We start from the raw sequence: 278,973 nt of genomic DNA on the forward strand, positions 1-278,973 counted from the left end.
GTATTGTCTTACATGACTGACAAATACCCGATATGACCCCCAGCCTCTTTGATTATTAATGAACAATGAGACGGTCAGGTGTCTCGTTCTCGGAGACTAACAGACGAAGTGTCTGGTTTCCGGGTTTTTTGTACGACTATCTGCAGAAACGCCAACACTCACTTTAATATCCACCAGTCACGATGAGTTTAATGTCAATGACACTTAATCGATCTTCTAACCGATATAAAAAAAAGTATATTCTAGATTAAAATATCAGAAGAAAATAAAAATCATATATTTACTAGTATATAGACACACACACGCACGCAATCATAATTTTTAATGCATTTTTTTTTATCGATATTGACAGAAATAAAATCTTATTTGAAAACCTTTTTTAAAATGTTTTTCTTTAATATTTAATAATGTCGCAAATGTTATATGTTCCATATAAAGAAATAATCTGGTTGCTGATATTAAAATAGAAATACAAAAATATTAAATACGTTTTCGTTCAATTGCATGATAATTGATTTGTTTGATTTTCAATTCTAATTTAAAAACAGTAAATGTTTATATATAGCCATTAGAGAAGAGTTTGAGAATATATATATCTATGGGATTTGATTTGGTAGTATACGCCCTAAAGCGGCCACTTTTTTCCCTCCCAAACGATTTATAATGTAAATGCTCCTGTAATAAGCGGTCACCTGTCTAACGCGACCAGGGGCCACCTAAATCGGATCCCAAATCGCTAAATCACCTGTATTAAGCAGCCACAATAAATGTTTACTAGTATATAAAAGGGATATTTTAACAACAGCAATAAGGTGCAGCAAATAACCGATCTTCACACCTTCAGGAATACCAGTCCCCATTCAGTCACGACCTGTCTGCTGTGTATCAATACCGGTCTCGGTGGCTTGGTGGTTAAGCCATCGGTCATAAGGCTGGTAGGTACTGGGTTTGCAACCCGGTACCGGCTCCTACCCAGAGCGATTTTTAACGACTCAGTGGGTAGGTGTAGGACCACTACACCCTCTCCTCTCTCACTAACAACTAACACACTGTCCTGGACAGACAGCCCAGATAGTTGAGGTGTGTGCCCAGGACAGCGTGCTTGAACCTTAATTGGATATAAGCACGAAAATAAGTTGAAATGAAACGAGAGAACTGCTAAAACAACTTTTCGTATTTCCCAAGTTCAAAAATGGGTAATCCTGAGCATAATAAAGCTATATGCAAAATCTTAGATCCATACATTACGGCATTGCAAAAAAGAGAACAGACGGACGGACAGACAAGACAAACGGAGACAAAACCTATAGTCCCTCCCGGTTAGACCGGTAGGAGACTAATAAAGGACTTTTCTGCTCACAATGTTAACATGCTGATAACATTTTCTTTTCTGTTTTTGTTTGGATACCTATGTCTGTATAATATTGAGAAAATTATTTCGGTCGTCCTAATCTTTATAGTGGTCGAAGGTGGATTTAAACTCACAATAATTTCGTACGAACGAAAAAAATATATATAGGTCTATGAGGAAGTGAAATGAATCTTGAACATTATGACGACAAGAAACACATTAGATATAGAGACGCCTACACTCTTGCAAAACAAAAGCTCTTTATTTATGTAAGTTAATGTTAAAGGTGTTATGTCAAAATAGCAATAATGGCGGTTCCTGCCAAAACTATTTATTAATTTTTGCTTTGAAACTTAAAGTTTAGACCCTCAGCTATATGTCTATAAAAAGATTACAACCAAATAATTCCATTTACTAGTAGAATTTTTATTTTATTTCAGGGTGGAATCTTGAGTGTCACACATTAACTAGAAAGGTCACGGTTTTATTTTGTGTACACATTCAACACACTAAGTTTACCCAGAATTCTTTATGATCACTGGGGCGGGATTTAGCTCAGGATCCGTTATTGATTAAACTATTTGGTTTATTTCTCGTTCCAACCAGTGCATCACAACTGGTCAAATGCCGTAATATCTGTTTTTCTGTTTGTGGAAAAGTGCATATAAAAGATCCCTTGTTGCATTAAGGAAAATGTAGCGGGTTTCCTCTGATGACAACGAGTCAGAATTACCAAATGTTTGACATCCAATAACCAATGATTAATTAATCAATGTGTTCTAGTGGTGTCGTTAAACAAAAAATTAACTGTTGAAACCTAAAATGTGTTTTCAGATAAAAGTATTTACGGATAACGTTTCCCTGATGAGAATTTCAAGCTGAAACACGTTGGTGCCGGTTGGATGTCCATGGCAAATGCTAGAGCATTAGGAAATATGTAGCGGGTTTCCTCTGATGACTACCGGCCTCGGTGGCGTCGTGGTTAGGCCATCGGTCTACAGGCTGGTAGGTACTGGGTTCGGATCCCAGTCGAGGCATGGGATTTTTAATCCAGATACCGACTCCAAACCCTGAGTGAGTGTTCCGCAAGGCTCAATGGGTAGGTGTAAACCACTTGTACCGACCAGTGATCCATAACTGGTTCAACACAGGCCATGGTTTGTGCTATCCTGCCTGTGGGAAGCGCAAATAAAAGATCCCTTGCTGCCATTGTGTCAGAATGTCCATATGTTTGACGTCCAATAGCCGATGATAAGATAACAAATCAATGTGCTCTAGTGGTGTCGTTAAATAAAACAAACTTTTCCTCTGATGACTACGTGTCAGAATTACCAAATGTTTGACATCCAACAGCCGATAATTTATTAATCAATGTGTTCTAGTAGTGTCGTTAAACAAAACAAATTTCTGTGGTCAACTGACAAAAGAAACAAAGATGGTGGTGATGCTATTTTTAGCCACAAATAATTCGTGAAACCTTCTTGTCGAGTGCAAGACTTTTAAAATGATTATAGAAAGATTATGAGTGGGATCGATTATTTTATAGTTATTTATTACAAATAAATGTGAAAATAACGAAATTTTGTAGATTCAACTTTGACATAACACCTTTACGGTTTTATTAGTACAGCCATGATATGATGTCATAGTTTAATCAAACTAAAACCCAGCCATATTTACAGCTCTTAGCAACAGTTGCGAAGTTCTAGTGACAATCCCTTTAAACGTAACAAAACAAATACTCCTTACTACAGCCATGATATGACGTCATAGTTTAATCAAACTAAAGCCCAGCCATATTTACAGCCCTTGGCAATGTTCTTTAGGATTACAAATTAAAAACTAGCAAAACGTGTCGCGCACTCGTCTGCCATAATTTGTTCTTGTGGCTTTATGTCCAATGACATTAAACTGAGATTCAAGATTAGATTTGGATATACGTTTATATAGAAAACATTAAAAAAAAGAGTGTAGAGCATGACAAATCATTGTAGTTGTTTTTGTTTCCAATCCGGAAACTGATCTATCAAATTCTGGATCATGCAGTCTTTTATGTTTTTTCAGTCGGTTTCTCCATTGCGAACCCATCTGCTGTGTAAAAACAATAATTCCAACAAATGATACAGCACAATAAATAAGGAGTATTATACTGAGATGTCTCCGTAACCATGGTGACGTTAATATCAAAGTAATATACAGTTGTGTAATAAGATTTATTATTGGAGGAGTAATAACACATAACTGGTATTCCCAGTTTATGACGTTAGTTAAGATTAAGGTAACACAATGTTGTGAGATTGAATCGAGCAATACTGTACAAAACGTTTGATTAAACCGCTGGTAGGCTATTGATCAGTTTGGATCTCCAATAAAGAGTTGGGCAGATCAGAGAAAATATCTGTATCAGAGTTGCTATGTCATGTCATGTCATGTCATAGGGTTTTAGGTGCACATTCAGAGCAAGCTGTTGTAGCGCACGCCTGTCGTGGGCGCAAGAACCGGCCTTGGCCGGCTCTTCTGTCCATGACAGGAAAGGTGGGGGGAGGGGAAGGAGGGTACGCCTGCACTGGCAGGTGCAAGGGAGCACCAGCAGCCCGACTGAATCGGTAGCAGGCGGGTGGGGGTGGTGGTGGTGCTATGGAATTTGAATGGAGCCGTTAATGCCAAAGAGAAAGTGGTGCGCAGTTTTGGTGAGGAAATTTTGGCGCAATTTTGAACGGTCGGTCGAAACGTAAATGGTCAAGCTAGTATAGGTTTAGGTTTTGTATCGTGAGTAGCTCGTTAATTATAGACCTTCGTGATGCTGGTTGTCTCCCTAGGTTGCCCGTTGGGTCCTTATAAGGACCTGACCTCTTCTGGTCGTGGCATGACAACCCAGGGGAGTTGCTAGGCTCAGACTATGAACTGTCACAACACAGCTGAGCAACTCGATGGTTGCGTTGTAATATTCCCAAATTCCCAACTTATGACTGATGCTCTCAGATTAACAACTAATAGGTCGTCGGAGTTGTATAGGACGAGAATCGAGTTGTAAGAGACTAGAAACTGGACAGTCGTAAAAGGCGAGTTGGCCAACTCCGTCGTGACAGTTGGTAGTGTTAACCTAGCATTAGATTGTGTTTTGCTACATAAAGAATAAATCACGACTTTACCGTATCCATCTAGAGTTAAACATTGATAGGATGAACTCATTACAAATGCTATTTATACATGAATTAATCGAAAGAATTCCATCTTAAAAAAAGCAAAAAGAAAACCACACAAAATAACAACAGTAAAACAAACAAGAGAAAAACAAAACACCAACAAAACTCCACAGAACCAAATATTTATATACAGTTCCGTCATTCTCGTGTTGAGGTAATAAAAAGGAGATCGCTGAAGGCATAAGTATAACAGCTCTAGATACACTGCAACATATTCAAAATGACTGGAGATCATCTCCACACGAACTGGCGTTGGTTTATGTCAGATCTTCGAACATGGACCAAGACAGAGTCGAAGCAAGATCTGATTTAAGACAGACTCGCACTTTATTTGGGTTTAAACGTGAGTATACGTTTCATTATCGTCATCATCATCATCATCAACATCGCATATCTGTACAGGTAATATATATTTTTTTATTTCTGTAGGCCAACGCATGCGAATTTCATTACCATGCAGTAAGATTATGTGAAAACAACATAACTACGATGCCATTAAAAATCAAAACTTTTATTTACAATTTGAAAAAGCTTCCAATATCTTCAAGTAACAAATATGGGTGGAGTTTGTCGTGAAGCAAACGTCCATATATGTATCGACTCAAGTGAAGTTTTTACTTGAACTAGGATACGTTACGTATTAAATCGGGGTGTGTGTGGGGGGGGGGGGGGGGGGGGTTATAAAGGTGTGCCAACCATCCACTAAGGCCTTAACCCTTAAAACAACATTGTCAGGGCGTACTGTTGATAAATATATGCATTATAATTTGTCTGGCTTCCCATACTTATCAAGTGGAGAAAACTGTGCTGGTAAGACTGCCACGCTACATAAGGAATAAATAACGATATTAGTCGCGTTACCATGGCCAATTTATCGGTTAGGCCAATCAGATCTGTAGTCTCTTACTCGGGTTGCTTTAGCATTACAGGGTGGGTTTTTTTTAAGTGAAATGCTCCCAAATTCTTGTAACAGCCTGTATCTATCTAAATTAATGTTTTATTGCATTAATATGATTACAAATTAAGTTATAAAAAGTATGCATTGGCTCTGTCCACCATCTATTCAACTTACATATAATATATTTCTTCGCGGTGACATTTTTTTTCTAAGAGTAGGCCTAAAGAATAGTTTAAAATTTTCTGTATTATCAATATCTCATCTACCTTTGTCCTATATTTGCCACCTGATCGTACAATGTCCATGGCCGGAGACGTAATCATTACAAGACCATCGAATGGTTGCTTCTGGGGATTTTAAAAAACATTATTTTTTTTTGTTTCGGGGGAGGGGGGGGGGGGAGGGGGGGGGGTATGCTTATCATGAACTGCCTTCCTCGTTTGTTTGTTTTTAACGTAATTTTTCCTTCTAACATATTAGTAATCTAATCTTTGAAATAGTAGATAACCATTTCAAAAGTATTTTTAGTGGTCGTCTGCTGCAGTTTAAATATAATCTGATCCACACATTAGGCCTACTAGAGTGGCATCCTACGCTTAATATAATTAGAAACAAAAAAACTAGTCACTCAGTATCATTTTCCTTAATTAATTATAATCATGGCATATCGCTTTCCTGTGCTATATTTAACATGTTACCTTAGTAGCCTGCCAAAGTCAGTCGAACGTTCTTCAGTGTTCACACCATAAAAAAGGAGGAATGTACATCTTTCCTTTTTAAAACGATGTCAACATTTATATTAAAAAGACACATCCCCTAAAAAAAACAATTTGATAATGTGAAGTTAGTTTTTAATATCCACACAGTCATTTGAAACATAAATTGTGAGATCCTACTATATTATTTTGTTTGTAAACAATAGAATGTTAGTGGAAAGCAGTATTTCACGAAACACGTCATCGCCTCCCGGCGCCGAACCGAATAACGGCAGCTCGTCCAGGCTCGCCGGTATCACCACGAATTTTCATAATCCATTGTATCAGCTCGCTTAAACTGCTCCGTTTTGTCATTCCTAAAACGACATAATATCAAATAATTTAAATTTACGAGTAAGAATTAACAAATATATAAAAAGTTCATAAGTAAGAAGACGTTTAAAGAATTTAAGTTGACAAGTGAAAAGTAAAGAATTTGAGTCACGTGTTAAGAGTCGTTATTTGCTAATGGTGACAAGAGTGAAGAAAACTTAAGTAAAAAAATTATTAAATCTTAAAACTTTATAGTAATATGTTTTTAAACTAGTTTTATCATTTTAATTCATTTTGTTATAGAGTTATTTTATTATTGCTAGGTTCCCTTTAAACATAAACGGACTATATAGTCCCTGGTAGTTTTGGTAGCTCAAGTCAGCCTTGGGTCACTTTCACTTCTTGTGCCCCTGGTCGTAATAATAACACAACCTAAATATACGACTCCTTGGAATCTGAGGTCGAAAACAGAAACTCTAGTGACTTTAAATATTACAGTAAGGAAGAAGCAAAATCCACTGCTTATGATTGATCATTTACTGCCGAATATTGGTATCATATTTTACGTTCTACATTTTTTCCTTTTGATTTTAAATACATTCAAACGAGAATGTTTTTTAACACTTTTTTTTTTCACTTCGGAAGAAGTACCCAAACCCATTAGCCGCCATCTTCATTGAATCAAAGTCATCAAAAGCGGGGGGGGGGGGGGGGGGGGTGTGGGGGGGGGGGGGGGTGGAGGGGGATCTGAAGATGATACATTGGTTCCCATCCCCTTATAATGCTACTTAACACATTACTCCCCCATCCTCCAGTGTGTGGCATCGCCCGACACGGTGACGACACCTATGATCTTGACAGTCCCAACAAGCTGAAAATCATGCCCATGAAAACGTGTTTGAACCTTATTCGGCTTTCAGCACGACAACGAGCTATATCGTCATCAGCGGCATTGTGAAAACTAACTGACGGCTATTAGGTTCCACCAGATGATCCATCCGATCCTGATAAAACTAAAATCATCTACGTCAGACAGAGTTTCGCATCTTCCATCTAACGACAACAACATGTTCACACATCACGCTCACTCCTTCTCGTGTAGCTATTTTTTGCTCTTCTTTTTAAAATTTTTTTAATTCAGCCCTGTGTGGTGCGCACAAAACAGGACAATAACGTGTTTCCAGAAATACCTACCTCAAGTACAGCGTTTGACTTGGAAGTCAGTGACGTTGTGAAATGAGATGGATTAAATGTTTGCAGATTTGAGCTCATTATCTGCTTGACGTGATAGTTTCTATGACTGGTTAAGCTAATTACGGGGCAGGTCGATGAACCAAACGTGTGTGGATCATACACCACCGTGCGCCTGGGCATTACAATTAGCTCCAGTATTCAAACATCGTACCACAGTCGTTCGTTTGAAGACACTGCTGTTCCAAATCTGCATTTTAGCACGCTATCACTCGCATTGTTTCGGGATCTGAATTTTAGTTCTCACGCCAGTCGCCGTTACAGTGAGATGCATGGCCCTTCCCATAATGTGGCGCTTTACAATAATTACATGTGGCGAGCTACATATTTGTGACGTCGGGGGGGGGGGGGGGGGGGGGGGGTGATCAGATACAAGATCCTAGCAGAGTGAGTGAGATAGAACTCTTTATATTAACCACGAAGGTTTCAGACACGCACACAAGGGGTTTGATCTCTGACATCGCCAGTAACTAAGTCGGGGACGGGAGAGACAAGTTAAGTTTGAGGTGAACAGAATTTGGAATAAGAATTTAGTAGTTAAGACCTAATGCCAAAAATGGAGAACTGATCAGTCTACTCAAGTCTGGAACAAAAAGGTTAAATACAAAAATAGACTTTGAGTGCTAACAGAAAGAAAATGTTTTCTTTCCAATCTGATTAAAATTAGCTCTGCTGGGTCTAGCCAGTAGATCTAACAGCACTGCGTGAACCCCCATGTCCAGGTGACATTTCATCTATAAATAACAGTTTAAATATTAACCAATTACACTTCGCCTTTTATAGCGTTATTCGGGAGCATACAACTTCTAAAAATATCGGGCGAGACTATTTATGTAATAGGCGAACTTGTTGGTCTATTTCAACATTGAAAAAAAACAGGGGGAAAAGTGCAGTAATAAACTTTGGATTGTATACTAGTATAAACAGATTTTATGGCTATACCATCACGGGTATTTTTTTTCGTCTTGAAACGAATTTTATATCAAATTTTATATTGCAATTAGTTTCCGGCATACTTCGTAATTCACCCGAATCATTTCGTATACCCTCGGCATAATCCCGAATGTTTTCAAATTCTTTTCAAATCACTGGCATGATTTAGCAAGTAAGGTTTTGATTGGTCGAATGAAAGGTAAACTGAACATGAGCTCCAACGGGCTGCTGTTAGATCCACATGTAATAGTGGAGCTAATTTCAATTAGATTGTTTTCTTTCCAACTATACAACCAGTGTTATAGCCAGGATTGTGATAGGACAGGGCGCATTTTTATTTGTATATAAGGAAGGACGAAAATGTTTTATTTAACAACGCACTCAACACATTTTATTTACGGTTATATGGCGTCGGACATATGGTTACGGACCACACAGATTTTTAGGGAGGAAACACGCTGTCGCCACTTCATGGGCTACTCTTTTCGATTAGCAGCAAGGGATCTTTTATATGCACCATCCCATAGACAGGATAGCACATACCAGTCGTGGTGCAATGGCTGGAGCGAGAAATAGCCCAATGGGCCCACTGACGGGGATCGATCGCAAACCGACCGCGCATCAAGCAGGCGCTTTACCACTGGGCTACGTCTCGCCCTATTTGTATATAATGTAACGTAATGTAATATAATGAAGCAGTAAATGTCTTTATATTATACAAGTTAAAATTGCTGTGGGTAGTCCTTTTATTGAGAGAAAAACAAAACCCCTTTCTCCTCAAGTAGGGAAACAAATTTGGGGGGGGGGGGGGGACTAAGTAATGAAAAAAGGACATCTGGAGGAACTCGTGAAAAGGACTCTCCAGCAGGAGGCCTAGTAGATCAAAGGATCCAGAAATTAACTTACTATATGACTGAAGAATACACCAGCTAGAAATGTACTAAAACCTCTCCACTTGAGCCCTTTTTGTTTTGTCATTTAACTCACGCTCTCTCTCTCTCTCTCTCTCTCTCTCTCTCTCTCTCTCTCTCTCTCTCTCTGTCTCTGTGTGTCTCTCTCTCTGTCTGTCTGTCTCTCTCTCTCTCTCTCTCTCGGCCTATTTGTCTCTCTATGTCTCTCACCCCTCTCTCTATCGATTTTCTCTCCCCTCTCTGTTTCTCTCTTTTCCTCTCTTTCCCCTATCTGTCTCCCTCTATCCGGCTCGCTCTGTCTCTCTTTCTCTCCCCCCCCCCCATCCCCATCCTATATCTCTGTCTCAGTCTCTCCCTCCCTCTCCCCCTCTGTCTCGCTCTTGTCTGTCTCTCCCTTGCCCTCTTTGTCTCTCTATGTCTCTCACCCCTCTATCGATTTTCTCTCCCCTCTCTGTTTCTCTCTTTTCCTCTCTTTCCCCTATCTGTCTCCCTCTATCCGGCTCGCTCTGTCTCTCTCTCTCTCGCTCTGTCTCCCTCCCTCCTCTCTCTCTCCCTCCCTCCCCTCCCCCTCCCCTCTCTCTCTCCATCCTCTATCTCTATCTCTGTCTCAGTCTCTCTGTCTCTCTCTTTATAAAGTAGTCTTCACTTTGTCACTATTTTTATCGCATTCCACTGACAAGCGACACGAAGTAATCACCTGGATAGGAAGGATATGATCTCTTTAGTGTCTGTGCTATCCCCAGCAGTAAGTCTTTTGATAAAGGTGACGACACACCGTCGTCTGCAAAACAAAACAACACATGATTTTAAGGAAATTAATATTTCTATAACAACACTTCAGTGTATTGTAAACTTCGGCTACTTTGGTGTCTAACATAGAATAGATCATCTGCAAAACAAAACAACACACGATTTTAAGGAAGTTAATATTTCTATAACAACACTTCAGCGTATTGTAAACTTCGGCTACTTTGTTGTTTAACATAGAATAGATCATCTGCAAAACAAAACAACACACAATTTTAAGGAAATTAATATTTCTGTAACAACACTTCAGCGTATTGTAAACTTCGGCTACTTTGGTGTCTAACATAGAATAGATCATCTGCAAAACAAAACAACACACAATTTTAAGGAAATTAATATTTCTATAACAACACTTCAGCGTATTGTAAACTTCGGCTACTTTGGTGTCTAACATAGAATAGATCATCTGCTAAACAAAACAACACACGATTTTAAGGAAATTAATATTTCTATAACCACACTTCAGCGTATTGTAAACTTCAGCTATTTGGTATTTAACATATCATATGACACATCGTCTGCAAAACGAAACGAACACATTTTAAGGAAATGAACACTAGCAAGTGTTTAGCGACATATGAGCACATTTTAAACTACAGACTGTTTATGTCACCGACCCCCCGCTCCCACCACCCCCACCCCCACCAAAAAGCAGTCAGGTTCGGATGGAAAAAACTAATCAGAGAATGAGTGCACTAACGGGTTTCGATCCTACGATCAAAGCATCTCAAGCGGGCACTCTACCGATTGAGCTAGATCTCGCCTCCATATATTCTTATTTTCATGACTGTTGCCGGGCAATATAATATAATATAATATAATATAATATAATATAATTGGAAATGATATGATATAATTAGATATGATTAGATTACAGGATGGTATGAAAATTATGGTATGTAATTATGGTAAACGAAAGTGACAAATGAACTCGGTCTACGTGAACTTGGTGGAAACCGTCATGAAAGTGAATTGTGAAACGTTCTTGAATCATGACACGTGAAAAGTGATCTTCTATGGAAAACCAGCTTAAGGTTTACACTTTTAATATCGAGGCCTACTCTCGTGTCGTTATTATTTCCATTTATAGTTTTTGATCTCTCAGCCTGATATGCGCACCCTTTATCTCGTTATCAGCACCCCCACCACCCTGTTCTTTGTGGATCTGTCTGTGAGAAAGAGTTGAAGAGTTTAGCATTTACAGCACTAACCGTGTACCAATTAACGAGACTATTTAACGACTCCAACTAGGCCTAATTGTAGTTTTTGAAAAACCTAAATAGAAACACTACAATAGCGTAAATCATTTCATAAAAACCTGGCGTCGTAACTGGAAATAAGAGTTTATTCAGAAAGCACGGTCTGTACACCTTTCACGTCTGTTATTCCTGGAATTAATGAGGCACGTTTTTGCCGTGCAGCCGAACAAGACAAATGGTATTCGTGCGCCGTGCCGGGAAAATCACTTAACAAACAAAGAACAGATACAATTCCTCCCTCTCGGGGAATTACAGGCGAGTCTCAAACTTGCCACAGGCTCGCTGATTTTTTGTTGATATTAGATATTCGTTCAGTGGAAAATATGCCATGACTTGCGTGTGTCCATGAATGCTTGTGTTATCAACGCTTTGGGCGCTGCGTGGAGGCGGAAGAGGGCGGAAATTACCGTCTTTACGGTAGCAGAAGTACTGTACAAGACAAGGTCAATGGAAACTGAAAATGTGAATGATAACAGGGTTTTTATTTAATGAATTGTAGCGATTCGTTGATACTAATATTAGATTATAGGGATCCATTTAAGATGGGGCGGGACGTAGCGCTCGCTTGATGCGTGGTCGGTTTAGGATCGATCCCTGTCGGTAGGGCCATTGGTCTATTTCTCGTTCCAACCAGTTAACCACGACTGGTATATCAAAGGCCGTGGTATGTGCTATCCTGTCTGTGGGACGGTGCATATAAAAGATCCCTTGCTACTAATGGAACAATGTAGCGGGTTTCCTCTATAACTATATGTCAAAATTACATCCAATAGCCGATGATTAATAAATAAATGTGCTCTAGTGGTGTTGTTAAACAAAACAAACTTTTAACTCAGTTTAAGATATTTCCATATTGAGCATTGATATATTTATTCTTTTGCAGAACTTCTTTAATGTTAATTGGAGCTGAAACGACTCTCCCAGAACTAGTTTCAGCGAAGTAACAGCTCCACTTAAACGACGAAAAAGAAAGAAAGAAAGAAATGTTTTATTTACCGACGCACTCAACACATTTTAATTACGGTTATATGTCGTCAGAGATATGGTTAAGGACCACACAGATATTGAGAGAGGAAACCCGCTGTCTCCACTTCATGGGCTACTCTCTCCAATTAGCAGCAAGGGATCTTTTATATGCACCATCCCACGGACAGGATAGCACATACCACGGCCTTTGATATACCAGTCGTGGTGCACTGGCTGTGACGAGAAATAGCCCAATGGGCCCACCGACGGGGATCGATCGCAAACCGACCGCGCATCGAGCGAGCGCTGTACCACTGGGCTACGTCCTGCCCAACTTAAACGACGAAGTCTGTATTCTAAATACGTTTTTAGGGCTTGAAACTTGGAATTCGACTTAAATCACACAAAATGAAACAATTAAATTATTGACTGGTAGTTTCATTTTATTAAGCTACACGTGAATTTAAAGCACTTTATGTATCGTAATAATTGATAATATAATGTTTTATGCTAGAAACCTGTGTTAAAAATGTCTTTCAAAACATGGCAGGCGCCACCTGTGGGGCAGGATATGCTAACCTTCTGGGAACATTTGATATCACCACTGTTTGGACAGTGATTCTTCACGAGTGCATGCCGACACAACTGTTTAAATTTGCAGTGAGCTCGGTGTTGTACTGGTTTATGTATGTGTCTGAGCAGTATTCAGACCAGCAATCATACAGACGAAGCAGGAGCAGTCATATTTTAAAAACGTTTTGACTCTTCCTTGTGCAGAGATACGGTTTTCCAAATGATAATGGTTTTAATGTTCAGACTTCTCTATTTGTTTGCCAATCAGCTATATTAATTTCAAGATATCACTTGTATGAATATTTCCCCTAATATTATTATATATTAGCAATCGTGAAAATGCAAGCGCTGACAAATGTTTTAAAGAAAACATTGACTGTTTAATTAATTAATTAATTAATTTATTTTTATTTATTTTATTTATTTATTTGAATATTAATTGCAACTGACAAAAATGCAAGCTAGATTGTTCATTATTCTTATATTTGGTTCAAAACCACCAAGAAATAAATCATATTATATTAGAGACATCAAATTGAACATTGTTGATACATACAAATATTTAGGCATTATATTTTCTAGAACTGGATCATTTATTGAATAAAAAAAAAACCTCTTATAGCGCAGGCTAAAAAAACAATGGGGTTACTAAACATTAGAATTAGAAATTAAAAACTACCTATAGATTGCCAGCTGCGCATTTTTGATAGTACTATTGTCCCAGTTCTCAGAAATCTAGGGATTTGGTAATAGCCAAAATATCGAACAAATTCAATTAAATTTCTTAAAAGACATACTGAGACTTAGAAAGAGTACCCCACTCCCTATGATTTATGATGAATTGGGAATTTTCCCCCTAAACCAGGATGCTAACTTTTTGGGCCTCGCTCATAACTGGAAAAGCCTCTAAAATATCAGCAATATTATACAGAATCATGATATGTGAAACTATTAATCATGGATATAGATTTAAATGGTTAAGTAAGATAAAAGATACTCTAAACATGTTAGGCGTGGGGAATTATTGGTTAAATCAAAATATTACAAGTAAGAAAGCATTCACTCAAGTCAAAGACTACAAGATCAGTATAAACAAGCTTGGAATGATAATTTAAATTCATATCCGAAATATTCCACATACAGAATTTTCAAATCGACCCTTGCATGCGAAAATTATCTTCTATATTTACCTGAAAAACTGCAAACAATATATTGCCGATTCAGAACTTGTAATCACTATTTACCAATTGAAACTGGCTGATGGCAAAACATCGACAGACAAGAACGAAAATGTCCTCTCTGTAACACCACTTTAGGTGATGAATATCATTATTTATTTCAGTATACATATTTCTCGAATGAAAGATTCATATATGTAAAAAAAAATATTATGACAGACCCAATACTTATAAATTATGTCAATTATTTAATTCGAAAAAGCTATCTACGACAAAGAAATTATGTATGTTCCTAAATGTGATTAACTCTGTTCTAAAAAATATCTATACAGCATAATTATAGACAGTACGTAATGGTTAACATCTAAAGTATACTACTGCTTATAACACTGTTATATTATATGTGTGTGTGTGTGTGTGTGTGTGTGTGTGTGTATTGTCAAGTGTTTACTGCAGCCGTCTGTATAATATGTTTGTAAACCACCTCAATGCATCACCGTTTGGTGATCTGAGTTGAATAAAGTTTTGTAATCTTTAAACTGTCTTGTAATACGATAATTGGGTTTCAGTTCTACTGCGAAACAACAATGTTCCTAGCTGTACACGTTTCACGACTTATTAATGTTTTGCTGTTTTATTATTTCATTTTATTTTATTTACTTGTTGCTTCACTGGTGTGACACAAGGGCGCCATATCAGCTTCAAACTCCCTTCGTTTCATATCAAAGGGAACTTTCAAAAAGAACAAAATTGATTATCTGCTAAAGACCATCCGTGAATTCCGCCACCCAAAGGCGCATCGCAGTAATAAATAAAAAAAAAATATGAATTATTAGAATCTTTGTTCTCTGATGATGTTTTACATTCAGTGCGTCAGTTTTTTTGTGTGTTTTTAATCACGAGATGCACTTTTACTCGTAGCGATGGTTTTTATAACTAGGAAGGCACGAAATCAAAGGACATGTAATAACCGATGGCAAATAAATAAGAATGGATAACGTAATTAAATTTTAAAAGTGACCGAGTTTATAGTTTGATCGTGGTAAAGAAATTAAGTGAACTAAAAAATTGTCTAATAAAGGGGCGATTTCTAATAATTAACTAAACATACATCACCAATTTTAGAGTTTGATCTTTACCCAGGAATGAGATAAAGTATAAAATTGTCTAATAAAATAAACACGGAGCTTTCCGGTAATTAGCTTAACATACATCACGAGTTTTGTAGTGTTTTGTGTTTTTCCTTGGAGCATCAGCGCACTGCTAAATTACATCACGCACACATACATACACCCACGCATGCAATCACGATTAATGTGCGGGTTTTATGGATTACAATCGATTTTGTACTAAGACAACCGCGTCTTTATTTGATATCACTGTTATCAAGATGACCAGAAACTAAATCCCAACACACTGCTCATTAAAAAACGAAACATCTCCACACAAACAGAGCTGGCGAAAATTAATCCATTTTTTTTCTCTCAAAAGATTATTCTTCGAAGATAAAAAAAAAGAAGAAAAAAAAGAAGATTGATGATTGGATAATTGTCAGCGTGTTGCTCCTGACTGTTTTACAGCTGACGGATGACCTGTCTTGTTAATGCACTTCCGCTCCTGGTGTTCTGTGGCGGGAATCTGCTCGTGCACAGCCAGCAGACGGCCAATTTTCATATATATAATATCGAAAACGGATCGTCTGCTGACAGTCATATGAATCTATTACTAACTAGCATCAGCAGACGGCAGTTTAATGACAAGATAGAAAAAGGCGTTTTCAAAATTAGTGATTACCGTAGACAACTGGGAGTACGGCTTGAACTGTGGTGAAAAGAAGATCTTTTGTGTTATTACTACCTTCCCACGACGGCGCAAACCATCACTCATATTACTCAGATTAGTCGTTTCATCTCTTAGAATATTTCTTCTTCCCAGTACTGTGTAATAAAATATACACAAATGCAGACTATTGCATTACATTTCCCATTTCTTTGTCCTCGTATAATTTTGTTGCGCGCGGCCCCTTGGTACTGGTCATCATTTATGATGTTATTTTTAAAATAAGCCATTCTTCTGAGGTTTCGAGGTTTCCATTTGTTCATTTAATTGAAAATGTTTGTTTTGTTTAACAACACCCCAAGAGCACAATGATTAATTAATTAATCACCGGTTATTGGATGTCAAACATTTGGTAATTCTGACACGTAGTCTACAGAGAAAACCCTCTACATTTCTCCATTAAATTAGCTGCAAAGAATCGTTTATATGCTAGACCGGACAACACACCACAGCCTTCGTTACACTAGCGAACTGTGGGGCACTGGATGGAACGGGGAAAACTCAATGGGTCCGCCATGGAGGTTCGATGCTAGCCATGGCAGGAATACTTGGGTCGTTGAACTATGGTATGCGCTGTCCTGTCTGTCGGAACGTACCTATAAAAGATTCATTTCTGTTAATGGACAAATGTTGCGGGTTTCCTCTGAGGACTACGCGTCAAAATTATAAAAATGACAAATGTTACATATCCAATAGCCGATGATTAATTAATCAATGTGCTCTAGTGGTCTTGTTAAACAAAACAAAGTTTTGAGACCGTTGGTGCCACTTAAAATTACTCAAAGGTCAAACTCGACCCGGATCTGAGTACCCGACACTAGATGATTATAAGACTAAGGAATAAAGTAAAATAGCATTATGCATCTTATTTCCAGCGCTGAACATGGATGGCAAATCTTGTCATTGTATTGCATTCCACACATTCGACTTTTGTTTTCCCTCGATGTCTCAAAGCCCTCTAATGTATATGGCAAAATGACGTAAACCAATATAATTAAATGAGTACTCTTCCTTGCACGGGTTCTCGAGTCCTGTGAACAGACTCGAATCTTCCTAGACATGACCCGTGCCCGAGTACTCGAGTACTCGTGGAGACCCTAAAACCAGGTGAATAAATGTCTCAGATTCATATTTTAAAATTGATAACATAGTACCAGTCCAGCATTATCGGAAACTGGTCATGTTCCAGTGATCGATTATACTCGAACATTGGTCGGTTTAGCTGTACCGGTGTGATGGTCGATTATAAAAATCCATAATCGATTGTGCGTGAAAATGTTAACTATAACTTAGCCTCCACTTTTCATGACAGAATTTAAGTAAATGTTTTGGAGTTGGTGTTAATTTTCATGTGTACTTAAAGAAAATGTATATTAAATAGTTTTTCAAGGCAAAATTATAAATGTTTAGGGTCTATCTCGGTGAACACGACAATAGAATAAATGAATGAATGAATGAATGAATGTTTAACGACACCTCAGCACGAAAAATACATCGGCTATTGGGTGTCAAACTATGGTAAATGCAAAACATGAAGTGTCACGACAATAGGTGCATGGTCCTTATAATTCAAATCATTCTTGAGATTATATAATTCTAACAGATTATGAAATCGAAAGTAAACCGATTCTAACAGATGATCGGTGATGAAATTTTAACCGATTCCCAACACCATATCTGAAACTTGCCTAAAAATGATCAACCACCAGCACGTCAAAAAACTACGACTTGGTTTTCCAAGAGAATCAGTTCTTCTCATTTGTATTCAATTAGCTGACACCCGTGTCCCGATATATCAGTTAATAGATCGTTCTGCTATTGATAGTTCTCTGTATTTATTTTGTGCTATATTCATTATTTGCGTGTTCCCGTGACGAATTGGATCCGTTGTGGTCATTGTTACCGCGATGTACTGATAACGACTTCCACAATGGTTTTAGCTATGTCCTTTGATGGAAGAATTCCCCACAGATTAATGTTATCTGGTTTCCTTTTCTTTCCTCCGATAAACATAATTAAGGAAATCGGCGCAGACAAATAGACATTTGTATTCAGAAAATAAGTGGTATAAATGACAGCTAACTTAATGTTTGCACACAGTTTTGTTCAGAAACTAAGTGGTATAAATGACAGCTAATTTAATGTTTGCATACTGTTTTGTTCAGAAATGACAGTTAACTTAATGTTTGCACTCTGTTTTGTTAGATGTTTTCTGAAGTGACAAGACGAATGGTAATTTGCAGTAATTTCAGCATCGAAGTTAATCTTGTCGGTATAGAAAAAAAAGAACAATTGGTTCCTGATTTAGACAGCATAAAATACAAACCAACTGCATGTAAGAACTATTTAACTCCTGTACGACTTTGCATCTAAACTTTGTTTTGTTTAACGACACCACCAGATTTATTCATGATTGGACAATGAATGCCAAAGATTTTGTAATTATGGCATATTGACTTATAGGAAAGCCGCTACATTTCCCCATTGGCAGCAAGGGATCTTGTCTATGCACTTTCCCAGAGACAGGATAGTACATACCATGACCTCTGATATAAAGGTCTTTGGGCACTGGTTGGGACGGGGAAAAACTGAGTCAGACAATGGGTCCACCGAAGGGATTCGATCCTTTGAATCAAACACCTCAGGCGAGTGCACTACCAACTGAGTTTATTTTTTCTTCGTTTTAGATGAATTGACGGACTTAACAGTGGTGGTGGCAGTACTCTTGACGGGTGTCACCGGTGGGGCAGGATATGCTTTTACTTTCGCGAACACCTGATATCACCACTGTCGTGACAGTGATTCATGAATGCATGTCATCACAGCTGTGCTTATTCTAACGAGTTCTGTCCGATACTAGTTTTGATTTAGTGAAACTAGTCTTGAGGTGGCAGTCCTCTTTGAGGCGATGTAAGAGGGATGAAATCTCCCGTAAAAGATCTCATTGGGAGTGACGTGAATGAATGAATGTTTAACGACATCCCAGTACAAAAATAGAGATCGGCTATTAGGTGTCAAACGAAGGTAAGTACATCAGTATGCGGCGCTGTGACTGTCCTATAGACAAGTACATCAGTATGCGGCGCAGTGGCTGTCCCATAGACGAGTACATCAGTATGCGACGCAGTGGCTGTCCCATAGACGAGTACATCAGTATGCGGCGCAGTGGCTGTCCCATAGACGAGTACATCAATATGCGGCGCAGTGGCTGTCCCATAAACAAGTACATCAATATGCGGCGCAGTGGCTGTCCTATAGACGAGGCACCAGATAGCAACCACTATTTTGTCAGACATCCAAATTCGACACATTGTGCAGATACGGCCTTGACCATGTATTACGGTTTTGTCGTTCAGATTTATGAAGATAATAATCTCCTCAGATTTAACAAAAGACGCCATGGGTAATACAGGTGTAAAAAAAAGATATTGCATATAAATATAGTCTAATAGAATTATCACAATAATCTGTATTCGATGTAGGTTTATAGATAATCAGATTCAAATCCAGCCTCTTCTTTACATCTCTGCCTATTTACTTTTGGCGTCTAACAGGATTATTTACACTTAATACCTTTTGAGGTAATTGGGTGAAAAAATGGTATCATCAATATTGTTTTTCTGTCTGTCTGGAGATAAACTGTCGCAATTATGATATGTTAGGCATCTAAAAATAATCTAATAGATGATGGTAATAAGGAAGGAAATGTTTTACTTAACAACGCACTCAACACATTTTATTTACGGTTATATGGCGTCGGACATATGATTAAGGACCACACAGATATTGAAAGAGAAAACCCGCTGTTGCCAATTCATGGGCTACTCTTTTCGATTAGCAACAAAGGATCTTTTATATGCACTATACCACAGACAGGGTAGTACATACCACGGCCTTTGATATACCAGTCGTGTGCACTGACTGGAGCGACAAATACTGATGGTAATACATGCTAGCATTAAAGTGAGAGTCTCGCCCCATGAATCATACAGCATAGAGGTGACTATTGCGGTCAATTAAACTATTGCAATAGTATTGCGATAGTTAAAATACTGTTGTGATAGTATTGCAATGGTATTGTGAATTCTTAAATTGCAAGATAACAGTAATATGAATAGATACTTAGCAAAATTATTTACCTCTTTCACAATGTATGTATGTATGTATGATGTATTATGTATGTATGTATGTATGTATTATGTATATATATATGTATGTATGTACGTACGTACGTACGTACGTACGTACGTATCATTATGTATGTATGTGTGTGTATGTGTGAGTGTGCGTGCGTAAATATGTATGTTTGTGTTTGAATGTCTGTCTTTGTTTGTATTTGGTTATTTGTAATCATATGTCTAGGTAGTAACCACATTTTGCTGTGCATACTATCGAAACTATCGATAGTTGAGCAAACAATTGCAATAGTTAATTCAACTATCGATACATTGCTATCGAGGCACTGACTATAGCAACATATCGATAGTTTGATGTATTGTTACACCACTAATATTACAGCACCGTTTACTTAATTAAAATCACAAAATCAGATGCATTTTTAATAAACTCGAGTGTCGATATTATTAGCTACGATGATGTAACATCAGTCTTGTCGCCATTTTGTGGTCTGTTTCTCGTTCAGCTAGTGGGCAGGACGTAGCCCAGTGGTAAAGCGCTCGCTCGCTGTGCGGTCGGTCTGGGATCGATTCCCGTTGGACTATTTCTCGTTCCAGCCAGTGCACCACGACTGGTATATCAAAAAAAAACTGGTTGTTATTAGTCCCCTGCTTGTTCAACCGGAGGAGATTAGGTTTCATCTCCGTTTTTCTGTCTGTCTGTCTGTGACTGTTCGTCCGTCTGTCCCATGTATAGTTTTTCACAATACCTTGATATATTGAGCTGAAATGTTGTGTATAGCTTTATTATGTACTGTTACAGATTTTCATGGCAATTTACTCATTTTTCACAAAAATACAAAATACAAAAATGTACATTATAAAATATGTTTTCCAGACTTTTTTGTGCAATGCCTGAAGATACTGAGATATAATTTTGTACATAGCTGTATCATGTACTGTTAGGATCAAGTTTATTTTTCATAGTGATTTACCCATTTTTTACAGAGTTAAGGCCCTTGCACTTAGGAGATACAAAATATTTACATGTATTGCTTTAGCAGTACTCTCAGAATGCTCGTTTTAAAAAGAGTGTCCTAAGAATTCAAACCAGTTTGCGCACCCCCCCCCCCCCCCCCCCCCCGCCAGAAAAATAAACACATTCTGTTTTTCCTCCTTTTCAAAACACTAACATATTTTATATATAAGGCATTAAACGAAATGATCTTTTGCCGAATTCTTTCAAATTGTGTTTGGCCGTTGGAATAAATAATACATTCGTACGTGCTATCCTGTCTGTGGGATAGTAGATCCCTTGGTACTAATTGAAACAAATGTAGCGGGTTTCCTCTCTAAGACTATATGTCAGAATTACCAAATGTTTAAAATCTAGTAGCCGATTATTAATAAATCAATGTGCTCAAGTGGTATCGTTAAACAGAACAAACAAACTTTTTTAACATAAAGGCCTGTTTATGCTATTGTAGATTTGTGGGGTTAATGAACACGTTATAAATGTAACACTTCAGAAGAACAAGAAAGGAAAAAAATTGTTTCATTTTTCAGTGAGGTATCCGACGCCATATAACCGTAAATAAAATGTGTTGAGTGCCTCGTTAAATAAACCATCTCCTTCCTTTCCTTATTAGTGAGGTAAGAGGTTTCAACAGGTACAAAACAGTTTGGATGTCTGCATTAGAAGACGACCTTACAGCATGGCTATCTTAGAAACTTTTCACTGAAACATTAGAAGCCGGTCTTTAGGGTATCCACGGACCGGCCTCGGTGGCGTCGTGGTAGGCCATCGGTCTACAGGGTGGTAGGTACTGGTTTCGGATCCCAGTCGAGGCATGGGATTTTTAATCCAGATACAGACTCCAAACCCCGAGTGAGTGCTCCACAAGGCTCAATGGGTAGGTGTAAACCACTTGCACCGACCAATGATCCATCACTGGTTCAACAAAGGCCATGGTTTGTGCTATCCTGCCTGTGGGAAGTACAAATAAAAGATCCCTTGCTGCTAATCGGAAGAGTAGCCCATGTAGTGGCGACAGCGGGTTTCCTCTCAAAATCTGTGTGGTCCTTAACCATATGTCTGACGCCATATAACCGTAAATAAAATATGTTGAGTGGCGTCGTTAAATAAAACATTTCTTTCTTTTTTGGGGGGTCTCCACGAGTACTCGGGTACTCGGACACATGCCAAGTTTAGAAAGACTCGATTCAATAATAATAAATAAATAAATAAATAAATAAAAGAGAATTGGGAGGAAAGGAGGCACTTGAATATTTTACGTAATACATAATGTCTGTATGTTACATGTGTGTATGATGTAACACGTCTTACCATAATGTCTGTATGTTACATGTGTGTATGATGTAACACGTCTTATCACCATGTCTATGTATGGTCAGCTAAACACGTCACTAAGCTCCCCGCCCTCGTAAATTCACTTACAGCGTGGTACCGGCCTCGGTGGTGTCGTGGTTAAGCCATCGGACATAAGGCTGGTAGTTATAGGGTTCGCAGCCCGATACCGGCTCCCACCCGGAGCGAGTTTTAACAGGCTCATTCAGTGGTTGCAAAACAAGGCGTCGCGCGTCGCATGCGACGTTTACTACCCTCATTTCCGACGTCTATTTTCGCCACAATTGCTCAGACTCCAGTTCATATTTTCTTGGTTCTTGTCTGAATATATAGCTTAGCTTCTATGGGTTAATTTCTTCGGGAAAACTTTGAGTTTCCCACGAATACAGCGTCCATTAATGCTCATTGCCTTTGTTTTTAAAATATATTTTGTTTTGATTTATGATCACACTGTAGACCCAGTGATTTTCCGCGATCGCTGAAAACGGACGTAGTTCCCATTGTGAAACGGTAGGCCCTACTTACATTTGGAAACGGAATTACAATTTTCCGCGAAGTTAAAAAAATTAATACTATTTCATTATTGCCACACTGTAAACTGACAATTGACCCGTGCGCAGTACTATTGGCAAACGCTAGACTGGATTATGCGCTTCACGGTAAACCAAATGGTGGCATTGGGAACCAATCAAATACTTCGCGAACGTTAGCGAAAGTCTGTTGCGCCTGCGCAGATGGGATAGGGTTTGTTTCCACGAGAACGTTTAGCCAGCGGTTTGTCGCTAACGCTTGTCTTGGAAGACAGATTTTTACGCTACACATTAAACCGAATGACCATTTCAAGAACCACCAGTCAAAATGTGTTTGCAAACGTTTAGCAAAAAAACGGCTGGCTGAACGTTGCAATGTTACTTTATTTCCGCTGTGTCATGCGCATACTTCAATTTGCAGACAACGTTAGACTGTCAAAGAGATGAAAAAATAAATGTTTACGTTTTGTGAACCCTAAGCCCCGTTGAATAAAGCAGTGCACTTAATTGTTGGACAATCATGCATTATGTAGTTATGATGTGATTTTTCGCTACTAATATGTAGGCTTACTTTGATTTAATGACAACTAGCGACGTCATATTAATTTTATTATTTATTATTATTATTTTTAATGATACCACTAGAGATCATTGATTTTACATTAATTATGTCACACACTTTGGAGGCTTTCACCCCTCTTGAAGAGTATTCCATAAAAAAACAAAATGGCAGACGGCAGAAAACTGCATGTATTTTGCCCTATGCTATCTCAGCGAAGTCGACACTGGCAATATCATAACAGTCTCGTATGTGGAATCTGTATCACTGTAATGGTTTTTTCACAACTTGTGTCTAAACAAACTTTGGGGGAAATGTATCGGTAATTAAAGGTAGGAGAGTACTTTATTGTAGTTGTTAACAATTTGGTTCGGACTTTAATTTGTCACAACTTGTGTTAGTTCAATTGTTAATTACATATTGTAGTCTGAAATGGAAATGAAACGGAATTTACAAAAACATGAAACGGAAAATAGCTTCTTTTTTTAAAACAGAAAACCACTGAGTTATACTTGTTCTATTCTTGGGCCAACAATTTCACCAACTATATGCATTACAAGTGGACTACACAGCGTGCCCCCATTACTGAGTGTCTGTAGCTCTCGGTAAACCTCCAACTCCAGTTCCAACGCCTACTAGTACTTCGTTTTGCAACCGCTGGTCATTGGGTAAGACCACTACACCCTCTTTTCTCTCATTAACCACTGACAACTAACCCACTGCCATGGACACACAGCCCAGATAGCTGAGGTGTGTGCCCAGGATCGCGTGCTTGAAACTTAATTGGATATAAGCATGAAAATAGGTTGAAATGAAATTAATACAACGTGGTTTAATGTAACGCAGATTACAAACCACAGTTGACATTAAAGGCATACTGTCACAGATTTAAGGACCTTATTTCTCTAAAAATGGATAATAAATAGAAATTACATTAATTGTTGGAAACGATATCTAGCTATTGCATCACCTTAACTGAACCATGATGGAGTGAAATCCATGTGAACCCTCTCGGCAATTTTAGTTTTTCAATTATGGACCATTGCCATAATTCAATTATTTTTACAAAATATCATTAATAAGTGGAGTATGGTGGTTATGAAGATGGTTGAATAAAGTACATTTAGGGACAAATCAAATTATTTTTGCTCAAGCAGTACTTTGTTAGACCATTAAATAGGTCAGTGGTCTGTGACAATATGCCTTTAAATCAAATATGAGCATAATGGCCACAAATATTATTTATTTTTTCTCTGAAGGATAAAGATTATATATATTAAGTAATTATGTGCTGAATTTACAACGCCTGTTTTTGATTTACACACGTGTAACTACATACATTAACAATGCTTAAACACCTGTTTTAGACTTACACGCGTGTAACTACATACATTGACAATGCTTAAACACCTGTTTTAGACTTACACGCGTGTAACTACATATATTGACAATGCTTAAACACCTGTTTTAGACATACACGCGTGTAACTACATACATTTACAATGCTTAAACACCTGTTTTAGACTTACAGGCGTGTAACTACATACATTGACAATGCTTAAACATCTGTTTATGTCTTACACACGTGTAACTACATACACTGACAATGCTTAAACACCTGTTTTAGACTTACAGGCGTGTAACTACATACATTTACAATGCTTAAACACCTGTTTTAGACTTACAGGCGTGCAACTACATACATTGATAATGCTTAAACACCTGTTTTAGACTTACAGGCGTGTAACTACATACATTGACAATGCTTAAACACCTGTTTTAGACTTACAGGCGTGTAACTACATACATTTACAATGCTTAAACACCTGTTTTAGACTTACAGGCGTGTAACTACATACATTGACAATGCTTAAACACCTGTTTTATACTTATACGCGTGTAACTACATACATTGACAATGCTTACAAACCTGTTTTAGATTTACACGCGTGTAACTACATACACTGACAATGCTTAAACACCCGCATTTAAGATAAACAAGCTTCGTAAATTCGGCTCGTTATGTCCACACAAAAACATTATATTCTTATAATTTCATTTACTATTATTTATAACTATATTTTATTTCAAAATCCATTAAGGATTACCAACAGGTCATTGACGAGACATTTTGATTTTTTTTAAATATTAACTGTTTTGGGGTTATTTTTGTTGTTGTTTTTTTCGGGGGGTTTGGGAGTTGTTTTTTGTTGCGGGGTTTTTTCTTGTTTTTTCTTTGTTTTTGACTTCTTCTTTTCTGTTTTTTTCTTCTTTTTTTTCTTCTTTTTTTTTTGGGGGGGGGGGGGGGGCTTTTTTGGCCTTTATGGGTGGGGGCCATGCCATGAATTCTTCAGGAAACCACCATTTACGTCGAGTGACAACACATTAAACTTTGATATTTTTCAGTTAATTATGCAAAGATTAATCTTTAATCCCTGGTTTAGTGGGGTTTTTTGTTTTTTTTAAACCTGAAGTACTACTCAATATCAATTTACCCTACTGTATTTTATGTTTATGACTAAACACTACTCGATTGGGTTTCTATGGTTACCAACCACTCGTGATGTCCATATGTCCTGTTCCACGCAGTCTTTTGATCAGCAGACCCGAATGATTGATTTGTATTGAATATTTATTGGAGATAACCTGGTTTTTAAAACCCTATGGAAATATTGATAGTATGTTGGTAAACTACGTTAGAAAAGAATTCGCACGTAATGAGGTGCAGGCGTCGGAAACGAAGGAGAGAGGGAGGGAGGGAGGGGGGGGGGGGGGGGGGGGGGTAAAAGGTGAGAGAACAAAAAATAGTGAGAGATAAGGAGACAGAGTAATATAGACATGACAGAGAGAGAGAGAGAGAGAGAGAGAGAGAGAGAGAGAGAGAGAGAGAGAGAGAGAGAGAGAGAGAGAGAGGGGGGATGGAGGGGGTGTAAAAAGGTGAGAGAGAGAGAGAGAGAGAGAGAGAGAGAGAGAGAGAGAGAGAGAGAGAGAGAGAGAGAGGGGAGGGAGGGAGTGTAAAAAGGAGAGAGAGAGAGAGAGAGAGAGAGAGAGAGAGAGAGAGAGAGAGAGAGAGAGAGAGAGAGAGAGAGAGAGAGCACTCCCATACAACAGACTACTGGTATCGACGAAGCAGCGAATGATCTTTTATATGTAACATATACCTTAGATCCCAACGATCAGAAACACACGGGGAGTACATAAATTAATATTCTAAACAAGAGTGAGCTCCGTGGTCTAGTGGATAAGCTGCTGGGCAATCAAGCTGATGACAGTGGTTCAAATCCCGTCAAAGGTGGTTCACACATTTATTCATCTTTCTCATCTATCACCCTCTGCCTATTATTCTTAATACTATAAAAAAAAAAAAAAAAAAAATCCAATTTCTTCCACGATTTCAATCTCAATTTCGACCCTTTCTATCAGTTTCCTCCGGCTCTGCACCCACCTGGCATCCTCGTCCTCTGCCGCTAATAAACAATGCCAGAAGTAAGGAAGAGTTGCCAGATCGGGAAGAAATGAGATGGAATTCAAAGGAGAGAAAGGAAAGGGGGCAGTGGGATAAAAAAATAAAATAATTAAAAACAAAAAAAATAAAATTCTAAACAAGAAACTGTGTATTCATTACACGTCAGCACATTTTAAACTACAGCTGTTTGGTTTCTAACGTGATTGTTTCAACATTAATTTTGATCTGTACTAGTGAATGACACAGAACACCCACTAGAATACTCCTACGAAAAGAGAAGCGAGTGATCCTTTATAGACAAGGCAGTACACACCATAGCCATTGATGTTCCAGTCCTTTGGCACAAGTCAGGCGCTGACGTCAATAAATAATTAAATAATGTTAAAACATCTCTTACCATGCTCGGCGACCCCCACCCTCCACCCCCTTTCACAAACCTCTGGATCCGGACTATGGTCACCACGAGTACTCGAGTACTCGGGCATGGGCAGAGTCCAGCGAAACTCGAGTCCGTTCACAGGACTCGAGTCCTCGTTTAAGGAAGAACACTCATTTAATTAAAAAAACCAAATTAAGTAATTTTGCAAATCAATGGCACGATTTGGCATCCATGTTCAGGATAGCACATACCACGGCCTTTGGTGTACCAGTCGTGGTGCACTGGCTGGAGCGAGAAATAGCCCAATGGGCCCACTGACGGGGATCGATCCCAAACCGACCGCGCATCAAGCAAGCGCTTTACCACTGGGCTACGAGTCCAAGATCACTTTAAGTGCTACTTTGTGCACTTACGGTGATCTTAGCGCTAAGATTGCTTCGCGTCTGTATTTTATGGGACCTGTACATGGGTTATCAGATGCATTGCTTATTTCGATGCCTGTCGTATGATCTAAACCCATCGGTGGACCCCTACCCCCGATTTCAATGTCCCACAACTGGTATATCAAAAGCCGTTGTATGCGCTGTTCTGTGCTGGTGGTGGGAAATTGTAGCGGCTTTCATCTAAGACAATATGTCGGAATTATTAAATGATTGATATTTAATAGCCGATGATTAATTAATCAGTGTGCTCTAGTGGTATCGTTAAACTAAACAATCTTTTACTGGTGCCGACATGTCACAATTATCTTGAACGTTTGACATTCCTGATTCAGTAGGCGATGAGGATGTTTTAAAATTTAACATTTTAAACATCTAAGATTGATTAATTAATTAATTAATTAATAATAATTAATCAATTAATATTTTAATTTTAAAAACATTTTCAAACAGTACTTACCTAACCAATTTTCCCTTAATGTTTTAGTCTGTGACGGAGGGACGAACTCACTGTCTGGCAGTTCCCAGTACGGACTTTTTATTACCCGCGCTTCCGAGACGATGAATAACACTAGAACCGGTAGCACGAACATTTTTCCCGCGCTCAGTTTCATGGCGATGCTAATCAGGTAATGAGCAGACGACATACGGCCGTCATTTAAAACTTCTCGTCTGACGAGGGGGCGGGGTGCTCTGTCAGCTTCAGCCGAGACCCTGGATTTCTGATTATTAATATTCATACAGCGACGCGCTTCTTAGTTGAGCAGATTGATTTTTCTTTCATCATTTTTGCCATTTCGCTGTCCCTTGTGTAAAAAAAAAAGAACGAATAATAATAGTAAAATAAAATATCAGCGATTGGCGACAACGCCAGCTGAGAACTAATAAACCACACGTATTGCTAAAATGAAGTGTCAGTTTTTTTCCATGACACGCAAGTCTATATTGTTTGTTATTGTGGGTTTTTTTGTTTGGTTTTCTTTTCTTCTTTTTTTCTTCTTTTTTTGTTTTTTTTTTTTTTTTTTTTTTTTCTATGTATTAAAGTTAAGAGACAAGTCAAAAATAAAAATTGTAACTAGGTAGTAATGATTGTAGGCGAGTGTTTTATCGTTTGCGTCATTGTTACTTCTGGGGACATCTAATTTAGTCATACTTTCTCGTCCACTTTTTTCCTTCCTGCTTTTATTTTTTTTATTTTAAGAAAGAGTCAGAGAAAGGGAGGTGGGCAGAAAGTTGTATCTGTATGGACACAGAGCATTAACAAAGGTCAAAGGTCAAATTGCGGGGGAATCCTGGGAAAGGGGAGGTACAACATATTTATTTTTAAAAATAAAATAACACATGATGATTGGTACACTACTGGGAAGGAAGGAAATAATACCAGCAAAGTCGTGTAAATAAAATAAAAAATATTTTAAGGCCTTCGAATATTTTTATTCGATTAAAATTCATTTTGTTACCATGTAATAACTCATTTGGTTCTAGTGGCCTTAGTAGCGTAGTGTTTGAATCATTGGCTCTGTGGCTAGGATATATCGAGTTCTTATACTATTACACGTGTTAGACTGAATCTGAACACACACAACCTCACACACACACACAGAGAGAGAGAGAGAGAGAGAGAGAGAGAGAGAGAGAGAGAGAGAGAGAGAGAGAGAGAGAGAGAGAGAGAGATCTTTTATATATCAATGCACTTTTCCACCGACAGGATTGCACACACTTGTAGGTAAGCACTGGTTTGGACGAAAACAAAAACAATCAGAGAATGTGTCACGGAAAAGATTCGACTGAGTCAAATCCCGCCCCGATCTAGTGAATATATAAAACTGCATGCCCTTAAAGGAAGGCTTAGCAAGGCTTTTGGACTGGTATGCATATCCAGCGATATGTAATGCACATTATTGCTTAATATCAACAAGTATATTATTATGTTTAATTAATAAAACGGTTAAATGTGACAGCTATTAGATATAATGGGCGCAGCCATTTTGTTCCATTCCAGTGAATACGCCCTCTGGCGAGCTGCTGGTTACGTAATACTTAACGACTAACGTCAGGAATGAGTCTTAGAACTAGAGAAACAAATCTACCTGCTTTTTGCGGGATGATAAAATAGTCGCGCATTGCAAAGTTGTGTAATAATTATTTTTCAATATAAAATAAACCACCATTGCCAAAGTGGCTACACAACAAGTCGAAATAATTATACCACGTTTTGTCCCTGCAGTATCCTACGTACTGAAATGATACACGGGGTGTTTTCTTAGTTAATTGGTCTATTCTCTACCTGTGATTCCTAATTGGTAGGTGTGTATTTGATTGGTAACTAGACGAGCCCATTAATTGCGCTGTCTAGACATAAAAATACTTACCGGTATTGTGTAATATTACCTGTCACCCCTAAAATGGAAATGGACATGGTTTATATTGTAAAACTATTGATTAAGTAGACTTTTCCATCTAAAACCACAGAACTGACCAATTACGTAGTCCCAAAGAAAAAGACAATTATCACTTGGGTATTGTGGGTTGTCGTTTTTGCTCTAACGTAGCATACCGATAGGCCTAATAGTATATATTTTTCCTTTGGATTATTAACAAAGAAAAATACTATAACCCAATTTCGTTCCGTTAATGCAATTTGAAATATATTTAGTTAAATAGTTTATTATATTATCACGTCATTTGTGTTGTTTTACAAGTCAGGATGATAAAAAATTACTGCTTTTGTTTACATTGTGCATGCAGGAGTTGGTCAGGAGCTGACGTCACTTCGCCCCAAGGTAGCTGTACCGGACGCCAAGAAAAGAAAAGAAAATGGCTGCACGCAGTTAGAAAAGTTAATCACGAACACTAAAATTACACGTTTTTCATTTGTTAAAGTGTCAGTATGTGTTGGTGGTCCGGGAATGCATCTGTCCAACACATAAAGCTCATGTTTTAGTTTACGCTCCCTTTAAATGTGTGATAAATTAGTTAAGCTCAGGGCTCGAAGTAGCGGCCTGCGAAATCCACCTAAAAGATCGCAGGTCATTTTTCAAGAGACAGATTTACGTACGATTATCTCATCTGCTATTTAGCTGAAGATTCTGTTATATTTTAATTTCACAATGCTCGAAAATACAACTCAGAGAGGTCCTATCTAATGAAAAAATAACATTTCCAGCAGGCCATATTTCTGTTGGCCTGCTATTTTGAAAACATACGGTAACAGCAGATCATATTTGACTCCCTGTTAGAAGCCCTGTAATTCTTAATCCAAGTTCAAGAAATACAAACTCTGAGATGCCGATTTAATCATTTTAAGTTCCACTAATCAGTGTCGAGTTATATGAGACGTAGCACACACAATTAAAACAATAGCGGTTCATGGTCAAACACTTCTACAATTGACAGGAACCCACACACTTGTCAAAGCGCTGTCTCAATTTCTCGACGTTCTCTGTGTAAGATATCGATTCCAAGTATGGTCCACGTAGATTCATTAGCCCTCTCCACAGACCCGAACTTGTTGATTATAATTATCGGAGGTATTCGCATGGAAAACCGCATATCTGTTTCCTGTTTTTGTTTCACAACGGTTAACATTTCTTCTATATATATATATATGGAAGAGCAATCAAAATGGTTTAACAAAATATGACGTATTTCGCAAAATATGACGAAATGCCTAATCTGCCAACTACTGAGATACCAAAAAACAAACAAATATTCCGATACCGTTAAGTCTCTCTCTCTCTCTCTCTCTCTCTCTCTCTCTCTCTCTCTCTCTCTCTCTCTCTCTCTCTCTCACTCTCTCATCTCTCTCTCTCTCACTCTCTCTCTCACTCTCTCTCTCTCTCTCTCTCTCTCTCTCTCTCTCTCTCTCTCTCTCTCTCTCTCTCTCTCTCTCTCTCTCTCTCTCTCTCTCTCTCTCTCTCTCTCTTCATAAACATATGGTCCGTTAACCCGGCACATAAGAGTCCATGACACTTCAGTAAGACCAGATAAAATACACTATCGACTATTAAAACACTTACCTGAATCATCCTTGATAAAAAAAAAATACATCTTCAACCAAAATTTGGATTTTTGGTGACTTTCCTTCCGATAAAAGGAAAGCAATTATTATTCCTATTTCTAGGCCTAGTAAGGATCCAACAAATCCTATCAGTTATCGTCCTATTGCTTTAACAAGTTGCATTTGTAAAACCATAGAACGAATTATCAACCGTAGACTTGTCTAACGTCCGACGTGGGTTCAGATCTTGACGTAGCACGGTTGATCATTTTGTTAAATTTTAAATGTTTTGTAGGGGAGCTTTCATCCATAACCAGCATTTGATATCAGGTTTTGTTTTTACCCGGAGAAAGCTAATGATACCACGTGGATGTACGAGATTTTGAATGACTTCCATGGCATTGGCCTATGAGGTTGAATGCCTTGTTTTATTTCTAATTTCTTAAAAAGATACGAATGGAATGCACTTTCTCAGATATCCGCTCGCAAGAGATGGGTGTACCTCAAGGTAGCATCATGCCAGTTACCTTATTTTAAGTGAAAATAAACAGCATGACCCAGAGTTTAAAACCTGCTGTTGATAGCTCCTTGTATGTTGATGATTTTCAGATTTTCTACAGATCGTCCAATTATCGAACGTCATTTGCTGCTGTGTTTGAATAAACTCAACAATGAGTGACTAACAATGACTTTCGATTATTAAAGTCAAAGACCGTGTGTTTGCATATATGCACACACAAAAAAGAGGTCTCCACTTAGACCCACAGTTTTTTCTGGACAAAAGTCCAAATCCAGTGATGGAGGAGACTAAATTTCTGGGAGTCATATTTGATATGAAGCTATCCTTTGTGCCCTATCTAAAATACGTTAAAAAGAAGGGTTTAAAGGCCCTTAACATCTTAAAGTTCATTGGTAATACAGAATGGGAGCAGACCGAAAGGTTATACTCCGTCTGTATAGATCTTTAGTTAGATCTAAACTTGATTATGGGTCCATCGTGTATGGATCAGCACGTAAGTATTACATGCAGATGCTACATATACACAACCAGGGGCTTAGGTTTTGTCTTGGTGCTTTTAGAATATCACCTGTGGAGAGTAGGTACGTTGATGCACACGAATCTAGTTTGGGTGCTAGACGTGCAAAGCTTTCTCTGCAGTATGCCATCAAGATTATAAGTAGATACCTAAACATTCAGCACATAACGCCGTGTTTGATAATAAATATTATGAAGTTGTTTACTATTCTCACATTTGGTCTTCGTATTAATTAGTTTTTTAAAACTGATTTAACGGACATTATGATTAAGACCTTGGTGTATGAAACAACCCAAAATTGTATTTAATCTTGTGCATCTGAAAACCTATCTCACAGATACAGTTATTTATAAACAGCGCTTCATGAAAATTCAAAAGAGGTACCGTGCTTACATTCCTGTTTATACGGACGGAGCATGGGATGTGGATTTTGTGACTCGTGCTAGTGTTTTCATAAGATGCAATACTTTCTATGAGATTGCCGGATTCACCAGAAACCTGGGCAATCACTGAAACCCTAGAACTGATTAATTATTCTGTAGAATCTTAATATTTTTAAAACCTTAGTTTCGTGTCTACAAGCTTTACCAAATAAGAAGCTGGAACGTCCCTTAATTGTGATGTTGATACGATAGTGCGTCTTTTTATCTATTACTAATAAAGGCGTTATATTCTGTTGGGTTCCCAGCCATACTGGCATTAGGGTTAATGAAAAGGCAAATGTAACTACAAAGTCTGCTTTGGATTTACGTCATTCCAGGGTTGGTGCGCCCTAAACTGATCTTGCAACATGATGTTAACCAATATATCTTTTTAAACTTAGCAAGATGATCGGAATGGTGTGGTATCAAACAAAGCTTTATTCTGTCAAGCCAGTCCTGAGAGTGGCAGTCCTCTTCTGAGCGGTGCAGGAAGATTGAAATAAGCTAGTGTCGTGCTCGCATCGGTCACACATACCAGACACATTCGTTTATTCCGAAGAAGGGTCATCCACCGAACTGTGTAAACAGTCAGTGTACACTGAAGGTTTACCATATTTGGATGGAGCATAATCATTTTGAACAGACGCGGAAAAAGATATTTTGAAGACAAAATGTGATGGAATCATTTCCATTTTACACAAAACTTATTTTGAAATTTTTACCACACGTTGACTTTTATTTCAAATTTGAATATAATTATCTGATATTCATATACTCAAAATTTTTACACACTTGTGGATATTTATACTTTGCACAGCTCTTTACGCTGTTTTTTTAATTTTATAATGATGTTGATCATCAGTTCATGAATTTTTTTAAACATTATTTTACACTCAATAGCCGATGTATTATATATATATTATGCTGGGGGGTCATTAAACATTCATTCATTCATTTGAGATGAGTCCGACAACCCGCTACATTTTACATTAGTACGTTTCAGCTTTCACTCAAAAAAGTTTAATCAGAAATTATGATTAATGCGCATTAAAGGGACATTCCTGAGTTTGCTGCAATGTTTAAGATGTTATCGACTAACAGAGACTTTTTAACGATTGTAATTACATATCAAATATATTTTTCTGCATAAAACATTAGTGGCTGTATATTAGACGTGTTTTTGATCGTTCTAATATTTGTACTAGGTTAAATTTCATTTTATTTTCTAAAATATTTTTTTTTCGTTCAAATTATTTGAAGACAAAATCCAGTTTGGGCTTCTTACAAATATTAAGACGACCAGAAACACATTGAATATACAGACACTGATATTCTAAACAAGAAAATATATTTAATATGCAAGTTTAATCGCAGAACTATTTTATTAGTCGGAAATATATTACAATGCAGCAAACTCAGGAATGTCCCTTTAACACTCGTTTTAGAAACATATATGCAGTCCGTGAACACCTGATACCTTCTTAGATTTATGCGCATTAATATTCACTTCTGAAATAAACAGTACGTTAACCCGATACCTTTTCGATTTTCACTCTTAACTTTTCCATTAATTTTAATATATTTTTGTACTTATAGCATCCATGGCCTTGTCCATTAACGCTCACCAAAAACTATAGTCCATTAATCCGAGACCCGTTAGATTAGTATGCACTATCACTCGGAAGTAAATGGTCCATTAATCAGAAACCTTTTAGGATGCACACCAGCATTATGTCCTCCATGCATTTCATTGCTAATACTGCCTCAGAATAAACAGCGTCAAAGATAGCATGATACGGGCAACGGGCAACTCATTTTACGTGCCCCTATCCACGAAGGTTCAGGCACGCCCACCACGGATTTAGCCTCTGATTTCGCCAGTGACTAACTCCGGAGCAGGAGGGGGGGGGGGGGGGGTAAGTTTGAGGTGGGCGGAATTTGGAAAAAAGCCATTTAGTACGGTCAACGCGAGCGCGGACCAAATAGCAGACACTTCGCAAACTTGAAGTACACCGAGTGGGAGCCGTGCTCTGATTGGCTGAATTTCGATTCCTCGGTGAAGCCTGTATTTTACCTAAGTCTACAAAGAGTAACTGCATCCAAAACATGTCCGGACTCTAAAATTTAACCCAAAGTAGTTAAGACTGCTCAGCCAAAAGGTTTTTAAGGTGATTTTGAGCAATTGAACGGGCGCCAAAGTAAAATGCGTTAGACTACTTATAAAAAAATAAACAAAAGAATTTTGAACTGCTTTCGAAATGTTTAAAGTCTAACTAGCCCAATAAAAGAGGTTGGTACTCACGGAGGTAAACGGTTGTTAGAGGTTGGGGGCTACGGCGAGCCGATGAAGTCGGTGACGTCCAGATGCGGAAGATCATGCCGGTAGGGAGAGGCTGCTACCATCTTTGTGATGTAACGTGAATCAGTCCCCGCTAGGATTTTGAGGACACGATGTAGTGACGGGTTGTCTATCTCCTTAAGTAGCAGCGCTTGATTATATCTTCCCTTCCGGCGAACGGTGACGCAAACTGCATTGATATCCACATCAACCCTGGACTCGATGGACAGCAAATTCCCCTTCATCGGACTCGGTAGGTAGCGGATGGTATGGCGTTGTGCTTCGGCTCACTAATGAGTTGGCGCACGTCCTCTATGTTGGTTTTCATCAGCTGTTGGAACCGCGGGTGGAGTTTGCCGGCCTTAAGTGGGACCATGGTCCCTCTGTTGGTTTCTCTGGCTTCGGCGGTTTAGTAGGGCGACTTGGCTTGGCTGGGGTGGCACTCGGGGGAGTGGTCGCCTTCCTCTTAACCACAGCCGTCTTCCGGGCCTGGGTCTCAAACGGGTGTCACCGGTTAATCGGCGACAGATCCGGAAACCCAGAAGTAAAGGCAGGCGGAGCGGGGTCTGACGTATGATGAACTGCAGAGCGAGTCCGGCACGTCAGTTTCCTCGGGGTCCTGTTGAGGGGACGTTGATGACTGGGGCCGAGACCACTTCCATCTTCGTCTTCCTCTTCGGTTGAGCGGCGTTCGGCGGTCCAGCAGACGGAGTCGCTGCCGGCGGTTTAGCCGCCGGTTTTGTCTCCCCCTGCGCCGCCGCTGGCGCACGTCTTCTCTTCCTCCATCTTCCTTTCTTCTGAATCCGGTCTCCGTACACCAAGGTCACGGTTGCCCGTGACCCGGTGTACGAGACCCGGTATTCTAACAGCATTCCATACGTCTTCATCAGTCCCCCCAGGTGGAGGGGGGGGGGGGGGCAGATCGAGAGAGCAAGGGCTAACGTCCGTCATCATCGCGAAAATAGATTGGAATGCAAGAATCGACTGGATAGCATGATATGACAAGGACTAAGTGACTACCGCCTTTTCAAGCTAAAATCACGTGTTAAGTGGAATGAAGAAAATCGAAAGAGGTCGACCACAAAATGTTTTTGTTATCCACCCATTATCCAAAGAACCGTCTCATGTTGATCTGCTGTACCCATTAAAACCCAACCTACCTGTAGTCATCCAAGAAAACTTTGAAAAAAGCATTTGTCAATGAATGTTTAATGAAAGTCGCAGACCTTAGTTTCAACTAGTGAAAATGGGACACTAAGTTTGGTTAAGTTAATCTACAAACCTGTAATGCATTTGAACGAAGTAACAATAGTGTGAAACTGAAATGGGGAAATACCCTTAAAAATAGACTCGTATCCATAACCAATACGGGGCGAGGCGTAGCCCTGCGTTTAAGCGCTCGCTTGATGCGCGGTCGGTTTGGGATCGATCCCCGTCAGTGGGCCCATTGCGCTATTTCTCGCTCCAGCCAGTGCACCACGACTGGTATATCAAAGGCCGTGGTAAGTATTACCCTGTCTGTGGGATTGTTCATATAAAAGATCCCTTGCTGCTAATCGAAAAGAGTAGCCCATGAAGTGGCGACAGCGGGTTTCCTCTCTTCAAATATGTGTGGTCAATCAAGGGACAATCAAGGCATTTGACCTGGTATGCATATTCAATGATATATAATGCACATTATTGCTTAATATCAACAAGTATAATCTTATAGTTAATTAATAAAACGGTTAAATGTGACGGCTATTATATATAACGGGCGCAGTCATTTTGTACCATCCTAGTGAATACGCCCTCTGGCGAGCTGGTGGTTACGTAATACCTAACGCGTCACTTCAGGAATTAGTCTTCGAAATGAAGAAACAAAACATACCTGATTTTTGCGGATGCATCGCAATGTTCTATAATAATAGCCATCCCAGTAAGCCCGTAACAATTATATATTATTTTTCAATACAAAATAAACCACCATTGTCAAAGTGTTAAAATAACTGTGTACATAAATTAACCCATGTACTGAAATAATAATCGGAGTGTTTTCTTGGTTAATTGGTCTTTTCTTTCCGTGGCCTGTACCTGTGGTTCCTGATTGGCAGGTGTATATTTGGACGGTCCCCAGACACTGTGTCTAGACACACTAAAAAGATGTGCCTCTTTTATTAAGATCACAGGGTATTGTGTTATAACCGCACGGATACCCCTCTATTCGTAATGGACATTACCAGCCGCCCTGCGTTATTACTGTAAGTAATTTTGTAAAACCCTTGCTTAAGTAGACTTTCCCATCTAAAATCACAAAACTGACCAATTACGTAGTCCCAAAGAAAAGAAAATTATCACTTGGGTATCGTGAGTGGTCATTTTCGCTCGAACATAGCATACCAATAGGCCTAATAATATGCATTTTTTTCTTTGGGTTTTTTAAAAAAGAAAAATTCTATAACTCCATTTCGTTCTATTGATGCAAACTGAAATATATTTAGTTAAATAGTTTATTATACTATCAAGTCATTTATGTTGTTTTACAAGTCAGGTTGATGAAAGCGAAGCGCTTTGTCGAATTAGAGCGTTTGTTTACACTGTGCATAGAGCAGATGGACGGAGCTGACGTCACTTCGCCTCAAGCTATACCACCGGACGTCACAAAAACGAAACAAAATGGCTACCCCCAGTTAGCATGAATAATCATGTTTTTTTATTAACTCTAAAATTACGCGTTTTTTATTTGTTAAAGTGTCAGTATGTGTTTGTGGTCCGGGTATGCATCTTTCCAACACATAAATCTCTTGTTTGAGTTTACTCTACCTTTAACCATTTGTCTGACGCCATATAACCGTAAATAAAACGTGTTGAGTGCGTCGTTAAATAAAATATTTCTTTCTTTCTTTCCATAACCATTACTTTTCAGAGGTACGTGCGTTTTTAAACAAACAAAAAACCCATGAAAATGTATTTGGTGCTATTAGAAACATTCAGTTGGATAACTTGTGCCCAATCCTTTTGTATATACATACGTATAAATTATATGCAATAAAATATGTTTTCAATCAGAAACACCTGGATGAATAGAAACACTTCGGCTGTACGGGAATGGATAATCTAAACATAAATATCTAAGTCATTTTTCATTTTAATTATCAATTATCTAATACAGATAAAAGCTAAGTTCTACAACTTTTTTTAATTTTTTTTATGAGGAACCATTTTCTAAACCGGACTATATTGTTGAAAAGGCTGTTTTGTTTAACGACACCACTTGATTTATTTATCATGGACTATTGGATGTCAAACATTTGGTCATTTTGACATACAGTCTTAGAGAGGAAACCCGTTACATTTTCCATTAGTAGCAAGGGATATTGTATAGGCACCATCCCACAGACATGATAGCACATACCACAGCCTTTAATATATCAGTCATGGTGCATTGGCTGGAACGAGAAATAGCCCCGACGGGGATCGATCCCACAAAGTCCAAAAGTAGCAGCATTAAAACCCGTCCAGTTTCCGTACAGTACAAGTACAAGCCACACAAAACCAGAAAAATGAAGACCTGTTTTACAAAATAACAAAAGATATAATACCCCTTCCAGCTGACCTAAAGAAAAAAACATAAAAAATTATATTATTAACCCTATTTATGCTTCATAGTTCGTTTTATGTTTTATCGGGGAATATGATCCTGAAATCGAAGACTAATATATCCACTTTTTACATGGGGCGTCCCTTGGGTGCAATAAGCATACTCAAGTGACTATCGTCCTAATCTAACAACTTTCTGTAATCTTTGTCCAGTAATATTTCTTTTTATTTGGTGGGATTTTTTTTTTGTTAATGTATGATTCTATTCATTCCGTCACGTGTAACAGAAAACCTGTAGCGGTGTGTATTTGGAGGGGAGATCTATACTAAGCGACGACGTTTTTAGAAGTTTGGGCTGCTCCTTCTAAATACATTGAAAGAGAGAGCGAGAGAGAGAGAGAGAGAGAGGAGAGATAGAGGAGCGAGAGAGAAAGAGAGAGAGATAGAGAGACGACAGCATACGAGAGAGCGAATAGAGAGAGAGAGAGAGACAGAGAGACATATCCAGAGAGAGACACACACAAAACAGCAGATAGAGAGAGACTGAGAGAAGAGAGAGAGCGCGCGCGAGAGAGAGAGGAGAGAGAGAGAGAGAGAGAGACTGACCGACCGACAGAGAGAGAGAGAGAGGAGAGACGGAGCGGAGAGAGAGAGGACGAGAGAGAGAGAGAGAGAAATGGAGAGGAGGAGAGAGAGAGAGAGACGAGAGAGAGACAAAGAGAGACGAGAGAGACAGACACACCACAGAGAGAGAGAGAGAGAGAGGAGACGACACGGAGAGAGAGCGAGAGAGAGAGAGGAGAGGAGATGAGAGAGAGAGAGAAGAGACGAGATTCGAGAGAGAGAGAAATATTCGCCTGGAGAAGGGGTGGCTTAAAACGCATGGTGTACCTGTAAAACAGTTTTGTGCGAAATTAGGGGTGTTATAAAAACACCCCATCACATCGAAAATGAGCCATGAAAGATTCCACTATCTTCCCTTATTACTTTGAAAAAGGGGTTATAGAATTCATATTAATTTTATGGTCAGTATAATATTATAGAGTTAATATATTATGCTCATTGTTTAGTCACAAACGTAATGTTTGGGACTATGGGATTTTATTGGATATAGACCAACAGATACGGAGACTCAATCTTTTGAGCTTCAAGGCGTGTGCAGAACATGTATAGACAATTATTTTAGCGTATTTCTGTAGTCGAAGGATTTCAGTTAAACCAGGCAAATGTGCTGAGGGGGTCCAGACTGCGGTCAGCGACGTGTCATGCTCTCCCGGGAAATGTACTGAACACAAGAAGAAAATTAGCTTGAGCGGGAGGTAGGTTGTGTTCGGACCCCCCCCCCCCCCCCACCACCACCACCACCACCACACACACACGCACACCACACACAGATACGCTCTTGTAGACACTTTGTAAGCTATCGGACTTATACCATTCATGTACTTGTCTACTTAAGTGAAAGAAATGTTTAGTCGGTGACACCTCAGAACACAATTTACAGACCTCGACGTGAAACAAAATAATGAGGGGAGTGATCAACAGTATAACTGCTCCCTTTACTTAAGATTAAAGGGAGCTATTTAAGATATTACCATATTGATACCATACCATATAAAAGATGGGGAGCGGCGAGGTGTGTTTTAATCAGGTACCGACATCCCATCACATTGTTTTATCAGCTGTTAGTATCTGTCATACAGGGGAGTACAGGCACCCCAGGACATTGTTTAATCAGCTGTTAGTATCTGGCATAAAGGGGAGTACAGACACCCCCCAACACATTATTTAATCAGCTGTTAGTATCTGTTATACAAGGAGTCGGTACAGACACCCCAACACATTGTTTAATCAGCTGTTAGTATCTGTCATACAGAGAGTAGGTACAGACACCCCAGCACATTGTTTAATTAGCTGTTAGTATCTGCCATACAGGGGGTAGGTACAGACACCCCAGCACATTGTTTAATCAGCTGTTAGTATCTGTCATACAGGGGATAGGTACAGACACCCCAGCACATTGTTTAATCAGCTGTTAGTATCTGTCATACAGAGGGTAGGTACAGACACCCCAGCACATTGTTTAATCAGCTGTTAGTATCTGTCATACAGGGGATAGGTACAGACACCCCAGCACATTGTTTAATCAGCTGTTAGTATCTGTCATACAGGGGATAGGTACAGACACCCCAACACATTGTTTAATCAGCTGTTAGTATCTGTCATACGGGGGGGGGGGGGGGGGGGGGGGGGTACAGACACCCCAACACATTGTTTAATCAGTTGTTAGTATCTGTCATACAGGGGGTGGGTACAGACACCCCAACACATTATTTAATCAGCTGTTAGTATCTGTTATACAGGGGGTGGGTACAGACACCCCAGCACATTATTTAATCAGTTGTTAGTATCTGTCATACAGGAGGTGGGTATCTGACATACCCAGGGGTGGGTACAGATCAGTTGTTAGTATCTGTCATACAGGGGGTGGGTATTATTTAATAAGTTGTTAGTATCTGTCATACAGGGGGTGGGTACAGACACCCCCAACACATTATTTAATCAGTTGTTAGTATCTGTCATACAGGGGGTGGGTACAGACACCCCCAACACATTATTTAATCAGCTGTTAGTATCTGTTATACAGGGGGTCGGTACAGAAACCCCCCAACACATTATTTAATCAGCTGTTAGTATCTGTTATACAGGGGGTAGGTACAGACACCCCAACACATTATTTAATCAGCTGTTAGTATCTGTTATACAGGGGGTCGGTACAGAAACCCCCCAACACATTATTTAATCAGCTGTTAGTATCTGTTATACAGGGGGTAGGTACAGACACCCCAACACATTGTTTAATCAGCTGTTAGTATCTGTCATTCAGGGGGTAGGTACATACACCCCAGCACACTGTTTAATCAGCTGTTAGTATCTGTCATACAGAGGGTAGGTACAGACACCCCAGCACATTGTTTAATCAGCTGTTAGTATCTGCCATACAGGGGGTAGGTACAGACACCCCAACACATTGTTTAATCAGCTGTTAGTATCTGACATACGGGGGGGGGGGGGTGCAGACACCCCAGGACATTGTTTAATCAGCTGTTAGTATCTGTCATAAAGGGTAGTACAGGCACCCCAACACATTGTTTAATCAGCTGTTAGTATCTGTCATACAGGGGGGTGGGTACAGACACCCCAGCACATTGTTTAATCAGCTGTTAGTATCTGGCATAAAGGGGGAGTACAGACACCCCCCAACACATTATTTAATCAGCTGTTAGTATCTGTTATACAGGGGGTCGGTACAGACACCCCCAACACATTATTTAATCAGTTGTTAGTATCTGTCATACAGGGGGTGGGTACAGACACCCCCAACACATTATTTAATGAGCTGTTAGTATCTGTTATACAGGGGGTCGGTACAGAAACCCCCAACACATTGTTTAATCAGCTGTTAGTATCTGTTATACAGGGGGTAGGTACAGAAACCCCCAACACATTATTTAATGAGCTGTTAGTATCTGTTATACAGGGGGTCGGTACAGAAACCCCCCAACACATTATTTAATGAGCTGTTAGTATCTGTTATACAGGGGGTAGGTACAGACACCCCAACACATTGTTTAATCAGCTGTTAGTATCTGTCATTCAGGGGGTAGGTACAGACACCCCAGCACACTGTTTAATCAGCTGTTAGTATCTGTCATACAGGGGGTGGGTACAGACACCCCAGCACATTGTTTAATCAGCTGTTAGTATCTGTCATACAGGGGGTGGGTACAGACACCCCAGCACTTTAATCAGCTGTTAGTATCTGTCATACGGGGGGGGGGGGGGTACAGACACCCCAGCACATTGTTTAATCAGCTGTTAGTATCTGTCATACAGGGGGTGGGTACAGACACCCCAACACATTGTTTAATCAGCTGTTAGTATCTGTCATACAGGGGGTAGGTACAGACACCCCAGCACATTGTTTAATCAGCTGTTAGTATCTGTCATACAGGGGGTGGGTACAGACACCCCAACACATTGTTTAATCAGCTGTTAGTATCTGTCATACGGGGGGGGGGGGGGGTGCAGACACCCCAGACATTGTTTAATCAGCTGTTAGTATCTGGCATAAAGGGTGGATACAGACACCCCAACACATTGTTTAATCAGCTGTTAGTATCTGTCATACAGGGGGTGGGTACAGACACCCCAGGACATTGTTTAATCAGCTGTTAGTATCTGGCATAAAGGGGGAGTACAGACACCCCCCAACACATTATTTAATCAGCTGTTAGTATCTGTTATACAGGGGGTCGGTACAGACACTCCAACACATTGTTTAATCAGCTGTTAGTATCTGTTATACAGGGGGTCGGTACAGAAACCCCCAACACATTGTTTAATCAGCTGTTAGTATCTGTTATACAGGGGGTAGGTACAGAAACCCCCAACACATTATTTAATGAGCTGTTAGTATCTGTTATACAGGGGGTCGGTACAGAAACCCCCCAACACATTATTTAATGAGCTGTTAGTATCTGTTATACAGGGGGTAGGTACAGACACCCCAACACATTGTTTAATCAGCTGTTAGTATCTGTCATTCAGGGGGTAGGTACATACACCCCAGCACACTGTTTAATCAGCTGTTAGTATCTGTCATACAGAGGGTAGGTACAGACACCCCAGCACATTGTTTAATCAGCTGTTAGTATCTGCCATACAGGGGGTAGGTACAGACACCCCAACACATTGTTTAATCAGCTGTTAGTATCTGACATACTGTGCAGACACCCCAGGACATTGTTTAATCAGCTGTTAGTATCTGGCATAAAGGGTAGTACAGGCACCCCAACACATTGTTTAATCAGCTGTTAGTATCTGACATACGGGGGGGGGGGGGGGGGGTGCAGACACCCCAGGACATTGTTTAATCAGCTGTTAGTATCTGTCATTCAGGGGGTAGGTACATACACCCCAGCACACTGTTTAATCAGCTGTTAGTATCTGTCATACAGAGGGTAGGTACAGACACCCCAGCACATTGTTTAATCAGCTGTTAGTATCTGCCATACAGGGGGTAGGTACAGACACCCCAACACATTGTTTAATCAGCTGTTAGTATCTGACATACGGGGGGGGGGGGGTGTGCAGACACCCCAGGACATTGTTTAATCAGCTGTTAGTATCTGGCATAAAGGGTAGTACAGGCACCCCAACACATTGTTTAATCAGCTGTTAGTATCTGTCATACAGAGGGTAGGTACAGACACCCCAGCACATTGTTTAATCAGCTGTTAGTATCTGCCATACAGGGGGTAGGTACAGACACCCCAACACATTGTTTAATCAGCTGTTAGTATCTGACATACGGGGGGGGGGGGGGGTGCAGACACCCCAGGACATTGTTTAATCAGCTGTTAGTATCTGGCATAAAGGGTAGTACAGGCACCCCAACACATTGTTTAATCAGCTGTTAGTATCTGTCATACAGGGGGGTGGGTGCAGACACCCCAGGACATTGTTTAATCAGCTGTTAGTATCTGGCATAAAGGGGGAGTACAGACACCCCCCAACACATTATTTAATCAGCTGTTAGTATCTGTTATACAGGGGGTCGGTACAGACACTCCAACACATTGTTTAATCAGCTGTTAGTATCTGTCATCACACACGCACCTCCACACATTGTTTAATCAGCTGTTAGTATCTGTCATACGGGGGGGGGGGGGGGGGGGGTACAGACACCCCAGCACATTGTTTAATCAGTTGTTAGTATCTGTCATACAGGGGGTGGGTACAGACACCCCCCAACACATTATTTAATCAGCTGTTAGTATCTGTTATACACGGGGTGGGTACATACACCCCCGGGGTTAGTATCTGTTATACAGGGGGTGGGTACAGACCCCCAGCACATTATTTAATCAGCTGTTAGTATCTGTTATACAGGGGGTGGGTACAGACACCCCAGCACATTATTTAATCAGTTGTTAGTATCTGTCATACAGGGGGTGGGTACAGACACCCCCAACACATTATTTAATCAGCTGTTAGTATCTGTCATACAGGGGGTGGGTACAGACACCCCCAACACATTATTTAATCAGTTGTTAGTATCTGTCATACAGGGGGTGGGTACAGACACCCCCAGCACATTGTTTAATCAGCTGTTAGTATCTGTCATACAGGGGGTAGGTACAGACACCCCAGCACATTGTTTAATCAGCTGTTAGTATCTGTCATACAGGGGGTAGGTACAGACACCCCAGCACATTGTTTAATCAGCTGTTAGTATCTGCCATACAGGGGGTAGGTACAGACACCCCAGCACATTGTTTATGAGCTGTTAGTATCTGCCATACAGAGGGTAGGTACAGACACCCCAGCACATTGTTTAATCAGCTGTTAGTATCTGCCATACAGAGGGTAGGTACAGACACCCCAGCACATTGTTTAATCAGCTGTTAGTATCTGCCATACAGAGGGTAGGTACAGACACCCCCCCAGCACATTGTTTAATCAGCTGTTAGTATCTGCCATACAGAGGGTAGGTACAGACACCCCAGCACATTGTTTAATCAGCTGTTAGTATCTGCCATACAGGGGGTAGGTACAGACACCCCAGCACATTGTTTAATCAGCTGTTAGTATCTGCCATACAGGGGGTAGGTACAGACACCCCAGCACATTGTTTATGAGCTGTTAGTATCTGCCATACAGAGGGTAGGTACAGACACCCCAGCACATTGTTTAATCAGCTGTTAGTATCTGCCATACAGAGGGTAGGTACAGACACCCCAGCACATTGTTTAATCAGCTGTTAGTATCTGCCATACAGAGGGTAGGTACAGACACCCCAGCACATTGTTTAATCAGCTGTTAGTATCTGCCATACAGAGGGTAGGTACAGACACCCCAGCACATTGTTTAATCAGCTGTTAGTATCTGCCATACAGAGGGTAGGTACAGACACCCCAGCACATTGTTTAATCAGCTGTTAGTATCTGCCATACAGGGGGTAGGTACAGACACCCCAGCACATTGTTTAATCAGCTGTTAGTATCTGCCATACAGAGGGTAGGTACAGACACCCCAGCACATTGTTTAATCAGCTGTTAGTATCTGTTATACAGGGGATAGGTACAGACACCCCAACACATTGTTTAATCAGCTGTTAGTATCTGTCATACTAGGGACGCACACTCTCCAGCTCAAAATTTTTGAATATGTAGAAGAAAACTCCGAAACTTGTGACGTGATACCAACAAAATAGTCCCAGTCTGTTCTGGAAAAAAAAAACCCACACTACACAAGTCCAGATGTGTGTCCCCAGGTGGCCTCTGGAAAGTAAAAATTTGTATTCCAAGGGCTACACACGAAATTTATGCAACTCATTCCCCCTTTTTAAGTAACTTATGATCAACTGACGTAAAGGATGTTCTAAATTTAATGCACAAATGGAAAACAGGTTAGGCAAAATTACATTTGCTTTAGGTATGTGAGAACAAAGCTCTGCCCAGTACAGCATGCTTGAACCATAAATAAATATAAGTATCAAAATAAAATAAAACAACAGCTAAGAGAGATAACAGGAAAGCTATTTATGATCACTACAGGTACATAAACATGTAAGTACATCCAGGTGGAAGAAAGAATAAAATGTTTCAAATAAAGGTTTTATAATTACAGGGGTTTCATTACAGCCAGGTATTTACAGTAATTCAGGTACATGAATTATACCTTGAAACATATAACAATTACAAAAACTTACAGACAATTTGAATTTACCTACACACAATCAAAAATGAGTATTTTGATCTTTATTACTACATATTGGGAAGTGCTATCTTGTCACCCATGAGTACTCCGTCAAGAAATGGTCCCATGGTACAATTATCATAGCAACTATCAGGTATGATATTTATCTTATATATAATATACATGTACACCTGATACATGTATTTCCAGATTACTGGTTCGATCTTTTAACAGAGTTTGACTGTATAATTCAAATACTATATATATATATATATATATATATATATATATATATATATATATATATATATATATATATATAATAATAATAATATATAATAATAATATATATATATATATATATTCATATATATTACCCATATGGTTACAAATATTTTGGTACACATCAAAGTGTCAAGTGGGACGTAAGACTTTTGACGTCATCAATTAACGCACAACAACCTTACAGGAAAGTGAACGAAATGAGATGAGTGATATAAATTATGATCGATGATGGGCAATAAATAGGATATTAAACTCGTTACCGTTTCGTATCATGTTTATGTCCCTCATGAAATAATTTCCATTGTCACTCGCTAAAGCTCGTGACAACTGAAAATTATTTCACTCGGGACAGAAACATGATACGAAATGGAAGCTCGTTTAATATCCTATAAATACTAAATATGTCACAATAGATGCATACATGTAGAACATAATGAGTCTAAATAATAATAATAATTATTATATAATAATAATAATGAATAAAACTACAATGAATGGAATTACTATTAATTTCTAAAATTAAAATTAAATATTTAATTTCCATGCACATGATATGATATATAATTATGTATTGACATACTTTGTCAAATAATAAACCAAACATTTTCTCTCTGACATTTAACAGTCAATGCGTTAAATAAAAATTTGGCTGAAAAATAAAGATAAAATGAGTTTCCAATTGTTTTCTTTTAAATTATTGACACTGTACATTAACCAAATACTATATTAACTATAGAATACAGATGTTTTCAATTTAGAGATTTTGGCACCATTGAGTCATACATACATATATGTACTATTAATATTATACAGGATTTTTAAAAATAACAAGAAAAATGTATTAACTTTATAACACTTAAAATTTACATTTAACTTAATTTTCATGTATCTATCCAAATGTTTACTATCTTGAATTAATTGTAGTTTATATTATTAATTAAACAATTTGAACTGGTATAAATGAAGGGCTTCTAGAATTTGTATAAAATCCATTAACCATTGGAAAAAAAGAAGTGTTTTATTTAACGACGCACTCAACACATTTTATTAACGGTTATATGGCGTCAGACATATGGTTAAGGACCACACAGTTTTTTTTTTTTATAGGAAACTCGCTGTCGCCACATAGGCTACTCTTTTACAACAGGCAGCAAGGGATCTTTTATTTGCGCTTCCCACATGCAGGATAGCACAAACCATGGCCTTTGTTGAACCAGTTATGGATCACTGGTCGGTGCAAGTGGTTTACACCTACCCAATGAGCCTTGTGGAGCACTCACTCAGGGTTTGGAGTCGGTATCTGGATTAAAAATTCCATGCCTCGACTGGGATCCGAACCCAGTACCTACCAGCCTGTAGACCGATGGCCTGCCACGACGCCACCGAGGCCGGTACCATTAACCATTGGATCAGTGATTTTAAAATATTTTTACTAGCCACAATAAAAAATTCACCAGCCCTGCTTTACTTTTAAAATTTTACTAAATGTTAATAATAATCGGGTATGTCACCTAAAGAGGGAGACAGAGCTTAAAAATAATAACATTGGGGGGGGGGAAGGATATTCATATTTACAAAATAATATTTTAACTACAACATTTGACCAAAACGTTTCACTAGCCGTCGGGCATGGCAATAGTAGTTATTTACAAGCCCAACATTGAATAACACTAGCCATGGGAGTGGGGCTACCTTAATCTAGAAGCCCTGTATAAATGGTTTCATTGTTCACCTAGGTACGTGTATGTATGTGCATATATGTCATATTGAATGTACAAATATGTCATATTGTACGTACTTATATACATGTATGTGATTGTATGTATGTGGAACAGTGCGTATGTATACATGTGTGCATAAATTTTCATAAGTGCACATTTGTTAATTTTAAATTTGATGCCGATCTGCTTGAGGAAGAGACTACAAGTTCCAAGAATTACGTGTGCAGATATTGTCTATACTTGTATAATTTTGCAGGTAAAATATAAAATGTAACAATCAACAACAGAATTAAATCTGTAATGATCAATAGTGAAAATACATTACTGCAGTGTTCATTGTCTCTTAGTACAAGTAGACCCAAAGTACTTTTTCTTTTTGACATATTTTACTATGATCTGTTAAAGCAAAAACAGTTATAATAAAATACCTGGAAAACACAAGATACGGGTAACAACAAATTCTGAACAATATAACCATGCGACAGAGAATGTCATTTAACACTAATAACAGTCTGATCACTTGCAGCTAAACTGTACAGCAACTAGTCTTAAAGGGACATTCCTGAGTTTGCTGTATTGTAAAATGTTTTTGACTAATAAAATATTTCTACGATTAAACTTACATATTAAATATATTTTCTTGTTTTGAATATCAGTGTATGTATATTCAAGGTGTTTCTGGTCGTCTTAATATTTGTAAGAAGCACAAACTTGATTGTCTTCAAATAATTTTGTACGTATGAAAAAACAATATTTTGGGAAATAAAATGAAATTTAACCTAGTACAAATATTAGAACAATCAAAAACCCATTTAATATACAGCCACCAATATTTTATGCAAAAAAATATATTTGATATGTAATTACAATCGTTAAAAAGTCTCTGTTAGTCGATAACATGTTAAAAATCGCATCAAACTCAGGAATGGACCTTTAAAATAAATATTATCTAAATCTAAACTTAATGGAGGTGGATAAATTCTTCCAGAAACATTGGTAACAAAGATCTGTACTGAATGTTATTGTCTCTAATGCAGCGTGCGGCAATGCACTTGAGGGAAATGTGCGAATGTTGACGAAGAATCACTTCGGCCACACCTGTCGTACAACACTGAACTGGCACCTTCCGTTCATAGTTCCGGATGTCCAGGTGAGAGCCTGCCATGATTAGAGACAGAATGATTTGATGCAGTGTGTCAAAGCCATTTATAGGATTTGTGTAGCGAACAATTACATGCAGAGGAATATTGCCATGAGTGTCCCTGAAGTTAATGTCTGCCCCACACTTGACAAGAGCGACAGCTAGTGATGCGCAAGGAAACGACACAACATCATTGACATGGAAGTCATCAACCAACGTAGCACCGTCACACACCATGTGAAGAGGAGAGTATCCATTCTTCAACACTGGTTTTATCTGGAGAAATTTGTACATTAGTTTGTTCAGCTGGAGTACCTCCTCTTTGTTCTTTTCAATTCTTAACGCAATCACAAGCAAGTAGAGACAAGTATGGATATTTGCCTGGTATGTTTCATTTAAAGCATCCTTATCCTCCTCATCAAGTGCAATTCTTTCCCGATCTCTTTCAAGTTCAACAACGGCATGTTCAAATACATTTTCTACGTGTAAAAACTGCAACTTAACCCCAAGGTGAACCATCTGCGAGAAGACCTGGGAGAATCTTAAAAGATCTTTAGATATAGTTCGGTTATTTCTCTGACGCAGTTTCATGGCATGCATCCACAGACTAATGCACCTTTCAAACCGTGCACTGTCGGCAAACACGGCGCCTCGGAATATTACAGGATGTGGAACTTCTGGAGTATCCGGACCAAGAATTCGCTCCCGGATTGCCAAGGACTCCATGTGGAGAGCATTGTTGTCCTTCTCCAAGAGTTCAAGCTCAGCAAGAGACTGAGATTCTCTTCTGTTTCCGTAAGCAGGAACTGGTGGGTAATACTGTTTGTGCACAACATGTTTGCTGTTCTTAAATCTCTCCTCCATGCCCTTTTTCAAATAGTAATAAGCTCTGTTAATGTCATAATTTTCTTTGTCATTTGCAAACGTAGCCCCAAGCAGCTCCAGTGCATTTATTTTGTCTACCTTCGAACACTCATTAAGCGAACATATATATTCAACGACATCTGCTTTTCCGCACTCAGCTGCGACTATCAGAGGAGTCATGAAGTGATCATTCTTTGGCATTGATGCTCCAAACTTAACAAGCAGTCGCACTATGCTTAAATGACCACATTCTGCGGAGAAGTGAAGTGCCGTTGCGCCACAGTGGGCTCTGCAGTCCGGACTGGCCCCTTTCTCCAGCAAATAGGCGACCACATCACGGTGCCCTTTGTAACAGCTAATCATGAGACAGGTGTTGTTATACTTGTTTGCAATTGTCAAATCGGACTTGTGTTCTACGAGGTAACGCACAATGTCAAGTCGACCGTCAAAACAAGCAGCACGGAGTGGTGTCGAGTTTGTCAGCGTTGGGTGGTTGACGTCTGCTCCATGCTCTATTAGACACTTAACCACATTGAAGTGGCCTGCTCCAGACGCACACCAGAGGGCGGTGGCACCCTCAATGACGTATCCATCAAATTTGACCGTTCCCGTCTGCTCGATGTCCACACTGAAGTTACTGAGCAGAACCTGGATAACTTTCTCTTCGCCATTGCGTGCTGCAATAATGAGGGGAGTTGTCGTCTGCCCGTCCTCCTCCGTCTGGTAATCAAGCACTTCTTTGATCACACAACGATCAAGGTTCCACAACATCGCAAATATACTGATCGCCATGCCCTCCCGCGCTGCACTGAATACCTTTTTCTTGAGGACCTTAATCATGTCGGGATTAAATTCAGACCCCATTTTTGGGGGGGGGGGGGGGGGGTTGACAGATCTAGATCAATAATACCCAACGTTATTATTTTAATCGGCTACTGTCAGTCACATATTGGGAAAATAACTGCGCATGCGGATAATACATTTCCGCTTCCTGTTTCGTTTCATTGCGTTATTCCTCACAATACACAATATCCAATGTCGTTTTCGAGTTGCCGCGGTATCCTAAGTGCTTCGAATAGTTTGCAACTTACTGTACGACATACGTTAGATGACAATGTTTATAAATTCACTAACAGTATTCATATTGACATAGAGAGTATGGAAAGATGGTGGAAATTTAACAGATTATGAAATTTTAATAAATTCTATGTATACTAGTGGAAAAAAGTAACTGTGTAACCTAAAAAATCGGATGAAAATAAAACTGCTCAATATTTTAGCCTGATGTTTTGTACATGTTACCAGTGAACGCACCGCCACACAATAGCTGGGTCAATGCCGTATTTGCACGTGCAGTTTTGCTTCTGGGACATGAACATGTTTTTCCCATTTTTTTCTCCCAAATGTTACTTTTCAAGTTTTTGTCGACTTTTCAACTGTCGGGTCATTGCATGCCAACCGGGGTACAGAAAAGCAGGTTATTTCTGTTGAAAATTGTATAGAGCAATGCCCAGGCTAAACGAAAATGACCGCCTTCGCGCAATTGGCATGATCCAGGCTGGTATGCGCCATCGCGCTGTCGCTACGCAATTTGGTGTACACATAAACAGTATTCAGGCTTTGTGGAGACGTTATCAACATGTTGGTAATGTCAGAGACCAACAACATGCGGGCCGTCCACGCGTGACGTCACGACAGCAGGACAACCACATCAGACTCGTGCACCTCAGGAATCGATTCCAAACGGCAAGTCTGACAGCGCGGACCATTCCTGGATTGCGTGCCATTAATCCCAGAACTGTACGGAATCGATTACGTGAACATGGTATCCGTCCGCGACGCCCGGCTGTCCGTTCAGTTTTGCTAAGACGTCATCGTGTAGCACGTTTGGCTTGGTGTAGAAGACACTTGCACTTTAATTGCCGTGACTGGGTGGGTATACTGTTTACGGACGAGTCCAGGTTTCACTTGGACAGCAGTGACGGTCAGGAGTGTATCGTCGTGTTGGAGAACGTTTTAGTGACGCCTGTGTTGTGGAGCGACGTGCATTTGGCAGAGGCAGTGTCATGGTTTGGGGTGGCATCACGTCAACTGGACGAACACCTCTTGTGGTCATCGATGGCAATTTGAACGCTGTTTGCTACCGTGACGACATTATTCAGGCTCACGTATCCCATTTGTGCAAGGACAGCAACGTCACATCACGCTTCAGCATGACAATGCTAGACCTCACGTCGCCCGGGTGGTAATGGATTTTCTAGCACAGCAGAACATCGATGTGTTGCAGTGGCCTGCGGTCTCACCCGATCTTGCACCAATCGAGCACGTCTGGGATGAGATGCAACGTCGTGTACGTGCACTGCCTAACCAGCCGCTGACGTTGAGAGCGCATGGTCAGACGTTAGTACAGATCTGGAACGGCATTCCCCAGGCATTCTTCAACAATTTGGTAGGCTCTATGAGGCGACGGTGCCAGGCCTGCATCGACGCAAACGGTGGCCATACGCGCTATTAACTTTGTGAACTGGTTTTTTACCCCCCATGTCTTTCATCCCCAATACCGATGAAATGACGGATGCTGTGACATTTTAAATGAATTGACGTTTTGCTTAATTGCCTAATAAATAATGCTATATGATAATTTTATCGTTTTATGTCTTGAAATTATGTTTTTATCAACATGATAACCATACACAGTTACTTTTTTCCACTAGTATATATATCTGGGGTGTGGGCCTTACACAGAATTCCACCCCCCCCCCCCACCCTTCGCCCCCCAAAAATACCACACAAAAAAAAGCAACAAATAAACAAAAAACAAAACAAAACAAAAACACACCAAACAAAAAACAATAGATGGTCAGCCCGCATTAGTCGAGGCTATAACCACTTTTTAGTTAAGTGACAAAGATAGCGGCTTTCATCGCTGCTGTATTTATGAAATCTGTCTCTGTACACAATATTTAGCACTATGTGTGTACGGTAGTCGAATGGACCTGGGCGAATTGCGCCATCGATTATAAATCAAAAGCGGAGAAGCAATCAGAACATCGAAAATTGTCAGAACGTCCTTGCATATTATTGATTCAAAAACAACTCAAGGAACACATAGTAATTACATTTATACATTTTTTACCCCCACAAAAAACAACAACAAACAAACAAAACACACACAAAAAAACAAGAAAACAAAACAAGGAACACATATAATATTATGTAGAATTTGTTTTTATATTAATCAGGATTATATTTAATTTATACTTTATGAATGAACATTTTACAAAACCATAAGAAATATGTACATATCAAACGTAATTTTTCTCAGTGATGAACAATAATTAAAAAATATATATAATATTGTGTATTTTACGAATATCTATACTAATAAAATAGCGGTGTTCCCTAAATATTAGAGGATTGTAGGAAGTAGACTTTTCAGGGGAGATAATCGTCAACGACAAATCTACCAGCCAATGATCTTTTTCCACATTTCTTGATATCGTCAAACTTGAGTGGTTTGACGCGTGTCAGTACAAGATAAGTTTCATTTTTACAAAGTGTGTTCACCTCTCGGGGTTGAAACGATTCTGTAAGACTAGAAAACAGCGTATCATCATGTTGGCAACCAGCGCAATACTTTGCATTTTAATTCCTACGCTAATATTTGCTGAAAAGGCTAAGGGACCGAAAGTGACCGATAAGGTAGGGCTGTGTGTGTATTTTTTTTTAATAGTGCTGTTATTAAATGTAATTATTCAGATATTTTGTAGTCATTTTCATCACCCATTTCAATTTGTTTTCGTGCTTATATCCAATTAAGGTTCAAGCTATCTGGGCTGTCTGTTCAGTGTTCAGGTTAGGCTAGTGGTTAGTGACTTAGTGAGAGAAAAAGAAGATTTAGTAGTCTTACAGTTACAGTTACTCCTATCCATTGAGTCATTAAAACTCACTCAGGGTGGGAGCTAGTGTAGTAGTTTAGTGCTTCTACTGGCAGTAGCTAGTGGGAATTTCCCTATTAGCTCAGTTGGTAAGAGTGCTGGACTCTCGTACTGAGAGTGTGGTTCGAATCCCCTTAGTGGAGGTTGATTTTTATTGTTACATTTGGAGCCAACGTACAAGAATATAATTATAACCCAGTCAGGATCTGTAACAGTTTAACAGGTCCAGGATGTAGCTTCACTTAAGGGAGGGGGGGGGGGGGGGGTGTAGTAGTGTAAATATAAAGGGTTCCTACTGGCAGTAGCTAGTGGGTGGGAATTTCCCTATTAGCTCAGTTGGTAGAGCACTGGACTCTCGTACTGAGTCCGTTATTTGAATCCCCTTAGTGAAGGTTTATTTTTTATTCTGTTACACTAGTACCGGACTGCGAACCCTGTACCTACCAGCTTTATGTTCGATGGCTTAACCACAACACCACCGAGGCCAGTTGTAGTCATTTATAACTTGGCAGGACTCTTCTTGTACACTGTCAGTACAACCGGTTTTAAAAACATGTGTATTCATAAATTTGTTTACTGATCTTTTTCTAATATGAGATAGGCTCTATAGCTAAAACAAATTATGTAAGAGTATGATTGAAAAATATTTCTTTTAAACCTATTAAAAAGAATCATAGTCACTTCGTACTGTAATTATTTCATACCATTGTCAACAGCGATTTCATACCCAAGTCATTTTGTATAAGTATAGAAAGCAAATGGATTACATGCAAACCAGTATGGGAAAATATGACTACCAAGGGAAGCAGTGTATTTACTGTAAGTGTAACAAGTCATCATTAATCCAAATGACCAAAGTCAACTGATTGATCATTCAGTCTGTTGTGTAGTGGCTAGTGCATAGGATGTGCAAGCCAGGATTGGTGGGTTCGATTCCCACCATACACATACAGGCTTTCTGCCAGAAATTAGTACTTGATAAAACATGTGTGTTTGATATTGGACACTGCATTTCATGTACATGTACTTTGATAAATTAATTCTTTTAAAAAGCTGTTCTCTTACTTTAATCATTCTGAAAATGGTAAACATTTAGCCAAGATTTTAGGGTATGTAATTTTAGGGTATGCAACCATGACACCTAAGTGTAAAAACAATAACCCCAATCTTTGGTTTAGATGGCAGTGCCAAAGGAAACTAGTCCTGTGTGCTCTATGTTTGTTGCTTTTTACACATTTTTTGTTTTGTTTTTCTAGGTGTATTTTAAAATCAAGATCGGTGATGAAGAAGTTGGGCAAATAGTGATGGGGCTTTTTGGAAAAACTGTTCCAAAAACTGTGGAGAACTTTAAAAAGTTGTCTGAAGGCTTTGATGATGTGAGATTTCTTAGAAATAAAGATTACTTGAAGCTATTTAAAAGTGTTTGGGATTTGAAACCTGGGAAAATGTTCATATGTGATTGTATTTGTATAAAGCATCTTAGTGATGGTAGGAAATCACTGGCATGAAATACATATATACAGAAATTGGCACTACACACATTGAGGCTGATACAGATCTTGGGTTAAATACTCATGGGCAAGACCAGAAGATATTTTACCGTATGAGTTTTGATAAGAAAAGTTTTAAAATCATATAATGTAAATGGTTGAGCCTTTTTTATTATTATATTGTGTTGAATGTAATGTTTTCTGAGATTGATTAATAAATATTTCATAATTTACACATCAAAGTTAAAATCCAGGTGTGCAGTGGAGATTTATAATAAAATATATATTCTAGTGCCTAATTGTTTATATTTACAATGCTTTCAGAATGGAAAAACAATAGGCTTCCAGGGTAGCAAGTTTCACAGAGTAATTAGCAACTTTATGATTCAAGGCGGTGATTTCACACGTGGAGATGGAACTGGAGGTAACTGATATTTATCTCCCCTGTTGATCTGAGAATGGCAAATATTACTTATCAGTTTTGTTATTGATTTAGACCAGGCACCGTGCTTATAAAACTTTTAGAGTCTGGATTCCACTCTCTAATAGAGTCTGAGACTTAATGTCATGGCAACGCCATACAAATTGTATGCATGTGACGTCATTAAAGATTGAGTCTAGACTCTAAGAGTTTTATAAACACGGGCCCTGGAGTTATTAATCAAGAAGATGTCAAGCATATTATGACATGTAAAGCTGTGTGTCCCCTTGTGGTAAGTGGGGCGGATACACACATCTTCGTATATATCCATTGCCTGTATTGTTTCAGGTCTTCCACCTCTCTCTCTTTGAAAAGTTTTCCATAACTACTCCCAACACGATCCGGTCAGCCGTACACTAGATCAAACTCCATACCAGACAGATGGCCACTGTTTATTTCATTGTGTGGGATTTTAGCTGCATTTGCATTAGTATATGCACATGTGGGCTAACTAGTAGAAATTGTCAGCTGTATTACATGTGCTATAATACATAGAACACTAATCAAGGCTTCTGTGAGGGCTAGTGACTTTCTCAAACATTTTGTCGAGCACTGATTATGTTACAGGTAAAAGTATTTGTTATTAACCAACCCCTGCAATTGGAAAATGTTCACAGCAAAAGCACTTGCCGTGGATAAACAACTCGAATATAGTCCACTGCTAAAAAAGTGATGTTGAGGTTTAAAAAATCAGCAGCAATTGAAAGGGTTATAAACTAAAAAATACATCTATTATAGGTAAATATATTGTTATTAACTGTTGAAAAGGGGTGGGACGTAGCTCAGTGGTAAAGCGCTTGCCTGATGCACATTCGGTCTAGGATCGCTTACCATTGGTGTGTCCATTGGGCTGTTTCTCGTTCCAGCCAGTGCACCACAACTGGTATGTGCTGTCCTGTCTGGGATGATGCATATAAAAGATTGCTTGCTAATAATGGATAAATTTTGTGGGTTTTATCTCTAAAGACTACATGTCACAATTACCAAATGTTTGACATCCAATAGAGGATGATTAATAAATCAATGTACTCTAGTGGTGTCATTAAACAAAAAATAACAATTAACTGTTGAAACTTAAAAATGTATTTTCAGGTAAAAGTATTTACGGAGAACGTTTCCCTGATGAGAATTTCAAGCTGAAGCACGTTGGTGCCGGTTGGATGTCCATGGCAAATGCTGGAAAAGACACAAATGGATCCCAGTTTTTTATTACCACAACCAAAACCAGCTGGCTAGATGGAAAGCATGTAGTGTTTGGAAAAGTTTTAGAAGGAATGGTGAGTCAAGGTTTCCACCAGAGATTTGTTCTAGGGTATGCTCTCGATGGGCCGCGAAGTCTACCAGTGGTTGTGCCGAAATTATGGTTATTTAAAAAATAATTTTAAGAATGTCATAATATAAAATACAATAAATACTCTGATGTAACGTGCTTTGTGTCCTTGTAATAAATTATGTTTAATGTCAAACAGGAATAAATGAAATGGGTTAGGGGCCGTCCATAATTTTCAACATTTTCACAAGTGTACAAAGTGAAAGTGTACATCCCCAAATGAAAAATGTTGATCAACATTTTTCATTTTCAAAAAAAGTGTACGCTGGCCCCTTAACCCCTCCCCCCACGTACTGTGTGTACGCTCGTGAAAATGTGGAAAATTATGGATGGCCCCTTATCTGTAATTGTTTTGGTGTTTTCCGTAAATAGTTTTATATAGAAAAAATACCCTTTAAATAAATTCTTTCTTAGGGGCTGCAGAAGATAGATCAAAATCTAATCTGTTTACACCACCAATACTAAAACAACTTATTTTTTATTCCTGGGAGTATCGGGCATATGACCAATGCATCTAAACGTACAGAGATTTTTCCAGAGGGTAAATAGGTTAAAATTTGTTCTCAAAAATGTTTTATGGTACAGACGTGTGTACTAAAAAATTTCAGATATAATGTTGTTTTTTTATGTTAAAAAGTATTTTTAAACAACTTCTGGAGAGTTCATATAAAAGATCTCTTGCTGCATTAGTGAAAATGTAGCAGGTTTTCTCTGATGACTATGTGTCAGAATTACCAAATGTTTGACATCCAGTTGCCGATGATTAATTAATCATTGTGCTCCAGTGGTGGTGTTAAACAAAACCAATAAACTGATGACTACGTGTCACAATTACCAAATGTTTGACATCCACTAGACGATAATTAATTAATCAGTGTGCTCTTGTGTTGTTGTTAAACAAAACAAACTTTAATTTTATAGCCAGTTTGTATATTCACAATATAACCATATGCATTATATACCTCAATTACACTGCACATTTTTTATCTTGCAGGATGTGGTTAGGAAGATAGAGTCAATTGAAACAGGTAGTAATGACAGGCCTGCAAAAGTTGTACTCATATACGAGTCTGGAAGTATAAAAGTCGACAAGCCGTATGCTGTGGAGAATAAGCCCTCCGAAGAATAGTTGTTGTTTTTTTGTTTCTTTTAAACTTACATGGAATGACTGTAGACTGGTTTTCTTCTCACACATTGGTTTAAATAAAACGTGTTAGTATTATGTTTTGTTGCAATCATATGTTTCTAAGGCCAGAAAAATTATCATAGTACTTTGTTTGTTTATATGTGTACTTTTATTAATTCTGTTACTATTATTAGTATATTAAAATAAAAAGAAGTTAATTTGTATTTTGTTGCAAATAGCTAGGTCCTTTTAAAACTTATTTAATACTAGTTTTTACAATGTAATTAGACAAAACATTTTATATCGAATTTAAATTTATTTTCTGAGCAAAGTTTTTGTGTAAGTTCAGCTTTTATTTCTTTTCAAATTCAGCAAGTTTGAATGGTTGAGGTCCTTTTAAAAATTGTTTAATACTAGTTTTTACAATGTAATTCGACAAAACTTTTTATATCAAATTTAAATTTATTTTCCGAGCAAAGTGTTTGTGTAAGTTCATCTTTTATTTCTTTTCAAATTCAGCTAGTTTGAATGGTTGAGGTCTTTTTGTGAGTGAACATCTATGCACATTCCCAAGCATGTAGGAACTAGGGGGTGGTAAATCACAGCCCTCCCCATTTGAGGATAATATATATTTGTTCTTCATTTAAGGTCCTGCTGTATGTATATAAGAAGATAAACCATTTCTCATAATGGCCACTACAAATACACAGACACACCACTTTAAACGTCCTTCCCACAAGCTTGTTCCACTGTTGTATGATGCCATTCATGTAAAATTAAACATTGACAAAATTAGTTACTTTGAAGTTTTGTTTGCTGGAAAGCCTTATCTGGCAAATGCTATTTTTTTACTCTTTAAAAAAAAAAAAAAAAAACCTCCTAAAATTTCATGTGCAGCACTGAAAACAGATGTATTTTAGTATTTTATATATAAATTTGTCTAATAAGTAACCTGTGGTGTAAACAATACATTTGGCACTTTGCTCACATGTCTGTATCATTCTTTATATCAATCAGTGTCCTTACAAGTTTGAATCATAAATCTGTCACACGTGATGACGATATTGATAGTAACATGATACTGAATGTTTTGTGTATTTACATTATTATTGCCGTTAAGTCATTATGTGTGAGCCTGGTAAGTGCCGAGTGTCAAGAATTATATGTTTGTTATTAAATAACTAGGTAACATGTTATCAGATTTCATTATAAATATATCACATTCATATATAATTACAATTGTTTGTCAGCCATCAAAAATAAAAATATAAAACATTATTTTTCTTGTGTGTTTTGAATACGGGAAGAGAGTTTTGGTTAGCATTGAGCACAGGAACTTATAACAAGTAATTTTCAAGTAATTTTCAACACCTACCGGTAACACCTTTCTTCCATATTTGTGACAGAAATTTGGCGATGGATGTAAACTACTTCTTCCATCACAAATTTTGTTAATAATTACAGATTTGAGATTACAGTTCTTTTTATGTGCACTTTGTTCCAATATAGATTTTTAAAACTTAACATGCACCCCCCCAACACACACACACACACACACCACTCCAGATATTGTCCTTGCGGGGCGTAGCTCGGTGGTAAAATGTTTGACTGATGCGCGGTCGATGTCTCTCCGTGGTCACACTGGGCGATTTCTCGTTCCAGCCAGTGCACCACGACTAATATATCAATGGCCGTGGTATGTACTACATGTAAAACTTACCAAATATTTGATGTTTTCTAGTTTTTCAAACTTTTTTTTTTTTCCTATACCACGGTTTTTAATATACCAGTCGTGGGGCATTGGTTCGGACGGGGAAAAGCGACTGATCTGTATCAACAGCTAGGTCCCGCTTCTGAAGCTATAGTTTGTTTTATTTAACGACACCGCTAGAGCACATTGATTTATTAATCATCGATTATTGTATGTCAAACAATAGGTAGAGGAAACCCGCTACATTTTCTATTAGTAGCAAGGGATATTTATATACACCATCCCATTGAGAGGATAGCACATGCCACGTCCTTTGATGTACCATTACTGGTGCACGGATGGGGCCCGCTCCTGAATAATAAAATTAACCGGTCTAGCAAACGTTTTTCTACAAAATGAAGTATTCCATTCGCTCTTTTCTTTGGGAACACCTCCAGGACTCTGTACACGTTTCAGACAAGACAACACATACCACGGCCTCTGGTGTATTAGTCGTGGAGCACTGATTTGGACAGGAAACACAAACCGAGTCTATTCAGAGCAATCGACTGTATGGTCCGTCACACATCAGTTAAGCGATCTACCCTACACTAGAACCGGCTGCCCTTCCTTTTTAGAACACCGCACACCCTCCCCCATCCCCGCCCTTGAAAGTAACCTAAAGACGAGTCTGTATCATGGGCGACGATCGGTGGGGGACAGGGCGGACGCGTCCTCCTCATTTTTCAACGCCGGGAGACAATGTATATAAATGTACCCCCTTTTTCGTTTAACACACACACACACACACACACACTGCGCGCGCTCACACACACACACACACACACACGCATTGACGCCCATAGTCTGTATAGTATCAGTCAACACGCCCACTTTTCACAATATGGGATATCGATTCTACCTTGAACTGTATGGACTGTTTATTATTGTCCGTTTCTATGTAACATATGACCTATTTTTACCGCGATCTCCTCCACATTTGTATACCCTGATTTGCACAGCATGATTAGTATATTGAGTTATTTCACATCCAAACCAGTTGACACACATTGTGGTGATTTTGTGAATCACTTCAGTAGAATAGGATTATCGGTGGAAACAACCTTTTATCTGTCTTATCAAGTGACTTATCAATGGGTTCCAAAGACTGTGTAAGATGGATTATTAAATGTCCTGTTCTGTGGGCTAACAGTTCTCAACATGAATGTAACCGGTGAATTATTTGCGGTATCGTCACAGAGAACCCATCGACAATAACGAGACAGGGTGACCAAGTAAGTGTATGAAGAATGCTAGAGTATTTAGAGCAGTGATTTTTAAAGTAGTTTTTTCACTCACTCACTCACTCACTCACTCACTCACTCACTCACTCACTCACTCACTCACACACACACACACACACACACACACACACACACACACACACACTTCGATAAGCAAAACAAAAACAAAAACAAAAAAGAACAAAAAAACCCAAAACCAATTGTAAAATTTTAATGACACTTTTTAAGTTTCACCCGAGTTTTTTTATGTGTTGCATGCTCGATACTGATCAGTAGACTGACTTTTACGTGAATTACTATTCCATGACTGGCATATTGATGGCATAATATTATATCCAAGTCAGTTGTGATGTGATGTGAATCTGTCAGGAGGTCTACTTACTAGAAAAATCTAACCAAACGTAACCTCCACCTTTCTATTTCTTAACTCAAATACACAGACCTACGTTTCAGGGCTTGCGGGGTGTAGGCCTATCTGAAAATGGGGGGGGGGGGGGGGTGCATTAAAGGGACAAACCTTAGTTTCAGCCAATGAAAATGCACACTAAGTTTAGTTAATCTGCAAACCTGTAACACTTTTGGAAAAAGTTACAACTGAGTGAAACATGAGTCTGTGACTTTGAAATGTGAAATACCCTCTAAAAATAGACTAAAACTCAACTCCATAACTGTTACTTCTCAGACGCACGTGCGTTTTTAAAAAATATGAGAAATGCACTTTGATATTAAAAACACCATGGTGACCAAAAACACTTCGAATGTACGGAAATGGATAATCTAAGCAATAAAATCTAAGTGAAATATGATTTAAGTTATCAAAAACGGCTCTGATAGTCAAAAATATGTCTTAGTGTTTAAAAACTAGGGCATGTCCCTTTAATTTTATGTTAATTCGATTGGTCTGGTGAATGAAACTACATGTAGGAGGCATGCTTCCCCGAGAAAATGTAGAATTTTGACAGCTCCTTCGGTTTCAAGGAGTATTACAACGTAAGACACACAGTTTATGTTACAGTCCATGTTACAAATGGTATTGTCATGTTAAATGCACAGTTGATATTACAAGCGGTATTATAACGTAAAATATACTATCCTTGTTACAAGCGGTATTACAACGTAAGACACACAGTCCATGTTACAAGCGGACACATAGTCCATGTTACAACATTTCTTGCCTTCTGAGCACAATAACAGGAAAAAGTATGCGGTGGGTTGGGATGTGGTCCCACCCGTTCCACGTCCCCTACGTTTATAGTCAATTGTTATTTTCCTGTATATGAACAATACAAAGAACACAGCATATTTTTAAATATAAGTAGGTAAAGGTAAATAAGGATCTAAATAAGGAGTCATATTATGGGATATAAATGTGAATAATGCTAGGTCTCAGACTACCAACTGTCAGCAGAAAGTTGGCTGACTGTCCAGTTGCTAGTCTGGGCACTCTTACAACTCGTTTCTCGTCGTATAACCCATTAGTTGTTAATCTGAGCGCACCCGTCTAAGTCGGGAGTTGGGGAAACTACAACGCAAACGTCGAGGTGGCCAACTTTGTGCTGGCAGTTGTTAGTCTAAGCCTAGCATTAAGATACGCTTTATATATAGTGATAATATTCGCTTGTAGCTCGTTTCTTTCTTATAACAAAATCTATTGCTTCGTTGACAGACTTTCAACGATAATGGAAGAACTCGTCTTGAAGACCGACTTCTTAAACGCGACTCAGGAATCGCGTTTGGATCTGAACGACTGGTTCGGAAAGAATTACGATTTGATACACGGCCATACTGTCACAGCAGACGACTTGATGGGCGCATTGCGCGCGCTCAGGCACGTGACCTGTCGTCCGGACTACCCGTCCGACAAGTCCTGGTCAGGCTACATGGCAAAAGATGTTCTACTAAAGATACTGGACATCATTAAGTAAGAACACAAATACACATAATATATAGTCTTAGAATTAGAAAATCAAGCCAGTCTTATATATGTCTCAATTCGAATTCTGTTTAATAAGTAGGGTATTGTTATAACATAAGTTACGTTATTCCACGCAATAAGCAGTTATAAGCTACGAAATGTCTGTCTATCTAGTTCACGAACGAGTTTACAAAGATATGAAAAAGCAATTCCTAATAAATGTAAAAAATGTACACACTGTTTCCATGGAATGATTATGTTTTTGTACTGATTATTTGTATTTGTTTAGACTGTTCCAAATGTTTAATGTATATTTTCAATAAAATATATCTCATCTTCTCTTCAAACGCTCAGATAGGGACCTCAGTAGCTTGAACAAATGCTGCTGCTATGTTGCAGGTTTTTCCTTGGGGCCGAATATAGTTTCTCCTTCAGGGGTTCATCTGAAGGCCAGACTGCTTTCTTTTGGTCCTGGTAGTGGGGATAATGCTGTAGGAAATGATCGACAGTCATGGCGGCTGTGACATAATCACATGTTCCAGTTTCTGCCACTCGGAATTTTGTATGCATGTGATACTTGAGTTTACAGTGGCCTGTTCTCAGTCGTGTCATCATCACTTGGTCTTCTCTTGAAGGTTTTGTCTCATCACAGCTTACCCAAAGCCCAGCATATGTACAAATTAATATAAAACCAAAATGTGAATTTAGATTTACACTGTATTTCCAGGGACCACAATATGTTGCATTTCCAGGGACCACAATATGAATTTAGATTTACATTGTATTTCCAGGGACCACAATATGAATTTAAATTTACATTGTATTTCCAGGGACCACGATATGAATTCAGATTTACATTGTATTTCCAGGGACCACGATATGAATTCAGATTTACATTGTATTTCCAGGGACCACGATATTAATTCAGATTTACATTATATGTCCAGGGACCACGATATGAATTCAGATTTACATTGTATTTCCAGGGACCACGATATGAATTCAGATTTACATTGTATTTCCAGGGACCACAATATTAACTTAGATTTACATTGTATTTCCAGGGACCACAATATGAATTTAGATTTACATTGTATATCCAGGGATCACAATATAAATTTAGATTTACATTGTATTTGCAGGGACCACAATATGAATTTAGATTTACATTGTATTTGCAGGGACCACAATATGAATTTAGATTTACATTGTATTTGCAGGGACCACACTATGAATTTAGATTTACATTGTATTTCCAGGGACCACAATATGAATTTAGATTTACATTGTATTTCCAGGGACCACAATGATGCCGGTCGGATTCCATCCATGTCTTCATTCCTGGACTTCTGTTTCGAATACCTGCTTGATCTGCTGGCCAGTGGACCTGGCACCACACAGATGATGCTGTGGGGGGTTATGCTAAGTGACAGCTTCTTTGGTTTCAAGGAGTATTACAACGTAAGACACACAGTTTATGTTACACTTCATGTAACAAACGGTATTGTCATGTTAGATACACGGTTGATATTACAAGCGGTATTATAACGTAAAATACACAGTCCATGTTATAAGCGTATTACAACGTAAGACACACAGTCCATTTTATAAGCGGTATTACAACGTAAGACACATATTCCATGTTACAAGCGGTATTACAACGTAACACACACATTCCATGTTACAAGCGGTATTACAACGTAAGACACACATTCCATGTTACAAACAATATACGTAAGATACATAGTTCATTTTACAAGCGGACACACAGTCCATGTTACAAGCGGTATTACAACGTAAGACACATAGTCCATTTTATAAGCGGTATTACAACGTGAGACACACATTCCATATTACAAGCAGTATACGTAAGATACATAGTCCATGTTACAAGCGGACACACAGTCCATGTTACAAGCGATATTACAACGTAAGACACACATTCCATGTTACAAGCAGTATACGTAAGATACATAGTCCATGTTACAAGCGGACACACAGGCCATGTTACAACCGGTATTACAACGTAAGACACACAGTCCATGTTACAAGCGGTATTACAACGTAACACACACATTCCATGTTACAAGCGGTATTACAACGTAAGACACACATTCCATGTTACAAACAATATACGTAAGATACATAGTTCATTTTACAAGCGGACACACAGTCCATGTTACAAGCGGTATTACAACGTAAGACACACAGTCCATTTTATAAGCGGTATTACAACGTGAGACACACATTCCATATTACAAGCAGTATACGTAAGATACATAGTCCATGTTACAAGCGGACACACAGGCCATGTTACAAGCGGTATTACAACGTAAGACACACATTCCATGTTACAAACAATATACGTAAGATACATAGTTCATTTTACAAGCGGACACACAGTCCATGTTACAAGCGGTATTACAACGTAAGACACATAGTCCATTTTATAAGCGGTATTACAACGTGAGACACACATTCCATATTACAAGCAGTATACGTAAGATACATAGTCCATGTTACAAGCGGACACACAGTCCATGTTACAAGCGATATTACAACGTAAGACACACATTCCATGTTACAAGCAGTATACGTAAGATACATAGTCCATGTTACAAGCGGACACACAGGCCATGTTACAACCGGTATTACAACGTAAGACACACAGTCCATGTTACAAGCGGTATTACAACGTAACACACACATTCCATGTTACAAGCGGTATTACAACGTAAGACACACATTCCATGTTACAAACAATATACGTAAGATACATAGTTCATTTTACAAGCGGACACACAGTCCATGTTACAAGCGGTATTACAACGTAAGACACATAGTCCATTTTATAAGCGGTATTACAACGTGAGACACACATTCCATATTACAAGCAGTATACGTAAGATACATAGTCCATGTTACAAGCGGACACACAGTCCATGTTATAAGCGATATTACAACGTAAGACACACATTCCATGTTACAAGCAGTATACGTAAGATACATAGTCCATGTTACAAGCGGACACACAGGCCATGTTACAACCGGTATTACAACGTAAGACACACAGTCCATGTTACAAGCGGTATTACAACGTAACACACACAGTCCATGTTACAAGCGGTATTACAACGTAAGACACACATTCCATGTTACAAGTAATATACGTAAGACACATAGTCCATGTTACAGGCGGTACTACAACGTAATACACATAGTCCATGTTACAAGTGGCATTACAACGTAAGACACGCATTCCATGTTACAAGCGGTATACATAAGATACATAATCCATGTTACAAGCGGACAAACAGTTCATGTTACATGCGGTATTACAATGTAAGACACATAGTCCATAATACAAGCGCTGTTATAGATATACATTCTATTTTAAAAACGGTTTTGTAAAACAACACTGTCTATGTTACAAGGAGTATTATATTGTATCATAAACAATCCATGTTACAAGCGGTATTGTAATGCTAGATACACCGTTCATGCTAGAAGCGGTATTATCAAATAAAAGATACACTCCGTGTTACAAGCGGTATTATCAAATAAAATACACAGTCCATGTTACAAGCAGTATTATAAATGTAAAATACACAGTCCATGTTACAACCCGTATTATAAATGTAACATACACAGACCATGTCACAAGCAGTATTATAAATGTAACATGAATGAATGTTTAACGACACCGCAGCACGAACATATAAATGTAACATACACAGTCCATGTTACAAGCAGTGTTATGAATGTAACATACACAGTCCATGTTACAAGCAGTAATATAAATGTAACATACACAGTCCAATTTACAAGCAGTATTATAAATGTAACATACACAGTCCAATTTACAAGCAGTATTATAAATGTTACATACAAAGTCCAATTTACAAGCAGTGTTACAAATGTAACATACACAGTCCAATTTACAAGCAGTATTATGAATGTAACATACACAGTCCATGTTACAAGCAGTATTATACATGTAACATACACAGTCCAATTTACAAGCAGTATTATAAATGTTACATACAAAGTCCAATTTACAAACAGTATTATAAATGTAACATACACAGTCCAATTTACAAGCAGTGTTACAAATGTAACATACACAGTCCAATTTACAAGCAGTGTTATAAATGTAACATACACAATCCATGTTAAAGTTAAAACAGTGTTTTAGGTGCATGTATACTAGTAGATTCTTGACACATAATACTCAACGAATGTTTTCCTAATTTCAGACGCTGCCTAGAGACAAGCTTCTCAGAGTAATCTCCGCCATGAAGAAAGAGTGGACCTCTTCAGAACCTGACCTAGAAGTCGGTTCCTATAACAACAGCATGGCAACCGGTGTTAGATACTTGTTGGACAGGAACACGCCCAGGTAAGACGAAACAAAAACAAAAGCAAAAATAAAAAACAAAAACTACTGAGAGTTGCCACTGACCTAGCAGGATATACTCAGCTTTCCCGAACACATGATATTATCACTGTGTTTGCAGTGATTCATGAGTGCATGCCATCCAAAGAGTTCTGTCTCGTGCAGGTCGGTAGTGGTTATCCGCTAACAGATGAAGGATGAAGAATGTATATCGGCCTAGTGAGTTCTCCTATATACGAAACATTTGACAGCCATGCGAGCGGCCACGATCTTGTCAATATATCTTTTGTATTCTGTCTTGCGAAAATATACGATTTTAAGCCTTTTAATGGTTTTATTTGTTGATTTTATATTACTGTCTGGTTTAAATATTGTCTTTCTTTCTTTCTTTACTTTCTGTCCGTCTGTCTGTCTGTCTGTGTGTCTGTCTATTTTTTAAATTTATTTTATTTTATTTATTGTTAGCGACGAGGCCATGAAGGATGCCAATTCTGCGTTTCTTAGTCTGTTCGTGTACCACGAAACGGCCTTTCTTGGACGAGACAGTGACGTCATCAAACGACAGGATTATATAGCATCGGCACTTTACTACAGATCCAACAGAAAGCCATTTGTGGTAAATAGCGTTAGGGGTATTCTAACAATAAAACAAAAACAACAAAGAGTAAACAACTGGATTCGAACCCACAGCACTGGTTCGCATGACGTGAAACAATCCATGAGCGTTGACGTTTACCACTCGACAACTGATATGTAGTCCCCTCCTATGTCAGACCCCACAATGCAGCAGAGTAGCGAATGAATTGTACATTTTATTATACAAGCATGAAATTTGGCAAAATGATTCTGTATGCCATAACGATAGTTTTAAGATCAGGACCCATTTTGAAAGTCACGTATAATGACCTTGACGGCAATTTTGAATTTTGCCAAATGTGAAGCCTATTGTTGTCTTTTGTAAGTACCGGCCTCGGTGGCGTTGTGGTTAGGCCATCGGCCTACATGCTGGTAAGTAATGGATTCAGATCCCAGTCGAGGCACGGGATTTTTAATCCAGATACCTACTCCGAACCCTGAGCGAGTGCTCCGCAAGGCTCAGTGGGTAGGTGTAAACCACTTGCACCGACCAGTGATCCATAACTGGTTCAACAAAGGTCATGGTTTGTGCTATCCTGCCTGTAGGAAGCGCAAATAAAAGATCCCTTGCTGCTAATCGGAAAGAATAGCCCATGTAGTGGCGACAGCGGGTTTCCTCTCAAAATCTGTGTGGTCCTTAACCATATGTATGACGCCATATAACCGTAAATAACATGTGTTGAGTGCGTCATTAAATAAAACATTTCTTTCTTTCTTTTGTAAGTTCTATATAGTCTTCTATCAAATGATTTAATGCAGTGACCAAATCTGTGATTTTAGATGGAAAAGTCTACTTAATCAAGAGTTTTACAGAATTATTTACAGTAATAAAGCATGATGGCTGATAATATCTATTACCATTTTAGGGGTAGCAAATTATTTTAAAATACCATGTGATGTTAATAATACCGGTATGTAGATTTTGTGTCTGCTTACCTGCCAAATATACACCTGCCAATCAGGAAGCACTTCGTTTATCAGTTCAATAAATAGGTTAATGCATGGACAAAACATAATACAGTTATTTCGACTGGTGGTTTATTTTGTATTGGAAAATAATATATACTTATTGTTGGCTTACTGGGATGGATATTATTAAAGAACATTGAGATGCATGCCTATTTCATCATCTTGCAAACATCAGGTACGTTTGTTTCTTCAGTTCTAGGGCTAATTCCTGACGTGATGCGTTAAGTATTAAGTAACCATCGGCTCACCAGAGGGCGTATTCACTGGAATGGAACAAAATGGCTGCGCCCGTTATATATAATAGCCGCCACATTTAACCGTTTTATTAATTAAATATAACAATATACTTGTTGATATCAAGCAATAATGTGCATTATATATAGTTGAATATGCATACCAGTCCAAAAGCCTTGCACGAGTATTCCTTTTAGTATTACTATATATATATATATATATATATATATATATATATATATATATATATATCTCAGGGCATCACGGATCCTGACGTTTACCGAGAAGAGTTAAAAGCATTCGAAAGTGTCATCTTTAAAGAAGAATTTCCTCGGGACGAACACGAGGCCAAAACAATGTCTTATATGATGACGTATTTTATGGGTGGTATCAGGTAAGATTCTTATGCATAGTACTGAAACCCAACCTGTTAAATATGTCAGATGTGTAGCTAAATATATTAATAACTTTTTAGACCGCCTACAAATTATGTGATATCTAAAGACCTAAGTCCAAAATGTAACATGTTGATCCGATCAAACTATGTTTAAGTGCGCTCATCGTAGGCAAAAGTGCATATATCGGCAAGTTTACGAATTGAACAACTAAACTGTTAAGTTGCTGTTGATGACAAGACTATCCATAATCTCAAAACATGGCTTACAACATCAGTCGTGAGAGTTGTAGAAGTTGGTGCAAACTTGAATCGAGGTGGACGAAGCGCGGACACCCATCTAGAGTAAGGAGAATCGGCAAGTTCATGAGTTGGGCAATTCAGGCATTAGAATCTATAGTTAATGACGGGATTTATAAAACAAAGAGCGGATCCAGAAAATATTTACAGAAGGGGCCATGGGCAAAAGGACACGTTGACCAACTCCCTAAAACAAAAGACACTTCATTAAAAAATGGTATTGTACACACACACACACACACACACACACACACACACACACACACACACACACATACACACACGCGCGCGCGCACACACACACACACACACACCTCCCTCGGATCAGCCCTTGATATCAGCTTACGAGTGTATTTTATTGTTGTTGTTTCAGCGACTCGTTAGAGCTGTTTCCACTGTTACATCTTGATATCCTGGATTTCGTCGAGACTCTGTGCGAAAAGAAGGCGGGTTGCAGAAAGAAGTTCGAGAGGAAAAAGAAGCCCATGGTTGTGACGGAGCCGGAATATCCAACTGTACACGACATCGTCGACAGAATCGGGCACTTCATCAACCACTTCATCGATCCCAAAGATAAACCTGTCATTAAAGTGAGTCCGCAAAGAGAAATTGTACAATATATTCATTGGTGAAACATGTCCAGCGAATAAAAATCTGAATAAAAACTTAATTGGGTGGGCTATTTTGAACGTATTCTGAATTGAACATTCCCCCCCCCCCCCCCCACCCAAAAAAAAACAAACAACAAACAAACACACACAAAAAACACACAAAAAAACACACAAAACAAAATAAAACCAAAAACAACAACAAAAAAAACAACTAAAAGCCACGAGATTATGCGTAATACAATTGTTGGCAAACATGTTCTTTAAGCAGTAAATATGTTCATAAGCGTGCGGAACAGGTGGGCAGGGGAAGGGTAGTTCCCTGGTGCTGAAGAAAAATCTTCAAATTCGGGCAAAAACCATAGAGATATTCGGCAAAAGGAGATGGCGTGAAAAGTTTACACTATGTATTTCCATCATTCTAACCATTTATGTCTAGTTCGGGCAAAAACCAGCCTGCACTCCTATAAAAAATATGGGAGACCGTACTCCTATGCATGTTTTCAACAAGACTCCAATGAGAACGATTGCCTATATGTCACAGCAGGCTTCTTCTCTCATGCATTAAATAATATGTCACAATCATTAGGTTTGACACCTATAATTCTCATAAACATTGATTAAGATGTCAGGCGAACATACGGGAGATTCACCCGCCCATTTGAGCGAACACCGAGTGATATTTATGATATTACTTGGCGATATCCAACACATCTGATTAACTTCTTCAAAATGATGACCTAGATGTCAAATGCAAAACGTCCACTGAAATTAACACAAACGAGACCAATTGCTATTAATGAGGTGCATGTGAACAAGATGGACAAACGCCAGCAATGTTTAAATAACTAAGTTGAGACAGACGATTTAATTGTTTAAAACCTGTCTTGTATCCATTGAAGGGACATTCCTGACTTTGCTGCGTTGTAAGATGTTTCCGACTAATAAAATATTTTTATGATTAAACTTACATATTAAATACATTTTCTTGTTTAGAATAACAGTGTCTGAATATTCAATGTGTTTCTGGTCGCCTTAATATTTGTAAGTAGTCCAAACTGGATTTTGTCTTCAAATAATTTCGTACGTACGAAAAAACAAACATATTTTAGGAAATAAAATGAAGTATTAGAACAATCAGAAATACGCTTAATATACAGCCACTAATATTTTATGCAGGAAAATATATTTGTTATGTAAAGACAATTGTTAAAAAGTCTATGTTAGCCGATAACATCTTAAAAATTGTAGCAAACTCAGGAATGTCCCTTCAATGCCATTTATTTCAAAACTTGTTGAAATGTTAGGGGTTTTTATCCAACTATCTTCCACTCGTTGAATCTGTATTGAAAGCACTCATTTTAAGAGAAATGGTATCTATATTACAACAGCCACTGATGTAGTATTGTCTTTATCTCCCAAATGAAAATACTAACACAGCGTAGTTGTTCTTATGAATGTTAATGAAGTAACAGAAGTCTTTAAGTTGGTGATGTAAGTTCTTGTATTTTACTTTCCAGCATGAAACGGTGATACAGATAAAATATATATGTCTAAGCTCTTAGGTGAACGACAGAGTTGACATTGCGACTGAGACCGCAAGTGTCTCCCCTTGGGTCCCACCTTTCCGGTCTATCTCTGGGTCTCTATATTTTCATGTATGAAAAAACTAATATTTATAAGATAGATATGTTTGTTGACTCGTAAATGCCATGGGTTTTAGTCCTTAGCTGATAAGCTGGTGGCAACAATTAAATTGTATTGTATCAGATTGCTCGGTACATATTTAATTAGGTCTTGACACTACTTGGTTTGATTGGCAAGTCACTAAGTTCAAGTTCAAGTTCTTTATTGCCTTAAGATTTACATCTTATCAGCATTAATAATAACATAAATATAAATACATCTATATACAATATGTACAAACAATGGTGGATAATAATAATAATATAATTAATCATTCAATTACTTAATTAATCAATAAGATAATTAAGTAACATCGAATTAAAATATTTAAATGATCAATAGATACTTATAAATAACAATAATTATGTTTCACTATTCATTAAATTACTATAAAATTACACTATTTTTTTTATTCTATTAATTAATTAAAGAATTCCTTATTATATTTGCCGTTATTAGGTATTTCCCAAGATTGTTAAGGTCTTTATTATTTCCAGTGGTTAAAAGTTGTGAAAGTTTAAAAACACTGGGTCGCATATAGTAATAACTTTTTATATACTTTTTTCTTAGGTCGTAATATTGTGGACATTGCAATATAAAATGAAACTCATCTTCTATCTCATTACTGTTGCAAAGTGCACATACTCTTTCCTCTCTATTAATGTTCCTGTATCTACCTGATTCGATATTTAATTTATGTGCACATAATCTCATTTTTGCTATTTCTTTTAAATATTTTCCTTCTAATGGCTTAGTAAGGTAAATTTGTAATTTAAACTCGTTTATCAAATTTCGATACAGAATGCCCTTAGGCGTGGTAATTAATTTACTAAAACAATGTTGCTTAAAACTATCACATAATCTTTCCTTAATTACATTAAAATAATGGTCCTCAACATAGGTTAGATTCAATATATAGTTAAGACCCAACATATTAAGTTCCCTTCTAACATTCGTTAACCAATTATCTTCATTCTCATACATTTCATCATATACAGCTTTTAAAATACAATTACTAGTATTACGTAGCTTTATCCAATACTTGAAGATTCGCAGTTTTCTTATTATTTGTAAAGGAAATCGACCTAATTCACTGTAAACAAATTCAGTACAAGTTCCATTCCGTACACCCAGAAGCTTCTTACAGAATTGTATATGAATCTTTTCAACGTCCTGTACGGAATGGAAACCCCATACTTCAGACCCATAACTAAGTATACTATTCACATAAGTATCGAACACTGATAACATGGTTTCAATATTAATGTAATTTTTACTACATACATTGCGAATTGAAAATAGAGCTTTGCGTCCTTGTTCTGCGAGTCTTTTTTGGCAGCGACTGAATTTTCCGTTATAAAAGAATAATAGGCCAAGATATATAAATTCATTAACCACTTCTAAAGAAGTACCGTTATAAGACCATTTTTAGTTTTCCCTTACTTTGCCTCCGTTTCTAAAAACAACTACCTTTGTTTTATTAATGTTTACAGTTAAATCCCATGTTTTGGAATAATTTGAGATAGCATTAATTAGTTTCTGAAGTCCTTCTGGCGTTTCGGCTAAAAGAACCATGTCATCAGCGTACATTAATAGGAAAATATTTAACATTGAATCTCAACATAAGGGCAATTATCAGTTAAAAGATGCATTTCACAATCGTTAACATACATAGAAAATAGAATCGGAGACAAAACCTCTCCTTGAAATAAACCGTTCTTACATATGAAGAAATCTGAAAATACGTTAGTATATTTTACACAGCATTTAACATTATCATATAAAGATCGGATAATAGCAAGCAATTTACCCTCGATTCCGTTTAATAATTTTATATCACAAGTGGATACCATGGCAGACGTCAGATTATCAATTAACTAATTCTAAGTAATGCACTTGTAAAAATAAAAATATAATCCGTATTGTTATAAAGTTGAAGTTTAGAACTGTGACAATACCAATGAATCTATCATCACGATTGATTAATCTGATTTCAGGACAACGTGAAACTGTTTGAAACGATTACTACAAGGATGATATCGTTCCTCAACAATCTCAAGGATACAACGTTTGTACAAGTGAAGTTTGTCAGTCCGATCATGACTAATGTTATTTGCAAATCAATGGGCAAGTAAGTCACCAATATTTCATCTTGTTTATATATTGTTAGACAAAGTTAGCTGTTGGAAAATAGAACGGCATATCATCAGGTTCATGGGCATTGTTAAAGCACCAGCGAACACATGATATCATCATTGTTATTAAAGTTATTCATGAGTGCATGTCATCACAACTGTATTTATTCCAATGAGCTCTGTCGGGTGCTAATTTTCATTTACTAAACTAGTTTGATAGTGGCAGTCCTCTTTATAGCGGTACAAGAGGGATGGAATCTCTTCTAAATGATTTTTCTGTCTTAGACAAACGAGCCGGTGTAAGTCGGCACCTGCGCCCATGTCAGACGTGCGCTACAACAGCTTGCTATGAATGTGCATGTTAAGCCCTAAAACCTGACCTGACCTCAGCAAATGGTCTCCTCAGGAGTGGCTGTCCTCCTATAGACCAGGCACTAGATAGAGATTCATGGAATCAACCACTATTTTGCCCCTTTGGACACTGCCTTATGATAGATATGATTTTGAATGCGTGATTGGATTTGTCATTAAGATTGGTTTGAGTTTAATTTTGTATATTTTTAGACGTGTTAATATTTTAGTGTGGTTATTGGATTTGTTATTTAGATTGGTTTGAGGTTAATTTTGTATATTATAGACATTAATATTTAAGCGTGTTGCTATCCACAGGTCTGCAGATCACACGTCGCTGTTCATACAGTTCATACAGTCGTGTCTGAAGATCAGCGAGATTGGGTGCGCCGAGGCTGCATACTGGGGGGTTCGAGAACAGAAACAGTTGCTCAAGTGGAAGGTACGTACTGTCATGATGTATCACCCACTGGGCAATTCCTCGTTTTAGCCAGTGCTCCACAACTGGTGTTACAAACGCCGTGGTATGTACAATTCTGTCTGTGGGATGGTTCATATAAAATATCCTTTGGTGCTAATCGAAAAGAGTATACAATACAATACTATACTATGCTATGCTCTGTCTGCAACCATTGGGACAGATTCCCATTTAATAAAAGAAAGAGAAAAGAGTATACAATACAATGCTATGCTATGCTATGCTATGCTATGCTATGCTATGCTATGGTATCATGCTATAAAATTGCAACCATTGTATGAGTCCAGATTCCCATTTAATAAAAGAGAGAAAAGAGTATACAATACTAATGCTATGCTATGCTATGCTATATGCTATGTTATGCTATGCTATGCTATGCTATGCTATGCTATGCTATGCTGTGCTATGCTGTGCTATGCAATCTTTATTGCAACCATTGTATGAGTACACTGGTTAGGGGGACAGATTCCCATTTAATAAAAGAAAGAGAAAAGAGTATACAATACAATGCTATGCTATGCTATGCTATGCTATGCTATGTTATGCTATGTTATGCTATGCTATGCTATGCTATGCTGTGCTATGCAATCTTTATTGCAACCATTGTATGAGTACACTGGTTAGGGGGACAGATTCCCATTTAATAAAAGAAAGAGAAAAGAGTATACAATACAATACCATGCTGTGCTGTGCTGTGCTGTGCTGTGCTGTGCAGTGCAGTGCAGTGCAGTGCAGTGCAGTGCAGTGCAGTGCAATGCAATGCAATACAATCTTTATTGCAACCATTGTCTGAGTACACTGGTTAAGGGGACAGATTCCCATTTAATAAAAGAAAGAGAAAACAAACATATAAAATAATTATAACAACAGTAAACAACAGAGATTTAATACACATAAACACAGAAATAAATACATACACACACATATAGCCCATTGAGTGGCGGCAGCGGGTTTCCTCTCTAATTATCTCTATGGTCCTTGACCATATGTCCGACACGATATAACCACAGTAACCGTTCTTTTTCTTTGCGATGTCTTATGCCAGAGACAGACCACAGCGTAGTTAAGGCACAGCATTGTGTCAGCATCGCGTAAAATGATAACAGAACGGAGAATTTGTTAGTCTTGAGTTTGGAGTTTAAAACTCTGTAAGTACGAGCTCTGTGTTCGGTATACTAGGACTATATCACGGGCATTTGAATCTCTCTGGAAGATGTTAAGCAAATCTGCATGTGTAACTGAATACGAGAAAGCTTGTTGTGTATTGTGGCAGCTACCTCTTCCACTCAGGGCTCAGTAGGGTTGTTCACTGTTAGTAGGTCCAGTGGGCTATTTCTTGCTCCAGCCAGTGTTTCACGACTAATACATTAAAGTTAAAGTTTGTTTTGTTTAACGCCACCACTAGAGCACATTTATCTATTAATCATCAGCTATTGGATATCAAACATATTTTGTCAAGCAGAAACATTGATCTATAATCATTGGTGAAGTTACAGAGATTGCGGATGTTTTATCAAATAGTATGTTAATCTATTACAGGGACGAGTTGATGAATCTACATGGATTGTGTACATTTTATCTCACAGTGTGATCACTCTATTACAGGGGCAGTATGATTAATGTATTACAGGGGCGAGTTGACGAAGCTGCATAGATTGAGGATATTGTATCAAGCACTAAGATCAATATATTACAGGGGCAGTATGATTAATTTATTACATGGGGAAGTTGATGAAGTTAGAGATTGTGGATATTTTATCAAGCAGTAACATTAATCCATTACAGGGGCGAGTTGATGAAGCTACAGATATTATGGATATTTTATCAAGCAGTATGATTAATCTGTTACAGGGGCGAGTTCATGAAGTTACAGATATTGCGGATATTTTATCAAGCAGTAACATTAAGCTATTACAGGAGTGAGTTGATGAAGTTACAGAGATTGGTGGATATTTTATCAAGTACTAAGATCAATCTATTAAAGGGGCGAGTTGTTGAAGCTACAGATATTGTGGATATTTTATCAAGCAGTATGATTAATCTGATACAGGAGTGAGTTGATGAAGCTACAGAAATTGCGGATATTTTATCAAGCAGTAACATTAATCTATTATAGGGTCGAGTTGATGAAGCTACAGAGATTGCGGATATTTTATCAAACAGTATGATTAATCTATTATAGGGGCGAGTTGATGAAGCTACAGAAATTGTGGATATTTTATCCAAAGTGAACATCAGTGCAGATACCGACAAGTTGAAGATGAACATGTCCAAACACTACGTTAACTTTGCAGAATATTTTCTAAATCAGTGCAAGTCAGTATCCTTCATCTCTGTCCATCCATCTGTCTGTTTGTCTGTATCGCTATCTGACGGTTTCTGCCTCTAGCTCTCTGTTTCTGGCTCTCACTGTCTCTGTGTCTAGCTCTCATTGTCTCTCTTTCTGGCTCTCATTGTCTCTGTTTCTGGCTACCACTGTGTCTGTTTCTTGCTCTTACTGTATGCGTTTTGTCTCTGTTTCTTACTCTCACTGTCTGTTTCTGGCTCTCGACGTCTCTGTTTCTGGCTCTCGCTGTCTCTGTTTCTGGCTCTCGCTGTCTCTGTTTCTTTCTCTCACTCACTGTCTCTGGATGAAATTTCATTCTTACTTTGTTTTCATTCGTTAAATCTCCGAGAGAAATATCACTTTTTGATCAGACTAGAGGAACTCACTGAAGACAATATCACTATTTACGAAGGGTCATGTTACTAATTTTCAACAAATAAGAATAAAGATATAAGTATGATAAATATGTGTGATGTGTTATACGATGCGTGATGTGATATGCAATACGGCGTATAATGTTATATGTAATATGATGATATGTAATATGATGTGTGGTACATGTGATATTCGATACGTTGTGTAATGTGATGTATAATACGTGTCATGTGATATGCAGTGTGCTAAGCGCCGAGAGTCTGCGACATAAACATAGGAGTCGAGGAGGGGGGAGGGGGGGGGGGGGGGGGGGGTAGGGATCAGGAATTTCATCCAGCGCTGCAACAAATCCTCATATTCTGGCAAAAATTACAGACATATTCGGCCTGAAACCATTTCATCATGCATTTGCATCATTCTACCCACAGTATTAGTTCTTCAGATTAAAATATGCAGTTTGCAACCCTATATAGCTGTTTCGTAATGCTAATATGAATAAATGTTGTTATTCAGATTCAGGCATTTTTGTTTAATTTGGGCAGAAACCAGCCTGCCCTCCCTCCCACCCCCCCCTCCCCCACACACAGCAATGAGAGGCCGTTGATTTTATCAACAACCATTCATCATTCTCATTTAGTATATTTAGTATATTACAGCTGACTAAAATTTTTGTGATCAATGGGAATTATTTGTGAAGAGTTTATTAAACGTTCCGTTTTTCAACTGTTTTAATGTTTTTTGTTACAGCCGTGATCGAATTCTCAAGGACATGAACGAGAAGTTGCTGGAATTCTGTCTGCGCTGTTTAGATAAAAGAGATGTACTTTTCTTTGAAGTGGGCGAGAAGGTCTCCACTTACCTAGAGTTTAATACCAAGGTGAAGGTCACATACAGTTATATAATCAGGCACGGATCCAAGGGCACGGTCGAACTGCAGGTGCTCCCTTGCACCTAACAGTACAGGCGGTCCCCCCCCCCCCCTTCACTCTCCCCACCCCTTTCCTGCTCTGGACGGAGGAACCAGTTGAGGCCGACACCTGCGCCCAGGACAGGCATGCGCTACAACAGCTTGCTCTGATTGTGCACGTTAAACTCTCTGACCTGACCTGGCCTGACCTGACCAGGGGAATGTACTTTCCAGTCCTGGACGTAGGAGCTGGCCACAGACGACAATTAATTACGCTATATGTTTCTATATAGCCTTAGTGGCTATAACATTTTTTTATTAATATCAGCAGGCCCATGGATGTTTGTATGTACCTTTGCCTGCCTGGGGGAAACGTACCCTGAAAAGGACAACCCCTGTTGTCCAGCTCTTTCTCCCAGGATATTGGTTTAAACAAACACACCCACTAAACCTGGCCGGAGTACACCCATTTTACACAAAACGCACTACTTTTGCATGGGCCGGAATTACCACAAACAAGTCTTCAATGTCAACACATTACACATATTTACAAACTACATGCTCTCCCCTGTCAACTTCAGTTAAATAGTTGCCACTTCTGCCATGAAATAATCACAGTCAAATAGCAGACTACATGCGCAGACAACTTTTCGGACAACCAAATGGGAAGATAATTGCGATCTGTGGCCATCTGTGACCATGACGGGGCGGGACGTAGCCCAGTGGCATAGCATTCGCTTGATGCGCGATCGGTCTATGATGGACTCCTGTCTGTGGTCCCATTGGGCTATTTCCCGTTCCAGCCAGTGCTCCATAACTCGTGTAACAAAGGTCGTAGTATGCACTATCCCGTCTGTGGGATGGTGCATATAAAAGATCCCTTGCTGCTAATAAAAAAAGTAGTCCTTGAAGTGGCGACAGCGGGTTTCCTCTCTCAGTATCTGTGTGGTCCTTAACCATATGTCTGATGCCATATAATCGTTAAATAAAACATTTCCTTATTGTGCCCATGACAGGCGTGCCCTAAAACAGCTTGCTCTGAATGTGCACATTAAGACCTATGACCTGACGTGACCTGACCAGGGGAATGCACCGGCCTTGGTGGTGTAGTGGTTAAGTCACCAGACTTAAAGCTGATAGGTACTATGTTCACACCCAGAGCGTGTTTAACCACTCACTGGGTATAGCTGTAAGGCAACTACCCTGACTTCTCTGTCAGTGACCACTAACAAGTAACCACTAACCCACTGTTCTGGACAGACAATCCAGATAGCTGAGGTGTGTGCCCAGAACAGCGTGCTTGAACCTTACTTGGATATAAACACGAACATATGTATAAACAAACAGGGGAATGGTGTGTGCGCGCCCAGCCCCTTCACCCAGAATGTCAAAGTATCTCAATATGTTGCTTTGTGATCAGGGGGAAATTGCGATAATAACAATAATATATATATATATATATATATAGATAGATAGATAGATAGATAGATAGATAGATTGCATTTTAGTCTACTTTTAAATACTATAGGTGCCCTTTTTAAACATTGTTTTTCTTACTAGAAAAATCATGTATCGGATAAATCTCGCAGATACGTACAAAAGATAGTAATATAATTAATCTTCTAGCTTACATGCAACTACGGTTCAAGCATGCTGTCCTGTATTTAAAATTCAGCTTTCTGAGCTCCTCGTAAGGCAGAGGCTGCCAGGTTAGTGAGCGAGAAAAGAAATTCTTCTTTTAATGTCAGTTAACAACATTTGTCATCAGTTATTAACATGTATAGTGAATGGTTTTACTGGTATAGAAAACCAAGGAGTCTGTGATAAGGTTGTTCCGACATCTGGCCACTCTACTTGTCGATGACCACTTCCCGTGGAATAGCTTGGATGTCCGAAGAATGGTCAACACACTAACCAGCAAGGGGTCTCGCTCCATCCGGTAAGTGACTTTAAAAAATCTACATGGTTTAAATTATAGTCAATCAACATTTAGGGCATGCTCATCATATGCCGATTTTAAAGACCCATATAGCATTCTAGTAAAGACGTTGTTTGTCACACACACACACACACACACACACGCACACGCACACACGCACACGCATACACACACGCACTCATTCCTTTCATTGTATTTAACTGTTTTAATTTTGAAGCAAATGTTGCAAACTGAAAAGCAGTTTAGAAAGTAGTCTGGAAATTAGACAATTTATTGTAATTGTAAAAATTGAGACAAACGTGAATAAAAGCTTATGTTTTATATTATCAGTCCTGAAAATTAGGATCACTGGATATATCTGAAATACTGACAAAAATAATGTGGAAAGCAAAAGCTGTTTGTGAAGATGATTATCAGCAAGCTTATTTTGCATACAGCATTTGCTTCCTGGTTCCTGTCAATTTCAAGGCTTGATATGGTAGGGTATTAACGTATACCTGGAAATTAATTAAACATCACCCAGTACTTGTGAAATAAAACTAATGTTTTCTGTATACAGAGGATATTGAAAAAGATCGATAGCAAGTAAGACTATCATTCCATCAAATGTATTCTAGAGAAAAAACAAGACAGAAACTGTAAATGAAAACAGGTGGTAATTAACTGTGTAGCTGAAATCACACTGACGTGTTTCTCCTAAGTAATTTATTCATGCCATCTCGGTAAATATCCAGTAAATTGCGAAAATGTAAACATTCTATATATCTAGTTTAAACCACGTCGAAACGGACATTTTTCATTTCAACTTCTTTTTCGTGCTTATATCCAATTAAGGTTCAAGCACGCTGTCCTTTGCACACACCTCATTTATATGGGCTGTCTGTCCAGGACAGTGGGTTAATTATTAGTTGGTTAGTGGTTATTGAAAGAGAAGAGGGTGTAGTGGCCTTTACACCTACCCATTGAGCACTTAAGAACTCGCTCTGGGTTGGAGCCGGTACAGAGCTGCGAACCCTGTACCTACCAGCCTGTAGTCTGATGGCTTACCCACGGCGCCACAGAATCCGGACAACTACTTCTAGGTGCCTAAAAAGACTACAGTACAATAATTCAGATGGTGCTTTAATAATGTCCAGGTGTATCATGCATTTTCTTAGTTTCAGTTGTGAATAAGTGGGGTCCAGCTTATAAATTGTTTGGGTGGTTTTTTTAAACAAAGACGGAAGGATGAAATGTAATTTTACCACCAGGCCTGTTTTGCTGCTAGATCAGTCGTTTTGACATCGTTGCAAGCTAGGGTACTATTTCGACGAAATGCAGTATGCTATACGGAATTTTACCTTGAAGATATCGTTTCGAATGCATCAAGCTGTTATAAAATATATACCTACAGCAGGGCTCAGCTAGACTGGAACGAAGTTTTGTTATAGCCTAGGTTCTACGACTTCAAGCATAGACTAGAAAGATCTCTTGATTTCAGTGACAGTAAAATCCTGGAACAAGCCGACCTGGACAGTTTGGTGGAGGTGTTACACATCACCGTTCAAAAAGGTTTCGCATCACCAGACGGTAACCCAACAGATACAGTCTTCTATGTTATATTCGCTGGCGCTGGGACTAACATTCTAAGTCTGGTAAGAACACTTGTCTCAAGGTGGTCTATGATGATATATATATATACATGTATTTCACTGAGCTCTATCCTATGGACATTTGGGATTTCTAAGCTAGACTTGGGAGTGACAGTCATCCTAAGGACGAGCGCCTAATTGAAGATCATGAAAGTAATCACAAATTTGCCTAAAACATACTTTCGACTCTGTCTTGGCCTGAGATATGATTTTGATCAAGGAATACGGTTTTGTCATTCAGATGCATTCTTGTCTTTATATGACTCATAAACTGATAAACTCACATCACTGATGAAGTATTTTGCTTTGGGGGTAATTTCTGAGGAAATTATTAAATAGACACAAAACAAAAACTAATGGAATTCAAATTGAATAATTTTAAATAAATAAGAGAAAACTAATTGAATTTTCGCGTTAAATATTGACAATATTAACTAACCGTCATATATGCGATATTGTTATTGGCCAATAATCTATAATTTACAAATACAAATCGATTCACACCATACCCCCACCTCAACCCCACCCTACCCCCAAAAGAGAGAGAGAGAGAGAGAGAGAGAGAGAGAGAGAGAGAGAGAGAGAGAGAGAGAGAGAGAGAGAGAGAGAGAGAGGGGGGGAGAGAGGGGGAGGAGAGAGAGAGAGAGAGAGAGAGAGAGAGAGAGAGAGAGAGAGAGAGAGAGAGAGAGAGAGAGTAAAAGAAAAGACAATAAAAAGTGCCTCATTCGAGCAAATAGTGAATATACCGCAATTCTGGTTATCCTTCTTGAGAGAGAGGAGAGGAGAGAGAGGGAGGAGGGAGGGAGAGGAGGGAGGAGGAGGAACGACGAGAGGAGAGAGAGGAGAGAGAGAGAAGGAGAGAGAGAGAGGAGGAGGAGAAGAGAGGAGAGAGAGAGGAGGGGAGAGAGAGAGAGAGAGAGAGATATTATGTAGGTATTTTCATACTTATTAAGATTCGGGTCACAAAGTAATAAATATTCGTGGTTGTAACAATTCCCTTATTTTGGCTACCGGTGAAAAAAAACTGAACTTCAGAATGGATTGAGATTTCCCTTGTGACGTGTATTAATTTCCTTATTGCTGTTGTTGTTTCAGCTTGACGAGGATGAGAAACTAAACAGAGCTGAGGGTTTGATAAAAGACCTCGTAGATCTTCTGACGGACGAGTATAACGAAATCGTGGACATCGTCTCCGCCATGGTGGGCATGCTGGCGAACCAAGGACCGAAACATCTCGCTCCGTATCTGGACAAGCTTGTTGAGATCTATCTCGACCAGGAGCTCACCAGTCTTCTGTGTAAGGTTTCACAATACAACAAAATGAGAAAATAAAATAATCCAGAGGATATTTGCAAGGATGTGATTGTAAAATTAATACGAACTTGTAAACTAGTGCATGACAATATTTTTTTCAAGGTAGCAAAACACAAGATCACAAATATCTACATATCTTCACAAAATAAAAATTCATTATAATTTCGATCTGTAAATATTATTTTGTTATACATGCAATTAGTGCATGGACTCGTCCAAATGATATCATCTCAGTTAAACATCCGAAGTTCATACATCCACGAAGTTACGTTTTGTGCTACTTCCCACAATGCTCAAAAACAAATATATCCTCACGTTATTTCTTAATAATATTGACTGTTTATTGAAACAACATGCATACATTGTTAAATTGTTTGTTGGAAGAATGTGAGCATTCTCTTATTTCGCTACTGATAAAAAACCCAAAGCTGAACTGTAGAATAAATCGATATTTCCATTGTGACGTGTATTAATTTCCTGAATACTTCGATTGCTGTTTGGCAGTATTTTATATTAATGAAATAGTTATGCACTTGAAATAAAAACTGGACATAATAATGTTTGACTTCCAATAAAGCAAGAGCCACAGAACCGAGGTTCATCCGCATTACTTAATTATGAACGTCTTCGCGGTTCATCCTCCCATGAATTAAAACAAATTAGCATGTTCAGTTCTTAAGTAAATAGAAAGGAATTATAGTAGTGGTAGTGTTGAAGGTGGTGATAGTAGTAGTGCTTGTAGAAATGGCAGCAGTGGTGATGATGTTATTAGATGTGAGTTTCAGTATCGGTTTATCATACTTAAACTTGTTACTCGCAATGCAAACTACTCAACTCTCATGCATTTAATGTGAGATTCACACATTCAATAATAGACTATCGCAGGATATTGGAACTCGATTCACACATTCAATAATAGACTATCGGAGGGAACTGGGACTCGATTCACACATTCAATAATAGACTATCGGAGGGAACTGGGACTCGATTCACACATTCAGTAATAGACTATCGGAGGATACTGGGACTCGATTCACACATTCAATAATAGACTATCGGAGGGAACTGGGACTCGATTCACACATTCAATAATAGACTATCGGAGGGAACTGGGACTCGATTCACACATTCAATAATAGACTATCGGAGGGAACTGGGACTCGATTCACACATTCAGTAATAGACTATCGGAGGATACTGGGACTCGATTCACACATTCAATAATAGACTATCGGAGGGAACTGGGACTCGATTCACACATTCAATAATAGACTATCGGAGGATACTGGGACTCGATTCACACATTCAATAATAGACTATCGGAGGGAACTGGGACTCGATTCACACATTCAATAATAGACTATCGGAGGGAACTGGGACTCGATTCACACATTCAATAATAGACTATCGGAGGATACTGGGACTCGATTCACACATTCAATAATAGACTATCGGTGGATACTGGGACTCGATTCACACATTCAATAATAGACTATCGGAGGGAACTGGGACTCGATTCACACATTCAATAATAGACTATCGGAGGATACTGGGACTCGATTCACACATTCAATACTAGACTATCGGAGGGAACTGGGACTCGATTCACACATTCAATAATAGACTATCGGAGGGAACTGGGACTCGATTCACACATTCAATAATAGACTATCGGAGGGAACTGGGACTCGATTCACACATTCAATAATAGACTATCGGTGGATACTGGGACTCGATTCACACATTCAATAATAGACTATCGGAGGGAACTGGGACTCGATTCACACATTCAATAATAGACTATTGGAGGGAACTGGGACTCGATTCACACATTCAGTAATAGACTATCGGAGGATACTGGGTCTCTGTTGCTGATTTAGATGCGGACATCCAGGTGATCCTTACCCTCAGTCAATATTATTTCAATTGTTTGACTGCTTAGGCAGACGTATCCAGATTTCACACTCGTACAGATACCAAGTGGTCTAGTACATTAGGCATTTCAAGTACATATATATGGAGGCTTGAAACTCACAGGGAGCAGGAAACAAACACCTCTGAGAAGGAAGGAAATGTTTTATTTAAGACACACGCAACACATTTTATTTACGGTTATATGGCGTCGGACATATGGTTAAGGACCACACAGATATTGAAGGAGGAAACCCGCTGTCTCCACTTCATGGGCTACTCTTTTCGATTAGCAGCAAGGGATCTTTTATATGCACCATCCCATAAGCAGGATAGCACATACCACGGCCTTTGATGTACCAGTCGTGGTGCACTGGAGGCAGCAACTACACAATATGCTGTCTGATAATCAGTTTCACTAACAACGTTTATTTTCCACCTTATTTTTGACAATATTTGGGATATATCAAGTATTTCTCATTTTCAAGAACGATATCCATGTTTGCATCGTGTCTTCTGTACTGCTGTTAAAAGTTACACTGCAAGTCTAATTTCAGACCAATTTCTAGAAATGCTTCTCACTTTCTAACTTTTGCTTCTACTTAAAAAATTTCAAACAAATATTGTTCCTACTTCACAAAATTTATATTTTAGTCTTGTATATAAACATGATTTGTCTGCCCTAGACATTGTAATATGATACTCATGGTGTTTGCCCAGTTTGATCCACGATTGTGGGTGTGGGTTCATCCTACTTCTGACATCATCAAACATAAGATTTCACGACCATACATGTAACACGCCAAACACATACTTTATACAGAGTGTCTTTGTTAATGTTATAATGTCACACTTTAAACACTTTATAACAACACGAACGGACATTGGCTGAGGTAAGATTTATTAATGTTCAAAAACACCAAATGTTAATTAGGCGGTTTTGAACCTACTGCGCCGATTCGAATACATTTGACAGTCCAAACATCTTATACACTGAGCCAAAGTGGTTTTTACAAAACAGAAGCACCTTAACTGGTAGTTAAGCCTACGTACTGTCAAACACTCGTTTCGAAACTAATGTAACGATTTAGTATTTATATCCAAAGACATCGAAGACAGAGTGGACAATAAAATCCATATTTAATTGTAATTAATTCACGCACGTAATGAAGCTACACGTTAGTTATATTTTATTCTTACAGCTCCAATAATTGAAGTGTACCCGTTCAGTCCTCGGTCCATAGAACCTCACTTCCAAACCTTCTTCGAGTTGATTGACAGCAGAGAGCAGGGTATCAGTGTCACCATTCTGATGTGGCTTCCTGGAATAGCCAAACGCCAGCCAGATGTAAGATGCTACATCTTCTGTCAGTTGACATAGTAATGGCTACACCTTGTATTGACTTCAGAAAGCATTCTCTATAAATCATAGGCGAACAGGCTCCCACTTTTTTTCTTCTGTTTTTTCGTGGGGGTTTTTGGGGTGGGGGTTTTTTTGGGGGGGGTAGGGAGGGGGGCAGGCTGATTTTTGCCCGAATTAAACGAAAATGCCCGAATCTGGATAACATTATTTATTCATATTAGCAATATTGCCAAACACATATTATAGGGTTGCAAATGAATCACCACTAATTTTTACATGGATTACATCTAATATTGTGGGTAGAATGATTGAACTACAAGGTGATTTTGCCCGAGTATCTCTATCGTTTTTGCTCAAATTTAAGGATTTGCCCCAGCACCCTGTCTTGTACGCTTATGCTATAAATCATTTTAATCTTTATAAATGTTTTCACACAACTTTTGACGTTCTGGATTACTTTAATACATACAATGTATTATTATTCCAGCAGTAAAGTGTTTTCGTGTATTTTTAAACAGCATTTACAATATTGTTGTACTTAAATTATTATTATTTTTCTATCAGTGAAATGTTTTGACATATATATATATATATATATATATATATATATATATATATATATATATATATATATATATATATATATATATATATATTAAATCCAGTTTGGGCTGCTTAAATATATATTACTCAACAATGAATTTTTTTTATTTCCATATTTCTAAACAGCCTTTCCATTACTATTCCAGTTGTGAAATATGTATTTTAGAAAACCGTTCCCCAGTTTGGACTACAAAAATACATAATATTATTAGAGTAGTAGAATGTTTTAACATATTTAAAACCTTTACAGTTTGGAACCTTGAAGACATATTATTCATAGGCATCAGAAATAGTGGGCTAGGCAGCACCTATACTCAAATTCAGAAGATTATCTATTCCACGCCTCGCCTCAGCAGGTGACAAACAAATTACTATAACTGCATATCCCACACCACCGGCATCTTCTGATACCAATTCCGATAGGTAAATGTCTTCAGTGTTCCCGTTTAAACAACTAGAATAACATTCATTCCAGCAGTGAAAGGTCTTCATCTATTTTAACAGCTTTTCACAGATGAGAACATCGGACAACTGATAGACGAGATGTTTTCTGGCAGTGACATGCACCAGCCTATGTATCTCTCAGTTCTGGACGTCCTGGCGAGGAAGCGACCCAACAGAGTGGCGAAACACCTCAACAGTCTCCTGAAGGGCAATATACATCCACAGTATGGGATTTTCCAGATGGCAATCATTCTCAAGCATATTGCAATCAACTTGGATCAGGTAATTTGTAGTGTGCGTTAACCCTATACTCTGGTTGGCATTTGACAATGCTCATAAAATATTTTTTCCTTCTTTTTAAAAAATACATTTTATTATTCTTAGACTATGAATTGTCACATTTAAAACAATGTCAATAATATATATTCGTCACATAAACCCAGACATTGTTAAAAATTGTTGATACACAATGTTGTATACCCATGTCTAAACAAATAGATATTTTTTTTTTACACAAACCCAAACATAGTCAAAAATTATTGATACACAATGTCATATACAGATGTGTAAACAAATACATATTCATTATATAAAGCCAAACATGACGGTGGGTTAGTGAATAGATAGAGAAATCATGTGGTGACCTTACACCTACCCACCACGTAGCCCAATAGTAAAGCGCTCGCCTGATGTGCGGTCGATGTGAGATCGATCCCCGACGGTGGATCTACTTGGCTAATTCTCAATCCAGCCAGTGCACCAAGACTGGTATATCAAAGCCCGTGATATGCGCTATGGGTGGTGCATATAAATGATCCCTTGCTACTAATGGAAACATGTAGCAGGTTTCCTCGTTAAGACAAAGTCAAAATTACCATATGTTTGACATCCAACAGCCGATTGATAAGTCAATGTGCCCTGGTGGTGTCGTTAAAGAAATCAAACTTTTAACTTTAAAACTTGATCTGGGTGGAAGCCGGTACCGGAGTTTGAACCCAAACCCTTCCAGCCTTGAGTCCGATGATTTAAACTACTACCATCGAATCCAGTGGAAATGTGATACTGACCAAGCATGTTTATGTTCCAGTCGGATGCCGAGCGTGTGATGGAGTATTATGAGGACAAGCTGAAATCCTATGACGATCAGATGATTACTGGAACTGTCCTCAACGAGCTCAGAGTGGTTGGTGCCACACACCGCCCTCTGTTGGACAAGCGGAAGGAGTTCATCAAAAACCTGAAGGCGACAACTCATATCCAGACAGTCAAGGATTCATGCACCCACATCCTAGATATACTGGAGGGGCGAAGGTAAGTAGAGAACAATTAACAGAGCATGCATGGATGCACACCAGCACGTTCTTGTTTTATTTTTAATTATTATTTTACTTATACTCGTATATTCTTATTCTAATGAGCTTTGTCCGGTGCTTGTTTTGATTTAGTAAACTGGTCTGGGAATGGCAGTCCTCTTTATGGCGATGCAAGAGGGATTAAATCTCCAGTAAATCCTATAGAGATTCATGGAATCATCCACCATTTTGTGAAATGCACATTAGACTTTGCATTGTGCGGAGATACGACCCTGATCATGTGTTACTATTTTGTCGTTCAGATATCGAAACGATTTTTAACTCCAGAAACAAATATAGTAGTACCAAGGTTGGGGCTCTGGTATCACTACCTTACATTTATGTTATAGGTTAAACGTTGTACATAAATAATATGGATATATATGGTACATGTATATTACAGTAATAATGAATATAGAGTTTTATGATATATCGGGTTAAGAGTGAAGCTGGAAATAAAAAGACAAATACTTAAAGGGACCTTCCCGAGTTTGCTGCATTGTAAAATGTTTCCGACAAATAAAATATTTCTACGATTAAACTTACATATTAAATATATTTTCTTGTTCAGAATATCAGTGTCTGTATATTCAATGCGTTTCTGATCGTTTTAATATTTGTAAGAAGCCCAAACTGGATTTTAACTTCAAATAATTTCGTACGTACTAAAAAATATGTTTTAGGAAATAAAATGAAAATTAACCTAGTACAAATATTAGAACGATCAGAAACACTTTTAATATACAGCCACTAATATTCCCTTTAAAGGAACATTCCCGAGTTTGCTACAATTTTTTAAGATGTTATCGATTAACAGAGACTTTTTAACGATTGTAATTACATATCAAATATATTTTTCTGCATACAATATTAGTGGCTGCATATTAAACGTGTTTCTGGTCGTTCTAATATCTGTACTAGGTTAAATTTAATTTTATTTCCTAAAATATATATACATTTTTAATACGTACGAAATTATTTGGAGACAAAATCCAGTTTGGGCTTCTTACAAATTTTAAGACGACCAGAAACACATTGAATATACAAACACTGATATTCTAAACAAGAAAATATATTTAATATGTAAGTTTAATCGTAGAAATATTTCATTAGTCTGAAACATCTTACAATGCAGCAAACTCAGGAATGTCCCTTTAAAGGAAATGAGGGAAGTAAAGTTAAAAAGAAAGAAAAAATAAGAATGAATTCAAAGATTACATTTTATTGTTTTATATTCAAATATAAAGTAATTAAATGTACTACATCTTTGTACAGAGGAAATGTTTTTATTTAACGACGCACTCAACATATTTTATTGACGGTTATATGGCGTCAGATATATGGTTAAGGACTACAGATATTGAGAAAGGAAACCCGCTGTCGCCACTCTTTTAGATTAGCAGCAAGGGATCTTTTATATGCACCATCCCATAAACAGTGTAGCACATACCACGGCCTTTGATGTACCAGTCGTGGTGCACTGGCTGGAGCGAAAATTTAGCCCAATGGGCCCACTGACGAGGCATCTTTGTACATGTAAAGACCTCCTTTTGAAGTGAAATTGATAAAACCATTAGTTTAACAAAAAATTATATGTCTAACTTAATACTTTTGTTATTTGTATAATTTTAAGTATGACGCCAGTTTGGAAGTATATCAATAAGTTCATTTTAAGTTTTCTCTTTTCAGTCTTCTTTTTATTTCCACTTTTGTTACTGCTCCTTTCTTATATATTAGTATATTGTTTGCTATGTACTTTGTAAGGTAGTGAAATCAGGGCCCCAACCCTGACACTATCATAACATATTTCTGGGGCAATAAACATTTTTTTTTTTTTTCTTTTTTTTTTTTTTTTTTTTTAAATTATATGCCTAAGGACAAAGTCAAAATGATAATTAGGCTTATATCACGTCATGACATGATCACATCACTATACACAAGGCAACAAAACCGGTGGTGCAGGATATGCTCACCTTTCGCGAACGCCTAATATCATCACTGTTGTGACAATGATTCGTGAGTGCATGTCATCATGGCTGTACTTATTCTAATGAGCTCTGCCCGGTGCTAGTTTTAATTTAGTAAACTCGTCTGTTTGTGGCAGTCCTCTTTGTGGCAGTGTAAAAGGAGTAAAATACCCAATAAAGAAGCTCCTCATTAATGGCTGTCCTACAGATGAGACACTAGATAGAAATTCGTGGAAACAACCACTATTAAGTATTTTGTCACATGCCCATTCGACTCTGTATTGTTCAAAGATTCAGAGGTACGGCCCTGGTCACGAATTGCGGTTTTGTCATTCATATTTGATAAGTTCAGTTTGTAGATCTTCTTGAGTTGCTGTTCACTGTAATTATAACTAGTAATGTGGGTACAACATGCATGAGTTATAACAAACTAATTTTTCTTTGTAGTCTCCTTGAAATTTTTCTGAATGTTTTATATTATGAAGTAAAACTAATCCAGCTATAGTTGTAACACCTCATGATTCGTCGTTTAGCTTAGCGGCACTGTCTGAGGACATCCGAGATGTAAAGGACGACGTGGAGGAACTGGATGAGAGAGTGGCGCAGAACGAAGATTCCATCAGGGAGGTGTCTGGGGAGGTGAATAAACAGAAAGAGAAACTGGTACTTTTCAAGGAAGATGTCAAAGAACAAGGGGAGAAGCTGGAAGACCTCCAGGAGACAGTGGCGGAGACAGTTGTCAAGGTGGAGGAGATAGATAGTAAGGTGAGTCTTCAACCAGAAACGGAGGGATAGGGTACAAAACCAACAGATGGAGATAGACAATAAAGTAAGTCTTCAACCAGAAGGAGAAGGGGTGGGGTACAAAACCAACAGTAGGAGATAGACAATAAAGTAAGTCTTCAACCAGAAGGAGAAGGGGTGGGGTACAAAACCAACAGTAGGAGATAGACAATAAAGTAAGTCTTCAACCAGAAGGAGAAGGGGTAGGGTATAAAACCAACAGTAGGAGATAGACAATAAAGTAAGTCTTCAACCAGAAGGAGAAGGGGTGGGGTATAAAACCAACAGTAGGAGATAGACAATAAAGTAAGTCTTCAACCAGAAGGAGAAGGGGTGGGGTACAAAACCAACAGTAGGAGATAGACAATAAAGTAAGTCTTCAACCAGAAGGAGAAGGCGTGTGGTACAAAACCAACAATAGAAGATAGACAATAGAGTAAGTCTTCAACCAGAAAAGGATGTATGAGGGACAAAGTTAACAGGATGAGGTAGACAGTAAGGTGAGTCTTCAACTGTTACATGTAACCAGCTACTACCAGCCTAGATTGTTTAATGTAGCAGTACACCAAATAGTATCTCAGCAGGTTGAAGATCGAAGTGCACCCAACTGTTCATCACACAGTTAATGCTACTTTCCCTGCCATTGGTGATACATGTGACAAAGTTTGTTGTCATCTGGCCAGTACATTTATGTAATTTAACTTGAACTAGTGACAACGTACAAACTATTAGGAGAGGACCTCGTAAGTGGATACCTTGTGCCCAGTCCTTTTGTGTATATACATTGCATGCAATGGAATATATGTTCAATCAATATACCAACTACTATACTACATGAAATATGTGCAGGGTATTGCTAAATTAGGATGACAATTTGTTTCTTGCAGAACTAGGGTCAAAGACACTTCACATTATGTCTGAAACGAGCAGCTTAACTTTCACTTGTTTTCTGGTTTACTTTAAGGATGAGATGTGGAAGTATTTAATAGCCAATCCATGACGTATTTGTTGACTGAAATGCTGCATATAGCAGTTTTAGCCACATATGCTACTACTGTCATCTATGTGCTCTGATTTGGTGGTAAACACCCTAAACCATCATTGAGCTGGCAATCCATACATTTGTATTTCAGACACTGAGTCATGCACCATTCTGGTCTCGAGATGTTTCGAGGCTGCTGAACCCTCCTGGCGAACACGACTGGCGGTTGTTGAGCAGTCGCCTCGGCTACAGCAACGACGACATCAGGGCGTGGTCCCAGCAGGCGGACCCGTGCATGGCGATGTTGAACGAGTGGTACTCCACCCACAAGACGAGGGATGCCACGTTCGCCGTCCTCACCAACCTGCAGGAGATGAACAGGATGGACGCAGCTGTCATAGTGGAAAACGCAATGAAGATGTCAGGTAAGACAGGACCTCATACTTAGGCTCCTATTTAAAAATGTAAAGGTATTTTGTCCTCAAAATAATTTAAGCATTATACGAAAATACTTAAATTCATTGCATGAAATATGATTCCATGTGCATTTTCGGACATGCTTGTGTTTTCGGAAACTAAATATGTTTATGGAATCTGTTTGCTGTGTGCTATATAGTGGTAGTCCTCTGACAGACGGATTTGGAACCATATAATTGTAGTCGAGATCACTTCTCCTCAATAGACAAAATATTTTGTCAGTGAGGCATGACTGAAACATGTACCTTCACGATTACCATAACTTCTTTTGGAATCAATGTTGTACAGAGATACAGTATTGACTATGATAATACCTCGTGTTACGTGTCCTATTACGCACCTAAAAATTTTTTTTTTTATTGTGTGTATTACTTGTGAATAGACCAACACAGATTATAGTACATTTTCTTATGAGTAATTACGTTTCTTTGCATGGGCTAAACCTACTAAAGCTTTTGTGTAGACTATTAAGTTTTATAGGCATTGGGCCAGATTTTATGTATGAAAGAAATGATCATTTCCCAAATCTAAAATATATATTAAAGATATTTGATATATTAAAAACATTATTTTGAGGAAGAATGTTTGAGATTTTAAGTACGTTTTACTAAAACATTGAGTGTAGATATTTTTAAGTTTCTAGTATTCTTAATTAATCAGAAGATATGATTTTAGGGAAGCACCAATGTTGTATTTCAGTATTTGTTAATGGAAGCCGACAACAGACAGCCTCATCAGACAACCTGAATCATCTCACTGATATCAGTATTCACGAACACGAGCCAGTTAACCTGGCACAGATGCAAAAAGTCGAGCATGTGGCTAAACTGGAATTGTTAAAGTTTAAATTGGCAGCGGCTCAACGGGAGCACGGTGCAAAGATGGAACTGTTGAAAATTCAAAAACAACTCGTTGAGTTGCTTAAAGAGAAAACTGTCACACAGTCTGAGCATTTAAATAAAACATATGCTTGGTGTACTATTTTGTGATGTGCCATACCTGTTTGCGTTATTAGAAATAAAATGTATTTATTTGTGTAACCTGAATGTAATGTAAAATAACTTGTTTAGCATTGCTGACTGGCACAATGTAAAAGTCTCAACCTAATTTTTGAAATGTTTAAGAAACAAACAAAAAGGACACCAGTGATCAAAAAGGTGAAGCAAAATATGAAAGTACAGCATCGTCAAAACTTTTTTTCTGAAATGCAACTGAAGCAGTGTTGAACAGGTGATGGAAGTGTCTAACAACTGTCAAATCAAAGAACAATTGATTAACTGACAACATCCAGTTTACTTAGCTCATTCTTGTGAAAATAGACGCTAGAATAATTCTGTTATTTTCTGATATCAGTATCCTTAACACTTTCAATGCTGTGAATTGTTCGACCAGACACAATTTTCTTTTATTTAAATGCATAGGCGTCATACGATTCCAGCAGCTTGGATGCAGGAGGGGTAGTTAAATATGAATTCGACCATCACTTTGGGGGAATGCGTAATCATCACAGTTTAGGGCAACTCAGCGTCTTGCCTCCACCTTCCAATTCCTGATTTCTAAAAACCCAACTGGCATTTGGTATGTTATTCCTCCTCCACATGTTAATTCCTGGTTGTATCTGCTGGAAACTACACTTTTACCGAGCTGTAGTTCTTGTTTGTTTTGACATTCTCTCCAGAAACTGTTGTGGAAGATGAACCATTTGTGTATGCTGACCCTCCGGCCATCTTTATCAGCTACCAGTGGGCATACCAGAACGAGGTGAAGCTACTGGCACGCCACCTGGAGATGGCCGGCTACCACTGCTGGCTGGATGTGGGCCAGATGGGAGGGGGAGACAAACTGTTTGAGAAAATTGACCAAGGAATCCGTGCAGCCAAAGTTGTTATCAGCTGCGTTACGGACAAGTATGCCAAGTCGCCAAACTGTAAACGTGAGGTAGGTACAGCAAGACCAGTAGTAGTAGTAGTAGTAGTAGTAGTAGTAGTAGTAGTAGTAGTAGTAGTAGTAGTAGTAGTAGTACAATAGTAGCAGCAGTAGTAGCAGCAGTAGTACCAGTAGTAGCAGCAGCAGCAGTAGTAGTATTAGCAGTAGTAGCAGAAGTAGCAGCAGCAGTAGTAGCTGTAGCAGTAGTAGTAGTAGTAGCGGCAGTAGTAGGAGCAGTAGTAGCGGTAGTAGCAGCAGTAGTAGCAGCAGTAGTAGCAGTAGTAGTAGTAGTAGTAGTAGTAGTAGTAGTAGCAGTAGTAGTAGCAGTAATAGTAATAGTAATAGTAGTAGCAGTATCAGTAGTAGTAGCAGTAGCAGTAGTAGTCGTAGTAGTAGTAGTAGTAGTAGTAGTAGTAGTAGTAGTAGTAGTAGTAGTAGTAGTAGTAGTAGTAGTAGTAGGAGGAGGAGGAGGAGTAGCAGTAGCAGCAGCAGCAGCAGTAGCAGGAGCAGGTAGGTCTTTCTTACATGTAGAATAACAATATTCTTTAATTCGTATCTTCCCAGGTAAATCTGGCAGTGAATCTGGGCAAATGTTTGATTCCTCTCTTGATGGAGAACTGCACCTGGCCTCCTTCGGGCTCCATGGGGCCGATATTCAGTGAATATCTCTTCATCCGCTTCTTCACGCGACCCAGCGAGGTGACCAACGACGACACATACTGGACGAAACCCAAGTTCCAGGAGCTTCTGATGCAGCTCAATTATAACAACGTTGTACCAGACGAGAACAAAGTAGAACCAGGTATTTACTACACGTTTAGAGTCATGTTCTCGAGGATAATCTAGCTAATACCCTTAATACTCATTCATAACCGTTACATACGCAGACTAAGGCCTCGTTTTACGTAGCAATCTTAGCGCTAAGACCACCTTAAGTGCATAACTACTTTATGTACTTAGGCGATGTTTCGTAAAACGGAGCGCTAGTCATTTAAGAGGAGTTATCGCTGTCGGTCCCCATCACTCCCATGAAACTAGTTCATAGAGAGTACTTTTTAGGTCCCCATAGTATGTGTGAATTTATATGGTATCAATATGGTAATATCTTAAATGGCTCGACATAATCTAAGTTAGGGAAACAATTACCCACTCCTCTTATTCGCCTGTATACATACACATGGAAGAAAACAAAACCTATTTCATATATGGTTCTTCATCTAAAATGTTCACAGTATACTTATTTTACCTTTAAATGATTCCTAATGTAGTATCTATAGGTTTAATTCCAAATAATTCTGATTGAAGATCATCTTGGTAACACATTTTGCAGATTATATTTTGAATTCGATTTCTCATAACATAATTTTAAAACTATGTAGTTTGTGTATTATTATTGTCACTTTGTGCTACAATACTTTAATACTGTGATACTTTAAATTTAGAATACAAAGATTGGTGGCTGCCTGTTGTGGAAGAAGTGAAAATCAAGAAAAGAGACCACTCTGTGCAACCAAGTTCTAAAGCTCAAAAAGACAACTCAGAGGTTTGTGTGTTAACCTGCATTAAATGACAGATAGAAACAAATGTTATACAGTAATTAGTAATCAGGCAAATACTGTTATGCACTTTGTTCACATTTTTTTACCATCAGCAATTGTAGATATTTCTTAACATGTTCTAAAGCTAAAAGTTATGTTTAAGTACTCAAAGAATCTGAATCTTAGAATTTTGCTCCACTTTATTGTTTTATACGTTTTTTGATGGTTTTGGTTTTTAAAAAAATAGCAATATGGAACACCATATCAAGTCAATATGCAAACTACAAGATCTATTTGGATGTACAGAGATTTAAATGTGGATTGTTTGTGGTTCAGTGAAAAGTAGGCCTACTCAACATTTGTTTGTATTTTTGTGAAGGTAAATAAACAGTGATTACAATCACTGATAAAATAATTATTGAAATGGCTGGGTATATGTAGTGTTAGGTGCTGCACAAGTTATTCAACCAATTTCAATATTTGATTTTCTTTGCCATTGCATCTATCCTGTTGTATATTTCTCCAGGAAGAACCAGCGTCCCCAGAAGTGTTTATATCCTACCAGTGGGGAAAACAGAAACAGGTTCTGAAGCTGTACAAACGTCTGATGGAGCTGGGATTCCCCTGCTGGATGGACATCTACCAGATGGGAGGCGGCGACTCCCTCTACGACAAGATCGATAAGGGTGTCCGTGGCAGCAGCATCGTGCTGTCCTGCATCACCACCAAGTACACCTTGTCAGCCAACTGCAGGCGAGAGGTCAGTCTTGCTGATGCTCTGAAGAAACCCATCATTCCACTGCTGCTGGAGGAGATGACATGGCCGCCATTAGGTCCGATGAGCATGGTGTTTACGCAACTGCTGTATATCAATTTCAGTCAAGATGTCGGTGTTCAAGACAGGTGGGACGGTCCTCAGTTTGATGAGTTGTTGGTGAAAATCAGTGACACTCTGCCGCTGCTGTCGTCTGGTGACCAGATGCAGAACAGCAAGCAAGGTCAGTCTTCGGATGCCAAGAAAATGTCTGGTTTGTCAGATACAGAGAAAACGGGAAATCAGTCGAAACATGTTAAGACTGAATTGATAAAAGAATCCAAGGATGAGCTTAAAGAGAAAGCTAAGACTATACCACCAACGCAGCCCAAGACCAAATTGCTGGATCAGTCTAATGCTGAATGTCTGGATCAAGATCAGACTGAACCACTCAATGCTGGTCGTGCTATAGACAGAAAACCGTCTGACAAATCAAGTGAAGAAAATATAAACAGTCCTGCTAATTCACAATCTTCTAGAAGAATGGAAAAGGACAAAGAGAAGCCATTTACGAAAACAATTCAAACAGTTCAGGAGAAAAATTATGAACAAACTAAGGGTAACAAAACCATGATGTCACTGGAGAAAGAGTCGGAAAATACAGAAGGTAAAGATGCCTATGATACACATGCAAGTGTACAAATTCAACAAATGCGCCCCAAGGGATCAAAATCATGTGTGATTTTGTAAATTTATTCATCATCATCTTTAATATAACAGGTCAATTACTGAAGTACAGCGTACATCTTTTACCTATTTCATTTGTTCTTTGTTATTTTATTGATTTTATTGATTTCATTAATTTCCTTAGCTCTTGGTGTTTTAAATGTGTCCATCTATATTTTTTTTAGTCTCATTGCAGTTTATTTTATTCAAATGAGGACGTTTAAAGTTTTTAAATGAAACGTTTGTATTTAAAGATAGTTTTAAAGACATTTGTAATATATTTTATGCTTACAAGCTATTGCATTGTACAATAAAAAAAGGTAAGTCTTGGATATTTTAAATGGTAAAACGGGACAGGGTAAAAACATGAATCCATTATAGTTCAGCACCTATCTATACAAAATCAATGAACAAGGGGACATAGACAAAACGGTTATAGTGCTTCTCTCACAATCAATATCAAACCAGGTGTTAACGAAAGATGAACATATCCTACCTCATTGTTGTTGAGTGAAACGTACAAGAAACTCGCCACTGAATTGGCCCAATGATCATAACACTCGGAGGTGTTTGGCTTAACAGAATGAATTGTGCCAAAAGACAAATGTATTAATACGTATCTGTGATATACTACAGTTTGTTATCAACCGGTATGTAATAAATTTTGTACAGTTAACAGGCGTTCTTTGTCTTGCTCAGAAATACTCTCTGTAACTATTACTATGCCCAGATTCCATTCTCCTGTCCTGAGACGTTTTTTGTTTTGTGTGGTAGTCCTCCTGGAGAAAGAAGGAAAGTTTTAGTCCTTTTGTGTTGTGTTGTCTTCAGCAGGTTGAGATTTGTCAAAACACTGAGAGTGGTAGTCCTCCTGGAGAAAGAAGGAAAGTTATAGTTGTTTTGTGTTGTCTTCAGCAGGTTGAGATTTGTCAAAACACTGGGAGTGGTAGTCCTCCTGGAGAAAGTCCTCCTGGAGAAAGATGGAAAGTTATAGTTGTTTTGTGTTGTCTTCAGCAGGTTGAGATTTGTCAAAACACTGGGAGTGGTAGTCCTCCTGGAGAAAGAAGGAAAGTTATAGTTGTTTTGTGTTGTCTTCAGCAGGTTGAGATTTGTCAAAACACTGAGAGTGGTAGTCCTCCTGGAGAAAGAAGGAAAGTTATAGTTGTTTTGTGTTGTCTTCAGCAGGTTGAGATTTGTCAAAACACTGGGAGTGGTAGTCCTCCTGGAGAAAGAAGGAAAGTTATAGTTGTTTTGTGTTGTCTTCAGCAGGTTGAGATTTGTCAAAACACTGGGAGTGGTAGTCCTCCTGGAGAAAGAAGGAAAGTTATAGTTGTTTTGTGTTGTCTTCAGCAGGTTGAGATTTGTCAAAACACTGGGAGTGGTAGTCCTCCTGGAGAAAGAAGGAAAGTTATAGTTGTTTTGTGTTGTCTTCAGCAGGTTGAGATTTGTCAAAACACTGGGAGTGGTAGTCCTCCTGGAGAAAGAAGGAAAGTTATAGTTGTTTTGTGTTGTCTTCAGCAGGTTGAGATTTGTCAAAACACTGAGAGTGGTAGTCCTCCTGGAGAAAGAAGGAAAGTTATAGTTGTTTTGTGTTGTCTTCAGCAGGTTGAGATTTGTCAAAACACTGAGAGTGGTAGTCCTCCTGGAGAAAGAAGGAAAGTTATAGTTGTTTTGTGTTGTCTTCAGCAGGTTGAGATTTGTCAAAACACTGAGAGTGGTAGTCCTCCTGGAGAAAGAAGGAAAGTTATAGTTGTTTTGTGTTGTCTTCAGCAGGTTGAGATTTGTCAAAACACTGGGAGTGGTAGTCCTCCTGGAGAAAGAAGGAAAGTTATAGTTGTTTTGTGTTGTCTTCAGCAGGTTGAGATTTGTCAAAACACTGGGAGTGGTAGTCCTCCTGGAGAAAGAAGGAAAGTTATAGTTGTTTTGTGTTGTCTTCAGCAGGTTGAGATTTGTCAAAACACTGGGAGTGGTAGTCCTCCTGGAGAAAGAAGGAAAGTTATAGTTGTTTTGTGTTGTCTTCAGCAGGTTGAGATTTGTCAAAACACTGAGAGTGGTAGTCCTCCTGGAGAAAGAAGGAAAGTTATAGTTGTTTTGTGTTGTCTTCAGCAGGTTGAGATTTGTCAAAACACTGGGAGTGGTAGTCCTCCTGGAGAAAGAAGGAAAGTTATAGTTGTTTTGTGTTGTCTTCAGCAGGTTGAGATTTGTCAAAACACTGGGAGTGGTAGTCCTCCTGGAGAAAGAAGGAAAGTTATAGTTGTTTTGTGTTGTCTTCAGCAGGTTGAGATTTGTCAAAACACTGGGAGTGGTAGTCCTCCTGGAGAAAGAAGGAAAGTTATAGTTGTTTTGTGTTGTCTTCAGCAGGTTGAGATTTGTCAAAACACTGAGAGTGGTAGTCCTCCTGGAGAAAGAAGGAAAGTTATAGTTGTTTTGTGTTGTCTTCAGCAGGTTGAGATTTGTCAAAACACTGGGAGTGGTAGTCCTCCTGGAGAAAGAAGGAAAGTTATAGTTGTTTTGTGTTGTCTTCAGCAGGTTGAGATTTGTCAAAACACTGAGAGTGGTAGTCCTCCTGGAGAAAGAAGGAAAGTTATAGTTGTTTTGTGTTGTCTTCAGCAGGTTGAGATTTGTCAAAACACTGAGAGTGGTAGTCCTCCTGGAGAAAGAAGGAAAGTTATAGTTGTTTTGTGTTGTCTTCAGCAGGTTGAGATTTGTCAAAACACTGAGAGTGGTAGTCCTCCTGGAGAAAGAAGGAAAGTTATAGTTGTTTTGTGTTGTCTTCAGCAGGTTGAGATTTGTCAAAACACTGGGAGTGGTAGTCCTCCTGGAGAAAGAAGGAAAGTTATAGTTGTTTTGTGTTGTCTTCAGCAGGTTGAGATTTGTCAAAACACTGGGAGTGGTAGTCCTCCTGGAGAAAGAAGGAAAGTTATAGTTGTTTTGTGTTGTCTTCAGCAGGTTGAGATTTGTCAAAACACTGAGAGTGGTAGTCCTCCTGGAGAAAGAAGGAAAGTTATAGTTGTTTTGTGTTGTCTTCAGCAGGTTGAGATTTGTCAAAACACTGAGAGTGGTAGTCCTCCTGGAGAAAGAAGGAAAGTTATAGTTGTTTTGTGTTGTCTTCAGCAGGTTGAGATTTGTCAAAACACTGGGAGTGGTAGTCCTCCTGGAGAAAGAAGGAAAGTTATAGTTGTTTTGTGTTGTCTTCAGCAGGTTGAGATTTGTCAAAACACTGGGAGTGGTAGTCCTCCTGGAGAAAGAAGGAAAGTTATAGTTGTTTTGTGTTGTCTTCAGCAGGTTGAGATTTGTCAAAACACTGGGAGTGGTAGTCCTCCTGGAGAAAGAAGGAAAGTTATAGTTGTTTTGTGTTGTCTTCAGCAGGTTGAGATTTGTCAAAACACTGGGAGTGGTAGTCCTCCTGGAGAAAGAAGGAAAGTTATAGTTGTTTTGTGTTGTCTTCAGCAGGTTGAGATTTGTCAAAACACTGAGAGTGGTAGTCCTCCTGGAGAAAGAAGGAAAGTTATAGTTGTTTTGTGTTGTCTTCAGCAGGTTGAGATTTGTCAAAACACTGGGAGTGGTAGTCCTCCTGGAGAAAGAAGGAAAGTTATAGTTGTTTTGTGTTGTCTTCAGCAGGTTGAGATTTGTCAAAACACTGAGAGTGGTAGTCCTCCTGGAGAAAGAAGGAAAGTTATAGTTGTTTTGTGTTGTCTTCAGCAGGTTGAGATTTGTCAAAACACTGGGAGTGGTAGTCCTCCTGGAGAAAGAAGGAAAGTTATAGTTGTTTTGTGTTGTCTTCAGCAGGTTGAGATTTGTCAAAACACTGGGAGTGGTAGTCCTCCTGGAGAAAGAAGGAAAGTTATAGTTGTTTTGTGTTGTCTTCAGCAGGTTGAGATTTGTCAAAACACTGAGAGTGGTAGTCCTCCTGGAGAAAGAAGGAAAGTTATAGTTGTTTTGTGTTGTCTTCAGCAGGTTGAGATTTGTCAAAACACTGGGAGTGGTAGTCCTCCTGGAGAAAGAAGGAAAGTTATAGTTGTTTTGTGTTGTCTTCAGCAGGTTGAGATTTGTCAAAACACTGAGAGTGGTAGTCCTCCTGGAGAAAGAAGGAAAGTTATAGTTGTTTTGTGTTGTCTTCAGCAGGTTGAGATTTGTCAAAACACTGGGAGTGGTAGTCCTCCTGGAGAAAGAAGGAAAGTTATAGTTGTTTTGTGTTGTCTTCAGCAGGTTGAGATTTGTCAAAACACTGAGAGTGGTAGTCCTCCTGGAGAAAGAAGGAAAGTTATAGTTGTTTTGTGTTGTCTTCAGCAGGTTGAGATTTGTCAAAACACTGGGAGTGGTAGTCCTCCTGGAGAAAGAAGGAAAGTTATAGTTGTTTTGTGTTGTCTTCAGCAGGTTGAGATTTGTCAAAACACTGGGAGTGGTAGTCCTCCTGGAGAAAGAAGGAAAGTTATAGTTGTTTTGTGTTGTCTTCAGCAGGTTGAGATTTGTCAAAACACTGGGAGTGGTAGTCCTCCTGGAGAAAGAAGGAAAGTTATAGTTGTTTTGTGTTGTCTTCAGCAGGTTGAGATTTGTCAAAACACTGGGAGTGGTAGTCCTCCTGGAGAAAGAAGGAAAGTTATAGTTGTTTTGTGTTGTCTTCAGCAGGTTGAGATTTGTCAAAACACTGGGAGTGGTAGTCCTCCTGGAGAAAGAAGGAAAGTTATAGTTGTTTTGTGTTGTCTTCAGCAGGTTGAGATTTGTCAAAACACTGGGAGTGGTAGTCCTCCTGGAGAAAGAAGGAAAGTTATAGTTGTTTTGTGTTGTCTTCAGCAGGTTGAGATTTGTCAAAACACTGAGAGTGGTAGTCCTCCTGGAGAAAGAAGGAAAGTTATAGTTGTTTTGTGTTGTCTTCAGCAGGTTGAGATTTGTCAAAACACTGAGAGTGGTAGTCCTCCTGGAGAAAGAAGGAAAGTTATAGTTGTTTTGTGTTGTCTTCAGCAGGTTGAGATTTGTCAAAACACTGAGAGTGGTAGTCCTCCTGGAGAAAGAAGGAAAGTTATAGTTGTTTTGTGTTGTCTTCAGCAGGTTGAGATTTGTCAAAACACTGAGAGTGGTAGTCCTCCTGGAGAAAGAAGGAAAGTTATAGTTGTTTTGTGTTGTCTTCAGCAGGTTGAGATTTGTCAAAACACTGGGAGTGGTAGTCCTCCTGGAGAAAGAAGGAAAGTTATAGTTGTTTTGTGTTGTCTTCAGCAGGTTGAGATTTGTCAAAACACTGAGAGTGGTAGTCCTCCTGGAGAAAGAAGGAAAGTTATAGTTGTTTTGTGTTGTCTTCAGCAGGTTGAGATTTGTCAAAACACTGAGAGTGGTAGTCCTCCTGGAGAAAGAAGGAAAGTTATAGTTGTTTTGTGTTGTCTTCAGCAGGTTGAGATTTGTCAAAACACTGGGAGTGGTAGTCCTCCTGGAGAAAGAAGGAAAGTTATAGTTGTTTTGTGTTGTCTTCAGCAGGTTGAGATTTGTCAAAACACTGGGAGTGGTAGTCCTCCTGGAGAAAGAAGGAAAGTTATAGTTGTTTTGTGTTGTCTTCAGCAGGTTGAGATTTGTCAAAACACTGGGAGTGGTAGTCCTCCTGGAGAAAGAAGGAAAGTTATAGTTGTTTTGTGTTGTCTTCAGCAGGTTGAGATTTGTCAAAACACTGAGGAGTGGTAGTCCTCCTGGAGAAAGAAGGAAAGTTATAGTTGTTTTGTGTTGTCTTCAGCAGGTTGAGATTTGTCAAAACACTGAGAGTGGTAGTCCTCCTGGAGAAAGAAGGAAAGTTATAGTTGTTTTGTGTTGTCTTCAGCAGGTTGAGATTTGTCAAAACACTGAGAGTGGTAGTCCTCCTGGAGAAAGAAGGAAAGTTATAGTTGTTTTGTGTTGTCTTCAGCAGGTTGAGATTTGTCAAAACACTGAGAGTGGTAGTCCTCCTGGAGAAAGAAGGAAAGTTATAGTTGTTTTGTGTTGTCTTCAGCAGGTTGAGATTTGTCAAAACACTGGGAGTGGTAGTCCTCCTGGAGAAAGAAGGAAAGTTATAGTTGTTTTGTGTTGTCTTCAGCAGGTTGAGATTTGTCAAAACACTGGGAGTGGTAGTCCTCCTGGAGAAAGAAGGAAAGTTATAGTTGTTTTGTGTTGTCTTCAGCAGGTTGAGATTTGTCAAAACACTGGGAGTGGTAGTCCTCCTGGAGAAAGAAGGAAAGTTATAGTTGTTTTGTGTTGTCTTCAGCAGGTTGAGATTTGTCAAAACACTGAGAGTGGTAGTCCTCCTGGAGAAAGAAGGAAAGTTATAGTTGTTTTGTGTTGTCTTCAGCAGGTTGAGATTTGTCAAAACACTGAGAGTGGTAGTCCTCCTGGAGAAAGAAGGAAAGTTATAGTTGTTTTGTGTTGTCTTCAGCAGGTTGAGATTTGTCAAAACACTGAGAGTGGTAGTCCTCCTGGAGAAAGAAGGAAAGTTATAGTTGTTTTGTGTTGTCTTCAGCAGGTTGAGATTTGTCAAAACACTGGAGTGGTAGTCCTCCTGGAGAAAGAAGGAAAGTTATAGTTGTTTTGTGTTGTCTTCAGCAGGTTGAGATTTGTCAAAACACTGGGAGTGGTAGTCCTCCTGGAGAAAGAAGGAAAGTTATAGTTGTTTTGTGTTGTCTTCAGCAGGTTGAGATTTGTCAAAACACTGGGAGTGGTAGTCCTCCTGGAGAAAGAAGGAAAGTTATAGTTGTTTTGTGTTGTCTTCAGCAGGTTGAGATTTGTCAAAACACTGGGAGTGGTAGTCCTCCTGGAGAAAGAAGGAAAGTTATAGTTGTTTTGTGTTGTCTTCAGCAGGTTGAGATTTGTCAAAACACTGAGAGTGGTAGTCCTCCTGGAGAAAGAAGGAAAGTTATAGTTGTTTTGTGTTGTCTTCAGCAGGTTGAGATTTGTCAAAACACTGAGTGGTAGTCCTCCTGGAGAAAGAAGGAAAGTTATAGTTGTTTTGTGTCGTCTTCAGCAGGTTGAGATTTGTCAAAACACTGAGAGTGGTAGTCCTCCTGGAGAAAGAAGGAAAGTTATAGTTGTTTTGTGTTGTCTTCAGCAGGTTGAGATTTGTCAAAACACTGGGAGTGGTAGTCCTCCTGGAGAAAGAAGGAAAGTTATAGTTGTTTTGTGTTGTCTTCAGCAGGTTGAGATTTGTCAAAACACTGGGAGTGGTAGTCCTCCTGGAGAAAGAAGGAAAGTTATAGTTGTTTTGTGTTGTCTTCAGCAGGTTGAGATTTGTCAAAACACTGGGAGTGGTAGTCCTCCTGGAGAAAGAAGGAAAGTTATAGTTGTTTTGTGTTGTCTTCAGCAGGTTGAGATTTGTCAAAACACTGGGAGTGGTAGTCCTCCTGGAGAAAGAAGGAAAGTTATAGTTGTTTTGTGTTGTCTTCAGCAGGTTGAGATTTGTCAAAACACTGAGAGTGGTAGTCCTCCTGGAGAAAGAAGGAAAGTTATAGTTGTTTTGTGTTGTCTTCAGCAGGTTGAGATTTGTCAAAACACTGGGAGTGGTAGTCCTCCTGGAGAAAGAAGGAAAGTTATAGTTGTTTTGTGTTGTCTTCAGCAGGTTGAGATTTGTCAAAACACTGAGAGTGGTAGTCCTCCTGGAGAAAGAAGGAAAGTTATAGTTGTTTTGTGTTGTCTTCAGCAGGTTGAGATTTGTCAAAACACTGAGAGTGGTAGTCCTCCTGGAGAAAGAAGGAAAGTTATAGTTGTTTTGTGTTGTCTTCAGCAGGTTGAGATTTGTCAAAACACTGGGAGTGGTAGTCCTCCTGGAGAAAGAAGGAAAGTTATAGTTGTTTTGTGTTGTCTTCAGCAGGTTGAGATTTGTCAAAACACTGGGAGTGGTAGTCCTCCTGGAGAAAGAAGGAAAGTTATAGTTGTTTTGTGTTGTCTTCAGCAGGTTGAGATTTGTCAAAACACTGGGAGTGGTAGTCCTCCTGGAGAAAGAAGGAAAGTTATAGTTGTTTTGTGTTGTCTTCAGCAGGTTGAGATTTGTCAAAACACTGGGAGTGGTAGTCCTCCTGGAGAAAGAAGGAAAGTTATAGTTGTTTTGTGTTGTCTTCAGCAGGTTGAGATTTGTCAAAACACTGAGAGTGGTAGTCCTCCTGGAGAAAGAAGGAAAGTTATAGTTGTTTTGTGTTGTCTTCAGCAGGTTGAGATTTGTCAAAACACTGGGAGTGGTAGTCCTCCTGGAGAAAGAAGGAAAGTTATAGTTGTTTTGTGTTGTCTTCAGCAGGTTGAGATTTGTCAAAACACTGAGAGTGGTAGTCCTCCTGGAGAAAGAAGGAAAGTTATAGTTGTTTTGTGTTGTCTTCAGCAGGTTGAGATTTGTCAAAACACTGAGAGTGGTAGTCCTCCTGGAGAAAGAAGGAAAGTTATAGTTGTTTTGTGTTGTCTTCAGCAGGTTGAGATTTGTCAAAACACTGAGAGTGGTAGTCCTCCTGGAGAAAGAAGGAAAGTTATAGTTGTTTTGTGTTGTCTTCAGCAGGTTGAGATTTGTCAAAACACTGGGAGTGGTAGTCCTCCTGGAGAAAGAAGGAAAGTTATAGTTGTTTTGTGTTGTCTTCAGCAGGTTGAGATTTGTCAAAACACTGAGAGTGGTAGTCCTCCTGGAGAAAGAAGGAAAGTTATAGTTGTTTTGTGTTGTCTTCAGCAGGTTGAGATTTGTCAAAACACTGAGAGTGGTAGTCCTCCTGGAGAAAGAAGGAAAGTTATAGTTGTTTTGTGTTGTCTTCAGCAGGTTGAGATTTGTCAAAACACTGGGAGTGGTAGTCCTCCTGGAGAAAGAAGGAAAGTTATAGTTGTTTTGTGTTGTCTTCAGCAGGTTGAGATTTGTCAAAACACTGGGAGTGGTAGTCCTCCTGGAGAAAGAAGGAAAGTTATAGTTGTTTTGTGTTGTCTTCAGCAGGTTGAGATTTGTCAAAACACTGGGAGTGGTAGTCCTCCTGGAGAAAGAAGGAAAGTTATAGTTGTTTTGTGTTGTCTTCAGCAGGTTGAGATTTGTCAAAACACTGAGAGTGGTAGTCCTCCTGGAGAAAGAAGGAAAGGTATGGTTGTTTTGTGTTGTCTTCAGCAGGTTGAGATTTGTGTTGTCTTCAGCAGGTTGAGATTTGTCAAAACACTGGAGTGGTAGTCCTCCTGGAGAAAGAAGGAAAGTTATAGTTGTTTTGTGTTGTCTTCAGCAGGTTGAGATTTGTCAAAACACTGAGAGTGGTAGTCCTCCTGGAGAAAGAAGGAAAGTTATAGTTGTTTTGTGTTGTCTTCAGCAGGTTGAGATTTGTCAAAACACTGAGAGTGGTAGTCCTCCTGGAGAAAGAAGGAAAGTTATAGTTGTTTTGTGTTGTCTTCAGCAGGTTGAGATTTGTCAAAACACTGGGAGTGGTAGTCCTCCTGGAGAAAGAAGGAAAGTTATAGTTGTTTTGTGTTGTCTTCAGCAGGTTGAGATTTGTCAAAACACTGGGAGTGGTAGTCCTCCTGGAGAAAGAAGGAAAGTTATAGTTGTTTTGTGTTGTCTTCAGCAGGTTGAGATTTGTCAAAACACTGAGAGTGGTAGTCCTCCTGGAGAAAGAAGGAAAGTTATAGTTGTTTTGTGTTGTCTTCAGCAGGTTGAGATTTGTCAAAACACTGAGAGTGGTAGTCCTCCTGGAGAAAGAAGGAAAGTTATGGTTGTTTTGTGTTGTCTTCAGCAGGTTGAGATTTGTGTTGTCTTCAGCAGGTTGAGATTTGTCAAAACACTGAGAGTGGTAGTCCTCCTGGAGAAAGAAGGAAAGTTATAGTTGTTTTGTGTTGTCTTCAGCAGGTTGAGATTTGTCAAAACACTGAGAGTGGTAGTCCTCCTGGAGAAAGAAGGAAAGTTATAGTTGTTTTGTGTTGTCTTCAGCAGGTTGAGATTTGTCAAAACACTGAGAGTGGTAGTCCTCCTGGAGAAAGAAGGAAAGTTATAGTTGTTTTGTGTTGTCTTCAGCAGGTTGAGATTTGTCAAAACACTGAGATTTGAGTGGTAGTCCTCCTGGAGAAAGAAGGAAAGTTATAGTTGTTTTGTGTTGTCTTCAGCAGGTTGAGATTTGTCAAAACACTGAGAGTGGTAGTCCTCCTGGAGAAAGAAGGAAAGTTATAGTTGTTTTGTGTTGTCTTCAGCAGGTTGAGATTTGTCAAAACACTGAGAGTGGTAGTCCTCCTGGAGAAAGAAGGAAAGTTTGGGAATGTGTAAAAAAAAAAAAAAATCTTGCTGATGTAGTTTCCTCTGAAGACATGTCCGAATTACCAAATGTTTGACACACAATGTATGTCCATAATCATTGTGCTATAGTGGTGTTGTTAAACTAACTTTATATATAGCTATATATACACACACACGTGTGTATGTGTGTGTGTATCTGGGGGGTGGGATTTAGCCGTCGGTCGAGTTCTCGCTTGAGGTGCTCGTGTCACAGGATCGAACCACCTCGGTGGATCCATTGAGCCAATTGTTTTTTCTCATTCCAACCAGTGCGCCACAACTGGATAAAGGCCGTGGTATGTGCTTTCCTATCGGGGGGAGGGGAGTGTAAGAAAGATAATTCAATTATTAAAATGCAGTCATTCCTGTTGTGGAATGCTACTTTTTTCAAGAGAATAAGTAAAGAAATGCAGACTACTGACAAAACTTTATATTTTATTAACCCTAATAGTTGAATTAAATGATAAGCAATGTATTAAAGAGATGCTTTTATTCATTGTCCATGGCACAAGTGTGGAATACAGCTTAGTGACAAAACACTCAGTGAGACATGTTGTGTACTGGTTGAAGTTGAAGTTTATTTTGTCCGACCACTAGAATACATTGAGGAAACCTGCTACATTTGTTTTCTTATGAACAGGAGAGATTCCAACCTCAACACCCCCACTCGATCTGTGTCCAATGATTATCATAGGTCAATCTAAAACAGACCACTTGGCACATAATAAAACAAACACATAATTACAGTAAACATTTTAATATATGAAAAAGCAACTAGGTGAAACATACTAGTACAGGTGAATTTACGTACAACTTACGAATGAATTTATGATGCATACAGTAAAAATATTGGAAGAGTTATCTCCATTGTGCTCAACCTCCATTGAAGTATATGCGATTAAAAACAGAATTTGTCTCCGAATAAAATCATTACACATTTACATAGAAAATATATTTAATGGCTTGTCAAATAATCTCATGATAATAATAACAGACATTACAGCACAAAATATTTGTCTTTTACAGGTGTAAAGTTTACATTGTAGAATAATTAAAGTGCGTAGCCGAACTCGACGCAGTATATTTGTTTATGGACGAAACGTTTATAACACACATTTGTATAGCATGACAGTAAAGCATACATAAAATATATTCCTCTCACCAAAACACGGGTTTACATGATAGCATGAAGCTAAAGCATAGATATATCTCTTCATTCTAACAGATGGAAAAGGTTATGTACTGCAATTAAGAATAACCACATGCATGCATCCCATGAGTTTATGTTGGTATTTTCCAACCATTCTAAACCCACTGCTCATTTCTGATGATACCGCTATCACTGAAGCACAGACATTATATCTATCTTTTCACATTGCAAGTAAAAAAAAAATTAAAAATTAAAAAAGGGGGGGGGGGGGGGGGGGGGAAAGAGCACTCCTGCAAAGACAAAGAGCATTAAACTAATACAATATTACTTTGTGCAATGTAAGAATAGATTTGACAGAGAAGAAAGGTTTAGGTAATAGAGTACTTAATCTGCGTATATCATATTGTATACAAACATGTATGTTTAGAGTAGCAAACAGTATATATATTAAATATAAAAACACAAAAGAGCACCAAAATCAACTAGAAAGACATATTTCAGAAACATACTTAAATTTTGAAAATATTTTTGTAATTTTTTGAAGGAGAATATTATTTGATGTTAAGATAGAACATTATTTTTAACTTTAAGAGAAACATGATTTTACATCTTGCGACCAAAATATATATATATTTTTTTTTTTATACTTTTTTGGACAAAATATCTTGTGGCATAAAAGTCAAAATCTGCCATAGCTGGAGATTTTGCTATATGATGCCGTTAGCAGATAAATGATTGTTAAATTACATTTCCAGGCTTTGTATTTCACAAATAGGGAAAGGCCATTTGGCCTTGAAGAATGAAGATTTGTTTAGAGCACACGGCAAACAAACATGTGTATTCAAAATAAACGAGTTTCATATTTTTGTAATAAAACAACTTTCAGGAGTCACGTCTGTGTATGATGGACAAATTACTAACGTGCAGAATAAGGCAAGGCCAATTTCGCTGTAAGATTCTGATTAATTTTCAGGGCATTGAAACATGGTCAATGTTAAATGTGAGCCCAGCATTTCATTAATAAGTGAAGATGTAGAATCCAACTTGGCACTTTGTAGTTAATTTGTCATTCTCTTGTTTTATAATCTGCGTAACAGACAGACAGATCCATTACTCCTGTGAAATTGTGTACCCTGTATTAACTAATGCTTCAGACAGCAAATTTCTGAAAATTATCTTCTTCACAACAATTACTAAAACCAAAGTTTGTCTAAAAACTGCCATCGGAAACAAATCTAGAATTAAACATCTTCTTAAACAAATGTTACTACCATCGTAATTAATCTGTTTAAACTATTCAGATACATTGTAGTACATAAAACCTTAAAATTCTAACTAAAATAATATCAAAGATGGACAAAATGTCTATGAAATATTGAATTATACAAATTGATGATGAAACGATCTAGCTGCGTATCGGAGAAAGATATCAAAGTGATACAAAATGACTATGAAAAATCACTATGAAATGTAACTATGTAACTTGTGTGAGGTTATAAACACTACCTGACCTCCACCAATCGGGTTCACACAATCCTTCAGGAGACACTATTTCAAAACCTTAATTTACAGAAAAAATTTCACGTGATGTTTACCTATAGTCTGTCCAATCCTCCTACCAAAATGTTTTTTGTAAATATACTGATGGAAAGAAATAAAGGATCACACAGATAGCAACAACAATCAATGACTGCATCAAAAATCAATTGATATTGTCAGAAGTTGATTGGGAACATATAGGCAGCACAGTCAACACTACAGACATTCAATCCCACATTACAACTTGGTATGAAATATAGACAATACTACGCTAGTAGTAAATTAAATATGGTCTACAGTTTGATGTGTTCCCTTATTTCTTTCTATCAGTATAATTTCAGTTTGATTTAATATAAGAAAAGTAAGTGTTTTGGAAATAAATCCCCTCCCTACTATTTTTGTGTGTGCAATTTAGAAATCAATTGGCTCAGAAATGAATAATTTGTAGTAAAATCCACAGTTTGAAAAAAGGCATTCCTTGTGGGAAGGACTATAGTAACTGATCAGGCGAATGAATGATGTTTGCTTAACACATCCGTTATCTCAAACGTACACTGAACTCGCATTTTAATGACACTGTTTCCAGCTGATACTTTATTGTAAATCCTTAATGAACAGTTTCTTTGTAATGGCTCACCACATAATCCAATGGTGATTTCCGTGAAATTAAATTTGCACAACCCACACACAAACATACCGCTCGTTTGTGTGAGATAGTGTGTCCTGATACTAGTTTCTGATATCTTACCACCCATCATAACGCTGGAATTAAAACAAATACCTCAAGCTGGCAGTGATGTGGCTCGAGGATCAAGATCGTTAACTCTTTTTATTGCTGACATTACATTTTAATGCTAATATCAACACATTTGATGTTAACATCAGTTCTTTTTATGTTAACATTAGCTCATTTAATGCTAACATCATTAACTAACTACTAATTTCTTTTTAAAATATGAGACTATGAAAACATGATAGATCCAATCATGTGTATATCATTCGACAGGTCAAATCATGTGTATGTCATAGGACAGGTCAACTTGTGCATCATATGACGGGTCAAATCATGTTTGTCATATGACAGGTCAAGTCATTCGTGTCAAATGACAAGTCTTGTGTATGTCATATGACAAGTCTTGTGTATGTCACATTACAAGTCTTGTGTACGGTCATCCAGTGCATATCATACAAGACAAGTCATGTGTATGTTATATGACAGATCGTCATTCATGTCATATGGTAAGTGATACTTATATGACAGGTCAACTCATGTATATCATACCAGTTATGTGTAGATCATATGACAAGTCATGTGTATGTCATTTGACAAGTCATGTGTATGTCATTTGGTAAGTCAAGTCATGTGTACTGTTATATGACAGATCATATCTGAATTATGCTGTAACAGATCACAGGGTGTATGTCATTCGACAGATTAAGCCAGATGAATGAATGGCATATGACAAGTCGACAGGTTTGTCATGGCAGGTTAAGTCAGGTGCATGTCACATCATGCTAATATTCTTAATAATGGCAAGTCATCTGATCATAAGACATTGTGTTAATACAAAATCAAACATAGAATAAATTAATATACTTCTCAAGCATCAAAACTCGGCAGATGATGTATGTGTTAAAGAGTGATATGTTCACAACACTTCCCAAGCCTATACGATACTGTTACGGTTCAAGCTGAGCCATGATTGTTTTACACCTCGAAATTTAACTTACTTAGTTTACTCCTCTCTTCTAAAGTGAGTAATCACGAAAGGTGTATTCTGAGCATCAGTTTGAAATAAATGGCCAAATATTGGTCAAACCCAACCCACCCTGGTCCTGCTTCTTTCTACTACTTTCGTGATCATAGTCAGTCTCCAAATTGGACAGTGGATCTTGTTGACAGCCACCAAAACATAATATCCTACTTCATACATGTCATATAAGCATAAAAATTATATTAAATAGATAAGACGGGTTTTATTCATGGTAAAAAAAAAACCTATAAAAAAACAACCAATTATAGAATATTGTTGACCCTGCAATATCATAGAGGTCAATCAAGGACATGTAAAACAAATCATATAAATGTAAATCTCTCTGATCCAAGGTTGCCCATTTTTGTTTATATCTAAACATTAATTATTTTCTTTTTTTTCGTCCTTAAGTACTACTTCTAGTTTTTTTTATTCAAAAAATGAATAAAATCCCATCCACTTTTTTTTACAACAAATGTTGGGATGCAAGTACTTTATAGAGTACCTGCAGTTTTAAAAACGTATAAATTTCATTAGTTATTGTTTTTCCATTCCAAGATTAGCATTTTAGGTAGAATCATTAAAAAGTGAAATCTATCTTAACTTAAATTATTTGTATTTGCGAAAAAAGAAGTGAACAAAAATTTTAAAATAAAAGGAATTAAAACTTGCTAAAATGAAGTAAATTTTTGTGATTAACCCCAATTAACAACCATTTTGCACGGCTTTTAAAGAACAAGGAATATTCAATTACTAGATAAAATCTAAATTAGTAAACTAGAGGCCCATTACATAACTTAGCAAAAGTAGAGAAACAAGGCTTTATCAGAAGTACCTATTTGATTAAGCACACTGCCCAGTTGATTAAAACCTCAGTTATGAAAGCACAACCAATTTATAAACACAGCACCATTCTTAGGCAATCTTGGTCCAAATGTTCAGTGGGCGAAAACCAGCCAAACATATGAGGAAATGTTTCAAGTACGTATCACATGATGAAAGTAGATCAGAGAGTGAAAGAAGGAGGTGGAGTGTAAACTCCGCTGCATGGTGTGTTCTTTGCTTCCGAGATGCTCCTGTGATACAGTGAGGTAGATGGTCCTGGTTACATTATTATGCACTTCTCTTTGTCGCCCTGCAAGAGTAACACACAGAAATATAGTGACAGGGTTCGAACTTAACGACGGCACTGACGGCAATTGTTGTTGTTGTGATATAAAATTGCTGTAGGTAAAGCTCCTCACCAATGGCAAAATGTATACACCTGGCCTGGTGCTTATAAAACGTTTAGAGTCTTAAGACTAGAGACTCTAATAGAGTCCGAGACAGTAACATCATGGCAACGCCATACAAACTGCATGCATGTGACGTCATTAGAGATTGAGTCTGGACTCTATAAAAGTTTTATAAGCACAGGCCCAGGTGTACATTATTTGCAAATATTTAACATTTGCACATTTGAAATATGTCTACATACACAAAAATAACCTTTCAGTCATGTTTATTTGCTGCAAATGTCTCTTTAAAAAAATTGTCATAAGTAGGCTCAAAATTGCCATCACTGGGCCGTTCCACCCATAGCAATTCTTTTAAAAATTGCTGTGGGAAGGAAGGAAATGTTTTATTTAAAACTACATTCCCTGGAATATTTTTATTATTTAAGCATATAGAACAGAAAATCGAATTACGTTTGGTGCATATATGACGCTGCACTCCGCATTGGTTTCACTACACTGGCTTATCCAGGTCAAAAACAAAGCCATGATTTTGAAAGTGGAACACTTTTGACGGGCTCGTACCGATCTCGGTTTTCATTGGCTTATCACAAGTATAGAATTCCCTAACAAAAGATCATGTGAGATTTCGCAATTTTTGAACAAATTTAACTGTCTTGATTGAGGGGTCGTCTCATATCTCCAAAAGATATTTATATCCATTGGAGGTATGGTTCAAGTTCTTTACAGGGGTCGGTGAGTGGGGGATTTGCCTTGATATTTTGACAGTGGCCAGCTGTTGGCATACGCGTTACATGTAAGGGGGTGTTACTAATTACGTAACGCTCTAGGGTAGAGGAAGAGGGTACTGTGTTCGATTTACATAACATTTTTCAAGACTATATGTTATTTTTATTCATTACTTAGACCTAAAAAGGTGTTTTTTAGAAATGCGCGGTCAGTCTAGGATCGATCCCCATCGGCAGGTATACAAAAAGACCATGGTATGTGATATCCTGTCTGTGGGATGGTACATATAAACAATCCCTTGCTAAAAAAAAAAATGTAGCAGGTTTCCAAGGCGTGTGTGCGGGGATTTCAGCGGGGCTGGGGTTATAGACTGTGTTAAGCGAAGTTTATATGGGACCATGCTCCCCCAAAAAATACATTTCAATTTTTTTTAAGCTTGGACAAGGGTTTCGACCTCCAATACCCTCCCCCTGCACATGCATCCGATTCCTCTCTAAGATTATATGTCATAATTACCAGATGGAAGGAAGGATAGGATGTTTTATTTAACGATGCACTCATCACATTTTATTTACGGTTGTATGGGGTCGGATGATTTTTAAATCAATATGCTTTATCTTTGATGTCGTTAAACAATCCCCCCCCCCCCCCCCAACTTTACCCTTTCCAAACGAAATAATATTTATTTGAATTTGTCGATTTTAACACGTAAAATTAAGAAGTGAAAACGTTCATTGTCTACTTTAGTATATTTTATTTTTAAAATATATACATGATTAATGTGTTACTAGTATACAAACTAAACTATGAAAGTTCTACTAACACTTTATAAAATATCAATTCTGAAATAGGAAGGCACGACTGTCGATAATACGTTGTCAAGATCAAACCGGTCTTAACTAAAGACTCTAGTACCGTATCCTCAACCGAACGTTCTTCGTACAGCGCAAGATTTCTCTTTTAATTTTTTGAGACGAACCCTACAATTTGAAATCGGCAAACGCACGTGTTAACTGAAACTGACAACAGGCTGTCGTTTGTGCTTTGCCGAGCTATGGCGGCATAGGCGGCGAATCAAGCGTATACGTTTGACGATATCCGTTCATAGTGAACACACACAACTTTTTTAAAAGTGCATTTCAGCTTGTATTTCACATTTGTACATGATGTTATAATATGGTAACCAGAGAATGTAACTTTAACGACGCACTCAACACATTTCATTTACGATTAAATTGCCGTGGGAGACAAATTCTTAAGTTTGAGCTCTGTAGTGAGTACAGCCCTATTGGTTTTAACACCTATCCTGCAAGCACTGTTTGGACTAGACAGTTATGACGACCAGAAAAAGCAGTCATATCCTGCAACTAACAAGATATGCTTTTTCTGGAAAAGTAATTAATTTACAGTTAAATTTTCCAAATTACACATTAAATATATATATATATATATATATATACTCTTCAAAAGAAGAAACGCAAAACCACATTGTCGTAACATTTGGAGAATTGATTTAATTATTGAATGGTGAGTCCGATAATTACCAAATGTTGCACGATTGTTCACAATTCACTCTAGTCCATTGTGAGTAAGTGATAGGACACACCACCAAGGTCAAGGTCATCTGGAGTCAATACCGGGTGTGGCCTCCGTGTGTGTTGACAACTGCCTGGCACCGCCTGCCCATTGAAGCAACCAGAGTACGGATGACGTCCCGGGGGATGGTGGCCCACTCGGCCTGCAAGGCTGCTGCCAGCTCGGGCAGGGTCTGGGGCTGTGGTTGTCGCTGTCGGAGGCGTCGGTCCAACTCTTCCCATAGATGCTCAATTGGGTTCAAATCCGGTGATGTCGATGGCCAAGGAAGGACATTAATGTTGTTGTTCTGTAGGAAAGCCGTTGTGAGACGTGCTGTGTGAGGCCTGGCGTTGTCATATTGGAACACTGCGTTGGCGTTGGCCATAACTGGAACGATGTGTGGCCGGAGGATCTGGTCAATGTAGCCCTGTGCATTCAGGTTGCCATGCACGTGGACCAGGTCAGTTCTGCCAGTGTGTGAGATGGCTGCCCACACCATGACACTACCCCCGCCGAATCTGTCCACTTCCTGCACGCAGTTTGCCGCATAACGTTCACCACGACGCCTATACACGCGACATCTGCCATCATGACGTCGGAGCAGAAATCGGGACTCGTCACTGAACCACACCTGTCTCCATCGCAGTTGAGGCCATTGTCGATGAATCTGGCACCACTGCAGTCGGAGTCGACGGTGTTGTGGTGTTAAGATGACACCTCGAACTGGACGTCTGGCACGAATTCCTACCTCACGTAGGCGGTTCCGTACGGTCTGGTCGGATATCCTGCGCAAACCTGGTATTGCTGCGGCTGTGGAGGTGGCAGTAGTCAATCGTTCCCGAAGGTGGCGTACCCGGATGTAGCGGTCCTGCCCGGGGGTAGTGACCCGTGGTTGACCGGATCTAGGGAGGTCACGTGTTGATCCATGTTGCTGGTAACGGTCCCACAGTCTGGAGATGGTGCTTGGGGACACATGGAATGCCCTGGCAACGGCCGTTCTGGATTTGCCTGCATCTAGTCGGCGACGTGGCATGTCCTGGATTGTCAACTGTCGGCCAGATACAGAGGCCAGGCAAGCGAACACCCTGCACTTTTATACTGTCGGTGTTCATGTTGCACGTGCAGACAATGCTCGTGCAGTGGTGAAATGGTTTGCACGTGGCTGCGTTTTTGCGAATATTCACATTTTGGAACTTTATTGTACAGTAGCTGCGTTTTATCGAATGTAACCGTGGGAATGTGTTTGGGACATGCAATGACCTTATATTCACAAAGCATGAACCGGTAGGAAACATAAAATCGGAGTTATAACCCATTTGTACCCTTTTGCGTTTCTTTTTTTGAAGAGTATATATATGTGTATATATATATATATATATATATATATATATATATATATATATATCAGGGCGCAAAGCAGCACTTTATATTTACTCGCCAACTGGCTAGTGAATGAAAAAAAATACTAGCCAACTAGAGATTGTTACTCGCCAGGCAACATAACTCCTAAAACATCCGTTTCCAAGAATCCAGAAACAAATCATCAATTAGGCCCTATTTTGTTTTACTTTCCTTTGTAAACCGTTTTTTAATTGGGTTACGCGATTCCGACAAGTATACCGACGGCTACAGTTACCGAAACTAGGACGTATTTTATTTATTTATTTATTTATTTATTTATTTTTGTTCACGATATGCTATCGTTACCAACAACTTTCTCGAACGTTTAAAAAAAGCAATTAGTCCAATGCTTTGTGAAAACTCATTTACAATCGGAAAACCCTGATGTGTCCCGAGGCTTTCCGAACACCTCGATTGTCAAGTCGGCCGGAGAGCTCCGAGTATGATATCCGCAAACAGGGCAAAATGCGGAAGTGTATTTTTATAATTTCGATCATTAGTATATGTGTCGTCTGACTGATTAGTGAAATAAATGTTCCAGTGACAGCTTCATTCTAAAAAAATAATCTACTCGCCAAAAGGCTAGTGTTTTGCAAATTTAAATCGCCATAACAGAATTTCACTCGCATAGGCGAGTGTTTCACTCGCAGTATTGCGCCCTGTATATATATATATATATATATATATATATATATATATATATATATATATATATACACATATATCATATACTATTTTACATTTTCAGTGCAATCAAAGTATGTGATGTATTTTAGATCACATACTTTAAGAATTTGACAACTTTGCAAATTAATCGAGGTCACAGCACTACGTTTAGTGACATTTAAGCAAACATACTAGGGTGACACTCTATAATTGACGTATTCATTCATAGTCATCAAATAAAAACATTTCAATAGCAATTGTTATAAACTAATCCAGTAGTCTAAAGGTTAAGCTTGAGATGATATGATAAACAGATTATTACCCTTGTGTGTTTCGGTATTGTCAATATCATATATTAGGAATAAAAATAATGTATTATGCTCGCCAGCAGCTCGCACAATACAATTTTTATTCCTAATATATGATATTGATGATACCAAATAATATTCTGGTAATAACCTCTATATATTTAGTTTTTAAAAAAACCCATTTACCCAAATTCTTTGCTTTGTTGTTTTAAAGGGACATATACCCTAGTTTTTAAACACTAAGGCATATTGTTTTACTATTAGAACCATTTTTGTAACTGAAATCATACTTTACTTATATTTTATTGTTTAGATTATCCATTTTCGCACATTCGAAGTGTTTTTGGTCATCCTGGTGTTTTTAATATGACAAAATGCATTTCTCATATTTTTGAAAACGCATGTGCGTCTGAGAAGTAACAATTATGGATTCGAGTTTTAATATATTTTTAGAGGGTATTTCACCATTTCAAAGTCACAGACTCTTGTTTCACTCAATTGTAACTTTATCCAAATGTGTTACAGGTTTGTAGATTAACTAAACTTAGTGTGCATTTTCATGGGCTAAAACTAGGGTCTGTCCCTTTAAGAAAAATATTAGTCTGTTACAGTGTAACAACACACTAATTTCAAGTAAAAGTTGAACTGTTCAACAACAAAAAAAGAAAAAAAAAGAAGTGTGTGTAATTAACAGAAAAAAAAACTAAACCCGAAAATAAACATTAGGCAATGTATTTTTCGTTCTGAGCTGTCATTAAACATTCATTACAACAACAACAAAATAATTCAAGACTGTGATTCTCACCTCCTCTAGAGTGTAGGTTCCGATTTTCTGACCGCGAGGTGTAGCACTAGACCGGTAAGACGACGAGCTCTTCAAAAGAGACTTGGTCATTTCTTTACTGGCCATTTCCTAGAGCATAAACAAAAAACAAGGTCAACAAAGACTGGTAGTCCGTGACTAACCCAACAGCAGTGGCATGAGACTGAAGGAAGGAAGGGAATGGTTTTTTTAATGACGCACTCAACACATTTTATTTACAGTTATATGGTGTCGGAACATGAGACCGAGTGAGGTAAAAACAAACAATAAATATGACTAATTCTGTTTTTTTCTTTTCATGTACACTTAACCTGACCCCTCAACTTCGATGCAGTTTTCCCTGTAAATTTTATAATTGACAATAAAAATGTTTGAGCAACAATTATCAATTTTCGATTATAATCAATGTCCATTGTCAAATTAGCCAATGTTAATTTTTATACAAAGTGGCTACAAAATTTTCTTTAAATGAGCCATTTTAAAATTAATTTTCAAGGAAATACGCGACATCTGAAAATTGTCTATAACAAAATATTTTCCATTGTGAGCCCTGATATTCACTAATACCTACCAACCACAAAATTAATTTGATTTAAACCAAACTGTGCATGGAGAAAAATCTACCAAGGAAAGCCATTAGGCATAATCTAATCATTACAGTGCCTCCCCATTTGATAAACTCTGGGACCTCCCTTAAAATCTTTTTTTCCCCTACAGTAGTTCTGTTAAAGCACAACAATGTGCTGAAAGTTAATACCGACCTCTTCCTTGCTGATCAGATGAGTGGTCATGGTGTTGGCAATAAACCAGCGTTGTCCCTTCATCACGATGTCGGTGGGTGGGTTGTGGGTCGTCTCTGTGTCCGAACTCCACACCTACAACACAATGGGTTCAATAATATTTACTAATGATTTACTCATAAAAATAAAGTATAAAGTATGACTGCCTACTGTACTTCTCAAAATCCATAACCAGGTTGGCACCCCACCGTAATGGTGTAACTTGGTGTTTCATTTGTAATTTTCACAGGGCTAGCTCTGGCACTCACCAAATTCGCCAATTGTGAAAGCAGTTGGTGAATTTTAGTTCAGTTTGACGAAATAATTTCATGCAATAATTGATATTTTTTACAATATAACTGACAATTTCTGCCATTTTTGAAGTCTTAATAGACATTTTGGCAAATTGTTTTGCTCACCCAGAGCTAGTTCTGTTTTCAAAAGCATGTCTGTCATGTCCAATATAATCCTGCCATGCTATCAAAAATCTGACATTTGCCTTTAAATGTAAACTAACAGCTGGGTAGGTTACCGTCATGCAATATTGTGTAAATATATAATCAAAAAGAGCCATGCTATTGATAAGACAGTTTTTTGAAAGAACATGCTTTCTGAAAACTAAAACATATGACAGTGTACCAAATTGTGCTATCCAGTTCAATAAACTTTTTGACCAACCCTCATACAGTTTATTTTCTAGACACCAGGAAATTGCAGATCTACATTAACACCATTTCAGAAGTCTCAGTGGCAGAAGAAAGAAAGGAATGTTTTATTTAACGATGCACTCAACACATTTTTATTTACCGTTATATGACGTCAGATATACGGTTATGGTCATTCATTTGTAGTTTCCGTAGTTATATCCAATAAAAGTAAGTTTGTTTTGTTTAATTACACCAAGGAGGCAAGGAAATGGTTTATTTAACGGTGCTCTCAACACATTTTATTCACGGTTATATGGTGTCAGATATATGGTTATGGACCACACAGATATTGAGAGGAAACCTGCTGTCGCCACTTCATGGTCTACTCTTTTCGATTAGAAGCAAGGGATCTTTTATATGCACCATCCCATAGACAGGATAGCACATACCACGGCCTTTGATATACCAGTCGAGGTGCAGTCTGGAGCGAGAAATAGCCCAATGGGCCCACTGATGGGGATTGATCCCAAACCGACTGTGCATCAAACGCCCCCAAGTCTCAGTGGAAACCAGAGTACAATGATGTCAGTGAACAAAACACTGGGATACTGTGTACAAATATGTAACAAGTCTTTATTGAACAAGACTAATGTACCGGCCGAGTTATGTTCTAGTGCCAAATGTTCTGTTATTATATCCATTAAACATATTTAATCCATTTAACATATTTAAAAGAGAGTACTGGTGACGTACATGATACGCCCGTCAGGAGTTTGATGGAAAACCATAGATATTAATGAATATGTTACGGGTAGGATTCAATTCTAATTATGTTTGATACACACAAGTTATTTGATTTATTTGTATCACAGTGACCTAGTAATTGCATGTGACACACCACCATCCCCCGTTGTTCCTACATGTGAGGTTTGATGGTCCTGTATGCATGTGTATGCAAGATATGGTCCACACAAGAAACATTTAACAGACAAGACAGACAACGCCATACCATAATACGACCCATCATAGACGGGCATATAAAAATTGTATCTATGTATTAGATATATGCTGTATTAGACATGTGCTGTACTTACTGTGACATATCCACCAGGCTCACACTTGACAGTACGATGAAATTTAAAGATGGTTTCCTGGTCACCTGCCTCATGTTTTAGCTGCCAACCTCCTATATGTATCTCCTGAAAAACAACAGTTACAGCTATATATATATATTCATTCTGCATTTCATGTAACTAATGGATTAGGTGCATTAAAACCTCTATCTACATATTACAATAAGATGTTTTAATGAATAACACAGCAGATAAAAATTAATTTTAAAAAACCCCATAAAATTAATAATAATAATAAAAGTGAACCAAAAAAAGAAGATAGCCTACAAAACGAATCAAACCTGATAAGGAAATTTAAAAACAAGATCAACAGTATTTTTAAGAAAAAATTTGTGAGAAATGAAGCTAAATGAGAAAACTTAACATTAAGAAAACCCCCAGTAAGATTTCAATTAAAAACCTTTAATTGGTAAATTTTAGAAAACATTTTAACATGCTTTGAAATAAATCTCCTTTGTCTAGCACTTACAACTTTGGAGAAACAGAACCCAGAAACAGAAACCAATGTTGAGACAAACACAGAAGCTGAAACCGCTACCACCACCGTCGTCAGAAAAGTAGCACACACATCTCACTGTTTAACTTGATTGAAGCAAGACAAAACACCATAAAAAGAATTTTTATCCTGCAAACCACTGTTTGTATTAATCAATTATAGCGACTGTTTAAAGCAGCAACTTAATAACCCATGTCATTAACCTGTAATTATCTATAGATCCATTAACTTTCAAAACTCCTTAACAGTCTATTGTTAGCCAGTCATATACACTTTTGGGTGAATTTTCTTAAACGTAGGTATCTAAGCATTCTAATTATACATTTGGCCCATTATCTTTATTAAACAAGCATTCTGAGAGTACTGCATGTCCCCTACAGAGTCAAAACTTTTTCATGCCTTTTAAATTCAAGGGCCATAACTCTGTGAAAAATGGGGAAATTGCCATGAAAGAAAGAAGTGTTTTATTTAACGACGCACTCAACACATTTTATTTACAGTTATATGGTGTCAGACATATGGTTCAGGACCACACAGATTTTGAGAGGAAACCCGCTGTCGCCACTACATGGGCTACTCTTCTGATTGGCAGCAAGGGATCTTTTATTTGCACTTCCCACAGGCAGGATAGCACAAACCATGGCCTTTGTTGAACCAGTTATGGATCACTGGTCGGTGCAAGTAGTTTACACCTACCCATTGAGCCTTGCAGAGCACTCACTCAGGGTTTGGAGTCGGTATCTGGATTAAAAATCCCATGCCTCGACTGGGATCCGAACCCAGTACCTACCAGCCTGTAGACCGATGGCCTGCCACGACGCCACCGAGGCCGGTAAATTGCCATGAACGATAAATTTAATCTGTAACAGCAGGGTTTGACAAATCCACTAGACCTCAGTCCCGGTTAGTGGAATTCTGGTCTGGGATAGCAGAAAATATCCATCTGTAATTTATATATATAGCTTCTATAGGTAGTACTAAACCAAATAACTTCCGGCTGGGTCAAAGTGCGAGGTGCACCGAACTTTTGATAGAGAAGTGAACACCACAAGTCCTGTGATTGGTTATAAATGTGAGTGTGTTGGTTGTAAAAAATAATAGTTTCATCTGGGTAAAAAAAAAATTGCAATTTTATTTCATCTAGTACCAATGTGTCAAGTAGCCTTGTGCTTGAAACATGTATGGGGTACCTGTAAAAAAAAGTACTCGAATTTTGTGCGAAACTAGGGTAGTCATAGACGCTACCCGTTATCTCAGAAACGAGCAGCTTGAACCCCATTTTTTTCTGATTCATTTTAAGTGTAAGGGGTGGTAGTATTTATATCCGTGGCGTTTATGTCGGTTGATACGTTGCAGGTAGGAGTTTTAGCCACATATGTTACTATTGTCGTCTATGGGATTTGATTTGGTAGTATACACCCTATAAGGGCTAGAGACTTTCTCAAACATTTGTCAAACACTGGTCAAACACTGAAGTCTTGATAAGACCGAACATTTGAAAGAGATGAAACCTAAAGTCCCCTCTAGTTGCACCGGTAGGGGACTACAAAAACACACCAAAAGTAATACCTTTTTAGTTGTGTTGTACAGCTTGATATACTGTCCATCGGGATCGACCTCATAAATCTCTATCCCGCCCTTCGCTGTCCCACTCGACGTGTAGCCACTGCTAGAACTTTCCTGTGAATATTCCTCCACCGTCTCGGCTCGCTTCCGCTTGGCACTGCGGCCGGATTTACTCGGAGTCTGTTTGAACGATGACGACTGCGACGTCTCTAGGGAAATGTTCAACCTGAAAAACAAAATGTGATTCAAGTTAAAGTTAAAGTTTGTCGTGTTTAACACGTGCACATTCAGAACAAGCTGTTGCAGCGCACGCCTGTTGTGGGCACAAGAGCCGACCCCTCCGTCCATGACAGGAAAGAATTTTTGCATTAGTAGCAAGGGATCTTTTATAGGCATCATCCCACAACAGTGTTTCTGCCAGAAAGAAAATTTTGGATATGGTGCTATGGAATTGAATATTTATAATGTGTGTTGAGGGTATGGAAGGCCTCCCCCAGAAAAAAAATAATGGGTTAGGTTTAGAGTTAGGGTTGAGAAAATCATGCAGTAATCATAACAGTCATTAATTTTGTGAAAAGGTCAACTTAAAGAAATAAAATCTGCCAAAACATTTGGGTATGGCGCCATACTTGTATTACCCCGACAAAAATCCTGCACAAACAGGATAGCACATACCACAGCCTTTGATATACCAGCTGTGGTGCACTGGCTGTAATGAGAAATAGCCCAATGGGCTAACTAACGGGGATTGATCCCAAACCGACAGCACCTCAAGCGAGTGCTTTATCCCTGGGCTACGTCCCGTCCCACCCCTTCAAGGATAAAGTTTGTTTTGTTTAACAGCACCACTAGAGCACTATGATTTATTAATCACTGGTATATTGGATGTCCAACATTTTGTCATTTTTGACACACAGTCTTGGAGGAAACTTTCCCATGGACAGGATGGCACATACAACGGCCTTTGGTATGCACTGGTTGAAATGGGGAAAACCGCAATTAGAGAATAGATCCAGTGAAGTGGTTCAATCCTATAACCCAAGCACCTCCAGTAAGCCGTTTACCAACTGTGCTAGAGAGGAAACAGCTACAAGACGTGACTGGTGGCATAAAAAGGAAGAAGCAGATGAAATTCACAAAGAACATGGATCAATCCTAGAGGATGGGGGTGGGGGTGGGAGAGGTTGGAGGTGGAATAAAATTGGAGATAGTTTATTTTGTTTAACAATACCACTAGAGCATATTGATTTATTAATTTTCAAACCTTTGGTAATTTTGACATTGTCTCAGAGAGGAAACCCACTACATTTTTTTTTAGTAGCAGCAAGGGATCTTTTATATGAAATGGGCCCACCGACGAGGATCGATCCCAGACTGTGCGCTTTTACCACTGGGCTACGTCCCACCCCGAAATTGGAGATGGGCAGAAGTAGTATTAACACTTGCCTAGCCTCCTCTCCCTCCAACAGTTTCCTGTAGGCGTCGATCTCCCGGTCCAGTTTGATCTTCGTGTCCATGAGGTCGGCATACTCCATCCGCTCCTCGTCCAGTGTGGCGCGCAGCTCAGCAATCTCGGAGTCTTTAGCGCGGATACGGATCAGCGACTCCTCTCGCTCACGAGACAACTGCATCTCCAGATCCTCGATACGCGCAGAACACGATGCATGCTACAAATAAATAAATAAATAAATAAATAAAATAAATCAATAAAACAAAGACATTTTTTTAAATATACAAAAAAAAAATTCTTAAATAAAAGGGCAAAAAAGAACTTAAAAGAAAAATTTATTTATTAAAAATAATGGACATGCATAAATAGCAATTTATCCTAATTATTATCAAGTTCAATATCATATACTAGTATTAATATTATTATTATTAGTATTAATATTATTGTATCAACCATTGGAAGCATTTTTGGACTAGAGTGTACCCAGTCCAGTATTCAAGAAGATATAGGATCGATCCCAGTCAACAGACAAGTAAAGCTTTCTCACATTACAGTTAATGTTTCCTGAATAATACAAGTTTTCCTACTTTCATTTTCTTGTTGACCATTTCGCAGAAATGTAATAGATATAGCCACTGATCAAACGATGTGCTTGGGCATTATCAAACAAACATTATCATCATTATTATATAGTAGAAAAAGCAACAAAATCCACCACCAGTCTTTCAGTTGAGTATCAAATAAGAGTTGGGGTAAGTTACTGATATACTGTATGAAGTGTCAATATCAAACAGGGGAGGTTAACTGAGTTATCTCTGGAACACCATTCAAAACTTATTCTCTTTTACACTAAAAACACCAACATTTTTGTGCTTCTCATTTTCATTAGTTTTAAGCTGTTTTCCCATCAGTCAAATTATTTACTGTTGTTTCTGTTTTAACTTAATTAAACTGTACACATCAAAACATGTGTTTGGCTAGTTCAGCTGAAAACTGGTTTCCTTCAGTCACACCTACACACATCAACATGTCAAGCTCCAGTGACTTCAAACATCCTCAGTATCAGTTTTCCATCAGCAATATTATTTACTGTTATTTCTGTTTTAACTTTAAATAAGCGCTACACATCAGTACATGTGGGTTTGGCTAGTTCAGCAAAAAAAACTGGTTTCCTTCAGTCACACCTACACACATTAACATGTCATGGTCCAGTGATTTCAAATATCTGTGATATCAATTGACAGCGACAATATGCATGATCTGAGTTAAACAGGTCAACCTGGTCAGCAGGTCAAAAATTACATTAAGGCGTTTCCTTACATTGTGACAAATATGTTAATTTATAAATGGAGTACTCAACACAAAAGTAAGGAAGGAAATGTTTTATTTAACGACACACTCAACACATTTTATTTACGGTTATATGGTGTCGGATCAACACAAAAGAAAGCGGAAAGAAATGAACGATCATACATTGCAGTGAAACCCCATTAAACTGAACACCCACAGAACCAAAGTGTTTTGTTTAACGACACCACTAGAGCACACTGATTTATTAATCATATGCTGTTGGATGTCAAACATTTGGTACTTCTGACTTAGTCTTAGCCTAGAGATGAAATCCACGACATTTTTCCATTAGTAGCAAGGGGTCTTTTATATGCACTATCCCAGACAGGATAGCACATACCATGGCCTTTGATATACCATTTTCCCTGTTTCCCCTGTCCTGTGGGTACCCAGCAATAAACTCGCTCTGGGTGGAAGCCTCTACAGGGATGTGAACTCAGTACCAACCATTCTTAAGTCTGATGGCTTAACCACTACACCACCGAGGTTAGTCACCCAGACTTTCTGCCAGAGGGTAACATGGGTATGACGCCATACCAAAATTGTTTTGCAGATTTTTTCTTTAAAGTTAACCTTTTGACAAAATTAATTACTCTTATCATTACTGTATGATTTTCTTAACCCTAACCCTAAACTTAACCCATTTTCTTTCTGGGGGAGGCCCGCTCCAATACCCCCTGTTAACTGTGGTTGCATTCAGTTCCATAGCATCAGACCCAAAAATTTCTTTCTGACAGAAACACTGCAGTGATATATTCATATGGTGTCATTAACGGTACAACTTCAAAATCAATAAATAAAAGGTAGATAATCATAATCAAGTGTACTTATTGCTTCTGTAAAGCTATGGGCCTGTTGAGTAAATGTGTTTGATATTCAGGTAGTTCCCCTCCCCACCAGCCCCTCCACATTATGTGCAAACATGCTACTTACTAATCAACTACCACAATTTAGATAATCATGATCAAGCATCAGTTGGCAAGGATCAATGTCCGAGAACCAAATACAAGAATATTCCTGAGGGATTAAATTAATGGATGCCAGATGTCCGTAGTCAGCTCATAATAAAAGTAATGGAATATGATTAATTACAAGAAACAAAACAATAATAATAACAGTCACCTGACCACTAACATGACAATGAAAAAGCATGTACTGTTGTCGAGGAAACATTATCCACATTGTCAGTCGTTATATCCAAAGCATTTTTTTTAAACGACACCACTAGAGCACACTGAATTATTAATCGTCAGCTACTGGATGTCAAACATTTGGTAATTTTGACACAGTCTTTGAAAGGAAACCCACTATAATTTTCCGTTAGTAGCAAGGGATCTTTTATATGCACCATCCCAGACAGGATAGCACATACCATGGCCTTTGATATACCAGTTATGGTGCATTGGCTGGACCGTGCATCATGCGAGTGCTTTACCACTTGGCTATGTCCTGCCCCATATCCAAACAAATGCACGAAAATACAAACTTGTGAAACATATTTTAAATGAGCCTTTTGGTGACTATAATATCATAATCAAAGATATTTGTCAAATTCAACTTTACTTTTCTAATAATACAAAAAGCAAAAGATGGCTTAACATAACTTAATAGTTTATACATTAGTGACACATAGTTGCTACCAAATGTAGCCATTTTCTGCCCTCTACATTGAGACTATTTGGTTGCATACGCGACCGGTTTTTTTCATTTGGTGACTAAAACATTTCATATTATCTATATATATATATATATATATATATATATATATATATATATATATATATATAAAATAGAAGTAGGTGCCATCTAGCTCCTAGATAGAAAAGTTAACATAGAGGGCTGCATTTTGAAGCATATTACTTAAAATAAAAAAATTAAATTAAATTTTGTATTTTATAAGTTAGACTAAACACTTGAATATATTCCCACATAAAACTACTTTAAAATTAATTGAATCTATTCTTTAAGATATGGAATGTACCAACAAATCACAATTCCTCTAAACAAAATCCAAAAAGCAAGCCATGCTCAGTGTAACGTGACTTAAAAAGAAACACCTTTCAAACTCAACAATTATGACTATTTCTTAATCTTTATCTTAATTTGCTTTACACATAGTAATTTTATTTTGTTTTAAAGCATATCAACTATCCTCCTAATAAAAAAGAAAATGTTGGTCAAGTTAAAGAAGCAAATATTTTTAAAACGTAATCACAGCACATGCATATTTAAACATTTTAAAACTAATATAAAGAAACACACTTAAAGAAAGTAGTATTAAAAATGATACCTCTCTTATTATCTCCCCTGAAACCAACCTGGCGTAAGATGTCCCTGGTTTCATGGGGTACGTGACAAACGAATACATATTCCTGACAACCAATACTGATTAAGCAAACATCAGATGACAAAATGACTGCCATATCACAAATGTTAAGATTCCAAGTTCCACTTGTGTGTACGCTATAATCTCCATTAATTATTTATGGCGGTGATCAAGAATTACATCTGGTAATACATTAGCTACGTGTTGTGCACACACCTGTACCGCAGCACTGATGAAATGAGGTAAAAACAGTGATGTTGTGTTGACACGCGAAATACGACACATCCGTACCATCTTGTAATCTAGCAAAAGGTTTCTAGGCTACTACATGTACTGAAAACGAATGTGTGTACTCTGAAGTAAATATTTGTGCTATCTGTTTTCATTGCTACATAATTTTATGTTTTAATTCAACATCATTTGTCAACATAATCCAAATAATAGGCTTTCAGTCTTGCACTCCCACTTATGACTAAAATAACAACAACTAAACATCAGGTCACAGATCAAAATATCCACATCTTTTAGTATACTGATAGAAACAAATCAGGGAACACATAAATAGTGACAGCAGATATTGACGCTACCAGAACCCTCATCCACTGTATCAGGAAGGGCAGGACATAGCCCAGTAGTAAAGCGCTCGCTTGATGCACCGTCAGTTTAGGATCGATCCTAATTGGTGGGCCCATTGGACCATTTCTTGTTCTAGCTAGTGCCCCACAACTGGTGTATCAAAGACAGTGGTATGTGTTATCCTGTCTGTGGGATGGTGCATATAAAGAATCTCTTCCTACTAATGAAAAAAAAATCTAGTTAGTTTCCTCTCTAAGACTATATGTCAAAGTTACCAAATGTTTAACATCCAATAGCTGATGATTAATAAATCAATGTGCTCTAGTGATGTCGTTAAACAAAGTAAACTTCTTCGCCCAGTGGTACAACGCTCGCTTGATGTGCTGTCAGTTTGGGATCAATCCCAGTCAGTGGGCCCAATGTGCTATTTCTCGCTCCAACCAGTGCACCACGACTGGTACATCAAAGGCCGTGGTATGTGCTATCTTGTCTATGGGATGGTGCATATAAAAGATCCCTTGCTGCTAATCGAAAAGAGTAGCCCATGAAGTGGCGACAGCAGGTTTCCTCTCTCAATATCTGTGTGCTCCTTAACCATATAACCGTAAATAAAATGTGTTAAGTGCGTAGTTAAATAAAACATTCCCTTCCTTCTTCCATAGTATCAGGAAGTCAATGCTTACAGTACTGACATTCAGTCCTACATGAGGCGAGCCGATATATTTTAACATGCTCATATACCACATAGGTCTCGAACATATCTGTCCCGGGTCCCATTGCTGGATAGCCAGAAGCCCGATATAACCTACATGATCGTTGTATTTTATTCAGGCATGATTACTCTAAAATTTAATTACATCAGACTTCAGATACCATGTGTCCACTTTTTTCTTTTCATCAGTATATTTTAATTGTCCTAAACTGTACAGTTATGCCCACATATTACTGATTAATCATCCTAGATCAAGGATTGTAAATAAATAATGAAAGTTAAGAACCAATGGACTTTGTTTACTTAATGGCTTTAACATGTACGAGTCTAGCAGATACTCATGACACTAGACATACCTAATGAGAGAAGAAACCCAGTTTAAAGGGTTAATAGAGGTAGCTTCTTTTGCAGGTCTGTTTCGCTTATTTTGTGTGTGTGTGTGTGTGTGTAGGTATGCATTGTGTGTGTATGTGTATGTGTGTGTATGTATGCATTGTGTGTGTATGTGTATGTGTGTGTCTGCATTGCATTGTGTGTCTGCATTGTGTGTGTGTGTGTGTGTGTGTCTGTGTATGTCTGCATTGTATATGTGTATGTGTGTCTGCATTGCATTGCATTGTGTGTGTGTGTTTGTATTGTGTGTGTGTGTGTGTGTGTGTGTGTGTGTATGTCTGCATTGTGTGTGCGCGCGCGCATGTGCTCCCATGAGTGTGTGCATGTGTGTATTTGTGTTCGGATGCTTACACCACATTCATTCTCTCATTTACATAATAATCCTTACAGTTCTATCCTACTCTCTGCAGAAAAAAACAGAACAGTTACTTCTATAAATGGCCGACCTTTGATAACATCATGTGAAGTACACTTGTTAAATTCCAACATGTACAGTTTGTTTTCTGACAAGCTTCTCGCATTAACAAACCCTGTCACTGTGGGTGTTAATGAAAGCCTCAGATTTGCTTATCAGTGACTCCACCATATCCTCCAACAAGCCCCTGTGTTTATAAAAGTCTAAATTCAAGGCTTGTACAAACAGCCTGTAGTAATGTAGTAAAGAGATTATTTCATTCACCGTCCAGGGCTCACCCTGTCCAGTGCCAAATTAGCCAATTGCTAATTTTTATACAAAGTGGCTACATTATTTAATATTTGGCTAATAAAATTGTTGTCAAATTAACCACATTTTGTCAAGAAAATACTCAAAATATCTAAAAATTGGTTAAAGCACAATTTGTTCCAGCATGAGCCCTGATTGGCCCTTGTTTTTATTTACCGACAGAAGTTGTATGGTAAATGGGAGGACTGTAGCACCAGCCTTGGTGGCGTTGTGGTTAAGCCATTGAACATACAGCTGGTAGGTACAGAGTTCGCAGCCCGGTACCGGCTCCCACACAGAGCGAGTTCTTAAGGACTCAGTGGGTAGGTGTACGGCCACTACACCCTCTTCTCTTTCACTAACCAACTAACAACTAACTCACTGTCCTGGACAGACAGCCCAGATAGCTGAAGTGTGTGCCCAGGACAACATGCTTGAACCTTAATTGGATATAAGCATGAAAATAAGTTGAAATGAAAAAGGACTGTAGCTCAGTGGTAAAAAACTTGACTGGGGGCATCTGATGTACAGGTTAAGTTGGTTTTGTTTCACGACATCACTAGAGCACATTGATTTATTAATCATCGGCTATTGGATGTCAAATATTTGGTAATTCGGACATAACAGAAGCAAAAAAAGCTACATTTTTCCCATCAGCGGCAAGGGATCTTTTATAAGCACTTTCCCACTGATAGTCATGGTGCACTGGCTGGAACGAGAAACAGATTAATGGGCAACAGACAGGGATTGATCCAATAAGCCAAGCATGTCAGACGAGTGCTCTACCAACAGAGCTAAAACCTGCACCCACTGCATCTTGGTAATGTCTGGAGGTAGCACTAAACCAAATAACTTCCGGCTGGGTCAAAGTTCGATGTACACCAAACTTTTGATAGCGAAGATAACATCACAAGTCCTGTGATTAGTTATAAATGTGAGTGTGTTGGTTGTTAAAAAAAAAAAAAAAGTTTCATCTGGGCTAAAAATGTATTTCATTTTATTTCATCTAGTGCCACTATGTCAAGTAGTCTTGTGCTTGAAACATGTATGGGTACCTGTAAAAAAAGTACTCAAATTTTGTGCGAAACTAGGGGTGTTGTAAAAACATCTGGTTATACTGAAAATGAGCCATGAAAGGTACCATTTTTTTCAGTTAATACTTAGGGGTTGTAGTACTGATATTTATCGGTCATAGTTTGGTTGATATATTGCATAGTGTTTTTAAACACAAGCGTTAACACAGTTGCCTATGGGATTTTATTTGGTATAGTATAACCTGGAGATACAGGCTTTGGTGGTATATTGGTCACACTTAAGATTAATAATAAGTACTCAACAGGTACATTCAAGGCCACTACAGCCACAGCTCTCTCTCTCACTAACCATTAACCCACTGTTCTGGACAGACAGCCCAGTTGAGGTATATGTATGCCCAAGAACAGTGTGCTTTCACCTAAATTGGATATGAGCACAAAAATAAGTAAACCAGCAAGACTGAAGTCGTGAGTCCAAACTTTTCAAAGTGTAGTAAGCATGGACCTAGGTGTGAGCTAAAAAACACAATTTAGTAGTGTGTAAAATAAACGTTCTTAAAAAAAAAAAAAAATCATGATAAAACTTATAATTTTTGTAATAATATAATTTAACATATATAAACCATAGAAATTATTCCACAGTCGTATATTCTAGCAACATCAAGTTCAGTCTAAAGCTGACTTTCCATATGTACAATTATTGAGTCCATCATCAATCATATGCAAAAACACTCACCTGCTTAACTTATTGTACTCTTTCCATATGGCTGTAAGTGTCCGTCACATGTCATCCGACTTTGTTTTATTAGCAACCCAATGCATATATATTTACAAATGAAATGCCGTTGCAGAACTGGAATTTCCTGCAGTCAAGTCATACTCCTTGGGCTTTTCTAATTTTTACAGAACAGTGCATAAAAGCATGCATTGAAATAACCTGTCAATCCATGACGTTGTATATGTGGAAAGTGTTTTCAGATGTGACAAATGTAAGTCAGACTGACAAATAATGTGTGACATACAAGTAACGACTTATGACGTACAAATGAAAAGCCAGCCTTAATGTGTAATGTGTAAACAACAGTTTATATAGAAATCAATTGAAGTGCTTCCATATGTACGCAATGTGTGATACATTAATTCCCGAACACATCAGTGATTGTTCCAATATGCACCACGCACTACGCACACAATAAGTGTACGTGTACATATGATTCCTAGCTTAAGTCTTTTAAAACGTGTGCTGTATTTTACCTCTGATCTCAGTTTGGCGAGTTCCGCCGACAGTTCGTCGAACTTTGTGCGAGTCTGTCGCAGTTCCTCCCACGCGGTCCCTGCTGATGCTCCATTTCGGTCAACCTGTGTCTGCAGCTCCGCGATCTGAAAACACAAATACATTTATAATTGTTTTTGTAAACCTCGAAGGCCTGATTTAAATACAAAAGGCTTAAATCTTGCCTACACTCATGTCAGAAACAATTACATACATCTGCCAAATCATTCAGTTCACAAACAGACCGAATACTGTAAAATGGGTATTATTCGTGAATTGTGCAATTTTCGCATTTTTCATTTAGCTGCAAAAATTACACTTACGCAAATAACAAAATTCATTAGAACAAACAACAAAACAAAAAACAAACAGTTTAGCAATTTTGACATGCTGTTCTGCAATCATACAGTCTATATTCATCTTGTTTTTGTTTACGATTTGTAGAAGTGTTTAATTTATCAACGCCATCATTGGCGGGCCTGTGTCGATTGAATTTCTTCGATCGTTAAACACGTTGAAGGGTCAGATAAACCAACAGTTTCAAGTTTGTCCGCGCTTTTTTTAACCACTGCAAAATTGAACCTGCCATAACACTGTTTTTGTGAAGAATGATAAATGTAGTTGATTTTTGGAACAGACATTCTTACTGGTATTGTTAAGCTGTGAATAAACATTTAGAAATTAGTATAATGAGCCATTTTTAATTGGCCAATCAAAATAAGAGACACAAATGGTTTTGTAAACTTCTGGAAGTCATCAACAAGTGACAAAAACAAAAGAGGTGAGACGTTTTTAACAACCGGTGTTTAAACATTAAAACAAGATTACTAGTACAAGTGTTTGTCGTTATTTCACACTTTCTGGTGAGTTGATTGAACCACATCCTGGATTAATTTCATCAATTGTACACACAGTGTGGTCGCCACTGGACATGTGGCTGCAGCACTAGCGGAGTCGCTCAGAAAGGGATAATGTCGATTTAATGTTATGTACCAAAGTATAGTTTTGTACGTGTTAGTAATTTAAAAAACAAACAAAACCATGACACCGCGAAAATTAAAAACCGCGAACTGCCTGCATTTTTGATATCGCGAAAATTTACTGCCGTGAATAATACCCGTTTTACAGTAGTTAACACGAAATACAAAGCTCAGTTGGTCTTTTCTCAAGCCGATCTGAACCATGAATTACTATTTAAACAACAAGGCACCAATACCCAGAATCATTAATGCTTTATCTGAACAATGCATATTATTTCTATGAGTAAAAATAAATAGGGTAATTTATGGGAGTAATAATAAATTATGCTATAAATATCTATAAATTAGATAAATATTTTACATACTGAATCTTTACATGCTTTCAAACATAGGTGTGGCATCGCAGCCTGTATGACTGCTCACAGCTGCGATACATCTAACTTCTAACATCTTAGTATAAACCACAGAACCGTTTACACACTGTACATATCAATACTGACAATAGTGTAATGGCGGGCGTTGGGGTGGCACTGATGGTTTTACATAGAGAATAAGTAATTAATGATATCGGAGTATATTCCAGTTCTATCTTCAGTCTGTGTATTAGGTGTGTTGGGGGAGGGAGAAGGTGAGATACGTGTTACGGGGGTACAATACCTTGCTCTCGTAGAGTATTTCCAGTTCTATCTTCATTTTGTTGAGCTCCACCTCATGCACCTCCCGCATCTCGCGCAGTGCATCCAGCAGTTTGGCCTCATACTCCTCCTGTAGTCGACCGTCCACCTGCTCCAGCTCCGTCGTTGTGCGGACTCGACTCTCCTCAAGTTGCTGTAACACGGAACACAGCAGCACGTCAAACACTGATTAACACAGTCACAAAATAACAAATTCTGACATCTCCATTAATAAGATTCTAACAATCTTCAGCATCCATGCCAGGTAATAACGAGTTTCAACTGAAATTCACTAAAAGCACTATTCAACTTTAAGATGAAAAAATCATATTGGCGAATTTATTTTCATAAAAATAGTATGATGATTATAACAATTTCGTAACTTTGTTAACGTACACCTTCAGCATGGGAACAATCAAGGCGAGCTGAAGATCACCCTCCTTAAATGAGTGCCAGGTAGATACATTATCCACAAACAAGTGCACCTCCCCCCCACTGAAGTGGTCTGGTCCGAACATCCCAACAGCCAATGGGATGGCCTAAATTCTTCTCTGCATACTGCTCTCTAGTTCCGGTCACATGACTGTAACTTCCTTCTTTTTCCCTGAGCGCATCGCACGGAGAACAGGAAGCGGGGAGGCCCGGGCGGGATGAATCTTGAGGACAGGTAATGTATCTATAAAAGAGAAAACACTCAAGTTTTCTCCATTTCTATAGACATTACCTGTCCTCAAACAAGTGCAGCATTCAACAGATGGTGGTGGGTGCCGAGATCCGTAGATGCTTGTGATAACTCCCCAACCGGAAAGAGGCTGACTAGTGGAAGAATAAGGCCAACCTTGGTAAGCCCTCATCCTAGGGATGCCCGTCACAGACCAATGCAGGTGATGTTAGTAACAACAACCAGAATGGTGGCATCCGTCAGCAGTGGCAGGTACGGCTCCTAGAACACATGGACCAGGAGGCGGAAGCCACATCTCATGCTGGTTCTGACAGGGTGGGAAGACGTAGCCACCAGGGATGCAGGTGTTAGGTAACCCTCACGTATTGAAGTGTTATAGTTTTTCAATAACAAGCGACAACCTAATGAGGTGCATCCGTCAGAACATTGAACAAAACAAGACCCCCGAGTGTTTTCTGTCTAGTACACCAAAGATCTGTTAGTTCAATAACGACAACCAATAACCACATGCAGTGCAGGGTAAAGGTTATCGAGACAAAAGTTCCGGCACCAGTACGTGAACTGTGCAAAAGAACAAAAGTCTAAGCAATCCTCATCTGTCTATTCGATGGACATCTCGGTATGCAGCCCAGAATCAGACAGACATCAACGGCGACGAGGACGGCTTGTATTCAACAGAGTCTGTGCAGCAACAACCGGACCCAGATGATGGAACCCCTCAACGTCTTCTGTGGTGACATCCCTCAGATAATAGTTGGCGAAGATGGAGTCCGTAGCCCAGAACCAACCAGTGATAATGTGCTGAATGGGTGTGTTGCAGTGCAGGGACATCGTGGCAGCCAAGGCACGGAGTTCATGCGGATTAGAAGCAGACGGAGCAGGTAAACCCTCCTTCTGATAGGCGGTCAGGATAGAAGACCGGATCCAGGTGGCCACCGTGTTCTTGGTAAGGTCCCTCAACCGACTCTGGTTACAGGAAAGGAAAAGTCTTTTGCGATGTTGTCGAAAAGATCTGGTCCTCTCGATGTACTGGTGCAGGGCTCTGACAGGGCACAACGCCAAGTCCTCAACGTCCGCCGGACCAACGATAGAGGAGAGGGCCTGCACAACATACGAACGAGGCGCTTGGTCTGGTAACTGATTCTTTGCAACAAAGTTCATGAGTAACCCCAAGTTGACTGCACGCCGATCTTGGTGAAAACGTACCAAGTCTACATCAAGAGCATGGAGTTCTGAGACACGGGCAGCCGTGGCAAAACCGTAAGTAAAAAACACCGTCTTCCGCATCAAGTCTTGCAGGGAAGAGGATTCGATCGGCTCATAAGGTGCGGTCGATAACGCTCGTAACACCAGATTCAGGTCCCATCTTGGTGGCCGAAACCGGTGTACTTGATCATCAAGGCGAAACCCTTTGATCATCTTATGGATCTCAGGAATACCCGATAACTTCGTTCCAGTAGCGACATCACGAACAGTAGCGATGACCGAAACGTACCCAGCGATGGTAGACCCCTTTAATCGTAAAGTGGTCCGCAGATACAGCCAAAAAAACCCAGCAAGACGAAGTATCTGGATCGTCTGAGGTTTGAGGTTTTGCCGGAAACACCCTCGGTGAAAGCAAAGCCATCTGACGTTAGTAGTAGATGATCTGTGCGCTTTCAAAATGGCCGCCGTAGACTGTGAAGAAAAACCTTTCTTTCTCAAACTCTTGGCGATAAAGTCCACGCGTGCAGTTGGAACAACTGCGGACGTGGATGGTATAGTCTTGACGTGGGATGCAGCAACAGATGATCCCAGTCTGGCAGCGGTAAAGGATGTGGATCGGCAAGACGTATTAGATCTGGATACCACATCCTGGATGGCCACATTGGAGCAATGAGTAACAGGCGACAATGGTACAGCTGAAACCTCTGAAGCACCCTTGGAAGGAGGATTCGTGGAGGAAAAGCGTACGCGTCCATCTGTTCCCAGCTGATGGCCAAGGCGTCGAGATCCAGAGCTTCGGGATCCAGCACCGGAGACACGTAAACCCTCAGCTGATGGTTGAATCGTGTGGCGAAGAGATCGATGTTTGGTGTCCAAAGTCTGTCGCACACCCATCGAAACGCTTCGGGATGGAGCATCCATTCCGTCGGCTGTGGAGACGACGGCCGAGACAGTGTGTCGACTAGTACATTGGAAACCCCTGGAATATGGCGAGCCCGAAGTTGCAACGGAATCTCGTCAACCAGCTTGTAGAGACGATAAGTCAACTGCAGCAGACTGCTGGAGTGGGTTCCGCCCTGACGGTTGATATAAGCCACCGCGGTAGTACTGTCTGTGGCTACCATGAGAGAGGCGCCTGACAGCATCTCTCGCCAATGAAAGATGACGTAACTGACAACATCTCCAACAGGTTGATGTGTAGATCGGCTTCATCTGGAAACCACAGCCACCAACAGGGACTGGACTGCAAGGCGACTGGTAACCGGATCAGCAAATCTGCGTTATTGTACTGAATGCATGGATTCAGAAACAAACTGGATACCGCGACCTCTAAGCATAAAATGTTGCGCCGACGTCAAAATTACTCTTGCAATGATACTTCATGAAACAGTAATAGAGTGATTCAGGAATCAAGACATCGGAAACAGCGACCCCGTGATACAGGCAGAGAGCCAAGACAGCGTAGCAACTCGCTACGCTACATGCCCGATATACCTGGAAGTGAAGCAACGCAAAACAGCAAACCGGCTAAAATCCACGGCCGTCACACCACCCGGTGCGAAACAGCAGCAGAGACCATCTAGACAGCATCGGTCACGAACTCTGGCGGTAACAACAGTAAACGTCAGTGAGTTGATAAGCCGCAATGAACCATAGGAAAACGGTGACGGTAAAACCCCCGTACCACGTGATGGCAACTGGATAACTTCCGGAACCAGCGGAAGTAGCGACTGTCTTGCATCGCCACCGGATATAGAGAACGATCTGCCGAATGTCGCTGAACCTTCCTCGAACAAAGAGAATATCGGTGCACGGGATCTCAACACAAGTGACCGGACCAGTAGACTTTCTTCGTCACCAACCCGGAACGCTTGTAACGTCGACCCCTTCACGGCAAAGAGCCGTATGTAGACCACAGGTCTGCCAAGATTACCGGCTTGTGCTGAAAGTCAAGAATGGATCGCTTCAGGCAAGTCGGTTGACGATAGTGTGCAATCGTAGTGCACATCGACGTCACGGAAGATATAAGGTAGACCAACATCAAAGTCGACGGCTAGAACAAGGCATATCCTCTGGCATCCTGCACATGAGGAGTTATGGTCGCCATGTACAACATGTACGCTGAACTGAAGCCATCGACAGGACGTGCCAATCTGTAAGTTCTAGGAAGACGTCTGGTCCCGCCGGAAACAGCGTCATCCAAGGCCGGCGTCACACCGTTGAAGGATAGGTTGAAGACGGGATACGTTCGTTGTGACGAATGGGGAACGGCACAAACGAAGTCTACTCAAGTAAACCGACATCGGATCAGTCCTCAAACGGAAACCTTCTAGAATGGTGCGAGTGGACTGTGAAGTGACGAAAGCATATACACCGCAGCGAGACAAACAGTCACAGCCATGTGGGTCACTGCGTCCGGATCTTCTATAACGGAAGGTGCCGACGCATCATCTGGAAAATCGGTCAGTAACCTGGCACAGGCACTTCGATCCAATGTACTGGCTGCATCGGAAACACGGACCGTGGACGGTCCCGTCAGGAGCCGGTGTAACCCTGAACGCCGAATCAGCTGCCGACTGGTGTGGACGGTACGATGTACACGGACCGGCAGGAGCCGGTGGAACCCTGGACACTGCACCACTTCGATCGATCACGGGACGACGGTACCGAACGGTGAGCCGATGACGCAATTTTCCAATTCGTTACAGGGCTCCGTCTGCTTGCTGGAACAACGATACGCACGGGCCAGTTACTGGTAGCCGTGTAAACCGACGGGGGCCTGTGGCAGCCAACGATCGAATGCCGATATCTGCCGGTGGAACCTCCGTGGCGATCATCGAACCCGGACCCTTCTTGGCTGAAACCGGTGGATGGGCCAGCGGCGGTAGCATATCAGATATGACAGCCAGACAATCCCTCAGTGCACAAGTGGTCCGCCGCATCCAGATCTTCCAGCACCGCATGAACCGATACATCATCAGAAAGTCACGTAGCACCCGTGAACAGGCCAGTCGCTCTGGTCATGGCCCGATGGAGATACCGGAGAACCGGACCGTGGGCGGTCCCGTGTGGATACCAAGGAACGGATGACCACATCGTCGTTGGATGTGGCAAGGACGGCAACATGTCGTAGACAGCCGCCAAGCAATCCCTCATAGTCATATGGTCCGTAGAGTCGGGCTCTTCAATGACAGATGCCGCAGGCGCTTCATCACCAAAGTCTCGTAGAACTCGAGCACAGGCCAATCGATGTACCGTAATGGAAGCCGCTGGTTAAACCGGACCGTGGATGGTCCCGTCTAGCCCTCGGAGGCCTTGGAAGCCACATCAACTGAAGGTTGGCGCTGACGATCTATGGAACCCGTAGGGAGCCATACAGGTCATGTGGAACGGCTACGGTCCCGGCTCCGATGCGCCGAAGGGGACTTCCCCGCCGAAGATCGGTGAGCCTTGGAATCCGTGGAGCGTCTATCTGAATGAGCCGGCTTCTTAGAGGGCTGCGTAGAGACCGCAGGCCTGTCATCCGAAGTCTTAAGTAACGGTGGAGCTGAAGAAGCCGCACCCCCTGAAGAGGGGACTGGAACCGGACCTGACCCCGAACTCGCCGATTTAGGTAAGGTCGCCATTGACGCCATTGTTTCTTCCAGCATGGTCGGTAGAATTGAACGTAACTCTTCCGCCACGGAGTCAGCAATCGAAGGCGAAGATTCCACCTTCTTGGTCCTCGAAGATTCCACCTTCTTGGTCCTCGCTGACACCACCTTCAGGTAAGCCGCGAACTCGACATCAGACAAGCCCGCACAAAGGTCGCATCTAGAAGTGAGGCCACACGAACACGACAACCTGGGTCGCCGCCGGCTAACTTCTTCCAGCGTAACACGCTCGAACTAGTCGCCTGAACATTATCAGATATGATAATAGTAATTTTTCAATCTGTGAAAAGAAAGAAAAAACCAACCATAACACAAATACAAAGCCGGTAAATAAAGACGCCATTTTGCAAATGGCGTCCGACACGACAACCGGCGATATAACAACATTTCATGTAATTAACACTTGGCAAGTCAAGCGAAATACGCGAAAGACATATGAAAGCTAACGAAAGCTAACGAAAATTAAGGTGAAAAACATTTCACCCAAAACAAAGCCAGTCAACACAGACGCCATTTTGCAAATGGCGTCCGACACGACAACCGGCAATATAAAACAACATTTCATGTAATTAAACGCTTGGAAGTCAAGTGAAATACGCGAAAAGAAACATACGAAAGCTAATGAAAACGAAGGTGAAAAACATTTCACCCAAACACTAATACAAAACCAAAGGTCTTATAAAAGTTGACTCCAAACAGAGCCAAGCAAAAGGACGTCCAGACCCTTTAGCGAAGAGAGAAAAAAGAAGGAAGTTACAGTCATGTGACCGGAACGAGAGCAGTATGCAGTATAGAAGATTTAGAGACAACACTTGCGTGGGGGGGAGGTGCACTGTTTGAGGACAGGTAATGTCTATAGAAATATGTATAAGCTAAATGCTTACATTAACAAATCAGATGGTCCCAATAACCAATAAATGACATCCCCCTGATAATAAACATGGCCCTACCTGTTCGAAGACGGAACACTTGAAAGAGAGGTCTTCCTTCAAACTCTGCACGCGGTTCTCGAGATCGGCCGCTCGAAGAGATTCATCCTCCAGCTGCTTCCGCAACTTGGCCAGCTGTTTGTCAGCCGCATGGAGGTCTGCATGCAGGTTCTGTCAAAGGAAGGAAATTCTTTATTTAATGATGCACGTAACACATTATATTTACAGTTATAATTCACAAAGGTCTCTTAGGCTCTGCTAGACAACAAGTATTTTAGCATTGTACTGCAAGATTGGAAAGTTGCGAGAGTGTCTAAGTGAATTAGGCCCCTGGTACATACCGGTCCATGGCATTAACTTCATGACCATGAACATTCACACATCAAACACTCAATTAATCATACGTAAGATCAAAATAAAACTACCAAAATCTTTTTTTTAAGACACAATTAGTTGGGAGTTGTTGTTTTTTTACAATCAAACACATTAACGCATATTTTCAGTTCTCAGAGTCCTATACAGCAAAACCGTAACAACCAATAGCATTTTTTTAAGAACAACATTTACAGACGCGGATCCAGGATTTCTTGTAGAGGGTTGGGGGCATTAACAACCTATAACTTCTTAAATGGAAGCTGTGTATCAGCAGTGAATGAACTTTAAAATAAGTACAAATTTTTTTTTCATTGTGAGCATTGGGGTCCAAACCCTCTTGAACCACTGCTACCCCAAATCGATGCTTGAATTACCTCCACTGATTATGACCACAAACACAAGATGGATTGATAAACTTTGAACTATTTATCTCTTGCATAATTTTTTTTAAATCTTACAGCATTATCCTTCTCGAGCTGTTTCTTGCGCGACTCGCTCTCTGCGAGTTTGCCCTGCAGCTCAGCGAGCTGTGTCTCCAAGGTGACGACCTTCTTCTCAAGATTCTGGTAATCTCGGTCCTTTCGCAGGTATCTGAAAAACAATTAAATACAGAAATTATTCTGTGAACCATGATTCAGCATGAATCAACAATCTTTCTTCTCTGAACAAAGATGGAAATTAACAAGTTTTCCTTTCTGAACCATAGTGAGAATTAACAGGCAATTTCCCCCCTCTGAAACAATATGAATAACATGAATAACATGATTCCTTTTTCCTTTAGTTTTTGCAATCCTATTGCATGTGGGGGAGGGATACACCCCAGTGGCAAAGCGCTTGCCTGATGGGTGATCGGATTAGGATTGTTCCCTGTAGGTGGGCCCATTGGACTATGTCTCCTTTCAGCCAGAGCTTCACAAAGGCTATAGTATGTACTATCCTGTCTCAGAGATAATGCATTATAAAAGGACCCCTTCGGCTAATTAATTGAAAACAGTAACTCATGTAGTGGCAGCATCAGGTTTTCTCTCTAATTATCTCCGAGTTCCGTAACCATATAACCATAATTACAATGTCTTGTGTGCATTGTTAAATAAAACACTTCTTTCTTTCTTTTCTTATTGCATGCTTTGATAAATATAGAATATCAGATTACAACATTTTGATATTGTGTTTATTTGGTGAGGTTTGGTTGACACAAAACAGTGTACCAGGTGAGGAAGGAAGGAAGGGAATGTTTTATTAAATGACGCACTCAACTCATTTTATTTATGGTTACATGGCGTCAGGGTCTGCCAGAGGGTGAAACGGGTATGGCACCATATCCAAACATTTTGCAGATATTATTTTTATAGATTAACCTTTTGAAATTTAATTAATTACTCTTATCATTACTGTGATTTTCTTAATCCTAACCATAAACCATTTTCTTAATGGGGGAGCCCCCCCCCCCTCCCCCCCCGCCCCATACCCCCTGTTCACTGTAGTTGCATTCATTTCCATCACGCCATACTAAAAAATAACACTGCTCATTTCTTTTCATCTTAGCTCAATTGTTTTAACATGCTTATATACCACTAAGGTTTCAAGCATGTTTGTCCCGGGTCCCGCTCCTGGATAGCCATCAGTATAATTTGAATGACAAAGTTATGTAAGGAGAGGTAATTGAGTTGCCATTGCAAATTATTCTGTAATCATTTCTTCCTAAGATGTATTTTCAATTTAGACTCAAGATGACAACATGTCAAAGCTTTAAAATGATATGGCTTGCGAACAGTATTAAAACCAGAAGGTAACAAAGTTGCCTTGGTTTTTTTTCTTTTGTTTTTAATCATGGAGGCACATATATGATAGCAATCTGTTATTAAAGCCATTTCAAAATTGATCGTACTCACAATTTAATAGTTTTTTTATTTAAATCATAAGCATTTAGAGTGAAAATTATAGCAAACCCATAACAGGGCTCTGAGTTAACCAAATATCCACCAGTTCACCTTTCCTAGTATCCTACCCAAATGTTTTTAATGAAAAAGTCTAGCAATATTTATGTTTTTCTTATTAGCTGTCAAACATATTGTAGTATCAAATTAATATATTAATATAATAATTTTTAATTAATAAGTAAATGATAATTTTGTTAATATCTTGTAATTCCAATTTCCAAGTTATTAGAAAAATTTACTAGTCCTACATCCAGAACCACTTGTCCTGGGCAGGCAGGCAAGCGTTAAAGCAGAGCCCTGCATCAATATAATAATTATGGTGCCTCCCTCCCGCCTGTCCCATGCGATTAACTGTAGAGCTGCTTGAATTTTTTGCACAATCGAAGGTGATATTAAAATTTAATGCACACCCAGACATAACACACACAAGTGGCAATCGACAGAAAAGAACATGTTCTCAAAATACAATGACTTGTCAAGCTGGGCCATGTAATCAAATGACAGCTGGCTCGACGTAATGCTTCAGGTAAAACACCAATATATTCCTGACAACTATCATCAAAAAAACCCATAAGACTATATGTACTGGATACAAAAAAAAAAATATAATAAATAAAATCCTATAAATTAATTTTAAAGATAGTAAATAAAACATTGGAGATGGCATCTAATGGAGGTTTGATTAAAGCCTATTCATATTAAATTTGATTTCTGTTTTTAGTTAAGCATTTTACTCCAAGTAACTGTCTGTTTACAAATGAAACGCGACATACACTTATGTCAGGTACATGCAGAAAATGGACAGCCACAGAGCTAGATCTGGGTGAGCAGTAAAATTGGCCAAATAATCTATTAAACTTGAAGAAAAAAACCCCCAAAAACCCAACTAATTATATTAGACCTGAAACTCAGTTCTAAACTGGCTTGGCCTAACAAGGGATAAGGACTGGAATACCCCACAGCAAGAGTTGACAAAGAGGATCAAATGCAAGAAAAACGGACACACTTCACACTTGTAATTCCCTCTCTACACACACACAATACATACAATGTGACTTGGGGTCACTGCAGTCCACTGATACCATCATGTTAATGCCACAGCATATGGTCCAGAAAATGAATGGCCTGTCGTTCAGTGAACTGACACTGATCAACCACACCAGGAGCCTGACCTGTCCCCACTGAGTAACAAGTGAAGAAAAAACAGAAATGTCTTCACTGAAATCCTACTACATGTATGCGGTCCGTCTGGGATTGTTCCCTGTCAGTGGGGCCCATTGGGCTATTTCTCCTTCCAGCCAGTGCACTATGACTGGTAATCAAAGGCCGTGCTATGTGCTATGTGCTATCCTGTCTGTGGGATGGTGCATATAAAAGATCTCTTGTTACTAATGGAAAAATGCAGCAGGTTTCCTCTCTAAAAGACTATATATGAGTCAGGATTGCCAAATGTTTGACATCCATTAGCCGATGATTAATTAATATATCAATGTGCTCTGGTGGTGTGCTTAAACAAAACAAAAACCACTAAGTTAGGTTGCAGAGCCATTTAAGATGTTACCATACAAATTTACATGGTTAAAGTAATCTAAAAATAACTCTCCTTAAACTAGTCTCAATGGAGTGAAGGGGAGGGAAAGTAGGTAGCTCTATACCAATTAATTTCCAGCTGGGTCGAAGTTCGAGGTGCACCAAATTTTTGATAGAGAGGTTAACACCACAAGTCCTGTGATTGGTTATAAATGTGAGTGTGTTGGTTGTAAAAAAAAATTAGTTTCATCTTGGCTAAAAATGTATACAATTTTAATTCATCTAGTACCAATGTGTCAAGTAGCCTTTAGCTTGGAACATGTATGGGGTACATGTAAAAAAAAAGTACTAAAATTTTGTGCGAAACTAAGGGTGTTGTAAAAACATCTGGTTATACCGAAAATGAGCCATGAAAGGTACAATTTTCTGCAGTTAATACTTTGAGGTAGGGGTTGTAGTACTGATATTTATGGGTCATAGTTTGGTTGATATATTGCATATAGTGTTTTTTTGGTATAGTCCAACCTATAGCACATATTCAGTGTATAATAAAAAAGATTATGATTTGTGTCATTTAATTAAATTAAACTGTACTATTTGATTAATTAGCCGTCACTCGGCCATGTAAGTTCACAATGACCGTGACCTTGACAATAATTACTGTACATGGCTCTGAATGGAGTTTGAATAAAAATTAGCACTGAGGAAAAGTTGGTTTTGGCCTATAATTCATACTATAAAGATTTGAATATTTTTTATTTACATGGTGTTTGACTTGCTATATACAACTACTCTTAAATATGGTAATATATCTAGACAATCTGAACTTAGATTTTAATAGCAATTTATTTTTATATTAAAAATAACATGTGCCAATATTGGGTTAATGTCTTTAATTTCCATAAACATAGTTAATGTTTCATGTATGTACTTCTGAAAGCTTAACTTTTTAAAGACCTTGATTTTTATTGTCCTTTTGACATACTTTTTTATGCACACACAAAAATTAATTTGAAGAAAAACTTTACCAAAGCCATAATTAAATTTTTGGTCACTATTGTGCCTTCTGTTCTCATTTATACATAACAATAAGCTTGTTAAACATATCTTTAGGTCTCCAGATCAAATATTTTTTAAAGATAATCACTTAGTTTGCTCCCATGAAGTGCATTTTAAGTGTATACTAGATTTAGAACCAATTTTCCAGATTTGATTATCTACCTTGGTGTAATTAAGTTGATAATTTATTTTATTGTTAAAGCTGTATTATCCAATGTTAATAGCTAAATAATATGCTGGATTACAGATTGTAGGAATACATCCAATATACATATTGTATTGATCTGGATTAGAAAAAAATGCAATAAAATAGATGTTCGGGTAATTATGTCATTTAAAAACATGGTTTTTTTTAGTAATGAATCAAAAATAAATATGTGAAAGCTGAATGATAATTCCAAATATTACAAATATTTAAAACCTCCAACTACAGTAGGGTATACATAAAAAAAATTGTCAGGAATATTGGTGGCTGCCAATGGTTTTGATGGTCCATTTTTAAAATCTGCATAGCAGATGGATTTAAAATTCCCGCACACGGTAACTTGAAGATACCCACACGTAGCATACAGGATTTCCCTCCAACAGTGATGTGCAGGACATGAAGTCATTACTTCATACAGGTGCAGTCATGTTGATCTTTCCTTCCTCAGACATTGCATTTTTTTAATACTGATATTTCTTTGATGTGCCTTTTAAGGTTTTCATAATCTAGGGGACAGTCAAGTACATGTGTTTCAATGGAATAGGTTTAAGGAGTTGAGGTACTCTGAATATCCATGTTGTCTCTACACATATAGCTGAGCACACACACACATCTGACAGTAAATATCTTCAGAGTATTTTTTCTTTCTTTTTTTTCTTTTCTTCAAATATGACATATTGCATTTGTACAAAACTGTCAAAAATACATGTGCCTTGTGAGGTGTACATTATATTAGGTTGCACTGTAGAAACAACAGTTTCAGTGAAGTTGTCAGTTTATGTTAGAAGACACCAGATCCTGGTTGTTATAAAAACACATGATTCGCCACCTTTTGAAACATGTATGTTATCAGTATAGGTAGCACTATATCAATTAATTTCCGGCTGGGCCGAAGTTCGAGGTGCACCGAACTTTTGATAGAGAAGTTAACACCACAAGTCCTGTGATTGGTTATAAATGTGAGTGTGTTGGTTGTAAAAAAAATTAGTTTCATCTTGGCTAAAAATGTATACAATTTTAATTCATCTAGTACCACTGTGTCAAGTAGCCTTTAGCTTGGAACATGTATGGGGTACATGTAAAAAAAAAAAAAGTACTAAATTTTTTTGCGAAACTAGGGGTGTACTGAGTACTGATATTTATGGGTTATAGTTTGGTTGATATATTGCATATAGTGTTTTAAAACACAAACGTTAACATGGTCGCCTATGGGATTTGAATTGGTATAGTCCAACCAGTAATAGCTCCCATTAATGGCTATATCTAATAATGAATAGGGAAAACACTGCCATGTAAATGTGTTTCCTTTGAAGTTTTCACACCAGATAATCAATGTCTCGGATTGGGGAGCCTGTAATTGGCGAGACTGATCTTAACACTAACCCTCAATGTAGGACATGTACTGAGTACCTAATTGTAATACAGGTGGTGTTATTGGTTCTTGTAACAAGCAGGTAAACCACTTCAAGGATTAGGCACAGCATGACTGCCAGCTTTGTGATGCTAATAACACCTGACAGGTAGGCAGCAACCAATACTACTACTACCACTGAGCACTCTTTACACAAGTGTCAAAGGTTTGTCAGATATTTCCTCACAACCAGTTAACAGTAATACGGAACACTGCACATGTGTGAATGAACAAATGAAGATTTAGCAACCCCAAAAAACTGTAGTACATGTGTGTTATTAAAGAAACCCATAGGTTACCGAAATAAAGAAAAAGAAAGAAAGAAATGTTTTATTTAACGACGCACTCAACACATTTTATTTAAGGTTATATGGCGTCAGACATATGGTTAAGGACCACATAGATTTTGAGAGGAAACCCGCTGTCGCCACTACATGGGCTACTCTTTCCGATTAGCAGCAGGGATTTTTTATTTGCGCTTTCCACAGGCAGGATAGCACAAACCATGGCCTTTGTTGAACCAGTTATGGATCACTGGTCGGTACAAGTGGATTACACCTACCCATTGAGCCTTGCAGAGTACTCACTCAGGGTTTGGAGTCGGTATCTGGATTAAAAATCCCATGCCTCGACTGGGATCCGAACCCAGTACCTACCAGCCTGTAGACCGATGGCCTAACCACGACGCCACCGAGGCTGGTGTGTGTTATTAAAGAACCCCATAGGTTACTGAAATAATTCCAGAGAACATTTTGTTTTCAAAATCCTCATTAGCGATATTTCTAGTCAATTTGAAAATTGATTAGCAATTACTGTTTAATATTTTAAAATTGTGTAGCGATCTCTGAAACTTGCATAGCGAATAGTGAACAAAATGTTCCCTGAATTGACATCATAATTGAACAATTGGTTACCTCTAGATCAAATAATGTGAAGACTCCAGGTTACCGAAGGTTTTTTGTGGGGGTTTTTAAATGTTTTCTGAATTGTTGAGAAAAATGTTAACTGCAGTAATTCCAATGGTCTACAATACAGTTGATGAAATACATGTATGTAGGCTTGTTTTAGGTGCATGGAAAGAAAACTGAAACCGAGTAGATGAACAAATGAATTTTAACAACACCCCAGCACAAAAATACACATTGGCTAACTCCCATTGAGTATTAAAGGTAAATACACATGAATGTATATGAATTATGAAATACAACAGTAGGTGCATAGACATAGTAAAGTGAATTTAAATCCTTCTTAAATCCATATATATATATATATATCTTCTAACACACAGTATATAATAGAAATTTGGTGCAAACTGATTCCCAAATTTAGCCTTTTTTTAGAATACCCCTACTGCCAGGTACACCTGGTCTGAATAAAATCCCAACTAACCCATTTGTACAGTTAGCAGTTTATTGGCCTCAGATTACAGTTATCTTCCCATTTGGTTGTCCAAAATCCGGAAGTTTCACCGCGCAAGTAGTCTGCTGTTTGACTGTGATTATTTCATGGCAGACAGCTATGAAGTGGCAACTGTTTGACTGAAGTGACAGGGGATAGCATGTAGTTTGTAAACATGTGTAACTTGTTGACATTGAAGACTTGTTTGTGGTAATTCCGGCCCATGCAAAAGTAGTGCTTTTTGTGTAAAATGGGTGTACTCCGGCCTGGTTTAGAGGGTGTGTCTGTTTAAACCAATATGCTGGGAGAAAGAGCTGGACAACAGGGGTTGTCCTTTTCAGGGTATGTGTCCCCCATGCAGGCAAAGGTACATACAAAACTTCATGGGCCTGCTGATATTAATAAAAATGTTATAGCCACTAAGGCTATATAGAAACATATAGCGAAATTAATTGTGGTCTGAGGCCTATTCAATGTGACCAATACATCAAGGCTGACTTCTATACAACTAATTATATTTATGCACCACCCAGCATCTCAGGAAACTGCCACATCACCAGGATTACTCATACAGAGAATGCCAGACAGCCATCTTAGATTGGTTGCTATGACAATGATTCAACACACATGTAGCACATCATCAGACATGTATGTTCTTATAGAGAATGAATTAACAATCAAAAGATTCAAATAAATGTTGGAAAAATATTTGTGAATATATGTACATGTATTTATCAGCAAATGATATTGGTGGTGCTATTTCAGACCTGTAAGTTAATAAAGATACCTGGAGTGGGTGGGGGGATGGTGTGTGTGTGTGTGTGTGTGTGTGTGTGTGTGTGTGTGTGTGTGTGTGTGTGTGTGTGTGTGTGTGTGTGTGTGTGTGTGTGTGTGTGTGTGTGTGTGTTTAACAGCCTCTATATTATTACCTAAGTTATTTATATAGAATTGACCAAAAAACCCCACCATTTTTGCCCTTTTCATCCCAATGGTTCCTACAGGCTTGTGTTTTTCGTTTTTGTCTTTTGAAATGCCAAAATAAGTTGATACATGTATGTCTAACAGACTTATCTTAATACAGCTGTTCTATTAGCATAAAAATGGAAAATACATCACTTGGTCTAGTGTATTAGACTTGTCATAACAAGGACAACTTGTGATCATCAAAACAGGAATATTTTACATATTTTCTAAAGCAGGACAACACCTACCACAGTCTTTTATGTACATACCCCGGAGCACGGACCGGAATAGGAAATCCTCAAGTTCAATCACCGTATGCCCCATCACAAATGGTTTACGCAAATTTTCAATAATCAGAGGCCTGCATACATAGTGATAAATCTCAGGTGACCGCTCTAATTTAATCAATACATCAATATCACGCACGCCCCAATTCTCCAGTCTTAGCAGAAGAAAGTCTCCTAGTTTAGATGTAATTTGCTGGATATACTAGAAACAAGCTGGGACGTTTTTTGTTAAACAGCTGGTAGGCCTAGGCTGTGCAGTCCACACAGCTCCCCATGTGTTCACAATGAACCACCGGCAGTTGTGAAAAGGTTAAGAGTGGCTATCACAGTCCATCTACAAACACACTGTGTTGACTGTAACCAGTTCAACTTGAATCTGTCCAGCACCACTGGTTATAAAATGAATAACATATTTATAGCTTCGTCCACTTATCCTTACAATGAATTCCTTTGATGTACACATTGATGTGGCCCTGGTTGGGTGTGTTGGGTAGCTTTACTCTGACAATGATACTAGTATTATTTTGGAGAGAGAATTTTTAACATGCCCATATACCACTATGGTTTCAGGCGTTTCTGTCGCGGGCCAAGTCTCTGGATAACCAGTGGCTTGGCCCAGGACAGAATTATTTTGGAGCTTACAGATTTAGCTAAAAAGGTCGGGAACATTTCGTTTTTCAAAATCTTAATTTGCAATATTTTTAGGTAATTTATAATTGATTAGCAACTACATTTTAATGTTTCAAAATTGTGTAGCAATCTTTAAAATTTGCATAGCAAATCGCGACACGAAACTGAACAAAATGTTCCATGAAGGTGCTGTCCAAGCATGCATTTCCTGTCCGAACCATTGCCATACAATCTGTATATCAAAGACCATGGTATGGGCTATCTTGTGTGTGGAAAACAATATAAAAGACCCTTTACTGCTAATGGAAAAATATAGCAGGGTATCATCTGTAGATGGTGTTAGAATTATCAAGTGTCACGGTATCCAATAGCCGATGATTAATTAATCAATATTGCTCTAGTGGTGTTGTTAAACAAATATTTATGCTGACCAACTGACTACAGAATTAATCTGGAGCCAGAGTGAATTCATTCACTTATTTCCCATTCCGACCGTATCTCTGTCACTTTTACAAGTCTTATCTATGGGATGATCGACATATTTGTGCCATTATGGAATATGAGTAGCTTGTTCACTTGAATTCCGTTGTTTGTGTTTTAAAAGGTAATGTTACATGCACATTACACACTCGGGGTTCTCCAATGGTTGATTCTCCATTTGATGAAAATTCTACTAACCAGTTAACAGTGAGCACCAAATACTGTTTACATCAATTTTTTATTAATGCATTCTCGGTTAAAATGAACCAGCTTTCATGTCATTTCAGGTTTTTTTTCGACAACTTGTTTAACGACATCAGTGTTGGACAAAAAGGCTCCTAAACTGTTGTGGTGGACAGCTATGTCCAGCATAGTCTCGGCTGGTTTGGGCACATGCCTGCACATAGCTCAATCACTAATGACTGAATGATAATTCCCAAAACCCTCCCCCTCCCCTCCATCATTTGTTGGATAACTATTAAGTAACAGGGCTTTAGATTGCATCCAATTCGAGGCGATAAATGTTGTAACCAAAATATACATGACCAAATAAACTACAAACGTGCTGACCTCGAAATATTTCACCTCAAAACCACTGAAATGTTACGTTTAATAACATTAAAATAACGTGAAATGCATGTGAATATTAGTAACTCTCCAGAAGCTGTTACTAACAGTATTGAACTAAAACAGCCTTTCTGTGCTCAAAAAAGCCAAAGTCCCTGTTGCGCCCAAATTATTGAGATCTAAAGCCTTGAGAACATATAGATAGATAGATAGATAGATAGATAGATAGATATAGACACACACACCAGTTATTTATCTGAACTTCAAAGACTATTAAATATGGTCTACCTTCCACGAGGCAGTTAACTTTCAAAGACCACTTGTTTGGTTTTAATCACTACGGCCTCGGTGGTTAACCCTATTTTAGTATGCGCCACGACAATGTCAACAAACCGTAAGATTTAATTACATTCCGCCAACGCCGGCACAAATTAACTTACAACAGCGACTAGATTAAGCTACACAGTGTGAAATGTACAGGTACTCTACCCACGCCGAAACCTAAATTAAGCTGCATAGTGTAAAAAAACAACTCTACTAGATACAGTCAGGGCTCGAACGTAACAATTTGTAACCTGTGGTAATTTTTGAAGGTTTTTGCTCTAGGCAAAACGTTCACCTATGGCACTTTTGATCCTTGTTAAAGTAATTTTAAACCAGTTATTTTCATAGCAAACTTAAAGATACAAAATTATCCCATCAACCGACGGAAATAATTTGTATCCATCGGCAACAAACAGCCATCAATAAAACCCCTTATCTACAGATTATCACAGCTACAGTTATTGCTGACGGTGCCGCCATTAAGTTTGAGCCATGACATATAGCAAATAAGCTGGTTCAAATTAATGAAAGGTATTTTTTTCCTTTGTAATATGCAGCTTCCCTGAAGAGACATGTACATTTAACAATGTATGACAACTGATGATAAACCGGTGGTTAGCCACAATCACTCATCTGTTTTTTCTCTCTGCGTTTAAGACTTTCATGTATACCGTATTTGACCGGAAATAAGCCCAGGGGGCCAAGACAACTCATTGTGAGCTTAGCATGGGGTGGGCTTATTCCCAGACAAGGGGCCAGTTTTGTTGAAAAAAAAATTAATAATAATAATTAAAATAAATAACAATACTTAAATGAACTAGGAAGAAAACAAAAAACGTTCTGTAGCTCATCTATTAATTAGTGTTCCATTTGTTATTAATAAATAATAATTGTTTATTAATTAAATTGTGGGGTTTTTTTTACTAGTATCTAATTATCAGAAACACACCTTCTATGTTACAATTACTTACCAGTGCTGTTTATTTACATCCAAAATTTAATGCTGAGAAGACTTAAAACAACAGCAATTAACAACAAACTCAATAACGTATACACACGTTTCTGACACCGGCAGCCAGCTTACACTACAAAGAATTATCAATCTAAGGTCATTGTTCTTAGCCAATCAGAATAAGGTATTTGCTTAATTAGCATCAACTGCGGACCCAGTGTGGTGGTAAAAATAGACATTGGTTTTCAGTTCATACTTGGGCTTGGATACTTCAGAGAAATACTGCAGGCATGAAATTGAAAACAATGTTACACACTGTTATTGTTAGACTGCTAAATCTCACTGGTGGTAAAATATTGTGTTACATTTGTGTTTAATTATCTGCAGGAGGTATGACCTTTTAAATGAACTTTGAGCAAACTTGCAATTTCATGTTATTTATAAGGTGACGAAGTTGGGGGTGGGCTTATTTACGAATGAGGGCCTAATTTCTTAAATGCTATCAAAACGGAGGGGGGCTTATTCAAAGACATGGGCTTATTTCCTGTCAAATACGGTACATACAAATGTAAAGAAAACGTGCAATGTCCATTGTTCATGAATTTAATTGCAGCCATCCAAGTTTGAAGTTTGAAATAGGTGGTTAGCCATAATTGCACATCTTTTTTTCTCTCTGCGTTTAAGACTGTTCATGTATACATACATGTATACAAATGTAAAGAAAACATGCAATGTTCATTGTTCATGAATTCAACTGCAGCCATCAGAGTTTGAAGTTTGAAATTTTATTACCAACTATTCTGTAGTTAACGCAACTACATACATGTATACAAACAATTTAACAGTGGATTGAGTGGATTGGTTAATTGGCAGAAAAAAAACAACAACTAACGGGGCTGGAAGGCAGGCGGGTAAGCGTTACAGTGTGATTTACCAGTCGGCTGGATACAATGTTTACACGTACATCATTCATGTTCAGTGCACCAATGACAGATGACAAGTCACAGCAACTGTTGTATGATAGGTCGAGATGTAGTGATAGCTAGAATGGCTTTCCTTCTTTGATCTTTATGTACTTCATTATAGACAGCCAAACTCTCAAATTACAAACACACGTTCGCACTGAGCAACCTCAAGATAAAATTCACACAAAGATCTTTGAGACATCTGAAACAAGGCTAAAAAGATGACAAATTTTAATTACATATGTTCAGACAGCAGATTACTAATTGTCATTAAAAACTACCAGTGGAAGTTCTGATGCAGATCCACACTGTGTGTGTGTGTGTGTGTGTGTGTGTGTGTGTGTGTGTGTGTCAATAGGATGCCACCTACTCTGAAAGATTTTTTTTTTTAACACTTATTTTAAAATGCATTCACCAGTAGTAATAGCACCGCAATATAATTGATATTCTTTTTGTACCTGATCCTTGTGAGTGTTTTGTACAATAAAAATTGAATTGAACTGAATGGCATAACACACACAATCCTGGATCTGCACTTGGAATTACATGTCATATTGAATCGATTGTGAATTATGTAATTTTCAGTCACAGATACTCTAATCAGTACCAGTGAGATTAATGGTATCCCAATATCCCAGGGATACCAGAATTTAAGTTTGGATACCAGACTTCAGTAACCCAGTATCCCACCGGGATACCATATAATGTGGGAGGTTTTAAATCCTGCAGGGTTTTTTTTTGCTGAAACAATTAAAGTCATCATTTACTAATGAAGTTAAGTAACATCGTCGTTCACGTTTGTTACGATGTTATTTATGAATTTCATTTAAGTGGGATACTAAATTATCAGGTGGGATACCAGATTTTGAAATGTTAGTATCCAACTGGAATACTGCCCAAATTTTTTAATCTCGAACACTGAGTACCAAGGTACACATTAAACAAAACTGATTACAAGAATGTTTTTAAAATTAGCTACAGGTCAGATACATACATGTATGTATATGGCTAAGATTTAAAATAAAGAAGTCACAGTTGAAACGGTTTGTTGTCAGGGTTTTGGGTTGTTATTATTCTTTTTTTTTAAATAGATGAGAATGTTACCATTATTCAACCCATAAAAATAGTGTATTAATTGGCTGGTATATCTTTTATTTCAACTTAACAGATTTTCTTTCAACCATTTATTTTATTAAATCTAATACACAAAAATGTGTCAAATTATTTTATTAATTGTTGGCACATTTGTTAAAATTTTAAATGCAGAGATACAGGTTTGAATTGCTCTTTACAAATGGCCATGACTCACTATTTGGGCTGTAATTATTATAATATTTAACTACATGCACATGTAAGACTGTATGACTAATAAAATTGGTGGATTTTCAGTGGCCTATGAAAGTGGAAAAACTGTATTAAATCAAATATACTGAGCATAAATTTTGTTTAACTGTAGACATGCTTCACTCGACTGTAAAAAAGGTACAACTGTAGTAAATCAGCTCTATAAAGACAAAAGCTATACACAGGAATGCCAGTTTATTTTTAACCAGGAACATTTCATTATTACACAGGACACGTTCCACTCTCTAGGTGAATTCTACTACATGCATCTCAGCAGTGCCAATGAGTACACGCTCTGGGGTTACTCCCACACCACATTAAAAATAGTTCAAACTCCTCTAGCACTGTATAAAGTTAGATGTATTATATATAATACACCAACAGGGCTAGCTGCTATCTCTGGCAATATGAACTTCATCAGTTGAACATTTTATTTTAATTTTGGCAAAAGAATTTCATATACTATTAATTGGTATTTTGTTACAAAATAACTGGGTTTCAATTAAATTTGAAAGTTTAATCAGGGCTTCTGGAATTTTTTATAAAATCCACTAGCCATGGGATCAGTGATCTAAAAAAATTTACTAGCCACAATTAAAAATTTACCAGCACTACTTTACTCTAAGTTAATACGATTTAATTTGGCAAAATGTTCTGCTCGCCCTGTACTATGATGTATTGACCTCAGTGATGTAGTGGTTTTTCTGTTGGACATAAGGCTGGCACTGGCTCCCACACAGAGCAAGTTTAATGAATGCAAGGCTACTATTTCTCTCACTAACAACTGAACACAACTCCTGCAACTGCCCACGGCAATCAGCAATGCTGTGGAGTTTTAATACTCAACGACACTTTTTTGCCCTGGACTATATTCAGGGTTTTTTCAATGGCATTTTTTTTGGCAGTGGACATTTTCTTAATTGCAGGGGTTGAAACAACTGTCCTAACATATAGCCCAGATAGCTGAGCTGAGCTGTGTACCTATAGTCCGTCCCATCATTCTATTAAAATGTTTTTTGTAGTAAATAATTTTGGTTTGACATAACAAAGAAATACAATTTGTGTGTGTAATTTACAAAATCAATCGGCCCAGAAATAAATAACTAGTAGTAAATTACACAGTATGAAAATTTTTTGATCCCTGTTGGATGGACTCTAGGAAAGTGTGCTTGAACCTTAATTGGATATAAGCACAGAAATAAGAATGAATTAATGAACCTACATGTAGATATATATATATAGAGATGAAGTCTCCTCAACAAAGTACAACCCAACCTGTACATATATTAAAATTATTATTGTAAATGTGTGTACATGTATACACACAAATATAAATATACTGGCACCCATAATTTAGATATGACAATTACCTGGATTTCACAACTGACCTTTGTCAGTGAGTTTGTACACATGTCAACCGATTAAAATTGTTCTACCTGTAGGACAGCTCATATTCAAATGACAGTTAAAGTTTGTTTTGTTTAACAACACCACTAGAGCACATGGATTTATTAAAGAGACATACCTTAGTTTTTAAACACTAAAGCATATTTTTTACTATTATAGCCATAACTGAAATATACTTTACTTAAATTTTATGGTTTAGATTATTAAATTCTGTACATTCTAAGTGTTTTTGGTGACGTGTCTCCTGGTGTTTTAATATCACAAAATGCATTTATCATATTTTAAAAATGCACATGCGTCTGAGAAGTAACAGTTATGGAGTCGAGTTTTAGTCTATTTTTAGAGGGTATTTCACCATTTCAAAGTCACAGTCTCGTGTTTCATTCAATTGTAACTTTATCCAAATGTGTTACAGGTTTGTAGATTAAAAATAAACGTAGTGTTAATTTTCACGGGTTGAAACAAGGCTGTCTGCAGGACTTCTAGATTATGGTAGCCCCACTCCCATGGCTAGTGATATTCAATGTTGGGCTAGTAAATAACAATTGCCATGCCCGACAGCTAGTGAGGAAAAAAAAAGAGTTAAGTCTACAAGTATTTTGTAATTATGAATATCCTGCCCCCACCCCAAACGTTAGTGTTTTTAAGCTCTTTAGGTGACATATCTAATTATTACTATTATTGAGTAAAATTGTATTAACTTAAAGTAAAGTAGGGCTAGTAAATTTTTAATCGTGGCTAGTAAAAAAAATTAATCACTGATCCCATGGCTAGTGGAGTTTATATAAATTCTAGAAGTGTCCCTTTAATCATCGGTTACTGGATGTCAAACATTTGGTAATTCTAACTAGAGGAAACCCGCTACATTCTTCCATTATCAGCAAGGGATTTTTTTATATGCACCATCCCACAGGCAGGACACCACATATAACATTCTTTGATATACCAGTCTTGGGGAAACTGAATAAGCTTTATTCAATACCAGCCCCGGTGGCATCGTGGTTAGGCCATCGGTCTACAGGCTGGTAGGTACTGGGTTCTGATCCCAGCCGAGGCATGGGATTTTTAATCCAGATACAAACCCTGAGTGAGTGCTCTACAAGGCTCAATGGGTAGGTGTAAACCACTTGCACCGACCAGTTATCCATAACTGGTTCAACAAAGGCCATGGTTTGTGCTATCCTGCCTGTGGGAAGCGCAAATAAAAGATCCCTTGCTGCTAATCGGAAAGAGTAGCCCATGAAGTGGCGACAGCGGGTTTCCTCTCAAAATCTGTGTGGTCCTTGACCATATGTCTGATGCCATATAACCATAAATAAAATGTGTTGGCGGTGTCATTAAATAAAACTTTTTTTTAATTTTATTTTTTGCTTTATTCAATTGGGATTAACTGATGGTACATTAGCCTGAGTACTCTGACTGTAAGAGAGCTAGACGGACATTTGGACATAAATACGCTCTCATTACAGTCAGAGACCAAGCTATGTATTTTTTTGGCAATTCCCGACAACCAAAAAGTTGGCAAAGATTTCTCCACTCTAGGGCAATTCCACGCTAAAGTGGACATGGAGTGAAAAAATCAAATCATGTTATTCCTGATATATTAAGATTGTTTTTAATGTAAAATTGTCTGGAGAATCCAAATCTGGTAAGTAAAATATTGTAAAATAAATGGATGTGTTAGACTTTAGCTATTTTATGAGGATACCGTTACACTAAAAATATGACACTTCCGTAATACACACTATGAATTTATGTACAGCAGCCATATAATTGAAGGTAATATTCTTTTTATTAGTGTTTTTGTTTTACCACTAACAAAGTACTACACTTCATAATCCTCCTTAATGAAAAAAACATTTTTTTTAGATTTAGGGGAAATTAGAAAACATAGAATCAGTTTGTAATTCTGTTACCGAAAACAAACAAAAAGTTAGATTGTATTATTCATATATATTTAATCAAGGAATCAACTCATATTCTCTGAGTATATGTTAATGAACATAATCAGACACATTTACTTTCACATTCATACATTATTAGTAAAATTATATAGCTGTAAACATATGTAATTCCGTTACCATAGGTTTGTAATTCCGTTACCGTCTTAGGTATATAGTGTCAAGAAACACTTTAATATAAACCTACATAGTACTAAAATGCTACACTCTTATCCATATACACCAATACATCAAGTGATGTAACAATAGGAAGATATACAAAATCTTTAAAAAAAAATCCATATGATAATAGTACTAGTAGTGGCACCAAATGCATTTGCGGAACACCCATAGCAAATATAAATGTCATCCATTGACAATATAGAAATTAAGGAAATCTGATACACTTTAACCAACCAGTTCTACTTAAAAGCTTCATTATGATGACTAAACTTCTGCAAATCCATGACAAATTCAAGTTATAATCGAAACCTACTAGAATTATATCGGGGCTCGAAATATGAAGCAAAATATGGCCTGCCATTATTATTATTTTTAAATAGCAGGCCAAAAGAAATATGGCCTGCTGTGAAACAAAAATGGCCTGCTGGAAATAAGAAATAAGACAGCACAACGTGAATGCAGGGTTTGGGACAGTGTGTGGAAACTTAAGACCTCTGATATGTAGTTTAGAGCATTATAAAATTAAAAATGTAATAGAATTATGAGCTCGGCCTCAGCTAAATACAAGATGAGATGATCGTACGTACATCTGTTTTTTGAAAAATGACTTAATTTTTAGTTAATTTTAGCAGGTGAATGTTTATTTCACTTGCAAGATTTAAAAATAGACTTCTTTTCACTTTTTACAGGCCACAATTTCAAGCTCTGTATAGATCTTTAAACATATATAGGGTCCAGAAAGTGGAAATGTAATATAACATATTTACTTGACTGTACATGTATTTAATAATTTATATTTAAATGACAGGATATCCAGAAAATGGAAAGTATCATTCTAATTACCAACATTATGCTTTTAAATGTATATAATGGACAAAAAGAAAGCAACCGTTTTATAGTGTTAATGCTGTCTTTACAAGGAAATCTAATCTGAATAAAATTCTGTGGTAGGCCACCGGTCTACAGGCTGGTAGGTACTGGGTTCGGATCCCAGTCGAGGCATGGGATTTTTTATCCAGATACCGACTGCAAACCCTGAGTGAGTGCTCTGCAAGGCTCAATGGGTAGGTGTAAACCACTTGCACCGACCAGTGATCCATAACTGGTTCAACAAAGGCCATGGTTTGTGCTATCCTGCCTGTGGGAAGCGCAAATAAAAGATCCCTTGCTGCTAATCAGAAGAGTAGGCCATGTAGTGGCGACAGCGGGTTTCCTCTCAAAATCTGTGTGATCCGTAACCATATGTCTGACGCCATATAACCGTAAAATAATGTGTTGAGTGCGTCGTTAAATAAAGCATTTCTTTCTTTCTTTTTCTGAGTAAAATTCTTAAACTGGAAAGATGGCATGTTTGATTGGCCAAAAAAGAAAATACTGGTGTTTTGAATGTTGTCATGTATGTTATCATAACCTCAGATAGATGAGGAATTTTATTATTAGGCATAATATCTTTCACTTACCGTAATACAATCTAGATGTTTGACGGTCAGTTTATATAATTTTAATTGGCCTGTGTTCCTCTGACCTGGTGTAATTCTCTTTGTTATTAACAATGTCACTGTTCAAGAATTATTTTCAATTGCTGTAAAACATTTTAAACATTTACTATGTAATATGTACACAGTTTAGTGCTAGTTTAAATCTCCACTCATATGTACGTGTACATTTTACCGATATTGAAATATTTATCATTTGAAATATTGTATGAATGCTTAAAACAAGTACACTGAATTATTATTTAACTTATAAAATTATGCAACATATTTGCAAATCAAATTTAAAGTAAATAAATATTGTTTTTCAAAAGTAAATTCAGAGCGGTAATTCCGTTACCAAACTGTGTAATTCCGTTACCGGCATTCAATGTTGTACAACAAAATTATGAAAAGATAATTTGTAATATAATTTCTATTTTGTTAATCACAAGTCATTAGGAGATCATTCCATCATGAAGATAAATAATTATTTCATCATACTTCACAGAGTTTGTAGATGTTTTGCGGTGCCCGTAAAAATGGTGTCCGTTTTTACGTAATTCCGTTACCAAACTTTAATTAAGTACTCATGCACTACACCTTGCAGTAGGGAGTTTCACTTCTGCCCATGACAAGCACTAGTGCAGTACTAGTGTATTACATAGTTACATCATTATGATAATTTGTCATATGTGGACTAGCTGAGTTTAATGCCTGAAATATCTCTCCAACTCGTAATTCCGTTACCGTGGAATTGCCCTCTAATACCACAATAATCCTATGTTTGACGTCATATACCTTTACATCGATCATTTTCGAGTTAACCGATTACAAAAAATCCACATATTAATCACTAATACACATACTACAGAAAGAAATCCGACAGCACCCATATTCAGCTACGCTTCGTGACACTCTGTTGCAAGAATTACAAAGTATTTCGTGACGTAGATCACGTGATCGCCCACTGGGCGATTCTGCCATGTGCAACAGTTAGTGTAAGTTACAGGGGCCGGCTCATACCAAGTGACGTTACAACATGGAAGAGTTGGCTAATGGTTTCCTCTCTAACACAGTGATAAAATTACCAAATATTTGACATCCAATAGCCGATGATTAATGAATCGGGTTATAGCGAAAACGGAACCGTTCCAAAACTGAACCTGCGTTGGCTAAAACGGCACCAAAATCGATGGCTAAAACGGCACCGAAATCAAAACCTATTTATCTCGCATTCCCAATGAGAAAACAATATATGCTATTATAACATGATTGCTCATAGTTCATTTTTATGTGAATTAAATAAATGAAATTGTTTATATACATGAGTGTTGTTATTTTTGGGCTACATAGTAAGGGCCTCGATTAGTGACGTCAAGCATCATCTTAGCACGTGCTCAAGCTAAAAATAACAGTTGTACTGAAGGCACTAATTTACTCTATTACCTTTTTAAACAACTAACAGATCTCATGAAGGAAGTCAGACGTAATAAAGTAAAATGATGTTTATTTATTTACAAAACAAGCAATCGATTGTTGTGTACTTAACCAAGCAAGCCCGGCAAGACTGTGCAGTGAACATCGTGAGCTTTGATGTTTTGTCTGCGACACTCCGGCTAGACGGAATCGGTGATGGGAATTAACAATTTGCAATACAGGTGTAATTCTAGTAACTTAAATGCTTGATAATCAACAGTCTACAGTAATAACAACTCAAAAGATTTGGTAAGTGTTAATTCCTATCGTAGCACAATCCACGGTTTCACATGTTGAATAATACGATTTCGACTGGCTTTATTCGGCAATAAACCTAAGTCATGATTTTTCATTTCTCTCTCTCTCTCTATTATGTGTGGTTCCGTTTTAGCCGGTTCCGTTTTAGCCTGATCCCAATGAATCAATGTGCTGTAGTGGTGTCGTTACACAAAACAAACTTTTTTTGGTGATTGTCGGGCACTTGTCGTTTTGAGACGGCCCCTGGAAGACGGAATGGCCGAGTGGGCGATCATGTGACGCATCGTCACGATATAGGTCGGCGAACTTAGAATTCTGCTCTCCGGAGTTTGCCAAAGCTTAGCTGAATGTGGGTGCTGTCGGGTTTCTTTCTGTAGTGTGTGTATTAGTGATTAATATCTGAATTTCTTTTAATAAATCAACTCGAAAATGATCAATGTAAAGGTATTTCACGTCAAACATAGGATTGTTGTGGTATTAGAGCGGAAATCTTTGCCAACTTTTTGGTTGTCAGCAATTGCCAAAAAAATACATAGCTTGGTCTCTGACTGTAATGAGAGCTATTTATGTTCAAATGTCAGTCTAGCTCTCTTACAATCAGAGTACTGGGCTAATGGTACATATGGAAGTATCTCTCTCTCTCTACACTTCACTTTCTCAAATACTACACCTACAACAGACGCTCATAAGCAGAAACCAACAATATTCGAATAGATAGTAGCATTTGGATCCACCGGCACATGCATGGGCCCATGATGGGGGGGCCCCATTACACATAGATCCCACATTTGTATCTATATTTTTTAGGCAAAAAATGCTGTCAACAAATCACTTACTTTGACTGATATTCTTCTGATTCAGATTTATATTTTGACACTTCCAACAGCAGCTTTGCTTTCTCTTTTGCCATTTCATCCAACAATTTCCTGGCATCGGCGAGTTCATTTTCGTACAATGACTTGACATTCGTCACTTCTCGTTTGACAACCTCCTCCGTTGACCGGACCTGGAAGGTTAAACGACTATTTTCCGCTTCTAAGAATCGAACTCGATCTATATAAGCCGCCAAGCGATCGTTTAGATTTACCAAATCTTCTTTTTCTTGCATCCGCGAAACCCGGGCTGGAGACGGGGGCCGTGATCGGCGGGGTGACGCGAATTTGCTGGTACCGGGCGACTCGAAACCAGACTCGGACAAGGATTGAGAACTCCATGTTGTCGTGGTTTTCTTCGTTTTGGATGCCATTTTCCAAACTGAGTATCCTTTTCAACCCTCTGCAACAAGTAAACAATACGTAACTTCCGCAAAATACACCAAATACCTCGTGCAAAAATGGCCGATAACAACAGACTACGCCGGTCCCGCGTTTCCAGTGGGTCACGTGGTCTGATACCTTGCTTGTATGTTCTACCCACGCTTCCGTATGGGTTACTTTCTAGGTCAAACAAAGCGTCGGGAATTATTAAAGTTTGTTACATTATTTAAAAATCCGATCTTCCAAACTTCAGTGGTGGAACCAGATAGGAGACTATGATAAAAACATAATAACGATTTTTGTAAAAATCCACATATTAAAGTGTTTTCTTTGAGGTTTTTTTTTAGGGCCGTACCCTCCGGGGGGGGGGGGGGGGGCAGTTGCTCCCTGAGAGTCTCACTTTGTTTTTTAACTCCAGAAAATAGCATACACATCTCAGGGTTTAATTTGTATAGTGTTTCATTTGTTTATAAAAAGTAGGATTTTGATCAAGGTACGTCCCTGTTTGTGTAATTTAGTGTAAAATTAATGTGCTGAGTAGGCCTTGGCCTATACATTAATTAATTAATTTAATTAATTCCAATTTCACGTTTAATATATAAATTTATGTAGAATTTAGAGTTAAAATTTGGTTAAAACAGCTCTTAAAATGTATAAAATACTATATATTTTGGACATCCGATTCGGGCCCAGTGTTCCACACCACCTGAATTCATTTCACTGTTAGATAGGCCTGCATTGCCGTATGAAAGAGCGCTTATTGTATCCTTTCTGTAAAAACGAACCGTCCTTAGAAGTTAGATCTTAATTTAAAAGTATGAATTATAATGGTGTCCGGCGTTTACTGTAGAACTACTGTTGATCTGGAGAATGAGTCTTTAAACTGACTTGGCTGCCGCTATTTTTTAAAATGATGTTTCTCAAAGTTGCCAATTTTAAAATTAAAATTTCAGTCTGTTTTTATATTTACAAATTAATCAATCCTAATTATACTTTTTTTCATAATTAACTCAAATGCCATGGCATGTGCTATCCTGTCTATGGGATGGTGCATATAAAAGATTCCTTGTTACTAATGGGAAAAAATGTAACTACTAAGATTTCCTTTTTAAGACTATATGTCAGAATTAACAAATGTTTGACATCCAAACAGGGCCGTAGCTGGGGGGGGGGGGGCAAAAAATCAGGAAAGCATTATAAAAACTAAGAAAATTCTCTTCTTAACTGTTTAAGGAGTTTTAGACTATTAACTACTCAGTTGCCCCCCCCCCCCCCCCCCCCAAACAAAAAAATCCTAGCTACGGCCTTGCCAATAACCCGATGATTAATAAATCAGTGTGCTGTAGTGGTGTCGTTAAAACAAACTTTAAACTTTATCCTGTGTGTGGGATGCTGCATATAAAAGATCTCTTGCTGCTAATCAGACTTGAAGGCTGGTAGGTACTGGGTTCGCCGTTGGAGAGCTAGACGGACATTTTGACGGTTATGGATACATGGGGCCCACCGACAAGGATCGATTCTAAACCGACCGCGCATCAGGCGAGCGCTTTAACACTGGGTTACGTCCCATCCCTAGGCCTATAACTATGTGTAAGGCCACTTCACCGACTTCCTGTCTTGGACAGAGAAACCGACCGAGGTCGGTACCTGTGCCCAAGATAGGCGTGCGCTACAACAGCGTACTGTGAATGTGCACGTTAACCATTAGCCCAGTCCAATTCACCGACTTCTCTCTCACTAACCAATAACAATCTAACAACTACCACATAGCTGAGGTCTCGAGTCCAGGACAAAGTGGATATAAGGACGAAAATACGAAAATAAATATAAACAACAAAAAACAAGAACATATATATATATATATATATATATATATATACACACATGTATGTATATATATATACACATGTATATATAGCCCACTGTGCAGATTTCTGTGTTGTCCATAACCATTTGCCCGACCTCATAAAACCGCAATTTTCAAGAACATACTCAATATTTCATTGAGTATGTCAGGGGTGGAAATATTTGGGACGGGGACTCGGGTAAAAAGGGAACATGGACCAACTCGTGAAGATAGTAACCCAGTGATTTTTGTTTTTGATTTCTTTTTAATAGCACTTAAATATAACTGTTAATATTGAATAATGAATATTGGGAAAATATGCACACACATATTTTAAAACGGCATTTGTCATAGAAATTTGAGAATTCTCTCATTTGGCTATACCAATTCAAATTCAAATCATTTATTTCCATATATGCATCATACAGAAATGTACATAAACATAAACTAGTAGTGCTAATAATGATGCTACCATCATGAACATATTATAATGTTACATAAAACTGTAAAATGAATTGCCTTTATGCATGAATATAAAATAACATACAGATATAAATGCATACATGAAAGAGAATAAAAGTATAGTTATGTGGTTTTGTTTTTAGTTTGTTCTAGACTGTGGTAGGGGGTCTAGAGAGTTCTGTCCTTCTGTGATTTAACATTTTATAGCACGACTGACCTATTATTACGAATATATTGCCTGGGCACTCTAAGAGAAAAAACGATTTCTCTTTGTTGGTTAGATGTTGAAAGTCTGGGCAGAGTTGTTGTATTTTACTGTATAGGATATTTCATATGTGGGAGTTTGTGGGAAATTTATTTCGTCTTCTACTTCTTGGTTACACAGTCTGCATAGTCTGTCTTTTCTGTCAGTGTTCCTATATCGTCCAGTTTCAATTTCAAGTCGGTGAGCGCATATTCTTAGTTTTGTAAGTGGTCTCCACCACCACCTCCTTAATCCGCCTTTTACGTTATGTATTTATATCAGCTTAACAGAATTCTACCAATGTTGTTTGATCATTATCTGCTTATAAACTGTATTAATTAGTCCATGAAACCAGTCGTTGACTTTTCTTTCGCTTCAGTCATTTATTCTAGTAATATAATTAAACACCAGTCGAACAAGTTAAAGAAAACCTGCTCCAGCACATTTTAAAAATGGTGCCGATTAAGTTTGTTTGCCATTAACAGGAGTCAAAGGGAAAATAGTACAATACATGTATAAATATTTATGTAAAGGATCATACGGTCGTGCCTAGCTTTAGATAATCGGGGGTGGGGGTGGGGGTGGATACAAAATGAGTTTCTGTAATGACCTTGTTGCCCCTCCCAAATGGTTGTGTTTAACGACACCACTAGAGGACATTAATGTGAAACATTTTGTTATTCTGACAGTCTTCAGATAGACTTTGCTACAGACAGGACAGCATATACCACGGTCTTTGATATCGCAGTCGTGGGGCATATAAAAGATGGCGGGGGAATTATGTGATTGTGTGTGACCCCCCCCCCCCCCCCCCCCCGGCTACGCAAGTAAGGCTCGTACCTAAGCTACTGCCCCCCCCCCCCCCCCCCCCCCCCCCACACACACACACACACCAGTGGTTGAGAACATTTTCGAATTCGGGCAAAAACGATATAGGTATTCGGGCAAAAATTAACGAACTGGCCTCAAACATTTGCACCATATATTTTCATCAATCTACCCAAAAATTCGGTTGTAATTCATATAAATATGTATAGTAATTTATTTTCAACCTTATATATAGCTATTTTGCTATAAAGCTAATACGAATAAATGTTGTTATTCAGATTCGGACATTTTTGTTTAATTTGTGTAAAAATCAATCTGCCCCATACTGTATGACAACACCCTATCAAATTGTATAAAATACCTACATAATATGGCAACGTTTTGTGGAAGATTTTGAGATGACAAGAGTGTCCCTACTGAATTAGGTATAAAATAATTTACATTTAGGAATGTCAAGACCGCGACCACTGGAATTTGGTATTCATTCATAATGGCGATTAAAAAATAGAAAGAAATGTCAAGTGAGAATGTTAACTTGCTCAACACATCACTAAATGGAGATGATTCATCTTGAAAGAGTTTTCGTACTCTTGATTTGCGTAGTGCATGCTTAATTTCCAGTCATGATTATCCAGTTGTGGAGTTGACCGCATATATTATGGAATACATTGGAGGAAAATGTAATTTCATTAAAAAAAAAAGAGGAAAAAATACCAACAATAGATTTTTGCAAATAGAATAGGTTTACAATTAAAAAAATTTGCACGACTTGATAATTTCACAGATTCATGAGTTGAAATTACTCAACTTTGAAACAATGACCCTACTACCAAACAGCTATATGGGGTCCAATCGAATCAGTACGCATTTTTACATGGGTTACAACTAATATTGTGAATAAATAGAATGATGGAAATACACGGTGAAAGTTTTTTTTTAGTCCATCTCATTATTTTGTCCGAACCTTTCCAAGGTGTCTCCCCCGAATGCGAAGATTTGCCCTAGCAAGAGGGGGCAGGGTAGTCCGATACATCTGTTGTCTACTGTGTTAACGCAAACTCAGTTGACGGCACATATATCGGATTAGGAGGGAGGCACTTGACTCCCTACCCCCCCCCCCCCCCCCCACCCCCACCCCACCCCGTCTCGTACTCTTATATCCCACCCCACCCTCGTACATTGTAGGACTGACCTAGATGGAAACTAACAGTTATGGGAAAGTCATGGTTCAGTAAGTCGACGAATAGAACAACCGGGTTAATATATGTGTGATCAGGTACGGTTAGGTGCCAAAAGTTGTCATGGTAACAGGAGCAATGCTGTGTTCATTAATAATCTTCATTGATTATTGCCAGAGTAACAGCCTTAGAGGTTTTCAACAAAGGTAGTGTGCATACAGGTATATAATAAAATAGCTTTGTCACAAACGAAAAACAGCCGAATCAAGTTTGATGCCAGTGTCCGTTTTACAAGAGGTTAGCAGGATGTTTAAAGTTTGTTTAAAGTTTTTTTGTTTTGTTTAACGACACCACTGGAACACAATGATTAATTAATCATCGGCTATTGGATGTCAAACATTTGGTAATTCAGACTCGTAGTCATCAGAGGAAACCCGCTACATTTTTCCTAATGCAGAAAGGGATCTGTAATATGCACTTTCCCATAGACAGGAAAGCACACATCACGGCCTTTATCCAGTTGTGGTGCACTGGTTGGAACGAGAAAACCCCCAATCAGCTAAACGGATCCACCGAAATGGTTCCATCCTGCGATGCAAACACCTCAAACGAGCATTAGCAGGATGTACACAAAGAGGTAAAATGCTCGCCTGATGCGCGATCGGTCCAGGGTTATTTCTCGTTCCAGTTAGTTTCAGTGCTCCACAACTGGTGTAACCAAGGCCGTGGTATACACTATCTGGTCTGTGGGAGATTCCATATAAAAGATCCCTTGCCAGTCAAGTAAAGATCACTGTCCTGAAATAGTGCTAGGCTAAAAAAAAGTTTGTTTCGGTTAACGACACCACTAGAGCACTTTGATTAATTAATCATCGGCTGTTGGATGTCAAACATTTGATATTTCAATATATCATCGATATCAACCTGAAAATGAAGATCAACCATAATTAACAATCCACACACAGCAAAAATATAGTTATAACAATTCTTAGAACACAGCACTTTGATAACGATTAGGTGCAATCTTCCCAAGTTAAACTTTGTTTTTGTTTAACGACACCATCAGAGCAATTGATTGACTAATCATCAGCTATTAGATGTCAAACATTTGGTAATTCTGACACAGTTGTCAGAGGAAACCAAATGTTTGATCCTAATGCAGTAAGGGAACTTTTATATGCACTTTCCCACAGACAGGATAGCACTTACCACGGCCTTTGACCAGTTGTGGTGCACTGGTTGGAACGAGAAAAAAAACCAATCAGTTGAATGGATCCAACAAGGTAGTTCGATCCTGCGACGCAAGCACCTCAAGCGAGCGCTCAACCGACTGAGCTAAGGGGAGGGGAGCGGGAGAGAGTGATCTTTCGCCTTTTCTGGCGAGGAAAAGTTTTGTTTATCGAACCCACTAGAGCACATTGATTTATTTAATCATCGGCTACTGAATGTCAAGCATTCGGTAATTTCGACATATAGTCTTAGAGAGGAAACCCGCAACAACAAAAAATCATTATGACGAGGGATTTTTTTATATACTAGTATATAATTCCACAGACAGAACAGCACATACTACGGCCTTTGGTTATACCAGTCCCGGTGCACTTGCTGGAAATAAAAATAGCCCAAAGGGCCCATCAACGGGGATCATCCCAAACCTCTGAATCAAGTTTGATACTAAAAAAGTAGTGTCGGAAATAGAATAAAACTGATTTTTGTCGATTATTTCATTCATATTAAACTGACAAGTAAATATTTTGTAAATATATATTTAATGATACTCTACCTAATTTAGCATTTACTTGTTTGGGCTCACGGTGGTGTTTACTCTTGAAATTAAAAGAAAGATGTCACTAAACAGGTGATTTGTGTACTTTATTGAAACAGACTATAACACATTTTGATCCACATGTCAATTTTATTTACCCTTAAACAAAGTTTCAATTTAAAACTGCAAGTTAACTGAATATTTTGAATTGCAGTATTTAATTATTAATTATGATTAGCATATTTAGTGAATATAAATTCAATGTAAGTACTTTAGAAATTTACACAATCTTGCAACCACTTAAAGATGCTATATCATAGTTATATGTGAGCATCTGTTTGTGATAAAGATTCTCTACTAGTAGATACAATTATTTTGTTAGAATCATTTATGGGCATATAGTTGAAGGTGTAGTCTTTAAATTTTAAAGCAAAAGTTATTTTAAAAAATATTTGCAAATAGTTGTCATTATGCAACTTGGAGATAACGCCTTTAATACATAGCACCTTTAATAGTATAATACCGGTATAATAGATCACACACTCTGGTTCTTCACTGGTTCTTGACAGTTTTGCTCAAAACTTACTTAGAAATGTCTATAAATATTTTGTTTTGGAGAGAGATAGGGGTAAACCGTCATCAGATATGGTCCCTCACATATTGCAGCAGCAATGAAATTGACACGTCGATCAAAATGTGTTATAGTCTGTTCCAATAAAGTGCACAAATCACCTGTTTAGTGACATCTTTCTTTTAATTTCAAAGAGTAAACACCACCTTGTACATCAATGAGAGACCAAACAAGTAAATGCTTTATTAGGTAGAGTATCATTAAATAGATATATACCAAATATTTACTTGTCAGTTTAACATGAAAGAAATAATCGACAAAAATAATGTTTATTCTATTTCCGACACTAGTGTCTGTTTTACAAGGGGCAGTATGTATCCTAAAAGGTAAAGTGCTCGCCTGATACGCGATCGGTCCAGGGTTATTTCTCGTTCCCGTTAGTTTCAGTGCTCCACAACTGGTGTAACAAAGGCCGTGGTATACACTATCCTTTCTGTGGGAGGGTGCGTATAAAAGATCCCTTGCCAGACTTCGTCAGGGCCTGTCATGGACGGAACACTCTGGCAAAGTCAGAGGTTGTGCCCACGACAGGCGTGCTTGAACAGTTCTCTGATGGAAGCATGCCAAAAATTACGCACACCCACACTTCGCCAAGAGCAAAAATCCAAGGCGAGCTGAAGATCACTCTCCCGAAATGGTGCTAGACGAGTCATCACATGAAGTTTCAAATACAAATTGATTAAAAATGTTATTGCAAATTGATCCAATTGCTGGTCTACTAAAACGTTCTAGGTGAGTGTGGCTAGGACTGCTAGCTGCTAATCGAAAAGAGTAGCCCATGGAGTGGCGGCAGCAGGTTTCATCTCTCCTTATCCTGTAGGTGGGAAAGTGCATAGGCCTATAAAAGATTCCTTGCTGCATTAGGAAAAATTTAGCAGGTTTCCTCTGATGACTACGAGTCAGAATTACCATATGTTTGACATCCAATAGCCGATGATTAATTAATCAATGTGCTCCAGTGGTGTCCTAAAACAAACAAAACTTTAAACTATATACAATCATGTACTAGTAGGCTATATATCTTCAATATAGGCCTACGCCAGTATGCTACGTGCAGGCCCTAACCCGAATACTCTGCCGTTCGAGAGAGCTAGACGGTCATTTGGACGGTTATGATGTCCGTCTAGCTCTCCAACGGCAGAGTACTCGAGCTAGTGCAGGGCCCCGTTCCACGAAGCGATATTAGCCCGAAGATTACCTTAGGCGCATAGCTACCCTATGCACTTTTAAAGTTGATCTTAGGGCTAAGATCGCTTCGTGGAACGGGGCCCAGGTCACAAGGAACGATATCTAGTAAGTAGGTAACTAGTTTACCGTCCTCATATACCACTGGGGTTCGAACACGCCCATTCCGAGTCCGACCTCTGATACGATCGGGGGCACAATCTCTAGTGAAGAGAATGGGAGGCAATCTTTAGTTGGGCACAACCCATGTCATGTCATGTCATTGGGTTTTACGTGCACATTCAGAACAAGCTGTTGTAGCGCACGTCTGTCGTGGGCACAAGAGCCGGCCTTGGCCGGCTCCTCCGTCCATGACAGGAAAGGCACAACCCAGATTTTAGTTTTTATTTATATGTAGTAAAAATAATAATAATTATAATAAATCCACACCCTGTACATTTGCGTCCTGCGGTTCCTACGAGCTTACTTAAAATCCTGACTTCGAGAAGAATATATCGTCACAACCATGTCAGTAGGTTACATCGAGGGCCGACATATTTTTGAGCATCCGAGTTAATATATTACATTGATTCGGAGTTAACTTCAGTTTATTTTGGAAGTTACTTTGGTCAATCGTAAATGTTCTGTTTTCACGATAACAGATGCACTTTACCAGCAGGTTATTATTTCATCAGCGTTCAGGGACGACGCACACTCATCCGACCCTTGAATAAATTATCTGAATCAAACAAGCCGCGTAACACGCAAACAGTTTACAGGCGGCGTCTCGTCTTAGACTGACAATAGTCAGCTGGAAGATAGAGCTAAAAGTTGGTTTATTTTTTTTAACGACACCACTAGAGCACATTGATTTATTACTCATCGGCTATTGGATGTGAAACATTTGGTTATTCTGACACTCTTCTAAGGAAACACTACATTTGGTTTTTTTAAGAGCAGCAAATTAAAGGATCGTTTAGAGGGACTTTGCTACACAGATGGGACAGCATATAGGCCCTAACACGGTCTTTGAATCATATCCCAGTCGTGATGCACTAGTTAAAACAGAAAGAAAAAAACCCTATAAAAATGATTCCACTGATGTGGCTCGATCCTACGACGCAAGTACCAAAGGCGAGCGTTCTACCGACTGAGTTTGGCCTATAATTAAATATTAATATATTAAACACCGATTGAGTTATAATTCAATATTCATATATTAAACACAAATGTGCTTAAATAATGGTATTGTTAAAACAAACTAAATTTTCAAACAGTAGCAAAAGCTAGTTTAGTTTAACGACACCACTAGAACACATTGGTGGTATGGGGAGCTATATAGCCTATCCATAGGCTAAAGGGCTCACATGTTTTGGGACTAGGCTGGTTTTCGCCCGGAAATGGCCTAATCTGGATAATAACATTTATTCATATTAACATTACTGGAAAACAGCTATATAGTTTTGCAAACGAACCAGTGCGCATTTTTACATAGATTACAACTCATTTTGAGATTGGAGGGGGGGGGGGGGGGGGGAGATGATGGAAATACATGCTTAGCACATCCGCCCCCGAATATCTAGAGCTATCTTTTTTTCTCTCGAAAGTGAGGATTTGCACTAGCACAAGGGGACAGTTGCCCTCCCCACTCCTGCCTTCTGTAGCGTACGCTTATGGATCCCCCGGAACATATTAAAAAAAAAAAAATGCTTCGAGCAGGGAGGTGTTTCGACCCCCAAAACCTTATATTCCATCCGTTTCTCTCTCTCTCTCTCTCTCTCTCTCTCTCTCTCTCTCTCTCTCTCTCTCTCTCTCTCTCTCTCTCTCTCTCATTTTGTAATTAGGTTGGTTTCTGATTGTGAAAACAGACACAAAAATAGGTGTGTAGTGTATAAACCATTTAAACAGATTATAGCGTTAATGAACCGTTGTAAACTGTTTATAAATATCATGATATAGCGCTTGAGCACTTAGTGAGAAGTCAGGCTAATTCACTCATGTTCCATCCCAAAATGCATTGCAATTTCTACACGGAAAATGGACAATGGCGGCCATGTTTCTGTGTTTCGTGTACACTGGAGAATTAGTTATTTTATATTTTATTGCTTAAAATGGCATATACGTGATTTTTACGAAGTTCGTTGATGTGAGTGATTTTTCTGCATCTATTAAAAATTGGGCTTATTTTACTCCTTGCTTGTTTAACCTAGTTGTGTTCAAAATATATTTTGTCTTTGTAGATCTGTCCTACCAATTCCATGTTAAACAAACATTAAAACTTTTAAAAAGGCTTTTTTCAGCAATTTATTAACCGATTTTGATAATTTTTGCGGCAAATTAATCCAGGATATTCCATTTCTCCTTTAGGCCAAACTCGAGCGCGGATTGGGACAGATGTAACACGTGATTTGAAAGGAATTTGTATGCATATACCTCATTGTTCATTCTGCTGAAGACGCCATGATGGACCGCCAGTGCCAGCCAAGATGAGCCACTCGGGCAAGGTGCGTGCTTCACACCTGTCTTTGATCATGATGATTTTAATTGATTGACATATTTTGGAAAGTCTGAAGTCACATTATTCATCAAGTTTGTCTTTGATGCTCGTCTGACTGGTATTTTAATAAGTAAAAAGCAACTTGTTTGTGTGGCCTTGGTCCGCCATATTGAAAATTTCTGAATTTTGTGAACGTCTTTACCATATCTTAAATTGCAAAGAATTTAAATGTAATTTTATTCAGAAAACATTTTTTTCGACTTCTTGGGATTGATATCTAATAGTTTGCCGCATTTAGATGAAAATATCTATAGTTTTGATGCAGTATTTAATGTTTTCTCTTGCCTTACTTGTCAAGATTTTGTGGATAAAAATGGACTTTGTTGTGTTGTTTACATTACAAAATTGTGAAAAAAGTACAATAATTGAACTTGTACCACGATTAATTTTGTTGTAAACTACTCTCCACTCAGTAGTCTTTCAAATGACCTTGGTCATTTTTTTCTTTTAAATGGACCCCTTTTTGTAATTTCTCTTTGAAATTGTATAATTTTAGCAGTAAATGTGCATCAGGAACATCAGAAGGATTGCAGTTTATTGTACTTTTAATCCTTTTAAAATTTTGCCATATCTACGTATGGAATGGCATACCTACTCTTTTGGATTATAGTCTCTGGCCTTCCGTTGTTAATTTGGTGCATTTTAATTAAAATCAACCTAAAAACAACTTAAAAACTTCCCTTTTTTCTGCAAACACTTCGTCAAAATATGATGGTTAATATAGTGGTCAGAGATAGCTTTTGTTGCATTTCATTCCTTGTTTATTTGTACATGAACTTTATATTAATTGAAATGTATATATATATGTAACTAATATAGTTATGCCACTGTTTGTTGGTAATTTTCTTAATTTTTTTGTTATATGGTTAATATCATATAGGCTATTTTTCTATAGTTCAGTCAAAGTTTTAGCTAAACACATTTGCAGTTCATCATTAAATCCAGTATGAAATCAAAACAGTTTTGTTGTATTAACTATTATCTTGAATAATAAGCACAGTGTGTGATATGAGCAGTTGGACTTTGTCGATTCACATTAAATAAGTGATCCAGTATAAGCCATCAGTGAATGACAAGGGACAGTAGTAATGGTTACTAGCTGTAAAATGCTATATTTGGGTCCACCTGGAAATAGCATCTTCGATGTTTATGATTATTATTTTAATTTTGTTTACATTTTACTATTTACTTGTGTTAAGCATATATAATACATTGAAATATTTTATTTACATGATAAGAATATTAACTATTTTTACAGCAATATTCAGTATATTTGTGTTATGATTAGATAGTTATGTATTGCCTTTGTTTAACCAAAAATTAATTAATGGCTTCAAATAACTTCATACATCTTCACAATGTATTATTTTTACATTGTTTGTTTACTTCAGTCAACATTAATACTACCGATAAAATTGTTTTATTGGCATTAAAATAAACCAACAATCATGTTAAATACAACAAAACTAAATGATTGCCATGGAACTTAGTACTATGTTGTTTTTTGTAATTATAATCCTTAATATTGCTTTTTTGAACCATGCTAGTTATTGATGTTTAATAATATCTTTCTTTACTAATTGTTAATAGCAAATACACACACAATGTCATTAAGATAAATATGCATACATTAGAATTGATAAATAATTAATACTGAAGGTTCAACAATAAAGTTGTTAATAATCTTAATTAAAAAGCTATGAAAGATAGTTAAAAGAGACTCCAATGTACTATAATAAATGCAAGTTCGTGAATTTGTTGTACTATTAATTGTTCCCTCCATGATAAAGACAGCTGTAGCAAAACATTAGTTGAAGGTATTTATTGGTCATGGTTTGAGGATTTAGACAAGTTTAATTTAGCTCTGTAAGATGTAGATTACAAAAATAAGTTCACTGAGCTAGTCTTGCTGAGTTTTAAATTTATATCAAGTTGAGGACTAGATGTCTAATGGGATGGTGATATCTTATTTTGTTTGTTTATTTATAAATATTTACATGTGCAAATGTTTTATATTGTTCACCTTTTCCTTTTGTAATGTCTTTGATATTAGTCCTAACTACTACTACTTTTATAACATGAAACGGTAAAAACATGTTACAAGCAACTTAATGTTTTGTCTTCAAACGTACCCATTGAAATAGGTTATCCATATTGCAGTGTTTTTTGCTTTATATTTGGTTAGTGTACATAATAAAATTAAGAAAACCCTTCCTATTCATATTTGGCATCATTTGAAAGCATTACATGGTTATCTATATTGCAGAACCCTTTCTTCTTCATTCTTATTTGGTTAGTGGACATAACCATTGAGAAAACCCTTCCTATTTGGCATCATTGTAATGCATTACATTGAAAACTCAACAAGTTTGTTTGATGGTTGACAAGTAATAATAATTTTAAGTTTTATGCATGGTTGTCTTGTATTAGTTTTAATGAATAGTTGTCTAGTATTAGGTAAAGCAATGGAACTTGATTTGGCACATGTATGATTTATATGCATGTCTTATATTGCCGTAAAATGCATTGCCATTTGGTCACTTAATTTTTTTAACAATTGTCATAGTTTAAAGTTTCCTGTTGTGTAAATCACTGATTAACATCTGTCCTTGTTCACATTTTTTACTTTTATAATGTACAAAAGCTTCTAAATGTTTTTTCTCCCTAATAGTAGAAATTAAATGCTACCTGTATACACTGTTATTCCAAGTTGAACATGTGGATGTTCATGAACCTTCATGCATCTGACTGGGCCAAAGGTCAAGCCAACTTCCTGAATTTAAATTGTAGTTTCTATGGTTCAGAAAAAGGTTTAAGCATTCATCTATTAAAATGAAATTGAACTCTCCTGTAGGATGTGTGTAAATATTATTTGGGACACTGTCAAAGGTCAAGGTTCCTGAAATTGAACACTAACTATGCATCTTAGACCATAGGTGAAACTTCATGACATCATGGGACCCTAAAGGAAAGAGGATAAGTGATAATGTTTGAGTCACAAGGTCAAGGTCATTAACAGAAAATCCACATTTTTCTAAATACTGTATCAAAATAAACTTGCATGCACAAATTAAATGGCTGATTTTTTAGATCAAGGTTAGTAGGTCAGTAGGTCACCTATGTAAAAGCCACAACAGTGCTTGTGTGTATATAATTTGTATTTATTCACATGATTGATGTCTACAAGTTAAATAAAATATAGTAGAGATTTCTTTTAAATATTCCAGTTGAAAGTCCTTTGAGATGATTAAATGTAATATGGTTTACAGACTTCAATAAAACTTCTTTTTTTTTTTAATTGGACTTACGGAATCATAGCATAAATAAGTACTGTAATTTTTCAGAACAAGTTTATGGAAGAACTGCATAAATACTTTAATCTTATTTGCACTTTGGAACTTTTTTTTTCTGCATAGGAACAGCATTTGCATAGAATTTACATTGACTTGTGGTTATATGTCAGTTCATATGCACACAGTATTTCACTACACACTATAATAATAAATGAATGTTTTATCATAAATACAATGTTGAATGAAGTCTTGGCATCGAAATAAACAGTGCCTGGTAAGCCATGTACAGGTTAACATATATTATGGACACGCATGTGAAGTTTACAATTCCAGATTATCATTCCTTCACACGCACACACGCACACACACACACACACACACAAACGCTGATACTTTGTTGGTCATTTCTATCACTGTTGTCATTGTACTGATACTGAGTATGTAATTTATTATTAACAGCAAAAATAAGTAGAGTCGTATAACATGAGGGAACCTGGTAATGTGAATGACCATTGTGGACTTACCAGTACCTGTAACATTTTGAAAAGCCATTTTTATGTCATAAGAAAGCTAGATATTCATTTGCTATATTCATGTCTGAGAAATTTAATATCAGTCCAAGGGAGATAATCCAAATATTCTTGTTCTGTAAGGGAGCTTACTAGTATTAAATACTTGTTGATATTAAATGTAGTTGCTCTCATTTGTGCCTACAAAGATTTATACTTTTATTTTTTCAGTTGATTTACAGTCAGTTGTTAATTTTGTTTGGGTTTACAAGTAAATATTGAAAACATAAATAATAAATATTCTGGCAAGTTGTTTCAGTCTCATTTACCTACAGGTACTTTTATTTTTAATTGTGTTAAAAGCTATCATTTAGATTTAATTTAAAATATGTATATATTTTTTTTTAATACTACCATGATTATTAATAAGAAATTCAGTAGATCATTTTAAATTTTGTCTTATACACCACTTAATATTTTTAATGAATTTGACTTCAACATTTTTTTTTTTGAACATTGAAACTAAATTGTTTTTGTAATTATTTTGAACACAGGCTAATAGTTCACATCATATTTTATGTCATCAAATCTCTTGTTGATGTGTATTTAGTAACTAGGTAAAATAAGTGACAAATCAATACGGAAGTGGGAGAAAAAAAATTAAATGACGTTAGGAAGTTAGCTATATAAACAATGGATTTTAAAATTGTTTTGAAGAAAAAAATCCTAGTCTAAATGCATAACCAATTTAATATTTTTTGGATAATTGTTACATTAATATTTTATTATAATTTGTTTCATAATTAGTGTTTAAAAATTTCACACATTAAATTATTTTTTATTTATTTATTTTTTTATTTTTTTCAATATAAATTCTTTGTGTATTAAAATGCATAGTTTAATTACAATAATTATTTTAATATTTTGGTTTACATTATTTTTGTTATTGCTTTTAAAACACTGCATTTTAGTCACATGTGCTTTGGTTTTAATTATGAAATTTTAAATCATTAGTATAAAGTTCTCTAAGATATTTGTATTTCTCTGTAATTTATAATCAAGTACAATAACTACAATTTGTGAAAATCAGTAATAATTGATTATGGGCCAACCCAATTTGTTCTTAAATGCATGTAGTACATTCAGTGTTACTTGAATAATAACATTATTTTTAAAAATTTGACGGACGCCACTTAGATATTTCCCATATTAGTTGCAAGTTGTTTGTAGTTTTAGAACCATTTCTGTTACACGAAGGAATCTTTTTTGTATAAGTATACCGTATATCGCTGTGTATTAGCCGACTTTTTGATACAAAATTTATCAAGTCAAAGGCTGGGGTCGGCTTATCTAAGGAGTCAACATTTTATAGTAAATGTAAAATTAGAATAGTGACGGCTCGACTCGATCTATTGTCATTATTGTGCTCTGCATTTCCGCTTTCATAAAGGTTTAATATTGCATTTTAACACAAGCTATTACAAATAAAAGATATTAAAATTGTATATATATGTTCATCTTTAATAAATGTTGGTGTTTAAAAGTTATTTAGTAATATTTATCTGTTTAAACAACAATAAATGGTGACCGATCAAAACAATTTCGGAAAACTTCGCAGGTCACGTGTCATTACAAAACTGCTTACTAAACCGGTGAACACGTTAATTGTTCCAGCTTCGTTTGTTTTGTTTGTCGGCTTGGGATTAATCGACACGGGTGGTTGGGTATGGTAGGGTATAGCCGACTACATGTAGTAATGAAAAGACCGATTAGCACAATCAACAATGCAAACAGTCACTGTGTTTTTAACGTGTGGCTGCAATCAAGAATGTTTAGGTATATTTCGCTATCTTGGTACTTATATTTTACGAGAAATAAATTAACCGGACACCGTTTCTATAAACAGAAATCGGCTACTGCTTCCGGATAAGTTTGCTGTGACAAATGACGTTTGAAAGCAGATGTACTTTGTCATTTTGTAGACCACACAGACATCTGACTTGGTTAGTTTTATATAGGGGGGTCGGCTTATATACAAGGTCTATAATTTTAAAGCCGATTTGGATGGTGAAACTAGGGGGTCGGCTAATGCATGGAGTCGGCTAATACACAGCGATATACGGTACATGGTTTCTGCAGTAACTAGTTTATAAAAATAAGCAAATTTAAGGGGCATCTTTTTTCTTTAACACATTTTAGTGGATGGAATATCTTAGAATTGTTTTTTTTAATGCAAACTACTAATGCAGACTGCACTTGCAAGGATAGAAACTAACACCATCGACCCCTTGCCCCAGGTTAGATTGAGTTTTGTAATTTATACTAGTTCCCCAGGCCTATAATATCTTTGAAGTTTCTATAAAAGCAAACTACAAATACATTAAACTGATGATATTGCACTTGCAGGGGTAGAAACTAACACTCATCCCCTTTTTCCCATGCAAATATAGACGCTGGAGATGAGTACAGTGGATCCAACCAATTAATGATGCGGAAGCTCGTGGGCACTAGTAACCATTTAAGCCTGATGTTTATTATTATTACTTTTTCAGATTAGTGTTGCAAGCATTGGCAAGTTGCAGAGCCCACTGTTTGGGGCACTTGGCGCAAACAAGAACAACAGTAGCAGTTATGGAACAACTACTCGGCCAGACGGCACTTATGACGCCGATATTGGCTTCAAACGAAAACTACCAGACAAGAACAATGACTCTTCATCAGCTTCAGGCTCCTATGCAAGGTAAGATGGTCATATTGGAAATTAACTTAAAGGGGAACGAAACTCAAATATGAGCCTTATGTGTTGGAAAGATGCATACCCGGACCACCAACACATACTGACATTTTAAGACATGAAAAACGTGTAATTTTAGAGTTCATAAAAAAAACCCGTGATTATTCCTGGTAACTGGGGGCAGCCATTTTATTTCGTTTTCGTGGCACCTGGTACTATAGCTCAAGGCAAAGTGATGTAAACTCCGACCAACTCCTATATGCACAGTGTAAACAAAGGCAGTCATTTACGACAAAGTGGTTCACTTTCATCAATCTAACTTGTAAAACAACATAAATGACTTGATAATATAATAAACTATTTAACTAAATATATTTCAATTTGCATTAATAAAACGAAATGGGGTTATAGTATTGTTCTCTCTTAAAAAATTCAAAGAAAAAATGCATACTATTAGGCCAGTTGGTAGGATACGTCGGACCACTCACAATACCCAGGTGATTATGTTCTTTTCTTTGGGACTACATAATTGGTCAGTTCTGTGAGTATAGATGGGAAAGTCTACTTAATCAGGAGTTATAAAAATTGATTTACAGTAATAGAGCATGACGGCTGATAATGTCTTAATAACATTGTAGGGGTGGCATGTTTTTCCTAATACCCTGTGCTATTAAAAAAATAAATACTGCCGGTCCATAATTGTGCGTCTAGACGATGGTAATTAATGGCTTGTCTACCTACCAGATGTACACATGCCAATCAGGAATCAAAGGTGGAGGCCACTGAAAGTATAGACCAATTAATTAAGAAAACACTGTTTATCATTTCAGTATGTAAGTTAACGCATGGACAAAACATGATACGGTTATTTCGACACTGACAATGATGATTTATTTTGTATTGTAAAATAATATATATACTTACTGTTGGGTTACTGGGATGGATATTACAGAACATGGCACAGAAATCAGGTACTTTTGTTTCTTCAATTCTAAGACTAATTCCTGATGTGATGTGTTAACTTAAATATAACATAACCATCGGATCACTGGGATGGTACAAAATGGCTGCATCCGTTGTTTATAATAGCGGTCACATTTATATTAATTAAATATAAAAATATACTTGGTGATATTAAGCAATAATGTGCATTATATATCGTTGAATATGCATTATAGTCCAAAAGCCGTGCGTGAGCATTCCTTTAAATGTCCACTGATATTTTACTTTTTGTTCAGTTGTTAAAATTGAAACTGCAGTGAGCAAGTTTTCTTCAAATTTTAATTTGCAAACTGTCTTTATTTAAATAATAAACTTTTGAACATTGATAAAAGATATTTCATTAACAAATCGGGGAAGATATGGTTCAACGTTTCACTAAGTTTACTAAATTTGATTTTAGAACCCCCCCATTTTACTTTTTGTTCAGTTGTTAAAATTGAAACTGCAGTGAGCAAGTTTTCTTCAAATTTTAATTTGCAAACTGTCTTTATTTAAATAATAAACTTTTGAACATTGATAAAAGATATTTCATTAACAAATCGGGGAAGATATGGTTCAACGTTTCACTAAGTTTACTAAATTTGATTTTAGAACCCCCCCATTTTACTTTTTGTTCAGTTGTTAAAATTGAAACTGCAGTGAGCAAGTTTTCTTCAAATTTTAATTTGCAAACTGTCTTTATTTAAATAATAAACTTTTGAACATTGATAAAAGATATTTCATTAACAAATCGGGGAAGATATGGTTCAACGTTTCACTAAGTTTACTAAATTTGATTTTAGAACACCCCATCAGGGTATCGCTTTAATTAACTATATAGTGTTTAGCTTTTTAAAGGTGCAGACCCTAGTTCTAATCCGTGAAAATGGACACCAGGTTTGGTTAATCTACAGACTTGTAACCCATTGGGATAAAGTTTTAACAGAATGAAACTAAAAGTCTGTGATGTTTAAATGGGTAAAAAATGCTGTCTAAAAATAGACTTGAACTTGACTTAGTAACTTGCTACTCAGATGTACATGCACATTTAGAATTGCGAACAATTATTTTGAGGTATTTAACACTTAGAGTGTAAAAAAAATATATATTCTAAACAATAAAATGGAAGTAACTTCTGATTTAAATTACCAAAAACAACTATAATAGAGAAAAATATGTAGTGTTTAAAAACAAGGATCTGTCACTTTAAAGATCACACCATGACTGGTATATCAAAGGCCATGGTATGTGTTATCCTGTCTGTAGGATGGTGCATATAAATGATCCCTTGCTACTAATGGAGAAATGTAGCAGGTTTCCTCACTTGAGACTGTATTTCAACATTACCAAATGTTTGACATCCAATAAGAGATGATTAATAAATCATGCTCTAGTGGCGTCGTTAAACAAAACAAACTTTTAACTATTAACTTTAAAGATCATGTCAGCTTTTAATTTTAAATGAATATTACATTTCTGACAAATGTATGATAAATAATAATAATATTCTTCATAATGCAGCGGATCTGGCTCGGACTCGGACTCCGATAGCTCTGACTCCAAATCTAGCAAGTCCAAGAAATCATCAGAAGTGGAAAAGAACAAATCGGATTCGGATCAGAAGTTGGACAGCGATGAGAGCAGGTCTGAAAAGTCGAGTGGGTCGGGGAAAGATTCTAGCAGTCGGTCATCGAGCGATGACAAGGATAACGATGTGAACCATCACTCGTCGTCAAAAGCTCCTCACCTGTACGACACAGACTCCCAAGAAACACAGGATTCCTTCAAACCCAAACATGGCCGGTCCAAACAGCTCAAAGAGGCAAGTGTTGGGATATAGTTCATGAAATGTGGCAGAAAGTTGTAAGGGAGATTTTCAATTTTAAGACTTAAGACTAATGAAATATCAAGTGGCAGTCTTCCTCTGTAGCCTGTTATAATAGAGAATATTTTTAGTGTCAATTTTCCTTAAAAGTGTGGGCATTTTGGAATATTGATGGTATTTTTGTTGAAAAATTTCTTACTTTAGCATTTCTATTTTGTATGTTTATTTGCTGATAAATTCATAAAACTGCTGTCACAGATTAGCAGCATACTGATTGTCGTTAGTAGATTTTGAGGGTTGTATATGTTAGATGATAGTGGCAGGTTTTTACTTTCTGTAGTCCACATGCTGTATTTAAGGTTTATGAATCGGTCATTTGTTTTCCTCAATTGACAGGTCAATCGTTAAGTTACACTAAAACAATACTTAAGTGATTCATTTTATTTGGTAAGACATGTCCATTGCTGGTTTCCAAAATTGGTTTTGTTTAAAAAAAATTAAAAAATTACTGTGTTTTTTTAATTGTCTGTTACCAAACTTGCAATTCATAAGAACAACAAATCTGGTCAGGCCTCTTACATTGTGCATCATTGAGTTGTGAGCTTTCACAGTAGATGAATTGAAAGTAATATAAACACTTTTTACAGGGATGTGATTGTTCAGCTTTTTATCTGATTTCAGGTTTTTTTTAATTAATTTGATTCAAAATGTTAAAAAATTACCTTTATTTTAGGTATTGTAGAAAGATATCAGCTTTTAAAAGTTATTTTCAGCTTTTATTTTAAAATAGGTATCACATCACTGTTTTTAAAGGTAACGTGTCCACTTGTTTGTGTGCCTAATCTCATTGATGTACTTTCCTTTGTTTGACACTCGATAGCCAATCTCTATTTTTGTGCTAGGGTATTCTTCATTCATACATTCAGTTTTGCGTGCAGATGCGGACATGTTTTGTGTGTGTCCATTTATGCAGTTACCAGTACGGCCTTTGGACATTTGATCTGGTCAGCCAAAACTTACCTGCAGCTGTATGCTGTACCACACTCTGCATCGGACAAATGAACACGGTCCTATGTTGTTTCATTGTCTGAGATTTTAGACGTGTCCGCGTCGGCATACACATTGACACGTGGACACACTACTTAACACTGTTCATTAATTGAATTCAAAACAAAACCATTTGTAAGGTTATGCATACCAGAGATATATCAGCTGTCACTGTCCAGTTTTTTTTTCTCTGGACTATGAACATGACTAATCATAAGTATTGATTACCAGTGTCATTGGCTTGTTTCACATCGAATAAAACTTGAAAATGTAAACTCGGTGTGAAAATGTGAAGAAAATGATTTTAAAACGTGCATGGTGTATGGAATAATGATCATATGCTGAAGTGTTGATTCTAAATGTGACCTTGTATTTTAGGAATTTGAATCAAAAGGGAAAAAGAAATTTGTGAGTATCTTATAACTAAATCTACATTGTTGCATGTTGTCATGTCATTTTCTAGGTGGGTTGCTTATGGTTTAAGCCTACACATAAAAGATTTTTCTTTGTTGGTTAGATACCTGGTGGTGATCTGAAATGAAATTGAGTAAAATTTAGTTTTGGTAATAGATGCACAGCTTTCTCTTTGCTTAGCACATTGTTCTTTTTTGTCTGTACAGCACATGATGTATTGTATTGTACACAAAGGATCAAATGGCTGATGGCTTGCACATTTCTCACATTTTTAAAACATTAAAAATAAACCAAAAAAATTTGTCTTAGAAATACTGATTTATCAGGTGTTAAGATTTATGGAGATGTTTAAGGCAGGGAATGCTGAGAGAGTGAAATATTCTTTACTACAAATTTTTGTAATTTACAAGGCAACAATAGTAACAATGAGACAGGTGATAAGCTAATTCTGTGGATATTATATAATTAATTCTTTATTCTTTTTTTGCCTGCACATTACATAAATATTTATTGACAGATAAGTGATATAGGGAAATTAATATGAAAAGAATCACTAATGCTGTGTTCAGGTGTGCTCAGAAATTAAATCAACTAAATTCCGAGTTGTAAACATGTAATACATGTTCACATTCAGGTGATATTTTCATTAATAATAATAGTTTTAAAAAAAATTAATGAAAAAACTTTAAAAAATAATTCTGCTACACTTCAATTTTATGAATGCTTTAAATTTTGATCAGTTATGAATTACATCATTTTTCCAATTGAAATGGCTCAAATAAGTATTAAAAATAGCCAGACCTGTCGACCCTGCGGGAGTCTCCTGGTATTTGATAGAATCTCCTTTCCCCTGTGCGGGAGACAATTTCTCCTGTTAAATGACATTTTTGTAAGCATAAAAAAAAAACCCAATCCTCTTGTCAAAATAACATAAGGGAAGTAACTCTTTTTTTTCTCATTCGGAAAATGTCGACTACTTTCGGTTTCTGAGAATGTAACAGGCCGAATTGTCCCGACTGTTTAACCTTTGCCGAAGTGAGAATTGTGGGATAGCCTATTTATATTGTTAAAAAAGCACATGGAGTTTATAAAATGACGTGTTATTATAATGTTTGTTGTCATCATAATGGCTACGAAGCGTGTTGCCGCTAATTCAACAGGCAGTGTATTGACATTCAGTGTTGCCATAAAAAAAAAAAAAACCCTATCCAATTTAGTTCTAATAACACCTCTGAATTGTAAAATGTCTTCCCACTGGATTACATAATGCAACTATGACGAATCTGAACTGCCAGACATCCATGAATACACATTACACAAGTACAAAGGCTTTGCTGAAAGGAAAAAAAAAACCCTACTCACTAGCTGTGAACAAAATTCACTGCAACAATCCTACAATCACCTTTTCGTGCAAAACATTTTAAAAGCCTCATACGGGAACCAAAATAGTAACAAGTTAAAATATGTATATGTTATTACCGGAATTTTAAAATATACCATGGCCTTTGCAAACATAAATGTACAAATTGTACATATTTTAAAAAATATTCTTAGTGCTTTGATAACAATTCACCCTTTTCCATGCGTGCAAACCGAAACCGTATAAAACATTGTATAATGTAGACAGAAGTTATGGCTTGCCGGTAAATTAATTTTATTTTGAATATCAAATATATATTTTTACGGCCATTTTGGTTTTTGGTATCTAGTATTAATCAATTTATATCCATATTTGAATTGCTAATATGCCACAGTTCTCGTTAAGAATTACACAAATATATTTTGCTTTGAGCTGCCATTTAAACGTTAGAATATTGATTCAACATTATTGACGTTGCACTGCGTAGAATGCATAAATTAACGAACTACACTTGCCCGTGTCTCGTATTGGGCTGGTTGAACGAGACTATGCGACGCCATACAATGTTTTGACAGAAGCGCAGTCAAGCTGCATGTAGAGTACCAGTCCAACGCATGGAATAATAATAAAAAAGGATCGGTCTATGAGTCTGACTATGTGGTTGACCTAATATAAAAAAGGACAATAAAAACGATCGAATCGTTATTGCGTTTTGGTTAGTATGAATTAGAAACAAAAATTATACAGTAAACATTATATATAAGTATTCGTGTATTCGGTTTAGCTAGTGACGAATACGAATGCAACTACGATACAGATCGCTGTTCGGTGCACCGAATATTCGAGTATATCGTTACACCCCTAATAAGGATTACACTTCAAGAAATTATTTTTGTACAATTAAAAAATGTTGTTTGACATTGACATAAAGTTAATCATGGAAATGGGTATAATTCTGGTATATTTCACACGATGTCCGTAATGAGGTTTTACTTTTGATTAAGTACCACGTCACCATTCCTCATTATAGTAAAAACTGAATATTAATTTATAAGATTTATATAAATTTGTCTTTGGTACTTAGGTACACTAACCACAAATGATAATGTAACACGACCTGTAAGGCTGTAAGTCACGTGTAATACCGTAAATGTACTAATTAATTTTTTTATTTCTTGTTCATGTTCTTAACATTTTTGGATAAAATATATATATATTTTTTTTTAATATGTATTAAATCATAATAATATTTAAACTTAAAAAAAACAAAAAACATTTGTTTAATAAAAAATTTTTTTTAATTTTTTTTTTTTTTTAATGCTAAGATCTAAGGTTAAGAAGTATATATGACATTATATAGTATTCATATAACTTACTGTAATAAAGTTTTTTTTAAATCTTGCGATTTAGGGTTAAATTGTGTGAATTTAAAAAATCTCCTGCTTATTGACAAAATCTCCTGCTTTCTCAACACACACCTCCTGCTTTCTCTTGACTAAAGGTTGACAGGTCTGAATAGCGCCCCCCCCACACACACACTTTTGCACTGATCATTCATCTTCAATTTGGTGTGTGTTTTATTTCAGAGAATTCAGAGAAACATTTTGTCACCATTTTCCTTCTAAATTCAAAAGGTGAAGGTTGCTAGGTTAGCTTTTTTTCCTTTCCGAGTTTACTAGTCGGAAATGTGAGCTCTGGAACTTTTTGGACGACAGATGTCTGAAGTTGTTGAAACTGTAATATGAGCATACTCAAACACAGCATAATTACTGACCCAACTTATGCATAAATATATTTTGCTGAATAAAGTCAAAATATTTGTTACAGTGGTGAAAATGAACAGTCCGTTAAAAAATAACTTCACTGATGCACATAATTCCTACTTCATTGTATACTAATCGATCAGGAAAAAGAAGTGATAATAATTTAAAAAATTAATAATATGCAAGTTTGTGGTAACTAGACAGAACATTTTAAGTGGATAAGAAACCAATCTCTGTACAAATTAGCATCTTGCATGTGGATTACACACAATTTGAAATTCTTTAACCTGTTGAAGTCGATAAGCAGAGGGAGAAATTTTATGGTATATGTAATAAAATAATTGTAATAAGTATAGGTTTATCCAAAACCGTACAAAAGAAATTACTGTACTGCTCAGTGTTTCTGCCAGAGGATTTTGTTTTTTAAGTTAACCTTTTGAAAAAATTAATTACTCTTATCATTGCTGTATGATTTCCTTAACCCTAAACTTAACCCATTTTCTTTCTGGGAGAGGCCCCCATACCACCCTGTTGACTATGGTTGCATTCAGTTCTATAGTGCCATACCCAAAAATTTCTTTCTGACAGAAACACTGCTGCTATGTGACTAAGATGTAATTCAGATGGTGTACTAATCATACATTTAAAAAGACTTGCCTGGCTTACCATTATGAGTGTTAGTTTTATTGCTATTACAGCTTTGGGATCAGCAACCTGACTTGTATGGGATACGCAGATCAGCACGAGCTAGGAAAGAACCAACGAGATACAATGCAGGAGAGGAAGAGGTCAGTCATACATAACTATGTGGCTACATAGATAATGATAAATTATAACCCACCATATTTTTGCAAATCCCTGAAAGAGACCCTATAGTCATCATCATCAGTAAAATCAAGTCGGGCTGTAGATCGTTCTCATGAAATGGTGTAACCACTGTTTTTATTGACATGATGACAGGTAAAGCAGAGTGATGTATGTATAGTAGCAGAATATAACTTGTGGTATCACACGCATAGCTATATCACAAAATAGCTCATTTGACCTCTAGGTTATCGAACAATGTAGCTGAAAATAACAGAAATAATAGCTTTTCGCCTTAATTTTTAATTGTCTGCAGGATAAAGATAATAACTAGTTTTATCCTGTTCAGGCCGAATAACAATATCCCATTCTTACCTTCACAGGATAAATTTTGTTTTGTTTAACGACGCCACTAGATTAATTAACCTTTGTCCAGTTGTGGTGCACTGGTTAGATTCACAGGATAAAGCCAATATCCTATGCCATTAACTATTTATTCGCTATTTAAACAATATATATTAAATTTTTTACTGCAAGGCAAATAATTAACTACATTCCAGTGTTCGAGATTAACGGTATCCCAATATCCCGGGGATACCAGAATTTAATTTTGGATACCAGACTTCAAGAACCCAGTATCCCACTGGGATGCCATATAATACTAAATTCTCAGGTGGGATACCAGATTTTGAAATGTTAGTATCCATTTGGGATACTGGCCAAGAAATGTAATCTCGAACACTGCAATCCTAAAACTAGGAGGTAGAGTGGCTTTGACGGGTGATAGGATTGATATACAAATTTAATCTCGAACACTGCAGTCCTAAAACTAGGATGTAGAGTGGCTTTGACGGGTGATAGGATTGATATACAAATTTAATCTCGAACACTGCAGTCCTAAAACTAGGAGGTAGAACGGGTTTGACGGGTGATAGGATTGATATACAAATTTAATCTCGAACACTGCAGTCCTAAAACTAGGAGGTAGAGCAGGTTTGACGGGTGATAGGATTGATATACAAATTTAATCTCGAACACTGCAGTCCTAAAACTAGGAGGTAGAGTGGCTTTGACGGGTGATAGGATTGATATACAAATTTAATCTCGAACACTGCAGTCCTAAAACTAGGAGGTAGAGTGGCTTTGACGGGTGATAGGATTGATATACAAATTTAATCTCGAACACTGCAGTCCTAAAACTAGGAGGTTGAGTGGCTTTGACGGGTGATAGGATTGATATGCAAATTTAATCTCGAACACTGCAGTCCTAAAACTAGGAGGTAGAGTGGCTTTGACGGGTGATAGGATTGATATGCAAATTTAATCTCGAACACTGCAATCCTAAAACTAGGAGGTAGAGTGGCTTTGAAGGGTGATAGGATTGATATACAAATTTCCTGACGAATACTCCGGGCTTCTAGAATTGTAAAAAAATCCACTAGCAAAGAGATCAGACTCGGTGATTTAAAAAAAAATGTACTAGCCATGATTAAAAATTCACACGCCCTACTTTAAATAAATGACAATTTTACTAATATGTCACCTACAGAAGGACATATAGCTTAAAAACCCTTATATTTGGGTTCGGCGTATTCATCTTTACAATATAGACTTAAATGCAAAATTTGACAACTTTTTTTTCAAGGTGATAGAAGTTAATTTACTAGCCCAACATTGAATACCACTTATCATGGGAGTGGGGCTACCATAATCTAGAAGCCCTGGAAAACTGATAATTATTATTCTGTGTCTTATGAATCTGCTGCATGCTTTCCTCCATGCATAAATGGTTGAAATAGAATTTGATTGTGGGCATGGTGTGTGTATATATATTTTTAAAAAAACCTTCAAAAATTTACCTACTGCCCCATGCATGTGGTATTTGTGCAACAGCAACAAGTTGAAAAAAGAAAACTTAAATAATTCTCCCTTGTATAAATTTACTTTTAAAAACACTGATTAAATTAAATCTATTGCATTAACAAAACAACAACAAAATACATATGCGATTTCTTTCATATTAGAAATCTAACATTAATAATTTTGTCGTTTAAAGTAAAACTTGACAATATGCTTTGTTATTTTTTACAGGGTAGTGACAGTGATGGGAAACCAAAACGTAGGTCTCGGAAGAAAGAGTAAGTATTTACTTATAAAATGTCTTTTTGTACTTTACTTTTAATTAGTTTATGATTGTACTTCTTAGCTGCTTCCTTCTACTAACGTACAGCTTGTACATAAGTCTCCATCATCAATTTTAGTAAAATAGGAAACTATCAAAAGCTTGTACATGGTAACTAGTTCTACAATTCAGATACAAAACGAGACATGCTGTTGAATATTGTTACTCTTCTTCAGTCTTTTTGTGTGTGTAAATATTTTCTTTCTGTTAAGCTATTTAAAAAAAGAAGAAGTAATTCTTGTGTATTCATTCATTTTAAAGTGAATGACCCTAATTTTTAAACATGGTATATTGGATCTGTTTTTGATCATTGGAATCGGACATTACTTACATTTTATTGTTTATTCATTTTTGTACACCTGAAGGTTTTCTGGTAATCGTGTTGTTTTAATACCTTAGATGCATTTTTCATATTTTTAAAAACTCGTGTAGCTTTAAAAAGTTATGATTATGAAAAGAAACTCTATAGTCTATTTTTAAGGGCTTTTCCCCATTTCAATGTCATACTTTTGTTTCACTCTATTGTAATATGTTACAGGTTTGTAGATTAATAAAAATATAGTGTCAAACTACGGACTGACTGTCAGATGGACTTGAATGTTGCATTTTGATAAAAATAAAAAGTGATGTTTTTCAGAAAGTTAAACGAGCTCATATAGCTAACATATTCTAAACCGGAATAGTCCTCTTACTGGCCATAAAACTGTTTAATGCAGTCAACTACACTATTAAGGCACCTGTTCTAGAGGGCATTCATTCTAACATTCAGTATATTGGTGAAAAAAGTTTGTGTTAAAAAAGTATTTATTAGTTATAGATACATTTTTGTTAATGTTTTGTATTATTTTTCCAGCTCTACTGATTGGGATGGCAGTGCAAGTTCCAGTGGATCGGAAGACAATTACAAACCAGCGTATTCAAAAGTGGCACCAAGGTATGTCAAAGAAAATCGTTGCTTCAATTTGTATTGTTTAAATAATCTCTTGGGAGTGAAACTTGTTTGACCAATTTAGTATCCGAATTTTGCTCATCTTGAACATTAGAAAGCTGGTGGTGTTGAAAAGACGTTCAGTTTAGTTATATTTGATATTAAAGCACTGTTTTGGCTGTAACTGAAAGTATTCTAGAAATTTACATATTGTTGCTGAACTAAGAAAATTTCTCTGTATTTAAAAAAAAAAAAGAATAAAAATTAACATGAAAAATGACACCTTCATTTTTCATGTTATAGTTCTTAATAGTCATTTCTTAAACTGAATCAGCTTGTAATGAACCTGTTTCTGCCGTCTCCTGAAAAACATAAATGCAGAGGTTTTCTTAGTTTAGCGACAATATGCTGTGTTTATAAATTGATGTGTTATGATGGTAGAGTTTTAGTGAATTAAATGTTAAAGGGACATTCCTGAGTTTGCTGCAATTTTTAAGATGTTATCGACTAACAGAGACTTTTTGATGACTGTAATTACATATCAAATATATTTTTCTGCATAAAATATTAGTGGCTGAATATTAAACGTGTTTCTGATTGTTCTAATGTTTGTGCTAGGTTAAATTTCATTTTATTTCCTGAAATTTTTTTTCTTTCGTACGTACAGAATTATTTGAAGACAAAATCCAATTTGGGCTTCTTACAAATATTAAGACGACCAGAAACACATTGAATATACAGACACTGATATTCTAAACAAGAAAATATATTTAATATGTAAGTTTAATCGTAGAAATGTTTTATTAGTCGGAAACATCTTACAATGCAGCAAACTTGAGAATGTCCCTTTAAATCTTTACATCTACCTTCATACACTTTGTGTTCCCGTTTGTACAGATCGAGAAGTACACGTCAGACTAAGAAACCGAACCGAGGAGGACGGAGACCTGCGGCTAAGTTAAAAGGAAGACGTAGAAATCTCTCGTCATCATCATCGGAGTCCGATTCTGAAGACGAACGTCGATATGTTGCCAAACGATCAAGTGCCAGGAAGACTGTCAGGTTAGTTGACTTTGTCATTTGAGAGGCTATGGTATGTGCTGTGCTGTCCTGTCTTTTGAGAAGTATATATATATATATATGTATATTCTTGCTACCAATTCAAAAATGTAGCGGGGTTTCTCTTAAACTGACAATTACCAAATATTTGACATCCAGTAGCCATTGATTAATAAATCAATATGTCATTAAACAAAACAAACTTTCAATCTTTACTGGTGAAATTTGAGCAATCATGAAAGCCCTGTGTTATCCAAATATATTATCTTCGCATAATGGCTTTACATTAATAATTCAGTGTGCTCTAGTGGTGTCGTTAAACAAAACAAAACTTTTTTTTGTTATTAACTTTAGTTACAAGGAGGAGACTGAGGATGGGACGGACTCTGATGACATTGTGGAGGTGAGCCAGGACAAAGTGGAGGAAGTTGAAGACAACAGAAACGCCATAGAGAAGGTTCTCGACACCCGCACTGCCAGGAAGGGAGGTAAGTCATGACCACATGGGTGTAGTCGTAGGAATAATAATAATAATTGCATTATAACCATAATCAAGGAGTGTTTCTGCTAGAAAGAAGTTTTTGGGTACAGCACTATGGAATTGAATGCAACCACAGTCAACAGAGGGTATGGGGTCCTGCCCCAGAAAGAAAATGGGTTAAGTTTAGGGTCAGGGTTAAGAAAAATCATACAGTAATGATCAGAGTAAAAAAGTTTGTCAAAAGGTTAACTCCAAAAAAAAATCTGCAAACATTACCCTCTGGCAGAAACTCTGTCAAGGGAAGTAATTTACAAGTAACAATTGATGAAAGGGAGGCTAGTTGTAATTAGATGTCTTTAATGATCCTTACATGTGATCATTAATTTCACTTGAAGTTTCTTAGATGACAAAGAAACATTGTGTCTGTTGTTTCTACAACTCCCCAGGCTTTTTGCCAGAAAATAATTTGAGGGTATGTAAAAAAGAAAAAAACCAGACCATAAATGGCCCTCGGTTAGTTGTGAGCTTGAAATCAGAAACTGCACTCTGTGTGCTTTGACAGATTTTAAGCAGTAGTTGTCTCCCTATCACCTGTTTAAAAAAAATATGAAAAAGTATATATTAATTTCCAAGATTTTAAGATGTGAAATGTTAACCTCTGGCAGAAACTCCGCTCCCATATCTTCAAGAGAGAGTTACTATGACAACTAGAAGGCTGGAAAAATGTAAATAAGAACTAGTTATTATAATAGATTATTCTTGTGTGACAAGTCTTCATACCTGTAATTATCCAGATTTAGTTTTTACAAGTTTATCAGCCATGTGAAATTTCTTATTTTGTTGTGTGATTTAAAAAAAAAAAATTATTCAAGATAAATGTACAAAAGTCTTCTGTTTTGTTAGCATTGTTATTAAATACTTGTGTGTGAATAAATGTTTTTCAACTTGACACATTTTCTTTTGCTATGCACGTGTGCTATTTTGGCCAACCTTAAAAAAATATTTACTGCAACTGTGCAATTTATGAATTAAAGAAGTAATTAAATAAAATCATAAAACCCATAGATCATGGGTTGGATAAAGCAAACTAGATTTTTTTTTTTTTTTTTAAGGATGGCTTTAGTAGTAGGCAAATGATAATCTTCATTATTGGTTTGATTGGTGTTATTTTAAGACTCGGATGGTTATCATCATTGTTGGTTTGAGACTCGTGACATCATGCATGCACTTCAGGTTGCTTGGTTACCATGCATTCAATGTCATTATCATCATCATACCATTTGTCACCATCATCCGGAATAAAATCTTTGCCAGCCTCTCAAGTTGGGGAAAAAACCCTCATCATCTACTTGTTTGGTCAAACTCCACAAAATTGTTACTTGATCATCAAGCATGGCATCATGGTGTTTATAAGATTTTGATTTTTAATTACTAGCATGCCCTGAGATTTATTGTTTGACCCAAAAATAGCCAACCGTTAATCCATGAACTTGGCATGAACCAATGAATCTGTATTGAAAACTGACATAATGACATGAACTGAATTTGAGCCATTTTAGCACTGTTAACATGTGTTTCTACAGAAATGAGGCAATGGAATATTGATAGTTTTCAAGTGTAATTAACAAATTAAATATAAACTTGATGTGGAATCCGGGGTTTTATCAGCTGTGTTTTTAAGACTCCGATAATCGGCACCATTCCCTGACATTCCCAAAAGGATATTCCCAAATTTGGAGTGAAAATCTGAATATACCTAATTCCCATTTTTTATGATTAATTTATATAAAGATATATTTGGAAACGATACGTAGCACTTGACAAACTCCCCTGTAATGTTTCATAATGTAAAATAGATATATTAATTTAAATAAAGACCAAGTACATATATAGTATTACTCTTTTAAATTCCAGGGTTCGCACAGGTGCTTGAAGTGTTTGAAAGTATTTGAAATTTGTTAATGTAATTTCAAGGCCTTGAAAAATCGTATTTTTGTGGAAAAAGTCTGAAAAGTCCTTGAATTTTATTTTCCCCTCCTAAAAAAAAAAAAAGGAAACATGCCTTTCCTACTTTTAATAAAAAAAAATTGAATCTCTTCCGTAGGTTTATTTACACGTCTACTCAACCTAGCAAAGTATTTACTGTTGTAAAAGATGCTTGTAATGACCCACTGAATTATGCCAAACTGTACTTTTTTGTTTCGGTTGCTAAGGAAGTCCAGCCCTACCTGCTGCATATGCAGACTGATAAACCCATGATTCCCTTTCTCGGTGACGAATTGCACTTAACCAATTGACACTTGAAGCAGTGTATTATATGTGCAATGACAGTCTACTTTTTATTACTAGGTAAATTTATTTAAAATTTGTTTTTGTGTCCTTGAAAAATTAATTTAAGTACTTGAAAAAGTCCTTGAAAGTCCTTGAATTTGATTTTCTCAAACCTGTATGAACCCTGATAATTCTAACTTAGCTTAATGAGATGTTTTTGAGATGAAACTGAATATTCCCATTTTTTTGGGTAAAATGATGCTAAAATTTCCTAAATCAAAGCCATGTGCGTCAAGTCAAATTTGAGAAATAAAACCCGGGGAATGTCATTTTTGGATCATTATAAGATTGTAAAACAATAGATTGGCACATTCTGCATAGCTTTCTTGTAGTACTACTTTTGTTGGATTCACCTGAATGTTACTCGGCAACTCTGATATATTCAGGGCATGTTTTACTTTCACCAAAGAGAGCAAGTCTACACAAAGTTTAAACCAGAATTTGTTTTTAATTACTGTTTAAATTATCATTTGATATAAAATTAATATTGATATTTTGTCTATTGCTTATTGTAATATGCATCGTCTAACATTTGTTGTAATATTGGATCTCTAAGGTGTAATTGTTTGTTTGTAAATGTTTAAGGAATTAATATGTCCTGAGGGCTAGATCACTTCATCAGCACTATTCATCATTTTCATTCATAAACATTGCTTCTTGTATTTGGAAGACAGACACGCTGATTTCTCTGTGCACCCTTTCAATCAATGTTTTGCCATGGTTTAGTTATTTGTGATAATTTTCCTGTTTTCACACCATCTTTGAAATGGAAAAGTACAAACAAAAAAACCCCACAATTTAATAAAAGAACATATTTGTCCATCCTTTGAAGAATTAAACCTTTTCCTTATTTTATTTATCAAAATTAATTAATATTTAATAATCACAATTAAAAGCTTTGAAGGTACCAGAACTCAGAGTATTGCATGTTTGTTGTACAGTCAATCTTTTGTCACACTAAAAATGGAATTCTGTCGTAAAACCGAGATGACTGGGACTGCAGAAAATGTTTCTGGTGTAGGGTTGTGTCAGCTCTGGGGTATGGTGAAGGATTTGCCAAATGGAAACATTTTCTGCCACAGTCCCAAAACGTTACTCTTTAGCTTTACACTTTGTTATTTTCCAATTTTCACTCCTACATATTTTTCAAAATGCCTTAAAAGTTAATAAAAAAGAAAAAGGCTTCTTTTTCACCTTGATTACTAGTTTTTACATTTTAAATTTTTTTTGCAATAAAACTGATGGTGTGTGTAATCCGGACCAAAAATATTGTTAACAATAGATGCATTTTCTTTCAAACAAGGAAGGTAAAATTCAAGTTGGGTTAACCAGAGAAGATAACAGCAGGGAACATTGTTCAGTATCGTGTTGCAATTCGGTACGAAAAGTTTCAGAGATCCCTACACAATTAGAAAACATTAAACCGTAATTGCTGATCAATTTTCAGTTGACTAAAAAATATTTCTAATCAAGATTTTGAAAACAAAATGTTCCCTGAACAGATTTTTAAATATGTTAATTATCATTTTATCATTCAGGCACATTTAATCGGTGAATATAATCGCTAATTTCAGTTTAAAGTTTGTGAATGCTAAAACCCCTAAGTATGAATACTTGATCCCTATGAATTCTTGAACAGTAATTAGATAAGTGCCACATCCGATTGTGTCTTTTGAAGCTTGACTGTACACCTTAACACCTTGCCTGCCTGCTTGTTTTTTTTCCTTTGCTGTGCTTTGTTTGTCATGTGGCCACTGATTCACTCCCACAGAAACAGGTAACAAGACCACAGTGTACAATGTCGTTGGTCCTGCAGATCGCAGTGTGACGTTGAACGGCCAGTCAGCACAAACGAACGGGCAGGACGCGGAGGGGGAGAAGCCCGAGATGGAGACACAGTACCTCATCAAGTGGAAGAACTGGGCGCACATCCACAACACATGGGAGTCCGACGAGAGTATCGGCGCCGAGAAGGTCAACGGCATGAAGAAGCTGGACAACTTCAAGAAGAAAATGGCAGAAATCAATGAATGGTAAATTCTACACACATGACACTTGACAAGGCTAGTTGTAGGTGATCCGAAAAAAAAAAAATCCAAATCGTCTTATTTAAATTGGCTTGCGACGCACCTCGGTGGATTCATTCCAATTGATGCACCAGTGCACCACAACTGGTGAAAGGCCGTGGTATGTGCTATCCTATCTGTGGAATAGTGCATATAAAAGATCCCTTGCTGCATTAGGAAAAATGTAGCGGGTTTCCTCTGACTACGAGTCAACATTATGAAATGTTTGACATCTAATAGCTGATGATTAATTAATCAGTGTGCTATAATGGTGTCATTAAACAAAACAAAGTTCTTCTCTTTAAACTTTGAAAATTACAAACACCCAGTTATTTTCTAATAAAATAACAATTATTACATGATATTTATTTGCCAGATTAAAGTATTATAATATGTTGCTTTTACTCCCAAAGTAATACCGCTGAGTTCTGAGTACATTCAAAGGCGATGACAACATTCAAAGGGAAGTAACTACCTGCAAAAAGAAAGATTGGACTGCTGAAACTGTAAGATACTTCAGATTAAAACAGTTAAAACAATCCAATTAGTAAACAAAGTCTTTATCATTGACAAAATTAAAAAAGATATATTAACAAGCCTAAAGTAAGCTGCCAGCGAAAAAAATTAATGAATGTTTAATGACACCCCGGCACAAAAATACATATCGGCTATTGGGTGTCAGAAAAGGTAAGTATATGAAAAGATTATCAGTGAAAAGAAGTAATTGTTTTCCCCAAAATTAAAGTTAAACATGTTTGTGACATTCTAATTATTTAATAATCTAACCGAAAAAGTGTTTCCTTCAAAATTTGAAATCTGGACGCCTAGTGAGAGAAGTAATTATATTGGTTAAATATCATGTAATTTTTAATTATCGGTTAAATATTATGTAATTTTTAATTGTTTTATTTTTCAGGAAGGATAATGCGTCACCTGAAGACCTAGAGTACTTTGAGTGTCAGGAAGAAATGGTCATGGATTTGTACAAACAGTATCGAAATGTTGAACGGATTATCGGTGAGGTTTTCAAAATACTGGGTCTTGAAAATGTAGTTCTAGAAAAAATACCAAATAACTCTAGTATACGGCTAGAACTGGAAGTTTTGGTAAAATAATTTGTAATATTTTTAGTAATAAAAAAATGACAATAAATTGCCAAGCACACAATGGATGGGCAAAAACAAAAGTTACTTCTTGAATTCTTAAGAAAATATAATACGTAAAATAATTTGAGAGAGCAAGATATTTCTCGGTGATTCACAAGAGGAATTTTTTCTTTCATAAACATTAACCACATGACAGTCCCTTTTAAAAATGATTTTCTATTTATATTATTAGCTCATTCTGACCAGAAAATGTCAAACGAAAACAATGGCTACCCAGATTACCTCTGCAAATGGAGTGGTCTCCCCTACTCAGACTGTACATGGGAAGATGGCGAGTTGATATCACGTTCTTACCAATCATACATTGATGAGTATTTAGCTCGCAACAAATCACAGAGGATTCCTACAAAACTTTGTAAAGTAAGTATTATATTTTTAATTAATGTGGAAAGTTACGTTCCTCCATTAAAACATAGGAAATGAGTGTTTGTCAGTGTGCCTAGTAAAATACAGATAGAAAATATGCTAGATTAGAAATATGTATTGTTTTGTCATGCTTTTATAGTATATTTAATTTAGAGTGTGGGCCTTGTAACAAATATGTAACAAACCCATTTACGTAGACTACAATTCTCATTATAGTCTTCACAAATAAGCTGATACTTTGTTATTCATTCATATTGTTCTCGTCGTATTCAAACATCTGTGTATAATCTATACTACAACAGTAAACAATTGATAACAATTTAGATTTGGTGTTTTTAGTGGGGTTTTTTTCAAATTGAAGGAGAACGATGTACCGTTCTTGACTTTCTTGATGTCATAATAACTCTTGGTAATATGAACGACTGTTCTTGACTTATTTTGTTGCCTCAGACCCATTGTATGTTTCTTTGTATATTTCTAATTATTATGTTGTAGGTATTAAAAGTCCGTCCAAAATTTACTCCACTGAAAAATCAACCGCTCTATTTAGGTGGAAGCGATCACCTGGAATTGCGAGATTACCAGTTGGAAGGTCTTAACTGGATGATTAATGCATGGACCAAGTAAGTAATCCATTATTTCTTGGGTGTGAATTGGGAAATAGTATTTTGTAGGAGAAATATTTTACTATTGTCTTTTTGGGATATAGCTCCAATTACTTGCATTCTGTTCTAGACTGGGAGTGGAATTTAGCACTTGCCTTGGGTACAATAGGTTTACCTGCTTTAACTAGTGCCCCATGACTGGTACCTCAAAAACCTTGGTATGTACTTTTCTCTTTATGGGAAGGTGCATTTTTAATAAGGGTAGCGTCTGTTGCCGAAGCAGGTATGTGCTGAGGGGTCGTGAAACATTTTTCTTTCCTGTTCTGGTATGTGCTGTCTATATTTGTCTGTAATAAATACCTGTAATATGGTGATAATGGGTTCTTAACAACAAACAAGTAAAACGAAAAAATTTCTTTGAAGTAAAATATTCACAAAAAGTGTAGCTTTGAGAAGGTTATGACTCCTCTTCTTTTTTTTTTCTTCTTCTTGTTTTTTCTTCTTGTTTTTTTTATTGAAGATGTTGAGACATAGGAGATATAATTCAGACCCTTTTTTGGGGGTGGGGTGTGGGAGGGAGGGCAGTTGGTAGAGAGGTACAAAAATTAATTTACTAGGTATATCAGGACATTTTTCATTTTGTTACTAATGTTTTCTGATTATTTTTTTTTTTTTCCCCCAGAGAAAATTGTGTGATTCTGGCTGATGAGATGGGCCTGGGGAAGACGATCCAGATCATCTCCTTCCTGTCGGTAATGATGAATCAGTACCAGCTTTATGGACCCTTCCTCATGGTCGTCCCACTCTCCACCGTCGTTGCCTGGCAACGAGAGTTCAGCATCTGGGCCCCCGAGATAAATGTTGTCATTTACATGGGAGATATCACCAGCAGAAATTTGGTACGGTTTATTTCAGAAAGATTTTCTTGAACCTTTTATTAATGTTTGCTTCAAGTACTTTGCAAGATATAAGTGAACTATTTCATCAGTGAAAGGCTTTTATTTTAGTTGGGAAGTTTGTAATTAATTCTGGCTGAAAAACTAAGATGAGATAAAGATTATTTGAGAAAACTATCTTTTAATTAAACATAGTTATTAGAGTTGGAAGTTAATGCTTAGTTCTAGCTGAAAAAATTACGGTAAAATTTAGCTTAATTGAGATCAGAAAGAAAGAAAGAAATGTTTTATTTAACGACACACTCAACACATTGTATTTACGGTTATATGGCGTCAGACATGGTTACGGACCACACAGATATTAATAATTGAGATCAGTTGTAACCTTACAAAACAAGTTACTTTTTCTACAAATATGTATAAAAAAATCCTGTTATTTCTGTGATTTTATAGAAATCATTCTTTCTTAATAAAAAGAAAACCCTAATAGTTTATCAAACTGTAATGCCAGTTTTGTGTAAAAAAAAAAAAAGGAAGAGAAAAAGTTGTGTTTAACATATTTTTTCACTCAAATTATTTATGATAATTTGTTTTTATTTATTTTACCACTTTTCCTAATTGATTTGCTTTATATTATTATTATTTTTTATTGCAGATACGTGACTATGAATGGTGCCACCCTGGAAACAAGAGGTTAAAGTTCAATGTGCTGTTGACGACATATGAACTGTTGTTGAAAGATAAGGTACTGATTCCATTATGAGTTTTTAGTCCTGTGCATAACAATTTTTGAAGTTCACATAACAATTTTTGAAGTTCATTAATTTCAGTTTTGCTTGTAATAACTGTACATTGTGGAAACCTACATCTGTTGAATCCAAATTGGTAATGTCAAACTAATTATAAAAATTGTGTATTGTTGTGCTGATCGAACCAACTTATGTTTAAGCTAGTCAGATTTTGCATTAGTGCTGTCTTGTTATTCATTTCTGTATTCATTTGGTTCTAATAGGGACACACAGGCCTCGAATTTGGCAAATTAGAGGGCACGGCCATTTGACTTGGACCGATTGTGTTGAGTTTGATGGCCAGTTAATAACGTGCAAAATTATTTTTAGGTCATTGGGGCATATGACTAGAGCACTGTGGCAATTTGCTGCATGGTTGCCATTAAATTCGAGCCCTGGACATATTTTATTAATGCCCTATCATAATACCTTCATTAATTAACTCAATATCAAACTCTGGGTACCTCTCGATGACCCCCGGAAGACGTCACATTTCGTCGTCACATCTGGATTATTGATCTAATATGGCCAAATCTTGACTGAACGCAGAAGAAGAAGAATTAATTAACTTGGAGCAAGACAATGTTTGCATGTATTGGGTCTACTATTGTACAATTAAAAACGTTTTGTGGTATTTTCTCAGTCTTTTCTAGGCAGTGTAAACTGGGCATTTCTAGGTGTTGACGAAGCTCATCGGCTTAAGAACGATGACTCTATGCTGTACAAGATCTTGTTTGATTTCCACACCAACCATCGTATCCTGATCACGGGCACACCACTACAGAACTCGCTCAAGGAGCTGTGGTCGCTGCTTCACTTCATCATGCCTGAGAAGTGAGTATGACAAAAATGACAGACTGTTTGTCGTTTAGTTCATCGCATCAGCTTGTTGCTGAAAGTTTTAATCAGTCGTATGATTGATTACCATTCATAAAATATGTTTTGATTTTCGCCAAGTGAGATTTTAATTTGGCCAGTGATATGCTAACCAAATTGTTAATGATTTTTTTGGTCTCTGATCCTACGTCGTTGGCAGGGATGCAACAATGCTGAGACGTTGGATAAAACGTTGATCTACAGTTATCGGTGCTTTAGTTAATGTGGATGTAATGTCTTACAGATATGTTTGTTTACATTTTGCAAAACCAAGGATATTATAGTTATTAGGTAGATTGCTAAAATTAAATAATAAAAATTAAATTTAATCTGTTGTTACTACATTTTTGTCTCTACATGTTAAATAGTAGACTGACTAGGTTTAAAATGTTAAATACAAATTGAGGTTAAAATGCAGAACAGTTAAAATCTTGTATTTATACAAGTAAACTATCATGTTGCAGATGAGATGCAATGTTGATTTAACTGAAATGTATAGGTTTGATTGTGTAGCAGTTCAAATAAAGTGTTTACTTAGCTGAAATGTCTTGGTTTAATAGTGTAACAAGTGGAAATTTAATATTTATTTAACTGAAATACTTAGGTTTAATTGTGAAACAGGTGGAAATATAGTATTTATTTAACTGAAACACCTAGGTTTAACAAGTGGGCCGACTTTGAAATTCGACATTCCAAAGCTGATAAAACTGGTTTTGCAGCCCTGCACAAAGAATTGGAGCCATTTTTGATACGAAGAATAAAGAAGGATGTGGAGAAATCTCTTCCGTCAAAGGTTAGTACATAACTGATAACGAGATAAATGTTCATACATACAGCTTCTTTTTGGCTCAGAGTGGAATTTGTCAATACAGGCAACACTTGAAGCAATGAACGAAAAGCTGTATGCAAATATTGCTATGCTTTTCTGTATTATGCTTATCGTAATCCATTGAGAGGAGCAATTCTCTTTTAACCTTTAGACTACTGGATTAATTTTTGACAAAAACCATCTTGAGTGGGTACAAGTTTATTATTTGTACTCGTATATTCACTTAAATGTTTTATAAATACATAAAATAAAATTCATATTTGAATTGGTAAGCATTATTTTCGTGTATTTGTCTAATTTGTATGATATTTTAGATCGCTTATTGTTGATTAAATTGGGCAAAAAATTTAAAAAGTCGTGTTTACTTACGGGCATTGTATTTATGTCCATTATTCCCAATAACGGTGGCTTTCTGACCAGAATTTTTTTTTTAAACGAACCGATTCATATCCCAATATATGGTGATTTTCGTTGTTGGTAAAACGATCAAATTTATTATCATATTAGCTGTCACAATCAGCTATCGATCCCTGAAAATGGCAGCGACATGCCGCCATTGTTGTCAAGTGAAAATACTTGCCGAAAGCCACTTTTTTAACTCAAAATTTCATTTTACAGTGAAAAATCTAATTTTAAAGACACAGGAAGCTAAAATGTTTTTTGTTTCCTGTTAATAAATCGTTTTCAGTGAGTGTTGTATGCAAAACTGCGGGAAATATGAATTGGGGAATGCACTTGTATACAGTGTACAGTATGTCGACTGGCATGAAGTTGGGTGAGATATCTCAGAAGGTTAATATCTATTAATATATTCTTCCATAAACTGTAGCCAAAAATTAAGCGAGAAGAAAATAGTATAACTAAATAGGCTAGTGTATTCTGGATTCAAGTTAACCTGACCTCGAACTTATGGCATTTCCCCCTCGAACAGTGGACTGGTCTGAAGATTTTAACAGCCAATGAGATGACTTAAAATGTTATGGTTTGTATTTACAGGTTGAACAAATTCTTCGTGTTGAAATGAGTACAATACAGAAGCAGTATTACAGGTTAGTGAAAATTGCTCCCATGTTTTTTTTTATTGTTTTAAATTAAGGATTGTCTGTTATTTCTTTTATGTTCATTGGGGTATGCACCCAAAAAAATTAAACTGCAAATACTGAACACTAAATTTGAATCATACTTGCTAATTATAACACTAAAACTTCATATTTTATTTTGGTCCACGAACAACGCTCAATAAGACAACTTTCCCATATAAAAGACGTCATTGGATATGACGTTCCATGACGACGTTATTGTTATGTTCATCGAGAAATGAACAAACACCCATAGCTAAGTCTGGACCAATGGAATGACATTATGTTGCAATGATGTAACAGAAATGTAATTATTGTGGTATGAACTAAGTGTTGCTGACATTTTGATGGTCTTGTTTAAAAAACAGATTTGAACATACCTGATTTTTAACAAATTATTGTTGAATCATAAATGTTAAAATCTGTTATTATTATACTGTTTACTGCTTTGAATATCTACTTTCTCTTTTAATAAATACTTGCTGGGTTACACTATAAAGTGAACTTTTTGACTAGGTATGCATGCAATAAACAAATTGTAGGGAAAAACTAAATTTCAATGTGAAAGGTTGATGTGATGTAATATAGGTGGACAAGAGAATGTAAAGATGAATCAAAGCACAATGTCAGACCATTGATTTGAGGAAGACTGCTGAAAATGCGATAAAATCACACATAACGAGTGCAGTGTATATAATAGTGTATATAATGTCATCTTTTTGGGGGCCTTGAAAATTTACTTTCTGACTTAAAAAGGCCTTAAATTTGTTGCTGACAGTCTGTGTGAACCCTGTTATTTAACTATACAGTTGTTAATGAAGCTAACTTGAACTTTATATTAAATAGTACAAATGTTTTTTGGATAGAATAGTTGGGTCATTTTCTAAGAGTACTATTTGGATACAATTTTGTTAGAGACGAAAGCATTTTTAATGATTTTACTTTTTGGGGGGATTATTTTTAAAATTGAAATATCCACAGCCTTTATTAAGTAACACATTTATCGGTGAAAGTTTTATTGGACATTATGATTTTTATGCGAGACATAATGGTGAGGAAAAACGTTGAAGGAAATGTGTTTGGTTTCTAGGTGGATTTTAACAAAGAACTACAAAGCGCTGAGCAAGGGTTTGAAGGGAAATGTGAGCAGTTTTGTGAATATTATCATGGAGCTGAAGAAATGCTGCAACCATGCCCAACTGACCCGACCACCCGAGGAGGAGCCAAAAGATTATATACAGGTTAACATCAATTTTTTTTATCCCCACAAAGTGAAATGTTTTGAGTGTTAGGAAACCATAGATTTGGGAAAGATGGCCGAAAATGTCTAGATATTGTATATAATAGTGTGTATATAATGTCATATTTGTTAGCCGTAACAGTGCTAGCTCTGGCACTTGCCAAATTAGTTTTTAATTTGGCTCACAAATTTCATGTAATAATTGGTATTTTATTTGTTTATAACACTGGATTTGCATTTTTTAAAGATAATTTGGCAAACGGTTTGCTCAACCTGTTTAAAAATCTAATTTCTCACTTCAAAAGGCCTGTTAAACGAAATGAACAAAAATTAGTCATCTGAAAAGAGCAATTTATTTTTTTTTTAAAGCTTTTCCCACAAACTGCAGGTTACCTCATCATAAAGATATTGTGTGCGTTTCCTTTCAGGGTCTAATTAAAGGCAGTGGTAAACTGATTCTTCTCGATAAACTGCTCCGACGTCTCCAAGACACGGGGCATCGAGTCCTCATCTTCTCCCAGATGGTGCGCATGTTAGACATTCTCGCAGAGTATCTGTCAGCCAGGCATATACACTTTCAGGTTAGTAGTAGCAAACATGGCCGTGTTCGGATTGGGTTACCTGAAGTGATGTTCTCGCTGGTAACCAAACATGTACACTGTAAAGGGGTGGGAAATAAACTAGTGGTAAAGTGCTCGCCTGATTAGAGGCTGGTTTAGGATTGAATCCCATGGGCTATTTCTCGTACTAGCTAATGCACCATAACTGGTATATCAAAGGCTGTGGTATGTGCTATCCTGTCTGTGGGATGGTGCATATAAAAGATTCCTTGCTGTTAATGGACAAATGTAGCAGGTTTCCTTTCTAAGACAAAATGTCAATATTACCAAATGTTTGACATCAATAGCCGGTGATTAATACATCATTGTGCTTTAGTAGTGGTATTAAAAAAAACCTTTTTTTTCGACCAAATATGAATGCAATAAGGACATGTATTAGAGATTTAGGGATACTTGAGATGTGCTGCTTAATAACATTCTCTATTTGACATTTTCAATCTTTTACAATGTTGAATTGAGCTTAGTCGTTTGTTTGAGCAAATGCCATGTTTCTAATGAAGCACAATTTCTTTAATGCTTGCATTGCATGAATCGATGATGAAAGATAGCTTAGTTACTTTATCTCGTTACATTCGTAAGAAATGATACATGTTGGTAGTAGAATATACAGTGTCCCTGCTACTAATGTAACAATGTGGTGCCTTTCCACTGAAGACTACATGTTGGAATTACCGGATGTTTAACACCGAATAATTAATCAATACTCTATTGTTGCTTTTTAAAACAAAACAAGCTTTAACTTTGTAGTATCTCTGCATTATGGCAGTCATAGGTAGATTGTAGCAGTTCATGGAGAAAATGAGTGTTAAATTGCACTGTTATTTTTTCACTTCCAGAGATTAGATGGGTCTATACGAGGAGAGCTGCGTAAACAGGCTTTAGATCACTTCAATGCAGAAAATTCTCAGGTAAGACCAGTGTAGTGTACGTACATCACAAAATGAGATGAATTTGAAACTTTATTTAATTGTCCGCAGTGAAACAAAATAGTCAAATCTTTTATGTATGATTGTAGAGTGTAATGACTTTACTACCAGACTTTGTTAATTTATTTTTTCAGCTATTAAAAATAATTTCCAGAAGAAACAATATGTTGATACAGTTCACAGCCACTGAAAATTGTGCGAATGATTGTTTCGTTTATGTGTTCACACAAGTTCATTGTTCACACAAGTTCATTTTTCATATGCATATTAAATGGACATTATTTATAACAGATTATGCAAAATTAAAAGGGTTACCTGAAATTTATTTGATTACCATGACTTATAAATAGGTTACACAATTTTCATTTCTTAACCTTTAGACTACTGAATTCTTGTCAGAGTTATTTCCCCTCAGTACTGGATTAATTTGGGGGAAAATCAGTTATAGCCGGTACCTAACTTTGATCATATATAATGGCTGAAATACTTAAGAAATGCATAAAATAACTTGTGTATATGAAACAATAAACATTATTTTTTTTTTTTTTTTTTTTTTTTTTTAATAACAAAAAATAACAATTTTAAAAAATCAACAAGTAAACAACATTATGAATGCCTAATAACACATTTAATTACATGTATCATATTTTCTTTGTGTTATTTAAATAAATAAGTAAGTAAATAAATAAATAAACAAAACAATTAACAAATAAATAAATAAATAAACAAACAATGTTATGTACATATATACAGGATTGCGGACGGAAGAAAACCTTAACAAGTAAACAGTAAGTATATTGGGTGTTTAGTTTACACTGGGTGTTTAGTCATATACATTTTATTGTTGAATTATTTTATTGGTCAAATAAATTAAAGAATTAAATTTCAATAAATAAACAATATATACAAATACTGTCTTGTGTCTTTGTTTCAACAGAATTTTTTTTATTTTTTTATTTGCCCTAATCCTCTGGTTCATGGAGCTGTTTTGTGCACTTGATTTTAAAATTCATGAGGGTATGGTAACGCTCAAAGCATGGGAAGGCACACAAGGATACAGAGCACTTGGCACACCTGAACTGGGTTTGATGGCGTTTACCTTTCTGTCGGAACATACAACACAGTCATTGCGGACCAGGCTACCAGATGGCATCTTTGTGGTGGTCACGTTCAGGAAGTGTCTCTGTCAGACGACTGGGGGGGTTACTTACTTGTCTACCTGCACGTGAGCACCCTAAGCGTTCATAGCCATCCAACAACCCATAAATGACTGCAAGTCGGACTTTCTCCGGCTTGACATGAAGGCCCGGTTTTGAACATCTCAAAACAATCAGTGCGTTGCAAAATGTAACTTCTAACAAATAAAAAAACATTTTTTTCCACCACTTACAACACCTGTGGATACTGAGATAGTGGCTCAGGTGTTTATCTGCCCTGTCTACACCACCCATGTACTTGGTGTACAACTCGATGGCCTTTGGTTTCTGAACATCTCGGTGGAAGTTGGGGTGCGTCTTGGACTTCACGCATTTTCAAAAAACATGAACAATTGTGAATTGTACTCAGGACATTTACTTGTCTCTTATCAGACCATGAGAGAAATAACATTTTGTCATCCCTAACAACCTTAACTGGGTCACCCTTTTTGATCTTACACGCTTTCACCTCATCAGGGACATTGCGTCGATTTACCCGTAGGGTACCACATGCTCCCATCTGGTTGTCGGCAAGATCCTGAAATAAAGCAGGAGAGGTAAAAAAGTTGTCCATGTACACATGTTGGGGAGTGTTATACAAAGACGGACACAAAGATGTAACAACAGAATGAGCAAGACCGTGGTCACGTACAGCATTTTCCTTACCGCAGTACACTTGCCAGTTGTATACATACCCTGTCTTGGCGTCGGCCAATACCCAAGCTTTCATTCCCCACTTGTGCGGCTTGTTTGGCATATACTGCATTAAATTTGTCCTACCTTTGAATGAAATCATGCTTTCATCAACACTCACCTCTCTGTCAGGAAGGAAATATTTTTGAAAATTGGCAATGAGAAGGTCAATAAATGGCCTCACCTTGAATAATTTGTCATGATTCGGGTTGTCCCTCGGCACATCTCTCAAGTTGTCATTGAGGTGAAAAAAATGCAAAATTTGTAAAAACCTGTCTCTTGACATGATCTCTCTGAATCCAGGCATCTCAAATACTTTATCATTTGTCCAGTAAGATGAATAGCTTGGACGTTTGGTGACTCCCATGGCTAACAAAATTGATAAAAATGCCCTGATCTCACCTGGTGAAACATTTTTCCACTGCCGAAAATTTGAAAATTGTTTCAAGTTTTCTTTGTCACCAACTGAAACAAAATACTGGTCGGCATATACATTGGTTTGTGTGACCATCAAATTGATAATTTCATCATTGAAAAACAAACTAAAAATATCGTACTCACTTGCGTTTTCCGGTATGTCTTGTGGTCCCGAATTCTGTCTAAAATCAAAAAGCCAGCCGTGATCATATGCATTTTGCATTGGGTCGCCAATGTTTACACCCTCGCTTTCCTCCTCACTTTCGTTTTCACTCGATTCATCACCATTCATTCCTTCTGTCATTCGCCCTAACGCTTGCCAATATTCGACGTCGGTAAAACCTTCAAACTCACCATCACTTTCGCTGTCAGAATTGCCGAAAAATTCATTCAAATCGCCGGCAGCCGCCATTTTTGTTGCTTACGCGATGCAAAAATCCGTAAAAAAAAACCCGGTGTTTACAAACACAAATTACCAATCGATATTCAACTCTGACAGTTCAAGTCTTCCGCCATATGCAATCCAGAATGTTCCCTAAATATAATTGACACGTCATTTCCTGCCAAGATGCATTAGAAACCGCGGGAAATACGATTTAGTAAAGCAGGTCCCAATGGCGAGATATCTCGCCTGCAGTAGTGAAGCACTTGCCTGCAGTAGTCAGAAGGTTAAAGAGTCTAGTGAGAACAAAAAAAGTAAAACAAACGTCAGGTTGCAGCTAAGAAGTAACCATTGCACGTTTTAATATTTTAATACTGAAGTTGTCAAAAATGTTGCCAATTATTTTGTTTGGTATTTTTATATAATTATTTTGTTTTTTGTTTTCTTAGGATTTTTGTTTTCTGTTATCTACAAGAGCTGGTGGGCTGGGTGTGAACCTGGCTACAGCGGACACTGTGATCATATTTGACAGTGACTGGAATCCACAGAACGACATCCAGGCTCAGGCCAGAGCCCACCGGATAGGACAGAAGAAACAGGTACAAATGAACATTAGTAAATTAAAACCGTAACTTTTTCCCTGCCTGTAAAACATAGGTGATGATAAATTAATGTACCGGTATTCTTAATTCTGAGGGCCAAATTTACAAAGCCTATATCTACATGTATTTACAATGCTTAAACACGTAAAAAAAACCCCCAAACTTTGTAAATTTGTCTCGACATGATTTACTTTGCTTGGTCTCTGAGTGCAGTTTGTCAGTTGTTGCTTGTATATTGGTCAACTTTTGTGTGAACTCTTCAAGAGTAAATAAAAAAATTGGGTGTAACCATTGTTAAAAATAGTTGATGATATGTATTGTATGGCGCATGAAGAATTATTCTATGCAATGTTTTTTTTTTGTTTTTTTTTTAATGTGGTGGAGTATGGGCGTGTTGATGGAAGAGGTGGAAGTAAAGAAGGGAACCAATCTACACACTTGTCCATAATTAGTGTGTAAGAAAGATGATTTTGGGACATTGTTGTTTTGACTACTGTTTATCATTTCTCCTCTAGGTTAGTGTGTACCGGTTAATCACAAAGAACAGCGTAGAAGAAGAAATAGTTGAACGTGCCAAAAAGAAAATGGTGCTTGACCATCTGGTCATTCAGCGCATGGACACGACGGGTCGTACTGTGCTAGACCGAGGAAATGTTCCATCCAGGTAATCCTTTAACCATTACTAGGGTAATAATTTCATAGGAGTTTTAATAAATGAGCCCATGAACACTAGAAGCTCACTGGTTATAAACATAAGTACAACAGTATACATGGAAATTTGTCTAAATACATAAATAGGTAACTTGTTGAATAAAGTATGTTTTGTAATTATATGTTGTTGTTTTTTCAAGCAAAGAATTTGCTTAACTATTTTCTAGTTGTCTTTAAACAAAACTAATTTTAAACACAGATAATTGCAATAAAACTAAAAGGACCTACATAAAATTTAATGATGAATTGGAACCACAAAGTTGAAAGATATAATGGACGAATTTACAAAGCCTTGCATGCATGTAACTACATATATTTACAATGCTTAAACATCTGCATTTAAAGGGACATTCCTGAGTTTGCTGCAATTTGTAAGATGTTATCGACTAACAGAGACTTTTAAACGATTGTAATTACATATCAAATATATTTTTATGCATAAAATATTAGTGTTTCTGATCGTTCTAATATTTGTACTATGTTAAATTTCAATTTATTTCCTGAAATATATTTTTTCGTATGTACGGAATTATTTGAAGACAAAATCCAGTTTGGGCTTCTTACCAATATTAAGACAACTAGAAACACATTGAATATACAGACACTGATATTCTAAACAAGAAATTATATTTAATATGTAAGTTTAATCGTACAAATATTTTATTAGTCGGAAATATCTTACAATGTAGCAAACTCAGGAATGTCTCTTTAACAAAAAATGTTTTCGTTAATTCAGCCCAATAAAGTTTATAGTGTTTGATTTCAGTAATTCCACTCCATTCAATAAAGAAGAACTTGCTTCAATTCTCAAGTTTGGTGCTGCCGATCTTTTCAAAGAAACTGATGACGATGAAGAAGAGCCACAGGTAAACTTGCTTCCAGGCATTAATTGATGTAAATATTCTTGCACATCTAGAAAATTTTAGTCTTGTTTGTTGGGTTTGTCACTTGTGGACATCTTTTTAAGGTATATTAAATTAATACATTAGATAAAGACCGTAATAAATTTGGCCATTTAATGGACAGTTTCTGGGAGTGGGGATTAAATTGGCATTTAAAAATAATTATATCCATGCATTGGAGTGTATTCATGCTGCATAACAAGAAAACGATAGCTGCAATGTTTTTTTGCAATTCATATAAAACTGAATGACCACATTGGGAAAAAAGTCAGATTGTTCGGGAACATTATTGTGCAGAATGTTTTGCACTGTTAGACTTCAGACTTGATGGATTGCAGGGTGTATACTACCAAATCAAATCCCATAGACGACAATAGTAACATATGTGGCTAAAACTCCTACCTGCAACGTATCAACCGACATAAACGCCACGGATATAAATACTACCACCCCTTACACTTAAAGTGAATCAGAAAAAAATGGGGGTCAAGATGCTCGTTTCTGAGATAACGGGTAGCGTCTATGACTACCCTAGTTTCGCACAAAATTCTAGTCCTTTTTTTACAGGTAACCCATACATGTTTCAAGCACAAGGCTACTTGACACATTGGTACTAGATGAAATAAAATTGCACATTTTTTTTACCCAGATGAAACTATTATTTTTTACAACCAACACACTCACATTTATAACCAATCACAGGACTTGTGGTGTTCACTTCTCTATCAAAAGTTGGGTGCACCTCGAACTTTGACCCAGCCGGAAGTTATTTGGTTTAGTACTACCTGCACGTGTGTGTGGGATTTAGCTCTGTCGGTTAAGTGCTTGCATTGCAGGATCGAACCACCACTGTGGATCCATTCAACATTGGGGGTTTTCTCGTTCCAACCAGTGCACCACAACTGGCCAAAGGTCGTATGTGCTTTTCTGTCTGTGGGAACGTGCATATAAAAGATCCCATGCTGCAGTAGGAAAAATATAGCGGATTTTCTCTGATGACTTCTATCAGAATTACCAAATGTTTGACATCTAATAGCCAATGATTAATCAATCAATGTGCTCTGGTGGTGTCGTTAAACAAAAATAAATTTTAATTTAAACTTTAACTTTAACTTAGGAAGATTGCACTTAATAATTAATAAAAAGTGCTGTGTTATAAAAATTGTTAGGACTATATTTTTATTGTGTGGATTGTTAATTATGGTTGATCTTCATTTTCAGGTCGACATCGATGATATATTGAACCGAGCAGAAACCCACGAGACTGAGGCGACGACGGCCGGTGATGAGTTGTTGTCACAGTTCAAGGTCGTCAGTTTTGATAATCTGGAGGAAGATGACATTGAAACACCCAAGTCTGACCCTAGCAAGTATTACCAACTTAGTTGTAAACTGTAGAAATATTACCAACTTACTTGTAAACTAGAAAGATTACCATTTTAATTATAAACTGTAAAAAAAAACCCCAGGCTAACTGTGCTAAACTTTTAAATATGATCAACTTTAGGGTATATTGTAGAAATATGACCAAGTAACTTATTTGAAGGCTAGAAAATATTACCAACAATCTAATATTGAAATGTAAGTTAACTTTATAATTAAAACCAACTGAAAATAGATCTAAAATTAGAAATGTAAACATTAATATTAAGAAATGTAAGCCAGCTTGGTTGTAAACTAATACCACGGTGTAAATTGTAGAAATATTACTAACTAACAGTAAGTAGACTGCTATCGAATTTATCAGTTATTTTACATCACACCCACTTCCACAAATGTCTATTGTTCGTCATATTTGATAATATTGATGTTGGTAGATGCGAACATTTATATCTGCAATGCAATCGAATTTGGCGGACGACAGATAGATGGGGAAGCGGGATCAGAACGAAAAACAGAATAAAACTGACCCCAGCTTTACAAGCTAATTTTGTAGTAACTGTAAAAATATTATTAACTTGTGTAACTTGGTTGTAAACTAGTAATATTACAAGCTATCTTGGTTGGAAATTTTATCTAGACAAATTGCAATAACCAGGTGTTTAATACCAAGTAACTGTAGTACGAACTATACTGAGCTGGCATTATGAAAAATTAATTTCTGTGACATTTTCCTACACGCATTAGCTTCTACCTGGGCTTACACAGTAGTATTTGTAGTCTTTATGAGTTTAATAATGTGACTTTTTTCTTTCTTTTACTAATCTATTGTTTCTCTTCCAGGTCCAGGAGGCCAGGTTTGGGACAACATCATCCCCGAAGATATTCGTAGGAAAGTTGACGAGGAGGAAAGACAGCAACAATTACTTGAGCTGCATCTGCCGCCGCGTAGTCGCAAGACGATCCAACAGGTGTGTGTTGTCACTTGCCATTTGGTTTGTTTTCACTGAATTCCAATTACAGGACTAGATATAACTCGGGGGTAAAAGCTCACCTGAATGAGAAGGGACATAGCATTGATTGCCTATGATGGGTGGGATGTAGCCCAATGGTAAAACGCAGTTGGTCTAGGATTGATCATCGTCGGTGGGCCCATTGGGCTATTTCTCTTTCCAGCCAGTGTACCACGATTGGTATATCAAAGGCCATTGTCTGGGATGGTGCATATAAAAGACTCATTGCTACTAATAAGAAAATGTTGCGGGTTTTCTCTTTAAGACTAAATGTCTGAATTACCAAATGTTTGACATCCAGTAGCCAATGATTAATAAATCAATGTGCTCTAGTGGTGTTGTTAAACGAAACAAACTTTAACTGTTCATCGCACTGATGATGCTGGTTTGTTTTCACTCATCTGATTACGGGACTAGATTAAGCTTGACGGTAAAGGATCACCTGAAATGAGATGGATTGCCATTCGATACAGGGATCTCCTCACACACACACACACACACACACACACACACACCCCCCATTCCAACCAGTGTATCTTAACATAGTTTTGTTACCGGGTTACGGTTGTTGTTTTTAACCTTTAGACTACTGGATTAATTTTTAACAAAAACCTCGTTGAGTGGGTACAAGTTTATAATTTTTACTCACATATATTCACTTAAATGTTTCATAAATACATGAAATAAAGTTCATATATGAATCGGTAAGTATTATTTTCGTGTCTTTTTTTGTAATTTTTATTATTTTAGATCGGCTAATGGTGATTAAAATTAGGCAAAAAATCGAAAAGTTGCGTTTACTTACGGGCATTTGTGGCCAGCTGTCCAGTATTTATGTCCATTATTCCCGATAACAGTGGGTTTTTGACCAGAATTTTTTTTTTAACCCGAACTACGATTCATATTGCAATATTTGGTAATTTTCGTTGTTGGTAAAACGATCAAATTTATTATCAAATTAGCTGTTACAATCAGCTATCGATCCCTGAAAATTACCGCGACGTGCCGCCATTGTTGTCAAGCGAAAATACTTGCCGAAAACCACTTTTTGAACTCAAAATTTCAAGGTATTTTCAATTGAAAAAATCAAAACAAAAACCACCATTTTGAAAAAAATTCTTTTTTCTTTAATTATATTTCCGTTTCCGGTGAGTGTCGTGTGCAAAACGGCGGGAAATATGAATTGGGGAATGCACTGTATACAGTGTACAGTATATCGACTGACGTGACGTCGGGCGAGATATCTCGCCTGCAGTAGTCAGAAGGTTAACATAGTTCTGTCACAGGTAACAGTGATGTGTATAGCATGATTCTGTTGCCAGATTATTCTAGTTGTGTTTAACATAGGTTTGTTACCAGAATTTAAACATAGTTCTGTTACTTGATAGCTTCAGCTGGACTATGACTCTGAGTCTCAGAGGAAGAAGAAAAAGAAGAAACATGACGCCGATGACTCTGAAGTGAGTGATGAGGACACCGATGATGGAAAACCCAAGCGCCGCGGTCGACCGCGTGCGGGTAAAGATGCCATCAAAGGTTTCACAGATGCAGAGATACGCAGATTTGTCAGGTCCTACAAGAAATTTGGTGCACCCCTGTCCAGGTACGTATCCGTTAATAGTCTTAGATTTCATTGACATCATTGGTCGTTTGAAAAGACTGATGTTTGTCAAATTCAAAGGCTTCAATTTGACTGATGTTATTGGCACTTTTTTTGTTCAAAAACTTGTTTATGTGGGACAATTGTTTTATGTTTTAAATAACAAGGCTTCTTATATGGAATGGGTATCTCAAAAAAAAAGTGTAATAGATCTGTAATGCAGTCGTATTCGTTCTTTGTAAGAAGTATCTGGTGTTGTGTCAAATCAAAATGTCAACAAAACACAAATGTTTTGATACTTGCACTATATTAAAATTGACGGGTTTAAAACGAGATAAATTTGTGATACATATAGTTTATACTTTCTCTCTGATTATTACATAATGAAAATATATCTGCATTCTTATTGGTCAAAAACCAGTCACATGAACGTCTGTAAATAGTGATATTGCCCTGAGACGGTTCCACCGGTCCATCAAAAGTGATATTGCCCTGACCATTGAAAACAAAGATGAAGCAAAATTCTATCCAATTAACGAGTAGGTAACGTAATGCAACGTCAACTGCTAATTCCAATGTAAACAAACACAAGCTTGTGACAAAACGCTTTGCTGTCCTTCAGCAAAAAGATAAATATCTTTAGTCGTACTGAGTTTAATTCCGCAAATACGACCAAAACAAGGTCAGTAATCGTCAGATTGTGTATGGTATATATCACAGATTTAGAAACGTACATTTGGAGGTAATCGGTAAAGGTTCAGTATAAATGTATGTTCAGATTTATCACATTCTGTGTTTTATTTTGCTATTATTATGATTTTGACACTCTTACTGGTTATAATGTCTCGAATTTGATTTTTTGTCTTGGTAATGTTTCACCTGTTTATTTCTGCATTCCTCTGCGTGTCTACAACGTCATATGATTACGTGACGTCACTAAATCCCATCAGTTTTAATGCATTGCGGAAAATTATAAGCGTTGGCGTATTTCGATTCTGATAAACAAAGCAGGAATGTACGAGTCTTAGGGATGACATTATGTAATAAAACAATTATTGACCACATTTTGGGCAATATGTTTTATGGACCGAAGAAATTGATATTGACCTCTGCCGTTGGCCTCGGTCAGTATCAATTTCTTCGGTCCATAAAACATGATATTGCTCTCAATGATGGTCAATAATTGATAATTATTGTTTTCTCTCAGCATCTAGTAATAAACTAAAGAACAATTTTATTATTAAGCACTATGCAGATAATAGTTCCCTACTGGTCCAGCTGGAGGGGACTATAAGTTTCGTGTCGGCTCTTTTGTCAGTACGTCTATCCCACATATTTTTCTGGACTTACTTTATCATATTGTTACAGATCAGTGCCCCATTCCATAAAGCGATCTTAGCCCTAAGATCACCTTAATTGTATAGCTACCTTATGCACTAAGGTGATCTTAGTGCTAAGATCGTTTCGTGGAACGGCCCCCAGGTTTGACTTTCTTGCACCTTGGAACTTAAGATACAAAAACAATTTGGGAATAGTAGGGGATATATATTACTTCAGCAGTAGTCTCAAAATACTTGTATAAGTATTTATTTTGTTTTCAGACTAGACTCGATAGCATGTGATTCCGAGCTGCAGGAGAAGTCTGAGGCAGACTTGCAGCGTCTGGGGAATCTCCTACACCAGCAGTGTGTGGACAGCGTCATCGAGCACAAAGCTAAGATGGCCGAAGACCCCAGTGCTGATGGTACAGATATTCATTAACTATATATATAATAAAACGGAACTGATATTTTCCTTTTTTTTGCAATATGCTGATTGTAAAAAAACATTTCATTCGGCATTCTACATTGTGACAATTTTTTTTAATTTGGGGACTAAAAACATTTAATACTATCTATATAAAAAATTTAAGAAGGCGCCATCTGGCACCGAGATGGAAAAGTTAAAGTAGAGGACAGTTCTTTTCTAATATCATTTTGTTTTCTTTTCTGTAAACCTTATTGCAAAGTATTAAACACGTGTAGATGTACTATTCAGTCAAATTTTATGACATATTTTACGCTGAAAGTAAAGAATACATTAGTATGCTGGGAGTATGTCCTGAAAGTTTAGGGCCGAATTTGTCAACTGTTTTTTGTTAAATGCAGGCATGTAAGGGGTCATTCACAATTGTTAACATTTACATAAGCGTACAAACCGTGCGCTGGGGGGGGGGGGGGGGGGGGGTAGTGGATTAACTGCTGTTGTACGCTTTTAGAAAATGCGAATGTTGATTTATGACTTTCTGCGAGATCTGAAGTTCGTTGTTGTGATAATTGTTTTAATGTGTTTTATGGTTTTCTGTGGATCTAATGTAACTGCCAATAAAAGATGGTAAAAGATCAACATTTTATTTTGTACACTTGAGGGGGGGGGGGGGTGGGGTGGGGGAGGGCATGAAAAAGTGATAATATTGATAATTGACCTCTCCGTATGACGAATTAACCATGCCCACCGTGACACGTGATGCAAGGTTAGACAAACTTTCATTATTGGCTGCCAATTCGCATAGGTCGATAGCAAAATCAACCGATCTGCCGATTACGTTTTTGCCTTAATTTAGTTACAAATATCGTTGTTTAAATAAAAAGCCGACAAGAGGAGACATTCAAATATTTCACTACAGGGTACATTTACGATGACAACGTGATTTAAATCGACGAAACCATTTTTACTTCAGTAAATTTTATCGAAGCACAAGAACGCGGAAGTGAACATCGAATGCAACCAAAAGAACATTTAAAACATCCTTTGCTCGTTTTTCTTGTCAGAACTGATAAATTAAAATGTCTTGTTTCTTTTTTCTTCTTCTTTTTCATCTTAATTTTTGTTGTTGTTGTTCGACTTATATTAATGGAATCCCGATATGCCAAGGAACAAGAGAATAGAATGCACGGCGACGACCCGGCCTCGACCTGTTTAAAACCGTCTTTATTTTTGGTCGGGTTTCGTTTAAAAAAACAAAAGGGAAGGACGTGAGCAGTAACATTGAAATACAAGGCGGGTGGGAATGCAATCAGTGTACCATAATTTTATGCACGAAAGGTTACAAAACTATAGCAGGATACAGTCGCCTGTGCCAAAATTATGCAGGCAGTGGTTTAGATTGTGGGATTGTGTGTTTATGGGGGTGTATTCTTACATAGCTGCACTGCTTGAATCAACCGATATACGGCACTTGCCCTATTTATGAAACCAAAGCCATACACGAAATTCAAAAAAAAAAAAAAAAAAAAAAAATCACAACTGGCGTAGCCAGAGGGTGGGGTGGTGGGGACCACATCTTTGGCCCTCCAGTTATGTATACTGACATATTGGCCCGTCTCCGTTCTGACAAGACATATTAGGGCCGTTTACGTTTGGGTGCCCCATCCCTTCTTTATAAAATCAGGCTGTCTAGCACACTCTTGAAAAAGTAGGAAAACGTAGAACAAAAGTAGCACTGAAACAGTACGTAGCGACATTATTCATGCTCAAAACACCTTTTTATGTGATGCTTAGTTTGTACATGTATTTTGTGTTCTATCAAAAATAATGTGAATCTTCTGTAACGGTCACATTATACAGTTATTTCAAATTACTGTACACTATATTAATCACTATACATATTTACATGCATAGGAATGCTGATGCACATTAAAACAGTTAACATGATTAATTTAAGTTTTCCATAATGTATACTCTTCAAAAGAAGAAACGCAAAACCACATTGTCGTAACATTTGGAGAATTGATTTAATTATTGAATGGTGAGTCCGATAATTACCAAATGTTGCAGGATTGTTCACAATTCACTCTAGTCCATTGTGAGTAAGTGATAGGACACACCACCAAGGTCAAGGTCATCTGGAGTCAATACCGGGTGTGGCCTCCGCGTGTGTTGACAACTGCCTGGCACCGCCTGCCCATTGAAGCAACCAGAGTACGGATGACGTCCCGGGGGATGGTGGCCCACTCGGCCTGCAAGGCTGCTGCCAGCTCGGGCAGGGTCTGGGGCTGTGGTTGTCGCTGTCGGAGGCGTCGGTCCAACTGTCCCATAGATGCTCAATTGGGTTCAAATCCGGTGATGTCGATGGCCAAGGAAGGACATTAATGTTGTTGTTCTAGGAAAGCCGTTGTGAGACGTGCTGTGTGAGGCCTGGCGTTGTCATGTTGGAACACTGCGTTGGCGTTGGCCATAACTGGAACGATGTGTGGCCGGAGGATCTGGTCAATGTAGCCCTGTGCATTCAGGTTGCCCTGCACGTGGACCAGGTCAGTTCTGCCAGTGTGTGAATGGCTGCCCACACCATGACACTACCCCCGCCGAATCTGTCCACTTCCTGCACGCAGTTTGCCGCATAACGTTCACCACGACGCCTATACACGCGACATCTTCCATCATGACGTCGGAGCAGAAATCGGGACTCGTCACTGAAACACACCTGTCTCCATCGCAGTTTGAGGCCATTGTCGATGAATCTGGCACCACTGCAGTCGGAGTCGACGTGTGTTGTGGTGTTAAGATGACACCTCGAACTGGACGTCTGGCACGAATTCCTACTCACGTAGGCGGTTCCGTAAGGGTCTGGTCGGATATCCTGCGCAAACCTGGTATTGCATGCGGCTGTGGAGGTGGCAGTAGTCAATCGTTCCCGAAGGTGGCGTACCCGGATGTAGCGGTCCTGCCCGGGGGTAGTGACCCATGGTTGACCGGATCTAGGGAGGTCACGTGTTGATCCATGTTGCTGGTAACGGTCCCACAGTCTGGAGATGGTGCTTGGGGACACATGGAATGCCCTGGCAACGGCCGTTCTGGATTTGCCTGCGTCTAGTCGGCGACGTGGCATGTCCTGGATTGTCAACTGTCGGCCAGATACAGAGGCCAGGCAAGCGAACACCCTGCACTTTTATACTGTCGGTGTTCATGTTGCACGTGCAGACAACGCACGTGCAGTGGTGACATGGTTTGCACGTGGCTGCGTTTTTGCGAATATTCACATTTTGGAACTTTATTGTACAGTAGCTGCGTTTTATCGAATGTAACCGTGGGAATGTGTTTGGGACATGCAATGCCCTTATATTCACAAAGCATGAACCGGTAGAAAACATAAAATCGGAGTTATAACCCATTTGTACCCTTTTGCGTTTCTTTTTTTGAAGAGTATATTATAGATTTTGAAGTCATACATACACATTGTACATTATAATCATATTAATAATTGGAAAATAGGTTGGCTTTGAGGGTGTAATTTTAATATGTTGAGATTATATGGTGCCACAAATTAGGAGATAAATCTTGCTGCCAAGAAAAATTCAAATAATTCCCATAACTGATGACTTTTATAATAACACAATGAATATGCACATTTTAACAGCAATTCGTGGAATTTTCCAACAAAAAAGTACGAAAAACAAAGTATTCTGAAGAAAAAGTAGGAAAAATAGGACAAAGACCAAAAAGTAGGATAGCTGGACAGTCTGTAAAATATTTGCCAATTAAGCCAGTACAACAGTGTTTAAATAAATTATAAACTCGTGTGTTGTGGCAATAACTGTTGGGAATCAAACTTGAAGCTTCTGGGGCCCCCCCCCCCCCCCCCCCCCCATCACCCATTAGTTATCCTACTGTCACACAAAATGTACTCACAAAGCTTTATCTGTTTTAGAGGCATAGGCAGATAAAAAATAGTAATAAATATTATAAGACAACCCATGCCTACAGAACAATAATAATAATACAAAATAAAAATTGAATTTAAAAAATGTATATATATTTTAAAAAACCCAAAAACACCCCACAGATTGCAGTTTACACAATTTGTTTAATATTTATTATGAGAATACTTCCTAACATTTTCTTTTTTCTCAAAGAGAGGGTCTTTACATATTAATCCCATGCAATCTGGTACAGGTAAATATATTTATTCAAAAATGTATCTTTCTGTGGCATCCTTCTCCAAATCATTATCCTCGAAACTTGTAGTTAACTGAGCAATTAAGGATTACCATTTGATGGGTGGTGTCAACTGATTCCCAAGTCTTGGATGTCTGAATTACTCCTTAGCAGCAATATGTCGAACACAAAAAAAAAAAAAAAAAAAAAAATTCATAATTTGTATTAAATGAAATTGTTAAAAGTGTTTCATTTTCAGCAGCAATTTCACCCCCTGCCCCAGTTTTCCTTTCACATATCAGTTGGAACTGTTCTATTATTTCTATCATTCTGTTCTCAATATCAAGATGCAATGTAATTTGTTTAATAGTTTGTCTTCAGAATCTCATTTTTGACACCTAATCAATGACTCCACATCCATTGGTCCAGTTGCTGAAATATATAAAAAGAAACATGTTAAGTATTTCACATCCATTTGAAAAAGTACACTAGTCTGTAACTTAATTACATATCGTTGTATTAATTTAAAGTTTAATTTAATTTTAGGAAAACATTTTTTTTAACAGGAAACAAAGTCAATGTGACTAAACAAAGTATAAAATTAAAAAGTATAGCAGTAAATTAAGAAAAGTAGTGAACAATGTATTTAACTTTGATGATGTTATTTGATTTCTATTAGAAAGTTGCACAAAGCTACATATAAGATGACATGTGGAAGAAGAAAAATGCCTATGCTTTGCTAAAATTTGGGGTATAAAATAATGATGAAAAACAAAACTACTGTCTCCAAAAGAAAATCATATTTAGGGTAGGTAATAAAAACAACGGATGTAAGTGCCTCATCTAGGTGGTTATGGTTTTGAAATTAGGGTTAGGACATTACATTTCAAGCACATGACCATTTATAAACAGCTGTTCTTTTACTATCATTTATCTAAACATTAAAAAATATATCTGTTAATTTCCAAGATTTTAGGGTATATAAATTTAACCTCAGTAGCCTCTGGCAGAAACCATTAAGTTGAAAATTCTAAGAATAACAATAAAGGAATAATAAAATGTCTTACCAGTATTTATTATAAATTGATCTGCTGTTAGGTGAGGAATTGTTTTAATATATGTTATGGTAAAATTGGGTTGTTTTAATTGAGGGGTGGGGTGGAGGGGGACTAATGAATAAGTTAAAGTTTATTTTGTTTAAAGATACCACTAGAGCATACTGAATTATTAATCATCAGTTATTGGATGTCAAACATTTTGTACTTTTGACATGTATAGTCTAGAATGCAAACCTGCTACATTAGTAGCCAGGTATCTTTTATATATATATACACCACCTAACAGACAGAATAGCACATACCACAGCCTTTGATATACTAGTCGTGATGCACTAGCTTAAATCGAATCAAACCGAAAAACCGTAACCAGCAGATCTGTTCCGATTGCAAAAAATCACTATTATTATTTTTGTTTTTACTTCAAAACATTTCAGGGTCCCTACATAAAATTTGCCTAATTTATAACTTTCCAGACAATACTTCCTTATACCCCTAAAGCTCACAACCATATAGGTTACTCCCTCACTCCCCCATCTCCCCCCCCCATCTCCCCCCCCCCCCCACACACACAAAAGCACATACACACACTCATGCCTACACACATGCAAACAAAAAGAAAAGGAAAAAAAGATAAGACTTCCAAACGTTCCAGCATGTTTGTTAATACTATCACTAACGCTAAACCTAACGTAAGCCTAAATTAACTGAATGCTGGAACGATCGGAAGTCTTGCCAAAACTTTTATTTTGGCCATTCGTCTGACTGTGTGCAGTTTAACGACAGATTCTTAACGACAATATATACATAGAAGATTGATTAAATGAGTCAGTAAATTCCATTACATTGGAGGGAAAGTGATTCTTAAACTCTTACCTTCGTAGAATTTATATATCGGTTGAATTTTTATGGATTTCGGCAAAACTTCACTTTCAATACCATCATACCATGTGACGGTTTCGCAGGAAAACACTGATTTTACATCAATCATAGGCTCCGCATAGTTGTCATCGCTGTTAACACTTGTCAGCAGAAGTATATGTTTACTATGATTATAATTCAGTTGGAGGAGACAATTATTTTAACTAATTTTAATGCTAACTATACAAAAATGTTACACATCGAAAAACATTATGTTGTCTAACCTAATGGCGTCCAAGCAAATTTGGGCCCGCGGATTTTAAACCGTGAAACATGATTGGTCCAGCGCGGTTGTCAATCACGCCGTACGGAGGGGTCATTTGCCCCTAAGCATTGTAAATGTTGAAAGTTGCATGCAAAAGACAAAAACATGCTTTGTAAATTGTGCTCATGTTTTGTTCATTCTTACATTGAGCTGAACCATTTGGTGGCTGTTGATCTTCACTTGGTGATTTATTGTGTTTGCAGGAAAGAAGTATAATCGTGGTCCGTCCTTCAAACTGGCGGGAGTTGTGGTAAATGTCAATTCCGTTCTCAAGGCAGAGCACGATTTGCAGCCATTGGCCGACACCATCCCTGCCAACAAGGAGGAGAGAAAGAAGTATGTAACCGTATCCAAAATAAAAAATTTCGACAATAGTTGGGGGAGGTTTGAAGGGAGACGAGAGAAAAATGACACTATCATCTGTTAAACATAAACATTGAGAAGTGATTCAGTTGCATGAATATGTTTAGCAACGAACCCCCACCCACTAAATGCCCCTCAAAAAACCAACCCGAAGAAACCAGCCAAAAAAAAAAAACCTTCAAAAAAGAAGAAAAGATTTATAATTGTTTAAATTGCAGTTGGCTTTACTTAAAAATGTATTCAAAATTTATTTTTACAAATATACTTTTAAAAGTTGAAGCAAGAGAAATACACATTTCTTTTATTGCTAAATATGAATTTAAAAAAATCTTTTTCTAAAACAAATGTATAAAAAAAATTCATCTGTCAAATATGTAACTGTATTTTGCCATAAAACTGATTAAAACCGAGAGGATGAGACTTTATTCGGTTACGTTTCTGTGCAGATTCCAACTAACGTGCAGATTGAAGGCCGTCCACTGGGATTGTCCCTGGGAGGTAGAGGATGACTCCAATCTGCTGAAAGGAGTGTACGAGTACGGGATGGGAAGCTGGGAGGCTATCAAGATGGATCCCGAGTTGGAACTTCATGAAAAGGTAAATAATTCTTTCAGTATTATATTAAATTAAATAATTCTACAGTGCACCTGTCTTAACTCTTTCACCACTAAGTTTTACAGTCTTGACCTTCCCTGCACACTGAGTTTAAATAGCAGATTTATGATCATGTTTGTTAAAGGATAAAACTACTTGTTTTATCATTAATTTTAGTTATAGGCTATACATTTCCAGAAAGGTGAATGGACGGCTGTCTAGATAAAAAAATAATACTTTCAAAATGTTAGATTCAACAGGTATAAATCTGGTAATTACAGGTAAACTATGCATATTACTCGCCTATTTGAGTAGGTAGGACTGGTAATTTAAAAAAAAACCCAGTACAAATGTTTTTCTTGTTGGATAATTAATTAATTAACATTACAGTTATAATTTTAAAATATATATTTACAATGCTTTTGCAAAATTAAGCTTTCATTTCATCAACAGAAATATCATACCACACACCTTTGTTGTTAGCAGGATCTGTATCACGCTTTTTTTTGGCATTCATGTTGGTAAATTACACAATTTTTCCATACACTGTATTGGAATAAAATAGCGAAAAGTACTCTATGGCGTTTGTGTTGACGTCAAACACTTTTACGGGCCCCAGATTTTTAGTAAACGTTGATCTGCAGGTAACCGAATATGGCTCATGTGTCCAGGTAAACTCAGGCGCGTGGTAAAACAGTGGCAAGTCATCTTGTAACTCGTCATCGGTATCATTTTCTTCTAAATTGCCATGTTTAATGACATTTCGTTCACGATCGCCAATCTCGATTAAATCAAATGCACCAAAGTCCATAATATCCCACATTTCTTCATCGGAAAACCCGTCATCTGAATCGCAACCATTGTTTTCAACAGACGAAATTTCGTCACCTCGGTTCATGTTTAATTACAGTCAGAATATCAGTATAAACTTGGAAAAACTCATTCAAAATTCGCTAGAACATGGGCGCAGCCATTACAGTGTGTCACACGGCAGCTAAGGTCGCGCGAGATTTTGTCTAATTATAATATTGACGCGTCACTCGGCGCCAAATATGAACAGGTGTTACAAGCCGCTAAACCGGCCTGTCGTGGTGAGAGGCACTGGTATTGCAAGCTGGTATACCGGCCTGTCGTGGTGAAAGAGTTAAACAGTTTTAAAACCAAAAACAGTCTTAATTAAATTACATCATTTGAAATTGGACAGTAGGTTTAGATTGGATGTGTTCTGTTTTGCATTATCTAACAAACGTTTATAGTAGACTAAGAAATCAAGATATTTTGTTAGCATGTGACTATTAACACTATTAGAGATGTTAACCTGTAATGCCTCTAAATAATAATTGTGTTCTTTAAAGAAACACCAAAAAACCAAGCTTTACACACAATAGGACTCATTGGAAGATTTTAAGCCATCCCATTGGCTGTTGGAATGTTTGGACCAGTGTACTACAATAAGGGGAAACTGCCATTTGTTTGAGGTCCAGCTAAATATACTACCATACGGGGAAACTGCCATTTGTTTGAGGTCCGGCTAAGTATACTACCATACGGGGAAACTGCCATTTATTTGAGGTCCGGCTAAGTATACTACCATACTGGGAAACTGCCATTTGTTTGAGGTCCAGCTAAGTATACTACCATACGGGGAAACTGCCATTTGTTTGAGGTCCGGCTAAGTATACTACCATACGGGGAAACTGCCATTTGTTTGAGGTCCGGCTAAGTATACTACCATACGGGGAAACTGCCATTTGTTTGAGGTCCGGCTAAGTATACTACCATACGGGGAAACTGCCATTTGTTTGAGGTCCGGCTAAGTATACTACCATACGGGGAAACTGCCATTTGTTTGAGGTCCGGCTAAGTATACTACCATACGGGGAAACTGCCATTTGTTTGAGGTCCGGCTAAGTATACTACCATACAGGGAAACTGCCATTTGTTTGAGGTCCGGCTAAGTATACTACCATACGGGGAAACTGCCATTTGTTTGAAGTCCGGCTAAGTATACTAGCACAAGGGGAAACTGCCATTTGTTTGAGGTCCAGCTAAGTATTCATAAAAATGTTCTACAATTTTCTGTCAACTGTTCTGTGAACTGTTTCAGATTCTTCCTCATGGGATGCACAAGCCTCAGTGTAAACACCTGCAGACGCGAGTGGAGTATGTTCTGAAAGCTCTGCGGCAAACTGAAACCAAAAATGAAGTGAGTATCCAGTATACTAATCTATTTAGTCAGAGTTTCTAGAATTAAAAAAAAAATTCACTTGCCATGGGCCAGTGGATTTACAAATTCACTGGCCATGATGAAAAATTCACTTGCCCAATTTTAACAGTTGATAAAATAAAAAATAAAGTAAATGAAAAGAATTAACTAGGCACAGACAATGTGTAGCAAATTAGTTCTGTCATTTATCAAAATTGTGAAAATTAAATGTCCCTTAAAAATGAAGTTAACCTTTAGACTACTGGATTAATTTTGTAAAAAAATCACGTTGAGTGGGTACAAGTTTATAATTTTTACTCACATATATTCACTTAAATGTTTTATAAATACATGAAATAAAGTTCATATATGAATCGGTAAGTATTATTTTCGTGTCTTTTTTTTTTAATTTTTATTATTTTAGATCGGCTAATGGTGATTAAAATTAGGCAAAAAATCGAAAAAGTTTTGTTTACTTACGGGCATTTGTGGCCAGCTGTCCAGTATTTATGTCCATTATTCCCGATAACAGTGGTTTTCTGACCAGAATTTTTTTTTAAACCCGAACTACGATTCATATTGAAATATTTGGTAATTTTCGTTGTTGGTAAAACGATCAAATATATTATCAAATTAGCTGTTACAATCAGCTATCGATCCCTGAAAATTACCGCGACGTGCCGCCATTGTTGTCAAGCGAAAATACTTGCCGAAAACCACTTTTTGAACTCAAAATTTCAAGGTATTTTCAATTGAAAAAATCAAAACAAAAACCACCATTTTGAAAAAAACCCATTTAATTATATTTCCGTTTCCGGTGAGTGTCGTGTGCAAAACGGCGGGAAATATGAATTGGGGAATGCACTGTATACAGTGTACAGTATATCGACTGACGTGACGTCGGGCGAGATATCTCGCCTGCAGTAGTCAGAAGGTTAGGACAACCAAGTTGAAGATTGTTAATAGCAGATGACAGATAATTTTTCTTACCAATTTTGTTTTCATCTTTGTAGCCTAAGCCTAGGAAAGAAAGGAAGGAGAGAAAATCCAAGCCAAAAGAAAGTGCTAAGTTTAAATCGAAAGCGGAGATTGAGGAAGACGACTCTAGTTCGGACGATGAACATTCTAAGAATGACAATAAGAACAGTGTCGTGGACGGTGGTAAAAGACATTCGAAAGATTCGGACAACGATGTAAGAAAGAATGACCATGATCATAACGACAGTGGTGAGAGTGATCCGCACAGAGCGAGAGATGAGAAAAAACGGGACAAGAAACAAGACAAGAAGAAAGACAAGAAGAACAAAGACCAAGCTGGTCCTATGCACTTCACCGCCTCGTCCGAACCCATCTCCATCTCCCAGGAGAGCGAAGACGCAGAGCTCACGCCAGAAATATTTGCTCAGGTAAGTTCCTCTGCAGTTCCAGTTTTTGCAAGAGGTGGCGAGGAGTATGGATTCAGGGCAGATAATTTGAGTGTACGAGTGTTTTTTGAATAGTTTGAATGAAGTACCTTATGTTTATCAATGAGTGTGTTTCTAAAATAAAAATAGTCACAAATTGTATTTTAGTTTAAAGGATGATATGTATTATGTTAAATTTTAATATAACAATGATATGTGTTACTTTGTTAAGTTGATACGTTAAATTTTAGTGTAAAGATGATGGGTGTTATTTCGGTGTAAAGTTGATACGTTATATTGTTATTCACATGGTTCAATTTAACTGAGTTAATAATCATATGAAGCACACACGATATAACAAGTGTAATGAGGTAATTTTGGAAAGAAACGTAATAATATGACGTTGTTTGCCCAGTTCTAGCTCATACTGCATTTGAAATATTATGTCATTTCGTTGTTGTGGCTGAAACATTTCGAGTTGGGTCTTGTTATTTATAAAGAAAACAACAATAATAATATGGATAATAAAGAAATTATTACACTCGCATGTGAGTTGTACTGATTTTACGAAACTTGTGTCAGGATTCATGTATTGCCCTCACTCTCGCTTAGGCAATACAAAAATCCTGACTCGTTACAAACACAAGCTCGTTTAATAATTTCTGTTTTTAGTGTAAAGACGAGATGTGTTATTTCTGTGTAAAGATGATATGTTCTATTTTAGTTAAAGATGGAGAGGTGTTATGTATGAAGATTATACCTTACATTTTAGTGTATACCTTACATTTTAGTGTATACCTTACATTTTAGTGTATACCTTACATTTTAGTGTAAAGACGAAATGTATAAAGTGTTTGTGTAAAGATAAAAGGTGTTATTTTTGTGTACGGATGATACGTTATATTTGAGTGTAACGATGAGATGTGTTATCTTTGTAACGATGACATGTTCTACTTCAGTGTAAAGACGAGATGCGCCCGGTGAAGCGAGCATTGAATCAGCTGGATCACCCAGAGGACGGCCTCACGGAGAAGGAACAGATCATGCACATGCGGCGCTGTCTGCTCAAGGTTGGTGATCACATCCACGAATACCTCGGCAAGATGACCGATCCAGATCTCATTAAGAAGTGGAGGAAGTAAGAACCGATTTTTACACAAAACAATATAATATGTTAACATTGGGTGGAAACTGTTTATATTGTAGTGTGTGCATTATGTGTAGTTTATTACTTAAAATAATTTGGCTATCATTTGAACAAGTTTTTTTCTTTTATCAACAAGAAATGAAGAATTGTTTTATTAAAGAAACCCGAAAAAAAGAGAGAAAAAATTGTGTGAGGGAAAACCCCCAAATCAAAAGAAATGTTATATTTTAGTATCTTTCATAGGTTCTGTTGCCAATTAAAAAATGAACAAAAACTAACTTTGAAGAATGACTATATTTTCTATAGAAGAAGTTTTTGCTTTATTTTAACTCGTAGTACTTAAATGTGCATTATGATGTCAATTGAGGTTTTGTCATTAAACACTATATTATTTAAAGTTAGGTTTTAAATAATTCTATTTTGTCTTTGCTATGGTGATTAATTTGCAGCACGGCAAACAGGTGTTGTTTTTTCACTGGTAACCTGTTTAATTTCAGTTTCTTGTGGATGTTTGTGGCACGGTTTACTGAACTGGACCACATCAAACTGCACAAACTGTACAAACACGCTGTCAAAAAAAGAGGTGATGTGGAAGAACGATCTCAGGTATAGCATTTCAAAATCAAAATTAGAAATTTATTAACTTCAAAATTACTTTCCAGTAGGTTGACGAAATTGGTTGTTGGAAATTGTCTTTCTTCATGGTCATGAAACCACTAAAATTGAAAGGTGGAAATTTATATATATATATATATATATATATATATATAAATACGAAAATAATTACTCAATAAGTATGTAGTAAATGTTTGTTTAAAATAATATTATTTCACTTTTTAATACAGCTTACGTTAAATCAAGGCTCCCCAACTGTAACATGGTCAGAATTAGCTGGGGAAAAGTTAATAAAAGGGGGTGGGGGTGGGTGGCCTCAACACTTAGAGACGTAAAAGTTTTTTTTATTTATTCAAAATTCTAAATTTTTAATTTGTCTGTACAGTGTTTGCAGGTATTGTGCTGTTTGTCCAAAAGTTTCCATATTCTCCATCCAAAACTTGCAAGATGGTTTCGGCTGATACTTTACATTGATTCTGAATGATTGCCACCATTGTGATGGTTATGAAACCCTAGCCCTAGGAAAATCTAAATACCAGGGGCCTAATTCACAAAGGTATTGTGAAACCCTAACCCTAGGAAAATCCCAATACCAGGGGCCTAATTCACAAAGGTATTGTGAAACCTTAACCCTAGGGAAATCTCAATACCAGGGGCCTAATTCACAAAGGTATTGTGAAACCCTAACCCTAGGGAAATCTCAATACCAGGGGCCTAATTCACAAAGGTATTGTGAAACCCTAACCCTAGGGAAATCTCAATACCAGGGGCCTAATTCACAAAGGTATTGTGAAACCCCAATCTAATTAAAATTAGCTCCACTATTACATGTGGATCCAACACCAGCCAGTTGGAGCTCATGTCCACCAATCAAAACCTTACTTGCAGAATCCTGCCAGTGATTTAAAACTAACAACACTACGTAGTCCCCAATGTCCTGTAACATTTCGTCTGTAAATAATAATTTAAATATTGACCAATCACACTTCGCCTTTTATAACGTTATTTGGGAACATATAAATTCTAAAAATATTGGGCGAATCTATTTTAGTGGCCACAGTACAGCGAACCATACCAATACGTACGGGGTGGGTTATCAGTCTTCAGTTTTACATTACAAATTATTTATTTTATAAAATAAAACGTGTTTTAAGGCATTCGTAATTCACACGAAACATGTCGTATACCCTCAGGATAATTGGGAATGTTTTCAAATTATTTTTAAATCACTGGCAGGATTCTGCAAGTAAGGTTTTGATTGGTGAACATGAGCTCCAACTGGCTGGTGTTAGATCCACATGTAATAGTGGAGCTAATTTTAATTAGATTGGTGAAACCCTAACCCTAGGGAAATCTCAATATCAGGGGCCTAATTCACAAAGGTATTGTGAAACCCTAACCCTAGGGAAATCCCAATACCAGGGGCCTAATTCACAAAGCTCTCTTAGCTAGACAACAAAGCATTCTCTTTGCAAGTCTTTTAGCATTGCACTGCGAGATCGCAAAGTTGCGAGAGTTTAGTGAATTGGGCCCCAGATCGTTAATTAAAAACATTTCCAGATTTGTGTTTGTAACACACTCATTACTGAGTTTAAAACTAGTACTTCATAGCATTTGCAGATTTGAAAAATTATTATGAGTAGCATTTTGTTTTCACAGTAGGTTATTCCTCAGTGTTTACTTTCTCTCTCCCAGGGCCATACAGAACATTCTCGTGATTCGCAGGTGTCAAAACGTTCGCACGGTAAATCTGAACGATTGCACAAAGATCAACCTCCTTCCAAGAAACACCAGTCTGACCACGACAAGGACCACAACCGCTCAAGAGATGGGTACGTTTCTTGTACTAAATAAAATATGTGTCTGTTTACTGTTTGGCTGATGTACGATCGATCCCTGTTGGTGGACCCATTAGGATATTTCTCATTCTAACCAGAACTGTACGTAAGATGATGCATATAATACCTTGTTACTAATAGCAAAAAAAGTAGCGTAGTTCTTAGTCATGTAACCATAGACAAAAATGTGTTAAGTGCACACTTGTAATGTGTGCTGAAGTGTCTAACCAATATTCGTATCCTTTTCTTGTAGTTTTACAACTAGTGTATTACAACTGGTATGTCAAAGACAATGGTATGTGCTATCCTGTTTGTAAGACCATGCATTTAAAAGATCCGTTGATGGAAAAATGTAGCGTGTTTCTTGTAAAACTATGTCGAATACCAAATGTTTGACATCCAATGGTTTGATGAATAGATTAATATGCTCTAGTGGTGGTGTTAAACAAAACGGACTATAAATATACTTGTAACAACACCTCTGTGGCTAATGCCTAAAGTGGTGGTCTCATTATGCGATTAGTCGCACCGACTTGTTGCATACCATCAAATCGTATTGTGAGAATGCCTACATCGGAGCGACATAAGTCTTACATGACCAGTCATGTCGGAGTCATACCGATAGAACATGTCCTATTTCACACGACACATTTTATAATGAGAATGCTGCTTAACCAATGTCCTATGACTGATGTAGCAGAGATGTGATATTTGCTGTCCTGTCTGTAGGAAAAGGCATATTAAAAGATCCAATGTTTCAAATGCTTGACATTTCTATAACCGATAATTAATCAATGTGATGTAGTGGTATTGTTAAACTCAAGCCAGTGCACCACGACTGGTATATCAAAGGCCGTGGTATGTACTACCCTGTCTGGGATGGTGCATATAAAAGATCCCTTGCTGCTAATCGAAAAAGAGTAGCCCATGAAGTGGCGACAGAGGGTTTCCTCTCTCAATATGTGTGGTCCTTAACCATATGTCTGATGCCATATAATCGTAAATAAAATGTGTTGAGTGCATCGTTAAATAAAACGTTCTTTCTTTCTTTGGTATTGTTAAAACAGACATTAAAAGTGGCTAATAGTGATGTTTTTCTTATTTCTCCTTCCTACAGCTCAGCCTCTAATGGTCCCAAACATCACTCGAGTTCTCACCCTTCAGCTCATTCCTCGTTACACCGGACACCGGTTGGGGCTGTGAAAGAAGCGGCCAAGATGGATTCCTGTTCCAGTCCCGGTGACATGTGGACACACGTCAGTCCACTGGCTAGAGCAGAGGAACCGCAGAGAGACCGGTAGGCTGCACAGAGATACCAATTTGTTATACAGAGATCTGTTTCTGAACTTAAAGTTTATATTGATTCTCGAAGTAAAAATATCTGTTGTATTGTGGGCTATCACAGTGGTCCTTGTAGCCCAATACCTCTGGCTGAAGCACTCTGTTTCTTTTACGGTTATCTCACTCTAGGTCCAAGTAAGTTTCAACTCTACATATCAACCAATCCAGCATGGTGTCTCTTACAGAAATGTAGCTCTTGCTGGTGTAACCCTGATGTTTCAAATGAAATCTCCATATTTTCCCCATATTTGTAATTTTAAAGTTGTGGTAAAAAAATTCCTGTACTTAATCTTTATGAAAAGGTCATAATGTCACAATTAATGTTTTAAAACTCGGTAAAGTGTACCAAATGTAATCTGTTCTTAAATGCATGTTCTGTTGGATTTCTTTTGCAGACATTATAACCAAGGCAGCTCCAAGCCGTTCAAGCGGTATTCAAACGACTCCAGACACGGCAATTCTTCACAACACAAATCACATACAGACTCCTATCACAGGTAAACAAATCATATACAGACATCTATGACAGGTAAACAAATCACGTACCTACTCCTATCACAGGTAAATGAATCGCATACAAACTCCTATCACAGGTAAACGAATCGCATACAGACTCTTATCACAGGTAAATGAATCGCATACACTCCTATCACGGGTAAACGAATTGCCTAAAACCTCTTTATCAAGGTAAACGAATTGCATACAGACTCTTATCACAGGTAAACCCGACGTTAAACAATAGTTCTTTAACTTTCATTTTCCAAATTATTGTTGGCTGACTAATTGATAATAAAACATTACATTATATGAATTTTACTCACTGAATTGAAATTTTTTTGTAAAAATTTTAAATGTTGCACAATTTCATAACTGGTAACCCCTCATAATAGTGATGATTCCATATGATGTATATATTGTGTCGTTTGTTCTCTGCAGGTTTAATAATGACCGGCATGCGGGCGGCCAGCCCTATGCTGGGAGTGGATCGTATGGGCGTGGCGGTGATGAACGGCATTCCAGCTACTACTCTGACTCTCACCGCAGCAGTCACAACTACCCCGAGTACGGCCACCACTACAGGGATGAGAGTCGTGACAGCCGCGACAACCGCTACTCCAGTGGTGGGCGGCCTGGGGACGACTTTCCTAGGTAAGTTTTGACAAGAAATGTTTTATTTAACGACGCACTCAACACATTTTATTTACGGTTATATGGCATCGGAAGTGTTAACAGTTTCTTTAGGTATATTCCTAGACAGGGAACCTTTTGTTTTAAAAAATTTGATTGGCGACAGTTGGTATTCAATTGAAAATTGAGTAGCAACTAATATTAAACTTTTTAGAACTGTGTAGCAATCTCTGAAATTTGTGTAGCAAATTGCAATGCGATACTGAACAAAATGTTCCCTGTTCTGTATATTAGCATTAGTTTCGTATAACTCTAATCCTGTTAATTGTTAGATTGTAGAGAAGTTTAGGAAGAGTGAAAACATCAGTAGTGAAGCCAAAAGGTTAAGTGGTACAATCAAAGCAGCAGAAGTTGTTTTTATGTACTTCTCATTAAAATGCATATTTTGCTGAAATTCCAGAAAAAAGCCTGCAGAATAATGTCACAGGAATTTAAAAAATTTCATCTGGTTTCAGCTTTTTGCTATCAATAATTATCACAATGCTTACTGTATTTGCCAGAGACAAGTAATTTTGGGTGTAGAACAAGTAAATAGTTTTTTGTTTTTTTTTCTCCTCCAGAAAACGAAAATCCGAGGACAGTATGGCACGTCCATCAGGATCGCACAAAGACCCTCGCCTGCAGCATTCTCGCCAGTCTTCCTTCTCCAGAGACCATGAGCCAGACAACCCGCCCCATGTATGAAGGTTGTGTGCTAGAACTTAATGCTTGACATGAGACAAGTTCATTCAGGTTGCACCATGGTCCAAGTCACCTGGAAACCTTGATGGCAGTTGTCGAGCACTTTTGTCTCGTGGGGCTCTAGGTCCATGGAAACCGTGACAACAGTCGAATGCTTCTGTGTCGTGGTCCAGGTCCATGGAAACCAATAGGGAAGTTGAGGAGCTCTTGGTTTGCTCGTGTTGTTAGTGACAAGCTGAGGCTGGTGTTCAAGTCATAATACAAATTTCCACAGCGTGAGATCTTTGGAGACGTATTCTAGAAAATCCATTCCTACTGTGATTAACAGGCCACTGTCTCTGTGGCGTGTCGCACACGTCGCTTAGAAAGGCTGTTTCATGAAGTTGTACCAAGAATGTGTGTAGGCTGCGTTACGAAGTTTACCAGGAACATGTGTAGGCTGCATTACAAATTTGCACCAGGAATGTATGTGCCGGTGTGTCTCGCGAGTGAAGAAAGATTAAGAACAGATAACTACTGTGTGGTTTTTGGTGCAGATGCTCTGACTAAATGGACAAACCTTGCTGGTTTGCACAAGAGAACGTCTTTAACAGGAAAAGACCTGACAATATCCACACGGAGCCCCATTAATGATTCATCATGAAATCATTCACATGTCTTTCAGGGATCGCCATTTCACATATCTGTGGGTGAAAGCAGATTTATGCAATACATTTACCAGGCCAGTTGACTGGTTTCGAAAATTTAATGCAGTTTAGAATGATTTTTTCTGAATTTTTCTTCTTTTTAAAAAATTGCACAGGTTTGCGAACATTTTTGAAATTTAAAGTGAAAATTGTTAGTGATGAATTTATTTTGAGTTTTATTCTTCGCAAGTTGATAAACTTGTACTTGATGTGTTGAATGTCTTGAAGTTGGGCTTTTAAAAAGTTACGGTTTTTATTGCAAAACTTGTTAATAATGACAAAATTTTCACTTATAATGTATTGCGCTCAAGTTTGAGCACTTTACAAGTCAAGGGTTTTCTTCCACAAGTAGGTCTTATGTTTAAAACATTTAAAACAGAAATATATTCTAATGTGTTGTAATGTTAACTGAAAAAAGGACTGTTTTGTTGGAAGTAAAAAAAAAAAAGTAATTGCTTAGATGTACTGCTTTGTAATTTGTTGGTTGTGGTAGTCTGTATTATGCCCATGCTTGCCAGCACTGTTTAGAATAATTTCCTCAATGAACCCTTGACTTGTGGAAATGCAGCAGAGAATAAACATGTTTGTGGGTAGGCATATTTTTTAGCCTTCAGAACATAAAATAACTTCCCATCGAAAAGTGTAATTTAATGAAATTCTCTTATTCAGAAGTTGATTTGATCTAACCCTATGAATAATAAGAGAAACACTTGTATTAATGTGGTTTCATGAACTAGTCATCATCTACTTAATCTTGTGTGATTTCTCGTTTCTGTGTTCCAAGTGTGAATGTGTGAGAGTCCTAACATGAGTGAGAGTTGTCATTCAGTAAAGGGACGGACCGTAGTTTTTAAACACTAAGGCATATTTTTCACTATTAGAGCCATTTATGATCACTGAAATCAAACATTACTTATTTTTTATTGTTTAGATTATCCATTTCCATACAACTGAAGTATTTCTGGTCATTCTGATGTTTCTAATATCACAAATGCATTTTTCTTATTTTTAAAAACACAGATGCATCTGAGAAGTAACTGTTGTGGAGTAACATTTTCGTCTATTTTTAGGGTATTTCAATGTCCTGGGCTGTTGTTTCACTGTGTTGTATCCAAATTTGTTACAGATTTGTAAATTAACCAAAGTTAGTGTTCATTTTTACAAATAGAAACTAACCTTAGTATTTAAAAACTAGTGTTTGTCCCTTAAGTGGGATGAGGAAGTCTGCAAGCAGATTTTCAAATGGGACAAGATGATCTTTATGTAATGATCGTATAATTTTCTACAAAACTAGAACTTTGACAAACTTTGTGGACTATTTAGAGTTGTCACAACTAATGGTGTTTTCATTTTGGTCTCTGTTGAACAGACTGCACTTCACTAGTTGTGATAACATTTTACATTTCTATACTGCTAAAGATTTAATTGAAATCTTATTATATATTAAAATGAAACTGTTGGCTATTGTTAATTTCCATTTGTCACCCTGACCTGTAGTATGATGATAGAGGCTTTGTTTTCAACTTTTTAAAATCTGTTAAATATTCATTGAACTAAAATCTTAAAAAGTACTCTTTTTAAAAAACAACAACAAAGAATGGAGAATTATATCAATAGAGTATTGATGTATAATATTGGTTTGTGATAAAATTGAGGGCAGTTAGTATTTTATAACTCTGAAGCTAGTTGATAACATTGTATTACTAGGATTAAAAATGAGGCAGTTAAAGCTATAACCAAACACTGTGGACTAGAAATGTCAAAATAAAACGGAGCACACTGCAAAAATTAACTTATCTGTTAAGTAGCATGCTCTACCTGGGTACATTTAGCTTTCATCTTGTTGTTTTTCTTTCTGGGCCAGGATCTATGATCTTATGAATTCAAACTCCTTTATACTTTTAGATTTAATGGTGTAAAGCAGAAATTGAAGTGTGGTTATAATTGTAATTGAACATGTTCAGTGGGCGCGTGATCAATAAAATTGAGACACTGGGATTTATTATTAAAAAAAAGAATATTTTATTTCTTATTATATGATCAGTTGTGGATATCACATTTTAGTCGGTGGTACTGTTTGTTAATATATTGGTCAGCTGATTATCCTTACATCTGAAGTTATGCAGGCTAGCTTTATTTTTCTACATTTTGTGGTGATATTAGCACAAATTGTTCATGTTTAATGAATTTAATTTTTTTTAACAAAACGTTGAAAAATGGTAAAATGTAATAATAGTTGTGTCGGATGGTATTTTTCGTTGATGTCCCATTTATTTATTGTTTATTTATTTTTGGCTATTGGTCTTCTACATTGTGCCAAAGATGTGTGGCCAACCTGTTAATCTTTTCCAAAATCTTTGTTTAGGTGAACAGTTAGTTTATATAGTCATAATTAAGCTTTGTGGTATGTGCTGGCCTGCCTATGAGACTGTATAGTATCCCCTATGTAATGACCTGTTTATAAGAGGCATTCAGTTGCTAGTCAAACTGTTCTGGGCTTTCAAATATCCAGAGAGAAATCAACAAAATGACTGGTAAAAACAGAACAGTCCCACGCAATTGTTATTTTATATTGGCTAAAACATTTTGTAGTTCGCTAACAATAATTAGGTAATTTAGCTTGTTTTTAATCATTAACTAAAAACTGAACTGAATTTAGCATTTAATTGCACCTTTGCCATCTTTTTGATTTGTTTTAAGACCTTTTTGTATTCCCACCCCTAATTTTTTTAAACCCTATATTTCCAGATTGTCATTTTAAGTAATTGTGCTATTAAGGTCTCTTTTTATTTAACTACAATAAAAGACAATATGAACATAAACATACTGCCAAAAATAGTATACAGTAAAAATTAAAAAGAAGAAAAGAAGTTATTCAGTGAATGGAAATTAAAATAATGGGTTAAAATAAAATAAAAATAAAAATCCCAGATGATACTGAAAAATAGTTTTGGTGCTTTTATCAACTTCCATTTAATAGTTTCTGGAATAGCAGTATTTATTTTATTTTTTTACCAAACTCTTTGTACAGAGATATATTTTACATTTGATCATGGCTTTGTTTGAACTTGTGTGACAAGACTTTCAACTCCATTTAGAAACAGAAATATTGGGCCAATTTACAAAGGCTGTTTTTGACATGCATGTGTGTATCTACATACATTAACAATGCTTAAATAACTGCGTTTAAGAAAAACAGACTGCATAAATTTGGTCCATTATGTTTTCAGTCATCATCATTCTTCATTTTTATCATTTTCCGTTTCATCTTTGTGTTAGCCTTCCATTTGTGTTTGAAACATTGAGATTGTTGCATTTCATAGCATTTTCACAAGGATAAGATCTGTTTTGTGCACTTCAGTTGGTTGATTACGAGGTATTTCAAGTGTTAAACATTTTCTACTGTAAAAGTGCTGCAATGTAGTCAGTTTGATCAGAAAATTTATATCCAAACACCTGTTTTAATCGGTCAAACAAAATATAGCAAAACTGAGGCTTGTTAAAAATTATATCCTTTGGTTTCTTTACAATTAACTTTTTACCTATTTAATAAAAAACTTCACTGTTAATTTGTGTTTGATGAGAGGGAGCTTAAACACTTCTTACCTGTTAAAATTTTAACACTGGTTCGTCACATTATTGCTCTTCTCTCCTCAAAGTGATTGCAGACGATTTTTTTTCCCCCACTGTATGCCTATATCCAGCTAGGATTAAGTTTCATTCCAGAACAGATCATTCCCTGTCAAAGTGCAATGCTATTTCAACTCCAACTTGCCGTTTTAAATGTATGTATCGGATCGATAAATAAAATACACATGTATTTATTTTTAGACATACTACTTGTGTTCATGAAAGCTATAGTTTCCTGTTGGGGTAACTGACCATGTATTCAGGTGCATGTGCAGGAAATAATGAAGGGTAGTCTAACTCCAAAACTTACAATATAGTTTCGGCTTACACTTTGCATTGGTCCTGAATGGGGATCGGCATTTTAGACCCAGGGCTGACCTCGTTACTCGATAATAATAACATTTTCTACTACTTCTTTTTTTTGTAACCCACTTTCATCTCAGAATAAGGGGGACTTGTTGAAAATATGGTTGGCTGTCAGCTATGAAGAAAAAAAAAAATCACCAACAAACTATTGAGATGTTGAAGTGCCTTGTTCAGTGTTTTACTAACTGGTTCTCTGGCACTGGCTATAACTCTTGACAGACTGTAGAAAGTCACAAACCACATTCGTTGAGTCCAGTGTGAAACTCTGTGAGCAAGGTTGAGCGGTGTATCGTGTTGTTTGTATATTGGAAGTTGTGATAAATCCGAGTCTGTTGTACAGCTGCCCACGATGGGGGCGTTATTATTTGTATAAAATGTACCTATGTAAATATGTGTAATAATGATGACACACTAAAACACTATGAATTTAAAAAAAATATTGTTTTGTGTTTTTCTTTATAATGTGATTATGTAGTCTGAAATACCAGCAGTATAAAATGTAGGAAACTACTCATGATCGAGGTTATTATTTTAGCTATAATCGTTACAACTAATGCACCACAACTGGTCAAAGGCTGTGGTATGTGCTTTCCTGTCTGGGCAAGTGCATATAAAAGATCCCTTGCTGCTAATGGAAAAATGTAGCAGATTTGCCAAATGTTTGACATCCAGTAGCCGATGATTAATTAATGTGTTCTAGTGGTGATGTTAAATAAAACAAACTTTATAGCTATAATATGAATTGTTTTAGGTAGACATGCAAGCTACTTGGAAATGTAGCTTTGAGAATAAGAAAGAAAGAAAAGTGTTTTATTTAACGACACCCTCAACACATTTTATTTACGGTTATATGGCGTCGGACATAAGGTTAAGGACCACACAGATTTTTTTAGAGGAAACCCGCTGTTGCCACATAGGCTACTCTTTTACGACGGGCAGCAAGGTATCTTTTATTTGCGCTTCCCACAGGCAGGATAGCACAAACCATGGCCTTTGTTGAACCAGTTATGGATCACTGGTCGGTGCAAGTGGTTTACACCTACCCATTGAGCCTTGCGGAGCACTCACTCGGGGTTTGGAGTCTGTATCTGGATTTTAAAAATCTCATGCCTCGACTGGGATCCGAACCCAGTACCTACCAGCCTGTAGACCGATGGTCTAACCACTAGCCACCGAGGATAAAATCGCAACAATACTATTTTTATATTGGCAATGAATTCCAGCTGAAACTTGCTAATTGTGTGTGGTTTGATCATCCGTGCTAACAATGTGGTTATTTCCCTTGGTCTACTGAAATAATTAGTCCCCTACCTAACCAGGTGCACTAATATTTACCCATATTTGACAGACTTGTGGCCTTTGAACTTGGAAGATACGATAATTTGTTGAACCTGGTTGGAGATGTATTGTGTTAGCAGTACTCTCAGGATGCTTGTTTAGTTTGAAATACAGGTAGTGCAAATTGTAGAAAACTACCTAAGTTCGAGATGGTTATAGCTATAATATGAACTGTTTTAGAATGACTGGATTAGACAATGTTGTCAAAGCTAGATGGAAATGACCTAGCTTGGAGCATAATTCCAACACGTATATATTAATAATTAGATATTTTTTTTAAGAACTTTAGAACAAAGTCGAAACAATACTGATGCTGTATTATAGCAAATGAATTCAATCTAAAACTCATTCTGTGTGGACTTTTTATTACATTTATTTCTTCATTCCTGCTAAGAATGGTTATTTCCCTTGGTCTACTAGATCGTTATTTCACCATGACGCAGAAAAATACAATTGCATTTTTTTGAAAAAAGTTATTCACAGATCCAAAGAGGGGTCACAGTGTTCTAGCACCCCACCCATCCCCACTTCCTCCTGTTTGAAGTGCCAAATTTCTCATCCACAATATACAACACTAAATTGACCAGAGAACGCGTCTCGGTAATTTTTATTATTTTCGAATTTTCCGGGGAGCATACCCCAAACCCTCTACAGATTTTGCTTCCTTTTGGTGCTCTGCTCATTGGCTGTTGTAAAATCCTGGATCCACCCCTGAATGCAGCCCGAGCACTGACGATAAGATGCCTAGACGGACATTTGGACAGTTGTCAACACTAAACGGTCTAAATGTCTGGCTCTCGTCAACAGGAAGGAAATGTTTTATTTAACGACGCACTCGACACATTTTATGTACGATTATTGGCGTCAGACATATGGTTAAGGACCACACAGGTATAGAGAGGAAACCCGCTGTCGGCACTTCATGGGCTATTCTTTTTTTCATTATTATTAGCAGCAAGGGATCTTTTATATACGCCATCCCACAGACAGGATAGTACATACCACGGCCTTTGTTACACCAATTGTGGAGCACTGGCTGGAACGAGAAATGGCCCAATGGAGCCACCGACGGGGATCGATCCTAAACTGACCGCGCATCTAGCAAGCGCTTTACCACTGGTCTACGTCTTGTCATCAGAGTACTCTGGCTACCCTGAATGGAAACTATGAAAACAATCTTTTGATCTCATTAATATGTGACGCACCATAGTAAGATGCCAACAATTCTTAGCTGATAGTGTTTATTTTTTATTTTATTTTTTTTAAAGAAGAAAACCAAATTTGAACAGATTTGGTGTAAAGCAACTTAAAACAAATTGGGGCTCTGGTAGTACTTATTGAGTTTTACCATGTCTTCTGGGAACATCGAATACTAGAACCAGTACGACTGTTTTACTGTCCCTTCCCAGAGCCTTTAAAACTCGCCGTGTTGAATGTTTGAGCGAATTTCTCGTTTAATGAAACGGCGGTTACGTCCCATGGTTTAGAGAATATTTGTTTTGCAAAATCTATATGGTACTGGGTCCTAATTCATTGTGCTGCGTGGTCGGTCTAGGAGCCATTCCCATCGGTGGGCCCATTGGTCTATTTCTCGTTCCAGCCAGTGCACTACGACTGATATATTAAAGGTCGTGGCATGTGCTATTCTGTCTGGGATGGTGCATATAAAAGATCCCTTGCTGCCAGTGGAAAAATGTAGCTTGTTTCCTCTCTAAGACTAAATGTCAAAATTACCAAATGTTTAACATCCAATAGCAGACGATCAATACATTATTGTGCTCTCGTGGTGTCGTTAAACAATACAAACTTTAACTTTTAAAAATTCATTATAGTACTTCACTCGGATCTTTGGAGATCATATCACTATCTCAGACAATTAGTGGGCGACGAATATAGTTCTATTGAAAATAGTACCCCTTTACTTTATTTCTTATGCATTATTGAAAGGGGGTCTAACAATCATAATTATGTTGTTAAAAACAAGGTTGATTCCTGCATCGAGAACCGAATGCCCGATCCTGGTCCAGTACGTAAAATGCGACCAACCATGGCTTAGTCTAAATATCTTCAAGGGGCGAGATTTATCTGTCGGTTGAGTTGTTCATTTGGCGATTTTTTTCTCGTTCCAACCAGTGCACCACAACTGGACAAAGGCCGTGGTATGTGCTTTTCTGTCTGTGGGAAAGGGCATATAAAAGACCCCTTTCTGTATTAGGAAACATTTAGCGGGTTTTCTCTGACGATTACCAAATGTTTGATTTGCCGATGATTAATTAATCAATGTGCTCCAGTGGTATCGTTTTCTGTATGTCTTTATTATTCTGGTCTAACTGAATGGAGCGATACATGTACTATGGCATGATAAGGTATAATAGTTAAATACAGGACGATATGGTATGATACGATTAGGTGGTTATATGGTATGGACAATTTTGTAATAAGGCCATCGATCAATATAAATCGTCAGTGATTTTGTACAAAGACATGAAGGGATGTCCACCATAATAATTACGATACGTATATCACGATCTTCAAAGATTTTACTGCAAATCATCATCATCATCATTATCATCATCATCATCAACTACAAAAATAACATCATCATCATCATCATCATCAACTACAACAACAACAACGTCATCATCATCATCAACATCATTAAAAAAAAGTTATCATCATTAGTACTGCTTTCAGGTTAGGCGATAACTTAATCATCCCTCGATGATTTCTCCACTAACAAACAATATTTCTTTGATGTTTCTCGCTCGGGTCACAAACCCCACGACTGATAATCGGCCGGCGGCGCCACGGGTCAGGGGTGCTAGCCCAGCCGGCGACACACTGGTCTAAAGCTAGATACCAGTCTGACGATTCTCCCGACGACGTGCGTATTGTGGGATTTGCCGAGTTTACCTAGGTTTACCGACCATCACCGGAAGGCGACGTAAAATTCGATGTCAGATTACGCGCCACTTCTGACACCTCCTAGGTTACTTTTCGCACGTTTTAAATTGAAGCTCGGCCGCCTGAGATTGTTTAGAGGTAAGATAAAAAGCGACACCCACGTTTTGTTTGGATTAGGATCGGCCGGGTAATCAAATGGCGTGATGCGGCGGTTTTGTGTGGTTTTTTTTTTAAAGACGGTATTGCTTGCTGTCCAGTGTAGCTTGATGTTGTGTGTTGTTGTGTACGTACGAATCGATTATCGTTGATGTAGGATGATAGACATAATGATAATGATGATAACGAGCAGGAGGATGTTTGACTGGTGATGATATAATGTAATTTCAAGTTCATGTTCATAACTGAGAGACAGCGAGATACACACACACACACAGATCATGATGGAGACACAGACATGATATATCAATTGAAAGTTCAAGCACGCCTTGTGCAGTAACTCGGCAATGACTGGTTATAATGTAAAATGTTTGACTATTTTAGCAGTTAAATTACACAGCAAGAATGCATTTTATGCGAAACAAAAACGATTTGCTTCAAGGAATTAACGAGAAAGCGAGCTTCCCTCGTTGATTAACAGCACTTTCCAGTGTTAGTGGTCAAGACAGCACATTCCACGACCTTGAAGAAACCAGGAATAGAAAGTACTTCAACAGGTCTGTTAAAACGTGATGGACCCGGCGTCATTTTAGTCGAAAGTTGTACAACCTGCTTCATTTCACAATTATTGATGTTTTGGGCAATGCGTTCGCTGCATCAGCGGCCAACGCTAATGTTCGCGAACTATTTGATTGGTTCCCGTTGTGATCATTTGGCTGATCACATAAACCAGACTAACGAACGTTTTTGTAACTGGCTGGCTGAACGTGGATAGGATTTCGAATAGTCTTTGTTACTGCACTAAATAAAAGAAAGAATTTTTTAAAGTTTGTTTTGTTTAACGACACCACTAGAGCAAATTGATTTATTAATCATCGGCTATTGGATGTCAAACATTTAGTAATCTTAACATATATTATTAGAGAGGAAACCCGCCAAATTGTTCAGTAGCAAGGGATCTTTTATAAGCATCATCCCACAGACAGGATAGTTCATACCACGGCCTTTGATATACCAGTCGTGGTGCACTGACTGGAACGAGAAATGGGCCCACCGACGGGGATCGATCCTAAACCGACCACGCATCAAGTGAACGCTTTACCACTGGACTACGTTCCGCCCTCGTATCCACAATTTTTTTTTGTTGTTGTGGTTTTTGCATCTTTGGAAGATATGTGTTACGGCGGATGAACGAAGAAGAAAGAAATGTTTCATTTAGCGACGCACTCAACATATTTTAATTACGGTGATATGGTGTCGGACATAATGGTTAAGGATAAGGAACGGATAGACAAGGACTGGGATGTGGTAATGGACAACAAACTCAAATAATAGCTGTCAAACAAAAACAAAACTTAAACAATGGACAACATAAATGAAGGAAATAATGCGATCGACACTACCCCTCACTCTCCCATCCCCAGATGCCCCTACCCCCTATCCCCCCGTTATCTATTCAGTAGGTCCAGATTGTGAATACTTGGCGACAACGTCTTTTAGCTCGCACGCAGACAGCCCAACACAAAGAAGTATCAAATGGATCATGTCAGACGTTTAGCCCAGTGTTTGTAGCTAAAGTCTGACAGGAGTTACCCGCGATAAACACGATAGCCTTTGACCCCAGCTCCCACGAAAAAACATTTTCGCGTTTCTAAGAATAGAACTTATCCAGGCGTAGCAAATGATTTAATTGTGACAATTAAAAGGGTGATTTTGTTAAATACAATATGTTGTGCTCAGGCACTGTATGGATTTTAAACGGCAGTCGTTATGTATATCATTAATTTCATTTGAACTTATTTTTGTGCTTATATCCAATTAAGGTTCAAGCACGCTGTCCTGGGCACATACCTCAGCTACCTGGGCTGTCTGTCCAGGACAGTGGGTTAGTGGTTAGTAAGAAATAAGAGGGCGTAATAGTCTTACACCTATCCATTGAATCGTTAGAACTCGCTCTGGGTGGGAGCCAAAACCGGGTTGCGAACCCAGTATCTACCAACCTTGTCCGATTGTTTAACAACGACCCACCGAGGCTGGTATGTCATTAATAAAGTCTGTAACACAAACAAAGAGAATCAACTGACATACACACCTTGATATTTTTTAATCTGTAGTCATTGGGGTTCAGGTAGACCCAAACGTGGTTCAATAGACCAAACAATTTGTTTTAGACTGTGTATTAAAATACCCACATATACTTTAATGGAACTTGTCTGTTCATACAATTCAACTTTCTAATATGAAATAAAAGTTTTGTGGAGTGGTATTAATTCAATTAAATGATAATCAAATAAGAATAAAAATAAAATACCAAAGATCCATAACATTGTTCATTTTACCAGCAGTTTGGTCCATAAGGGATTTCCACCCCGCCCCCATGAATAACCCGATTATTATTATTATTTACCAACTTTGTTTCTGGGGTTAATAAACTTCATGTAAACATTTTTTTTTAATTCATGATCACCCCACATCATCAGCATCACTATCTCCACCATCATCATCAACACATGTGTGATGACATAACAATATATATCTGTTGTCTCTTGTTATTCTAGTGGTTGGTTGCATTACACCCACCCTCCCCCACCCTCCCCCACCCTCCCCCACACACACCTCCAGTATTTACAAAAAAAGAAGCAAAAACGTTTTAATAAACCAGCAACTTCTGTCAAACCACTACGACATGGATGGACTTATTTTCACACATATTATTCACTCCAAACGTTTTCACCCACAGTGTAGCTGAAACCACTACACACGACAAATTGGCACCCTACAGCTTCACAACCATTGTTTAGCCCGCCATCACTGAAAAAAAAAAAAAAGCCCAAAGATTACGACCAATCATCGGTACTCTAGTAGCGAATTTCGACACGGGAACTAATTTGCGTCGGCCACTGACATGACCAGCGAGGGGCTAAACTAATCGATGTTAATTGTTTGTGAGGGAGGCCCATGGGGTTTTACAACAGTGTCTGTTTTGTTGAATATTCACCTGGTATGAAAACTTGTCGAAATATGGCAGGCTTAAGAAATTGGCTTAATTATTATTTTTAAAACCCAACATCCAGCTTGTTTCGTTTTTTGTGTGTGTTTTTTGCAAATGATGTATTTCAGTTCGCAATTGGTCGGAGGTCAAAAGGTGTAGTGACCTTTATGTTCGTGAGACCATGAGATCAGTCCCGTGTTAGGGACAGTGAGCGCTGCTAACGTTTGCAGACTATTTTCACTGGGTTCCGAAGTGTTTTAAGTTTTTATGTGTCGCGTAAAAACTAATCTAGCAAACGTAAAGCGAGCGACAAACGTGTGGCGGAACTTGCATCAGTTCTTCCTGGGTGAATCTCTTCACTGGGCCGATGTGCGGTCGCTCTATGCTCGATCCCCGTCGGTTGACCCATTGGGCTATTTCTCGTTACAGCCAGTGCATCACGACTGTTTATATCAAAGGCCGTGGTATGTGTTATCCTGTCTGGGATGGTGCATATAAACGATCCCTTGTTACTAATAAAAACTGTGGCGGGTTTCCTCTCTAAGACTATGTCAAAAATACCAAATGTGTGCCAAATAAAAAAAATTCTTCTTTGGCAGATGATCACCTGCACATGATACCGACTTCCGGTTTTACCATTTTGTCGATTACTTGCTGTGCTTGAAAGAGAGGCATGGAGAGAGAGAGAGAGAGAGAGAGAGAGAGAGAGAGAGAGAGAGAGAGAGAGAGAGAGAGAGAGAGAGAGAGTACACAAAAAAAACCCCATTAAAGTGAGGCATACAGACACACAAGATGATGACTAAAATCTGGTGATATGGATAACAGTGATCGTTAAATCCAATAATCTTCCCGTCTTTGATTTGAAAAAGAGAAGAAACTTTGACGTGACTACAAGGTATCTCCGGCACGAGAGAACGTGAGAGAGAATACATGGGGATCGACTAGCGGCAGAAATGTTTTATCCAGTGCTATAATATGTCACAAATGCAATTGCGTTACAGATTCTTGATTATGTTTCCTCAGCGTGCGCTCAACAGATCTCGTAAAAAAACCTAGTGCGAGATTAGTCGGTATTTTACGAGATTGCCGAATGATGGCAGCAGCTAGAAACAAAATCAGTTTGGAGTTAGTTCCCGTGTCTCATTTAAAACCGTTGCTGGAGGGAATCGACAACAGTAAAGAGTTGTTAGTTCGCAAAAAAACAGATTTCCTTTATCACACGCAGCGAGTGGCAAATTAAAAGTTATACCACTGACCTAATTAAGCCATAAATTTGCAACAAGTGTTATGGAAGAATTGAGAATGTGAAATATGACACAACAGGAATCACCGGAGAGGTATCGATGTTGGTCGAAAAGCCAATGGGATATTATAATATGGACGTTATGTACGGTTTGGAGGGTGAAATGGTAAAAGTGACACAAGTAGGCCTACTCATTAGATTTTCAAATCTTCTGAAAAACATGCTAATCCAGAGACGTAATTTGCAAATACGGAATCCACTGCTTTAATTTTAACTCAGGGTCGGATAACGGGAGGGAAGTAGGAGGAGGGACGAATATACATATCTGGAGCGTAGCCAGAGGAAAAAAACGCCGAGGAAAACACAAACCTGTAAAATAAATGTCGGTGTCATGGGAAAAATAAAATAAATCTGGGGAAATTCCAGACGAGGCGCTTGCCTCATTCTGGCTACGCCATTGTATGTGTGTATACATATATACATTTAAAAAAAAGAAAAAAAGCCCTTTGTTTAGAAGTACCCCCATACTAGGTGGAGAAGACATTGAGGTTAATGGTGCCTGGTTGTGTGCAGGGATTTTAGCGCGCGCGTGCGTGCGTGTGTGTGTGTGTCTAAATTGTGGCTAACGAAGTTTATAGAGAGGTCGCGTTACGCTTCCCCGGAAAATACACTAATAAAAAGAAAGAATGTGTTTGAACAGGGGAAGGTTTCGACCCTCGAAACTCCCCCTGAACACGCGCCTGTTGTTATTTTACTACCCCCTTTTTACGCTATGTAATTTCAACCGCCCAGGTGTTTCGGCGCTCAGATTTTCAACTAGCTGTTACTAAATATTTAAAGGTGAAATCTTCAACATATTTTATTTAACCATTTTATATGATGTATGACATGATATGATATATATATATATATATATATATATATATATATATATATGATATATATATATGATATGATATATGATATGATATGATATATATATATGATATATAATATGATATATGATGTGATATATATGATATATGATATGATATATATGATATGATATGATATATGATGAGATATTAAATAAGATATATGAAATATTTAATACGGTATATGAAATACATGATGTATCATATATCATGTGATATGATATGATATGACATGACATGATATATGATATAACGGTTGCACATGTACATATACCACCGCTATTCCACATCACTATAACATTTTCTACGACTTGCCTGTCCCCAAAAATCCATGCTAACGTTTTATCTGTTTCCCAACATTCTCCTGTCTTCCGCTGCCGAGGACACATGACCTAATTACCTCGCAAAACATTTGCTCGTGATCTAACAATTATTTAACAATGTCATATCCGCATGTTATACGTGTTGTTCTTGCTCACACCGACCTAGTCCCCGCACGTCCGCCAGATGATCAACACTAGATATTTAGTGCTAAAAGTCGATATTTTATTTGAATTGTCGCACAGCTATGCGATACTAACGCCTCTTCTTTTAGTTATTAGCCCAGCAGATGTTTTCAATTCGGAATGTCCCTCTTTCGCGCCCATCCGCGAGACCCATGTTTGCGTTACGTCATTTGTAAACAAAGTTCTGTAAGACACACGAGTTAGTTCCTCTTGAGGAGAAACGGGGAAGGTCGTGTTGTGGGTTAAGCCATCTAATTGGAATTGAGGCTGGTAGGTAATGGATACGCATCCAGGTACCGGTTCCTACCCAGAACGATTCTATAGGTAGTATAAGGCCACAACCCATATTCTCTCTCACTAACCATCAACAACGAACCACTAACCCACCGACCTGGACAGATAGGCCATAATCTTAATTGTGCCGATGAAATTGAGGATGAATATCATTTTATATTGGTTTGTCTATTATATAACAATTTAAGAATTTCACTTATTAAGCCATATTATTGGAAAAAGCCTTCTGTCTTTAAATTTATTCAACTGCTTGCTGTACATAATATTAAGCAAATGCGCAATTTATGGAAATATTTATATCTTCAAAACAGTTTCAGAATAGAATGGAAATTATTCCATCACATTTCTTCTGCCCACTGATGATTACACTCCACCGAAAATGTGAAGAACCTGTCAGAGTACATTGACTGTACTCACACTGGGGTGGAGCATACTTCTTCAGAATAAATGAATGAGTCAAGTATGTATGGCTGATGCAAGCACGACACAAAACTAATCCATCCTTCCTACAAAGATGAAAAGATATATTGGTTAGTGTTATGTTTAAAATCAGTGTAATGTTTAAAATCAGTGTAAAGCACACCAGCCCCGAAAAGAGACAAATCCAAAGCAGATTTAGCAGCTAAATCAGCCTTTTCATTACCCCTGATGTCAGTATGGCTGAACATCCAACAAAGCACAATGTTTGTTTTCCCCTTGCTACTAATGGAAAAAATTAGCGGGTTTCCTCTGATGACCACGAGTCAGAATTACCAAATATTTGACATCCAATAGCCGATGATTAATTAGTCAATGTGCTCTAGTGGTGTCGTTAAACAAAACAAACTTTAACTTTATTGGCAATGGATAAACGACACATTTTCCAATCACCTTCACAATCAAGGAATGTTCCAGCTTCATATTATGTAAAGCTCGAAGACACAAAAGTGAGTTTCTGAAAATAATATGTTTGGGTGCAACGAGAGAGAGACAGAGACAGAGAGACAGAGACAGAGAGAGAGAGAGAGAGAGAGAGAGAGAGAGAGAGAGAGAGAGAGAGAGAGAGAGAGAGAGAGAGAGAGAGAGAGAGAGAGAGCTGTTAGATGCAGTCTTCTTGACCCTATAGCCACTTGAGCTCTCAAACCCATGCACTCACTTTGGATTAAAATCAGTACCGAGATGCGAACCCGATACCTTAAGAACCGCGCCAGCTGGGGATTCAAAACAATCGCTGAAGACCGAGAGCTACAACACGGGACTGAATAGAACGCCGTGTAATGACATCATCATCCTCAAACTGCGGATTAATCGCACCTCGCGGCGATTGTCGTGACCGATCCGTCGGCCTGTACCGTGCCCTCATCTCCACTCCGCTTCAACAATGGCGGCCATTCTACACCTTCCGACAATTTATTTGTCATTATTTCGCCGGAGACGGCGCCAAGCCCTCACCTAGGTCGGAGAATTCCGCTCCTAGCGCCCCACTGTACGATGCGCTCTTATCATCCCCCCGTTATTAGCTTCATTGTACCCAGGGACCTGTTCTCCCCACAAGATTCGATACGGGAAAATGTGGCCCGTTACAGGACGGATGTAATAGAAGACTTCCACAGATCTAGCAGATTCCGATTCTTGTGTCTGTTGATGAACACAACTTTAAGATCTATGCTATTATATATTATTATGTTTGGAGAAACAACGGTGAACCGTTACCATCTGGGTCCACCATTTTCTATTACAAGCAGCAACCACCACTAAAAAACCACCAATAACAAAAGCTGTTGCCAAAATATAAAGCTAGGGTTCCTTAAACTCAAGACAGAGTCAGTCTAGATCTACGTAACATTTCGAATGGATTGATAAGTTTAGATCTACGTAAACGAATCGGACATTATTTGAAATTCAAACTTGGTAGTTAATACACATTTCAATCAATATAATTTTCCATTATGTACATATGTATTTAATAAGTGTTCCGAGCAACAACAAAATTGTTTTATATATTTGGTTAATTTTGTGCACAAATAACTAATTCGTTTTAAATTCTGTCATGTTCTAAACAGTGGAATTGTATTGCGGTATTTATGTTGTTAATAAGTAGGCTATATGCCTTTATTATGTAATCTTAGTTACATGTAAGGTACCTAAGGTACCTACAGGACCATAGATAAAAAAACCCAAGGTTTGTTTTGTTTAACGACACTAGTAGAGCACATTGATTAATTAATCATCGGCTATTGGATGTCAAACAGGTAATTCAGACACATCAGAGGAAACCCGTTATATTTTTCCCAATGCAGTAAGGGCTCTTTTATATGCACTTTCTCACAATCTTTGACCAATTGTAGTTCACTGGTTCGAACGAGAAAAACCCAAATCAGTTTAATGGATCCACCGAGGTGGTTCGATCCTGCGACGCAAACACCTCAAGCGAGCACTCAACCGGCTGAGCTAAATCCAACCCCGCATATATAACGTTTTTCAGTTGGCTACAAGAACGCCTGAAACATTTTGAATGGACTGAACCGTGATTTCTGAGGCATTTAGTATTGGCTATAGGTGATTTTGAAACGTTCTACCATTATTAACCGGCCTCGGTGGCGTCGTGGCAGGCCATCGGTCTACAGGCTGGTAGGTACTGGGTTCGGATCCCAGTCGAGGCATGGGATTTTTAATCCAGATACCGACTCCAAACCCTGAGTGAGTGCTCCGCAAGGCTCAATGGGTAGGTGTAAACCACTTGCACCGACCAGTGATCCATAACTGGTTCAAGAAAGGCCATGGTTTATGCTAGTCTGCCTGTGGGAAGCGCAAATAAAAGATCCCTTGCTGCTAATCGGAAGAGTAGCCCATGCAGTGGCGACAGCGGGTTTCCTCTCAAAATCTGTGTGGTCCTTAACCATATTTCTGACGCCATATAACCGTAAATAAAATGTGTTGAGTGCGTCGTTAAATAAAACATTTCTTTCTTTCTTTCTTTCTTTCGTTCTACCATTAAGATGTATTTGAATTTAGAGTTAGTTTGTTATACTTAACGACACCACTGGAGCAGTCATTGGCTGCTGGATGTCAAACATTTGGCAATTTTGACTCGTGGTCTTCAGAGGAAACTGGCATCTAATTTCCATTAGCAGCAATGTATCTTTTATATGCACTGACAAAACAGGACAGCACATACCACGGCCTTTGTTATACCAACCGCGGGGCACTGGTTGGACAGAACTTGGCGCTCCCGATTTTGTTTGCTTAAATCATAATAGTCAGTTACCAAATAGTTAGTTTACTAGTATTTCCTCACAGTGTACAACAGTACTACCCAATCGAGAAATTCGTTACAATTAAAATCGCAAGTATCATGAATATATATATAACAAGCGTGTTATTCCAGCAGCCTTGGCACTACTTCCTAAAAGGTAAAGTAATCAACTGTATTTGTTTTATTCCGTAAGATTCGAAGTTTACAATCTAGACTTTAATAATGTCTAAATTGTTGCCTACAGTCTGTAGGGTGTTGATAAGATAAAGATTATTGCAAATAAACATTCCACATACGAGCTCTGATGCAAAACATGTTACTGCTTGCAACATAATACATGTATATAATATGTACAAACAAAAACACCACATGAATCAAATGGCTACATAAGGAATCAGAATTCGAATCAGAATCAATCTATTCGCCAAAGCCAGCATGATTATAAGCACAAAAGAGACAGAAACCCAAAAGTTATGTAGTGAGTTACAATAAATGAATGAATGAATGAATGAATGTTTAACGACACCCCAGCACGAAAAATACATCGGCTATTGGTTGTCAAACTATGGTAATGCAAACAAATAAAGTGATGATCAACATCAATATAAAAATTCAAGATTTAAATAAAAACAGTGTAAAGAACTGTGCAAAAATACAAATATCACAGATAGATACTGACTTTTACTCAAAATCTTAATTGTATCCCGAAGAAAACAAAGGGATTTGTGCTTATTGGCCATTCTCAAAGAGAATGTTACACCCCTGCACCACGGTGAGGTTACAGCACGCGCAGGGGAGAGTTACAATAAGCACCAAGTATTGGTAATACACGAAATATCACAATCATCCCATTCTCGTGTAGTATGATGTTTAAAATCTACAGACTTTGTAGAAGCTAAAGTCCAGACCCTAAAAGTTTTAGAAGACAAATGTCTCACATTGTTTATTTTCCATACAGATATACTTATAGGTCGCATTCCTATAGTCCAAAATGTAATGTTTCTTGACACAGCAGTTACAACCTTTACATTAATATAAATTATAATACTATAGGCTAGACATTTAAACCTTTTTATTGCTGTGTATCCAAAACCATACCTAATATAATATAATTGTGGGTGGGGACTGTAAAAACTGAATTAGGGCACAACAATATTGTTATCTTCTTCCTCTAAACAAATAAGGCATTTCTAATTTCTAAATCAAAAAGGAACATTTTCTTATGTTTGTTGTTGTTGGGGATAGGCGAGTGATGAGCATCTGTAGATTTGCCCCCAATGTAGATCCGATCCTTGTTTTTTGTTTTGTTTTGGGGGTTTTTACATCTAAAAACCACAGCCTTTCTTAAAACTGGCAAGATGTCGATCGGATCCTGAAAATACTGACATTTCGTCGGCCGAGTGATGCACCGAGCCTGTACCTGGTCAATTGATCTGACTGTTTACTTATTACGGGATGACCCCGCGTGTTACCTCAGACCTGATCTGACGCGCTAACCTCACAGGACCCCGGGCTGGCTGACTGGTCTCTCGCTGTGTTAAAACAGCGAACACACACACAGGCGCAAGTGAAGAGAGTTCCTAAGAACTGTCCTCTCGCACAGTTGCCATCGACTTGTCAAATTTTACACCAAGGTGCGATGCCAAGGTGCGAAACAACGGTAAACTGCGACCTTGACCTGGAAAACCAGCTGTCTAAGACCCGGCTGAGAACCGTCTTCTTCTCTCTTGGGGCGGGTCGTAGACCAGTGGAAAAGCACTCGGCTGATGCGCTGTCGGGTTTAAATTTGTTCCCCGTCAGTGGGCCCAAATATCTCGTTCCATCCAGTGCACGACCACTGGTATACCAAAGTTCGTGGTATGTGCTATTCTGTCTGTGGAATGGTGCATATAAAAGATCCCTTGCTACTAAATGGAAAAAACAATGTAACGGGTTTCCTCTCTAAAACTATATATGAAAATTACCAAATGTTTGACATCCAACAGCCGATGATTAATAACTAAATGTGCTCTAGTGGTGTCGTTAAACAAAAACCCCACATCTTTTTCTTCTCGCTTTCTCTTTCCGTATCCTTTAGTTTAAAAGGGAGGTGCTGAAAACGTACCCAAACCGAAATGTACCCAACACAAACGCACCCAATCTTTGATCAAAACGTACCCATGCTGAGACGTATCTGTCAAAACGTACCCGGTTCAAATACGCTAAAACTCGTAAATATTAGTTTACAATTAATTTTTAACAGCCTTTGGACAAAACGTACCTAAACTAAATCGCACCCAATCAAAACGTACCTAAACTTTGTTTTGTTTAACGATACTACTAGAGGACACTGATTAATTAAAGTAAAGTTTGTTTTATTTAACGACGCCATTAGAGCGCATTGATTTTCTTTATCTTATTATCGGCTATTGGACGTCAAACATATGGTTATTCTGACACTGTTTTTAGAGGAAACCCGCTGTCGCCATATAAGCTACTCTTTTACAACAGACAGCAAGGGATCTTTTATTTGCGCTTCCCACAGGCAGGATAGCACCAACCATGGCCTTTGTTGAACCAGTTATGGATCACTGGTCGGTGCAAGTGGTTTACACCTACCCATTGAGCGTTGCGGAGCACTCACTCAGGGTTTGGAGTTGGTATCTGGATTAAAAATCCCATGCCTCGACTGGGATCCGAACCCAGTACCTACCAGCCTGTAGACCGATGGCCTAACTACGACGCCACCGAGGCCGGTGATTAATTAATTATCGACTACTGGGTGTCAATCGTTTAGTGATGTTTGACTTAAAGGAAACCCGCTACATTATTTTTCTATTAACAGCAAGGTATCTTTTACATGCGCTTTCTCACAGACAGGGTAGCACAAACTACGACCTTTGATAAACCAGCCGTGAGGAATTGGTTGGGACGGGTGACGAAATGGTCGATTTTGTTATTCAGATGTGAAACAAAAGTTGTATTTCAACTGACCCATTTAAAGGGACATTCCTGAGTTTGCTGCATTGTAAGATATTTCCGAAAAATAAAATATTTCTACGATTAAGCTTACATATTAAATATATTTTCTTGTTTAGAATATCAGTGTCTGTATATTCAATGTGTTTCTGGTCGTCTTAATATTTGTAAGAAGCCCAAACTGGATTTCGTCATCAAATAATTTCGTACGTACGAAAAAATATAGTTTAGGAATTAAAATGAAATTTAACCTAGTAAAAATATCAGAACAATCAGAAACACGTTTAATATACAGCCACTAATATTTTATGCAGAAAAATATATTTGATATGTAATTGCAGTCGTTAAAAAGTCTCTGTTAGTCGATAACATCTTAAAAATTGCAGCAAACTCAGGAATGTCCCTTTAAAGATAATTAATGGATTATAAAATTCAGATACTAGGAGGTCACATTTCAGATCATCTAATTAAAACAAACCCGCTACCCCCCCCCCCCCCCCCCCCACCACACACACACACTTCCCGCCGACAAGTATCAACTGATGTCTATAAATACATGTACAGCCATAACACAGAAGTGACTATATTCACGGCAGTATCGATTAATGAAGGCTGGCCATCTACACGGCGGTGATATTTTGGGGGGTGAAAGCCCAATATATGACGACCACACCCCATTTTAACTTTCCCGTGACAAACACAGGTTACATTTAGTACTAATATAGTACTGACGATAAACAGTGACCAGTTCAAAGATAGGGCGATTACTTGACAAAGAGTACTTAAGAATGTCACGATTACAAGAAAATTTAAAGTAATTTCGATTAAGATTGCGAATACATTGTCCAGTAATCATGATTACAGTCATGATTACATTTCCACAAACAAGCACAAGTAGTGAAATGATGCTACCAACATGAAATTGTTCACTTTATTTCACAACCATATCAATTTCACAATGGATAATTTTGGATTATTTATTACATAAGAAAATATGTAATCAATTACGATTGCTGATTACGATTACTGATTATGATTACCCCATCTCCGGGCCAGTTTGTTGTACCATAGTGGCTCATTGACTGTCATCGCGAGTTTCGCCATTTTTATACCATTTAATGTGTATATCCATATGTCATTTCAAAATAGATTTTAAATCGCTTTCTTTGTTTTTATCAACATTATAGCACTGAGTTTTGATAAAAAGAGACTGCCAGTACATTTATCAAGAACTCATTTTCACCTACAGTAAAGTAACATCTTAGTTAAGAAACATGAATTCTTTACTTTTACGTAATTCACCCTCTGTAATAAAAAAAAAAAAATATATATATACTAACTGAGCATTTAATTCTAATTGGAACATGCTTTCATGTAAAAGCAAAAATAATTCAAGTTGGTAATAAAATGTACTTGTATAGCCATTCGGTGGATTCGATAGGCTTCTGGGGCGAGACAGAGCCCAGTGGTAAAGCGTTCGCTTGATGCGCGGTCAGTCTGGGAAACCCGCTGTCGCCACTTCATGGGCTACTCTTTTCGATTAGCAGCAAGGGATCTTTTATATGCACCATCCCACAGACAGAATAGTACATACCACGGCCTTTGTTACACCAGTTGTGGAGCACTGGCTGAAACGGGAAATAGCCCAATGGGTCCACCGACGTGGATCGATCCTAGACCGACCGGGCATCAAGCGAACACTTTACCACTGGGCTACGTCCCGTCCCTTCAAGAACAATAAGTTTATTGCATAAAGTATTACAAAACACTTATAGCAAACATACAATGAAAAATACAAATTAAATGGAGTCAGTGACTCAGTAAGAAGCGCCTTCGCAACCTGTGTGTCGATCGTCTTGAGGATTGCAAGACTGTGGCAGAATTTCTCCGTGGCATCGAGTAGAACATCTGCTTAAACCACCAACATTGAAAACAAAGAACATTGACAAAAACTCTCAGTGACAAAATGTGTTTGATCTGTCTTTCATTGCCTAATATATTTTTTAATTAAAAGTTGTGACTTTTTTCCTGTGACCTTTTTTCCTGTGTTTTTTTCTATGACTTGTTTTACCCGTGACCTTTTTCCCTAGATATAGTAATACTGTATACATATTATTAAAATTAAAACTAATACATGTACTTTATTCTTCACCTAAAAACAACAAGTAAAATCATATTCATGCCAGCTGAAAACGGCAAAATCCACAAAGGAGATTTTGTGAGCTGTATCCCATTGTGTTTTCACTCCTCCCCGTTGTTTTACTAACACGTCTGCCTGCGTGCACGTTGTTACGTCGCGGTGACGTTTTAGCGTGTGTTTGTGATCGTCGTTACATCATCCTGGAAGAACTCAGAACTAGGTGTCTAAGCAGACGAGAAGGTTGGGCTCGGATCTGCAGCTAACTGGAGTTTTGAGCGCCTGGGTGCTAAGAAAACTCTGCAACACGTGGGAATATAGCGCGCCGTCTTGATCCAACACGAATTTACACACCCTCGCGATGACGTAACTTCCAAGTGTCACTTTTCGCGACAGCTGCTTATTGGTTTGTAAACTTCCAACGCTGAACAACGACGACGGACATACAACAATACCTCGTGGAATATGGCCGATTATTACACCCCTAGCCGATCCCTTCTCTTAGTGTACTCATAAAGAGATATATAGAAAGGACAACAATGATTCACATAAAGTCTACATACATCCAGAGTCCCATGCGGGACCCAGACCCAGACCCCGGGGGAAGCAATACGTATGTGATGGAAATACGGAAATGGCAAAAATAGCAACACAGAACCCAGTTTTTAATCAAAGTAAAATGTTTCAGCTTTTTTTTTTTTTTTTTTTATCAAATTGCACACATCACCGGATCAGTGCAAAAATATCGTGTGTTCAGGTGTACATAATTTAAACTGTTTTAGACGCCAATATAAAAAAACCCCAACAACAAACAACAACAACAAAAAAACCAGAAACATTATTTAAAATGAAATGTTCCATCACTTAATCGTAATATGGCATGAGATATACACAGAATATAAATTCGATTCATGTTTTCGTTTGACTTATTTAATCCTTGTTTTCTCAATATGAACATTTAAAAAATACAACATTCTTGCACCGATCCAATGAGGGGCGGGATGTAGCTCAGTAGTAGTAAAGCGCTCGCTCGATGCGCGGTCGGTTTAGGATCGATCCCCGTCAGTGAGCTCCATCCAGTGCACCACGACTGGCATGTCAAAGCCCGTGGTATGTGCTATTCTGTCTATGGGATGGTGCATATAAAAGATCCCTTGCTGCTAATCGAAAAGAGTAGCCTATGAAGTGGCGACAGCGGGTTTCCTCTCTCAATATCTGTGTGGTCCTTAACCATATGTCCGACGCCATATAACCGTAAATAAAATGTGTTGAGTGCGTCGTTAAATAAAACATTTCCTTCCTTCGGTCCAGTGATTATTATCACTTATAATTTGTTGCCCATGTTATCAATTTAGGAAAATCGAACGAGTTTCTTGTTACAGGCGTCAGCAATAGTTGGCGAAGATAGATTTTATGCACAACAGAAAAATATGTACCTCTAAAAGTAGGGTCAGTGATGTTACATAATATGAAAGAACCATTTCATTTCATCTTATTTTCGTGCTTATATCCAATTAAGGTTCAAGCACGCTGCTCTGGACACACACAACTCAGCTATCAGTGGGTTAGTTGTTAGTGGTTAGTGTGAGAGAAGAGGGTGTAGTGGTCTTACACCTACCCACTGAGTTGTTAAAACTCGCTCTGGGTGGGAGCCGGTACTGGGCTGCGAACCCTGTACCTACCAACCTTATGTCCGATGGCTTAACGACAACGCCACCGAGGCCACTGAAAGAACCAGTTAAAAGAAAACGACAATGGCTCATTAGGTGTTTTTTCTCCTGAGACAAAGTTTTTTTTCTTTTCAGGACTCCACTAAAGCACATTGCTTTTTTAAATCATCGGCTATTGGTTGACTCGTAGTCTTAGATGACTCCACTAAAGCACACTGCTTTTTTAAATCATCGGCTATTGGTTGACTCGTAGTCTTAGATGACTCCACTAAAGCACATTGCTTTTTTAAATCATCGGCTATTGGTTGACCCGTAGTCTTAGATGACTCCACTAAAGAACATTGCTTTTTAAATCATCGGCTATTGGTTGACTCGTAGTCTTAGATGACTCCACTAAAGCACATTGATTTTATAAATCATCGGCTATTGGTTGACCCGTAGTCTTAGATGACTCCACTAAATAACATTGATTTTTTAAATCATTGGCTATTGGTTGACCCGTAGTCTTAGATGACTCCACTAAAGCACATTGATTTTTTTAACTCATCGGCTATTGGTTGACCCATAGTCTTAGAGAAACCTGCTACATTTTTCCATTAGCAGCAAGGGATCTTTTATATGCAACATCCCACAGACTGGATAGCACATACCACGGACTTTGATATACCAGTGGTCGAGCACTGGATGGAACGAGAGATAGCCAATTTGGACTTTGATATACCAGACATGACTCTCAGACAGCCATATAGGGAAGTTAATAAAATATTTCGGTCTTACGTAAGTTGTTTTTGTAGTTAGTCAAACAGTTGTTTTTGTGGTAGGTCAAACAGTTGTTTTTGTGGTTAGTCAAAGAGTCGTTTTTATTTTTTAATGTTTTTTATTTACTATTTAATGTATATGTGAATATGTCATCATTTAACGTGATTCTGTCGTTAAAATACTAATTTAAGATTCGTGTGATCAAAATTGTTTTAAAAACTTGAGAAACATTGTTGTGTTGTTCATCTTACGAGAAACTTTCCTTATGTTTTATAATATGTCGGTGACTACAGATGTTGTTTTTGAAACTTAAAAACAAGAAAAAGATTCTCAATACCCCCAAACAAACGAAAAAATACACCCCCAACCTATTCTCAAACAACAACACTGAAAACACGTAAACATTATAGCTATTATTCTCAATATTATTAACACTAAATAAATGCATATATTCAAATGTACTAAGAAAACCACATCCACTTTCATAAAACTAATCAAGTTTTAACGGTTTATTTACAGCATATTCTCAAAATGACCGTTTACGAGAAGAATCTAAACGCGAACAAAAACTCGTTTAAGTGGAAGACACCTGCCGTTACAAAGAGAGTCATAAAACTCTCTCTTATCCTGAAGACTTCCATATATTCTCCGGGCCGGGTTTGTTTATAGAACTGCTGCAAACTGGCAGCAAGATTTATACCCAATTACCGCGTATCAAAATCCGCATTATTTTATCATCGCGAGCTTGTAAAACGCGACGTTTGTGGGTCGCTCCTCGGGTTTGAAGTATGTACATACCACGCCTAAGACGTGGCTACGGGTGTGCAGCGTAGCAGATTTATTAGACTGTTGCCACGTACGTTATTGAACATTACCCAGTCCAGCTGACCCTGGCTGTCGTAATGTTAGTACTCGGAGCTCGGTCTGCTCGCGTCTCGTTAAAAAACTGGATGTTTAGATTGAAATAACTGTCGACGGGTTACGTCAAATAAATAACTGCTGTATGACGCAATCTATGCATTGGTCTTCGTTTTCAAATAACACTCAAGGTTTTTAACAGTATCAGTCTACCTGGCTAAAAGCCTTGTAAATCCTGAGCTGGCATTTTAAATTAAGAACGAGAACTAGGCTTCTTTGCAGTCAATACTGGTAGTTTTCTTATTCATTCATTCATTCATTCATTCATTCATTCATTTCAACTTATTTCCGTGCTTATATCCAATTACGTTTTAAGCACGCTGTCCTGGGCACATACCTAAGCTATCTTGGCTGTATGTCCAGGACAGAGGGTTAGCGGTTAGTTGTTTGTGGTTACCGAGAGAGAAGTCGGTGTAGTGGCCTTACACCTACCCATTGGGTCATTAAACCCGCTCTGGGTGGGAGCCGGTACCAGGTGCGAACCCAATATCTACCAGCCTTAATGTTCGATGGCTTAACCACGACACAACCGAGGCCGGTCACTTGGATAAAACGTAACTTGAATATATATGGTTACGAAATGCGAAATCGGGTAAATACAAAGAAGGTAGTCGGCAGTACACATCAAAAGAGAAGACGTGGTCAGAACGATTTAAAATGGACTTGCCTATTATATTATAGAATCTTATAGATACCCTTCATTAGCAAAGTAGGCAGTGAGATGATCTGTATAGTCAGAATTATTATCTGATGCCCTACGTTAGCTGTGTATGCAGTGAGATACCATTGAAGTTAGTATTTGTGAGAAAACGGTGCCGGATCTGAATGTGACCAACTCGCAGATGTTACTAGAAATTTACGAGACGTCCCGAGTTAATCCAAGATATAAAAACTAACAACAGCGACCGAGGTTCCATATTGTATCTCACGGCAAATAACCACTGAACGAGATAACAGCCAATACATTTGATTAAACTTCAAATTTCAACATACGAAGTCCGTTACCCTCACTATAGTTGACAACGCGATGGGGGCCCTCTTTGGGTGCTATCAAACTTTAATACGTGACAAAACACCTCCCCCCTCTCTCCCCATCCCTCTCTCTCAACATCTCCCTCTCCCTTTATCTCTCTATATGTCCATCCCTCTCTCCCTCCCCCTCTCTCTCCGTCCCCTCTCTATTGCTCTATCTCGGTCTCTCTCTCTCTCCACCCCTCTCTCTCGCTGTCTGTCTGTGTCTGTCTGTCTCTCTCTCTCTCTCTCTCTCTCTCTCTCTCTCTCTCTCTCTGTGTGTGTGTGTGTGTGTGTGTGTATGTGCTCGCTTTATATAGCTGTCAGAAAGTCACATTTCTATTTTTGTAGAAATAGCAGAATCTGAAAGACAAAACTGTTATCCGCGATCAACACCGTATCTCTGCACAATACAGAATCCAATGGGTATTTGGAAACAATAGTGGTGGATTCTATCAATCTCTATCTAGTGCCTAGTAATAGGACAGCCACTCCCAAGGAAATCCTTTACTGGAAAATACATCCTGCTTGCACCACCACAAAGAGGACTGCCACTCCCAGACTACTATATCACAACTAGCACAGGACAGAGCTCACTGGAACACCTAAGATATCCAATCAGCCTACTAGGATATAAGGTAACATCAAATGAATCAGTGTTGCTAGTTCAAATCCAATCTTTGTACCCATGTTCAACATATTGTATCTTTAACAAACAACATTTTTTACAGAAAGAAAATAATATACATGTTCAACGTTACCTCCGACAGCGGAAATGAATAATTCCGCTATATGGTTAGTTTGATATAGTTAGTATAGAAACAGGCTACTTGGACGGAATAGGAACAATCGATCTTTCATATGCATAATGGAAGGAAGGAAGGAAGGAAATGTTTTATTTTACGACAAACTCCAACACATTTTATTTACGGTTATATGGCGTCAGACATATGGTTAATGACCACACAGGTATTGAGAGAGGAAACCCGCTGTCGCCACTTCATGGGCTACCCTTTTGGATTAGCAGCAAGGATTCTTTTATATGCACCATCGCACAGACAGACAAAATAGTATATACATGTATATAGATAGCACCACTTTTGATGCACCAGTCATCAGCCACTGAAAGCATTTTAATAACTGAAAAAATGAATGAATAAATATGAATGGATGAATGAATGAATGAATGAATGAATGAATGAAAAACGAATGAATGAATACATTCCGTTCCTAAAACAAAAATCCTATATCCGTCTGTTAACTTTAATACATGTGGCCAGTAAAACATAGTTTTCACCACTACTAGATGTTTTATCTTTGTCCTTTTTAGGGCCTCGACTCCTCGAGTTATCGTCTTGTAAATAAATCGTTGATAGCATTACAGTTTTATCCAGCTTATTAAAACCGTTAACACCTGCGTTAGTGCTTCAAACCTTTCCCAGCTTGACAAAGAACTCGAGAGGGTTTTACTTATCACCTAGATTGAAATAGTTGTTCACATGGCGGATGCCATATCCACGAAGACAAAACATTTCTGCCATAAACCAATCCGCTCTCAAGATTACGACAATGGGTTGGTGTTCGTTATTAAAAATAAATATTAATTTTATCGTCTTCTATGATATAGCCAGGGCAGTGCCGGATTTATAAGGGGGCAAAGGGGGCAATTACCCCGGAACCCCTGCCAGAGAGGCCCCTCCAGACTAAGGATTTCCTTTATAAAAAATGTAATAATTATAAAATTAGTTAATTTTTTTAAATTTGTCATGTAATTTAATTTCTGTGTTGAGGGGCACCGAACCTGAAGTGTCCAAATCCGGCCTTGCCTCAGGTGTGTGGAATAGAGTAGTATCTGACATAAAGGTAGCAGCACACCAAAACATATCACAGCATGTCAAAGTTCAAAATGCACCCAACTTTTCATTCCACAGTTAACGCTACATTTCATTCATTCATTCATTCATTCATTCATTCATTCATTCATTCATTCATTCAATCACATTAATCCATTCATTCATTCATTCATTCGTTCTTGTGTAGTTATTTTTGTGCTTACATCCAAGCTCGCTATTTGGGCTGTCTGTCCAGGACAGTGGGTTAGTGGTTAATGAGAGAGAAGTGAAATAAAATTTAATTTCAGTGATTGGTCACAGCTCATTGGTGGTTAAATATTTGATAATAAAATGTTACATGTTAATCAGTAGTCATATTCGTGGCGGTGACATGTTTGCTCTCTGACATTTTAAACAATACACTAGCTTTTTAACAGACACTGATTAAACAGTGACGAGGAATCGTTAAGCAAATATCTTTTTTTTTCCGTAAAGGAGATCTTAATGAACAATATAATTATTATAAACAATGAATGAAATAAGCAACGATTCATGATAAATGACCAAGGCATATACGTTTTTTTTTCATTCATTTAAGAAACAATTATTGAAAAAAAAACGAAAAACGAAATAAGATTTTAATTTCCGTTGGCACTATGCAGAGGAAATGCCAACAGTTTCATTTGATTTCCATAGGGTTGTCTCCCATTGTGCGAGTGACAGTGGCGCCACCGAGTGGACAGGAAAATGACAGGTTAATAGAATTAGCGGGGAAATACGTCAGGGAGAAGATGGAACAGAAAACATATGGCTGATGGCAAGACGTGTGTTTCGTAATGGCTAATGGTATGAAGAAGACGACAAACAACAGAGGTCTCAACTCGATTACTGTCTGCAGGGTCCGCGCACCACCAACTGACAGCCACTGCCTGATAACGGAATTAGTTTACTAGAAAACACTATATGATTTTTTAGGCTGACCAGGTAATACGTGACATCATTGCGGAGCGATAATAGTTTCTTAAATAGGAAAGAAGGAAATGTTTTATTTAACGACGCACTCAACACATTTTACTTACGGTTATATTGCGTCGGACATATGGTTAAGGACCACACAGATAATGAGAGAGGAAACCGGCTGTCGCCACTTCATGGGCTACTCTTTTCGATTAGCAGCAAGGGATCTTTAATATGCACCATCCCACAGACAGGATAGTACATACTACGGCCTTTGTTACATCAGCTGTGGAGCACTGGTTGGAACGAGAAATAGCCCAATGGGCAAACGGACTAGACTGATCGCGCATCAGGCGAGCGCTGTACCACTGAGCTATGTCCTGCCCCCTTTTCCTTAAACCGACCGTGAAGAGTTTTTCTAGGCGTCAAATGGAAAAGGGTCCAAAATAACTAGATAGGTGCGGTCCCCCCTCCCTCCGAGTTTCGAGCTGCCCGAGTGTTTACCGGATGAATACACAGATAATATGACATATACTCTTTAAAAAAAGTAGGGGAACCTGAAATATTAATGTTAATATCAACTATTAGACCGAACATACGTTTTGACCACAGACATCCTAGTAAAGAACGTTCAGGTCTGTTTATCAACACATCAAAACACATTCCATAGTTTGCACATGCATCACGCAGTTGCCCCGTACAAGTTCCAGGAAGGTCGATTAATCACTGTGGAACATTATTTCTGTCAGTCTTTTTCATTCTGTTGATCATACAGTTGTTATTGCTTTGTTTTTAGTCATTTTTATTGTTTGAATTTGCGAGTTACTAATAAAACCCCCGCCAACTTTCAAATTTCACTTCTGACCCCTATCGTCTTCAAGATCTTTGGTGGTCATAAAACCTACTGTAATACTGAACTAATGGTTGTAATGTTTGCCCAATTAATTCACTATTATCATATAACCATTCCCCACAGCTAATATACCTTACAATTTTGGCAATTGTAAATTCTTATTAGATTTCCCCTACTTTTTTGAAGAGTATATATGGCCGTTATGTAGGTGAAACTTTTATAAAACGTTAGATTTGTTTAACTACTCTACTAGAGCACATTGATTTATTAATAATCGGCTATTGGAAGCTAAACATTTGAAAATTTTGACATAGTCTTAGATAGGAAACCGGCTACTTTTGTTTTCCCCACTAGTAGCAAGGGATCTTTTATATTCACCATCCCACAGACACGATAGCACATACCACGGCCTTTGATATACCAGTCGTAGTGTACTGGCTGGAACGAGAGATAGACCAATGGACTCGGGGGGTCATGCATAACATCAAAAAGTGTCGAGTGTTCTTGTGACCGGTCAGTCGTAAAAAAACCCCAAAACCGGCTTACGTTTTTCTTAATGTTTGATATGCCGACCTCGCTAAAGTTTTATGTCACTAATATGTCATTGATATGGATTTCGCTAAATTTTAAGGTCGCTAATATTTTCTGATTTACAAGTATTGAGGGAGGAAATCCGCTGTCGCCACTTCACGGGCTACTCTTTTCGATTAGCAGCAAGGTATCTTTTATACGCACCATCCCATAGACATGACAGCACATACCGCGGCCTTTGATGTACCAGTCGTGGTGCATAAGCCAATATGACATTATATGTGAGCCATAGGGGTGAATAATATACATGTATATTGTTTTAAATGCCAACATACCCTCCATATTTTTTTTTTTTTTATCGCTAGTGTCAAGATTCATCATTCACACACACACACACACACACACACACACACACACACACACACACACACACACACACACACACACACACACACACACACACACACACACACACGCACACAACCACCCATCGACCCCAAAAAAAACCCTACTACTAAAACGAGGGTGAGGGTAAAACACTATTTTTTTCTTAGTAATAATTAAAACTGGCACGATTCCTCAACAGCTGCTGTAGTTCTCAACCCAATAATACCTCGTTAACTAGCTACATCTTATGCGGAAGCGACATTTTGCGAATCTCTCTCTCTCTCTCTCTCTCTCTCTCTCTCTCTCTCTCTCTCTCTCGCTCTCTCGCACGCGCGTAAAACTTGCGGCTGTTATCGCCCAGACATGTTCTTACTGCATGTTTTCTATGACATGCAATTATTCCGCGAGCCGCCGTATTACCGTTATCGGCGTATTACCGTTATCGCCGATCTCATCACGCCATTACAGTAACAGCTTCTTTTCGCACCCACCCGTTGACAAAATGCCTTTTGCGTTTTGTAAGAGAGCAGGGCTGACTGGCTGGTGCCATTACGTGGTGGATGGTGTGTTGGGTTGTCTGCCAGCAACAGGTGAAGGCGACCACACGGAACATGATCCGAGAGGGATGAAGACGAAATCCTGCTGCACCAGGGCCGTACGTAGGGGGTGGTGGTGAGACAGGCACTTGTGCGAGAGGAGGGGTTTTTATTGGGTCGAAATCCCTCGTTGTTCAAGCACATTTTCGTGTGTGTGTGTGTGTGTGTGTGTGTGTTGTTTTTCCCCCCCGGAAGAGCATGACTCGACTCTCCTATAAACATCACTCGCCACAGTCCAGACCCCCTACCAATGCTAAAATGGATGGTGGTAGTTGTAGCGGATGAGTGACGCCTCCCCACCTCTCGAAACAACAAAAGTGCCATGTCCAAATAAAAAAGACCAGATATACTACTTTTCTGGCGATGACAGCGACGGCGTAGGCAAATACAGCGTTGATTTTTGCGTTAAAGCTTCATGTTAAAGTTTCGCGCTTAGATCACGTTCTCACAATCTATAAAGTTTGTTCTGTTTAACGACACCACTAAAGCCCATTGATTATTAATAATCGGCTATGCCAAACATTTGGTAATTCTAGCAAGTGTTATTTTATACGCACCATAACGCAGACTGGATAGCACATACCACGGTATTTGATATACCAGTCGTGGAGCACTGACTGAAACAAGAAATAACCCGATGGCCCCACCGACGGGGATCGATCCTAGACTGATCGCACATTAGGCGAGCGCTTTACCAGCGGACTACATCCCGCCCATCACAATCTGTAAGTCCATATTTCAACATCTTTCAACATCGAAAGAGGCCTTTCGCCATATTTATTTATATTAGGTGTAGAAATTCTTGGAATTCTTGTTCGGACAAATCCTCTTATTAAAGGAATCGATATAGGGGGTCTTGAATATAAAATTGGACAATTTGCCGATGACACTCAATTCTATTTAGATGGATCTCCTTTGTCTCTTAGAAATGCATTTCGTACTTTAGATATTTTTAGAGACATATCGGGATTGAAATAAATAAAGAAAAAACAAAAACTATTGGATTAGGTCCCCTTGCGAATACCGTGGCGGAAATGTGCAAACAGCTAAGTCTAGATTGGTGTGAAAACCATTTTGAGGTTCTAGGTATAACACTTAATAAACAATGAGATAATATCTGGACACTGAATTTGGATGAAAAACTGGTAAAAATAGAAAAACTGTTAAATTCGTGGCGTGGCAGGATAACGGTTGTCAAAACATTAGCTATGTCAAAACTAACTAATATTTTTACCAGTCTACCAAATCCACCTAATGAATATATATTAAAAATAAACAGAATGATTTTCTCATTTATATGGAAAGGTGGTCCAGATAGAATTAAACGCTCAGTTATTACAAAAAATTATACTGAGGGTGGGTTAAAAATGATTGAAACATTAACATTTATTAAAGCTCTAAAAGTTTCATGGTTAAGACGCTACTTTCAATCAGACTGCAAATGGAAATGGTTTGTAAATAAATATATGGATAATGTAGCTATATCTAAAATGGGAGCCAATGTTGGTGAATATTTAAATAAAAAGTTTTAAAATCCTTTTTGGAATGATGTATTGAATGCATGGAAAGATCTTGTGCAAAAAACTGAAATTGAAACTTGCGACGAAATAGTAAATGAGCCGATATGGTACAACACACATTTTAAAAACAGGTCATTATTTATCCGCAATTGGTATAATAACGGTATAACACATATCAGAGATCTTTTATCTGAAACAGGATACATCATTCCTTTTGCAGAGTTAAAACAAAAATTCAACATACGAGGAACCTTTTTAGATTACGAAAATGTAATTCATAGTATCCCAGAAAATTGGAAAGGCATTGTCCAAAAATTACAAGGAGAGATAAATTTATATAATACTTTGTGTCCGACGTATATGTTTTTAATGACAAAAATTAGTAAAGGTTGTGGTGTATATTATAATATACTTTCTATGAATGTAGAAATGCCAATAGCACAAATCCGCTGGTCTGCGATAATAAACGATGATAACACCCCGTTAATATGGAAAAAGGTATATTTAACACCCATATTATGTACTAAACAAATCGCACTTATAGATTTTCAATATAAAATTCTTAATAGAATAATAGCAACCAATACCTTTCTATGTAGGATAGGGATTCGGGACGATGCACTTTGTACTTTCTGTAATGAGGACGAGGAAACGATAATGCACCTTTTTGTAAAATGTTCAAAAGTGACTTCTTTGTGGCGAAGTTTGGAATCTTGGATTTTTGACGTAACGGGATGCCGTACAGTTATAAACGATAGAAAGATAATATTTGGTATACAAACAGGACAAAAAATACTTAATCATTTAAAAATATATATATATAATGCTCGAGTAGCGAACATCTCAATATCGTTTCCTCGTCTTCTAGCCACGGTAAAGGATTATTACATGACAGAAAAAATAATATCACAAATAAATTTGCAAGGGGACGACCATATTAAAAAGTGGTGCCTATTTGTCGCGGTATTAGAAGCCAGTGAATAAATATTCTTCTTCTCCGTTTTCTTTTTATTAAGGTTGATTTAATCAACTGGTTTTAATGCATTTATAATAATATATATTTATGCAAAAATAGAAGTAATGAAGTAGCCCATGTGTTCAAATACATGTTATACCTCCCTGAAACATCAGCTGTACATATCTTTTTACCTTCTTTTTTCAAATACTGTTTGTATTCAATGACGTGATGTGTGTATAGTGTATTGTTCTTTTTTTCTTGTATTTTGTAATTTATGTTTTACAAACTGTACCTTTGCCAATAAAAAGAAAAATAAAGAATTAAAAAAAAAAGTCCATATTTCTCGCTCCAGTCAGTGCACCACGACTGGTATATCAAAGGCCGTGGTATGTGCTATCCTGTCTATGGGATGGTGCATATAAAAGATCCCTTGCTGCTAATCGAAAAGAGTAGCCCTTGAAGTGGCGACAGCGGTTTTCCTCTCTCAATATCTTTGTGGTCCTTAACCATATGTCCGAAGCCATATAACCGTAAATAAAAATATGTTGAGTGCGTCGTTATATAAAACATTTCTTTCCTTCCTTCCTGTAAGTCCAAGGTATATGAAATATGCTTTATACTTGCATCTATGGATGTTCATCACAGGTCACCGGATATGCTTATGATAGGTGAGACATTTAAATCCGAGGAATTTTTGTTACTAATACTTAATCCTCACACTGTTATCTACACAAGGCTATTGCATTTAAATACAAACAAAGTTTGTGTAAATATAGGATATCTAGACGACATCTCTCCATAGATTAGTAACAGACAGGTAATAATAATATAGACGTCGAAATGATAGAATCTGCTCTCTCCGTAATATAAATATCACAGCAGACGAGTACCATTTCATCACCACAGTCTGCCTGTTTTACAGTACTGTAAGAGACAGATACATTAAAACTTTTTTTTTTTTTTTTTTTTTTTTTACAATAAACCACCAACATTTAAATTAAATCAGCTACTGTCCATCGATAACATAAAACAGTCGATTAGACTATGTACATTTCCGATTAACGCAACCAAATACAGAACAGATCACACGTGGATATGATTGTAAGTATCAATATATAAATATAAACTACACATTTGCTATTGATGTACAATGTATTATACAAGGTTTATATATTATACACCATCCCCCGTCTGTGAACAATGTTATAATTTGTATATAATATGCACGTGTCTATTTTATGCCCATAAACTGTTTGTTTTTGGAAAATAAATATATACTTTAAAAGTGTCGTGTTTTTTTTCTCTAAGACCCTATATTACTGTGCCCTTCCTTTTTTCATTTCATTTGTTGCTCTCCCCCCTTAATCTAGAACTAGGTCCGGCCCTGCAGACTGTCTGATATTGACGTCTTTATCTACGTGCAGCAATTACCTGATGATATACGACTGGAGTAATTCAATATTATGATATAGTACTAATTCAGTGTTATGATTTACACGTGGTATTAATTCAGTGTTATAATCTATAGTCCGTCCCATCCTTCTACAAAAATGTTGGGGTGTTTTTGTAAAAAATTCTAGTGTGGTTTGACGTAAGAATAAAAGTAAAAGTGTTTTAAAAATAACAAATATAACAAACTATTTGTGTGTGCAATTTAGAAAACAATCGGCTCAAAAATAGATAAAAGCCGTTCCCTGTAGGACGGACTACAGTATTAAAGTTAAAATTACAGTTTGTTTTAGTTAACGACACAACTAGAGCACATGGTGGATGTCAATCATTTGCTAATGATATCTTAGAGAGGAAACCTGCTACATTTTTTCATTAGTAGCAAGGAATCTTTTATATGCACCATACAACAGCCAGGATAACACATACCACGGCCTTTGATATACCAAACGTGGTGCACTGGCTGAAACGAGAAATAGCCCAATGGGCCGACCGACGGGGATCGATCCAAAGAATAGTAATCATCCACAGAAATATTAAGCTAAACATTGTAAACATCTTCCCCGCTAAAAACCAATAAATGAATTCTTTTCATCTGCTGAACACACTGAATTTTTCGGAACACTTCGGATTTCGGAAGGGTGTGGGGTGAGCCCCTCCAAAACCCTCCTCTTGGGTCCACGCTTGCAGCCCTTCGGGAGCAGTTCTTATGCTTACATTAATGCAACAACTGAACTGGACTGAACTAAATTAATCTAGCGAATTCTTGTATTTTTTATTAATATGTATTGGCACAGCCGGGGGTTGGGAGTGGGGATGGGCATGTGTGCAATGCACGCCAATCACCCCTCTTTTCCCCCAACATCTTTTATATGTACCTGTCGCCCCATAACACGAGTCATTGACAATGTGGGTTCCTCCTCCCAATGTGGGTGCCAACCCCCATCCCAAACACACACAATATAAAATAATGACTACGTCAATGCCTACGCACCTCGCCAAACAAACAAACAAACAAACAAAATCAACCAACCAACCAACCAATCAATCAATCACTTACCTATGTTGCTCTTATCCACTCAATATTGGCAGGACATACTGGAACAGAACATCACAGTAGTTAGATGCCATCATTAGGAAGTATTAGATCCATGCATGCACATATATTTATACACATTTAAAATAAATATGATTATAAATGTCAAACAGCGATCTCTTCGCACATTTCTGAAGTGAAACTATATTCAGACGAATGTGCGTAGTATCGCTTTGAAATCAATAAGCATATTAAACGTCAAAGCATTTGTTGACGTTTTTATGGTAACGTCTTCGGCAATTTTCGTAACTTAACGGAAACTGTCGAAATACCATTGAAATGCGCACCTACAGCACCCACCCACTGGATCCGCGCCTGACAGGGAATAAAAGTAGTGTTGAACAATGTACAGTAATAATCCGTCATAGGCAAGATTGCAAAAAATATGAAGTGCCAAAAATATTCGTGCACTAAAATATCAGCCGTCAGTAGGCCCATTGGGCTATTTCTCGTTCTAGCCAGTGCACCACGACGGGTATATCAAAGGCCGTGGTATGTGCTATCCTATTTGTGGGATGGTGCATATAAAATATCCGTTGCTACTAATGGAAAAATGTAGCGGGTTTCCTTTCTACGACTATATTTCAAAATTACCATTTATTTGACATCCAGTAGCCGACGATTAATAAATAAATTTGCTCTAGTGGTGTCGTTAAACAAATCAAACTTTTACTTTAAAATATCAGCCAGTTCTTTGTCGAAATCTAAATGTAATGTCACACCTTAAACTGTCGGTCATCATTACTGGATGTTTTAATAATAATAATTAAAAAAATAATAGTCAATAATATTACTGGGATGTATTTCTGTTTTTGGGTAGGAAAGGGAGAACAAAGAGAGTAGATTTAGCATAATATTAAGGGTATTCATCATTAAGGTGTTTGCATAATTTATTATAATCTTGTAATAATTCAGTATTATAATGTAGTAGTAATTCAGTATTATAAATGATAATATTGTAGTAAATCAGTATTATAGAAGTAATTGAGTATTATTATAATCTAGTAATAATCAGTGTTATAATCTAGCAGTAATTGAGTATTATAATCAAATAGTAATTAAATATTATAATCTAGTAGTAATTCAGTACTATAATCTGGTAGTAATTCAGTATTGAATCAATATCATAATCTAGTAGTGACTCAGTACTTCAATCTAGTAATAATCAATATTATAATCTAGTAGTGACTCAGTACTTCAATATAGTAATAAACAATATTATAATCTAGTAGTGACTCAGTACTTCAATCTAGTTATAATCAATATTATAATCTAGTAGTGACTCAGTACTTCAATCTAGTAATAATCAATATTATAATCTAGTAGTGACTCAGTACTATAATCTAGTTGTAATTAAAGGGACATTCCTGACTTTTCTGCAATTTTAAAGATATTATTGACTAACAGAGACTTTTAACGATTATAATTACATGTCAAATATATTTTTCTACATAAAATATTAGTGGGTGTATATTAAACGTGTTTCTGATCGTTCTAATATTTGTACTAGATTAAATTTCATTTTATTTCCTAAAATATTATTTTTTCGTATGTACGAAATTATTTGAAGACAAAATCCAATTTGGGCTTCTTACAAATATTAAGACGACCAGAAACGCATTGAATATATAGACACTGATACTCTAAATAAGAAACTGTATTTAATATGTAAGTTTAATCATAGAACTATTTTATTAGTCGGAAACATCTTACAATGTAACAAACTCAGGAATGTATTATAATCTAGCAGTGATTCAGTATTATAATCTAGTAGTGATTCAGTACTATAATCTAGTAGTGACTCAGTATTATAATCTAGCAGTGATTCAGTATTATAATCTAGTAGTGATTCAGTACTATAATCTAGTAGTGACTCAGTATTATAATCTAGCAGTGATTCAGTATTATAATCTAGTAGTGATTCAGTACTATAATCTAGTAGTGACTCAGTATTATAATATAGTAGTGATTCAGTACTATAATCTAGTAGTGATTCAGTACTATAATCTAGTAGAGATTCAGTACTATAATCTAATAGTGATTAGTATTACATTCTAGTAGTAACTCAGTATTATAATATAGTAGTAATTCAGTATTATAATCTAATAGAGATTCAGTATTATAATATAGTAGTGATTCAGTACTATAATCTAATAGTGATTCAGTATTATAATATAGTAATGATTCAGTATTATAATCTAATAGTGATTCAGTATTATAATCTAATAGTGATTCAGTATTATAATCTAGTAGTGATTCAGTATTATAATCTAGTAGTGATTCAGTACTATAATCTAATAGTGATTCAGTACTATAATCTAGTAGTAATTAGTATTACATTCTAGTAGTGACTCAGTATTAGAATCTAGTAGTGATTCAGTACTATAATCAAGTAGTGATTAGTATTACATTCTAGTAGTGACTCAGTATTATAA

At 37.5% G+C, this 278,973-nt stretch overlaps 6 protein-coding genes across 7 annotated transcripts; 3 read left to right on the plus strand and 3 right to left on the minus strand.

Annotated features, from left to right (window-relative positions):
* Positions 1-5,052: 5,052 nt before the first annotated feature.
* On the minus strand, positions 5,053-28,747 carry LOC121378029. Its single transcript, XM_041506129.1, has 3 exons — positions 28,518-28,747; positions 10,276-10,359; positions 5,053-6,527 (listed from the first exon to the last, which is right to left on the minus strand). Exons 1-3 carry the CDS (start codon positions 28,702-28,704, stop codon positions 6,412-6,414), a joined length of 387 nt encoding a protein of 128 aa, XP_041362063.1. The 5' UTR covers positions 28,705-28,747; the 3' UTR covers positions 5,053-6,411.
* A 21,282-nt stretch (positions 28,748-50,029) lies between these two features.
* LOC121378039 (protein fem-1 homolog B-like) lies at positions 50,030-52,078 on the minus strand. Its single transcript, XM_041506139.1, has one exon. It carries the CDS (start codon positions 52,070-52,072, stop codon positions 50,165-50,167), a length of 1,908 nt encoding a protein of 635 aa, XP_041362073.1. The 5' UTR covers positions 52,073-52,078; the 3' UTR covers positions 50,030-50,164.
* A 2,599-nt stretch (positions 52,079-54,677) lies between these two features.
* Positions 54,678-60,851, plus strand: LOC121384917 (peptidyl-prolyl cis-trans isomerase B-like). The gene is made up of 5 exons (XM_041515425.1): positions 54,678-54,910; positions 56,403-56,522; positions 56,961-57,060; positions 58,210-58,394; positions 59,442-60,851. Exons 1-5 carry the CDS (start codon positions 54,824-54,826, stop codon positions 59,574-59,576), a joined length of 627 nt encoding a protein of 208 aa, XP_041371359.1. The 5' UTR covers positions 54,678-54,823; the 3' UTR covers positions 59,577-60,851.
* Positions 60,852-65,901: 5,050 nt separating this feature from the next.
* On the plus strand, positions 65,902-100,663 carry LOC121388355. The gene is made up of 21 exons (XM_041519656.1): positions 65,902-65,943; positions 68,739-68,881; positions 69,344-69,494; positions 70,975-71,111; positions 71,785-72,001; positions 75,703-75,836; positions 76,510-76,633; positions 78,852-78,985; positions 80,118-80,247; positions 82,083-82,216; positions 83,697-83,850; positions 84,943-85,144; positions 88,275-88,420; positions 89,543-89,764; positions 90,570-90,793; positions 93,335-93,566; positions 94,718-94,991; positions 96,722-96,981; positions 97,534-97,771; positions 98,412-98,512; positions 99,034-100,663. Exons 1-21 carry the CDS (start codon positions 65,902-65,904, stop codon positions 100,009-100,011), a joined length of 4,377 nt encoding a protein of 1,458 aa, XP_041375590.1. The 3' UTR covers positions 100,012-100,663.
* A 12,604-nt stretch (positions 100,664-113,267) lies between these two features.
* Positions 113,268-166,482, minus strand: LOC121384949 (lamin Dm0-like). The gene is made up of 11 exons (XM_041515444.1): positions 165,954-166,482; positions 144,782-144,914; positions 143,970-144,119; positions 137,462-137,632; positions 135,806-135,931; positions 127,454-127,674; positions 126,011-126,233; positions 123,907-124,011; positions 122,148-122,261; positions 121,369-121,476; positions 113,268-115,784 (listed from the first exon to the last, which is right to left on the minus strand). Exons 1-11 carry the CDS (start codon positions 166,361-166,363, stop codon positions 115,755-115,757), a joined length of 1,791 nt encoding a protein of 596 aa, XP_041371378.1. The 5' UTR covers positions 166,364-166,482; the 3' UTR covers positions 113,268-115,754.
* Positions 166,483-176,526: 10,044 nt separating this feature from the next.
* On the plus strand, positions 176,527-243,423 carry LOC121384933 (chromodomain-helicase-DNA-binding protein 1-like). Of its 2 annotated transcripts, none has more exons than XM_041515426.1 (40): positions 176,527-176,637; positions 176,859-176,995; positions 183,403-183,590; positions 186,087-186,387; positions 187,816-187,845; positions 191,673-191,762; positions 193,870-193,916; positions 194,814-194,894; positions 195,786-195,950; positions 196,302-196,435; positions 200,531-200,792; positions 201,742-201,842; positions 202,164-202,351; positions 202,853-202,980; positions 203,645-203,861; positions 204,514-204,603; positions 205,290-205,480; positions 206,180-206,315; positions 207,348-207,400; positions 208,521-208,671; positions 209,099-209,251; positions 210,127-210,198; positions 213,354-213,503; positions 214,022-214,170; positions 214,984-215,083; positions 216,341-216,485; positions 217,343-217,470; positions 218,901-219,115; positions 220,714-220,856; positions 227,470-227,602; positions 228,076-228,226; positions 230,331-230,429; positions 231,443-231,835; positions 232,792-232,970; positions 233,477-233,585; positions 235,290-235,426; positions 236,550-236,729; positions 237,169-237,270; positions 237,710-237,922; positions 238,522-243,423. In XM_041515426.1, exons 2-40 carry the CDS (start codon positions 176,978-176,980, stop codon positions 238,643-238,645), a joined length of 5,646 nt encoding a protein of 1,881 aa, XP_041371360.1. In that variant the 5' UTR covers positions 176,527-176,637; positions 176,859-176,977; the 3' UTR covers positions 238,646-243,423. The 2 variants fall into 2 exon arrangements, with proteins under 2 accessions (XP_041371360.1, XP_041371367.1); XM_041515433.1 differs by having other exon boundaries at positions 200,576-200,792.
* The last annotated feature ends 35,550 nt before the right edge of the window (positions 243,424-278,973 follow it).

Source organism: Gigantopelta aegis, chromosome 2 (genome assembly GCF_016097555.1).
Source record: "Gigantopelta aegis isolate Gae_Host chromosome 2, Gae_host_genome, whole genome shotgun sequence".
Taxonomy (NCBI): Eukaryota; Metazoa; Mollusca; class Gastropoda; order Neomphalida; family Peltospiridae; genus Gigantopelta; species Gigantopelta aegis.

Excerpts from the sequence above, each read along its gene's own strand:
- LOC121384917 (XM_041515425.1), top strand. The coding sequence starts at position 54,824 with ATGTTGGCAACCAGCGCAATACTTTGCATTTTAATTCCTACGCTAATA. Across the intron at positions 57,061-58,209 it reads ACGTGGAGATGGAACTGGAG|GTAAAAGTATTTACGGAGAA; the intron begins GTAACTGATATT and ends ATGTATTTTCAG. Across the intron at positions 58,395-59,441 it reads GAAAAGTTTTAGAAGGAATG|GATGTGGTTAGGAAGATAGA; the intron begins GTGAGTCAAGGT and ends TTTATCTTGCAG.
- LOC121384933 (XM_041515426.1), top strand. Across the intron at positions 187,846-191,672 it reads CAAAAGGGAAAAAGAAATTT|CTTTGGGATCAGCAACCTGA; the intron begins GTGAGTATCTTA and ends TTGCTATTACAG. Across the intron at positions 203,862-204,513 it reads ATATCACCAGCAGAAATTTG|ATACGTGACTATGAATGGTG; the intron begins GTACGGTTTATT and ends TTTTTATTGCAG.
- LOC121384949 (XM_041515444.1), bottom strand. The coding sequence starts at position 166,363 with ATGGCATCCAAAACGAAGAAAACCACGACAACATGGAGTTCTCAATCC. Across the intron at positions 144,120-144,781 it reads AGCTCGAGAAGGATAATGCT|AACCTGCATGCAGACCTCCA; the intron begins GTAAGATTTAAA and ends TTCCTTTGACAG. Across the intron at positions 121,477-122,147 it reads ATCTGATCAGCAAGGAAGAG|GAAATGGCCAGTAAAGAAAT; the intron begins GTCGGTATTAAC and ends TTTATGCTCTAG.
- LOC121378039 (XM_041506139.1), bottom strand. The coding sequence starts at position 52,072 with ATGGGGTCTGAATTTAATCCCGACATGATTAAGGTCCTCAAGAAAAAG.
- LOC121388355 (XM_041519656.1), top strand. The coding sequence starts at position 65,902 with ATGCTAAGTGACAGCTTCTTTGGTTTCAAGGAGTATTACAAC. Across the intron at positions 69,495-70,974 it reads CCAACAGAAAGCCATTTGTG|GGCATCACGGATCCTGACGT; the intron begins GTAAATAGCGTT and ends TATATATCTCAG. Across the intron at positions 98,513-99,033 it reads CTCAAAAAGACAACTCAGAG|GAAGAACCAGCGTCCCCAGA; the intron begins GTTTGTGTGTTA and ends ATATTTCTCCAG.
- LOC121378029 (XM_041506129.1), bottom strand. The coding sequence starts at position 28,704 with ATGTCGTCTGCTCATTACCTGATTAGCATCGCCATGAAACTGAGCGCG. Across the intron at positions 10,360-28,517 it reads ATTAAGGGAAAATTGGTTAG|ACGACGGTGTGTCGTCACCT; the intron begins GTAAGTACTGTT and ends TTTGTTTTGCAG. Across the intron at positions 6,528-10,275 it reads ATCATATCCTTCCTATCCAG|GAATGACAAAACGGAGCAGT; the intron begins GTGATTACTTCG and ends ATGTCGTTTTAG.